A 266,533-nucleotide genomic window follows, 5' to 3' on the forward strand; every position below is an offset into this window, starting at 1 on the left:
CGTCACTTCCCTTTTTTTGCCTATAGATTTGTTCTGACCATGAGGCATCCCTGGAGTCTGTGCGAATCTGCTGTGATTCTGAAGGCTGCCCAATTGCTGAATCACTCATTGCTCAATTAAACTCCCTTAAATTTAATTCAGCTGAGGTTTTTCTTTTAACACATTTCTGGACACCACTGAAAGAGAAAAATCCCTGAGGGGTTTTTGAGAAGAAAATAAAAACATAACAAGAAGTGTACCACAAAGAAACCAGAAACTTACTGGCATAAGACTTCCTATCTCTAAGACGGGACAGTAACATAGTTAATCTTTAAATTTTCTTAGGAAAACTGAATTCCCCAGAATTCAACACCTAGCAAAAGACCATTCTTTTTCTTTTCTTTTCTTTTCTTTTGAGACCGAGTTTCACTCTCATTGCCCAGACTGGAGTGCAATGGCATGATCTCAGCTCACTGCAACCTCCGCCTCCCAGGTTCAAGTTATTCTCCTGCCTCAGCCTCCCGAGTAGCTTGGATTACAGGCATGTGCCACCATGCCTGGCTAATTTTGTATTTTTAGTAGAGATGGGGTTTCTCCACGTTGGTCAGGCTGGTCTTGAACTCCCGAACACAGGTGATCTGCCCACCTCAGCTTCCCAAAGTGCTGGGATTACAGGCATAAGCCACCTTGCCTGGCCTAAAAGACCATTCTTATGCAAAATAAAAACTTTAAACAAATAAGGACTCAAAAAGTTTTTCACTGGAAAAGTAACATTTCTAAGAGTAAATAGAGGATATCTTCCAATTTATAGAAAAGTAAATTAAAAATGGATAAAGAAATGGCATACAGTAAAGATAAGAAAGTATGGGTAGGCATGGCTAACTGTAAAAATAGTATTAGAATGTCTAATGTAGCTGGTAAGAAAGAACCCTTAAAAGAAGCATAAAGAAAAAACAAGAATGATAGAAAAATAAGGAAATACATAAATTATAGACAAATAAATAGAGCATTTGGAATGGTAACTCAGCAGGCTGAGTAGAATTTCCTTAATTACAGAGGCAAGGGTGTGAAATGTTTAGAAGAATTTATTCTGTTAAATGTAGAACGAATGGACCATGAATCCAAGAACATGTGATTTTCATTTCAACACCAAATTACCTAATATACTCCCCAAACAATATGGTTTGCTTATTAGATTTCAAGGATTAATCCAAGGTAGGCTCCCAAATGTACACTTTGGAAAAACTGCATATTAAGGAAAATCCAATAAACTACAAGTGTTCCTTTCTTGGCACAAGAAATAGGAAAACATCCATGGCTAGAAGGCACCAAATAAACTAAAGTCTCCATGAATTCCACCACCCATAAATAGTCAGTGTTCCCATTTGGACGTCTTTCCTTCAGGGTGTCTTCAGGGTACATGAGGTCCACCCATGCACACATCTGACCAGGCTGAGATCCTGCCAGGGGCACTGGGCCACATGATCTCTCTTCTGTGGATGGGTGGTCACCTTCTGCATCTGCAGGGACACGTGCTGACTGTCCACAATGCCTCTACTCCCCTGAAGTGTTCGTCTAAGGTCCAGGAGAGTAGTTGCCTCTTGGGGTGGCAATGAGCAGGTATTGACCAGAAGGGGCAGGTGGGAGCCTTCCTGAGAGCTGGCATTGTTGGATGTCTTGATCTGGGCAATGACCACTTGGGCATAAACATCTGTAAAATGTCATTGAGCTGTATACTTAGGATTCATACACTTTACTGTATGTGTGTGACTACCAAAAAAACACAAACAAACAAACAAACAAACAAAAAGCGAAAAAGAAAAAGGAAAGAGAAGGGGAAGAGACGAATGGGAGGTGGCAAGTAAAGGCTCTCTTGAAGAGTTTTGCTGTAAAGGGGAGCAAAGAAATGGGTCAGTGGCTGGAGGCAGATGTAAGATCAAGGGAAAGTTGATGAACATGGGAGCTATTCCACGATGTTTCTGTGCAATCGGAATGTTTCAGAAGAGAGGGAATATTGATTATGAAGAATAGAGTGGTATAATTGCTGTGCAGGGAGTCCCTTAGAGAATTGCAGCTCTTGGTCTTTGATGGACAGTTCTTCCATAACAACAGGAAGGAAGGCTGAGAAGTAGGGCATAAATGAAGGAAGGGTCTAGACAGGATGGTGAGAGCATGTGGCATCCTCTTCTGATTGTTTCTCATTTCTCATTTGGTAATAAGCTGTCCACTGAGAACGAGCATGGTGAAGGAGGCGTGAAGGAATGAGAGAAGCAGAGGTGTGACATAATGCTCTGGAGAGTGGGAAAGTGAATGGACTGGGCTTGCCAGGCAGCACTCAGGGTCCACCTGAGGTTAATGGTCTTGAACCTGAGATGAGACTGCTCTGCATGGTAGGTGCCTTCTTCAGTCCTGTGCAGTTGCTGCACAGAGTAGGCTGGGATTTGGCTTTCACCAGGTGACTACCACGCAAGGCAGCAAGGGAGTTTCAGGTGTTTGGAAAGGAGGGATTCTACTGATGGGCCATGAAACCTCAGCTGGAAAAGGAGGTAACTGAACACAAAGGTGGGTGACAGCTGTGAAAAGATGGTAGAAGGAATGGGCTGTAATCCCAGTACAGCCACAAAGAGTAGGTACTAGACGGAGTGATCAGGAAAGTGGTTGGAGAGAGATACAACTTTCAGTTGAGATGCAATTGAGATTATGGAGGGGGTGCTTTAATTGGTAATAAATGCCAGGGTCTAGGATATGCCCACTGGAGTGTGGGACTGAAGCTCAGTGGAGGCCAATATGAGTAAGGAGAGAAGTTCAAGGAAAAGAAAGGTCACAGTCTAAGAAAAATCCTCCCAGTGCTCAATCAGGAGCGGTGTTGAGATTGACGGTAATCTAGGCACAAAATATCAAGGAATGAAAGGGGAAAGCTCAGGGCATCTGTAAATGGCTGTTAGGGGCATCTCAGAAATTCTAATGACACAAGATTAACTTCTAGGTGTTTTAGGGAGAAGCAGTAGCAGAGTGAAGAAAAGAAGACCCCCACCTCTCCTCTAGGTTTAGCAGGACGATCCCATTGAGTAGAAAAGATTCACCATATGAGGGAGTTTTAGGGAACCAGTGATCTCGGGGGAGAGCAGGTTTCCATCAGAACAAGGAGACAAAGGGACTGCTCAGAGAAGAATATCTGGGATTTGGGGAATGCTGGATGGTGATTCCCGGAAGGCACAGTGTTGAAAGTGTGGGAGATGGAGTCAGGGATTGTACAGCCCAGGACTGAGGGATGTCCTGGGAGCCACTGCCCTCTGAAGTCCTGCTCCACTCCCAGAATCTGGCCTAGGAAGCAACAGGATATTCTCAGTGACCCTGGGAGGACCCCCAAACCCCTGCCCCTGCTCCAGCTTGCAGACCTTCCCCAACCCCACCAGGCTCCACCTCCCACACCACCCCCATTCCTGCAGCTCTTCCCTCCATTCCCTCCACGCCTGGGAGAATGCCAGGCAATCCTTCTGTATTCGTCCATTCTCACATTGCTATAAAGAAATACCTGAGACTGGGTAATTTATAAAGGAAAGAGGCGTAATTGACTCACAGTTCAGCATGGTTCGGTGGGGGGGCCTCAGGAAACTTACAATCATGGTGGAAGGTGAAGGGGAAGCAAGCCACCTTCTTCACAAGGCGGCAGGAAGGATAAGTGCTGAGCAAAGGTGGGAAGAGCCCCTTATAAAACCATCAGATCTCGTGAGAACTCACTCACTATCACGAGAATAGCATGGAGGAAACCACCCCATGATCCAATTACCTCCACCTGGTCTCTCCATTGACACACGGGGATTATGGGGATTCAATTCAAGATGAGATTTTGGATGGGGCACAGCCAAACCGTATCACTTCCCTTGTGGCCTTGAGCCATAGGCTGCTGCTCTCAGGAGCGTGGGTCAGGAGCCTGACTCACCAAATCCCTCTCACACCAGGATAGAGTCAACTAGAGAAGATTCCATTGCCCAATGCCTCTGAGTTGACTGGCATAAAAACAGCAGAAATCCAGTATTAAAACCTTGTTTTAAGCATGATGATGGACAACTCACTTATCTCAGTTTCCTTCTCTGTAAAATGAGGTGATTTCCAAGGTCTTTTCAGTTCTGATCTTCCAAGCCAATGAGTCCCAGGACCAGCCTGTTTGGGTGCTGTGGACACAGCCTGCTTCAGTGGATGCCTGGTGCCTGGCCGCTTGGGACTCAGCCCCAGGATCAAAGCCCACAGCCACCAAGTTTGAAAAACAGTTTATAAATTAGGAACGGAAGGCATACGAGCATTTGTGAGCAAGGCAGTACGCTGGGGCGGACGCTGGGGCCTGTGCTGTGGACACAGCCAGGCACAGGACAGAAGTGGTGCCCCAGAGAGCAGCCGGCCTGCAGTGAGCTCAGAACACACACCAGAGCCAGCGGCCTCGCCTGCCAGGTGGGGAGGAAGTGTGAGAAGAAACTCAATGGGGACTTTATTGGGTGTTGGGCTTAGGAACTGTTTTCATTTGGGATCTAGTCATAAATTAATCCTACACATAAGCGTTCCCAAGAAGAGAACCCAGGAAAAATATTTCAAATTTAGGAGAGATGGAATAAATCTCTGTTTCCAAGGTCCAACAGAGTTGTTCTTGCTCTCAGCCTCCACCTCTCTTTCTCTGTCTGTCTGTCTGTCTGTCTGTCTGTCTGTCTCACTCTCTGGAGTGATGTTCAGGGCCTGAAGACAGGACCCATTCTTCCAGGAGGGAGAAGAGGAGGGAGCAGGAAGGGTGGCAGTGATCAAGGCCAGGGAAGGCAGATGAAGCTGTGTGATTTGGCTACACTTGCTGGGCATTGGTTCCTGCCCAGACCTTCAAAAATAGAACCTGCCAGGCCTGTGGAAGGAAGAGGACAAATGTAGAAACGCACATAAACAAATTTTAAAGAGAAACATGAGAGAGAACAGGCGATCCTGGGAAGGCGGCTGCTGTGCGGTGACTCCCTCCCATTCTGGGACCCCCTCTCACAGGGCCCAGACAGCACCAAACACAGTCCCAACAGTGCATGAAAGAGGTGTAAAGAGGAGTACTGTCAGCCAGGTGACTTGAGGTAGAAGTGGAAGTGGAAGAATTTTATGAGTGGCATGGGACCCCAACCAGGGGGGCTCTGCCCTGCCTCTAGTGGAAAAACTCTGCAGAGACCCTAAGCCACTGCCCACAGGGGTCACTCCCACTTTCTCTTTGGGCTACAAGAGGCCTAGGGGGCCTTCCCTTCCACCCTTCCACAAGAGGGGTTTCTGCCTGAGACCCATGCTTTAGAAGGCCCTCCCTGGTCCTCCTCAGGCCACAGTCCTTCTCACCAGGAGAAGAGTCCATAGGACCAACAGGATGTTCCTGCTAGAACCCAGGCTCTGTTTTCTAGAAACTAGACCACATTTGGTGGACTCAGGGCCCCCAAATTCTCTATCCAAAGGGCCCCCAAGTCAGCTTCCAGGCCCTGCATGAGACTCTTCTCCAGGTCTCTCTCCCAAGGGATGGCCAAAAAGCAATATTTGTGCAGATGTGAGCAGAGCTGAGACATGTGGGCCCAGGGTGCTGGACAGAGAGGCTGGGAAGATAAAGGGGGGCTGTGGCCAGTGCTTCTCGCGCCTCTGGCTTCTGACACAGAACTCCAGAGAATCAACAAGTCTAACCTCCAATCTGGCTCTCCAGGTTGTTACAAAAGCATAGTTGAAGCTGGGCATGGTGACTCATATCTGTAATCCCAGCACTTTGGGAGGCTGAGGCGGGCAGATCACCTGAGATCAGGAGTTCAAGACCAGCCTGGCCAACATGGTGAAGCCCCATTCCTAGAAAAATACAAAAATTAGCCAGGCATGATGGCGGGTGCCTGTAATCCCAGCTACTAGGGAGGCTGAGGTGGGAGAATCACTTGAACCCTGGAGGCAGAGGTTGCACTGAGCTGAGATTGCACCACTGCACTCCAGCCTGGGCAACAGGGCAAGACTCCATCTCAAAAGAAAAAGCATATTGGAGCTAGGTGCAGTGGCTCACGTGTGTAATCCCAGAGATTTGGGAGGCCAAAACCAGAGGATTGCTTGAGGCCAGGGTTTTAAGACCAGCCTGGGCAACATAGCGAGACCCCATCTCTACAAAAGTAAAAATTTAAAAATTACCCTGGTTTAATGGCACGCTCCTATAGTTCCAGCTACTTGGGAGGCTGAGGTGGGAGGATCACGTGAGCTCAGAAGGTCGAGGCTGCAGTAAGCCATGACCACACCACTAAACTCCAGCCTGGGCGACAGAGCAAGACACTGTTTTTTTTGTTTTCTTGTTTTTTTCAGTGTATTTGTGAAGGATGGAGAATAGAACACATTATATTTAATGGTTTGTTGGCTTCTTATAACTTTTAAATATTTAGACATATGGTATGGGGGCCCCTCTGTGAGCCCTTGCCCTAAATCCCACAGGGTAAAGCAAGTCTGCTAGAAATGAGTAAAAGAATGGCTGTTTCTAGAGAGTTGGTGCAACCCTCTGTTAAAAGAAAAACTTAGCAGAATTAAATTTAAAGGACTTTAGTTGCGCAATGAACGATTCGTGAATCAGGCAGCCCCCGCGAATCACAGCAGATTCACACAGACTCCAGGGATGCCTCATAGTCAGAACAAATTCATAGACAAAAAAAGGGAAGTGACATACAGAAATTGGAGGTGCGGCCGGCGCAGTGGCTCAGGCCTGTAATCCCAGCACTTTGGGAGGCCGAGGGAGGCAGATCACGAGGGTCGGGAGATCAAGACCATCCTGGCTAACACAGTGAAACCCCATCTCCACTGAAAATACAAAAAATTAGCCAGGCGTGGTGGCGGGCGCCTGTAGTCCCAGCTACTTGGGAGGCTGAGGCTGCAGAATGGCATGAACCTGGGAGGCCGAGGCTTGCAGTGAGCCAAGATCGCGCCACTGCACTTCAGCCTGGGCGACAGAGTGAGATTCCGTCTCAAAAAAAAAAAAAAAAAAAAAAAGATATTGGAGGTGAACTACAGAAATAGCTGGATTGGTTACAGGTTGGCCTTTGCCTTACTTGAACACAGTTTGAACACTCAGTGGTATATGAGTGGTTGAAGTATGGCCGCTGGGATTGGCCAAGACTCAGCAGTTGTTACAGGTGCATACTCCTAAGTTAGGTGCTCAATGTTGTCTACCTATTAAGTTACAGTTTGTCCACAAGGACTCAAACATAGAAGCACAGAGTCCTTCTCAGGCCACCCCTTTGCGTTGGTTACTCACGAGCTCACTCAAAATCAGACTAAGACAAAGCAGATTAGCATGTGACCAGAGCAGATGCAAATCTGATGGTGTCATCGTGTGCTTAAAACCCTTCAATGCCCCTGGCTTCCAGGTGACATGCCTTTGTGTGGTATTCAAGACCCTTTCCATCCTCCTTGTCTCCTCAAATTCACCCCTCACTTTCCACCTACACCCACCCAATGTTCCCCACAACAGTCCTGTCCCCTCTTCCTCCCACAGTCCCACATTTTGGTTCTCCACTACTGCTTCTTCACAGGCCACTTCCTATTTGTCCTTCCTGAGACAGCTGAAATGTCGCCTCCTTCACAGTGTCTTTCCTGAGTCGGACACCCCTCTCCAGTTCAGAGCACTGCTCACCCAGTCCTCCAGCGGTTTCTTGGTCTTTCTCTCTCATAGACTGTGGGCATCTCGGGAAGATCCATGTCCTCTCTGCACCGCTAGGCTGAGGGCCTGCTTGATAAAGGAACAGACACATAAATCAGTGGAGGTCTCTGACCCACCGTGTAGGCAATGTCCTTCCTCTCATAGCATTTGGGAACTAAGATTTCTCAGGGAAGAAAGATTCTGTTCCTAATGCACAGGAAGCTGACTAGTCGAGATGTTGGGGGTTCTGGAATGTTCTTGGGGTCCATCCAGGGGACTTACAGGCACCAAAGGGATCTCCATTGATTGACGCAGGCTGGCTATGCCTGGAGTACATCATGGATCCTCCACGCTGAGGAGCACAGCAAGACGCCAGGTCTTTTGGATGCAGAGCTGGTCCCTGCCAGTCTCTCCTAACGTGTCTTGCCCAGACCACAGTCGCACTCCTGTGGCCTCAGAAACAGACTCTCTAGCGTGGAAGGGGGCAAGATCTGTTAGGCTTAACCTGAGACAGTGCCATATTATGGTCAGAAAGCATGTTCCACATCCACAGCCTTGTGACCATTCCCAGAACCCCCTCTTCCACAGGGCGGGGACCTCAGATATTCAAGTCCCATTGTGGAGATGCATGAAACAGGTAGGAATGCAGAAAAATGAAAGAGAGCAGTGCTGGCCAGTCTCAGTGGCTCACTCCTGTAATCCCAGCACTTTAGGAGGCTGAGGTGGGCAGATCATGAGGTCAAAAGTTCGAGACCAGCCTGACTAAAATGGTGAAACCTTGTCTCTACTAAAAATACAAAAATTAGCCAGGGATGGTGGTGCGCACCTGTAGTCCCAGCTACTTGGGGGACTGAGGCAGGAGAATTGCTTGAACCTGGAAGGCAGAGGTTGTGGTAAGCCAAGATTGAGCCACTGCACTCCAGCCTGGTGACAGAGCGAGACTCTGTCTCAAATTAATAAATAAAATAAAAATTAAAAAAAATTAAAAAATAAAAATAAAAAGCATGGAGGGTATTCATCCTTTACAGATTGTAAAGCACTAGTCATTAGTCTATGTTCCAAAGAACAGAAATTGGCTCTGGTTAACATAGTAGAGAAAGGTCAGTAGCTCACAGAATCATGGAAAGCCCAGAAGACATGCCCAGGCAGGAAATAGTTGGGAGCAGGGGAATGGTGTCAGCTGGAATGTTGCTACAGCAGCCAGCAGGACCATGCTAACTGTCCTGGTGGCACTGCCGGGCACCAGCTGCTGAGGCATCAGACCGTCCACTTGGCCACAGTCACCATTTTAAAAAGTCTGTAACTAACCTGGAGGCTTGGTTTACTTCTTCCAAATTCAGAAATAGTGGCAGGAATGTCCAGTTGGCTGTGTTTAGGGGACATCCTCACAGTCAAGCTGCCTGGAGTTGAGAAAAGAATATCTAGTCCTGGGATGGTTCCTATTAGGGGTCAACTTGATTGGATTGAAGGATGCCTAGATAGCTGGTAAAGTATTGTTTCTGGGTGTGTCTGTGAGGGTGTTGCCAGAGGGTACTGACATTTGAGTCAGTGGACTGGGAGAGGCGGACCCACCCTCACTGAGGGTGGGCACCATCCAATCGGCTGCTACCTCAACTAGAACAAAGCAGGCAGAAGAAGGTGGGATAGGCTGGCTTGCTGGGTCTTCTGGCTGCTTTCTTTCTCCCGTGCTGGATGCTTCCTCCTGTTCCTCCTGCCCTTGAACATCAGCCTCCAGGTTCTTCGGCCTTAGGATTCTTGGACTTGCAACAGTGGTTTGCTGGGGGCTCTTGGGCCTTCGGCCACAGACTGAAGGCTGCACTGTCAGCTTCTCGGCTTTTGAAGCTTTTGGACTCATACTGAGCCATTAGTGGCTTCTTTCTTCCCCAGCTTCCAGACAGCCTGCCACGGGACTTCGCCTAGTGATCATGTGAGCCAATTCTCCCTGATAGACTCCCTTTCATATAGACATATATCCTACTAGTTCTGTCTCTCTGGAGAACCCTGACTAATACAAGTCCCATTGAGCTTTTCTAAGGAGCAGCAGTGTCACCTCCCAAACCTTAGGATTTCCCCCATGCAGGATAGGTGCTCAGATGATGGACAGCCAAAGTCATAAATGCCCACTGTATTCATTTCTGAAGACTGCCATAACTAGGTACCACAAACTGGGTACTTAAAACCAAAACCAAATAAATTTATCATCTCACAATTCTTAAGTCCAAAGTTAAGGTGTCAACAGGGCCATACTTCCTGTGATACCTATAGGGCAACTCTTCTTTTCCTCTTCCTAGTTTCTGGTGGTTTATTGGCAATCTTTGACATCCCTTGGCTTGTACCTGCATCACTCCAATCTTCGGTCTTCAGAGATGGTTCTCCCCATGTCTCTGTCTTCTTGTAAGGACACCAGTCGCATGGAGTAGGGGTCCACTCTACTCCAGTATGACTTCATCTTAATATAACTAATTACATCTGCAATGATTCTGTTTCCCATAGGATCACATTTTGAGATACTGAGAGTTAGAACTTCAATATATCATTTTGACCCACTAATATGGTTTTGCTGTGTCCCCACCCAAATCTCATCTTGAATTGTAGCTTCCATAATTCTCAAGTGTCATGGGAGGGACCCAATAGAAGGTAACTGAATCACGGGGACAGGTTTTTCCCTTGTTGTTCTCGTGATAGTGAATAAATCTCATGAGATCTGATGGTTTTATAAAAAGGAGTTCCCCTGCACAGGCTCTCCTGCCTGCCTCCATGTAGGACATGCCTTTGCTCCTCCTTTGCCTTCTGCCATGATTGTGAGGCCTCCCCAGTCATGTGGAGCTGTGACTCCATTAAACGTCTTTTTCTTTATAAATTACCCAGCCTCGGGTATGTCTTTATTAGCAGAGTGAGAATGAACTAACACACCCACCAACAAAAACTTCCTGTTCTGTGTTTTTTAAACTTTTCTCATCCATGTCCCATTTTGACAATCAGAAAAGCTCACACCTTCCTGTTATTTTTTTAGAGAAATGTTAAGAGATTCAGTGACAACCTCAACAGTAAGTTGGAAGTCTTCTCCTAGATCACTTTTGTAAACTATAATCACTGCCCCCTTCAAGGACACACACTCTGCTCCGGTTAGAAGCAAACTCCCTCTTAAGTAAACAAAGCCCAGTATGAGTCCAAAGGACAAAACCAGAACCTGACCCATAACTTCTGTTTTTGCCCAATGTTCTTTCATAACACACCACAGCCAATGACAGAAACCACAGCCGCACCAACATCTCTCAGAGACAGGAAAGTAAGAGCGAAAGAGCTATAAAACTGATTCACTGGCTGAATTCTTCCTCAAGCTAAAGAGGTTCTCCCACAACCTCAGTGTCTTTCCTCAACCCAACAGGCAGCTCTTTCTATCCAAGACAGGAGGCATCTCTAGTTTCCTGGAACTGAGGGCAAGTTCTGATATAATCTGCCTTGTAGCCAGGGACCCTCCCCATATCAGGAAGTTGTCTCTTTCCCAGACCCTACTTAATAGCCCCTAATGTGCAACTGTCTCTGTCATTGGAAGCGGCTTCCAAGGAACTCAGAAACTTTTTCGTGGGAGCACAAAGTGGGAAGGATCCCAGTTAGCAGACCAAGGACTGATGCTTTCATCTGCTGCCAAGTGAACTGGCCTTGAACTAGGTCTCCTAATCTTTGACATGCATCTCCTCAGCTGTCAAAGGTCTTACCTTTGACATATTTATAGACTATAAAAGACTTCAAACAACATAAAATGCTAAATGAAAGTAAGGTATCCTTATTGTTGCTGCTGTTATTGAATTTAGCACAAGAATTTAAAAGGACATGAGTAAGGCAGAGGGGTCCTTGGCTGGCATTTGGCAGATCTCCATAGTGCTCCCCACAGTGCATCTTGATGTAAATTTATTTTTATTTATCCTGCTGATGATTCATTATTTCCTGAATCTCAGAATTCATGTCTTTCATCAGTTTGGGAGCATTCTCAGAAAAAGCGAAAATATCATTGAACATTGTCCCTCTCCCAATGTCTATTGTCTCTTTTCTGGTACTCCAGTTATATGTATGTTTGATCATTTTATAATATCCTCCATGTTATTAACTTCTTTTTCATATTTTCCATCTCCTTTTTTTTTTTTTTTTTTTTTTTTGAGACAGGATCTTACTCTCTTGCCCAGGCTGCAGTGCAGTGGTGTGATCATGGCTCACTGCAGCCTCGACCTCCTGGTCTCAATTGATCCTCACAAGGAGGAGCAAAGGCATGTCCTACATGGAGGCAGACAAGACAGCCTGTGCAGAGGAACTCCCTTTTATAAAACAATCAGATCTTGTGAGACTCATTCACTATCATGAGAACAGCATGGGAAAAACCCATCCCAAAGATTCAATTACCTCCTACTGGGTCCCTCCCACGATACATGGGAAGGGACCCAGGAACTACAGGCACATGACACCATGCCCAACTAATTTTTGTTTTTTGCGTTTTGGGTTTTTTGGGGTTTTTTTGGTAGACACAGGGTTTTGCCATGTTGCCCAGGCTAGTCTCAAACTCCTGGGCTCAAGTGATCCACCCACCTCAGCCTCCCAAAGTGCTGTGATTACAGGCACAGCCATTGCACCAGCCACCATCACCTTTCTTCTTTGCACCAAGTTTTGAGTAATTTTTTCAGATCTATCTTCCAGGTAATTAATTATCTCTTCTGTTATTTACTCTTTCTATTGTGTTTTTAAATTCTTCTGGCTATTTTTCTTAAGTTTTAGAAGTATTTTATTTTTCAATTGACCTGGTATTTTTTTATATATATAGTAAGCTTATTCTTTTCTCAGTTTTTTGTTTGTTGTTTGTTTGTAGTGTTGTTTTGTTTTATTTTTTGTGAAATGGAGTCTCACTCTGTCACCTGGGCTGAAGTGGAGTGGCACGATCTCAGCTCACTGCAACCTCTGCCTCCTGCTTCAAGTGATTCTTCTGCCTCAGCCTCCCAAGTAGCTAGGATTACAGGCACCCACCGCTACACCCAGCTAATTTTTTGTATTTTTAATACAGACAGGGTTTCACCATGCTGGCCAGGCTGTTCTCGAACTCCCGATCTCGTGATTTACCTGCCTTGGCCTCCGGAGTGTGTTGGGATTACAGGCATGAGCCACCACACCTGGCCTTTTTCTTGTATTTTCAACTTTACTTTTAAGTTTCTGTAATAAGTTTAGGCATATCTATTTTATAATCTACATTTGATAATTTGAATATTTTATTTTCTTGGGAATTGAATTCTTAGTTGTTGTTTTTCCTGATTCTTGTTCTTGGTAGCTTATTCTTCATTTGAAATTTTGAGCTCATATATATTTTTTTGACACGGGGTCTCACTGTGGTTTCTCAGGCTAGAGTGCAGTGGTGCAATCTCGGCTCACTGCAACCTCAGCCTCCTGGGCTTAAGTGGTTCTCCTGCCTCAGCCTCCCGAGTAGCTGGGACCACAGACACACACCACCATGCTCAGCTAATCTTTTATATTTTTGGTAGAGACTGGGTTTTGCCATGTTGCTCAGGCTGCTGAGTTCATATTTCTAGGCTTATGGGGGGACTCCCGGCCTGGGGAAAAATCATCACCTGTTTCTGTCAGGCACCCCAAGAGCATGTCAACCACTGTTCATATTTTAGTTTTCGTTCTTCAAGGTTACATGGTCACATCTTACTGGTTCTCTCATTTACTAATGAGTGAAACAGTCTTTGTTCATTTTACTTTTTATTTATTTATTTTTTTTTGAGACTGAGTCTCACTCTGTCATCCAGGCTGGAGTGCAATGGTGCAATCTCGGCTCACTGCAACCTGCACCTCCTGGGTTCAAGGGATCCTCCTGCCTCAGCCTCCAGAGTAGCTGGGATTACAAGTGCCCACCACTTCCAGATAATTTTTGTAATTTTAGTAGAGATGGGATTTCACCACGCTGGCCAGTCTGGTCTCGAACTCCTGACCTCAAGTGATCTGCCCACCTTGGCCTCCCAAAGTGCTGGGATTACAGGCATGAGCCACCGTGCCCAGCACATTTTACTTTTTAATACTTTAACTATGTGTGGTTTTGTGTGTGTTCATTAATTTGATTCTTACAACACCAAAGAACTAGAAATAATCTAACAATCCATCGTAGGGAACTAGATAAGAAAATAATAGTACACTCATTAGATGGAGTACTAGTCAGTTACTGAAAAGAAAGGTGATGTATGTATGTTGATATAAAACATTCTGAAAAGTTATATAAAAAATAAGAAGATGCAAAAGAGCCTTATAATTTGCTGGCATATTCATCTTAAAATACTTATTATATATGTATATCTATGTGTATATTTAATTATGCATAAACTATGATTTTATTTTATTTTTTGAGACAGGGTCTTGCTCTTGTAGCCCAGGCTGGAGTGCAGTGATGTGATCTTAGCTCACTGCAACCTCCACCTCCCAGGTTCAAGCAATCCTTGTGCCTCAGTCTCCCAAGTAGCTGGGATTACAGACATGTGCCACCACACCTGGCTGATTTTTATATTTTTAGTAAAGACAGAGTTTCACCAAGTAGTCCAGTCTAGTCTCGAACTCCTCGCCTCAAGTGATCCTCCTGCCTTGGCCTCCCAAAGTGCTGGGATTACAGGCGTGAGCCACCGTGCCTGACAACTATGATTGTTTATCTATGAAAAATGTCTAGAAGAATGCTTTTGTTACGGGTAGTTCACTCTGGGTAATGAGACCAAATAGTTGTGGGACATTTGAACTGTTTGAATTTTTTAAATGAGAATTATATTGTTTAACCTAGGGGTTTTTGTTCATTTTGTTTGTTTGTTTAAACATGATAGGGTAAGAGGAGAAACATAAGAAAGACCAGTTTACAACTACATCATGTATTGCTGCTTCATTCCCACATTCAAAGCCAACAGCCAAATATAAGAACTGGTATGGAAGGAACAATTTTTTTTTTTTTTTTTTGAGACAGAGTCTTGCCTATCGCCAGGCTGGAGTGCAGTGGCACAATCTTGGCTCACTGCAACCTCTGCTTCCTGGGTTCAAGCGATTCCCCTGCCTCAGCCTCCCGAGTAGCTGGGACTATAGGTGCGTACCACCACGCCTGGCTAATTTTTTGTATTTTGGTAAAGATGGGGTTTCACCATGTTGGCCAGGATGGTGTTCATCTCCTGATCTCATGATCTGCCTGCCTCGGCCTCCCAAAGTGCTGGGATGACAGACGTGAGCCACCACGCCCCCAAAGGAACAATTTTAATGCATCTTGGCAGAACACCTCTTACCCATGCTCCTACCCAAGCCTGCCTCTCCCGACCCCAGCATCTTTACCCATCATTTTATTAGTTCTCTAATCACTCTCCCCACAAGGTCTTGAGAAGAGGAGTAAGAATAGGTATTCTCCCTCTTGGCAAAGAGGAACCTGAACCCAGAGCTAGCCCTAAATCCTTAGGGAGCGAGCCAGGCACAGCTGCTGTGCTCCTCAAAGCTCTGCCTAGACAAATACCTCATTGGGGGCTTTAGGAACTTCTCAGAGCCCCCCTGGCCCCTGTTGGTCAGCCTGTAGGGAGTCTAACTATTTTGAGGCCAAGGCAAGTCCTATTTCCAGTGTAGCCTTAGGAGCCCTTCCACTCAAAACTGAACATCAGAGAGCTCTCAACATGCTCTAAATTCTTGCATAGATGCCAGGCATAATGCCTGCCTTCAGGGCAAAATTAACCTCCTGATCTTCTCCAGTTTGATCAGAAGCCAGTAAAGACTGTCAAAACCAGCAGTCACAAACCACAGCCTCTGGGCATGCGGTGGGAAGCAGACAGGTGAGCTCTCCTTCTCCTCCTCCCAACCCCCAACCCTTGCCTCCCACAGACTCATGTGGACACTTCTCCAGTCAAAAGAAAAAAGAGCGGTGAGGGGGGACAAGAATCTCAGGGGTCCCATGCCCCACCCAACTTCATGAAGAAAGACCTCTTAGGAAAACTGAGAGGGAACAAAATCTCTTGTCATTTCCATTTAGAGATTCCACTGCCATCTGGCTTTTCGTAGCATTTGGACTTTCTCAAGGTGAAAGCACAGGAGTTATTCTTGATTGCTCTGGTCTCACCTTCCACAAACAATTCCTTTTCAAGTCTCATCAGACGCTACATCCAAAGTACTTCCCAAATGTTTTTACTTCTCTCCCTTTCACTGCCACAGCCCCAGTCAAAGCCATCGCTCTCTCTCTCAGTCCTACAAGCAATTCTACCAATAGCCAATGGGTAATCAGAGGAGGTCACTGCTGTGCTACAAGCCCTCTAAGAACTTGCCAACATGGCCGGGTGCGGTGGCTCACGCTTGTAACCCCAGCACTTTGGGAGGCTGAGGCAGGCAGATCCCTTGAGATCAGGAGTTTGAGACCAGCCTTGACAACATGGTGAAACCCCATCTCTACTAAAAATACAAAAAGTAGCCAGGCATGGTGGTGCACGCCTGTAATCCCAGCTACTCAGGAGACAGAGGTGGGAGAATTGCTTCAACTCAGAAGGTGGAGGTTGCAGTGAGCTGAGATTGTACCACTGCACTCCAGCCTGGGTGACAGAGCGAGACTCTGTCTCAAAAAAAGAAAAAAAAAAAAAAGAAAGAACTTCCCAACAGCACTCAGAAACCATCCCAGCTGTGTACGTGGTTTCCATGATCTTCCCTTGCTGTTCCCTCCAATCTTGCCCCTCCCCCTGCCCCTTGCCCATGACTCTGCAGCAACACATAGGACCTCTCTCTGTCCCTCAAGCATGCCAAATGTGTCTCAGCCCTGGGGTCTTCTTCTCCCTCCTCACCTGGCTGGCTTCTTATCCTCATCCCATTCTCAGCTCAGGAGAGGCCCTTGACACCCCTCTGGTCTCCTGTCACCCCTCCATATGCATTACTCAGTTCTATTTTCATCAAAGCAGTCAGCGCCATCTGCAATTAACACATTATTTTATTTACTTGTGTAAATAAGTCTGGGTCCCCCGAGGAGGTAGGCTCCAAAAGAGCAGGACCCTCACTGTTCACCTGTCTTGTCCACTTCGTGTCCTCAGCAGCTGGGATGCTGTCTGGTAACACAATGGAAATGCTGCCAATGAATGAGTTATTTTTCCAGAAGTGGAAACGGCATGATCAAAGCCATCCACATCCTCTTGCTGCTGGGCCAGGATCAGCGTCCCTGCTGGAGTGAGCTTTGCACCTGTTGTACAAAGTTAGCTGGCCCAGCCAGGAGGCTCATCAGGGGGTGTGCCTGAGTTTCCTCCATGCAGAGCAGTTTCAGGAGCAAGAGGTCTTGCTTTTGCCAGACACAGACATACTCTCAAAGTGGGGAAAAGAGCGCATGGAAAATCACACACTGGCTCTGGAAGCTTCTGTCCAGTAGGGCAACACACATCACCCTCCACTGAATGTTCATTGGCCAAACAAGTCTTGTGGCTGCATCTGGTTTCATAGGTCCAAAATGAGTAATCCACCTTTCTGTTTTTCTGTCTTTCCTTGTGTTTCCTTAATTGTTAATTTTAGAGTCAGAAAACTAAGCTATATTCGATAAAGAACTATATGGCACCCCTTTATAGATGGGGCCATGTCCTCTCCAAGACTCACAGGGGAGATGATATCAGATCTGAGTTTTAGGAAGGCCAGGAATGGATTAGAGGGGCAGGACTGGAGACAGGGAGACCAGTTAGGAACCTGGCCCAGCTGTCTCTGTGGGAAGGAAAGAAGAGGAGGAACTGAGTCCCAGGGATCTGTTTTGGGCAACCGGGTGAATGGATGTCCTTCCCTGACCGGGGAAGTAGCTGTTGAGAACGTGTTGAGAGATCCCACCAGGAAGGGTGCCTAAACCCAGGTAAAGACCCCAACCAACCCCAGAGTCCGTGAACTGAGCCCATCGGTGCTGTTATGTGGAACCAAGGGGGCAGCCATCTGGGTTAGCAAAGGCACAACCTGCAGGGCTAGGGTTGAGGGGAGGTGAGGGAGGTGCCAAGGTGCAGAATTGAAGGAGGCTCCTCTCCCAGGTCTCAGGGTCATGCAAGGGCAGGCTGGTCCTGGGAGTGATGCCTCCTTAGAGCTGACATCCTTGCGCCTCACTCACCCTAATCTTGGCCCGACCACAGAATATGTCAGGCCTGAGACATTCTTCCCAGGGATCCTGTGAGCACAGTCTCCTACCTGCTGGGCTGAAACTCTCCAGGACCCCCTGTCTGATGGGATGGTGGACACTGACTTGGCCTTCCCGGTCTGGTTTTCCCACCACCTGCTGCTTCATCTGACCCTGAGATCTTGCCATCTGGATTCCTGTGTTCCCTGCGTGGTCTGTACTAAGCAACCTGGACTTGACAGCCCCCCGCCAGACTCCACACATTCCTTTGTGCCCCAGGGACCCGGCCTTGCAGCTGCTTTTGGGCCCCCGCTCCAACCTGACTCCACCATGGTCATGGCCTAAAGAGCTCTGTGTAGGCTGCTAACTATACAAAGGCCCCTCTGTGAATGCCAAAGAAAGCGAGCAGCTCAGGGGCAGCCGATGCCAAGCAGGGCCCCGGGTCCTTGGGCCAGCCCCAGTGCCAATCCATGTCAGGCAACCACGGCATTTACACAGGCGGGCTGCCATCCTCTACGAATCTGGAAATGGGTCTGCCTGGTTACAGGAATCCCATAAACACTCATGCAGAGGCAGGCGGGGCCAAAGACCCAGAAGGCTCCCAATTTTGTTTGAGAGGAGAAACACCCAGTCCCCAAAGCCACTGAGCAAAACATGTGATCCCCGCCTTTAAACACTGCAGGGACTATGTCTCACTGAGGAGGAGGCACACACGTGGGAGCTGTAGGGAGACTCAGGCGTGGAGCCCAACCATGCCCCGGGCCCAACGAAGCCCCGAGCCCAACCATGCCCAGAGCGGGCCCTCCCTGAGCAAGAGCTGTTCTACCCCAGGGTGTGGGCTTCACCTTTGCTGGCACAGCGCAGACAGGAGGTAAAGTCACCAATGGCCAATCTCAACAGTCCAGAAATGATGAGATGTGGACACGCAGCCTCGGCCGCCCTGCGCCCCAGCACTTCTCTGTCCCCAGAACTGCTTCTCTGGACAGAAGGTGTGAGGCCAACAGAACTCCTGGGTCCTCCTCCTTTGGATGGCATGAATTCCTGGGCCCACTTCAGAGCCCATACATCAGCAGAGAATGCCAGCAGGAATCTCCCCTTCTCTGTCCTCTGTCCTGGAGGGCGGCCTCCTGGAGGCCTGGGAGGAGGGAGGAGGCACTATCTTCCCATCTTGGGATTCCTCACCACCGGCTCCTGAAAACAGCCTTGACAGCTCAGGGGGAAGACGCAGTGATGCAGACACGGGGGCAGGGAAGTGCTGGCTAGAGAAGGGCGGAGTCCCCTGCCGGGGCTCCACCCTCCGGCCTGTGCCTGCGGACTTAAGTGAGAACAAGCACTCCTGTTTTTGTGCCCGAATGTTGCATTTTCCAAGACCACTCTGGCCTGTCATGCCCCCCATCTTGTGCCCATAGAAACCCCAGATCTTAGCAGGCTCAGACACACAAGCGGCTGAACACGGAGAGGAGCAGAGGAACAGAGCGACAAAAAGCAGCAGGGCAGCACGGCAGAGAAGGACGTAAGGGGCCGAGAACAGCTGGACTTCAGGGGAAGACCACCTTCCCACTCCATGCCTCCTCCCGACTCTCCATCCATCTTGCTGAGAGGCACCTCCACCACTCAATAAAATCTTGCACTCATCCTTCCAGACCACGTGTGATCCTATTTTTCCGGCACACTAGGCAAGAGCTCCAGGTGATAGAGAAAGCTGTCACACTTTGTCCATTGAGCTGATTAACACACAAGCCATCTGCAGATGGCAAACCTGAAAGAGCCTGTAACACACTGCTCACTTGGGCTTCGGGAGGCGCGGACATCCGCCCCTAGATGCTGCCTGGGGCAGGAGCCCAAAAGCACTCGCCCCAGCCTCTGTACCTTCCTGTCTGCATGCTCCCCCCAGGGGTTTGATCTGCAGGATGACCAAGCAGGCAACACCCCTGTCGCATGTCCTGCGAGGGGAATCAGGGAACTGTCCCTTTTCACCAGCAGCCCCATGTCCTGCGAGGGGAATCAGCGAACTGTCCCATTTCACCAGTAGCATCATGTCCTGCGAGGGGAATCAGGGAACTGTGCCATTTCACCAGCAGCCCCATGGCCCTCCTTGCCCATGATTTGCTGGTGGGGTAGACACAGGAGGAAGGTGGTCCATGGAGTGGGGGGTCCCACCCCTTCATGCCCACCATCTGAGAAGGCCAGGACTTCTTGTGTGGTTTTGGGAGATGAGAATCCAGCTGCTCCCTGGTCTGTTGGGCCCTGGGCAGCGCCTGGACCTGAGGTGGAATGGGCAGAGGTGCAGGAAGGGGAAGCACGCCTAGCCCTGCTGGTCCAAAGTGGGCCCATTCCTGTCGCCATTGCACGCAACTTCTTGCTGACAGCCTTTCTTGCTGCTGCTTCTTGGCGGCAGCAGCTATAATTTCCCCATATAGCATCTAATTTGAACTTCTACAAGCCTCCTCCCCTTAAAATGCTTAATTATTATGTTCTTCTAAAATATCAGAGGGAATCTTCCCAGCCGTAAGAATTTCCCCGGAGGAGAAAAGGATAAACCAGCAATTAGTGCCATGAACTCAGATCCTGGAAAGTCCATGTGGGTCCAGGGGATGTGTTCAGCCCCAGGACTCCACCTGGGAGGGCACGCCTGCTAGGAAACCAAGGGCACGCTGACTTGCCTGAAAGGCTGTTAGGGTGGCAAGCATGGCATGGGGCTAAAGTGCACCTCTGCCTTCACTTCTGCTGCTTCTGACTCATGTTTTTCCCTGGGCGCCCTGCTTCTCTGACAGCACAAAGCCACTCTCGCCCCCAAAGCCCACCAAGCCACAGTGCTCAAGCAGGGTTAGTCCTTTACTGCTTTACTTCCTTTTCCAGAACATTACCTTTACCTTCATTCAAAAATCTCGTTTTTAAAAAAATTCTAGGTCTCCTGGTTATGTCATGTCATGCCTTGAGTCACCTGTCCTTGGAATGACCCATGGCCCTCCCCTTCCCTCTCAGCCTCTTGACTTCCTCCTTACTAATGACAGTCCCATTCCATCTTGGCCACACTGTCCCCTGAACATGCCATGTCATGTCATGACTCATCAAGACCACCAATGACTTCTCCAAAACCAAAACGTCACCCTTTGGGCTCTGAACACAATTCCCATCTCCTCCTTGTCTTGAACACTCAATTTCACTATTCCTACTCGGGGATGTCAGTGAACCCTGCACATGTGCTCACACACACACACCCCCTTTCTATTTTCTCCCCATGTAACAAGGCTTCTCTTGATGAGAACAATGCTCTCATGAACATGTCACCTACCTCATGTCCCTAAGACCCCCAACCAGCCTGGGCTGGATTTGATGTTCTCCAGGGAATTCGATGCTCTGTCCCAGCTTCTGTGCACAAGTGGCTTTCTCTGCCCTCCCACCACATGGCTGAATGGGCGAAAATGTAACCGAAGCATGTGCTAGAGCAACTTCACACTGCAGCGCCACTTACCTATCCTTTCATTCCTGTTTGTTTAGATACGCAGCATTGGGCCCTAGTGATAGAGGAGCTAGAAAGAAATTATTTAGGTAGATAGTAAGGGCAAAAGAGTCCTTGGCGGAATTTCCCTTTTAACAAAAAGCAGCCCCCAAATAATTTATTTTCTAACAAAAAGCAGCCTGAAAAATTGAGCTGCAGACATAGATAAGCAAGCTGGAAGCTTGCACGAGTGAATGCCGGCAGCTGTGCCAATAGAAAAGGGTGACCTGGAAGCCAGGCGTGTTCAGCTCGGAGACTCCATCTTCCCTTTTCTTTGTAACCACATGTACAATAAAGAAGCAGGTAACATGGCTCCTGCCAGGTAGAGAACTCATCTGCATAATAAAAGATTAGGGTGGGGCAGCCAGATTTTTTATGCCCTATGCAAATGGCACACCTAGTCCTAACCAGTTTTTTGTGCCTTATGCAAATGGCACATCTGGTCCGACAAATCTTTCATGCCCTATGTAAATCAGACACCACCTCCTCAAGCTCATCTATAAAATCCCTTGCATTTTGCCACAGACCAGAAAACCCGCTCAGGACCCCTCTCTCTTCAGGAGAGAGCTTTTCTTTTTCTTTTTTCTTTTGAGACGGAGTCTCGCTCTGTTGCCCAGGCTGGAGTGCAGTGGCACGATCTCCGCTCACTGCAAGCTCCACCTCCCGGGTTCACGCCATTCTCCTGCCTCAGCCTCCCAAATAACTGGGACTACGGCGCCCACCACCAAGCCCGGTTAATTTTTTTTTTGTATTTTTAGTAGAGATGGGGTTTCACCATGTTAGCCAGGATGGTCTCGATCTCCTGACCTCGTGATCCACCTGCCTTGGCCTCTCAAAGTGCTGGGATTACAGGTGTGAGCCTCCGTGCCTGGCCGAGCTTTTCTTTTTCTTTTGCCTATTAAACTTCCACTCTGAAGCTCGCTCCTTCTGTGTCTGTGTCCTAGTTTTCCGTGGCTGTGAGATAACAAATCTTGGGTATTTACCCCAGACAATGACACAGCTTCACTAGGACTGTAGGACAACCTGGGCTGGCCTCCTGTATGGGCAAGGAGAGCAGTGCAGGGACCCCGCAAAACTCCCACGGAGAGAGATGTGATTCCCAGGCTGGCATCTTTCACTGGCACAGGCTTGTGAGAGCAGAGTGTGAGTATCCTGTTCCAGTGCAAGTCAGTGTTGTCACGCTGGTGATCTGAAATAGCTTTGGTGGGAATATTTACACCATGGAAATTGGCAGATTCTATGAATTGGTCCTGTCTGTATTCCAGAGGGCCACTAACTAGCACACCACTGCCAGCATCTGCCACAGAGGCCAGAACCCAAGGCTCTGCCACAGTGATTGCCTAGTTTTGGTGGGGACAAACGGCTGCCCTGGGCTGCAAGGTAACTGAAACTCTCTCTCTTAGGGAAAGAGATTGCACTAGGTGCTACAGAGGGAACCAGTCACTTTTACTTATTTTGTTTTAATGTTTTTTTAGAGACAGGGCCCACTCTGTCACCCAGGCTGGAGGGCAGTAGCACAATTATGAAACCACCTTTGCAAAAATCATAACAGTGAGGAAATTATGACAGTGAAAGAGATCTGATCTAAGCAACTCCATCTTGCCTTTAATCTTCAAACTGCCCTTGCTCATTCCTGGGCATGAGCCAAGTTAACTTGTTGAGAAATTTAGTTTATAGTTTAAATGATAATAGCCCTGCCCAAAATTAATTGGCCTTTGTAAAACTAATAAAAGGCCACCAGTTTAGGAGGATGAGAGAGGCTTGAATTCTGCTAAGATACAGATGTAGTTAAATAATTACCAACCATTATTCCAGAAGTCACAACACTTGTAACTTCCCCAATTACTCCTGCAGATAACATCAGTATTGTACAACCTAAGACTGGCCTTTTGAGATGTCTTTTCGAGCTTTTGCCGATACCTGGACCAGCCCCTCCCCTGTGGCTTCCGCCCAGAAGTGGCTCAGTGCTCACAAGAGCAGTTTTCCACACCCCTGATTCCATCCCCAATGAGTCAGCCTTCCCCTTCCCTCGCCCTGTGCCTGCCAAACTATCTTTCAAAAACCCTAGCCTCTGAATTTTTGGGGAGGCTGATTTGAGTAATAATAAAATTCATCTCATGTTTGGCTAGCTGTGTGTATTAAATGCTTTTTCTGTTGCAATTCCCTGTCTTGATAAATCTGCTCTATCTAGGCAGCAGGCAAGATGAACCCATTGGACAGTTACAATCATAGCTCACTGAAGCCTCAAACTCTTGGCCTCAAGCAATCCTCCCACCTCAGTCTCCCAAGTAGCTAGAACTACAAGCACAAACCACTACACCTGGCTAAGTTTTTTGTTTTTTGTAGAAATAGAGCCTTGCTATATTGCCAGGGTGGTCTCAAACTCCTGGCTTCAAGCAATCTTCCCACCTCAGTCTCCCAAATTGGTGGGGTTATAGGTGTGAGTCACTATGCCTGGCCTTAAGTATTTTAATTCTCTCTCGTGACCAATATAATGCAAATGCTTTAGATATTTCATTTGTTCTCATTGATAGGTACTTCAAACAGCCCATCAAAATGCCCAAACTCAGAAATACTGTCTTATAATCAGATAAACTAATTGTACTTGAATAGTTAATTCCTGCTGATAGCACAACTTAAGTCAGTGCTTTAAAATACTCTGTTTATAAGGCCTATGACATGCCACCTTAAAAGTGTTACAGTAAAGGGGTCCTGATCCAGACCCTAAGAGAGGGTTCTCGATCTCGCACAAGAAAGAGTTCAGGGCAAGTCCATAAAGTGAAAGCAAGTTTATTAAGAAAGTAGAGGAATAAAAGAATGGCTGCTCCATAGACAGAGCAGCACCAAGGGCTGCTGGGTGCCCATTTTTATGGTTATTTCTTGATTATATGCTAAACAAGGGGTGGGTTATTCATATCTTCCCTTTTTAGACCATAGAGGGTAACTTCATGACGTTGCCATGGCATCTGTAAACTGTCATGGCGCTGGTGGGAGTGTAGCAGTGAGGATGACCAGAGCTCACTCTCGTTGTCATCTTGCTTTTGGTGGGATTTACCTGGCTTCTTTAATGCAACCTGTTTTATCAGCAAGGTCTTTGTGACCTGTATCTTCTGCTGACCTCCTATCTCATCCTGTGACTTAGAATGCCTTAACTGTCTGGGAATGCAGCCCAGTAGGTCTCAGCCTCATTTTACTCAGCCGCTATTCAAGATGGAGTTGCTCTGGTTCAAACGCCTCTGACAAAAGCAATAATGCAGTGAGACTTATAATGTCCCTTGTCAGGACACGCTGGCCTTTCTAAGGGATTTTATAGAACCCCTGGATCTGGGCACTGTGGCAGACCAGAAGTTGAGGCCTAAGCACAAGGCTAAGTGTCTCATCCAATCCTCTCAGCAAGCCCGTGAGGTGGGCACTATTATTATCCCCACTTTACAGATGAAGAAACTGAGGCCCAGAGAGGTTAAGGAACTGAGGCAAAGTCACACAGCTTGTAAGTGGACGGGCTGGGTATGAGTCAGGCTGTCTGTCCACAGAATCTGCACTAGAATCCACAGCCCAGGAGGATTAAGTAGGGGAGAGCCTGAGCAATGCCTGGACCAGGAGGCCTGGAGGGATGCTGATCTTGACTTTCACTTTCCACAATAGGGTAAGAGCATTTGCTTCCCGGAAGGAAGGGTCAGGATGTGAGGTTTAAGAATACAAGGACTTTGCCCCCATTCCTAGGGAGGAAGAAAGATGCAAGGAAGTTACAGGAAAAGAGGTGATCAGACTCTGTTGGCCACTTGGATTTTTTTAGCTACTGCTACAGGGTGGGGCTTATTCATTCCCCAGGGCCATCAGTGGATTTGACGTCTTCCTAAACGTGTGCCTCAGAGCGTGAGCGAGGCTGCCTGAGGATCCAAGAGAGGACTGCTGCCAGTGACTCACTCCCAATAACTCGAGGCCCGCACCTCCACCCAGAACTGATGAGGGAAACAAACCAACCCACGTGAACACCATCGTCGGCACCAGGAATGGAAGTCAATGCCAGGGAGGACTTGGGCCAGAGGAGGCTGTCCAAGCTGAGGATATTTCCACACCCTTCTCTGCTGCTTTTTAACCAATAAGATTGAACATCTTTGGTGTGGAAAGGACACTTTTTGTCCAACTTTGCCCAGAGGCAGAGAAGTGAGCCCTAGGGCTTCCAGCCCGGGACTCTGCCTAGGCCGGGATCCCATTGCTCCACTTACTCCAGGCCAGCCAGGTCTCAAGGCATTTCCCATGGGGAGTTTCACCCCAGTGCCCATTTCCCATTCACCACAGCCTAGAAGGAGTGGTCATCGATCTACCCCAAGCAGCCTGCAGCTTCCCAGCTCCCAAATCTACCACCTCCCTTTTTGCTTCAAGGCAGAGTCTCCCCTGACCTCCCCTCTGACCACCATCAACCCACAGAGGCCACTGCATTGCTTTAGGGGCTTTACCATTTCTGTGAATTGTGCAGTAACATCTCTCAGTTGCTTCTGTTCTCTAGTTGTTTCTGTTATGCTCGTTGAATATGCATGAGAAGTAAAGGATTGAAGTGTTCTGCTCTCTGTGCCTCCTCTAAAAGCTTAATCAATGGTGGTGTTTACATGTAAGAGTGAGAGAGGGCACGTGTGAGCCAATGAGCTTGGGTGCCATTTCCTCGTCTAGACCAATGCTTCTTTCCTTGCCTGCAGGTTAGAATCACCCCGGAACTTTCAAAAACCCTGATGCCTGGACACATCCCGACCAATTACATCAAAATCCACGCGGACGGACCCAGGCACGAGTATGTTTCAAGCTCCCCAGCCAAAGCTGAAAAGCAGCACACGGGCTCTGCTTCTGAAACCACCTTTGCAAAAAGCATATCAGTGAGAAAAATTTTAACAGTGAGTTGAGCTAACCCACTCCCCATCTTGCCTTTCCCTTAATTATTCCTGGGCTTTTCGGCTAACATTGGAAGCCATTTAGGTTATAGTTTAAATGATAATAGCCCTTCCCCCAAATTCAACCAGCTTTGTAAAGGTAATGAAAGGCCATCAGTCTGGGGGGCAGAAAGCAGCCTGATCCTGCTAAGATGCAGCATTGCATCTTAGCAATTCCTGCAGATAACACCACTATTGTAGATTAGCCTTTGAGATATCTTTTCCAGTGTTTTGCATGTCTGACACTGATGATTGCACCTGAACCTGCCAAACTGCTTCTGTGGCCCCACACAGGAGTGATTCCGCTTAGGAGGACAGCTTCTACCTGCTGTGGTTTCATCTCTGCCTCAACCAATCAGTAGCAAGTCTAGCCACCCCCACCCCTTCCCCACACTGCCTTTAAAAATCCCCTGACCTACAAGTTTTGGATGAGATTGATTTGAGTACTAACTCCATCTCCCATGTTGCGTGGCCAGGCTCTTGTCTATTAAACTCCTCTTTACTGCTGTGACAGGAAAATAAACCTTGGGACCCCCAAGTCACTAAGCTAAAGGGAAAAGTCAAGCTGGGAGCTGCTTAGGGCAAACTTGCCTCCCATTCTATTCAGTCAACCCTCTACTCACTGAGATAGATACGTATCTGATTGCCTCTTTTGGAAAGGCTGTCAGGCCTCTGAGCCCAAGCCAAGCCATCGCATCCCCTGTGACTTGCACGTATACGCCCAGATGGCCTGAAGTAACTGAAGAATCACAAAAGAAGTGAATATGCCCTGCCCCACCTTAACTGATGACATTCCACCACAAAAGAACTGTAAATGGCCGGTCCTTGCCTTAACTGATGACATTACCTTGTGAAAGTCCTTTTCCTGGCTCATCCTGGCTCAAAAATCACCCCCACTGAGCACCTTGCGACCCCCACTCCTGCCCACCAGAGAACAAACCCCCTTTGACTGTAATTTTCCTTTACCTACCCAAATCCTATAAAACGGCCCCACCCTTATCTCCCTTCGCTGACTCTCTTTTTGGACTCAGCCCGCCTGCACCCAGGTGAAATAAACAGCCATGTTGCTCACACAAAGCCTGTTTGGTGGTCTCTTCACACGGACGGGCATGAAATTTGGTGCTGTGACTCAGATCGGGGGACCTCCCTTGGGAGATCAATCCCCCGTCCTCCTGCTCTTTGCTCCGTGAGAAAGATCCACCTACGACCTCAGGTCCTCAGACCAACCAGCCCAAGGAACATCTCACCAATTTTAAATCAAGTAAGCGGCCTCTTCTTACTCTCTTCTCCAACCTCTCTCACTGTCCCTCAACCACTTTCTCCTTTCCACTCTTCAATCTCTCCCTTCTGTTAATTTCAATTCCTTTCATTTTCTGGTAGAGACAAAGGAGACACGTTTTATCCGTGGACCGAAAACTCTGGCGCCGATCACGGACTGGGAAGGCAGCCTTCCCTTGGTGTTTAATCATTACAGGGATGCCTCTCTGATCATTCACCCACGTTTCAAGGGTGTCAGACCACGCAGGGACGCCTGCCTTGGTCCTTCACCCTTAGCGGCAAGTCCTGCTTTTCTGGGGAAGGGGCAAGTACCTCAACCCCTTCTCTCCTTGTCTCTACCCCTTCTCTGCTTTTCTGGGAGAGGGGCAAGTACCCCTCAACCCCTTCTCTCCTTGTCTCTACCCCTCTCTGCTTTCCTGGGGCAAGGGCAAGTACCCCTCAACCCCTTCTCCTTCACCCTTAGCAGCAAGTCCCGCTTTCCTAGGGGGCAAGAAGCCTCCAATGGCTTATTTCCACGCCCCAACCTCTTATCTCTGCGTCCCAATCCCTTATTTCCATGCCCCGACCTATTTCTGCACCCCATCCCTTATTTCCACGCCCCAACCTCTTATCTCTGCACCCCAACCCCTTTTCCCACTTTTCTGGAAGGTAAGAATCCCCGAACCCCTTCCATCCGTTTCTCTACTCTCTCTTTTCTCTAGGCTTGCTTCCTTCACTATGGGAACCTTCCACCCTCCATTCCTCCTTCTACTCCCTTGGCCTGTGTTCTCAAAAACTTAAAACCTCTTCAACTCACACCTGACCTAAAACCTAAATGCCTTATTCTTCTGCAATGCCGCTTGACCCCAATACAAACTCGACAGTAGTTCCAAATAGCCAGAAAATGGCACTTTGAATTTTTCCATCCTGCAAGATCTAAATAATTCTTGTCATAAAATAGGCAAACGGTCTGAGGTGCCTGACGTCCAGGCATGCTTTTACACATCAGTCCCTTCCTAGTCTCTGTGCCCAGTGCAACTCGTCCCAAATCTTCCTTCTTTCCCGCCTGCCTGTCCCCTCAGTACCAACCCCAAGCGTCGCTGAGTCTTTCTAATCTTCCTTTTCTACAGACCCATCTGACCTCTCCCTTCCTCCCCAGGCTGCTCCTCGCCAGGCCGAGCTAGGTCCCATTTCTTCCTCAGCCTCTGCTCCTCCACCCTATAATCTTTTTATCACCTCCCCTCCTCACACCTGGTCCGGCTTACAGTTTCGTTCCGTGACTAGCCCTCCCCCACCTGCCCAGCAATTTACTCTTAAAAAGGTGGCTGGAGCCAAAGGCATAGTCAAGGTTAATGCTCCTTTTTCTTTATCCCAAATCAGAAGCGTTTAGGCTCTTTTTCATCAAATATAAAAATCCAGCCCAGTTCATGACTTGTTTGGCAGCAACCCTGAGACACTTTATAGCCCTAGACCCTAAAAGGTCAAAAGGCTGTCTTATTCTCAATATACATTTTATTACCCAATCTGCTCCCGACATTAAATAAAATTCCAAAAATTAAATTCCTTCCCTCAAACCCCACAACAGAATTAACCTCGCCTTCAAGGTGTACAATAATAGAAAAAAGGTGCAATTCCTTGCCTCCACTGTGAGACAAACCCCAGCCACATCTCCAGCACACAAGAACTTCCAAACGCCTGAACCCCAGCAGCCAGGCGTTCCTCCAGAACCTCCTCCCCCAGGAGCTTGCTGCATGTGCCAGAAATCTGGCCACCAGGCCAAGGAATGCCCGCAGCCCGGGATTCCCCCTAAGCCACGTCCCATCTGTGTGGGACCCCACTAAAAATTGGACTGTTCAACTCACCTGGCAGCCACTCCCAGAGCCCCTGGAACTCTGGCCCAAGGCTCTCTCACTGACTCCTCCCCAGATCTTCTCGGCTTAGCATCTGAAGACTGACACTGCCCGATCACCTCGGAAGCCCCCTAGACCATCACAGACGCCGAGCTTCAGGTAACTCTCACAGTGGAAGGTAAGCCCGTCCCCTTCTTAATCAATACGGAGGCTACCCACTCCACATTACCTTCTTTTCAAGGGCCTGTTTCCCTTGCCTCCATAACTGTTGTGGGTATTGACGGCCAGGCTTCTAAACCTCTTAAAACTCCCCAACTCTGGTGCCAACTTAGACAATACTCTTTTAAGCACTCCTTTTTAGTTATCCCCACCTGCCCAGCTCCCTTATTAGGCTGAGACACTTTAAATTATCTGCTTCCCTGACTATTCGTGGACTACAGCTATATCTCATTGCCACCCTTCTTCCCAATCCAAAGCCTCCTTTGCGTCCTCCTCTTGTATCCCCCCACCTTAACCCACAAGTATAAGATACCTCTACTCCCTCCTTGGCGACCGATCATGCACCCCTTACCATCTCATTAAAACCTAATCACCCTTACCCCACTCAATGCCAATATCCCATCCTGCAGCACGCTTTAAAAAGATTAAAGCCTGTTATCACTCACCTGCTACAGCATGGCCTTTTAAACCCTATAAACTCTCCTTACAATTCCCCCATTTTACCTGTCCTAAAACCAGACAAGGCTTACAAGTTAGTTCAGGATCTGCGCCGTATCAACCAAATTGTTTTGCCTATCCACCCTGTGGTGCCCAACCCCATACACTCTTTTGTCCTCAATACCTTCCTCCACAACTCACTATTCCGTGCTGGATCTTAGAGATGCTTTTTCACTATTCCCCTGCACCCCTCGTCCCAGCCTCTCTTCGCTTTCACTTAGACTGACCCTGACACCCATCAGGCTCAGCAAATTACCAAGGCTGTACTGCTGCAAACCTTCACAGACAGCCCCCATTACTTCAATCAAGCCCAAATTTCTTCCTCATCTGTTACCTATCTCGGCATAATGCTTATAAAAACACACGTGCTCTCCCTGCCAATCATGTCTGACTGATCTCTCAAACCCCAGCACCTTCTACAAAACAACTCTTTTCCTTCCTAGGCATGGTTAGCGTGGTCAGAATTCTTTCACAAGAGCCAGGACCACACCCTGTAGCCTTTCTGTGCAAACAACTTGACCTTACTGTTTTAGCCTAGCCCTCATGTCTGCGTGCAGCGGCTGCCGCTGCTTTAATACTTTTAGAGGCCCTCAAAATCACAAACTATGCTCAACTCACTCTCTACAGTTCTCATAACTTCCAAAATCTATTTTCTTCCTCATACCTAACGCATATACTTTCTGCTCCCCGGCTCCTTCAGCTGTACTCACTCTTTGTTGAGTCTCCCACAATTACTGTTGTTCCTGGCCCAGACTTCAATCCGGCCTCCCACATTATTCCTGATACCACACCTGACCCCCATGACTGTATCTCTCTGATCCACCTGACATTCACCCCATTTCCCCAAATTTCCTTCTTTCCTGTTCCTCACCCTGATCACACTTGATTTATTGATGGCGGTTCCACCAGGCCTAATCGCCACACACCAGCAAAGGCAGGTTATACTATAGTACAAGCCACTAGCCCGCCTCTTAGAACCTCTCATTTCCTTTCCATCGTGGAAATCTATCCTCAAGGAAATAACTTCTCAGTGTTCTGTCTGCTATTCTACTACTCCTCAGGGATTCTTCAGGCCCCCTCCCTTCCCTACACATCAAGCTCGAGGATTTGCCCCACCCAGGACTGGCAAATTAGCTTTACTCAACATGCCCTGAGTCAGATAACTAAAATACCTCTTAGTCTAGGTAGATACTTTCACTGGATAGGTAGAGGCCTTTCCTACAGGGTCTGAGAAGGCCACCGCAGTCATTTCTTCCGTTCTGTCAGACATAATTCCTCAGTTAAGCCTTCCCACCTCAATACAGTCTGATAACAGATGAGCCTTTATTAGTCATATCAGCCAAACAGTTTTTCAGGCTCTTAGTATTCAATGAAACCTTTATATCCCTTACAGTCCTCCATCTTCAAGAAAAGTAGAATGGACTGAAGGTCTTTTAAAAACACACCTCACCAAGCTCAGCCACCAAAAAGGACTGGACAATACTTTTAGCACTTTCCCTTCTCAGAATTCAGGCCTGTCCTCAGAATGCTGCAGGGTACAGCCCATTTAAGCTCCTGTATAGACGCTCCTTTTTATTAGGCCCCAGTCTCATTCCAGACACCAGACCAACTTGGACTGTGCCCCAGAAAACTTGTCATCCCTACTATCTTCTTGTGGGGAAAAGCAAGAGAGATCAGATTGTTACTGTGTCTGTGTAGAAAGAAGTAGACATAGGAGACTCCATTTTGTTCTGTACTAAGAAAAATTATTCTGCCTTGAGATTCTGTTAATCTATAACCTTACCCCCAACCCCGTGCTCTCTGAAACACGTGCTGTGTCAACTCAGAGTTAAATGGATTAAGGGCGGTGCAAGATGTGCTTTGTTAAACAGATGCTTGAAGGCAGCATGCTCCTTAAGAGTCATCACCACTCCCTAATCTCAAGTACCCAGGGACACAAAAACTGCGGAAGGCCGCAGGGACCTCTGCCTAGGAAAGCCAGGTATTGTCCAAGGTTTCTCCCCATGTGATAGTCTGAAATATGGCCTCGTGGGAAGGGAAAGACCTGACCATCCCCCAGCCCGACACCCGTAAAGGGTCTGTGCTGAGGAGGATTAGTAAAAGAGGAAGGAATGCCTCTTGCAGTTGAGACAAGAGGAAGGCATCTGTCTCCTGCCTGTCCCTGGGCAATGGAATGTCTCGGTATAAAACCCGATTGTATGCTCCATCTACTGAGATAGGGAAAAACCGCCTTAGGGCTGGAGATGGGACATGCGGGCAGCAACACTGCTTTGTAAAGCATTGAGATGTTTATGTGGATGCACATCTAAAAGCACAGCACTTAATCCTTTACATTGTCTATGATGCAAAGACCTTTGTTCACGTGTTTGTCTGCTGACCCTCTCCCCACAATTGTCTTGTGACCCTGACACATCCCCCTCTTTGAGAAACACCCACGAATGATGAATAAATACTAAGGGAACTCAGAGGCTGGCGGGATCCTCCATATGCTGAACGCTGGTTTCCCGGGTCCCCTTATTTCTTTCTCTATACTTTGTCTCTGTGTCTTTTTCTTTCCTAAGTCTCTCGTTCCACCTTACGAGAAACACCCACAGGTGTGGAGGGGCAACCCACCCCTACATCTTCTGTCTAGTCATACTCCTATACACCATTCTCAACTACTCATACATGCCCTGCTCTTGTTTACACTGCCGGTTTACACTGTTTTTCCAAGCCATCACAGCTGATATCTCCTGGTGCTATCCCCAAACTGCTACTCTTAACTCTTAAAGTAAATAAATAATCTTCGCTGGCAGGACTATGCCGAATCTCCTTAAGCACTCTCTAATCAGATCTCCTGAGTCATCCCAATTCTTAGACCTTTTATACCCGTTTTTCTCCTTCTGTCATTCCATTTAGTTTCTCAATTCATCCAAAACCATATCCAGGCCATCGCCAATCATTCTATATGACAAATGTTTCTTCTAACATCCCCACAATATCACCCCTTACCACAAGACCTCCCTTCAGCTTAATCTCTCCCACTCTAGGTTCCCACGCCACCCCTAATCCCACTTGAAGCAGCTCTGAGAAACATCGCCCATTCTCTCTCCATACCGCCCCCCAAAAATTTTCGCCGCCCCAACACTTCAACACTATTTTATTTTTCTTATTAATATAAGAAGGCAGGAATGTCAGGCCTCTGAGCCCAAGCCAAGCCATCACATCCCCTGTGACTTGCACGTATACGCCCAGATGGCCTGAAGTAACTGAAGAATCACAAAAGAAGTGAATATGCCCTGCCCCACCTTAACTGATGACATTCCACCACAAAAGAAGTGTAAATGGCCAGTCCTTGCCTTAACTGATGACATTACCTTGTGAAAGTCGTTTTCCTGGCTCATCCTGGCTCAAAAAGCACCCCCACTGAGCACCTTGCGACCCCCACTCCTGCCTGCCAGAGAACAAACCCCCTTTGACTGTAATTTTCCTTTACCTACCCAAATCCTATAAAACGGCCCCATCCATATCTCCCTTCGCTGACTCTGTTTTCGGACTCAGCCCGCCTGCACCCAGGTGAAATAAACAGCCATGTTGCTCACACAAAGTCTGTTTGGTGGTCTCTTCACACGGACGTGAATGAAAAAGGCTAATTCAAAACTCAAAGGAATGCAACCATTTGTCTCTCACCTACCTATAACCTGGAGGCTCCCTCTCCACTTCCTTTACTTCCAGTTGTCCTGCCTTTCCCTATCGAACTGATGTTCATCTTACACATATTGATATCTCATGTCTCCCTAAAATGTATAAAACCAAGCTGTGCCCCAACCACCTGGGGCACATGTCGTCAGGCCCTCCTGAGGCTGTGTCATGGGCGCATGTCCTTAACCTTGGCAAAATAAACCTTCTAAATTGACTGGGAGCTGTCTCAGATATTGGAAGTTCACACTGCAATGCCGCGGTCTTTATTTGTGCAGCAGGCAGGAAGAACCTGTTGAGCGGTTACACTGCTCCAACATTTCTTTGCATGTAAACCCCGCACAGATCCTATTGAAGGGAAGATTGTGATTCTGCAGGGAGGAAATGGAGCTGAGATTCTGCATTGCGAACAAGCACCCAGGTTGGGGTGCTGCTGCTGGCCCCACAGGCCTCACTTTGAGTAGCAAGACGCTAGATTACTTGGAACTTTTTAGAACTGCCTTGCATACCACCCCATCTTGGCCCTCTCACACATTTTGTGGTTGCTTGATTAACCTCTCACTAGACTGAGGGCAAGGATACTCTCTGGCTCCCTACTGTATCCCAGGTTGATAGCACAAGGTAGCATTCCATTATTGCATGCATGCATGAAGTGGTTAAATGAATAGAATGAATTTCAAAATGCCCCAAAACGTGGTCTGTTAAATGTTCCCAGCCCAAACAGGCCCAAGTGCCTATTGCTTGTGGACTGCACCCAATATTCTCTCCCTGGGACAGCCCAGAGCCCACCTGGCTGATGCCTGAGCTGCTAACCACCTGAGGCCAGGAGCTTAGAGACTCAGAAGTCAGATAGGTACATCCTGAACTGAAACAGAAACCAGTGGAGGCTGCCTGAAGCTTCCTAAGGAAGGGTGGGCCCAGCCCAGATGGGAGAGGAGAGAAGAGCGGAAGGTTAGGCTGGGGGAGGAGGAAAGGGCAGGGCTGGAGGGCTGGCCCCAGGAGAGAAGGGCCTCTAATGATGGTAACATTTGATCTGCCTCTCCTTCCTGCTAATCCTAAACACAACAGTGTGAAATCTGAGCAAGTGTGAATGCCTCAGGCTCCAGCTGTTTTTCATATCAAGCCCCAGTTCCAGCCTGTCACAGAGAGAAGCCCCCATGCTGAGGATGCAGCAGTGAGAGGCTGCAGGGCTGGGGACTAATCCCTGCAAAGTGGTGGGGAGACATCACAGGCTGTGGGGACACCCGTGGGGAACCTGGCCAGTCTCTCTAGCCCAGCTGCCACTGTGGCTCTGGGTGAACAGCCCCCATTTCTGCCCCTGGAGACAACTGGTTCTGCCTTCCTGCCTGTGTGAGTGTCTCGGGGCCTTTGGGATGCAAACCAGGCAGGCAGGGGATGGGCAGGGGATGGGCAGGAGCAGCTGCCTCCCTGGGAAGCTGCAACCCTGGGGGAGTCAAACAGAGGCAAACCCCAGCCAGGCCTAAGCCACAGGCCAGGGAATCTGCTGGGGGCAGCTCAGTTGCTGGGGCTGGATTAACCAGAGGAGACGAACAAAGGCAGCTTCAGAGGGATTACCGGGCACATTAGATGGGCTGGGCCATTAACCCAGATGGAATTGCTCTCAGGGAGGAAGCGCCTGGGGCTGGAGGTGTTGAGGAAGTGCCTGCTGGCACCAGTGTCTAACTGTGGCACTGTGAGGAGGCTGGGGCTCCTGTTTCCTTCTCTGGAATTCACTCCTTGAATAGGGGCCTGGGTGGGACTGAGGGAGCAGCAGTCTGGGGCAAGAGTTTCCTGCTGCCTGTAAGGAGAGACAGGACCCGGCCACCTTGCATTTTTATTTGTCTCACCTCAAGCCCTGCCAGTGCCCTTGGCAGGTAGATGTAGGGAGGCACTGTTCGGTCTCAGAGCTGATGGGGATGTTGGCCTCAACCTGTGACAGATGCCTTTTGGAGGTGTCTTCTCCACCTTCCTTCTGCTGCCCAGGGAGAAGCCAGAGTGATGTTCTCGTGGCTCTGTTGCTCCTTGGCTGCGATGGTTGAACATCATCCTGCAGAGACCTGACCCCGGGGAACTGACCCAGAGGCCAGACTGGCCCAATCAGATTGTCGCTCTTGAAATTTGCAACTTGGACTCTAACAGCCTGGGTCAGTTTGCTGCTGGAGCTGGGTGGTGCGGACCCAGGGCTGAGGGCACCATTTTGGAGTAGCCCCGACAAACCAAGTGCAAAGTGAGCAGAGAAATTCAATCCAGAGAGAGAGAGGGAGGAGAAAGAGAGAAGGAAGCGGACACAGAGACAAACCGAGAGAGACAGCAGAGACAGACACCAGGGGAGAGATTTCTTGCTTCCAGCCCCTTGGGAAGCCTGCCCATGGGTTCCATGAGGCACCCCAATTCTTCTCACAAAAATCTTTTTACTCTGCTTAAAATAGACCAAGCTAGTTTCTGTTCCATAAAAGTCCGTCATTCAGGGCTGAGTGTAGTGGTTCACGCCTGTAATCCCAGCACTTTGGGAGGCCGAGGCAGTCAGATCACCTGAGGTCAGGAGATCAAGACCAGCCTGGCCAACATGGTGAAACCCCATCTCTACTAAAAATACAAAAATTAGCTGGGTGTGGTGGCATTTGCCTGTAATCTCAACTACTTGGGAGGCTGAGGCAGGAGAATCACTTGAACCGGGGAGGCAGAAATTGCAGTGAGCCGAGATCATGCCACTGCACTCCAGGCTGGTCGACAGAGCAAGACTCTGTCTCAAAAAATAAAATGTCCATCATTCAAATAAGGTTCATCCATGGAGGTAGCTAAGGCCAGGCCGCAGGACAATGCTGAGCCCAGAGGCCAGGTCAGAACCAGGGATGTCCAGCCTGGATGGTACTTCGTCTGTCTCCAAGAAGTCCTGGGAGCTGAGGGGAGCACAAAGATCACAGACTGGCCTTGACTTTGGTCCTGATGTGGGTGGGGGGCGTGTGTGGATCCTGTGAGGTCTACAAGCTGCCTCTTCCCTCAGGAATCCATGACTTTGTCCGGCCCATTGGCCCCTAGCACTGCTCACGGCCATCAGAGGAGATTTTGGGCGATGAGACTTGCTACCTCCACCCTGGCTCCTTCCTGATATCAGGGAGCAATTGGCCAGGGAATAGCCCAATATCCAGTTTCTGGGAAAGGTGGACAACATTATTTGAACCTGAAACATGCCAGAGGTAATCAGATCAGTCACAGAAAACTGAGAAGCCTGTAATTTATGGAGAAGAGCTTGGAGACAGGAACCACCAGCCCTCTCCAGTTGTCCCTAGGGGGTGGGGAAGGTGCCAAGATGAAAGATTCACCTACCCCTGGCAGAGTGACCCTCTCTCACTGAGGGAGCGTGGGTCTGATCTGTAGGCAGGGACAGAAGGCTGCAGAACTTCACAAGTTTCTGTTCCCCCCAGGCCGGATCAGACTGGCTCCAGGGACAGCTCCTAAGCCTCAGCGGCTGTTTCTGAGGTCCTGGAGCTCTGGATGGCTGCTGGGGGGTTCTGAGGATCTTTGTCATCCCAGGTTCCCCTGCGATACCCATGTTAAGTGCCTGAGCCACTGGGCCTCCCAAAGGCCTTTGGGCTATTTCTGGCTGTTTTGATCCACCATGATGGGGGCACCTTCTCCTCAACCCCATCTCCTGGAGAAAGCCCTGGTCAGGATTTTCCCAGCCCAGACCTCAGTTTACCGGCCAATTACTTTCTTATGAGAACCCCAAAAGTTCAGAATTCAAAGATGTTGAGGGACAAATAGAAGTCATGTTTATAAGGAGGGAAAAGAGGATGCTGGTGGTGGATCTCTGGTCCCATCACAGAGACGAGGGGAGATGGGTTACTTGCAGGCCTCGTCTCTAGGTACTGGTTTACTGGAAGGGAACAGGAGAGGGTGAGGGATTGAGGAATGCAGACAGGAACTCACCTTTATTGGATTCCTATTAAATCTCATTTAATCCTTGACATCTTCTTATAAAGCATTACTGCATTCCCTTTCAGATGAGGAAATTGAGGCTTAAAGAATTGAGTAATATGCCTACGCTCACGGGTGTGTGCTACTCTACCGCTGTAGGCAGACATACCCGGGTCTGGCCTCCCCACCTCACTCCTCATCATCAGCCTCCCATTGAAGTTTGGCAGCACTCATTAAGCCATTTAATAAGATTTACATACAGTCATGTGCCGTGTAGCAGCATTTCTGTCAATGATTGGCCACTTACATGATGGTGGTCCCATGAGATTATAAAGGAACCAAGAAAATCCCTGTCACCTAGGGATGCCACAGCACAACCCATTACCTTTTCTACGTTTAGATGCACGATACTTACCGTTGTGTTCCAGTCGCCTGCAGTATTCAATACAGTAATGTGCTGTACAGGTTTGTAGCCGAGGGGCAATAGGCTGTACCCTATAGCCTATGCATTTAGTAGGTGACACCATTTAGTTTATGTAAATATACACAATGATGTTTGCACAATGTAAACCCAACGTATCTGAGACAGGTCTCAATTTAGAAAGTTTATTTTGCCAAGGCTAAGGCCACGCCTGTGACACAGCCTCGGGAACTCCTGACGACATTTCCCCAAGGCTGTAGGGTAGAGCTTGGTTTTATACATTTTAGGGAGATATGAGACATCAATCAATACATGTAACAGTACATTGGTTTGGTCCAGAAAGGCAGGATAACTCAAAGCAGGGGCTTCCAAGTTATAAGTAGATTTAAAGATTTTTGGATTGGCAATTAGTTGAGTTGTTATCAATAGAAAGGAATGTCTGGGTTGAGATAAGGGGTTGTGGATGCCAAGGTTTGATCATGCAGATGAAGCTTTTAGGTAGCAGGCTTCAGGGAGACCAGACTGTAAATGTTTCTTATCAGACTTAAAGAGTCTGTTCTGTCAGTAATTCCAAAAGGGAGGAGGGAATGATGAGGTATGTCCAGTTCCCACTTCCCGTCAAGGCCTGAACTAGTTTTTCAGGTTAACTTTGGAATGCCCTTGGAAGAGAGCAGGAGTCCATTCAGATGGTTGGTGGGGCCTTACAATTTCATTTTTGGTTTACAACAATATCAAAATTACCTAATGCCACACTTCTTAGAATGTACCCCTGTCGTTAAGTGACACATAATTATAGATAGATGGAATGGAATGGAATGGAAATAAAATGATGGAGGCAAAGGCACAGAATAAGAAGAGAGTAAAAGAGAAAGCTGGGCTGGGAAGAAAGAAAGGAGGAGGAGTAGGGAATGGATGTCCAGGTGGCCCCTAAATCGGAGTGTGGACTGCTTATTAAGGTGCAACTCCAGAGCCTCTCCCCTGACCTCTCCCCTGACCGGCTGAACCCAAATCTCTGAGTCTACTTTTCAACAGGCTCCTTGGGTGATTCTTATACTCATGAAAGTTTGGGAACCACTGCAGCCTAGCCTGGGCTAGCCAAGGCAGCAGCCAGTAGCTGTGTGTGGCCATTTAAATGGGAATAAGCTAAAATTAAAGATTCACTTCCTCCCTCACATGAGCCCCACGTTAAGTGCTCAATAAGCACATGCGGCTGGGGCTATCGGGCCCCACCATCCATGTGAGGTGTTGACTCCCAGCTCTCTCCAGTTGCCCGGACACAGGAAGGGATGACTCCCCCATCCTCAGTCAGGCAGTTCTCTCTACATCCTCGGAGGGTCCCCGCAGGCCTGGTGACTATGGATTTGGCGGGAGTCTTCCATGTGTCTAACAGTGATGTGGGCCAGACTCCCAACTGTATCCCCAGCTCCACCTAAGCACCAACCCAGACCTGTGGTTCCTGATCCCCTACAGAGAGGGCAGGTCATCGAGTGGCCACAACATCTCCTTAGGCCCTGTCCTGCAAGGTCTCTGCAGAAGAGGGGTCAGTGTTGAAGACTGAGCACTTTGGGCAAGGTCCTTTCTTATTCTTGTCCCCACCCACACAGGCAAGCTGTGGCTTCAGAATGACAAAGTGGAACCAGGCTGTGCAGTTTCCTAGCAAATGTCCACCTGGGGCCCGAATGTGGTGTGTGGAGGGTGTGCACACTGTCACAGGCAGCCCAGGGAGGTAAGCAGTGTGACTCCCATCCACAGATGAGACTCAGAGAGGCTAAGGTGCAGGCTTAGCTCACACTGGTGAGGCGTGGTCTGGATTTGAATCCAGGCCTAGCTGATCCTCAGACAGTGCTCCTATGATCCTGATTTCTCTCTGCTTTGTCCCCCAAAGCCGGGCCTCGAGGGGCCTCGGGTCCTGGCTCCAACCCAGAGAGCATCCTGGCCATCAGTCCCCAAAATCAAACATGCATCTCACCCCTTCCTACTGTGGGTCTGGAAGGATTCCTAGATGAGACCATCTTGATAATCAATGTTAGGATAATATGGTTTGGCTGTGTCCCCACCAAAATCACAACTTGAATTGTATCTCCCAGAATTCCCACATGTTGTGGGAGGGACCCAGGGAAGGTCATTGACTCATGGGGGCCAGTCTTTCCCATGCTATTCTCATGAATAAGTCTCACGAGATGTGATGGGTTTATCAGGGGTTTCCGCTTTTGCTTCTTCCTCATTTTTCTCTTGCCACCACCATGTAAGAAGTTCCTTTTACCTTCTGCCATGATTCTGAGGTCTCCCCAGCCATGTGGAACTGTAAGTCCAATTAAATCTCTTTTTCTTCCAAGTCTCAGGTATGTCTTTATCAGCAGCATGAAAATGGGCTAATACACAGGATATCCCTTCCTTCCAGTTAAAGAGGAACACCTCATCCAGGAATTCCCGGTGCTGGGACAGCCTCCTGTTTACCACTCGGCCTGCTCCGTCCCGGCAGATAAGGAAGAGCCACCCATTCTCTCCGCCATACCAGTGCAGGTTTCCTGCCGGACTCCCGGCAACTGCTTCCTAGCCAGGCTTTTTCCCAGGGGCTGGGGGTGGAGGCCACAGGCTCTTCAGCTTGTGAGAAAGTAGGGGAGAGGGAGCCCTAGAGAAATACCAGCAGGTGGGGAGGTGGTGAGAAGGGGCCCCGGCCTGCCTGTGGTGGGCTGTGCGCGGCCCATGGGCCCTGCCCTCTAGCACACACAGAAAGCCCCTTGGCTTTCCACAGAAGACTGACCGCTTTTCTCCAGCCATGACCCCTTTGCCCCTGCACCTGATGCAAAGCCAGAGGCAGAGCCACACAAGAAGCAGACTGACCCCACTGGCCACCCGGCCGGCCAGCACTGGGCAGATCTGCAGGGCTGGCTCCCCCTGGATGCACCAAGACCCAGCAGTGGGTGCCGTAGGGCCTGCCCACCAACAACAAACCTTCTCCAGCCAGCCTGGTGCCTGCCTTCTCAGCAAGCCCGATGTCACCAGACAGCCACTAATCATCTCAGAAGCCTTGCTTCCAAAGAGACAGGGCACACCTTGTTGGCTTGAAAGACCTACCCCATTTCTCTTCCTCCAACCTCATCTCCCAGGTGGGTGTAGTTCCCTGTTGGGCAGTAAAAATTCCCTACCCAACATTCACTGGTTGGTCTTTCAGTCTTTGTTTTGGTTTTCATAAAGCTCTGCTTACTACACAAGGAAGAATAATTCTTCCTCTACCTCCAAAGATGACAGACAGAGAGCTAGGAAATCATTATAACTATAGACTGGCCTCAGATGGCCTCAGTGAGCAAATCCCAACTCCAGGCTCCCCCTACTAACTCCCACGCTGGCCTCTCAGCAGGAAGGCCCAGTTCTCCTAAATTCCCCTGGGCAGATGGGAAGCTCTCCCAGGCCTTTTTCCTTAAGACATGACTCCTCTAATGCACAACAACCTGCACAAGAACCTCTTTGGATGTTTAGGCCTCTGAATCCATCTCCCATTATTAGAGTGGGCAAAGAGCCTAGGACCAGCCCAGCAGGCTGTGTGCACTCCAGCCATACTTCTCAGTGATGTTCTTCCCCAGCGCCTGCATTAACAGATCATCTTCTCTTAAGAAATCAAAGGTCCCAGTCAATTTAGAAAGTTTATTTTACTGCTGGGCGCAGTGGCTCACGCCTGTTGACACTGAGACAAACAGAGAGAGACAGCAGAGACAAAGACCAGGGGAGAGATCTCTTGCTTCCAGCCCCTTGGGAAGCCTGCCCGTGGGTTCCATGAGGCACCCCAATTCTTCTCACAAAAATCTTTTCACTCTACTTAAAATAGACGAAGCTAGCTTCTATTTTATGAAAGTCCATCATTCAGGGCTGAGTGTAGTGGTTCACGCCTGTAATCCCAGCACTTTGGGAGGCCAAGGCAGGCATATTACTTGAGGTCAGGAGATCGAGACCAGCCTGGCCAACATGGTGAAACCCTGTCTCTACTAAAAATACAAGAATTAGCCGGGTGTGGTGGCGCACCCCTTTAATTTCAGCTACTCTGGAGGCTGAGGCAGGAGAATTGCTTGAACAGGGGGGCGGAGGTTGCAGTAAGCAGAGATGGCCCCACTGCACTCCAGCCTGGGTGACAGAATGAGACTCCTCTGTCTAAAAAAAAAAAAAAAAAAAAAATCAAAGGACTTGAAAGCTGTCTTCTCACCTGTCTGCCTCCCCTCCCCTCGGTTCTCAGTCTTCTTTTCAGATAGGTGTGCCTCCCAGGGAACTCCCAGCGGGAGTTAGGCATAGCCCCTGCCTCTCTCCTATCAGTTACGCATTTTGGCTGAGTTGTTTCCATGGTTAGCATTTGCTGGGGAAGTGAATGTTTCAGAGGCTATGAGGTCAAGACATTACTACTGGAGTATTTATAAACGAATGAAAGATGTAATTGCCTTGGGGCAGAATTTAAAACTCTAAGGTAAATTCTAAACATGATTAGAACTCATTAACCTTAAGGAAGTGAAGACAAAGTGTTAGCAAAGAGGCCAGCACACTTTATTTCATAGCTTTCTCCATTCCTTATTTGAAGCTAAGACCAGTAGGGTGATAGGATGGCTCTTCCTCTCCCCTTAGAGTCCCTGTGTTGTATTGGTCATGGTCCTGAGTTGCAGACAATAGAATCTATTCTAGCTGGTTTTCAGCAGGAGAGCATTTATTAAGGACGTTAGAAAACTCACTGAAATGTTGCAAGGACTGGAGGCACCCAAGCTTCTAGAACAACTTCCAGCACCGCACTGAAGAATGGTCCTGGTAAGGGAGCTGCCGACATTGACAACCCCAAATCACATGCATTTGCAGGTCTAAGCCATGGTCCCAGCTGGTTTCATCACCTTTTTTTTTTTTTTTTAATTTGAGACAGAGTCTTGTTCTATCGACCGGGCTGGAGTGCAGTGGCGCCATCTCGGCTCACTGAAACCTCTGCCTCCCGGGTTCAAGTGATTCTCCTGCCTCAGCCTCCTGAATAGCTGGGATTACAGGTGTGTGCCACCACATCCAGCTAATTTTTATATTTTTAGTAGAGATGGGGTTTCACCATGTTAGCCAGGATGGTCTTAATCTCTTGACCTTATGATCCACCCACCTTGGCCTCCCAAAGTGCTGGGATTACAGGTGTGAGCCACCGTGCCCAGCCTGTTTCATCACTTTCAAACCAAAGTCCATCTGATTGATAGAAACTAAGTCACGTGTCTGTAGCCTTACAGCAAGTGAGACTGGGCATCCATGTCTGGCTGCCATGCTGGGAAGGTAGATCCACAATATGGGGGAAGCTTTTGAAATATGGAGAGGCTGTTAAAATGTGGGAGTACCCAGGAATGATCACAGTCCAGCGCACACACGGTCCCCATTCCACAAATCACTGTGTGAGACGGGAAGTCTAGATTCAGATCTGCCTTCTTTCTAGAAGCCCCTGTTCAAGCCCTTAGTTCTAGAGCATATAAAGAAACCTGTAGAAAAAAGGTTTTGATTTTGGTGTGACTTGAAGACTCTTTTATAGTCTTCTTGTTATCAGGTATGAGAAATTTTTACAACTTCTCCCTGTTAGAAACGTTCCTGTGATGGGCTAAATTCTTTGAAGTCTGTGACTCTTATCTGCAGTTTCCTCTGCCTGGATTGCAGCTCTCTCCTCTGGTTGCATCTATAATACCTGGCCCAAACATTCAGGTGGGAGCTTGCTAAACAGGCCTGGGCTAAAATCTATCTCTGCTGCTACACAGCTGTGTGACCTTACAAGTGTTACCTAATTTTTCTTATCCTCAGTTTATGCATCTGTAAAATAGAGGTAATATTACTGACTTCCTAGATTGTCCAGGGATTAAATGGATAATAGATGAAAAGAGACCACATAAATGGTAAACACACAGGATTATGTCCCTTCTTCTCCTTTCTTATGACGTTTTGTGCACTCCTGGGTTACAATACTTACACTAAACTGTGCCATTTGGACATTCACCTATTTTTAAACTATTGGGTAGACAGCCCCTTCTCTGCTGTGTGGCCCGTTGCTTTCTTGCAATGTAAAAAAATACAGAAAATACAATATTGAAAAGGAAAGCTAAAATCATCTGTTTTCCAAGCACATTAAAAAATTATTAAATAATGTTAAATTACTCCGTCATTTGCAAGTAGTCATATTTGACTCTATTCACTAGAGGAAACCTTGATAAAAGTTTTGTTATATCATTCTATTTTATTTGCAACTTATTTTTTTCTCCTTAACGATGTACCATGAATATCTTTACAGGTGAGTTCATAAAAATCTACATCATTCTTTTAAAGGGCTACCACGTATTCCATAGCTTTCTTTAACCAGGGCTCTTCTGGTGGACAGCATTTTTTTCAAATTCTTATGATGAGCACTCCCATACATAGACGTGGCACACATATATTCCATCATTTCTGGAGGGGAGATTTCTAGAAATGAGACTCTTCTATCACAAACATCCACGGTGTTGTCAGAAACTACCCTTTCAAAATATTGTGTTGATTTTCACCCGTCCAAACAGTACCTCTTTCACCCACATCCTTTCCAACACTGGAAGCCATCTATCTAAAATTCTGGACAACTGTGTAAGTTCAAATGGTAAGTCAACTAGTGAATAGATTGTCCATTTGTATCCCTCCTTCTGTTGAGTGCCGGGTTATTTCATTTGCCCACTTTTCTATTGGTTCTCTTTTCTTTTACATTTGTATGATAGAGATATTAATCCTTTGTTTGTGAGAGGTGTTGTAAAATTGATTTTTCTTCCAAGCAGTCATTTATCTTGTAATGATTTGTTTACTACTCTGCAGTCTTGGAAGGCAGGGGCCGTGTCTTATTCAGGCTCCAGTAACTGAGACAGTAGCTGGCTTATTGCAGGCTCTCAGCAGTGTCTGTTGGATTAATGAGTAAATCTATAAATGGATGGCAGACAAATCAAGGGAACTTCAGTGTGCATTAGCAAAAACACTGAGTTAGGGGATTTTAAAATAAAACGTGTATTCTGGAAAATGTCAATTGTGTCTATCCATTTTCTCAAAGTTTCATCTGAAGTTCAGCTTATTGTAGCAGAAACCACTTCAGATCTTGGGTTTTGCTTTTCAATTTCTGAGTATTATGAGACCCTCAAAATGAACATGAAACATATATTATGTGACAAAACCCATAAGCATAAGTGGCAAATAAAAAACTAGAAAAATATGTATCTACCTTGAATAAGAACTAAGTCAAGAGAAATAGGCTAGTGAATAATTACATCAGAAGAGGAGTCATATGGATGGTTAAAATTAAAATTATATCAAGGAATCATGAACCATTTTTTTAATGACTTCATCATGTTAGGTTTATATTGTGGAAAAAACTCTGGATTCCTAATTTAAAACTTGTCAGGCAAGTGATCAAGTTAAGTCCCTTCACCTCAAGTTCATCATCTGTAAACAAGGGAAAACTATCTGCCCGACTACTTCAACAATCTGTGTATCCTTTCATCCATTTACTCATTCATTCCTTCAACATTTTTTGGCAGACAACTTATAGTGAAGACCGACTTAATTAATTTATTCATTTATTTTTGAGACGGAGTCTCACTCTGTAGCCCAAGCTGGAGTGCAGTGGAGCAATCTCGGCTCACTGCAACCTCTGCCTCCTGGGCTCAAGAGATTCTCGTGCCTCAGTCTCCTGAGTAGTTGGGACTACAGGCGCACACCACCATGCTCAGCTAATTTTTTTGTATTTTAGTAGAGACAGGGTTTCACCATGTTGCCCAGGGTGGTCTTGAACTCTTGAGCTCAGGTGATCTGACCACCTTGGCCTTCCAAAGTGCTGGGATTACAGGCGTGAGCCACAGCGCCCATCCGAAGACTGATTTAATTTAGCTAAGTATGCATGGAAAAGGGACTTGTAAACTATAAAAAATATGCTACAACCAGAATATGAAGAATATCCTTAAAATTATTTAGCTTATAAAGTCAGAGTAGAAAATACCTCTATGGTACCCCAAGAATGTAGTGAATGGATACACTGATACAGCTTTTGGAACATAAATAAAAACACCTTATTTAAAACACAGCAGAGTTCACAGTAAGACAGACTAGAGTAGAATACAGTTTTTATTATATTGAAGTATTTGCAGCAAATCTATACATTGAAAACATGTATGTACACACATTTATATACTATATATAATATATACGATATTTGCAATATAGGCAAATACATAGCATCTGTGTGACAGGGAATCAGCTGACAAAGGATGGCCTGAGGTACTAGAAAGTGGCTGGTCTTGCTCGAATGTTTGCAGGATGAGCGTTAATGAGTAGAATCGAATGACATGATGATGAGCATAAAAGCTATTGGATAGTAAGAGTTACACAATAGCCTCTTTAATGTGTCGCATCTCATTTAACCTTTGCAAAAATCAGTTTTTGTTTCCAGGATAGGAGATGCACCTAAATGTTTTCTGAATCACAGTGACTTAGAGGAAGGATTGAAGTGTTGTCTCAAAATTGGCTTTTCTGACCTCCGCTTCTTCTCGGTTGGCATCGTGCAGATATTTACTAGAGAGCTGTAATTTGCCATGATTGGCAGGGAAGCCACTCACTGAAGGGAATTCCCCTTTATCTGCCAGAGCCCAGGGTCCTTTCCAGGGCAGGGCAAGGCAAAGAAATTCCAAATGGGATCTGTGACAGAATTATTCAGCAATTCAAGATTATTCGGTATATATCTAGTCCCATCCCACATATATGACGAATAACACATACACTATTCAGGAAACTAAAAGTAAAGAGAAGAGATCAAGCTCTAAAAAAGAACAAACACCGGTGAACTTCAATCTGAGTGAGGATATTGTCAGAGATTTGCTTGTTTCACAAAGCCTTTCCTCAGATCTCTTTACAAACAGAAATCTTACTGGAGGGAGAGGAATGCTTGTGGCTTCACACACCCCATGGTTTAAAGCTCCAGTGAATTAAGCTCTTGATTGCTGCCACAAAAGAGAGAAATAGAAGTCACTCTGTGGGTGAGAGAGCTTCCCAAGATAGAATAATGCAGCTGGTGGGAGTGGGGAGAATCTCAGCAAGACCACATTGAGGACCACTTGAAAATCCATGCTATTTTCCCATTCTCACCTAGTATTTAAAACATCTGGTAAAGTTTTGCCTAGAGATTATCCCATGGGACCCTTTTTTTAAAAATTAGTAAGATTTGTAATGATCATATTACGTTGCGAAGACAGTAACACTACAGTTTTTTAAACTCGAGAGGTTTGTTTTCTTAGGCAGGCTAAACAGGCTCTTTGTAATCCTGTTTAGATTATTGGTTTATTTAGCAAATCCTTTCCCCTTTAAATAGTGGCAAGTTAAAAGTCCAATGCACTGATCAAAAATGGCCAATTAGTGGATAGAGATTGAGCCAATTTTACTCTGTTACTTTGCCTCAAATAAAAACCGGCTCTTACAAGAACCTTATTGGATTCCAAAGAAAAATATTTTTCTTTTCCTTTTTTTTTGGAGATGGAGTCTCGCTCTGTTACCCAGGCTGGAGTGCAGTGGCACGATCTCAGCTCACCCCAACCTCCTCCTCCCATGTTCAAGTGATTCTCCTGCCTCAGCCTCCTGAGTAGCTGGGATTACAGGCACTCACCATCACGCCTGGCTAATTTTTGTATTTTTAGTAGAGACAGGGTTTCACCATGTTGGCCAGGCCGGTCTCAAACTCCTGACCTCAAGTGATCTGCCCGCCTCGGCCTCCCAAAGTGCTGAGATTACAGGCGTGAGCCACCATGCCCGACCCCAAAGAAAAATATTTCTTGCTAAAAATAATCTGCCCTTAATTTTTTTAGGAAAGTATAGATTACATTACAGAAAGTTATGTAAAAAAAAAAGATTTGAAAGGCTAAATGTTGAAGTTTAGCTATTCCAGTCGATTTAAGAACATGGAATTGAACTATTTCACTGTGATTGTCATAGGGTTGTGAATATCACAGTCACTAAATGAAGCACAAAGTAAGTCAAGAAGTGCAGTCATTTTATGGGTCAGATGAGAGCAGCAGAGGTGTTGACTGTTATTTCAAATGTTGGCTTAAATCCCTTAAGAAGGGAACCTGTTTTGTACAGCATCACTGTGAATAATTTGGGCCACTGATTTATCTTCTTATTCAAAATAAAAAGTATATGGTTCTCAAGGTTACCTAAAACCGTAAGAACAGGCAAGCTAGAAGAAGCTCCTTCTTGGACTGACTTCTGAATGCAGAACATCATCGCTGTAGAAATTTCATGTCCCCCTCCCTAAAACTTAAAACAGCAATCACGGCCCCAGAATCTCAGGAAAGCATACTTATGTGCCCACAGGCTCCACTGAGTTAGTGAACTGTGTCCTAGTTGGCCCCTGTATTGTCAACTTCATGTTCTAACTGATGGTTTAGGGGATCTGAAGGAAACTGTTGTTGATCCTGGTTACTTAGTTGTTTTTCTGTGAGCACCCTTTGGTTCACAAAGCTAACAAAAAGAGAAGTGACATCTTTTCTTTTCACACACACACACACACACACAGCCAAAATTATGGCAATTAAAACACTGTTAAGAACAAAGGGCACAAGATTCCACTAATCAACCTTGCATATTCATTACTTTTTTCTTTATATTTAATGCAAAGATATGAAACCTTAGTGTACAAAACCAAACATTAATGAAAATGTCTAACAAAAAAAGTAGGTTAATGTAACAATAATTAGAGATAAACTAAATGCCAGCAAACATTTCCAAAAGCTCCACTATGGCATACAGGGTATTTGGATGTGATAGTTTCTTGTGCATAAAAAACAATCCCCTTGTGATTTCAACAAATTTCTATTTTTGTGGTTATGTTTGAACCTTAAGAAAAAATCCCAATTGAGTCTGGATTTTTTTAAAACACAGGTTTCATTGTTTTTTCTTCTAAAACGACTCTCCTCATTAAAGTGAAAAGACGCAGCTGTTTTCAAAGACACTGTTTGCTGCTATTTCATTCAGAAACTATCCTAACTGCTGGTGGAAAGATGGTTTCCATGTGAGACAATGGGAACTGGGAACATTTCCTAATCTCCTGTAAGATCACATTTGTAAACTACTCTTCACATCACCCCATGCAAAAGTTTAAAAATTTAGAATGATTGAAGCTGGGGCATAGATTATTACAATAACATTTAATAGCAGCTTAGCCTACCTTTAAAGAATATTATTCTAGGAGGATGTGCATTTTACAGCAATTACACACAAGAAATGAATACACACAGATGAAGCGGTGTAGTTATTTCAAACACAGCTTGTCTCTGTGAAAAACCCCTTGCTCTTGGCCTCTTCCACTTTTCAATAAAACAGGAATTTAAAGAGTGACCTTGTAGGGAAGAAGTCAGGAACAAATTTGATAACATGGACTCAAACCTCAAAGATGTTCTTGTTGTAGTGGCAGTCTGCAGATTCTTTCCATAACCAAATACCTTCCAAGTTACAAGTATTTCACAGACAGAGGAAAGGGCTCTTTTCCCTATGTATAATTTAACCTCTTATCTGCTTTGAAAATTACCTAGAAGATTGGATGAAGTTTTTTGTGAAACATTCCTAGAAATAGTGATCCTCTGCTGCCCGGTAATGAATTAAAAATAAAAATAAAAAAAATCTTAAAACTTTCTAGCCCCAGCAAATACTTTTTTAAAAAAAGAAATCCATTTGTGAAAAACATAGTCAATTCAAAGGCCCAGATCTGGAGATGAAATAAATGTGAAAAGGGTTCACTGCTGCATTCAAGGCTCAGGGTAATTAATCAGAGATGGGGGATGGGGGACGGGGGATGGGGGACGGGGGAGGCCCCTCCAGCCCCGTGGAGACAGAGCAGGCTCGGTGCATGGTAACCATGCCTCCCTGATGGAACCCAGAGAGAAGACATAGGATGTTCCCCCTCCTCCCTCTAGCCTTCATTTTCAAATAAAATGACACTTAGCTTACCTGAAAGTCTTCCAGGTTAGATCATCCATAAAGAAATTGGCGTTTTTTTAAATTGCCTTTAAATTCAATCCATGTGGGTGGCCGAAAAAAGTGCTTTTGGGCCACTAAATTTTCACATAACTTTACGGTTACACATTTCAGAGGGAAAACAAAGACTCTAGCGTTGGGTATCGTGAGTCCTGTTTTCAAGTGCTCCTTCTCCTCCATATGTCCCCTTATTTATCTAACAGAATTAAGTGCGATGGGAATGGACATAAGCTCCTGAATGTCAGTGTTAAAAAAAACTAACTGGTTTGGAGAGGCAGCTTAGTAACAGAATATGTGAGAGACCTAGACGGTTTAGTTCCCTGTGCGCTGCCTGAGAGTTGGCTATAATACTTGAGCGAAAGTTATTTCCGTCTCTATGTGAACTAGTGGGAGTGCCATCCAGACTCCTGGGGCTGGTCCTCCTCCTTGCAGTGTAATCAGAGTCTGTGTACTTCAGCTACACAGTGTGTAGACGCTCAATCCATGTGCACGGGATGAACTCAGGGAACTGCCAGTGTTAGCAAGAGGGATGTTTGCTTTCACTTCAGAGAACAGAATGAGGACAAACTGGTAGAAAAACTACAGGACAACAAATTCCGGTTCAACCAAGGTAGACGTGTAGTGACCTACTGGTCACCGAAGTGTTCAAGCAAAAGCTGGAAAGTTACTTAACAAATATGTGGTTTAGTGGATGTGGGTTGGAGTCAATGACCCATAAGATCCCTTCCTGCTTCTGACAGCATTTTTTTCAGGCCCTGGAAAAACATGCAGATCTAATTTGGAAAACTATTCTTAGAAAATAACCAATATAACGTTTGGAGGGAACATTGTATTTACAAATATTTCCACTGTTTTCTTTGGAGGACCAAATTGGAGGTAGAACTCCAGAGGGAAGCAGAATGCAGAAGAACACTTCCAGGATGGGGCTGGAACGCACAAAGGATCAGATGACACCCTATGATGAGGACTGTCATCTGAAGCGTTATCCAGAGAGCATGCTCCAACAGCTCAATTACTGTCGACTGATCTAACATGAGATACACAAGTGTCATTTAAGATGCTGCCTGAAGGCTTAGCATTTCCAGGTGTTAACTGCACAAGAAAATAATCCTTAAGTGTCTTGAGACACTTTTTAACAAAGGAGAAAGAAGCCTTCTAAACATGGCACCTTAGGGACAGAGTTGGAAGCAAAACTTCATCCAAGTTCCCTTGCTCTGAATGCTCACCTGACCTGGATCTGTCTCTGACATCATGCAACGTATCCTGTGAAGTGCAGCACTATTTTGTGCGATCACATCTCTTCATTCACGCCCGTCCTTCTGTGCCTTTAACATAATTGTGGCCTGACACAGATGATGCTCACGGCTCCTGGCTTAACAGCTAAAATAACTGAACAACTGTACATTTTGGTTAAAGTGGAAAAGACACTGGTGTGGATATACGTGTGTTCTTGGCTTCATGTAAAGTCTACTAAAGCAGACATGTGGAATGCATTATTAAGGTGCTTGGCAATTGGTTTTTTACATGAGGCCTCACCAAAAATGTAAGTTTTAATTTAGTTCTTGAATCCCAACTGAAGTGGCTCTATTAAAATTAGAGCAATTCCTAGTATTCATGTTGAGCAATCAAAAGTACTGATTACTGCCCACGAAATACACTAGAATGAGGATACCAGGTGAATATGATGGCCCGGGAGAACAGAAACTTTAAACTTTAAATCTCCAACTCACTGCAGTGGGAGGGTAGAAAGAGAGACAATTATTTTTCAAGCTGGGCATAAATGTAAAAAACAACTATACTTTTTGAAAATATAAAATCCAACAATCATCCAATCCAATAACCTAATGCACTCAGCAGATTTGTAAGTTTATTGTTCCTACGGAATATAAAAATATTCTAAAATTGTTAATGTGAAACATGCTTGTTGCTGTATTTTTGGGCTTCTTTTCTAAGCTTCTGGATTTTACTTCCATGTTAAAAGAATAATTGAGGCACTGGTTCTGAATTGAATGCTGCATTTATTATAGCGTTTTTATTAACAAACTTTCACCAGAAAGTTCCGAGTGTGTTAATACAGCAGGCACATTGGCTTCCATGTTTGGCATTTGACAGTCCACAGAATTGCACTTCACTCTCACAATTCTGCCACAACTTTGTGAATTATTTGGGCAAGACCTACAACCAGCCTCCCCCATTAAATGATTAAATAGGACTTTTGGTTCATTCTGATTGAAATGTTCTGAGTTCACACTTGCATCCGTCTGTGACAAGCTCAGCTCCACTTTCCCTCCTGCCTTGTTTTCAGTCCCTCCACTGCTCTCCAGATTGCTCATGTCTCTATTTTTACAGAGTTCCCTTTGTTTATTCTCGGGGTCGCAACACGTTTTGAGTAATGATCCAGTGCTTCTGCAGACAAATGACGATGGCTCTGCCATCTTTGGAAGATGCTCTTCTATGCTCCTCTGAAGACTGTGTACATTGGTCTTGCCAATTTTTTCTTGGGCCTGAATGTGCTGCACTGGGTGGAGGAAAAAATTCCTAGGCAGAGAATTCTGCATTCCAGCTGGCTTTACTCTGCCCTGCAGGCAGGGACAGTGGTGGATGTGCGTGATGGGGTGCACAAAGCCCTCGGCAGCTTGGTGTGTGGCCTTCAGAGGTGCCACGCCGTTTTGGATCTGGACAAAGCTGCTAGTGGTAGGAGCGCACTGGTGGCACAAGCAGTCCCCCATCTGCTGGCAAGAGTGTGGGCCATATTTCAAGTGTTTGTAGGCATTTGGGCAGCTACATCTCTGATTCAGAGAGAAGAAGTGACACACGGTGTGCTGTTCAAGAGGGGGCTGTAACAAGGCAGAGCCAGTGTCATTTTTAGTGCTTTTGCTGAGTTCACTGTTGTAAGCTGCATGCACAGGCATCCCTAAATTCTTTGCTTGGCTGTTGAAAAATTCAGAGCAGATGTGGGTCTCTTCATAAGTGGTCTTCTCAGAGGCAGTGCAGCTGTGGGAAGCCAGAGGTTCTAATTCATAAAACTCATGCTCCAGTTCAGATTTTGGGCCCCTGGGATCTAAATGATAAGCATTTATGGTATGTGTTTTGCTTTGTCCCTTGTCACTGGGACTTGTAGACAAGGCATGGGAAAAGGCACTGCACTGTAGTTTTTTAGGTAAAGGAATCTGACCACAGGTACCCTGCGGTCCAAGGCACCGGCACATGCACTGGAAAAAGAAGGTGGCGAAAGCCCAGCTGATACACATGATGAGCATCATGAAGGTGCCCAGCTGGGTGTAAGCTAGAACTGTGGAGGGCATCATCATGGCCCCTGCCACGAAGGTGGTCAGGGCAGCCATGGCAATCGCAGAGCCCATGCGACTCAGAGAGAAGATCACTTTGCCTTCTCGGTCGGGATCTGGAGCCAAGCGGTAGGCAACCCCATAATGGACGGCAAAGTCTACAGACAAGCCGACGGCAACCGAAATGGTGACAGATTCCAACACATTTAGCTCCCAACCCAGCAGGACAAGAGAACCAACAGTGACAAATATCGTTCCAGCAATTGAAATGATGGCATAAAGGCTTATGATGATGTTCCAAGTTGTCAGCAGCATCACGCTAAATGCAACAGCAACTGACAGCCCCATGGCAATGAGGGTGCCATCGGAGAGGCTATCCTGGAGGTCATAGAACTCCAGATTGCTGACAAACCAACCATTGCTGAGGCCTTCAGGGGCCGAACTCAGCTCACTGGATATCCACGAGTCCACCTCTTTATAAAATTGATGCATCTTTTCATAAGCCAGTGTGAAGAGGTAGGTACTCTGGAACTCTAACACCACTGCCCTGATAGTATCATTGATATCAAACCTCGGCCCTGGGGTTTTGCTATCCAAATGGTACCCTGTACTCCTTTCCAGCTCCATGATAGCTCTCTTGATGCACAGTTCAAAAATCTCTTGCTTGTAGGGGAAGCTCCAGTGGCTGCAGCATGGGTACAGGGCAGGCTCATCACAGTCCTGGTTTTCCATCCACTGTTTGAATGTCTCAATGAAGCAGCTGGTGAAGTCCTGTTCATCAGTCTGGTAAAAGAATGTTTGGTTTCTCAGTTTTTGACAGAAGTGCAAAATCCAGGCCTGGGAAGCTGGGCTGGCGATGTTAAAACTGCTATCTAATGTCAACTTCCCTTTACTCTTGGGATTTAGTGGATTGCCATTGTCTTCTGGGGACACGCCCCAGATTACTGTGATGGGCATGTGGAGCTCCTCGCCATGGTGAACACGTTCAAACATGAAAAGCTTTTTGTATTCAGCATCATAACGCTCAAAAGGATGGGACGACCGGAACACCTGGAACTCGGATAACTCCAGTGAGGGCAGTTTCATCTTTGGATTTATACATACAATGTAGGCCCCACCTACAGTTAAGGCAAGGAACCAAAACAGCCAAAGGTAGCGAAATTTAATGACAATGCATGGCAATACTTTTTCGAAAAAAATTCGAGATGCTTCTGAAATGGCAAAGAGTACTTTGTGGCACTTCTGGCAAGCCACTGTCCAGCAGCTTTTGTTATCATATATTTGCTGCTGGGGCTTTTTGAAGCAAGTGAATATATTAAGAAGATACCGCTCATGCAGCACAACAACTGCTGGAAGCCATGTGACCATCAAAACGTAATTCACCAATATAGCTGTCCCCGCATAAACCCCGAAGCATCGGATTGCTGTAATGTTGCTAACATAGTTAGCATAAAAGGCAGCAGCAGTGGTAAAACTGGTGACGAACATGGAGAGGGCAGCGTGCTGCAAGGTGATGCTTACTGTTTCTGAGGTTTCGGCATGAGGCTTATCAAATTTTGTGTAGTTCCAAACATCACACAGGACAAAAGCATCATCTGCTCCAATTCCAACCAAAATAATGAGGGCAGTGAGGTTCATAAAAGGAAAAAATTCGAAGTGAAATACTACACGATAGAGAAAATAGGAAACAATCAAAGAACTGATTATTGCAAACATTGTCATCAGAGTGATAAACATGGACTTGGTGTAGACACACATGACTAAAAGGACAATCACAATGGCTATGGCAGGATACACAGTATCCATTAGAAGATAATCCTGAAACAAACTGTGTTTGATACCAAACTCAATCCCGGTGATGGTAGTCACGCCGTCAGAAGAGTTCCAGTTTTCAAAGTTGTCCAAGTAAATGTTCATCATGCTCTCCCCTTTCTCTGTGGGAGAGAAGAGCATGCTGTATTTTAAAGCTGGCGTGGCATAGTCAGCCGTCTTTGGGGTCATAAAGTCTTTGTCCACCAAGTAATGGAGGATCTGGTACACAGCATTGTACTTGGTACATTTGCGTGGCACATTGGTGCACTTGAGCTGGTCCTTTCTTCTGGCTGCCATGTCCCAGCAGTCTGGCCCCAGAGTGCCATTTTGGTAGTGTTTGGCACAAGTCCGAAGCAGCTTCAAGGTATGAGAAACGTCTCGCTCAACTATTTTCTGACAGGACGATCTATTGTTCAGAATGGCGATGTAGTTTCCCAGTGTCCAGCTGGGGCAGCAGGAGGCAGCAGTGGTCCTCTGGCAGAGATCACCAAACTGGGGATGAGATCTGATCTGCACAGATAGAGACAAGCAGAAGGACTACAGTTTAAATTGGTTCACAATCATTCACAACTGGAAAGGACTGCACTAAGGTGATCTTTAGGGACAGGGAAAGTTACAAAAGCTAAATAATTATCCTCTTAAACTAGGAATCAGTTTGAATACAGGGTGAAATTTCCCCTAAATGGCATCATGTTACAGGATGCCCTTTAGGTTACTTTATTCTGAATTAAAAACTACTGTTTGGGGATGACACGCAAGTGTGAAACAACTTCAACCAATGCTAGTTTTGTTTACAAAAGGAGATCAAATTAACACCTACTTAGTCAACAAGCCTTTTCACAGCCACTTTAAAAAGCAATAAAATGGACAGGTTGTGAAGCTTATGTATATACATGCATAGGATTAAGAAAACCGTACACTTGATATATGAAACAAATTTGTGGTTTTGCCTAAAATTCTGGTTATCAGCATGAAATTGTTGGTGACTAAAGTACTATATTTCAATCAACACAGTTAGAAGCAAAGATGATATTCCCTAGAGAACTGCTTTGGTCTGAATGTTTGTGCTCCTCCCAAATTCAAGTTGAAACCTAATCCCCAGTGTGTTAGTGTTACGGGGTGTGACTTTTTGGAAGGTGACTAAATCACAAGGGAGGAGCCCTCCTGAATGGGAGTAGTGCTTTTATAAGAGGTCATGAGGACACGTAGAATGCCCCATCTATGAGGAACAGGTCCTCACCAGACTGAATCTGCTAATTCCTTGATCTTGAACTTCTCAGCCTCTAGAACTATAAGAATTAAATTTTTGTTGTTTATAAATTACCCAGTCTGAGGTATTTTGTCATAGAAGCCCAAACAGATTAAGACAAAGACTGTTTGGTGAATCAAAAAGTGACCCCAGTAATATCAAAAGTGCTGATGTCAAGAAGCATAAAGGTTTGGAATAAAATTGTTTCCTGAAGTATGAGTAGAAAAGGGCAATGTTTCTGGATTAAAATATGATTGATATCTGATTTTTAAATTGGTATATACAATAAAATAAATGCCTAAGTAAGAATTTAATTGATTCTTCCATAAAGTTTATTCAAATTGGCAAAAATCCTTTTTTTGAAAACTTTCTCTTTTGGTAAATGAGGGCCTGCTGCACATTAGCAAGTATGGTAATTCTGGATTTGGTGTGGACAGTATTTCATTTAAAACACTATTCCTGGAGAAGGCTTTCCATCTTATGGCTATTGTTATAAAAAATTGAAAAATTGTTCCATCACTGGTTTGCTAGATTAAAGTCTGTACCATTCCATCCTGTAAATTAGATGAGTAGCCCCTCTTCTCTGAGGTGAGAATAAGAAATATTCCTCTTCTCCTGAGCCTGACCAGAGACTTCTCTTTAGGAGAACCAGAACTAAAGATGACCTGGTCCTATCAGTTTCCCTCATCTCTATTTACCAAAGGCTGTTCCAGGGAAGAAACTCCAAAGTTCAAAGAGGAAGTGAATATTTTTTTTTTCTAGTAGGATTAAAAACACTCTTTACCTTGATTAAACTGGCTTTATCAATCATGTATTGAAATGTCTTCTCAAAGTAGAGCAGAAGCTGGCATGAATCACCACTTCAGAACTGGGATTTACCCAAGAACTAAGTTACCTATGATCCCTGAACTCTGTTTATCAGGATACTTTCCTGGGACTAATCCTGTGGGGGTGGGGTATAGATGAAACAGGACTGGCCATGTGTTGAGACTGTGGAATTGGGTGTCCTATTTTGACAGTCCATTATACTATTTCTCTACTTTTGTATATGCTGGAGAATTTCCATAATAAAAAGTTGTTTCTTTTTCTAAAGATTGAGGGTAAAGAAAAATGAACCCAAAAGGTTTTTGTTCAAATGTACTAAAATAATATTTACTTTAACAAAGCCTTCATTTTAAAGCTCATTTTTGAGGAGCAATCGTAAACATTCCATAAACTAGGATAATTCATACTTGACTGTTTCCAGATAAAAACATTCACATACGCTAACTTAGGGAAAACTGAACCACCCAACAACAGGAAACCCTGGAATGGCATCTCACTGGTTTTCATGGCAGATTACCAGTTTTACCTTACAAAGACGTAACATACAAACCACTAGGGTCAGCTTGATGAACTGAATGAAAGGTAATGCAACCCCAATGTCTGACAGTTTTCAAATGGAAGAAAATGAACTGTATCCATTATGAAAATCCATTATCAGCTAGAAGGAAAATACCTGTAGTTGCTGAAATAACCAAATGCCAAAGATAAAGGACATGGAGTTGCCAACTAAAACTGGGAGAGAAAGCATAGAATTCTGTCCTTGAATAACCTTTCCAAATAATAGCACATTTTTAGATGTGTATAGTTGACCAAAGATTAAGCGGTTAGACATTATAAACACAGACTAAATACTATTTTGATGGCTGCTATTAAAAACAAGTGCTAGTAAGTCACTGGGGAGCCAGTCCTCCAATTCAAAGATGGTACTGATTGATGGTCAACCTTCGGAAAACCAGTTTTCGAGAACTCATACAGGGTAGGAAATAAGGACAGAGAAAAGACATCGTGACTGGTTTTCTCTACCCTGAGTTGGATGCCAACACGCTGAATTTAAAGGAATGGAGTTCAAGCAATTATCTGTACTTTTAGGGAGTAAGGTCATATGTTCTGGATCTATTCATCCATTCAAAAGCAAATTTACTGAGCATCTACACAAGATGAATAAGGCACAGTTGTCCTTCCTCCAAATTGTTCACAGTGTGGCAGGGAAATCAGACACAAACATAAGTAACTGTAATTCAAAGCGAGAAGTATGGTATTATATATAAGGGCTTATGGTGACCTACAGAGAAAGTACCAAAGTCTATAAGTATGATGTGACAATGGCACTAACTTAGTCATGTGTGACTGAGATACAGAAACACAGAAGCATGTATTATATTATGGGGCTTAAAGAGACTGGAAAGCAGGTAAGTCTTCACACAGAACACAGATATGTTTTTGCCATATTTTTGGAAGAGGGATTCATAGGAATAATTTCAAAATCTTTGAAGTTTATAAAAATAAAAATGGAGTTAGTGGAAGCAACTTCTTATACCTCTCATGAGGAATATAGCCCTTCTAATTCTAGTTATTCACAAAATGGATGTTTAGGGGAATCATTGTGCTTATGTGGTTATAACATCTCTTTGCACACTTCCCTAGTTAGATAGTGCCAGGGGTGGAGTTGACTTAAAACAGAGGGTAAAGTAAGAGAAGAGAGAAAAAGAAGAAACCAGCAGAGAGTTTTAAATGATACCTTAACTTTTAAAACTATTGGCTAAGTTGAAGATATTTTAAGAAGCTGAGAAAAGAACAAAAGGGAGGAAAATTAAGCCCTTAATACCAGGTTCAATTGACTGCTGGACCCTCCTCCACACGTAACCAAGCTCCCTATGTATTAAACGTTTAAGGGGAGCCTTGGGAGAAAAGAAAAAGCAAGGGCTCTGTAGCCCTCTTTAAAACAAGAATAGGAAAACATGTTTCTGGGATCTTCTAAGCTTCAGGGGTTTTCCAGCTGTCTACAAAAGTCACCCTAGTAAACAGTCTCTGACACCAAATTTCAAATCCCTTTACAAGCTGAGTCCTCAGAGCTCCAACTTCTACATTGTACAAAGACTATGGAACAAGTAAATGGTTTCCAGCAGAGTCAAGATTAGAGAGACTCACTTCTGGTTACTAACGACACCAGTGTGTCCCTTAGGATGTCAAAGGGCAGAAAGAGGCAATGAAGAAGAGTAGGGGAATCAACTGAAGCTCCTTTTGAAAGTGTGTAAGGAAACAAGCATTTCTGTTAAGAGGTAGACAACAGGATCAGAAACAGAAGTACTTCACTTTGGAAATCAATGCTGTCTGAATTATGAGTATAAATGGCATGTAATTTAAACAAAACCTAGAGTTTGAACTAAATGTGCTGTAAACACAGGCAGGTGACAATTGAAACATCTGGTCTCACTGAGATATTATACTAATTACCAGACGTTTTCTGGAGTCAACCCACCAACAATTAAGGTCTTCTGCTTGCTATCGCTTGGTTGCGCCCCATTTAACTTCATAGTTGTTAATAATCAAGTGCTTCCATATAACAACCAGGATTTGGGGGCTGGGGGAGAGGAACAACTGCCAAGTAGTCTTAGGACAACTCTGCTCGAACCACTGTAACAAATAAAAACCCTAACAGTGTCTTGAACTGGGAGACTAAAAAAAGGTACAGTAATATTCTGAAAGTCGAACTGTTAACCAATAGCTATTACTTAAGATATCAGATGAATATATTATCTCCATGAGAAAGGTTTATTATTCCAGGTTCATAGAGTTTGAGACTAGAATACAAAGGTGTTTATAATTGGTAAAAATAGTATTTAACAAGCTAAAATGATAACCATACTCTTTGAGGTAGACTTTTGGGGCTTTGATCACCTAGTTATTCATTTGTTGGTACGGATCTAGAATTGGCCATACCAACCATTCGTTTTGACACGTGTCTTGAGTCTGTTTCTCAAATTCTCACAAGAGCACCACAATACTACTCTCTTCCTAATTAACTGCCAAAGCATACAGATAATGCTTTTAGTTGTTGACTTAGAAAATACGTACTAAAAACATGTAGTTGTACTGTTCTTGCCAGGGATTACAAACTTAAACTCACAGCTGTCCAATCCTTATCAACTCGGTAGAAAGACAGACTTAGACAAGCAGAGTACATCTATTCCTTTAGATAGTCTAAATTATGCAAATGCAACAAGCTAAACCATTAGAAAGCCACATAGATTCCATTGCTTTGATCTCTTATAGAAATGATTTTACCGTAATGTTTTCTTGCTACCAGCCTACCTACGTTTTGCAAATCAGCTGAACTTTAATATTGTATCTCTTCTAAGCATGCTGTTAAAAATTTTGTACACAGCGTCACACTTCTTTTATGAAGACTATGGGGGAACTGTCTCCTCCTGTCTTAGCAGGAGGAAAAGCTGGGCTTCTAAAAAACAAACTTGTTACCCTATTTATATGACTTTTGTTACTGATTGTGAATCCTTTTTGCTCTGGCTGCTGGGAGGTTACAGATAAGTTTGCAGCTCCCATCAGCAAATGTACAAGATTGTGGGGTGTGCATTAGTATAAATCTCATCCTTAGCTTTATTATTTTCCTCCCATTGTTTTCCCTTCATGTAATTTATTCAACTTATTTATCTTATCCTTTGCATATGCTTTTCTGTAAACTACCTCAACATGATTTTTATCATCTATCTATCTATATAAATCATGTTGAGGTAGTTTACAAATATATATATATATATAGAGAGAGAGAGAGAGAGACAGAGAGAGAGGAGAGATGAGAGACTATACTACTTTTATTTATGAAAGCCACCATGGCATACTATTGCTTACTGGCTTTTGAGTCTCAGAGTCTAACATGTACTCATGGAATAAATTGCTAGCTCTTTAAGAAAAAAAAGGATACTTATTCCAGACCACAGTGACTTTTTAAGCTTCATTTGTGTGGGAAATGGCATATACAGGAAACAAAATGGGGGAGGTATCTTCCTCACTAGAAGCATAAAGCAGGGTGGGTAAAGGCAGATGCTGGAGTTCAATTTGGCTGGGTTCCAATCCTGGAAGTGCCCCTGACCACAGATGTGAACTTTCCTCAACTGAAAAATGGGCTATTTAGTATTTAATTCATAACACTGTCATTGGGATTAAATGAAATAATGTATTAAAGTATTTAGAACACTTCCTGGCACATGGTAAATACTCACTAAATATCAGCTATTAATTAACTGAGTGAATTCAATCACTTCAGAGTCTTCAGGAAAGGGAAGGTCTGAAGATCAACCAAAGGTAGAAGAATGAGGACAAGAAGGAATAGAAATTAATGAACTGTACTCATCCAAGGTGTGATTATAAAGTAACCAGACTGGCTTAGCTTCTCTAAGCTTAATTTATCATCCGTGTAAAATGCATTGTAAATTTCAAGGTCACAGATCCACTGTGAGTGATGTACAAGTACCCAGCATAAAGTCTTGCACATAGTAAATATCGTTACACATTTACAACTTTAATTTTCTGTATAAGAAGTATCCTAATGCATGACAAAGAGAAATAGGTTCATAGCCTTCAAATAAGGAACTGATAGCTGTAGAAGAGAAGAAAACATCACAAATAAAAATTGATCACCAATTAAGAAACTTGGGTCTGTTTATAGATCGTTTGTGGCTTTGGTCTATGTGAAAGGAAGATAGCATTGACAGAAAATCCTGATACCTCAGTCGATTGGAAAGTCATTTTCAAAATGTACAAACAGCCTCTTAGAATGAAGGATGGGGTAAATCTGGGAGGTCTGGGACCAACTAACTAGGTTACCTGGTTAAGATACTTAGTTCGTAGAAGGTACTCATGTTAGTGCAATGAGACTGCTGGTTTGGGTGATCTCTTCTTTCCTTTCTACTGCCTATTTCATTAAGAAATTTCCCTGTTGACAGAACAGGTGATTGCATCAGGTGGTCAGGCTAGCTCTCAGCACGGCACATGATTTGATTTTTTAACCAGTCATTTTACATTTTAGAATTATGCTGAGAACACAAAGAGTTCCTTTTATGCTGGTTGCTATGCTTGGACAAGTTCATTAGTGACATCAGATAGCAGTTTCTATTTAGAGAAACTATCTCTGAACATATGAAATTGACAGCTCTTCCAAACCCAGAAGCTCACTACATTTTCTGATGCGGACATGTTTTTGGCTGTAGAGAAGACTGAGAGACAAAGCGCCTGTCTTCTTGCATCCCGGTGTCTCCCAAAGCAGCAAGGTGTTTAGCATTCAGGGCAGTTTGGATTGGATTACTCTGGTCATTTACATAGATACTGTATTTATGCTCTTTGATGTCCCCTTTCCCAGCCTGCTCCCTAAATTTCCCTTTGAGGTCACTGGCCCAAATGACCCAGTGATTGCCAGAGAGGCAGGCATTTCATTGCACAATTAAGATGCTGACAATTGCCTCAGGGCAGGAAATAGGGAACAATGAAACTAGGTTAGGAAATAAAAATACAACAAAAGAAGAAAAACAGTCTTAAATATTATACTGAAAAGAAATACTATGTGAAATAACAGAAAACACCATCGACAGCCAGAGATCATGAATGGGAAAGAAAAAGGAAGATGGTATGTTTTAAAGTTGAAGGAAACACGGACACTTCGATCCTGGGATCTGAGAGAATGCAAAGCTGGCCTGCTGGAGTTTACTCCTCAGTAGGTAAGCCTCTGAAGTACTTTCATCTGATCAGACACCAGGGTCAGCAGTAAAAGGAGTTTCAATAATACAGCCTTATTTGTGCTAAGGAGATTTTAGTTTTTATCTTACATACCCTGGAATTATCTACATTGCACATTGATTTAATTGCAGGTAAATTCCATAATGTCTCCCCTCCAGATGAAGTAAATACCACTCTGGAATATCGGTCACCTGGTGATATGAAAAAAAAAGGAAAGAAAAAGGTTTATAAATTATTCATTTATTTCATAAGACTCAGGATTTGGAAATAATTCAAACTGGGAAACCACATGGATGATTCATTAGCAGCAGGAAATTCTTTCCTTTGATAAATTCCAGGAGAAAATGTTAAAAGAAAAAAAAAAGCAATGCCATAATATTGTCTTAGTGCAAAGCCTTTGTCTACTCACTACATCTTAAAATTGTATGAATTATATAGCAAACCTATTTTTGGTCAGACTATAGGAAGAAAAATCCACAGGAATTTACAACAGGAAATGAATTGAATATATCTCTCTTGATTTCACAACACATCACCATAATACAAAAAGATGCACTAGGGAATACCAAGAATGGATTATAGGGATGTTCTCCCTGGCAGCTAACTAGAGAGGAGAGATGGTGGGTGATCTATTTAAAATCGCTAAAAACAGTCATCTAAGTACAGAATGCTGGCCATATTCTGGTTGAGTACATGGTCTCTCTGGTACACTAGAGGCTAGAAAAAACATTTTGAAAATCAGATTAACAAAAAAATATGTTTCTGAATAAGGGAGGTTGTATGATATACCAGAAAGAGCATGCATGGTCTTTAAAGTCAGATTAGGATATAACCAGGTCCTGTCATTTACTAGCTATGTGACCTTAGGCAACTAACAACTTCTCTGAGCCTTGGTTCTTCATTTGTAAAATGCAGACAGCAATATCTATCTCAAATAGCTGTGAGAATTAAATGAGATAATAATAGATGCCCAACAATATTGTTTCTGTATCCTCAGAACAGAAACAATATGAACCACGTATTAAAGAATATGAACCACATAAAACAAAGAAGATTAATTTTATGATAGTTAAAATGTCTAATTGTGCTAACAAATAAGCTGGTAAATTTATGAATAAAGCTTTATTATAAAAGTTTTTATTTATGATCATGAAGTTTTGGCTATTATCTCATGTTGACTGATTTTGGAGAGCAAAATCAGCCTGGTAGAAACTGAAGCATTTCATTTACATAGAGCTGGTAATGGCTTTAGTCAAGGCAGAATCTACTTATGAGACAGCATTTACTGTTGACTATTGAAATGTAATGTTTTTCCTGGTTAAGATCATAACTAACAGATGTTGGTTAAGCAATAATATATAGTAATACTTTGATTGAGAGAAATAAACCAGCCAGAACATGCAAGTAACCAGAGTTCAATTTCCTAATGTTTTTTAAGAGAAGAGACAGAAAAGGAAACATGTATTGCTTCCTGGGATCAGTATAAGGTTCTGCCTCATCTCCTACTATCTATTACTATACAGAGTAAGTGATCAAAATAAAGACCCTGAGACTTGGTAAACTCCAGAAACATCAAAGATCCAATCAGGTCATCCAGCGTTCTAATAAGACAGGAAAAAATACATTTAAGAGGGATTTTCAACACCAACAGCAAAAGCTGAAATCAAAAGAGCTTTAATGTTAATATTCACTTAATTAAAAATTACACTATCCACAATTCCTCAATCCTAATCACTATGGCTAATCAATGGCTTACATACTTATATTCATGTTCTCTAGGCTGTGCCTTCCTTCTCCCCTGGCAGCTGCAGAGTAATCAGGCTGACTCCATGTTACAGCAAATTTTGGGTAGTGAATTTGTTGCCAACATTTAGAGAATTAATGGCTCCACATTCAAATCTGGATTCTTGGCCAGGTACGGTGGCTCATGCCTGTAATCCCAGCACTTTGGGAAGTCAAGGCGGTGTGATCACCTGAGTTCGGGAGTTTGAGAGCAGCCTAACCAACACGGATGGAGAAACCCCGTCTCTACTAAAAATACAAAATTAGCCAGGCATGGTGGTGCATGCCTGTAATCCCAGCTACTCGGGAAGGCTGAAGCAGGAGAATCGCTTGAACCTGGGAGGTGGAGGTTGTGGTGAGACAAGATCGCACCATTGTACTCCAGCCTGGGCAACAAGAGCGAAACTCTGTCTCAAAAAAAAAAAAAAAAAAAAAAAAAATTCTGGGTTTTTGACCTCTGGCAAGTTCTTGCAACATTTGGGCCCTCATTTCTAGAACCCCATCTTTTGTCACGGCTAAGTAGCAGCCGATTTCTTTCGACAGGGCAGATGTTCCTTAGTGTTCCACAATCACCATCACTTCTCCTGTCACACCTAGCTAGCTTTATTCACTTGGATTATATGCCAGGCCCCTGAGGCATTCAAACTTTGAACCTCTAGACTTTATTTTTTTCACCTCTCTACCTCTACTGCCTAGTGATGAGGTAGCACACAGAAGGCTCTTAATATGGTATTGCTTTTTGAATGAATCAGAACTTTAAGCCATTTTCTGATTCATTTTAGAATGAATTGGAACTTTAAATAATTTTTTAATAATTCAACAGATTATTTCAAGGTTCAATGCAAAAATATGTACCTGTACTTGATCTAGAAATAAATAGTACAAGGAATTTTTTAAAAGACTTGAAATGTTGGGCAAGGTCAAGAATTTCATTAGATTTATATCTTCCTTAAAATAAGAAAACTCAATCGTTACTTTTTTCAGTAATTTTAATAATATAATAAACTCAGACTAGTAGTTGACTAAACTGGAGAAGTAAAAGAAAAAGTTAATTAGCCAAAATTTCTTTAGGTTCAACAGCAACAGTGAAGCTGTGTGACTAGCCACACATGGCTATCAGTCTAGACTGTGATCATGTTCAATTTTAAATGCGAGCAAACTGCTGAGCGGTTTGTTCATCTACAATGTCACTCACTTGGAACGTCGCAGAAAAAGCTGTCCTTGTGGAAGTTCCAGTCAACTTCTCTTTTCTCTCTTTCATAATGATCATCTGACCATCTATCATCCCGATGGCTGAAATGGAATGACAATTTGATCTTCAATAAAGTTCTCGTTATTTCAAAGCTCATAAGCATACTGGAAACATTACTTCCTCAAAGCCATGACCTGCTTAGTCCTTGATATTAAGTTGAAAGGATTAAAAGAAGCAACCAACATTAATTTTCTCACTTCTAAAAAAGAAAAAAAAAAGAAAATCTCACCTTTTCATCCTACTACAACAAAATCTTTAAACACAATGACAAGTTAAGCAAATTCAGTGGCAAAGATTTTGAGCCACACATTTTACATTTAAATTTTTTGTTTAGGTAGTATTTGAAGAGGAATTCATTAAGCAATGTTTTGTCTAAAAGTTATATAAAAATAAATAATTGATTACCTTTTGGCTTGTTCATCTGCATATTTAAAGGGATAATTTGCTAATGTTGCTTTGTATCCTGTATTTTTCACCATATTATTCCATGTGACCAATCTCTGGCCTATTGCTGTTCCTCTTGGTTCAAAACCCTAAGGCAAAATTACAGGTGCTCATTAGTGTATTTCATTTCAGGCTAAGTACAGTTACAATAAAAGCTTGGGAAAGCAATGTCAAAGTGATATATAGCTTTCAACAGAAAATATAGCTGTTCCTCACAGCTACTCCAGAGGTGACTGCATTAAAACAAGATGCCTTGACATGATAATCATCACCTATTTGCTGTGACAAAACAGTTTGATTCTTTGGTATGTTACAAGTCTAAGGAAAGTTTATCTTTCCAACTCATGCCTCAGCATTTAGTAAATACTTACTTTTATCTTATAAAAATTATGATCAAATTAAATCATGTTACGCACTGTTAGTATTTTTATAAAGAGTGTTTCATTATCTTTGACCATATTTTCCTCATTATTCCACTCCAGAGAAACATTTACTTAAAAACCGACTCTGTGATCTGTTAGTAATACTGAAATTCCTTTAATTTCTTTGGGAGAAAACAGAGATAGTGTTAAAGACTTTATGAGAATAATTTTGTAGAAGGCAGATTCTCCAATTTATTGCTTTTTAGCTTAAACATGGGGACCAAGAAGCAAACCTTCCAGATTTTTGAGGGTAAACAAGTTCCTTGACCTTTTAAGAACCTGATAATACAGATAAAGTCATGTCTTTACTTTTCAGAAAGAGAATTGTTGCTTGAGAAGGTTTTTAAAGAAATGGGTTACTAAATAACATAATGCAACATGTATTAAAATACACAATATTTGGAGATGATTTTAGGCTAAAGAAAACATAAATGTTACTTACCAGCAATGGATCAGAGAAGTCAGGGAGCTCTGGCACTAATACTCCAACCAAGGCACAGACCACGATGAACATGGTGCACATGCCCAAGACCACCACCGGCCAGTCGGCTATCAGGGCTGCATAACTACAAAACACAAAGAAGTGTCGGCTATCAGAGCTGCATAACTACAGAAACACAAAGAAGGCACAAAGAAGGCCCTTCGCAGAAATATTTTTGGTACCTAAGAGAGCAATTTATGAAATCCTCATATTGTAGACCACATACAGGTGTTTATCAATACAATATCTAATGGGATTATAAGTATTTGTATGTAATTGTAGTAGAAAGTTACAAGATCATTGTCCCCTCATTTTTGTGATCAAGTAGCACTTTATGCCACAGGCTATTGAGAGTCAGAATAATGTTCATATATGACAAGTAACATTTTATATCTACATCTATGCCTGTAAGGAGATATAAAATACACACTTCATCAGTGGAAAGAAAATAAATTTTAACAGAGGATCCATACTCCAATCAGTGTCTTTCAGAACTTTTGTTTCTCTAGTTATTCCCTTTCTCCACACCTTTACTCTCACAGTTCTTAAACAGTGAGAGTCTATAAACAGGTTCATACAGTGCAAATCTTAAAAATAACCAAACTAAGGGCTGAGCATGGTGGCTCACACCTGTAATCTCAGCACTTTGGGAGGCTGAGGGGGGTGGATCACAAGGTCAGGAGTTCAAGACCATCCTGACTAACACAGTGAAAACCTGTCTTTACTAAAAATACAAAAAATTAGCTGGGCATGGTGGCACACGCCTGTAGTCCTAGCTACTCGGGAGGCTGAGGCAGGAGAATCACTTGAACCCGGGAGGCGGAGGTTGCAGTGAGCTGAGATCATGCCACTGCACTCCAGCCTGGGCAACAGAGCTAGATTCTGTCTCAAAAAAAAAAAAAAAAAACTAAACTAAACACTTCCCATAAACCTGTAACTTTCCTTCTAGCTAAAACTACAGTGAGCATATCCACTAGATATGTGAGTTCCATGAGAGCAGAAATTCTTGTCTGATTCATTTAGTGTACTATCAGTGGAAGGTGATCAATAACTATCTATTGACTAAATGAACAAACATCTGATGCTTGTACTCTCCAGCTACTACAATCTGGTTTTAGTCTCTTCCCACATGTGGAGAACTGTCTCTATTACCAAATCCTAACACTGGGCCCTTTCTTCCAGATGCGCTTCCCACACCCTCATTTGTTACCTCAAATTGAAAGATCTGTTTCTGTATCCCTTCCATGAGGTCCTGGATCACACGTTATTATTTTGGCACTTCCAAGTCTTGATATGAGCTGAGTACCCAACAGAAGCTGACTAAACTGAACATTTTCTAAAATTCAAAATGCATCCTGCAAACTTCTGGCTTCTTGAATCTTTATTAGAAGAAAAGCAAGACAAAATATTTAACTTGTGGACCACTACTCTCAAATTCTCAGTAATGTTAGCTCATTTGGCTGCTGCAATGGCTATTTCTGGCTCATTTGAAATAGGATTCTTACTCATATATTTTTGAGTTATTTCTTCAAAATCATGCTAGTAGTTACAAATAATTCTGGTGGCTCTAAATGTCAGTCTGAAAAAAAGCTACTATATGTCTCTAATAATAGACTGCCAATTTTTATAATCTGATGTCTTAACTTTATTGATCTGGCTTTGTGGGGATATTTGCTTCAAATTATAATTCTAGTAAGGATATTAAAATATAGCGCAATTATGCTTTAAGGGAGCATGTGCACAGGCACTTTTCACTGCTGCTCTTTTAAAGTAATCTTAAAAGGCCAGACACAGTGGCTCACGCCTGTAATCCCAACACTTTGGGATGCTGAGGCAGTCAGATCACCTGAGGTCAGGAGTTTGAGACCAGCCTGGCCAACATGGTGAAACTCTGTCTCTACAAAAATACAAAAATTAACTGGGCATGGTGGCACACGCCTGTAGTCCCAGCTACTTGGGAGGCTGAGGCAGGAGAATTACTTGAACCCAGGAGGCAGAGGTTGCAGTGAGCAGAGATCATATCACTGCACTCCAGCCTGGGTGAGCAACGCTCTGTCAAAAAAAAAAAAAGAGAGAAAGAAATAAAGCTATAAAGGAAGGAAGGAAGAAAAAAGAAAGAAAGAAAGAGAAGAGAGAGAAAGAAAGAAAAAAGAACGAGAGAGAGAAAGAGAAATCTTATAAAAATAAATAAATAAATACAAGCTCGTCCTTATTCAGAATACCAGTTGCTCTTGTGCTTTACATAAATTATTATATTGTTCAATTCTCACAACAACCCTTGGAGATGAAACTGCAGCATTGACAAGTTATAGAACTTATTCAATGTCACAAAACTAGGAACCTAGATAGTCTGGTTCTAGTGTCAGGGCTTTTCATCTCTGGGCTGTCATTTCTTTCTTCAGACACAAGAGTAATTAGAAACATTAGGAATAACTACACTTGCCACAAATGTCTGCTTCCCAAAACTTACAATTAAAAATTCCTAGCCCTACTTATAGTTAATTTCTCTATGCAAAATCATATGGGTTCTAAGTTTGAACATTATTCACTAGACTGCAAATTTTAGATTTAAAAACTCATTCAGGAAAAATGATGCTAGATAAGACAGAATAACCTTTTAGAATAATTCTGAATATAATAAAAACATTTAAGTGACAATAAGCTGATTGTGGTTGTTCAAATGTAAACACCAAGTGTCTAGAAGCTTTCACACTTCTAGGACACACCCTGTGCAAAAATATTCTCCTTACTTTATTTCCTCCTCCACAAAATGCAAACTAAGATGAAAGTAACTAGTTTTGAAGCAATAAAGTCCTCTGTCTCAATAGCACATTTGAGACTACTTTCATTGCTTCAGACTTAAAAAGAGTCCTTTACATTTTAGACCATTAAAATATCAGCCCTGTGAAATGAAAATGGCCCCAGGCTTATACAATTATTCATTACACTTTATTTTAAATGGATTCATTTTCTCTCAAATGAATCAGAAGTTATGCATTTTTACCTATTAACATGTTATCAATAGAGGGCAGTAGGCTCCAAATTGCTTAGTATTCATACTGTGGTTTAATTTACCCATATAATAACTTTTAATTTTGTGTTCTTGAAAATCTGCACACACGTATAGCAACGTTAAAAGCCCCATTCAATAATTGCTTTTCTTCCCTTTGAAAACATTTGGTTTTGATTTTACAGCACTGCTACACACCATATACGTGCACTGACTACATATGGCAACTTTATGGCATTAGTGATTTCAGCACATTTCTTCCAAACACGTTTAACCTCACTATATTACAATTCCACTTCCTTACACAGCCGATGTTTCCCACGCTAACCTTTCCTAGAGATAACTGTTCACATTTAAGTAATGGGATCACCATCCTGAGTATATAAAACACCATGGGGGAAAGCCCAATCATTCTAAGTAAATTTTACTCAAACAAGTATTTCTCCTCAACACCACAAAATTGCTGAGGCTAATTCTACTCCTCCTGCTATCTATGCAAATATATAGTATAGCTGTGGGTACCACATGGGAAACAGAGTTGCATGCGCAATATGAAATCCAGACAATGGTTGTAATATGAAGATAAAAGTCTAATAAAGTAGGAAAATTGGAGAAGTAAAGGAAATTAAAAAGTCTATAAATCTCACAAATATATATATATATTTGATGATGCTATATATATATATATATATCCATATCCTGTGCATTATTCTCTTTGAAAAGTGAACCACATGTAGAGTAGAAGAATTTTCAAAGGAACCATTCTTTTAACTATCATGTATTCTTCTGCATATCAAATCATATTTGTCTTTCATCCACCTTCTCTAATATTGAAAATCTTTAGACACCACAATATAACTGTAAATGTGGCCCACCTCTGTAACACCTGGCTTACAGCAGGTAGTCATTTTCCAGTGAAAGACCCTTTTCCCGGAGGCCCTACTGCTGTACTAGCTGCTGAGGTTAGGGCCCACAACTCTTTACAGGGCACTGCTGTATAAAAGTTCACATCATCTTCTCAATAGGTTAAGTCTCAAATAGGAGACGGATCTGAAGGGCTCATTCTCCTTTTACAGAAGAAGGAACAGAAGTAGCAGAGGTAATGAAATGCGTTCGTGGATGAACCATGGATCTGAGCTAGCAGGCATGCTGCCTGGCGTTCTGGTCCAGGCTGTTACTGCCATGCTGGAGTTTTCACTGGTACTCAGTGGAAGTCCCTCAAACATAGTCAGAGATTTTCAGTCACCTTATTATTGGGTTTACTCTGGAAACAGATCAGAAATAACTGTTAAAACAAATAAACGAAGTATCTTATAGAGCCAGCTTATGCTCAAGTGACATTAAAATGGGGGCCAATTTTAAGTGGGTCATTTATATTACAATAACATTCCCCCATAATAAATTTTCCTCTTAGCTTACAAAGATTTTTTTTTCCCTTGCTCTTTGCTGCCTTTCTCAAAACAGTCTTCTTTTTTCTCTTCCCTCTGAGCAGAAAGCCGTGTTTCAGATGGTATAATTCAGTGCCCACACCAGAGGCTTCCTTTTCCTCACCGACCACCGGATCTTTAACCCCTTATAGCCTGGCTTTTGCTCTCATGACTTTTCTGAATTGCCCAAGTCAACTAACTATTCTTGGTTTTTACCTTCCTTGACCTGAGCAGAATTTAACACTGTTAGCTACCTCTTTCTTCCTAAAAATCCTTTCCCCGTTGGTTTATTCCTTTCTGTTCCTCTTAATAACTCTTTCTTATTCCTCTTGTCCCTTAAAGATAGACATTTCAAAATGTTAAGTCATAACTTTTCCAGTGGCATCAACTATCAACTTAGTGAGAAGAGTGATTGAAGTTTGAGAAAATTAAAAAAAAAAGAAAAGAGTATACAACTCTTTTTCTTGTGAAGTAACAAATTCATCCAACAATTAGCATTAAACAATAAGGAAGCAAGGCATTCTGGGAATACAAAAATGGCAGACTTGGATCTTGCCCTCAGGGAATTTACAGCCTAATACAGAAAATAAGACAGGCACACAAATATCTACAAGACAGGTTAAAAAAAAATGTGTGTGCTTTTTGTTTTTTTCTTTCCCCCCGCGAGACGGAGTCTTGCTCTGTCACCCAGGCTAGAGTGCAGTGGCACGATCTTGGCTCACTGCAACCTCCACCTCCCGAGTTCAAGCAATTCTCCCGCCTCAGCCTCCTGAGTAGCTGGGATTCCAGGCACCCGCCACCATGCCCAGCTAATTTTTGTATTTTTAGTAGAGACAGGGTTTCACCATGTTGGCCAGGCTGGTCTCAAACTCCTGACCTCGTGATCTGCCCGCCTCGGCCTCCCACAGTGCTGGGATTATAGGCGTGAGCCACTGTGCCCGGCCAAAAATATGTGTTTTTTAGAGGGGTACAGATGAAATGTTTTGTGAATTCAATAAGGGAAGCAATAAGTTCCAGCCAAGGTGGGAAAGGGGAATCAGGAAAGGCTTTGTTGAAGAAGTTATATTTATATGCACATGTACTTAAAAGAAATTAGAACTCTGTTTTAATAACACCAATTTAATAACAGAGAAAGAGATCTTTTCAAAGTAAAATTCTTAGTCATTTGCAAAAGCGCTATTTATAGAAAAGTAGAAATTTGTTTTCTTAATATGCCGTATTTACTTCCATACCTCTTTCCCTTATTTTTTCTTTCTCTCTTGTTTTTTTGCAAAAATGAAAAGGGAATTGGATAAACAAAATGTAGTATATACATACAATGGAATATTATTCAGCCTTACAAAAAGGAGATTCTAATACATGCTACAACATGAATGAACCTGGAAGAAATTATACTAAGTGAAATAAGCCAGTTCCAAAAGGACAAATACTGTAGGATTCGACTCATACGAGGTACTTACAGCAGTCAAACCCATAGAGACAGAAAGCAGAATGATGGTTGCTAGGGCCTGGGGGTAGGAGAAAATGGGGAGTTAATGTATAATGGGTACAGAATTTCAGTTTTACAACAGAAAAAAAGTTTTGGAAATGGATGGTGGTGATGGTTATACAACAATGTGAATGTACATAATGCCAATGAACTGTACTCTTAAAAATAGTTAAAAGGCAACATATATGTTATATATACAACAAATATAAACATGTTATATATACAACATATATAACATATAAACATGTTATAACATTTAAAGTATGTCAACATGTTATATCTATCATATAAACCTGTTATATATAACATATAAACCTATGTTATATATAACATATATGAGTACACGCTCTCTCTCTCTCTCTCTCTCTCTCTATATATATATATATATATATATATTTTTTTTTTTGAGACAGAGTCTGGCTCTGCCACCCAGGCTTGAGTGTAGTGGTGTATTTCAGCTAAGCACAAACTGCTTCCTAAGCTCAAGAGTCCTCCGACCACAGCCTTCCGAGTAGCTGGGACTACAGGTGCAAACCACAATGCTTGGCTAACTTTTTGTATTTTTTTGTAGACACAGGTGTCCCCATGTTGCCTTGGCTGGTCTTAAACTCCTGACCTCAAGTGATCCGCCTGCCTCATCCTCCCAAAGTGCTGGGATTATAGGCGTGAGCCACTGCGCCTGGCCTATTATGTATATTTTACCACAATTTTAAAAATATATTTTTTTTAAATAGAAGGAGAGTTTACTAATTAATATTTATGTAGTAATTTCACTTCAAAGACAGGATAACTCCCTTGAGGCAGGCTTCAGTGTTATCAGCATTTGAGCTTCTTTGGCAACTGAATTTCAAAGATCACTTAGAATTTCTTAAGTGTAATGACATTGTATCTGGAATTACAATGTGTAAGGACATCTGATGAGAAAACGCTTTTTTTAGGAACTCTTATCAAGTTAAAATTTTCTCTATTGAAAGATAAGCCTTAGACATTTTCACATAAAAGAATACTTCCATTAGTAACAAGATTTTTAAAAAGAAAGACAACCCCTCTGAAATAAACTGCCATGAATTCGAGTCATGGTAGTTGGCAGAACAGTATCTCTTTCCTCACTAAGTAAGCCAATCCGTTGCAGGAAGGAATGCAAAATAAATAAACAAATATAAATGTTTACGCACAAATATTTTTTTTTTTGAGATGGAGTCTTGCTCTGTCCCCCAGGCTGGAGTACAGTGGCACAATCTTGGCTCACTGCAACTGCCACCTCCCAGGTTCAAGCGATTCTCCTGCCTCAGCCTCCTGAGTAGCTGGAACTAAAGGCACGTGCCTCCACGCCTGGCTAATTTTTGTATTTTTGGTAGACATGGGGTTTTGCCATGTTGGCCAGGCTGGTCCCGAACTCCCGACCTCAGGTGATCCACCCACTTGGCTTCCCAAAGTGCTGGGATTACAAGCATGAGCCACTGCACCTAGCCCTAGACACAAATAGAATTTAATAGGGTTAGAAATCTACCTTAAGATTAAAACCACTTTTGGAGATATGGAATTCCTCAAGCAGCCAACTCATGGGACATTTCTTTTTCTTTCATAAAAATATGAATGAGGAAAGTGAAAAGAACAGCAAAATACGGAGAAAATACTAGACTGGAAAAAGCATGCAGGTAAGTTTATTATTTAATAAGATGACCCAGATTACTTTACCTTTTTGGCAACTTGAAAGGTCTGGATGGTCTGAAAAAAAAAAAAAAGCAAAGGAAAAATGATCAAAAACAAAGCATCATAAACATCATAACATAAACAAAGGCTTTACATATGTGTTGAACATTTTACTTGTTATCTCTTACAAAGAATCCTGGAAGTGTTAAAAAAAAAAAGGCAATCTATTTGAGAGATTTTAAACAATGAATGTTGGCTACTTTACATACTAGTAGAGACAGCTTGAGTGGCTAGTCAGGAGGCAGAACCTTCCCAGACTCCATATCACCCTCTCCTAATGGAATCATACTCACACTGTACAACATTCTTCTCTGAGATCTACAGCTACCAGATTCAGTCTTCTCTCCCCTAACAGGAATCCACATCCCTCAGTCTCCAATCTAAGCTGCTTCCTTACGTAGCAAAGATCCCAACACTTAAAAAAATAGGATATTAATACCTTCTTTTAGGTATTCTATTCCCTCTTCAAGATACCAGCTGCTTCTCCATTTTTCAGTTTCTTAATATCTAACTTCACAATCTACTTCAACAGATACGGGCTTGTGTTTCCAATCAGCTCTTTCCCATACTGTTTTATTATTCCCACTCATCCTTTGTACCTTGCCTCCCAGATATAGAATAAGCTTGCTAAAGAAACTCCAAACTAAGTCTCAATCTCCAAACTTTGTATTCCTATCAGATTATTTTTTTCCTATTTACTGGAAAGCATTTAATAAATATTTGTTGAACAAACAAAAGTACACTGGTTATCACAGTGTGGTCTAAAGAGAGCTGGGAGTTCCTGAGACCCTTTCATGGGGTTTGTGAGACCTCCCTTTTCCAACTATAGATCTGTGTAAAGCCAGATTTTCTTCATATACTTCATATATTTCAACCAAATGGCATATTGCCATAGATTGCAGAACAAATATGAGAATACGGCTATCTTTTAGTAAGCCACGTGTCAAAGAGATTTGCAAAAATGTAAAACAATGATACTTATCTTGCTAAACTTTTTTGTTTTGAAAAATGTAATTATTATTCACAAAATGTGTTATTTATGTTAACATGTAATGGGCTTATTATTTTTAACGAGTTTCATAATTTAATATTTGTCAGTTCCAATTCCAATATGGTACATATCAGCTAAACACATAAACAAAAGCTCTTTGAAGGTTCTCAACAATTTTTGAAACTGTAAAGGGGTTGCATGACCCAAAGTTTAGGAACCACTACACTAATTTATTGAGGATATATAAATATTTGCTGACTGAATAATTGAATTGCCTAGCTACATACTCTTTCTTAAAATGAAATCTTTCACCAGACTGTACCATACTTGGAGAAACAAAACAAAATGTAAAAACCTGTCCTCCAAACTTTCTACTTTAAGCTATTACTCTTCCAATAGTTGGAACCCTACCTTGGAATTTCTTGAAGATCTAAAGTTCTCTTTCCTATTTTCTCTCTCCATTTACATTTCTCCCTCAGATACATGTACCCACTCTTAAAAAGAAACATTTATCTAATTCCTAGTATACCCATGAACAAGACAAACAGGGTTCCCAACTACACAGAGCTAACATTCTGGAATGCATTTTGTATTAAACTGTTGATACAAGAGATGCATGTGTTCTAAATTTCAAGCTTTATTTACATGCCCTCGTTATGGATTCTAAGCCCATTAAAATATTAAAACCAAGGAGATGGAACAATCTCAGAAGTTGCAAGCACCAGAAAGAATTTTAGGGAATATATATTCCAATTCCACTGCAGCCTCATTTTTAGAGATGGACCTCAGTTTGCCTTTGGTCTCTCAGCATCTTAATAGTGGAGCTGTAGTGAGAACTCAAGTCTCTTGATACCTAATTTGCTGCTCTCTGTCCTGTGAGTATTTGTCTGTAAAACCAAGGAAGAAAAGCCCATAGGGCAAAAAGTATTAACCTCTTATACAGAAAATAATTGTCTTTTCTTTTGGCAGATGTGGAACTTAAAGTCTGAGTTTCCACTAAGAACAGCATAAGAGAAGTCATTTTTTGTTCTGAGACAGAGTCTTGCTCTGTTGCCCAGGCTGGAGTGCAGTGGCACGATCTTGGCTCACTGCAGCCTCTGCCTCTTGGGTTCCAGCGATCCTCCTGCCTCAGCCACCTGGGTAGTTGGGACTACAGGCGCATGCCACCAAGCCCAGCTAATTTTTGCATTTTTAGTAGAGATGGGGTTTCACCATGTTGGCCAGGCTGGCCTCGAACTCCTGACCTCCCACCCGCCTGGGCCTCCCAAAGTGCTGGGATTACAGGCCTGAGCCACTGTGCCCAGCCAAGAACTTGTTGCTTTAAGAAAAAAGGTGAGCCTGAATATTTACAGCATTATAAAGGATACCAAAAATGCATTCTTTTTATATATGTACAGTAAAGATAATTCATTTTTTAAAAATCTAAAAAAAAGACATTAGATACATAAAAAGGAACCATATCTTATTTGTATTCATATCTCCATAACTAGTATAATGTATGGTCCTTTGTGGATGTCAGATCAGTGCGTGTTGGATTAATGAATGGGGATCTTTGATTACTTTTCTCATACTCAACAGCTTTGAAATCAGTAGACAATGAATTAAAAAAGCAAGAAGCTAGGGACATAAATATTAATATAGGTAATTTTTATTTTGTTTCTCTTTCTCTCTTATACACACACACACACACACACACACACACACACACTTTGTTACATCAGCCCATTCCTATTTGTCAATCCTAAACTCTTTCAACATTTTACTAAACTTTGTAAGTTTCTCTTTGTGCCTCTGTATCCTACAGTATAGGCTCTCTGTTCAATGCTGCAGGAACCATTAGTTTGTTGGTTAATCAGAAAGGTTAATTAAAGAGAAACATTTTTTGAAGTTCTACATACATTCCTTAAATATCTAATAGTAACTTAAACATAAATGTTAATCTGTTCTTACATAAACCATAGACCTGCTGCATTGTCTATGACTGAGTTTTTGAGGACTTTGGATACTTTTGAGTATCCTGGATATACCGACTACAATACACATCTAAATTTTGATGATTTTTTTTCCCAGATCTTTTACAATTTTCTCTTCCATGCCTAATTCAGCAGTAAAATTTTTTTGTAGCAATTAACCTTTTTTTCCTAAGGCTACAATTTTCTTTCCATGAAATCAACTTTTTCTTTTAGCATCTATATATAAGTGAACTAAAAACATTAATCAGATAACATAATTACCAAAACAAGCCAACTGGCATGCGTGGGTTTGGTAAGCACACTTGTCAAATGCTGGGAGCAGAAGTGTGTGGCTGTAGGAGACAGCAGCCTCCTGACCTGCAGCACTCAGCTGGCCAGGGCTATCCAAGTATGCACAGAGGGACGGAGTGCAGGGCCACTCCAGTGAGCTGGTGAGGGCTTAGCAGCTTTACACAGACTGGGCTTTCAGTGAACACGTTCACATCTGAAGAAGCCATGAAGCACACTTAGTTTTTCTGGTGAATCTACAAAAGACCAAAAACCCCCAAAAGCTGTATTTTCAAATACAATTACACATTGATTTTTCAATGAGTTTTATTGAGATATAATTCATATACCATATAATTCACCCAATTAAGTGTACAATTCCATGTTTTCAGTACTTTCATGAGTTATGCAACCATCACTACAACTATAAATTAATTTTATTTAAAACTTTTTAAATTTAAATTTTTTTTTTGAGACAAGGTCTTGCTCTGTCACCCAGGCTGGAGTGCAGTGGGCCAGCTCACTGCAGTCTCAATTTCCTGGGCTCAAGTAATCCTCCCACCTCAGCCTCCTGAGTAGTTGGGACCACAGGCGTGCGCCATGACACCCAGTTAATTTTTTAGATTTTTTATTTGTAGATGTGGGGTCTCCCTGTGCTGCCTATGCTGGTCTTAAACTCCTGGGCTCAAGTGACACTCTCGCCCAGGCTCCCAAAGTGCTGGGATTACAGGCGTGAGCCCCTGTGCCCAGCTTATATATTGATTCTAGCCCAAGGTAATTTATAGATTCAATGCCATCCCCATCAAGCTACCAATGACTTTCTTCACAGAATTGGAAAAAACTACTTTAAAGTTCATATGGAACCAAAAAAGAGCCCGCATCGCCAAGTCAATCCTAAGCCAAAAGAACAAAGCTGGAGGCATCATGCTACCAGACTTCAAACTATACTACAAGGCTACAGTAACCAAAACAGCATGGTACTGGTACCAAAACAGAGATATAGACCAACGGAACAGAACACAGCCCTCAGAAATAATGCCACATATCTACAACTATCTGATCTTTGACAAACCTGACAAAAACAAGAAATGGGGAAATGATTCCCTATTTAATAAATGGTGCTGGGAAAACTGGCTAGCCATATGTAGAAAGCTGAAATTGGATCCCTTCCTTACACCTTATACAAAAATTAATTCAAGATGGATTAAATACTTAAATGTTAGACCTAAAACCATAAAAACCCTAGAAGAAAACCTAGGCAATACCATTCAGGACACAGGCATGGGCAAAGACTTCATGTCTAAAACACCAAAAGCAATGGCAACAAAAGCCAAAATTGACAAATCGGATCTAATTAAACTAAAGAGCTTCTGTACAGCAAAAGAAACTACCAACAGAGTGAACAGGCAACCTACAGAATGGAGAAAATTTTTGCAATCTACTCATCTGACAAAGGGCTAATATCCAGAATCTACAATGAACTCCAACAAATTTACAAGAAAAAACAAACAACCCCATCAAAAAGTGAGCGAAGGATATGAACAGACACTTCTCAAAAGAAGACATTTATGCAGCCAACAGACACATGAAAAAATGCTCATCATCACTGGCCATCAGAGAAATGCAAATCAAAACCACAACGAGATACCATCTCACACCAGTTAGAATGGCAATCATTAAAAAGTCAGGAAACAACACGTGCTGGAGAGGATGTGGACAAATAGGAACACTTTTACACTGGGACCGTAAACTAGTTCAACCATTGTGGAAGTCGTTGTGGAAGGGATCTAGAACTAGAAATACCATTTGACCCAGCCATCCCATTACTGGGTATATACCCAAAGGATTATAAATCATGCTGCTATAAAGACACATGCACACGTATGTTTATTGCGGCACTATTCACAATAGCAAAGACTTGGAACCAACCCAAATGTCCATCAATGATAGACTGGATTAAGAAAATGTGGCACATATACACCATGGAATACTATGCAGCCATAAAAAGTGATGAGTTCATGTCCTTTGTAGGAACATGGATGAAGCTGGAAACCATCATTCTCAGCAAACTATCGCAAGGACAAAAAACCAAACACTGCATGTTCTCACTCATAGGTGGGAATTGAACAATGACAACACATGGACACAGGAAGGGGAATATCACACACCGGGGCCTGTTGTGGGGTTGGGGGAGAGGGGAGGGATAGCATTAGGAGATATACCTAATGTTAAATGACGAGTTAATGGGTGCAGCACACCAACATGGCACATGTATACATATGTAACTAACCTGCACGTTGTGCACATATACCTAAGACTTAAAGTATAATAAAAAAAAAAAGAATTTCAAAAAAAAAGAAAATGACAATGATGTCATAAAAATATAGAGACAAGTAATCTAAGAAGTACATGTAAAGTTATGGGACTTAGACAAAAAATATTTGTAATTAAGCCTTTCCAAGACAAGACAACTAAGTCTTAACAAATAAAACAATATTTGTCAGCCCTCTTTGAAAAAAAAAAAAAAAAAAAAAGAATATGCTGACCGGGCGTGGTGGCTCACGCCTGTAATCCCAGCACTTTGGGAGGCCAGGGCTGGCAGATCACCTGAGGTCGGAAGTTCAAGAGCAGCCTGACCAACATGGAGAAACTCCATCTCTGCTAAAAAAAAAATACAAAAATTAGCCGGGCATGGTGGTGCATGCATGTAATCCCAGCTACTCAGGAGGCTGAGGCAGGAGAATCGCTTGAACCTGGGAGGCGGAGGTTGCGGTGAACCGAGATCGCGCCATTGTACTCCAGCCTGGGCAACAAGAGCGAAACTCCGTCTTAAAAAAAAGAATATGCTATCTGAACACCAGTGATGAAACTATTAATGAGCTATGAAAGCAAATGTGTTTTTCCAGAGAGTAAGGCACTGGACAAGGAAGCAAATCACTTGTATACAAAAATCTTAATTTTTCAATCCCATTTTTTCACTTATGCATTCTTAAAAATACATCTTGAATTTCCAAGAGAAATTAGGAGATTTTGCTATCTTTGGAACTAAAATTATCCTCACAGCCATAATTCTGGAACATGTACTGAGCAAAGAAATGGTATTTTGTTACAGACATTTGGGTTGTAACAAATGTAAACCCTCTCTCTGCCACTAACTTTTTCTTTTAACTAAATAGAAATTCATGGATCTATGACTAATTTACTCCTTGGAGAGAAACAACTATAGATTCATCACAGTCTTTCTGCTTGAGTAAAGATTTCATTTTATGTTAAAAAAATTTGAGACAGTAAGTAGAGACTGTCAACATCAGTTGGAAAAGAAAAATTGAGGTTACCACAAAGAAACCTCCTAGGAAATCATTAGATCCCTCTGAAGTTTCTATACTAATGGACGTGACAAACAGATGATGGAAACACCCAAACCACACTATAGGTAAAACATGAAACCTGTTTGATTTACAGTGCTGCCTTCTTTAATTCTGCTTTTGCAATCTCTTACCAGAAACACCTGTGAAAGGAGGCTAGCAAGGGAGTCCACTACATACTTTCATAGATGAAAAGCAGTTTTCCTCCATGTGTAAAATCCTTTGGATTTGCTACTTTTAATATCGACCTAATAAAACCTACGGATGACCTTCACCCTAACTTCAGTCTTGTGTTAGTAAAAATAAACAAATTTTTATTTTTACTAGTCTTGTCTAGTAAAAATAAACAAATCTAACCTTGGAGAGAGAAACTATCTTTTTCCAGCATTCACCTTTTAATAAAAACAAACCCAAATAAGCAGCAATAATCTTCAGTGGGAACATTTTTCTGTTCTTTGATTAGGTTTTTAGCGTTTTTTTCTGCTGGGAAAAGGCCCAAGGAAAGATGACATTTGCGCGTCCCACCACACACTCCCGCAGGCTGTGGTGTAGATAAGCTTGGGTCCCCAGACAGTCCACCAGCTGCAGTGTCATTCTTTCTCTCCCACTCAAGAAAGCATTTCTGTATGCAAGTGAGTGACAGTGACATTATTTGAGGGCTAAGCTCATATCTGTTTTTTAAAAAAGCAAAGCATGTACAAACTGGGGTTCTCATAATTAGTAACAAATTGCCCTTGGCACTTCACACTTGAGAACTGGAACAGCAGTTGAGAACCTTGGCTACAGTACTCTGATGACCAGTGAACTGCGGTATGTGTACATGTATCGGTCAAGAGGACAACTAATGAGACTGTAAAGTTCTCAGAAGGAGGGAGAGTGGGAGGTACCAAGCGGAGTAATCAAGATAATAGGGGTACAGAGGCAAGGGAAATTTTTAAAAAAGGTAATAGAAAAAAAGGAGTGTGAAAGGGGTAAAGTTAAGAAACAGAAAAAATGTGGAAAAGCTCCAAATTGTCTGTTTCTTTGTTTTGCTCACCTTTTTTCTCTTTTAATAATTTTTGGAAAGAGAAGGGGAGCTTGTAAAGCAAATAAGAATACTGAAATACAAAGACTTTCCCATCAGTCTAGAGAATTCTATTCTAGACGTAACTGCAGAATTAACACCACAACTTACAAAGGGACAGTCTCAGGTGGGTGCGGTAACTCACGCCTGCAAATGTCAGTACTTTGGGAGGCCCAGCTGGGAGGATCGCTTGAGCCCAGGAGTTCAAGACTGGCCTGGGCGTGATAGTGAGCCCCTATCTCTATAAAAAATTAAAAAATTAGCTGGGGTGGTGGCATGCACCTGTAGTCCCAGCTACTCAGGAGGCTGAGAAGGGAGGATTGCTTGAGCCCAGGAGGTCAGTGCTGCTGTGAGGCAAGATTGCACCATGAAGAAAACATACTTTCAGCTTTATGGTAGTAACCAAATTTTTAAGCAAAAAAGTGCTGTAAGTAGCACATTTTAACCTCAAAAGTCACATTGGATTGCATCATACTGTCTTTCTGTGAAAGGCTATTCTGCAAGTAGTAACTTCAGTTCAGCACTGGTAAGTTAGGAAGAAAATATTTGAAAATAAAAAAAATCCGCACTTTGATGAGCATTCTTTAAAAGATTCCCAACAAAAACAAAGCCGTTCTTCATATTAAGTATTTCCATGAAACATCACTGGCACACTTGGGCTCTATCATGAAGATGAAACAGATACCCTGCAGACAAGCTAAGCTTGGCCTCTAACCCATTTTTCATGTACCAGAGCTCAATGTTTATGGTCTCTGTCAAGTGATTTTAAGGATAACAAAAACCACAACTACTTGTGTGATGCATTTCCTAAATGCTTACGAGATGCTGACTCAAAAGTGTTGGTCATCTTGGTGTCTAGAACTGTTAAAACTGAACAAAGTGCCAGCTTCTATACAAAATAAACTAGGAGGCACGAGAGAAAGGCTGGGAATGGCGGGACTAACATTTAAAGAGCACCTTGTAAATACTACGCACTTTACAAATGTTCAAAAAAGAAATGTAGCATATATTGAATAACTATTTTGAGTATGAAAAAAATACTTTTTTCTCTTTAAGGGAACAGTGAACTTAGAAATCAAAAGATGTGAAGTTAAAGTCTGGACCCTGAAACTTATTAGTTGAATGATCTTGATGATCTTGAGCAATTCCTTTAATTACTCAGGATTTGTGAGAAAGAGACAATACTTTAAAATGAGCTGGTGTGTGTAACAGTTTTCTATAAACTGCTGAGAATTATCCAAGAGAAAAAAGGTACTACTACCACACTGTTATTTTTTCATCCAAAAATGGCATTCAAACATCAGTTAGGAGTAATGCAAAGACTCATTTAGAGTAAAGCATAAAGTCCCTTTATTCATCAGCACTGCACGCTTTTATGATTTACTTAACAAGATCAACTGATTCTTGCTACTAGCTGAATATGACATAACAGTCGATGTTGTCACACCCACAAGCCTAATTAGAATAAGAGACTGTCAGAACTGTAAGAAACCCTAAAAGTCATCCCACTTAACACCTTTATGAAACAAAGGAGAAAAGGGTCCAAGATCATAGAGCAAGTCAATGGCAGAGTCAGGTCTAGAATCCAAATATCTTGACTTGATCCCGTGCTTTATTGGCCACACACTGAAAAGGAAAAGCTGAACACTGATGCAGGCTATGAGGTATTGCTTGTGAACTGAAAATGAAAAGGAACGCAGAAATGGGAAGAGCTTCCTAATCAAAAGCAAATGGCACTTGTGCACAAGAGGGCATATGCAAGGATGTCCACTGAAGTGTGACTTACAATAAGGAAAATAAGTGAGAGCAACCTTAATCTTAATGTTCACTTATTAATAAGAAGATTCTTAAATAACCTTACTGTTCACTTGTTAATAAGAAGATTCTTAAATAAATGGCGGCACATCCATGCAATGGGGCACTACACAATGTGAGTACACATTCATATACAAACATATACATACACATACACTGATATGGAAAGAATTTTAAAACAAAATAATAAGTTTCAAAACAACTCATACTGTATTCATATGAAAAAAGAAAACTAAACACAAAATACATAAATGTATTTTAGAAGCTCAGAAGGGAACTTGGCAAATCAATAGACCTGTTTACCAGAGAGGAAAGAAAAGGATTAGGAAAAGAATAAAAAGTGAGTTTCATTTTGCATTTTTGAATTCCTCATGAGCATATGTTCATAAATTAGTTGTATAATTAAAAAGTGAACTGAATTTTTATAAAGGGTAATCGCATATGTATTCATTTATGTACATGTGATAGAAACATTTTATTTGAAAATTTCTCACTTCTACATAATTTGGGGAGAATGGGGCATCCTGGGTAACTCTAATTTAGATGAAAAGAAGTAACATTATACAAAGATCATACATTTCCATAAACTTAAAATACATTTAATACAATCTATAGTTAATTCTGTTTAATTCACTGCCAGTTTAAGTGATACCAAGTAATTTGATGACCACTGGAATCACCTGGGTAGCTTACTAAAACTAGAGATTTCCAACCCCCTCCCCAGGGATCTGGTTCAGTAGGTCTTGAAATAGAGACTACACAGTCAGAGCTTGAACCACTGTCTTGGACAATGCCAGGAAAATATGACCTCCAGACAAGAAACAATTAGAGAACAATACACTGAAAGTAATTATAACGTATAGGTACAGTACAAACATTAAGTGAATGAATGGGGAATAGGAAGATAATATTGGACCAGAGTAGTCCAAAGAATAGCCCCTGAAACTTGACCTAAGAAACAGAATTAGAATTAAGGTTTGACATAAGTAGGTTTCAGATAGAGAAACAGAAAGAAAAGGAAAGGAAACAAACCATGTGTCAATACCTATAAGCAAAGTCAGTGAGGATTTACTATGAAGGACTAGTGAGGATCACAGCTTATGGATTAGGGGTTGTTTGAGGGGAAGCAAGAGATTGAAGTGGATAATAGAAATAGGAAGTGGCTAAAGTTTCTTGAGTAACAACTGATAGGATAAAAACACTATTTTCGGAGGACTGATTTGGTAGCAATGTGTAGGATGAATTAGCTAGGGGAAATGCTAAAGGGAAGGAGAGCAGGTTAGGAGCTACTGCAGTGACCTAGAATAAAGAGAAAAAAAGGAAAATAATCTTTAAGTAATTTAGAAAGCCTCTGACAATCTTATCAATATGTGAATCAAAATTATAAGCATCTATTGTCATAAATATATATGACATTATAAGAAAATAATTCTGGTGACATTTTGGATAAACCAAAGTTTATATATCCTATGCATGTTATAACATATTTCTATGTTCACTATTGTCTAATATTTTATATAATTATATAAGTACAATTAGAAGTGCCTCAAACTATAATTGAAAATATCTACTGAAGTGAAGTTAGTGATAATTTGAGTTACAACACAAATAAGTTGTTCAAAAGATTAGTCTACAGGTTGAGGGTACGGTTTTATAAGTACATTTTGGAACTTAAATTAAGCCTAATTCAACAAATATATTTTATTACCTTCATTAAGATACACGCACATTTCTCACTTTCAAAATTTTATGGATCTTACATAAAATACTAAAACCTTTCCACATTTTCACTATAAACTATACAAATTGCATAAAGAGTTTTTGTGTTAATTATAACCTCAGTGAAGATATGTTTGCATTTCTGAAAGTAAGTTCAAATTATGTATTTTATATCTAAGATCCCATCTCAAATTTGCTCATTTGTTAACAGGACAAGGACTTCATCAATGAGACCACAGATCAAAAGTATAAACACAATCATAATTCATCAATGTGCGGATTCTCTTTTCCTCCAACATTTGCCAAGTTTCAATTTGTAGTTTGTCTACATTGTGTTCAATGTAAGAACTGTTACTTGAGCTTAAAATTACAAAAACATTATTAATCTTTCTTAAGTTCATTTCCCACATATCTTGGATCATTTTGTCCCTACAAAATTATTCGGTATCATAGAAGGTTGAGTTTGGAAGGTTAAAAGTCACACCTGCTATGAAAAAAAAAAACTTGGGGGGTGTGGGGTTAAAAAATAATAAAAAATCCACTGTATCAAAATGAATTCCAATGGTGTAACCAATACCTTGCAGCTGTTGTGATATCTTCATTTTACAGGCCAGGAGGAGAGACATTTCCCTCAAACTTCTATAGAAATTCTTTAGCTATGCTTTTAAGGACAAAAATATATAGTGAAATTGATTTTTCTTCCTGATCTAAACTTTCTCATGCTTAATCTCTAACTTAAAATTTAAATTTTTGTAACTCAAATCATTGTCAAAAGCTTTAATAAAGATCAAAGCAAAACTCTAACAATCAGCGTTAATAAAAATAATACTGATTTAGAAGGTTTTCTTCTCAAAATCTGAGATTAGAAAAGAAAAAATCAACTAAACTTAAAATAATTAAACTGAGGAAATAATGAGACTTTTCTGACGAAAAGTAGGGAAAGCCACAACATGCTGGGGCTGCATGACCTCAAACTGTAATAATGTCCCTTTTACACTTTGGCACTAGGGCAACCAGGGAAAACTTTAAATTCATTGTATTCAATTTGTCACGGTATAGATTCTGTTTGCAACTCCAGAATCTATTATATATGCCAGTGACACCCAAATACTATGTGACAACTTTTAGAAACAAATTCTAAGTATAATGTATTTTTTAAAAGACGGCAATGAGAAATCAGAGGACCAGTTTCAAACTGGGTGTTAATCTTGGGTTTTAGCCTCTTTGGCTTCAATCTCCTCTGTAAAATAAGGAGAGTTAGATTAAATTATTTCTAAGGTCCTTTCCTGCTGTGAAATTCTATTGTATTTTCCTGTGGAATTTTAGATAATTCAAATCACCACATATTTTAGTCTCCTAAAGTATTTCAACACTCTGGCATGGCTAAAGCTGGTGAGCCAGCTTCCTGTAATCAAAATTTGATGTTAAAATATTTCACGTGAATAGGCAATAAAAATGATCCCCCCATAAGGTAGGCAAGAACTAGTATTTTAAAATGCTTTGAAAAATAATGCTGGCTCTTTATGTGAACGGCTAGAGACAGACTTTTTAAATGACTAGATAAATGGCTTAATTAAAAAAAAAAGAGCTCAAAAATGCTTGCTAGGAAGACAGGGCAGAATTCTCCATCTGTCTGCCTTAGATGAAGGTGGAGATTGATGAACGGGTGACACTAATAACACATCCGTGCTGGTGCATGTCACACTGTAGGAAATAACGCCAGGTTACTAAAGATGGTCATGTTGAGATTGCTCAGCAATCGTCTAGTTTACCAACCGAGTGAGTTTTATCAGAAGAGCAAATACGAAAGAGTGCTCAAGTTAAAAGGGGTATTTAAAAATTTCCCAAAGTACTTTTCCTGAGTTTCTCATTTACTATCTCACAAAGGCAATATACGCCCCTCTTTTTTCATTCTAAAAATTTTCCTTTAGTAGACTTTTTCACTTAATGTTTTGTCTATTTTAAAATATAAAGTTTAATTTTTAAAGGAAGAGGAAAGCTTTAATGAGGAATATATTTTCTGTCTTAATGTTGGTTTGTTTTCTGATTATAAAACTAACACATTCATTTTCCTGAAGCCTAAGAAAATGCAGAAAATTACACAATCACCCATATTCTTACTACACAGATAAAACATTGTAACTCTTTTTGATCTATTTTCTCTGAATATTTTTTCTTTTTGCCTAAATATAGAAATTAAATATAAACAAAATTAGGATCACACTAGATGCATAAAGTATTATCACTTTGGATTAGCATTTTCCATATAATTAAAATCTTCTGAAAACATGATTTTTAGTAGCCACATGTTCCATTATATTTGCCATTACTTATATATCACACAATTGGAACCATACTACTAAGTTACGTTAGATTGCAACTTGTTTCTCATTTATTTGTAAGAATCTTGAATTAAAGCTAGGAAACATCCCCAATTGTGGCAAATAGTTTTCCTAGTTTGTGGTATTTTTCAAGATGGTTTTTGGATAGGCATTAAATTTTTTTCCAACACTTTGTATTTTTCTTTGTAATTTTTTTTTTTTTGAGACCAAGTTTCACTCTTTTTGCCAAGGCTGGAGTGCAATGGCATGATCTTGGATCACTGCAACCTCTACCTCCTAGACTCAAGTGATTCTCCTGTCTCAGCCTCCTGAGTAGCTGGGATTACAGGTACGCACTACTGCGCCTGGCTAATTTTGTGTTTTTACTAGAGATGGGGTTTCACTGTGTTGGCCAGGCTGGTCTCGAACTCCTGACGTCAGATGATCCACCCACCTCAGCCTCCCAAAGTGCTGGGATTACAGGCGTGAGCCACCGTGCCCAGCATTTTCTTAGTAATTTCTATGACTGCTTTCACAATTAAAGAGTCATCCTTGATCCAGATGTTAGTTTTTCCCAATTCCACTTACTTAATAATCTAGGTCAGCTCTATTACTTTCTGATGCTTCAATTACCATCTTTGGTAAAACTCCTTTTTTTTGAGACAGAGTTTTGCTCTTGTCGCCCAGGCTGGAGTGCAATGGTACTATCTCGGCTCACTGCAATCTCTGCCTCCCAGGCTCAAGTGATTCTCCTGCCTCAGACTCCCAAGTAGCTGGGATTACAGGCATGCGCCACCATGCCTGGCTAATTTTGTATTTTTAGTAGAGACGGGGTGTCACCATGTTGGCCAGGCTGGTCTCGAACTCCTGACCTTAGGTGATCCACCTGCCTCTGGCTCTCAAAGTGCTAGGATTACAGGCGTGAGCCACCACGCCCAGCCAAAGCTCTGTTTTAAGGGGGAAAAAAATCTAAAAATTAATTTTGACAAAATGTACAGCACCCAATATTGTAAGAATAATAGCTAATCATGGCACACTTGTGCAGCTATGGGATTGAATTTCCAGAGTCTGGCTGAACCGTCCAAATTCATCTTGGTATGGGCTATAGTTTCATGTCATCTAGTAACAGTTATTCACTGAGGTTTAATTAACAGTGGGGATGAACGTAGATTCTGAGTTGAATGGTCTTTCTAGAACTACAACAGTGGTAACAGAAATCTCTCAGTTAACTGGTGCCCATTTTGTTAGCCAGGTTTTGGGAAACTGGGCAGGAGAATAGTGGGAAAATGGGGATCTATTTTCTGATTCCTCATTTCCTGAAGGGGAGTTGCATATGGTTTCTTGGCTTGTAAGAAGAAAAGAATTTTAGTCTGACCCCATTTGAGAATGGAAACTAAGTGGAAGTCAGGAGCCCACTGAGTTATCAAGCGGTTTGACTTTACGGAAGTTTTATGTGTGCTGTGCAGTTTGTTTCATTTTTCCTAGTGTATCCATTGATGTGTCTACCAGTTGTTTTTGCAGAATCACATTGTTTCATTTTGGCTTCAACACAGGCAAGTCCCAGGGCAGAATACATTAAAAAAATCGTAATTCCCTTTTCGAGAATGGGTTTACAGTGTTATTCTTGCATCTGTAGCTTGAAAACAATTCTAGTCAGTGAAAGACCGGAGGATTAAATGGGCCCCAAACCAAATATAAGAACTATAATTCTCTATGGTATGCACATGCTAAATTAGAGTCTAGAACAAAGATCCTGAAGGGGCTTTCAGTTCATTCAGAACAACTTCATAACAGGACAAATGCATGAACACCAAGACTCCCGTATGCTTTCCTTGTACATATAGATCTTTCTTACAAAGCAAACTCACATTCAATGCCAAGTCAACTGAGCTTACTAAGTTTTCCCAGAACCTGACTTACATCATAGGTTGAAGTATTTTGCAGGAAAAAGTCTTATATATGTAGAATCCAAGGGCTCTCTGTTGTCATAAATGTTCAAATCACCCTTTCTATTCCTTCTTCCTGGCCTTAAATCTGGCTCTTTCATATGGAAAACTTAAATCTTTCTATAATCTTGGCTTGCTTCTAGATACCATCTTTGACAGAGAGATGGAAAAGATGTGTTATGACCTCTCCTAAGAAGGGTTGCCTAAAGACAGCCCTTTATTTTCTCAGCATTATTAAATCATTCATTTTGTCATCTCTTCTCCACCCTAAAATTGAACAGTAAGAAATAAAAGATACAATTTCTGCTCTTAAGTACCAAACTAGGAAGATGAGAGGCTAACAGAGATGCAACTGGGAAAGCAAATAAGGGAAGATAGGTGCAAGAATGTGATCATGTCACAAAGTCCTCCACTTCTCAGATTCTGAAATCAAAATGCTGCTTAATGTTGCCATCTTCACATCAAGGGGGAATATTTCTACATATATATATATATGTAGATATATACATGTATACATATGTATACATGTATATATATAATGTAGATATATATATATATATATGTAGATCTATTCCCCCTTGATGTGAAGATGGTGACATTTTGAAGATGGTGAGGTGGCAACTCAGAGTGGAATTGGGTTTATTAATAATCTCTAGTAAGAGCAGACCTGAAGGGAAATCATCTCCCTTTTCCTCCAACTGCATATATCCTCCCTCCCACTCCATACCAGGAATACAAAAATTAATAGAGTATTGTCCCTGCCTTCCAAGTGTATATGGACTGGCCAAGAGGGTGAAGGAAGTTTTAAGATTGGTGGTGGGGGGAGTTCTTAAATCCCTTACATCATTCTTTTAAACCATTCTGATTTCACTCAAGTCTTCAGTGAAAGGCACTAAGTTAAAGTGTAGAGTTTGATGCATTTTTACATATGTACCCATCTATGTAACCACCACTCAGATCACAATATACAACTTTTCCCAGCACCTCAAAGGCTCACTTGTGCCTCTTCCCAATCAATAATCATACCCTGTCCCCAGAGGCAATCGACATTCAGGCTTCTATCACCACAGATTAGTTTTGCCTAAAGGATCACCTTTTAAAGACAGCCAAAGATAAAAGTTTAAGCAAAACCTTACATAGTTAAAATTCAGGTTAATTCAACTTTATGAAAACACATAAAAATGAAGTCCTAGTAATGTTTTAATCCTATTAATGAGTGACTCCTAGATGAGATTTAATTGATTTTTTCTCTTGAAGTTTTAGAAATACCTTTTCCAGTGACTTATAAGGTATAGATCTTATATAACCTGTAGAAGGCCTCTGATGAGCAACAAAACTTCACTGATCTACAATAAAACTACTACTGGTACTGTTATTTGTCATTATGTTATTTTTCCTAGGTTATTATTTTTAAAATCCATACTATTCTGCCTCCCTACATTTTAGTTTCTTTCCAAGTTTGAGTTCCCACCTGAATCAACAATATCTAGTTACAATAAGTGGGTATACTTACTTAAGTGTAATAAAGAAATGCTTCAGTGTAAAAAATTACACTGATTTACAGTGTAAAACTACAGTGTAAAAATTAACTCTGATACTTTGGTTTGACAGAATATCTCTATCTATCCATCCATCCATCCATCCATCCATTTAGAGACAAGATCTTGCTCTGTTCCCCAGGAGTGCAGTGGCTCATTCATGGCTCACTGCAGCCTTGATCTCTTGGGTTCAAGTGATCCTCCCTCCCTCCTCAGCCTCCCAAGTAGCTGGCACCACAGGCATGTACTACCATGCCCAGCTAATTTTTTTTTAAGAGACGAGGTCTCACTGTGTCGTCCTGGCTTGATAGAATATTTAAATAAAGCTGTCCTGCAGGCTAATGTGAATATAAAAATAACCACAACAGTGATAAATATAGACAGGAAATAAAGATCTGAAATTTTAAAAAGTTGATGGGGGTAAGAAAAAAACTGAGTGAGATATTATGGAAATGACAGTCATATGAAAGGGTGGAAGAAGAGGCTCTGTTAATTGTGAAAGAGGGCAGAAATGGTCACAGTGCACAGAATAAAAAGAAAGAAAACATAAGATCATGGAATGCAGAAAAAGAAAACTGTTTAAGAAGAGATGGTAAACAGAGACTGCATGCTATAGAACTAAACAGGAGAAGAAATCAAATGAGTTTGTCAAAGGAGTCACTGACCTGGCATTGCCAGGAAAGTAATGGTGACAGAAGAAGTTAGACTCCAGGGCACTAGCAAGAAAAAAGACCATATGAAGTTAAAGTATTAAGTATAATAATATATTTAAAATAACAACAGTCAACATTTACAGACTTTACTATGTGCCAAACACTGACCTAAGCACTTGACATATATTACAATATTTTAAAATTCTTAAAATAATTCTATAAGGTAGGCATAGATTTTACTGATGGAGAACTAAGGCACAGAGAGGTTAAAGAAGTCACCCAAAGCCACATAGTTAAAGAGGCAGGATTCAAACCCAGGCAGCCTACTCCAGAGCCTACATTCTTAACCACTAGGCTATACTGCAGCGAAATTTTCTATTGTTTTCATAAAGTAGAAGGTGCTACTGCCCATGTATGGGTGTTAAGAGAGTAAACTATGATTTGAGTTAACATGGAATAGAAGAATACTTGAAAAAAAAAAACTACTGAAGGAAGTGTGCTTGGGAGTTAGCTGTGGGGACTAAGTTGTGACAGAAGCATGAAACCAGAATGGGTAAAATCTGCACCGTTTCCATTTTCTTCCAGCAAGCAGTGTTTGTTAGCCTGGGAGCTGGAGCAAAGGCATCAAAATTCCTGAAGATGACAACACAGAGCTTTAACATTTAAACTAGAAAATTCAGTTCAGATAATTTCTCCAATTACTACTAGCGTTTTCAAAAGCCCACTGAAAAACCCACTGCATATCCTGCACCAGGTAAGGTGTTAAAGTACAACATGATATAAACAGGCTAAAGGAATTAGGTGGAATTCTTCTTCAGGGTCTGTGCAAGGTAGCACTGTGAATATGCTGTTTCTATGATCTAAAAATGACCAGGGCAGCCTATGACCCATCACCTATACTCTCACGATTATTTGTGTGATCCATGTGATTTCAGTTCTATGATCTCAGGACTGAACCTGCACAGCACCTGCTACATAGTAAGCACTTGTTAACTGTTTCTTAAGCTATTACTGAAACGAAAAAAAAAGTTATAGCAAGAAAACAAAAAATATTTCATTCTCTTGTGTTTGCACAGCATAGAGTGGTGATTAAGAGGAAGGCTTCGAATCAGACACACTTAAACTTCATTCCACATTCTACCACTTACTAGTAACTTTTTAATTAATCTTCCAAACACTTTTTTTTTTTTTTTGAGATGGAGTCTCGCTCTGTCGCCAGGCTGGAGTGCAGTGGTGCGATCTTGGTTTGCTGCAACCTCCACCTCCCAGGTTGAAGCGACTCTCCTGCCTCAGGCTCCCAAGTAGCTGGAACTACAGGTGCCCACCACCATGCCCGGCTAATTTTTGTATTTTTAGTAGAGACAGGGTTTCACCATATTGGCCAGGATGGTCTCGAACTCCTGACCTTGTGATCCACCTGCCTCAGCCTCCCAAAGTCCTGGGATTATATGCCTGGCTTTTCTTTTTTTTAATTAAGGATCAAGATAATTTTATTTAGGCAGAGGACCTGAAAGAGACAATCCCCAAATTAACTTGTAAATGAGATTCTAAGAATTCTTCTAAGTTTTATAACGCTTTATTTTTTTCTCTTCTTTAAAATTTACTTTAAGTTCCGGGATACATGTGCAGAATGTGCAGGTTTGTTATATAGGTATACATGTGCCATGGTGGCTTGCTGCACCTACTGACCCATCTTCTAAGTTCCCTTCTCTCACCCCCAACCCCCCAACAGGCCCTGGTGTGTGTTGTTCCCCTCCCAGTGTCCATGTGTTCTCATTGTTCAACTCCCATTTATGAGTGAGAACATATGATGTTTGGTTTTATGTTCCTGTGTTAGTTTGCTGAGGATAATGGCTTCCACCTCCATCCATGTCTCTGCAAAGGACATGATCTTGTTCCTTATAATGGCTGCATAGTATTCCATGGTGTATATGTACCACATTTTCTTTATCCAGTCTATCATTGATGGGCATTTGGGTTGGTTCCATGACTGTGCTATTGTAAATAGAGCTGCAATCACCATACTTGAGCATGTGTCTTTAATGATTTATAATCCTTTAGGTATATACCCAGTAATGGGATTGCTGGGTCAAATGGTATTTCTGGTTTTAGATCCTTGAGGAATCGCCATACCGTCTTCCACAATGGTTGAACTAATTTACATTCCCACCAACAGTGTAAAGTGTTCCTACTTCTCCACAGCCTCGCCAGCATCTATTGTTTCATGACTTTTTAATAATCTCCATTTTGACTGGCGTGAGACAGTATCTCATTTTGGTTTTGATTTGCATTTCTCTAATAATCAGTGATGTTGAGTCTTTTCTCATGTTTCTTGGCCGCAAAAATGTCTTCTTTTGAGAAGTGTCTGTTCATATCCTTTGCCCAATTTTGATGGGGTTGTTTTTTCCTTATAAATTTGTTTAAGTTCCTTGTAGATTCTGGATATTAGCCCTTTGTCAGATGAGTAGATTGCAAAAATTTTCTCCCATTCTGTAGGTTGCCTGTTCACTCTGGTGATAGTTTCTTTTGCTGTGCAGATGCTCTTTAGTTTAATTAGATCCCATTTGTCAATTTTGGCTTTTGTTGCAATTGCTTTCGGCATTTTCGTCATGAAGCCTTTGTCCATGCCTATGTCCTGAATGGTACTGCCTAGGTTTCCTTCTAGGGTTTTTATGGTTTTGGGTTTTACATTTAAGTCTTAATCTACCTTGAGTTAATTTTTGTATAAGGAGTAAGGAAGGGGTCTACTTTCAGTTTTCTGCATATGGCCAGCCAGTTTTCTCAGCACCATTTATTGAATAGGAGATCCTTTTCCCATTGCTTGTTTTTGTCAGATTAGTTGAAGATCAGATGGTTGTACATGTGTGGTGTTATATCTGGGGTCTCTGTTCTGTTACAGTGGTCTATATGTCTGTTTTGGTACCAGTACCATGCTGTTTTGGTTACTGTAGGCTTGTGGTAAAGTTTGAAGTCAGGTAGTGTGATGCCTCCAGCTTTGTTCTTTTTGCTTAGGACTGTCTTGGCTATACAGGGTGTTCTTTTATTCCATATGAAATATGGCCATTTTCACAATATTGATTCTTCCTATCCATGATCATGGAATGTTTTTCCCTTTGTGTCTTCTCTTATTTCCTTGAGCAGTGGTTTGTAGTTCTCCTTCAAGAGGTCCTTCACATCCCTTGTTAGCTGTATTCCAAGGTATTTATTCTTTTTGTAGCAATTGTGAATGGAAGTTCATTCATGATTTGGTTCTGTGCTTGTCTATTGTTGGTGTAAAGGAATGCTTGTGATTTCTGCACGTTGATTTTGTATCCTGAGACTTTGCTGAAGTTGCTTATCAGTTTAAGGAGTTTTTGGACTGAGATGATGGGGCGTTCTTCTTCTTTTTTTTTTTTTTTTTCTTTTTTTGAGACAGAGTCTTGCTCTGTCACCAGGCTGGAGTGCAATGGCGTGATCTCAGCTCACTGCAACCTCTGCCTCCTGGGTTCAAGTGATTCTCCTGCCTCAGCCTCCTGAGTAGCTGGGACTATAAGTGCACACCACCATGCCCAGCTAATTTTTGTATTTTTAGTAGAGACGGGGTTTCACCATGTTGGCCAGGATGGTCTCCATCTCTTGACCTCGTGATCCACCCGCCTCGGCCTCCCAAAATGTTGGGATTACAGGCGTGAGCCACTGTGCCTGGCGATGATGGGGTTTTCTAAATATAAAATCATATTGTCTGCAAACAGATACAATTTGACTCCCTCTCTTCCTATTTGAATACGCTTTATTTCTTTCTCTTGCCTGCTTGTCCTGGCCAGAACTTCCAATACTATATTGAATAGGAGTGGTGAGAGAGGGCATCCTTGTCTTGTGCTGGTTTTCAAAGGGAATGCTTCCAGTTTTTGCCCATTCAATATGATATTGGCTGTGGGTTTTATCATGAATAGCTATTATTCTGAGATATGTTCCATCAATACCTAGTTTATTGAGAGTTTTTAACATGAAGAGATGTTGAATTTTATCAAAGGCCTTTTCTGTATCTATTGAGATAATCATGTGGTTTTTGTCTTTGGTTCTGTTTATGTGATGGATTACGTTTATTGATTTGTGAATGTTGAACCAGCCTTGCATCCTGGGAATGAAGCTGACTTGATCATGGTGGATAAGCTTTTTGATGTGCTGCTGGATTTGGTTTGCCAGTACTTTATTGAGGATTTTCGCATTGATGTTCATCAGGGATATTGGCTTGAAGTTTTCTTTTTTTCGTTGTGTCTCTTCCCGGTTTTGGTATCAGGATGATGCTGGCTTCATAAAATGAGTTAGGGAGGAATCCCTCTTTTTCTGTTGTTTGGAATAGTTTCAGAAGGAATGGTACCAGCTCCTCTTTGTACCTCTGGTAAAATTCGGCTGTGAATCAGTGTGGTCCTGGGCTTTTTTTTTTGGTTGGCAGACTACTAATTACTGCCTCAATTTCAGAACTTCTTGTTGGTCTATTCAAGGATTCAACTTCTTCCTGGTTGAGTCTTGGGAGGATGTATGTGTCCAGGAATTTATCCATTTCTTCTAGATTTTCTAGTTTATTTGTGTAGAGGTGTTTATAGTATTCTCTCATGGTAGTTTGTATTTCTGTGGAGTCAGTGGTGATATCCCCTTTATCATTTTTTATTGTGTCAATTTGATTCTTCTCTCTTTTCTTATTAGTCTAGCTAGTGGTCTATTTCGTTAACTTTTTCAAAAAAACCAGCTCCTGGATTCACTGATTTTTTGCAGGGTTTTTCATGTCTCTATCTTCTTCAATTCTGCTCTGATCTTAGTCATTTCTTGTCTTCTGCTAGCTTTTGGATTACTCTGCGCTTGCCTCTCTAGCTCTTTTAATTGTGATGTTAAGGTGTCAATGTGACATCTTTCTAGCTTTCTGATGTGGGCATTTAGTGCTACAAATGTCCCTCTTAACACTGCTTTAGCTGTGTCCCAGAGATTCTAGCATGTTTTCTCTTTGTTCTCATTGTTTCAAAGAACTTCTTGATTTCTGCCTTAATTTCATTATTACCCAGGAGTCAATCAGGAGCAAGTTATTCGATTTCCATGTAATTGTGTGGTTTTTAGGAGTTTCTTAATCCTGAGTTCTAATTTGATTGCACTGTGGTCTGACAGACTGTTACAATTTCAGTTCTTTTGCATTTGCTGAGGAGCGTTTTACTTCCAACTATGTGGTCGACTTTAGAAAAAGTGCCATGTGGCACTGAAAAGAATGTATATTCTGTTGATTTGGGATGGAGAGTTCTGAGATGTCTATAGGTCCACTTGATCCAGAGCTGAGTTCAAGTCCTGAATATCCTTGTTAACTTTCTATCTCATTGATCTAATATTGATAGTGGGATGTTAAAGTCCCCCACTATTATTGTGTGGGAGTCTAAGTCTCTTTGTAGGTCTCTAAGAACTTGTTTTATGAATCTGGGTGCTCCTTTATTGGGTGCATATATATTTAGAATAGTTAGCTCTTCTTGTTAAATTGTTCCCTTTACCATTATGTAATGTCCTTGTCTTTTTTGATCTTTGTTGGTTTAAAGTCTGTTTTGGCAGAGACTAGGATTGCAACTCTGCTTGCTTTTTTTTTTTTCTTCCCCATTTGCTCGGTAAATTTTCCTCCGTCTCCCTTTATTTTGAGCCTATAACAATAATTTTTTTTTCTTTTCTTTTTCTTTTTTTTTTTTTTTGAGACAGAGTTTTGCTCTTGTTGCCCAGGCTGGAGTGCAATGGCACAATCTCGGTTCACTGCAACCTACCTCTCCCAGGTTCAAGTAATTCTCCTGCCTCAGCCTCCCGAGTAGCTGGGATTACAGTCATGTATCACCATGGCTGGCTCATTTTGTATTTTTAGTAGAGACGGGGTTTCTCCATGTTGGTCAGGCTGGTCTCAAACTTCTGACCTCAGGTGATCCACCTGCCTTGGCCTCCCAAAGTGCTGGGATTACAGGTGTGAGCCACTGTGCCCAGCCACCAGTAATTTTTCAAAGCTTAGTTTCTTCATCTATAAAATGAAAATGACAGTAATAGCACTGAATTCCTTGGGTTGTTTTCAGGATTAAATCAGAGAATGCATGTAAAATATAGCACAATGCCTGGCATATAGTAAGGGTTCAATAAAATCATTAATACTATTGTTATAAATTTTAATTGCAATTTTATGCCATTAAAGTCCACTTACTTCACTAGTCACACAAGTTCAGTTCACAAATCAAGTTCCATGTCATAATTTTAAAAAATTCTTTATACTCAGGGAAGAGTGTTCATAATTACAAAATATTTTGGAAAATTTACAGTCATGATAAAATTTATTAAAATTCTTAGAAAGGTAACTTTGTTATAAAAATCACAAATTACTAAAAGGAGATAACAATGTGATGAGAATTAGAAAGAATTTAAATATTATGCAATCTAAATTGCAATGTTGATAAAAAAATTAAACATTCTTAATTGCTTATATGACCTGATATAGTCAAGGACATCATTAATGTAGAAGCCATCTATAGCTGGTTACATGTTCATGCAAAGCCTATATATCTGCAGGTGAGAGAAAAGGAAATATATGACTTGAAAATGTTCATCTTTTCCCATTTTGAAACCTTTATGGGATACTTATGTTCTGGTTAAGCATATTCTATAATATAATCTAAATTTTAAAGACTTAATTCACAATGATGAAGAACTGCTTTTCTTTTAAATCATGAGTTTTAAACAGAATCTCTTAGTTTAACCAAAGAAGACTAAAATATATAATTTCTAAACTATGCAATACAAAATCGTATTTAAAACCATGTTAAATTTACCTCTCTTCAGATATATCTAGACACTGATGATTATAACTATTTCTACCTTCAATAATGAATGTCCACACCTTAAATTTACAAATGTATATTCTTTTTATAAATGACAGGAATATGCCAGTCCAAGGGAAAACATAAAGCGTGTATTTCAAAATGACTAAAGTAGCTGCTCAAGTGTCTATGGATTATGGGCAATCTTACTGATTAATTTTCTTTGCTGTCTTTTACTTTTGTCTACTTTAAAGCCCATTTAAGCATTCAATGGCTATTGATTAGCTAAAAAACAACACACCTCTAATTCAGTGGTTAAATAATTTACAATTTTCCCGCTGGAAACATTAAGAATATTGCTGAGAAGATGTGTTAAAAGACTGCAGTGAACAATGACAGAAATGTGCTGTGTGCATGTATTTATAAATCCCAGGGCCAACTCAACCACAACTTTTTGGTAAAAGAAAGATATCTGATAATTAAGTATGTTAATCTGATGGTAATGCCACAGAGCAAAAATGCACACTCATTGGATCTGCTTAACAGTTATCTCAATTAGAAACTGAAGAAGGCATTTCTACGTGATATTACCTTCAAAAATAGGTTTTCTGCATAATGTACATGGTCTCTGCCAATTCCATATGAACTCAAAAATCCTATAAACTGGAACAAATCTAAGCTGGAACAAATCAGATTTTCATGTAACAGCTTCAGTTCCAACTTAGGTTAGAAAGAAACTTTTCTCTTACTATAGCCTGGTCCTAAGTAGAAAGCAAGAAATGATACTATTTGTTATTTCAGTAAACAAGAAAGGAATTGTGTTATCTAAGACTGGGCAGGAATAGGGGAGAGATCTTGAGGCGTCATTTTCTCTTATTAATTATTTCTTCTTAAGATGAGTTCCAAGGCCTAGCTGATCACTAGTTAAAGGGCAGCTAGGTGCCCTTTAGAAAGGTGAAAGAAGCAGGGTATGGGAAATCCCTTTATTTTATTTTTTATTTTTTTTATTGAGACAGAGTCTCATTCTGTCACCCAGGCTGGAGTGCAGTGGCATAATCTCAGCTCACTGCAACCTCCACCTCCTGGGTTCAAGCAATTCTCCTGCCTCAGCCTCCCGAGTAGCTGGAATTACAGGTGTCCACCACCGCGCCTGGCTAATTTTTGTATTTTCAGTAGAGATGGGATTTCACCATGTTGGTCAGGCTGGTCTTGAACTCCTGACCTCAAGTGATCCATCCACCTCGGCTTCCCAAAGAGCTGGGATTACAGGCGTGAGCCACTGCGCCCGGCCTGGGAAATTCATTTTTAAACACATTTTTCTCTGCCACTTATCGGGGGAGAAGAAAAGAGCAGTATTAAAGGTCAAAATATAATGCAGCTCTGGTCCTCCCATACAATGCACACCCCAAAAGAGGAATCTAAGAATGCTTTTTTTTTTTTTTTTTTTTTTTTTTTACAATAGTAAAGAAAATAGTTTAGAGCAATTAGAAATCTGAAAAGGATGACAGGTTAATTCAAAGTCTTTTTAAATGATTGAAAAAGCTTTGGTTAAAAGGAAACATTCTTCCTTAGCCTATGAAGTTACAATTGCATGGTTTAGTTGGAGGTTATAAAGCACAGTCCCATGTGTTACATTTTAAAGTTACACTAAATTATAAAGTACTTACCCTTAAACTCAAGCCTTTTCATGCCAGACTGTTGCTGTGAGCCCTGTATGAAACATGCTTAATAAGAGTATAATATATAGTTTTCTTAATAAGATGTGAATAATAATCATTAATATGAGATCCAAGAAAAGCCCTTAAGAAAGCCAGAAAAATCTTATTAAACTTAACTAACTTAAGAGCATGGAATACTGGAACGAAGTCTACAATCCTCAAGCCAAAACACTCACCAAACACTGATGTTGCTCAGTGAGAATTTTAAGCTTTGGGAGAAGGAGGTCAGGGGTAAAGAGGTTAAAAAAAAAGCAATGCAATTTGGAGCCCAGTGTAGAGTTTCACCCTATGCATTAGGGAGAAACATTTTAACAATCAAACTATACTTCATAAATAAATCTTTATTAGGGATTGCTTTATAATGAAAAAAACCGACCAACCAAAACAAAATAAAGTTCTAGACTAATACCTAAAAAACAAAGATCCAGAATATGTAACCTTACTAGCTCCTCATTATGTATAAGTGGAAACAAAGACAGTCATTAATCTGATTTCTTGCTAAACTTCTAAAGTGCTGAGGAGAAAATCCGTCACAGTAATATGCTCTGAGATCTGTCACCTTGTTCCTTCCTGTCCAGGGCTAGGGGATTCTTCCTCCATGAAGTACCCTTTCCTCACCCACAACACATACTCCATCCATCAAAGGGAAACTTTCAGTGTCAGGTCATGGAATTTGGGAAAACTGGAAGATTTCTGAGCAGAGGAGTGACATAATGAAAGCAGTGTTTTAGGAAAGAGGAGGTGGGCAGGCCTGAGTGACCACAGACACACAAATAGGGTCCGAAGGAATGTATCTACTAACTGTCCATCCTTGCTTCTTACTAGCACAACAAAATAGTGCTTGGAAACAGTAAATTGCTTACATTCCTGTAGAAAGCATTAGGCTTGAATCTCAAAGTATTTGGTAACTATTACAACCCTGTACCATTCAAATGGGGAAAACAAACTGATTTCACTGAACTAACTCAGCATATTCACATAGAATAAAGGTATCAAATTTGGCCTTGGAGTCTTTCATTGTATTCTGCTTTCAAGATTCAAAAAAATACAAATGAACAAAGAGAAGACAGAAGTCTTATTTAGGAACTGAGGGTTCATCCACCAGTTTTATAAGCTACTGACTCCTTTACAGTTACTTACACTAGATTGGTAAATGTCCTGAAGGTGGTCAGAGTTGAGCCAACAGAAAGGTTATTCCCCGACTGACTCTCCCTGGGGCACAGTCTCCTGGCCCCTCTCCATCTTCCCCTAAAGTATGGAATATCTCATGTAATTTATTAAATACGGTACTGAAAGTGAAAAACAGAAGGGTTGTATGGGTACTCACCATCAACATACACAGCTGAAAGCACACTGGGCCTGGGCCCAGGAAAAGATCAAAATTCAAAGTCGGAAGTACAATTTCTACCGAATGCATATTGCTTCTGCACCACTGTAATGGCAAAAAATCATAACTCAAACCCTAAGTTGCAGACTGTCTGTATTTAATAAATGCTTCAGGCTGGGTGCTGTGGCTCACACCTGTAATTCCAACAATTTGGGAGGTCGAGGCAGGTAGATCACTTGAGGTCAGGAGTTTGAGACCAGCCTGGCCAACACGGTGAAATCCCGTCCTACTAAAATAAAAAAATTAGCTGGGCATGGTGGCATGCATCTGTAGTTCCAGCTACTCGAGAGGCTGAGGCAGGAGAATCGCATGAACCCGGGAGGCAGAGGTTGCAGTGAGCCAAGATTGTGCCACTGCACTCTAGCCTGGGCAACAGAGCGAGACTGTTTCCAAAAAAAAAAAGCTTTAAAATGATTACACAGCATTCAGAATTCATTTTATGGGAGCAATCTTCTTGGACTAACTAGAATGTATTGTGATGCCTTCTCTGGCCCTTCTCCAGACAAAGGGGATTGCTTGCATTCCCCAGCCCCAACACCCCACCCCACCACCACTTATTGCCATGTTCCTGGTGCCTCCAGGCCTCCTGTTCCTATATTTCAGGCAGTTGCACTCCTGTTCATTTATTTTATTTTATTTTATTTATTTTTAGTATAAACAGGGTCTCACTATGTTGCCCAAGCTGGTCTTGAACTCCTGGGCTCAAGTGATCCTCCTGCCTCGGCCTCAAGTGCTGGGATGACAGGTGTGAGCCAGCCTGGCCCAGCCTTTTGTTCATTTTTGAAAAGCCCCTCCCCTCTCCTATGACACTTTCTCTTAGCTCTCCTATGATTCCATCTCCCTCTTTAGGACTCACATAACCCTCTAAACCCTGATTTTGGCATTCAGAGAGTTGGGTTATTTTTGCTGAAATCATCCTTCTCCTTCTAGACTATAAGTTGTTTGATGGCAGTGACCAATCTAACTTCATGAGGTTTTTGCTGTTGTTAAGTTTTGTTAACTTTTTACAGAAAATGATGTATTTTGAGAATTTTTTTTGGTAATCATTCATTCATTCAACAAATATTTATTGAACTGTGAATGGGTCCCAGGCCTTAGGCTCTATTTCAAACTCCAAAATACCAAGTAATCAGTTGAGTATCTGGTTTGTGTTTTAAAAAGACAATTTTGTAGTGTCAATTTTGCTGAAAAGAACACAGAATATTACAGCAATCAAAATTGTCCTTTAAATGTTAAGTTCTATAAATTCTTTTAAGTTACACCTAACAATCCATTTAAGTTTGAAAAGAAGATGCAATAGATCACAAGTGCCCTTTTCCTGGAATTAGACATGTAACTGATCCATAACAATTTTTTTTAAAGTCTCACTGTTTGCCAAACATTTTACAACCTTTTGAATTTTTGTTTAACCAAAAAGAAAAAAACCTAAAGCATTTCTTTTTTTCCCCTTTACTCTCCAGTATCTGCTAAACAACTAGCACGAATATGGAAAGGGGATAAAGAATATACTTGCTTCATTCTAAAATGTTATATTAATTAGTTTTATAAAATAAAGAAGGCATTGTTTTCTGACGTTCATTATTAAAGTAAAAGATGACCAAGGCTCATATTCTAAAATGTATTACAGAATGTACAATGCATTCCTTGAGGCATAGCACACTCTAAAATCTGTTCATTTATAATAAAAGAAGAACTCTCTCAAAGAAGTCTTTCTAAAAAATAGGCCTTCACTCTGTCTGACTGCCAAGCTGACTTACTTTGGCAAGCAAGCCTGGAACACTTTAAATTTTATAAACATTATCCCTTTTTAAAAAGTTAATTTGACTACTTTAAGGAATGTCAAAATAAATCCTGGTTTCAGTGAAATCAAAATTAAATCTTACCAGACTTCTTCTAAGATCAAATATCATAATCAGATTATGTAATCAGTATAAAGTATAAAGGCTCTCAGTTTGGGGGGCTAAAGAGGCCTATTTATTCTTCACAACCCTTTTCCTCCTCCGGAAGGCAAATGAGTGACCATCTTTTCCTATAGGTTGATGGTGTGAGGTGTGTCATTTATAAATAAAAATGAAAAGGAACACATCATGTCTTTATTTAAACCAGGTTCAGTAATAACTTCATTTCTAAAACAATACCAACAGGATTAAGCGCAGGCATGAAACAATAACAAAAACAACAACAAAACTTAAAAGAAAAGTGAAAGGAACAAAAATGGAGAACAGAAGGGAGATTAAAATTTGGTAACAGGCACTGTGTTAAGTGCAAAATAGCTACTGCTACTCCCATTTTACAGAGATGCTCTTACTACTTTATGTTGTACAATGAGGAAAGGATTGAGAAAAGAAAAATAAATTACAATGTAGCAACAATGATTGCTTCTAGAGACTAGCTATACTTCTCTATCCTGGAGAAAAACTACATTTTTACATTTATATTTTAGATCTACTTACAAAAAGCCCGGCAACTATAAACTAAATAAGATGATAGTTTTTGACTCATAAATAAAGATATGCAGTGGCTTTTGTGGAATGTAATTGTGGCCTCTAGAAGATTCTGAAGGATATTGCCTGCTTGTTACACAATTTTCGCTAATGTAGGACTTTTAGTCCTTCAGATTTTTTGTCTGTTTGTTTGTTTGTTTTGTTTTTAGACAGTCTCCCTCTGTCGCCAGGCTGGAGTGCAGTGGTGCGATCTCGGCTCACTGCAACCACCGCCCAGGTTCAAGCGATTCTCCGGCCTCAGCCTCCTGAGTAGCTGGGACTATAGGTGCGTGCCACCACACCCAGCTAATTTTTGTATTTTTAGTAGAGATGGGGTTTCACCATGTTGGCCAGGATGGTCTCAATCTCTTGACCTTGTGATCCGCCTGCCTCGGCCTCCCAAAGTGCTGGGATTACAGACTTGAGCCACTGCGCACAGCTGTCCTTCAGGTTTTTGAAGGGATTTTTTTTTTTTGTCATTTCTTTGTTATTTAATAAACAAAACACAAGCAAATACTAAGTAGAATTATGTCAACAACAACAACAAAAAAGTATTCACTGTCAAATATTGCTGTTATTCTCTATCATATAAGTTTCATTTGCTGCCATGGACATTGAAAAGGGATCTCAGTTGTTTTAACAGAGCCAAGAAAGGTAGTCCTGTTCAATAAAACTCTCTGCAATGATGGAAACGTTTTCCATCTGTGCTGTCCAATATGTTGCTACTAGCCACATGTGGCTACTGAGTGCTGAAATTGTGAGCAGTGTAACCAAATAACCAAATTTTTAATTTTACTAGCTTTATTGAAAAGCCAATGGTTTATTGAAAAGCAAATGTCTAAAGAATGCAGTTTAGCTATTCCTTCTTGCAAAAGACACTTGTCCAGCAGTTCCAGAGAGTCAACAATTTATATAAAAAATAAAGAGAAATGATTGTTTCACTATTAGTAATCAATCTTTCAATGGTAAGAGTGGAAAAGAGGGGAATATGAATTTGTAAAACTGTATAGTCTAGTTCTCTTTTAGTATTAAAACTTTATACATAAAACTTTATACATAAAAGTTTACACATAAAACTTGCCTGTGCCTCTGTAAAAGCACTGGTATTTAACTTCTGTGCTCCAGAGAATACAACAGCTATTCTGTAAATACTTACCGATCAAAGATGGCAATCTATCTATGGTCACCCTATGCTAAAATCTAAGTATCTTATCTTGTCCACTCTACTTCTACATCTTTGAAGTCAGGAACCAGACTTTGCAGTTTCCACCTGTCTCCAGCACCTAACACTTACTAAGTACTCATCAAGCACTTGCTAAATAAGTGAATAACTAACTCTGAATTTCTCCATTCATTGCTGCAACATCTTAGAGAAGCAATTGAATGGACTCTGGGTGATCTGAGTAAAGCAGAGACTGTGGGATCTGCGTCAATGCTCAGGTTCATGCCACAATGTTGACGAAGTGTTCAAAGTGATTTCTGGCTCAAATTTTCTGACTAACAAAATAATACAATCACCAGGGCTAAGGGGAGTGGAAAGGGTGGGTCACCATAGGCCATGTGCGGCGAAGTAAGACACTTTGGGAAATGATGCTCAGAGCTATAATTTTACCCCTGGATGTCATGATACAGCACATGCCAATAAACAAGAATTCTGGTGGTAGAATTCTTGTCTTTTTAATATAACATGAGAATTATCATTTCTTACTTTTTTTTTGTTTTAAAAGAGGCCGCTTCACAGAAAATAACTAATGTCCTAAGGGGAAACAAAAAGAAAACCTCTGAGAAAAATGAGTCAGAAATTAGAAAATGAATAAAGAAATGAAAGGAAATGTAAGTTATAAAAATTATACAGTCATAACATATGGGGGTGGCAGGGACAATATTTAGTTAACTTTAAGGGGCTAAGCTAGTCCCAGGGTTCTACGGTTCCCTCTACGCCAAGCATTCTTAACTCTGTATAGCTCTAATTCCTCTAGTGAGTCACATGAAACATTCAAAATGGCCATCTGTCTATGAAATCACCTTAGGTAAATAAAAATGCATTTGGCAGGTACCCAAAAATATCACAGGTTCCCTATCATGATAATGAGTCTGTGGCATTGCCAAGTATCATTTATGGAGTCCTCTGTTACAATCAAGAATATTTCTTTGCAACACCGAATTAAAAGGTAAGTATAGTTTAGATTAGAACTCTAGTGTGCTATTTTTGGATGCAGAACTCCTTATTAATTGTGCAATAATACCACTACTCTTTCACTTTAATACGGCAATAAGAAGATCCCAAATGAATAACTCAAAACTTGCTTCAACCAGCACACGTGGAACGTGACTGGCTTTTGAGAGGTATTTTCCAGCTCTCTGGAGGATAAAGAACAGATCATCAAATGGACTGTTCAGGATGTAGACTGGGGACACCCACAATGACCCTCCACTCCCACAATCTTGTTCTCTTTACCTTTCTCACATGGGTTTTTTTTTTTTTTTTTTTGAGACGGAGTCTCGCTCTGTTCTTGAGGCTGGAGTGCAGTGGTGCAATCTCAGATCACTGCAAGCTCCGCCTCCCGGGTTCAGGCCATTCTCCTGCCTCAGCCTCCCGAGTAGCTGGGACTACAGGTGCCCACCACCACGCCCAGCTAATTTTTTGTATTTTTAGTAGAGATGGGGTTTCACTGTGTTAGCCAGGACGGTCTCGATCTCCTGACCTCATGATCCGCCTGCCTCGGCCTCCCAAAGTACTGGGATTACAGCATGAGCCACTGCGCCTGGCCCTTTCTTACATGTTTTAAGAAATATTTTAAAGCTTTTGTTTTTGAAAGCTTTCCCTTCACAACTTTCCTCCACTTTCCATGTTTTGCCTCCTCGAGTCCCTTCATTCATTTCCAGTCATCTTTCAAGGGCCATTCATGTTCTGTTCTTCTCAGTCAGACTGTCCCTAACCTCAATAACCTACAGGGATCCTTCCAGGGGATCCTTCCCATCTCTCAACTCTTAGAGTTATTTATTGTTTCTACTGCAAAAGAAATATCTTCTTATTCTACTTATTTTATTTTTAATTCCCCAGGTGACTCCAAAGATGATCAGCTAGGTTTAGGACTTGTTGGTATAAGTCTTGCCTCATGGTGAGGAGAGACTATTTTCAGCCTTTTAAAATTCCTTATTGTGGCTGGGCGCTGTGGCTCATGCCTGTAATCCCAGCACTTTGGGAGGCTGAGGCAGGCGGATCACTTGAGGCCAGGAGTTCAAGACCAGCCTGGTCAACATGGTGAAACCCCGTCTCTACTAAAAGTACAAAAATTAGCTGGGCGTGGTGGTGTGCGCCTGTAATCCCAACTGCTCAGGAGGCTGAGGCAGAAGAATCCGTTGAACCCAGGAGGTGGAGGTTGCAGTGAGCTGAGCTCGTGCCACTGCACTCCAGCCTGGGCGATGGAGCAAGACTCTGTCTCAAAAAGAAACAAATAAATAAAATAAGATAAAATAAAAGTCCTTATTGTTCTCAATTAGACATGTTAATTAAGGGCTGAGTAATGTATATGAGGACAGGAATCTACAAATATAAAAGCCTGAAGCTTTAAAATGAAATCTAAAGCTTTAAAATAAAATCGATTTAAGCTACTTAATATTTGGCAATAATTAAAATAGACATATTAAATGTGATCCTTGCAATAATCTTTATTTTAATTTTATGTATTTTTTTTTTTTTTTTGAGAGTCTCCCTCTGTCGCCCAGTCTGGAGTGCAGTGGTACGATCCTGGCTTACTGCAACCTCCACCTCTCGGATTCAAGTAATTCTCCTGCCTCAGCCTCCCCAGTAGCTGGGACTACAGGTGCACACCACCACACCAGGCTAATTTTTGTAGTTTAGCAGAGACAGGGTTTCACCATTGCTGGCCAGGCTGGTCTCAAACTCCTGACCTCAAGTGATTGGCCTGCCACAGCCTCCCAAAGTGCTGGGATTACAAGCTCAAGCCACCACGCCTGGCCTTAATTTTATTAATCGGAACACTAAAAAAGAATTTTTTTAAAAAAAAACACACAGATGGTTGATATAATGAATCTTTTAGAAAGATTTATTAAAGCTTAAAGAATCAAGAGGGGATGAAAGAGAGTCTACTATACAAAAGGTGGTAAGTAGCAAATGGCCTAGGTTAAAATTATATTTTCTATCTGACTGATTCTTTAAAACATTCTCTATGGCTTAAGTGCTTTATAAACAAATAAAAACTTTAGAAAACACTTTCAAATACAAACAGGTGGGCCCATTTGTGGTATAGGTGCAAATAACAATAAAAATTGATAGCACTTAGGATCTTCCATCACCATACAATTTTACTCTAAGGCGGTCAATGTTTAACACATCCTTTAAAGTAATGTGAAGTCATAAATACACCTTAAACATTAATTGAATAACATTTCATTAAGTACTTACTTGACCTTATCAATTTAAAAAGAACTTAAAAATTACATAGCAATAAACCACAATAAAGAAAACTAAAAAGACTTGAAGTTCCTGGTCGAGATCAACCTCTAGAACCTTTGTTACAGTAAGTTCCTGAAAGAGTTGCGTAGAATAATCAAAGGCAGTAAAGCATGGTACAATATCCTCATTTTCACAATTCCTTACCAAGGACATCCTGTGCAGACTTTCCCAAACTGCCCTGTTCTCCCATACATAGCAGCTCTATCCAAGAGCACATTTGCTTCTGTGGATATTTTATTGGTTGGGTAAAGGACGAGATAGCATCTCACTCAGTGCCTTGCCCATAGCACAATTCTGCAAATATAATACCTGCTGGCCTGAGTCAAAGTGCTTCAGTGTTCATTTTAAGATAACCCCCACCAGTATTGCCCTCAGTGCATTGTCATGTATTACTCAGCAACCTCATTCTTTCAAATAAGCTCAAGGGACATCACTCTTTCACTGTTACTGTTACTCTGTAGTCCTCTCTGGAAGCTCAATGTCTCAGCTCTGTTTACTTAGTTCCCTTCTTCTGTCTTCCCCATTTTAGTGAATGGCATTACCATCTACCCAACCAGTTGCTCAAGCCAGGAAACTGAAAATCAGTTGTGATTCTTACTCCCTTTGCCCCTCCGATATCCAATCATCCACCAAATCTAGTAGATTCCACCTCCTAAATCTCTCTAGAATGAATTTATTTCTAAATCATGGTTCAAGTTATCACATTTCTCACTTGAACTACTGCAACAAGCCTTCTAGTGTTCTTCCTATCTACAACGGTCCTGACCCAATTCAATCTACTCTCCACAATGCAAACGATGAAATTTCCTAAAATGTTTCTTACTGTGTTTTTTTTTTCTGCTTTAAAATTTATAATCTCACATCAATTAGGATGCCTACTCTTAAAAAAGAAAAAACAGATAAAATAACAAGTGTCGGCAAGGATCTGGAAACACTGGAACTTTTTGCACTGCTGGTGTAAAATGGTGCAGCCACTATGGAAAACAGTTCCTCAAAAAGCTAAAAACAGAATTACCATATGCTCCAGCAATTCCACTTCTGGTCTGAGCATATACCCAAAAGAACTGAAAGCAGGGACTTGAACAGAACCCAAGCTCATAGCAGCATTACTCACAATAGCCATGATACCTGAAAGATGGAAGTGTCCATCAATGAACTGATAAAATGTATTATGTAATTGATAAAATGGTAAAATGTAACTGATAAAATGATAAAATGTAACTGATAAAATGATAAAATATAATATATAAATATACAATGGAATATTATTCAGCCTTAAAAAGAAAGGAAATTATGACACATGCTACAACATGAATGACCCTTGAAGACATTATGTGGAGTGAAATAAGTCAGACAAAAAAAAGGCAAATACTGTAGGATTCAACTTATTTGAGGTATCTAGAGAAGTCAAATTCATGGAGACAAAAAGTAGAATAGTGGTTGCCAGGGGCAGGTAGAGTTATAATTTAGTGAGTATGGAGTTTCAGTTTGGGAAGATGAAATAGTTCCGGACAAAGGTACTAGTGATGGGTGCACAACAAGATGAATGTACTTAATGTCACTAAACTGTATACTTAAAAATGGTTAAAATATTAAGTTTTATGTTATGTATATTTCACCACAATAAAAAAAATCACAAACACACACAAATCTATAATGGGTCCTCATTAGCCTCAGGATGAAATCTAGAGATTGCCTTAATGTGGTTCACAATACCCTTCAGGATTTAGTCCTAGTATACCTCTCCTCTTGCTACCGCTCTCTCTTCCACTAGGGTCCAGCCATATTGACCTATGCTGGAGCTGAGCTCACACCACCTTGTAAAAGTATTTGCACAAACTGTTCCCTCTGCCTAAAAGACAAGCCTCTTCAATTCTCTCTCCATCTGTAACTTTTCTTCATCTTTAGCCCTGTGTATTCCTTCTTGATAGTACTTACCACAATACTGTACCTGCCTATTTGCTTTACTGGCTCCCTTCCTACTAGTTTATAGCTGTATGAAGGCAAAAGAATGTCTCAACTTGTTTGGAATTATATCCTCGGTGCCTGGCACATATAAGAATTCAGTAAACATTGTGGATTATACAAGTAAATGTAGAAAATAGCAAAGTAATCATTGAGGCACAATAAAGTATGTAACATACACAAATGGACACATACCATTCCTCTGCAGGCATCTTTAAAATATTTTATGTCTGTTACAAACAGATAACCAAAAGGCTCAAATTCTTTTTTTTTTTTTTTTTTTTTTTTCGAGACGGAGTCTCGCTTTGTCACCCAGGCTGGAGTGCAGTGGCGTGATCTCAGCTCACTGCAAGCTTCACCTCCTGGGTTCACGCCATTCTCCTGTCTCAGCCTCCCAAGTAGCTGGGACTACAGGCGCCCGCCACCACGCCCGGCTAATTTTTTTTTTTGTATTTTTAGTAGAGATGAGATTTCACCGTGTTAGCTAGGATGGTCTCGACCTCCTGACCTCGCGATCTGCCTGCCTCCGCCTCCCAAAGTGCTGGGATTACAGGCATGAGCCACCACGCCCGGCCAAGGCTCAAATTCTTGAGATAAAATTCTAAATATAAAAAATTTCCTTCATACTAATCTACTTTCTTCTACAAATTTTTTTGATGGACAATTGTGGCAATTTTAAAGTTAATGTTTTTCAAATTAAGTATGAGTGTTTTTATTTCTCTCATAACTTTTAAAATGTAAACATTATATAGTTCAGCCACTGCCTTTACTTCCAAGCAACTTCTCCATGGGTCTCAATTCCCTTTTAAATAAAATACTATTTTTCCAGAAGGCAGTTAGCTTTTCATCATTCTTTCTCTTTAGACAACATACAAAGACAAATCCTATACGGACAAGTCTATGGACCCAGTGCTCATACACAGTCTCAAGTCAGTCCACCATGACTGCAAAAGCCCCGGTTCCAACAATGACCCCACAACCAAGGGTAGTGACGAGCTCAGCCACCTGCCTATCAGTTTGTTTTTTTAATGCCATTCTATTTCATGTGTACACAGGGATCTCACTGCTTTTGAATTAGGTCAGTGAGAAATGCTAAGTCAAAATCCTGAAAATCTTGGCACAACCTTCCATATTGAAAGAATTGGTTATTTGTTCACAGTTTTATGTTGTAATTTTTTAAGAGGAGGTATCAGCTTCAAAATGCAGAAATATCTATCTTATTTCATACTTTGCAACCATATAATTTATTATTTGAAACATCAATATTTATGATAATTTAATAATCAACTGTTCACACAGTTTGATTCAAAATGGAAAGAGTCTAAAACTAGCCATGTAGCACAATGTTGTCAGGACAAATCTTCTAAGAAATGGCTTTGGTAAATGTGGTGAATTTCTTATCATAGCCTATAACTAAACGACTCTCAAAGCCAATCTGGAAAATGTATTCAGAAACTGCAGTAACATGCTGTGAAGGACTCTCCTCTTTCCCCCTCCTCACTCTTTCTTTCTGCTTTATTACCACGTTTCCCTTCCTCTCTTTAAAAAGAGTGTGTAACCAGATAATCTCAACAATGTTCAAAACCTGATAAAGGTGAAAAGTATTTATCACTTAATCCCTTTTTGGATCTGACTTTTTTCCCTTTTTTTTTTTGTAGATACAGAGTTTTGCTATGTTGCCCAGGCTGGCATTGAAGTCCTGGGCTCAAGCAATCCTCCCACCTCAACCTCCCGAAGTGTTGGGATTCTGTAATCCCTGCAGCCATGAGCTGCAGCACCCAGCCCTGACTCTTTAATCAGAAGTGAATTTGTTACATGCATACAGTGGATTACTACTCAGCAATAAATGGAAAAACAAATACATACAATAACTAGAAGAAACTCAAAAATATTATGCTGAGCAAAAATTGCCAAACACGAAAGAGTGCATACTGTATGATTCCACTTATCTGAAGTTCTAGGAGTAGGCAAAACAAATCCGTAGTAATAGAACTCAGCAGTGATTGCTTCTGGTGAAGACAGAGGGAATAACTGAGAAAGGGCATGAAGGAACTTACCTTCTGGGGTGACAGAAATGTTCTACATCAGACCAAAATATGGGTTACACTTTTGTATACGTTTGTCAACACTGATTGAACTGAATAATTAATCTGTACATTTCCCTGTATATAAATTATACCCTAATTTTAAAGAGAATGCTCTTTTTCTAGTTAATTAAAGTTTTTATTACTTAAAAATGTGAACTAATACTAGGTCTCTAGAAAGTACTTAGTATTTTGTAAAATATATTACCATTGCTAACCTATACTGAATGCAACTTAACTTACCCATGGAAAAAATAGCTGAAAATCATACATATGAGAAACTATGGACTGAGGTGGAAATAAGCACTGGCAATGATATTGATTTTTCTAGTACTTTTCAATGTACCAGATCTAAAAAATGCTTTACAAAAAATATTTTTAAAAGCCCCGTGCTACAATTTACAGGTTTTATCTGCTATGAAGGGAATTGCTACTTTCATTTGATCTCAGCATACCACATAGTCACCAAAACACAGGAATAGAAATGTTGAGTACAGCCATAAGGCAGCATGAGGAGGCAAGGTGTTTTTTTTTGTTGTTGTTGTTGTTTCTTTTTTTTTTGGAGACTGAGTTTCACTCTTGTTGCCCAGGCTGGAGTGCAATGGTGTGATCTCGGCTCACCACAACCTCCACCTCCCAGGTTCACGTGATTCTCCTGCCTCAACCTCCTGAGTAGCTGGGATTATAGGCATGCACCACCACGCCCAGCTAATTTTTTGTATTTTTAGTAGAGACGGGGTTTCTCCATGTTCGTCAGGCTGGTCTCAAACTCCCAACCTCAAGTGATCCGCCCGCCTCGGCCTCCCAAAGTGCTGGGATTACAGGCGTGAGCCACCGCATCTGGCCGGCAAGGGGTTTTTTACTTCTTTTTCATAAATGTTCACCACTATCAATAACAGCAAATAAATGACTGCTGTTTAGTCTCATCATAAATATGCTTCCCATGTACAATAACAGAAATTGCTAACAATAAAACTTTTTGTTGAATTTTATAACTCAAGGTCTAGCAGAAATTCCTAACCAGTTTGCAGACAGGGAAAGGGGAAGGGAGGATTTGACTAACAAGTCAGTGGATAAAATCGATATACAGTATTATTTTATTTGCGTTTTTGTTGGCTTCACACAATCCACAGAATATGCGTTTTCATGTTTTCTTTCTGTGCCACATTTTTCTCCTCTCCTTTCAGGAAAATAAACACAAGCTGTCATGTTCACGTGGCATTAGTTGAATGCTAAAAGCAAAACTTTCGGATCACTTACCTTATGTTGGCTATGTGCTGTTGCACAGGCTGATGCTGAAAATGGTCAGGCCACGGATGATGCAGGCAGAAGGATGGAGAGGGCTGAAGACAGCACGTAGTCTGATACACAGGTGAATGATTTGGACAAAGAGATGCAGAATACTCGGAGTGTGGCTGCATGCAACACGAGGCCAAAGCAGAGGGTGCTGCAGGGCCAGCCTCGGGATGGCACTCTTGGTGACTGCTATGGCTAGTCAAAGGGTGATGGTATGGGCAAGGATGGCAGCATTGGGGTAACATCTGAGGCATTCTTTGGTTGTCTAAAGGCAGAAAGGATGATTTGACTGTGCCATTAAGTTGCAGGCATCCATTTGGACTCACTTTTGTTCTTGTTGCTTCTTTGGGTGTGAGCTGCTGGGCTGCATGGTCTCCATCACAGGGGGTGAGGGGACTCGGGTTAGCAGCACTGGTTGTGATGCTGCTGTTGCTCAGAACCACAAAATCATTGTTTCCATTGCTCATAGCCATGCTCCAATTTCTTGACTCTAAGTAAGAAAATCATAAAATCGCCCAGTTACAGTCAGGCAGGCAAATATGTAGGAAAGACAAGTATGATATTTAAAAACAGCTCATTGAAAATGAGGGTTCTTGCAGAGTTGTGAGACAGTGGTAGAAATTCGGCAGCATCTGTGATGGAACCAGCCAACACAGTGGCACTCCTCTTCTTTCCTCCAGCTATTTTAGGCACCTTAAAAACCCTCTTCTATTCCCATTGATCACTTTTCTCCTGCCCACCTCTCCTTTCAGTGCCCTTCTTCTCACCCCATCCTAGATGCACAAGTAATCAGTTAAGAACTAGACCATTTTGCAAGAGAGGAGAGGATACAAATAGCATCCTTTAGCTTTTCAACAATATCATGGTTGGCTTATATGTTCTGATTTAGGAGTGATGGGCAAAATGAAGGGCCACTCTGAGGGTAATTCATTGTACAAGGTTAAAATAATTTGAATAATCTTAAGAATGTTTTGTATCTTAGAAAAATCTCAAGAATATATGATTTTTCCCCTTAGTCATTCAAGTCTGAGAATAATAAATTAAAACCAGTCAGGAAAGCTAAGAATTCTAGCAACCAAAATATCAGATGCAAAATTCTATATAATATACTACAGGTGACATTGCCTGCACATGAGAAAAATAATACTATGGGTGGGATTTGCTTCAAATGAGTTTTTTTTCTTACTTTTTTTTTTCCTTCCACCAAAAGGTTCAGGCCTTCAATATAAAGGAAGATCCTTAGATGCTCAAATTACCAGCAGCAAGTGTGTCCAATCAACAAACAAAAAAAACAGACAATCTCCCTATCCCTTTGCTCACTGCACTACCCTCTGAGCAACATACACACAAAATCCGGGAATTCACAGTAAAAAAAAAAAAAGGGTCATCAAATGCTATTAGTCTATTCAACATATACATAAAAGCCAACAACAACAACAAAAAGAAAACTGTAATTTAGCTCGCTAACCCGTCTAGCATGCCATTCTCTAAGTAGACAAAACGGCTTGTGCAGGAATCTCTTTCCAGTCCTTCCCCACCTCTGGCAGACACATAGGTAATCAGAAGAAATCATCTTTTTCAGTCTGAGTACATAGTAATCTCACTGGCAAACCTGGATTCCCCATGAGGATTCCTATGTACATTTTCACCCAGTATGTAAACTGCTCAGCAGAGGCATTTGTGAGCAGAGCATGCCCATACTAGGATGTAAATTTAGCATATTTACCTTTCAGACAAAATTCCTCAAACACACCCTACCCCACATACACAAATTCAGTTAAATAAACATCATGCAATAGGAATTTCTTAATAAATTGCTTAGTGGGAAGACAAAGCATTTAAAAACATCAAAATATATATAAAATCAAGTAGATGTTACTTCCCTCATTAGTCTTACATCACTTTTGAAAATGGCTTGCCAATCCCAAACTTCCCTTTACAATGACCATTGAGAGGGATTCTGAACTGTAGTAAATACAGTTGCTCTCTCCTTCATTAAATCACTTTCCAATGTTCCCAGTGTTAAACAAACATCCACTGTAAAACATTCAAAGAATATACCCAACACAGAGTAATAGTAGTTAATGTATTATCTAAACTAGCAGGAGGTAGGGTAGATATACTGACCGGCAAGAGCACTAATGTGATCCAGGAGGCAAGAACTAATCTCATCATTTTCTAAATGTGCCATCTCAGCAAGATCTGCCCATTTACGCTTCAGTTTACTGAAGAATATAACCTCCCTTTTGTTGTTAACAAAAGAAAAAGCCATATGCAAAGGTTATGAAAATAACAAAACATAAATTAAAGGACATTTAAAGAAGCACCGGACTTTTTTTAAAAAGCTAATTGAAATTTAAGATGTTTAATTGTGTCTTAGATAATGTAGGAAACAATCACTAGATGAGATCAATGTAATTATTTCCCAGAATTAGAAACTCTCATTGTACAAGCACTCCATTCAAAGAAATCACTGCAGGCACACGCTTTTCTCCAACCTCCACCTGTACCTCAGTTAAACGATCACAGCTGATGGGAATCTGCTGGGCTAAATGGGAAAGTCAACTCCTCCTGCCCTTTCCATCAGGAGGGCTGAAGGAAAGAATACTTCTAATTTGTTAGTTTGTTTTTACCATCCCAGGTTGGTTAATGTATCATCTCAAATAGTCTACTTTTTCCTAGGTATTTAATTCAATCAATTCTACTGATTCTAATCACAGATGCTGGGTCAGTCATGCCAGTGAGAAGCATCTAATAACAACAAATGACTTAAAAGTTTGAAAGTGAAACTGGCTGATAGGGTTTGGATCTGTGTCCTGCCCAAATCTCATGTCGAACTGTAATCCTCAGTGTTGGAGGTGGGGCGTGGTGGGAGGTGATTGGATTATGGGGCTAGATTTCCCTCTTTGTGCTGTTCTCATGATAGTGAGTGGGTTCTCCTGAGATCTGGTTGTTTAAAAGCATGTGACACATGTCCCCGGCCAACTTTCTCCTTCTCTGGCCAGCTTCCCCTTTACCTTCTGCCATGATTGTGAATTTCCTAAGGCCTCGCCAGAAGCTGAGCTGGTGCTGCCATATTTCCTGTACAGCCTGCAGAATCGTGAGCCAATGAAACCTCTTTTCTTTATAAATTACCCAGTCTCAGGTTATTTTTCTTTTCTTTTCTTTTCTTTTTTTTTTTGAGATAGAGTCTTGCTCTGTCACCCAGGCTGGAGTGCAGTGGCGCGATCTCGGCTCACTGTAAGCTCCACCTCCCAGGTTCATGCCATTCTCCTGCCTCAGCTTCCCAAGTAGCTGGGACTACAGGCGCCCACCACCACGCCTGGCTAATTTTTCATATTTTTTAGTAGAGACGGGGTCTCACCGTGTTAGCCAGGATGGTCTCGATCTCCTGACCTCGTGATCCGCCCGGCTCAGCCTCCCAAAGTGCTGGGATTACAGGCGTGAGCCACCGCGCCCGGCCTTTTTTTTTTTTTTTGACAGGATCTCCATCTGTTGCCCAGGGTGTAGTGAAGTGGTGTAATCTTGGCTTACTCACTGCAACCTCCACATCCTGGGTTCAAGTATTCTCCCACCTCAGCCTCCTGAGTAGCTGGGATCACAGGTGTGTGACATCACACCCAGCTAATTTTTGTATTTTTTGGTAGAGACAGGGTTTCACCATGTTGGCCAGGCTGGTCTCGAACTCCTGACCTCAGGTGATCTGCCCACCTTGACCTCCCAAAGTGCTGGGATTAGGATTACAGGCGTGAGCCACTGTGCCCAGCCCAGGTATTTCTTTATGGTAGTGCAAGAACTGAATACATTGGGCTTCAGACAGAATCCCATCAACTTCTAACTCCCTTCAAAGAACCCTGAAATCCCCTCTAGACCCTCCTCAATCTTCATGTTTTCCTATCTTCTAATTAAATCTGCTTATCCTCAGTAAAAAAAAAAAAAAAAAAAAAAAAAAAATTATTTTTCTTCGTAATCAGAATCACAACTATCATTCTCTTTTAAATTTATTACAAATGTATCGTTTTGTAGTTACACAAGAGTTAAATAGATTCTTATATGCCAGCCGGGGACCTAATCATCACTTATAACATGTTTTTTCCACATGGTAAAATGCAGTTCAAATGCCAAATAACTGACTTACAAATGAATTTTTGGAACACAACCTATTTTGTAACTTGGGAGACTTCTTGTAATGACTTAGGAACTAGTAAAGAATAATTTGAACTCTGACTTTGGCTTGTATTTGAAGCAAGTCACATGAGTGTTCTCTGATTCCATTTCTTTAATCATAACATGGGACCAATCAATTTGACCTCATAAGTATGTAAAAAGTACAGGTAAAAAAATTTAGAAGCAAAAACAGAAAAAATATTTTATGAACTGTCTATAGATTATTTAAGTTCAATGGATGCATTTGGGTAGGTGTTCAGGTGACCAGCCAGAATAGGAAAGTATTTCACTCTGAGATCAGGAGTTGACCCTAAGGCCCATACAGAGAAAGATCATCCCTTCCCCTCTTCATCCCGTCCTTCCTTCCTTTTTTTTTTTTTTTTTTTTAAAGACAGGGTCTTTCTCTGTCACCCAGGCTTGAGTGCACTGGTGCGATCATGGCTTCCTGCAGCCTAGACCTCCCAGGCCCAAGCAATCCTCCTGCCTCAGCCTCCTATGTAGCTGGGACCATAGGCATGTACCATCATGTCATGCTAATTTTTAATTTTTTTGTAGAGGTGGGGTCTCCTATGTTGCCCAGTCTGGTCTCAAATCCCAGAGCTCAAGTGATCCTCCTGCCTCAGCCTCCCAAAGTGCTAGGATTACAGGATGAGCCACCATGCCCAGCCTCCTTTTTCTTTAGAACTGAGATAAATGAGGAAAAAATCCAGTCTGAGCCTAAGACGGAGGGAACTAACAGGAAAGAAGAATAAGATAGAGGAAGTATAAGTATAATAGGAGTGGAATAAGGAGTTCCTGAGAGTCTTAATACCCTTACATTTGTCAAACTATTGTGATAAGTGTAATGGTATATGATTATGAATGCAGTGATAGTAATATTTATAGTGAAAGTTTAAAATCGGTTTTGGGTAAAATATAATGAGTAACTTTAAAAGACAGCTATGTTGAGACTGGGCACAGTGGCTCATGCCTGTAATCCCAGCACTTTGGGAGGCTGAGGCAGGAGGACTGCTTGGGCTCAGGAGTTTGAGACAAGCCTGAAAATATAGTGAGACCTTGTCTCTAAAAACAGTTTAAAAGTTAGCTGAGCATGGTGTTGCTTGCTTGTAGTCCCAGCTACTCAGGAGGCTGAAATGGGAGGATCACTTGAGCCCAAGAGACGGAGGTTGTGGTGAGCTTGAGAGCACACCACTGCATTCCAGCCTGGGTGGTAGAATGAGACCCTGTCTCAAAACAAAACAAAACAAAACAGCGATTGTTGAAATCACCTGTTCTCCCAGGGCCATAACACACAGGGGAATGCAAAAAAAAAAAAAAAAGCAAGCTATTATTGAGGCATTGGCTTGAGATGTGATGGGCCCACACCAAGATATTTTAATGCATTTCCTGCGGTTCATGAATATAACATGCCAATATCAACAAATTCAAGCTTCTAATCTCATATCCCCTATTTTACATTTTTAGCCAGCATTTTAATGTCCAGAATGGTTTAGCAATTTTGGGGCTACAAGGTCTTTGGCCAAAAACCATCCTTCGATTAAATTTTAAAATATACATTTCATAGGATTACTATGAGAATGTAAAAATGTTTTGAAAACCATAACGGGCTATATAACATGAGAGTGTTAATACCCTTGTATATATAACACTATGTATGTATACATATATGAATACTCTTGTATAATACATAACGCAAGTAAATTAATACATTGAAGTATAGAGAGGGGCAGGGTGCAGTGGCTCACGCCTGTAATCCCAGCACTTTGGGAGGCTGAGGCGGGTGGATCACGAGGTCAGGAGATTGAGACCATCCTGGCTAACACAGTGAAACCTCGTCTCTACTAAAAATACAAAGAAATTAGCCGAGCGTGGTGGCGGGTGCCTGTAGTCCGAGCGACTCAGGAGGCTGAGGCAGGAGAATGGCGTGAACCCAGGAGGCAGAGCTTGCAGTGAGCCGAGATGACGCCACTGCACTCCAGCCTGGGCGACAGAGCAAGACTCTGTCTCAAAATATATATATATATAAAAATATATATTTAATATTATATATATAATATTATATATTTATATATAATATATTCTATAATATAACATATATTCTATTATATAATATATTATAATATATTATATATTATATATAATATATAAATATGTATTTATATATTATATATAATATATAATATATTATTATACATATGTATAATAAATATGTCTATTTAAATAAATAATAAATAAATACTTATTTATATATTATATACTATATATTATATATAAATATTATATAAATGTAAATAAATATATATAAATATATTATATATATTTATTTATATATAAATATATTTTTATATATTATATATATTTATTTATATATAAATATATTTTTATATATTATATATTTATATATTATATATAATTTATATATATATTATATATATAATTTATATATATTATATATAAATATATAATATTATATATAATTTATATATTATATATATAAATTATATATATAATATTATATATTTATATATAATATATATGATACATTATATATCATATATATTTTATATATCATATATACCTCATATATATGATATATAATATCTCATATATTATATATATGAGATATATATTATATATATCTCATATATATATATAGAGAGAGAGAGAGAGACATTTCCATCATACTGAAATGTAAAGAGAAAATTGTCATCAGAGTTCATATGATTAGATGGTTCAAAATAATGACATCCGACTCTTGTTTGGAACTCAGGAAACATACAACTATAAAACAAATGGAAAAATAATGCTTCAGACAAAAAGTTGCATCTCATTGAAAATGCTATCAGGATTATGATAATTTATTTGTCAAGGGACAATCACATATCACCTAAGGACGTGGTATGTCCAGAGACATGCATCATCGGGTGATTTCACCATTGTGTGGTCATCACAGTGTACTTACATAAACCTAGATGCTGTAGCCACAGCTAGGCTATATGGCATGGTCTATTGCTCCTAGGCTACAAACCTATACAGCATGTTCCTGTACTAAATACTGTAGACAACTGTAATGCAGGTATTTGTCTACCACACATATCTAAACATGAATAATAAAAAAAATGATAACCACATCTAAACATAAAAAAGGTAATGTGCTGCACTCCAGTGTCACCATGGCTAGGCCATAGGAATTTTTCATCTCCATTATAATCTTATGGGACCAACATGGTATATGTGGTCTGTCACTGACCAAAATGTCTTTATGTGGCACATGACTGTATCATACACCAAAATTAATGACACACAATTTGTACAAAGGATACAATCAAACTAGATGGCTCCCAGAATACAAATAGCGTTAAGAAAACCTCAGCAGCTACTTGGAATTGGCGGTCAGAACTGCTAGTGTGGCCAGAAAACTGCCAAGGTAAAATCTAAATGTACTGTTGAAGAGAATACACAGACCTGTTCCAATTACCACAGTAACCACTTAGCAAAGCCATCACTATCCTTAACAAACACAGGGCTCATATAGTCTGAAGGAACGCCATTTTCATCCCCATCAACTGTTACAATTGTACAACTCTTGGCTACTTTCAAAGCACTTTCTCACAAATGATCTCACTTGAGTTGATCCTCCTAATAGCCCTCTGGAAAAACAGGGGTGTCAGGCGTTACCACTCCATTTTGCAGGAGAAAACAACATAGAGATTCTAAGTAAGGTGCTCAAAGTCACATACTGATGACAAATGGTGAAGCTAGGAAGCATGATGCCAAGGTCTTGAGAGCTTTCTGATAAACTGTATTCTGTACACTCAGATGATGTATTTTAGAATAACTCTTTGCTTCACCAGATTCCTAATACCAAACTTAAGAATAAATGGCAAGACTGGATCACCAACAAGATCCCTTGTTGTAGCCAACCACCTTTTTCAGAAGAGTCATGCTCCCTAGAGCAGTTTCATTAGGTAAATACAAAACACTAAACCAGTGCTTCCAAATACAAGGATCACCTAGAGATGCAGTTAGAATAAAGATTTGATACAGTACATCAGGGGTGGAGCAACAAGCCTCCAACAACATGTCCATACTGCTGATACCTAGAACACATTTTGTGTAGCAAGAGAAAACCACAAACGAGGTGGGGAGACTACAAGAGAATTATGCCTCAGTTATGGCAAGATATGCACAATTAAAGCAGAATGAAGAAAAATAAGGGAAATGATAACAGTTGACAGAAATAAAGGCCCATTTTTCTATTTAAGGCAAAGAAATGTAACAAATTTAACAACAGAGGTTCTAATTGATAATCAAGTTTAATTATGGCTTGTATCATGACTCCCAAACTGTTTTTTGTGCATGCAAATAACAGCTGTTAAGATTTTGATCTTTTTAGTGCAACTCATATAAATGGACTGAAGCACCCTGCCTAGTTAACTGAGATACATTTGTTTCCCTCTCAAGTGGCACTAGGCATTAAAAGATGGGTATATAAAGAGACCTTAACACATCTTTCTTCACATCAGGTATCTTTCTTCACATCAGGTATAAAGGCAGTCTGGGGATACCTGTATCCATTATTTATCAAACTTGTTTTAATATGAAATGGTTTCTCCACAATTGCTTCATGCTTATCCTAAAATGATGGACTAATTTCTGATTACTGGTACCACGTTGGCCTACTAATATTTAGTGTTATGGCCGGAGAAATAAATAGCTGCTCTAAATGCCAACAGAAATTGATAAAGAACTATAGTGGGGCTATGCAGAAGCCAAATCAGGCAAGCATTGTCTCTACGAATATTTTTCCCTTCAAAGGGCTATTAAAATTTTTTTTAATCATCTCACTATGTCAAGCCACTTTTTTCACAATACCCCTATGAATTTATTATTAAACCCATTACAGAGAAAACTGAGAATCAAAAATATTAAAGTAGCTAATCCAAATCGCATGATTTAATCTCAGACCAGTATGACTCTAAAGGTAAGGCTTTTCCACTACCTCAAGATGCCTCTAAAGCAATGCCAAGTCCAACTAGCTTTTATAGGACCACAAGAGGCTACTGATGTAAAATTCTGTCTGAAGGTCCACATGAAAAATAGCCTATGAATTCGATATTTCCCAAGATAGTTTTAAAAGGTACAATCCAGCATTTAAGAGTGCCAGAGACATATTTCACTAAATTAAGGAAAGGTGTTATCCATCCATATATCATATTATGCAAACTTAAAAAAGCAAGACAATGGATTGATCTTTGTTGTCATATAGTATATTGACTATTTAAGAATAATGTACTTGTGACCTGACAGCAAAATCTGTATCTTTAATGAAAGAATCAGACACTTTTAAGGAACTAGAAAGGATGGTCTTAAATAAAGAAATATAATCTTCTTCCCCCCTGAGACAAATTACATTTTCTTATTTTTAAGTTTGTAAACTTTCTACTATTAAACTCTCCTTCATGAGAATACTTATAAATAGCTTCCCCAAATCACTTGTAAACATTTTATATATTGCAAAGGCCTATACAAAAATAAGGTGTTAATTCTAGTATTCCCCTTAAGCATTAACTGTAATAAGTTGAAAGCCATTTTCCCAAAGAAACAAACATTATATATTTGAAGATCTATACCACTAAATATTTCATAAGAGCCTACTAGGTATTAGTTAGCTCTCTGCCAACTAGGAGAAAGCGAACTGAGTTCCAGGAAATATGAAAATGAAGGTTAGCATTCTTTTACAGTGAGAACATACTGTTCTTATTATTCAATTTATGGGTAGTTTCAACTTATGATAAGCACCACCTTTGAAAATGAAATACACCTAACATTTTTAGATAACTTCTATTAATATGATTACATACATGATATATATTGACAGAAGAACTAAGATATATGGATACACTGTAAATGTTTTGTTTCAATATTCATGGTATTCACAAACAACTTAATGATACAGAAGAAAAATTAAAGTTTCCAGATAAAGTTACCCCTAGAGTTACAACAAAAAATATGAATGTAAAATAACCTAATGATATTGCAGTGTATCTGCCACCGCAAATCTGAAAGCCCTACCTTTGGAAAGCAGTATTACTGCTAGAAATGCGTTAGGTTGTAAAAGCAGAAATTTTCATATGTAGAGGTGAGTGATAGAAATTTCAGGGTTGTAGAAACATCAATTTCATTTTTCTCATTTTGTTTTACATCCAATGTACCTTTGGTCTATGTGGGAACAGAAATGTGGGTATAAAATGAAGTTTATCTCTTTCAATCTCAGGTAAATGATATCAGTGATATCCTTCATTTAGCATAAACACTTATCTTCCTAAATACATATTTCAAGAGCACTCTCACAATATTGCAATTATCAAAGCACTTTTCAGAGATCTCTCTTCCAGGTTCATCCACAAAAATTATCTTTCCATGTAATATTTACCACTTCTCTCCACACTCATGTTATAAGTACTCTGCCCATAAGCATCAATGCTGGAAAGAAAGAGGTAGGGAAGGCTTCTCATAGCTTTGCGCTCCTCTTTCAGATGAGTTTAAATTCCATTAAGCTGCACTAATTTCTTTTGAACCCTAAGTTTGGAGAATTATGTGAAATTGTATAACCAAAAATATACAAAATAAAACTAGAGAAACTTTCTATAATCAGGGATGTCAAACAATGGTCACTTTAAGAAAATTCTACAAAGTTCTCCTATATAAGTAGTTATCTAACCCCAAAACTAGCCAAAACATTTAACTAGACTCTGTCTGCTACAAGTCTTAAGGTATGCATTAAATATGAATATTAATAAAATTACAAGTCTATCACAGCAGTCTCATCCCTGGCTGCACATTAGAATCACTTTGGTAATACTAAAAAAATTATGATAAAAGGGTCCTGGCCCCAGAGGTTGAGGTTCTGATTTAATTCATATTGTAGTGAAGTGTGGACATTAGCATTTTTTAAAGCATCCTGGGTGATTTTAACATGCAGTCAGAGCTGCAAGCCACTGATTTATACTTTATATAATTAATGCTGATCAATCTATAAGAGCAAGCAACTGCCACTCAAAATATTCAACAGTCTGAAAATATTGCTTGAAATGCAGAATATTGCTGCATATTAGAAAACAGTTGGACCTGGTACTCTAAGTTTAAACTATCTTTACTTTTTTTTATTGCTCTTGTTACAATGAAAAGAGATTTCATCTGCAGTACTTCTTAAGCTGGAAGGGTGGGGACAAGGGTGCAGCAAGGAGAAAGCCTTGATAAGATATTAGCTCAAGCAAGACAACAGTGCAGACTTTATGTGGAACAATGTTGTGGAAATGTGAAACACTTTGCCATATAGCCTTTATTATTTATTGATCTTTTGAAGAAAATTTGGGAAGTAGCTAATTTGACTAATGAGTTTATTTAACACTCAAGAAAAAGTACATCCTCAATGTCTGGTCAGTCTCTAAAATGAAGGCTCAAGATCCTCTAATAAAAGAGCATGTTCCCTAAAGTTCCATGCCAGGAAAAAAAAAAAAAAGATTTCTGGTGGCATTTTAAGCATCTTAAACTTTCCAATTCTAGGGTTAGACAGCCTGCAGATAGCAGGACTGTTATTTAGCCTCACATCCCCACCAAATAAGAATTACAAGATGGTTTGTTAATAAACAGGATCCTTAAGATGTGATAGGTGTGTCTTTAGGCCATGAGATTTCATTTGAAACTATTTTGTCTCAACTAAAATCACAAAATGGGCGGCTTTACAACTGAGCAATCTATCTGTATCACTATAGCTCTTCCCCAGTAGAAACAGGATCATATTACCGAGCTTAACAAATGTTGTTGAACACATCACAAGCATGTCTAAAAGATACCATGGATGTTTAATACTTCACACATGTCAAAACCTCAAAACTTAGCAGCCCAAAGGAAAAAAAAAAAACATCACTGAGGTAAATCAAACTAAGAAAATTTTACTCCCACACATTGTTAGGCAAAAGAATGTGAGAGAATTTTAAAAATGTCCTTCATAAAGCCAAAAACTGAGATCAATCACCATAAAGCACTTAAAAGTTGTTTGATTTAGATGGTAGTGTGTTGTTTTTTAATACCACACTTAGAATTATCTAAACTTTTCCCACAAATGTTTAGTATCTAATACCAGGCCCCACTCCCTGCTGTTTTGTGAAGTTTGAGAAGCAGCAAATCAAATTTCCTAGAACAGCTCCCCAGATGGGTTCTTCCCTGCAGAGTCCAGCAAATAATGTCTTATGAGTATCCTTTAGTCTACTGAGCAACTTGGGAAACATCACTCAAGGTATTTGTATAAAACACAGTTAAAGAGAACTCTGAGATTTGCTTCAAGCTTAGAAAAACATCAAATTTATAAAGACTTTATTCTTACTTGAATTGAATCAGTAAATTAAGTCTTAATAAGGGCCTGGGTGCAACTTTTATAAATCTTTCTCTATTCCTTAAATTATTACTATAAATGCTTATGAATTCTGCTGTTTGCTTTCTTGTATATATTAGATGAACTGAAATTACATTTACTATTGTGTGGGATTCTTGTTTGCTTACAAAAATAATTAAATCATATTTTTCAGTTAAATGTCCTTATTTAGCAATCATTTTGGTAAGCACCTACTATCTTCCTTATACAGTTTTCTTGGAATCTAAATATGAGCCTGTAATACATAAGCCTGTTTAATACTGATTAAAATAAGAGAATAGAAATTAAGATGGAGAGAACAAAAAGCCACCACCTTCTCCAAGTCTAGCTTTTCTAATTTTTTTTAGTTGCTCTGTCTTATATTTTTTCCAAAAGGCTGACAGGCTAAGGAGCTCATATGTCTTGATCCTAAAACAACTCAGTTTTGCTTCCTGTGTCAGAATGTAATCAGGAATTGTATTTTTTCAAAAATAGGAAATGTTCATATCATCTGTATGTCAAGGCTGTCCATCATCCACACTGAGTTATAAGAATCATACAGCAAAAATGCTCAGATCCAGTCCCAGAACTCAAAGCAGTTAGAACAGAAGGTAAAGAAGTGATGCATAGCAAACACTGAAAAGCAGATTTCCCCAAAAGGCTCCACTGGTTCAATATAAACTGCAAGGCAAGTGAGACTAGATTTAAATTTTGGATGAATCCACTTTATAATACATATTTCCCAGACTGAATTAAGGTAAACATGTATTTTCTAAACTACTTTGTAGGTCAATTATTTCAGACACTTAAAACATTACACATTTTTTCATAATCAATGCAAATAGTTCATGATCACAAGTCCAAAACTGAGGTCTAAGATGTGAGCTATATGAAGCACAGAAGATACATAAAAATATCTTTTTTAATACTAAAAAGTCCTAACTAAAGTAAAATCAATAAAATATCCCAATATTTGATACGTTGGCAATGAAAGCAATCTAAGATAATCTATTGGAGATGCAAGACTAAAAAATACATGAAAGAATGCAAAATGTTTTAACATTTTAGAAAGTAGAAATGTGTCGCCAGATATTAAAACCATGGGAAGCAGAAAACCCACTACCTGCAAGTGAAACACTCATAAATTTAGAGCTTATTTACACAGCTTAGTGATTTCCCAGCCAACAAAGGGAACTGTAATTTTCTTAATTATAAATATTATGATCTAAAATAATCTTCTTGTGGGTAAAAAGGACACATTTCCTTCTTCTTCGTTCAACAAGAATACCTATTTGTAAAATTTTTTTAACAAATTGTAAAGTATGTTTTCTATTTCTTGCATTATCATTGAATAAAGGCATTTATGGTCAGTGATGTGCATGAAATATCTCAGTTTTCACTAAATTTCTCTGTTTAATTTTTTAATGTATATTTTACACCAAACATAAACATATTTCACATTAAACTAATTTGAATTTTTCCACCAGTTGCAAATAAATTATCCATTCTCATTTTAAGCAAAAGTGAATACAGCAAATATATTTTGAATTGTACTTTAAGTAGTAAATCCAATCATATGCAGTCACTATTGTAGTTACCATGTAATGCATGAAACATTTAAACAACTAAAATATAGCTTGAAGGCCTGTACCAAGCTGTGTATCTGAAATGAACTCTGATAAGAATTACTTGCTGTTGAAGTTTAGTTCACAAGAGGGTATCTTCACCAAACTAATCTCTTTATAGGAGGGAAGATGCTAATAATTTTCTATTTTCTTATAATATTTAATTCACAAAAGTGACTAATGTGATTCCTACAACTCTACATTTATTTTTCTGTCACCTGGTAATGGCAAGCACATATTTTCAAAATTTTGTTTTAGATAGTAGTTAAATAAGAATCTCAAAGTGTAAAACAACAAACTTCCTTAAAGCTTAGGTTTCCTTCCAACTTCACAAAGACATGACATTTTAATAAACTTAAGAAATGGCTGGCCTTACCTTACTGTGCTAGACTACAATTTAAATAAACTTCACAAGATTTTAATGTGTTAAAATGCCAAATGCCGTTCAAAGTTTACACTGAAAAAAAAAACAAAACAGTGAGCTGGAATTTGAAGTACAATCCTAGAAATAAAGTTCAGTTGTTAAATACATTCTCCTAAAATAACAAATTCACACACATTTCTCACACACATATTCACACAGCAAGAGAAATGTATTACCTTTATGTTAAAAGAGGGAACTTCTCTGGCTCAGTTTGGTGCAAATGATTGCAGTAGCAACAGCGGCAACTGACTGCAGGATCACAGCACAGCAGAAAGCAATGAGTTGGCAGGCGCAGCTCCACAGAGCGGCAGGACAGACTGAATGACAAGCACATGCAGATTGCTTTGAATTAGGCATGTTAGGGGCTGGAACTTTCAGTGTTTGCTCTCCAATAGGACAGGAGAGTTTTTCTCCTACTTAACCCCTTGGGGCAAGGTCTTAATAATGGTAACAGCTGGCATACAGAGGGGCTTGATCTGAGCACAAGGTCAGCAAGCCAGGATATGAAGGTGACATGTAATTTCTAGCCTTTTCCTGCTTCCACAGGGAAACTGCATGAAGGACTGTTTTTAGTTATAACTTCCTTTGATCTTTTGGATTTTAAGTTACTTAGTAGATTAAAGCCATGTTAGCTGATATTATTTGCTTGCTTAGCCTGACTTAAGTGTTACAGATTCAGTTTTCTAACACACAGTGCTACTACATTTAAAATAACACAAATAAACACCAATCTGCATTTATTTCCAAGTTCCAGGGATTCTTGTGTTCTTTCACAAAATGGCTCAAGATCCTACTTTTAGGACAGAAAGTTCATGGTTTTAAAAAGAGGTAGAATCTTCTTTTAAAATGTTAGAGTAGTTTTAAGTGTTTTTCTGCAATTTTCCAAACAAAAACAGCAGTTTGTTAAATAAATTTGACACTGCTTTTTATAAACATATGGCCCTCATGATGCCAGTATTTAAAATCCCACAACCACAACATAAAAATCTCTTAAATACTACAAACAAATGCTTTAAATTTACAAATGACATCCCTTAGCAAATAAGTTATAATTTATTGAAACCGTGAAATCTAACTCTTCATGACTTTGGTAATAAAAATGTGTATGCAATTCTTGTAGCAGGATGTACTAACTATATGAGGACAGTAGTTTCAAAAATTTCAAAAGCATAAACAAAGAAAAAAGATAAAATTGGACTTCATCAAAATAAACTTTTGAAGATCAAAAGACATTATCAAGAAAATGAAAACACTCACAGAATGGGAGAAAATATTTGCACATCATATATCTAAGAGTCTAGTATTCAGAATATATATTTAAAAGCTCTTACAACTCAACAATAAAAGGACAAATAATCCAATTTAAAAGAGGTAAAGTGTTTGAACAGACACATCTCTAACGAAGAAATACAAATGGCCAATATGCACATGAAAAGATGTTCAACGTCATTAGTGATTTAGGGAAATACAAATCAAAACCACTTATAAGTGGTATCTTATTAGATACCACTTCACATCCACCATTCTGTTTCAAACAAACAGAAAATAACAAGTGTTGTCAAGGACATGGAGAAATTGGAATCCTTAAACACTGCTAGCGGGAATGTAACATGCTTTAGCTTCTGCAAAAAAAAAAAAAAAATAGCTTGGTAATTCCTCAAAATATTAAACATAGAACTACCATATGACCCAGCAACTACACTCTCAGTACAGTTGATCCTCATTATTTGTGGATTCTGTATTTGCAAATATGATTATTCACTATAAATTATTTGTAACCCCCAAATAATCCTCATGGTGCTTTCACAGTCATTCAGACATGTGAATTGGCAGAGCGGTGAAAAACGTGAGTCACTCAAACAAGACTACCCTCTTGTGTTTGGCTCTCATACTGTAAACAAGTCTCCCTTTTGCGGTCGATTTAGTGCCACGTTTTTCACATTTTGTGCTTTTTTTTTTGGTGAGTTCACTGTTTCAAATAGCCCCCAAGTGTAATGCTGAAGTGCTGCCTACTCTAAGTGCAAGAAGGCTGTGACAGGCCTTGTCACACACAGAAAATATACCTGGTTAGGTAAGCCGCTTTGTTCAGGCATGAGTTATGGCGCTGTTAGGCATGCACTCAATGTTAATGAATCAGCAATAAATATATCTTTAAAAAGAAACACACATAAAACAAGGTTATATATTGATCAACTGATGAAAATGTGACCAGAGTCTTACAGGAACCTAATCCTGTATTTCTCCTAGAACCAGTAATTCAGTATTCACTAATTCAGTGTTTGCAGTGACTTCAGGAACAAAACTACCACAAATAATGAGAACTGACTGTATATACCAGACAGAAAATATGTTCATACAAAAACCTGTACATGAATATTCATAGTGCCTTATTCATAACTGCCAAAAGTAAAAACAACCTAAATATCCATTAACTGATGAGTGGATAAACAACATATGTACATCTATACAATGGAATATTATTCAGCCATAAAAATGAAGCACTGATACATGCTACAACATGGATGAACCTTGAAAACACTGCGTTAAGTGAAAGAAACAAAAGGCCACATATTTTATGATTCCATTTATATGAAATATCCAGCAGAGGCAAATCCATAGAGACAAAATGTAGGTTAGTGGTTGCTGGGGGCTGAGGGGTGGAGACAGAGGATGGGGAGTGACTGCTAATAGGTATGGAGTTTATTTTTGGATGGTGAAAATGTTATAGAATTAGATAATGGTGATGTTTGCACAGTCCTGTGAATACACTAAAAACCACTGAAATGTTTACTTTAAAATGGTGAATTTTTTCGGATGTGACTTATATCCCAATTTCAAAAATAAGGAAGGTATAAAGTTCCAGTCATTAGACCAGTGGTTCTTAACTTGAGTGTGCATGAGGATTCCCTGGAGGGCTGATGAAAACAGAGATTCCTGAGTCCCATCCCCCAGAATTCTGATTCTGAAGGTCTGGGGTAGGGCTTGAGAATTTGCTTTTCTAGTAAGTCCTCAGGATGCTGCCGCTGCTGCTGTTCTGGGACCCACATTTTGAGAACCACTGTATGTTTGAGCTCCTAGAGGGTAGGAAAGGTAACTTTCATCTCTGTATCTCCTAATTCACCTAAAACAGAGCCAATCTTGGAAGGAAAAGGACAGGGAAAAGGAAGAGTGAAATATTTACTTGAGGAAATATATTAAAGGAGTCAATCCCTAAAATCTTAGGGTATGCTGATTTCATGTCATATGTATGCCAAATGCTGTAATACCAAAAATTCCCATGACAAAATGGAATTAAAGAATTAAAATAAAAATGAAGGTATTTTAACACTCTTTGATCATCTGAACAGTATTTTGGTTCACTTTATTAAAGCAGCTAATCCTATTTCACTGTGCTTTTCCTTTCAAGAAATGCAAACAAAGGTTCTAGAGTTGTTGATCCTATAAAGAAATCCCTTAAATTAAATATAGTGTCACAAAAACCAAAGACCTGTATTCTCTAACTCAGAAACTTGTAAATTCTTATTTATATTTTTATCAAAATTACAGATTTGTATGTCTAATCACTTCATTTAAACATTTGGGGTCCATGTAAAAATAGACAAGCTAAAGTACACTTTTGGTATTGTCACATGGGACACATAATTATTTTATAAATAAATATTATCCCCAATTACTTCAATATGTTTCTCAATATATTATTCAGAGTGAAAAGAAAAGTACTAGTGACCTTATGATGTTCTAATATTTTCTGAAAACAGTATCCTTTTTGTCGTAGATCATACTATTTAGGTATCTTTCTTCATTATTAGGAAGACAAGGGCATGGGGGAGGGAAAAAGAGACTAGAGCCTGCAGGAGAGGCACAACACTTGGTACTTTTAGAAAAGTGATAAAACAGCTGCTGATTAACAAACTCTTTCCCAGCTGCACCTAGTCAAAAATGCAATTCCGGATTCTGTTACATTTATTAACATTTAAAAGTCTTGTCTATTTATCTTTTTTCTTAGCATTAAGTGTCAAACAGTTATGAACAAGTAAACTGTGGTACATTGTAGATACTGCTTCAGCAAGATTTTTCTTTCAGTATGGTCAAATTAATAGTTTAGTAATTTGGAAGTACAAGTTCAGAAAAACTAATCATACCAAAGTTCTGAAGATAATATTCTATATTGGATTTTGATGTTTCCAGAGTACAAATAGTTCCATACCCACTGAAAACTTCAGACCAGAGCATTATGCTGCCCAAGTCATAGCCCAGTGCAGGGAATCACTGAAGACTTGAAGTTAGTCTCAGCTCTACCACTCACTGGCTATGTAACCTTGAACTCATCACTGAATCAAGAGGTTACAGTCTCCTTATCTACAAAATCCAAACACTAGATGAGATGATCTCATAGGTCCCTGCTGGCTCTGAATTCAGTTTTTATGAATTTGGATATCACTGCAAATAGATAAGATAAATCCCAATTTTACTACTCAAACCTGGATTATTTAAGAAAAGACCATGCATTCAAAGTTGAATTAGCAAGTCTGGAGCAAAGACAATATTGCAAGCAAATTGCAGGAAAACAAAAAAAAATTCAAGGGATGCTGAAATTCCTCCTCAACAATTTGGAAATATGTACATCTGTCTTACATATTCCTCTTACCCAACGACAGACATTTCTTCTTTCTTATCTCATTTCCTGGTGAAAATTCTACCTCTAAAATCTGCAATTTTTACAACGGAAAATTTTATGGCCTTGCTGGTCTTCCATAGTCTTACATCTTCACCCTTATGACCTCGTGGCTCTACAGTCTTTATCCATGTCCTTTCCTATTTTTACTTGCTTTGTGCTTAGTTAAGAGCTCATCGTCAGCATTTATTTACTTCACCAGCATTCCAGCCTTTCAAAGAGCTCCACTAAACTTGCTCTCCCTGCCCTTCTTTTTTTCCTTTCTCTCTTAGGTTTAGAAATGTTACCGAAAAAAGTCACCAGACAAGGAAGCAGAGACTTAAAACAAATGCACACTCTCAACTCCAGAGGGCTTACAATGCGGCTGTGATTCATCTCATCTATCATAGATTCTCCACTGGAAATCTCCACAAGCATGGCTGGAAATCTTTCTCATGCTCCCTACCTTAACCTTCTCAGCAAATGATGCCACCTATTTTATGGGAAAGAATGAAACTATTTGACTATGAGTTCCTTTAAACACCACCACCTGTACTTCAAACTTTTTCTGGAACTTGTCCCTTATCTCTCAGTGTCCGACCCTCTTTCCTGCTATTAATTACTGTATTTATCCACTGTATCTTTGCTCCCCAATAAGGTAGCCACAAGCCACATGTGGTGACTTAATTTTAAATTGATTCATATTAAATGAAATTTAAAAATCTCAGTGTTCCAGTTGCACAAGGCGTCACATTTCAAATGCTCAAGAGTCATATGCAGTTCACGGCTTCTGAATTGGGCAGTGCAAATAGAGAATATTTTCATCACTACAGACAGTCTTACTGGACACAGGTACTCTCAATCTTGACCACCATGTCTCTTTACTCTGTCTCATTCTGCCTCCCCAAGTCCATCTTCATTTTTCCATCTTTGTCAAGTTGTTAATTACTTACAAAAAATATTTAGTTTTCCCCTAGCCTGAAAAATTCCTCCCCTTGGCCTGCTAGTCCTCAGGCTACTTACCTATCTTTTCCTTTCCTTTGCCAGACAATACTCAAGTTTTAACCCCATCTCGTTCCTTCACGTCCTACAATCTTACCTACCATCTAATAAAACTGTTTCTTCAAAAATGAAACCCAGTGGTCCTTTCTCAATATTCATTTTCTTTACATTTCTTCATTTACCAACTTTGTTGGTAAATATTCTTTTCTCTTTACTTAGTTTCCATTATCCTAACATTCTCTATCTCTTTAACCTCTATTCCATTTTCTTGGCAGATCTTCTTAATTCTGTTATTCTAAATCTTGAGCAATATCCAATGGTCTTTTCCTTTGAACTTTCTGCTTTATGTTTCCTGCCTATATTGTCACACTCCAATTTCTATTATAAGTTCCATTTCTGCAGCTTCTACTCTCTAAGGACATTTCAATGTATATATCCTGCCAGCAGCTCAAACTCAATTTAAAATACAAATGATCTTATCATCCTCAAACAACTTCTTGATTTTCCTACTTCTGTCCACCCTTTCAGTCATTTAAGCCCAAAATTTTCACTTAAATATGTATTTATTGAACACCAGATCTGTGCTGCATCCTGAGCTAGGGCAGGAGTCATCTTTGACCTTTACACCCTGTATACCCTTGTTCATTCATTCCCAAGTCCTAGCCATTGTCACATATACCCATCCTTTCCATTTCCTCTGCTACTTTCTTAGATTAACTTTCCCTTGAATTACTACAACAGCCTAATAGATGTGACCCTATCTATGGTCTCCTACTTTTCTACCTTATCTAAGCAACATAGAACTTCTCGATACATCATATAAGAGATAGATCTGATCAAGCTGCTCTTCAGTCCAAAAAAACACTCACGGCTCCCCCACTAGTTTAAACATCTTAGCTGGGACACAAGATTCTCCATTATCTGGGCTCTTTCCCCTCCCACTCACTGCCCTTGCCAAACAGAATTTGCTTTACTCCAAACAAGCTTTCACACACACCCTCACACCCTCAGTGCTTGTGCTAGTCTTTCTACCAGCAATGGCCTTTGTTCACATTTCCAACTTCCATAATCCCATCCATTCTTCACAACACACAGCAAACAACATGAAACCTTCTCTGATTACCTAAGCCAGAAATTCTCTCTTTCTAAGTTACATACATGACCTGAGATCCCTCATGGTACTTAGCACATGTCTTTTTTTATTGTGGTCATTTATATATCTCTTTTACCCTCTTAATCTATATGTAAAGGCACAGGTTCTATTATAATCATTTTTATACCCCTTAAGAAGGGATATAAAGTATATTATACCATGTACTAGGTCAAATATTTATACTTGACAAATGTTTATTGAACAAATGACATTTTATAACTTGTTATTACATATATCCTTTATTAAGCAGAATACAGTATTGAAATGTAGCCTGCAAATTAATATTCAGCATACAAAATCCTATTTTACTGCTGATTTATATGGGCCCCACAATATATTGCACTATTCTCAGCTTTTAAATTCTGAATACTAAACTGCTACTGAATAATAAGGAATGATAGTAATTAGCTTTCACCCTTTTCTCAGTAGAGGTTGCTCCAGAAGCTAACATGCAAGCATATTCTTGGGTAGTTTTTATAATTTTATTTTTTGTTTTGAAGGTAGAATTTTCCCATAGCATTGACAGAAATATTTTTAAACAAGGAAAAAAAAATAAGAGTTTTCACTTATAGTGAGTCATTAAGTATAAGTCTGTAGCTTAATTGCCAATTACTTTTTTCTTTTTTGTTTTTTGAGATGGAGTCTCACTCTTTAGCCCAAGCTGGAATGCAGTGGCATGATCACGGCTCACTGCAACCTCCGCCTCCAGGGCTCAAGTGATTCTCGTGCCTCAGCCTCCCGAGTAGCTGGGACTACAGGCATGCACCACATCCGGCTAATTTTTGTATTTTTAGTAGAGACAGGGTGTTTCACCATGTTGCCCAGGGTGGTCTCGAACTCCTGAGCTCAGGAGATCTGCCCGCCTTGGCCTCCCAAAGTGCTGGGATTACAGACGTGAGCCACTGTGCCCGGCCCAATTAATCTTATAGTAGCAAATATGATTTCTGTGATAAAGTGTCTTAGAAATAAGTGAATCTGGGAAATCTTAGTTTTTATTTATTATGATCTTTGCTTCATTTGATTATAGACTAGAAAACCGTATGCATTTTATCACTATACAGCAAGCATTTTGGTCATCTAGAATGAAATTTACTTAATATTAATTTATATACTATCAAAAATTTTAATAGTGATCAGAAACTGGGGTACATATTTTAAAGCAAAAACCATAGAGATCATTAAATTTCAGAGAAAACGTAGTTTTTCATTTTTCTGTGAAGAAAAAAGTCTGACTAATGCTAAAAAAATAGGCAAAATTCCAACCCTCCTTAACGTAACCAAAAAATTACTATTAAGAAAAGTTTTTAAATGTGAAAACTAACTCAAGCAGGTTAGTTTATTACAGATTTCACACTGGAATTCAAGGGAACATTTTGTCTTTAACAAGAGTTTTTCTCCCACACAAAGTATAGTGTTATGTTTTAGAGGACAGAAGGCTCATATTTGATAGTTTTATATCAAAAACAAGCTGAATCACTTCAGCCATAACAAAATAAGTAGACTGTAGATCATCTAAATATATAATCTGTGCTGCACTATGATTTAAAAGCAAATCACAATAAATCCATGGGCTCTGGAGAGTTTCCAAAATATTTTTGGTTTGTGATACAGCATTTCAAAATGTAATATTTTACTTTTATGATAGAAACTCTTGGCAGGAGATTTACTCCTTGAATGAAGACCACTATGTCTTGAAGAGTCTAATCAGAACATTCTCTCTAACAGTTTCAGTTGTATTTTGTTCCCAAACTCTAAATGAATCTACATGCATGTGGTATGCATAGATTAAGAGAGGTTATAACTAATACACTGAAATTTTCTGTAAGACATCAAACATTTATGGAGAAGGTTACCTTTACTGTATGTCATGAAATAAAAATACATGCAAATTAATTTTCCAAAAGTTAGACTCCGTAGGAATATAAATATCACCTGCATACAAACACCTGTCATCATTGCTAAAGGCTTAGATTAAGTATAACTTAGATTACAGCAACATTAAGAAAATGACACATCACATTCCCAAAAATAAAATGAAGTTGTATGGAAAAAGGAAAATGAAAATTCAAATCCCATTTTATTTAAACTTTCTGTAATATGTGGTAATATTTTTGGCAAGGAAAGAACCTTAAGCTACCCAAGCTCTAACGTAGAAAACATTAGGGCTAGTAGGGTTAGATATTTCACTAATGTAGAGGGAGTTGTTTTATATGTTGAAAACACGTGCATTAGTTATTCAGAAGTTCAAACAGTTCAAAATTATGTCATGCTATATCTAGCTTCAGAAATTTGTTTATATGAAATAAAATGCTGTGGTTTGCCACAGTTACTACGGTTACCACAGGACTGAACGAAGGGGGACAGATGCAGAAATGAACACTTAAAACAAAAGCAACTGTTTTAAAGAAGAGATCAGGGGAAGAAGAGGGCTCCCTGCTTCTAGTGAGCAAAGGCAGCAGCCCTGAGCTTCTACAGCCCTTCATATTTACTGGGTAGACAGAGCAGGGAGGAGCAGATAACGATTGGTCAGCTGTTTGATTGATCACAGGTTCACATTATTGCTAACAGGCTTCAATGTGCCTAATCACAAGAAACACTGCGCTCGGGGCGTGACTTCCCTCAGCATTCCTTCTGGGCGGCAGATGCAGTTTGTCAGTTTGCCAACATTCTGCATTTATGAAAAGTTTGCTGTTTACACATATAGCCTCCAGTGGTATACTAAGTTGATCACGATCCCCACTCTTTCGGCCTGCACCATCTCTCCCTTTGTTTTTTAATTAATTGAGAAAGGCAATTGCAGGCTGTGCAGCCCTTAATTGCCGGTTGGTGGTTCGTTCAGTCTTCACATTCAAATTCAACTGGCTTATGGCTCCTACTGGGGGAACCAAGCCGGTGGTTGGGATCCATGGCTCCCTCCAGTCTCCAGTTCCGTGGTTGCACACATCTTGAGGGCACCCACACGGTTTGTACATTTCCTATAAAAACACAAGCATACCCTCATCCCCACATTAGTAAATCAACCCAAACAAAAGCAAAGGCTTTTGTGGCTGCAGCCAGGAGGCATGCCGTTGCTGAAGCATCTGCTCCACAAGCTGTATCTCAGCTTCTGCCTCTTTGGTTAATTACCCCGGGGTAAAACTTTCCATTGATAACAAGAGGCAGGCTCTTTCTGATTAACAGAAGGCACAGAGAAAACAAATCAAGGTTTATTCTTCTCGTGCAATAGCACAGTAAAAAAATCAATCCTCAAGATCTATCACCATGAGAGACCAGTCTCTTGCTCCCATATCCATAAGCCCACACAACTTCTTTTCTTCAATCTGCACTGCAGAAGTGGGTCTACTAGATACTATGGGTTGTGATAAACTTCCCATGTAGTTGTACTTCCAAATCCCTCGATTCCCTCATCTCTCCTTTCGTGGAGAAGGGTGCAATTTACAGGGAATAAGCAACAGTTGAGCAATATATTTTCCCAGTTCAAAAACCCAAAGATCTTGTGACATTACCACTACCTGAATTTCTCCTTCACAATCAAAATCAACAACTCCTGGGACTATAGTAATGCCCTATAAGTTAAGATGACTTGTGCCCAAAATTAATCCCATGTATCCTGTTGGCAAAGGTCCCCAAATACCAGTGGGAATCTTAGTGGGTTTGTTTCCTCCAATTAATGTAACCAGTTCTCTGACTGGGAAATCCAATACTGCACTTCCAGGTGTTCCTAGGGAGAGGGAATCAATATGCCTCTGGAGACCCACCCCTGAAACAGAATTGTGGCCTGGATGGGGAATGTCCTCATTGTTTGAGGTGCCCGGGTCCAGGCCCCCTTCTCATTTCCCAACAGGGAGGTGCCGTTTTGATGACATTTTGAATGGCATTGATTAGCACAATGATTTCCCTTATTGCAATGAGGGCAAAGTCCTGGCATTTTTTCTGTTGAGAGGGGAACCGTGTTATAAGATCCCTTCTGCCCAGAGGTCTGACAGCATTCTTTTTCGAAATGTCCAATTTTTCTACACTTATGACATTTTCCCACTTTAGTCCCCTTGGATCAACTACCAAATCGGCCATTGCTTGAACCAACATTGTAGAGCAATGAAGCTCAGTTCCCATATCTTGACAAGCTCTGAGAAAACCTCCCAAGTTTTTTGTACATCTCACAGGTGCCAGTGCACATTTACAGTCCACGTTTGCAATCTCAAAAGCCAAAGTTAAAGTTAGCCTTCCTGTAGCCATAAAAGAAGACCGTACAAGGCAATTTTCATCCTCCCTCTTCTGTTCACCACCCTTGATAGGTGCTGTGGGTGGTGCAAAAAATTCTCTCGAATTTTGAAATAATGACAAAAGGACAATATGAACCAAATTCCACACAGAAAAGAGAAAAGAAATAGCCAAATTCTTCCTTGTTACCCTGATTCAAAAACTTCCCGTTCTCTTTACCTCTTTAGGGCACTGACCTTATATTGCCGCTGGCAGACATGTAAAGGGGTTTCTTGTTCGTCTGGTCAGTCTCACTTTCTCTGTTCCAGCAGACCTTCCTCATTCAAGTCCCTATAGGATCCTATCTGTCCCTGTCTGTCCCTCCCTGTCCCTGCAAGTCTCTGCTAGTTTCTATCTGTCCCTATCTGTCCCTGTTCGTCCCTGTTTGGGTGCCACTTGCCACAGTTTGCCACAGTTACTACGGTTACCACAGGACTGAATGAAGGGGGACAAATGCAGAAATGAAAACTTAAAACAAAAGACACTGTTTTAAAGAAGAAGTCCGGGGAAGAAGAAGAGAGCTCCTTGCTTCTAGTGAGCAAAGGCAGCAGCCCTCAGCTTCTACAGCCCTTCATATTTACTGGGTGGAAGGAGCAGAGAGAAGCAAATAACGATTGGTCAGCTGCTTGATTGATCACAGGTTCACATTACTGCTAACAGGCTTCAAATGTGCCTAATCACAAGAAACACTGCGCTTGGGGCGTGAATTCCCTCAGCATTCATTCCTTCTGGGCGGCAGATGCAGTTTGTCAGTTTGCCAACATTCTGCATTTATGAGAACTGTTTGCTGTTTACTCTTATAACCTCCAGTGGTATACTGAGTTGATCACAACCCTCACTCTTTCAGCCTGAAACAATAAAATTCTGCAAGATGGTTGTGAAAAGATAAGAAATAAGGTAATGACAAATGGGCAGGAGTAAGGATATTTATTTATATTCAGAATTTAAGAGTATAAGAAATATGCTAGAATATTTTACTTAGGTCTCTTAAAAAACCCTTGAAAATATACCAACACAGATGTGTTGTTAGGCTCAAAACTTAGGCCTGGCTGAAAGAATATATTTATAAATGACATACATTGGAAACTACAATTAAGTCATAGAAGGCAAAAGGGTATCCTAACATATTTAAGGGCAGCATGTCACTAAGCTCAGCAAATGCCATTTCAAAAACACTGAAACAAAACTCATTACAATTGATTGGCATGCTCCACAGTCAGGCTCTTCAAGACCAAGGTATGTTTCACATATTTATTGCAAACTCCAATGCTGAAAGCCTAGGCAAGTCCTAGCTGACCATTACCATCCCAAATGGTAGACTTTACTGGGCTGTTAGCCAGAATGAACCTCCTGGGTGTGGATCAGCAAATGCTCCAGTTCGTATTGTGAAGTGTAAACACAAGAAGAGAGCTGTCCCAATGCCCATATCAAGCGACCATATATGTGCCATAAAGTATGCTACTATGTTGGGGCACACCCAAAAGACTCAGAATGCTGTAACTGGGGCTAGATAAAACCTGTAGCAGTCATCAGAGGCACCTTTAAGCTTAAATATTTTAGAGAAGAAAAATCCACAGGTTAACCTGTTCCAGGTACTCAAGCCAGGATCATTATACTTTTGACAAAAATGAAGAGGGTAAATATTTAAAGTGAATTCTCATATTTCTATTTCTATACAACAACTCACTACCTAATCTTATAATGAAAATTGCCATGACAAATAGGTGATAAGTATTGGTTCAGGCACTGAATTTGCAAAGAAACACCAAAGGAGAGGGGCATTCTAATACTTTGGTTACAAAGCAACAATAACAACAAAAAGTAAGCGTACACAATTATTGATAGAAGGAAAGTATTTTATTTACTAAGCAGGTCATGGTATCAGAGTTCTGAGTTATGTTAGCAACAAGATAACCTGTGCCTTAAAAAGAAACAGAAGAGACATTTATCACCATGCTGTTAGTAATATTCAGTATTAGACCTTGGCAAAGATCTGTCACCGACCATGCCTAATACTACAAGAGAATGAAAGATGAAAGAAAAGGTTGAGGAGCTGGAAAAATGAAAACTAGTAAGTTCTTTGTTGCATTTCTAAATTAAGGCATCTGCCCTGGTTAATCACCCAACACTATTTGCTTTCCTGATATCTAGGTCAATGACCAAGAATTCTAATGACCTAAGTATGGACTCTACTTAATATCTTCAAGTCACATTGTCTTACTCATACAGTCAACACAGCCCTCAATCACACTGAAGGAATGTTATACACTCCTGCTTCCCATCCCTATGGGATATTAGGCAATGCAGCATTCATTCCTTCCTTTGCCAAGTGTAATGCCTTGGTAATACACATCTACACCCTACTGGCTTTGCAGGGAGTTAGTCAAATCCAGCATCAAGCGTCAAGCTCAGATCCCCTATATAGGAACAAATGGGAATTGTCATAAATCTCTAAAATAATCCCTAATCTTGCATAAAGCTAAAATGTACCATTTATGTAGATCAAAGAAGCATAACTTTTGGAAACAATTGCTTTTCCCAGTCTCTGACTGTATTTGCAATGATGGTTCCTGTTGATACTGATACACTGACAACAGCGACTCAGACAGTGTCCAGGACAACCACAGCTGAACTCAGATTTTAGAAAGCCAGGAGCATATGAAAAATGCTCAGTCATTGCTATTATGATCTTTTTTTCCCTTTCCTTCCTTCCTTTTTAATGAATGAATGAATGACAGAGTCTTGCTCTGACACCCAAGCTGGACTGCAGTGGTACAATCATGGCTCACTGCAGCCTCAAACTCCTGGGTTCAACCAATCCTCCTGCCTCAGCTTCCTGAATACCTGGTACTGCAGGGGCAGGCTACCATTCCCGGCTAATTATTTTATTTTTAATTTTTAGTAGAGATGATGTCATGCTGTGTTGCCCAGGCTGGTCTCGAACTTCTTGGGCCCAAGAGATCCTCCTGCCTTGGCCTCTCAGATTGCTGGGATTATAGGTATGAGCCACCACACCTGGCCTATGATCTTAACTTATTCACACCTTTTGACATTGCCAAAAACTAAGTTTTACAAGATCTCTCACCATATCTCTGGGGATGGGAGGAGGAAGGGAAGGATAATGGTCTCATATTCATAATAGTATTTGCAGTGCCTATTCTCACAGTGATAAATGACTATAACCTTTTCAAGAGGATGAGTGAAAGAAAGAGGGAGGCAAGAAGAATGAAAAAGGAGGTAAGGTCCTGGTAACATATCATCTTGTTTCTAAAGACAAAGCCCCTTGAACTGTTCCAAAGAAAACTTATAATCCAAATTAATAACAATGTACAGACATCACCAGGTCACACAAAAAAATTTTTTCTGAACCCAACTTCAAAGCATAAAATGAATATCCCTTTGGTGTAATATATTTTGGAAGGCAATTAAATTTGTATATAGTAATACACATTTATTTCTGGATTTAAGTACTATATTTGAAAAGTCCAACTGAGTATTTGCATAAGTCTCCCTAAAGGAGTTTTTATTTTTACAAAGTTTCTTTTAAAAACTTAAATCCTGGTCCCTTTGATCCAGACTAACTTCAAATAGAGAGGCAAGGAATTTCAAACAACCCAAAGATTTTAATGATTTCCTTCAGATCACCTAGCATTAGAGAAAACCTATGTAAGCTTGGGTTAAAAAAAAAAAAAAAAAAAAACCAAAAAAACACATATAACAGTATGAGTTATATAAGCAGATCCTACCCATTTTTTTTTTTATTTAGAATGTATTTGAAAAAGATGAGCTACTCCCACACTTAAGTACAAATTTGGAATTAAAACAAGTTACCCCCACTTGGATTTAGAGTGTATCAAATAAGGAGTTTGAATCTCAAATTTTATAAAAGTTATTGCAAAGATAAATACTATTTAGAGGTTCCTATTTTATTCACTCCTTTTTTTTTTTCTTTTTTTTGTAGAGATGTAGTCTTGCTATGTTACTGAGGCTTATCTCAAACTCCTAGTCTCAAGAGATCCTCCCATCTTGGCCTCCCAAAGTACTGGTATTACAAGCGTGGGACACCATGCCCAGCCTTATCTACTCCTTTACTGAATGTTTAGTGCTAGTACCTTGCAACTTTTTTTAAAGACAAAAAGTTAAGGAGTAAAAGCAGAGAGTAAAAAGAAAAAGGAAGCCCATCACAGATAATATCTTATTGCTAAGCAAATAGAAGAATGATTATAAGAGAAATATAATTCAAGTAATTTAGATATTTTATGATTCAACTTCTTTTGCAAATAAACTCTAACTTGGAAGTTCATATTCTAGATCATTTGAGTCTAACAGTAACATCTCTATATTGACACATGCAAGCTAGCATTTTGATATATAAAAGTGAATGGTCTCATCTATAAAAATAAAACTTAATTTATTTGCTTAATTTGTTAATATTCTATAAAATAATTTGGTCTTAATATTATATTTCACTTCTAACTATTGTATAGGTAAATCTTTAAAGAGAATACAAGCAACTACCAAGTACCAAGAAGGTGGGGTACAGGCCATACTTCTCACATCAAAACAAACCTTTCTAATTTACTAAGTTCCAGTCACTATTTTTTTTACTATATTCCAAAACTTTAAAGTCTAATTAGAAGTTTTTTCAAGAACAAAGTTCTTGTTTTTGTTTTCATTTTAGCATTTCTGCTATAAATATCTAGTCAAGCAGGTTGAGAGTGCAAATTGTCTCATATCCCAAGATCACATCACTGCATATGGCAACTATGTTTCATTCTTGCTCCCATTACATCACAGGTCAATACTCAGACATGAAAGCACGTCCCTATCACTCTGCCATTTTTCTAACTCACATTCTTTAGTGAAACCTCAAATAACCAAATAAGTTCAACAAAAGTTTACTCAAACTTAAGAATATACTATGATTGGCTTTATTATTCTGCTGGCTAATAAGGCCTGACAATAAAATAAAGTTAAAAAGAAACACTTTGATTAATCCATGAGTCAACTCACTATAACCTTTAAGAAACCCCTTTAAGAAAACGATTTCAACAAATGAGGAAACCAAGGCAAACAGAAATAGAGGAGGAGAGAATGAAGAAAGGAAGTAACAGAAGTAAAAAGAAGTAAAAAGAAAGGAAGTAACAGACTGTAAAGGAAATGTGGGAAAAGGAAAACAGCCATAAGCAGTAACAAGGTGATAAATGTATGACATACACATCAAATAGTGGGAAGAACATAAGCAAAGCAGAAGCTAAGGCAATCTGAGGGAAAAGTAGGAAACTGAGGGGAGAGGACAAAATACAACACTGGTAACAGGTAAGTCAGAAGAAAAAGTAGGTGCTTTATGCTGCAAAGTAATCTAGCTTCTAAAACAATTTATTGAGAGAAAAATACATAAACGGTCCAAATTGCTACTCTATGCAAACCTACAGATTAATTGCAGAGATATGAAGATATGATTAAGCCCTCTTGCAAACAGTGGCTCTTCTTTAAGTTCCAACTTATTTTTTTTTCTTATAACCTCAAAAGATTCATTATAATTCTGGACATACAGCAACTTGGTTAAAGCACGTTAGTAAGAGCTTATGAAAAATAAGGTACTTCTGGGAATTCCAGAGACAAGACTCAGATTCCTCCGGCCCATGGTCAAAGATCACATGAGTGCTGGCTGCTGCAACCACATATTCGATTCCTTGCTATTCTTTAAGTTGGCATCCACCATCTCACTCCCTCATTATAATCTCTTCCTAGTCCACTTGTAGTTCATAAGCAACATGATTTGGTTTTCATGCTGGTGTGTGAGATGTGCCTCCCTCAAACCTTGTTACTATGTTGGCACATTACCAGTTTGACATGAAAACAAATGGGCCAGGGACAGTGGCTCATGCCAATAATTCTAGTGCTCTGGGAGGCTGAGGCGGGAGGATCACTTGAGGCCATGAGTTGGAAATCAGCCTTGGCAACATAGCAAGACCCTGTCTCTACAAAAAAATACACACACAAACAAAAAATTAGCTGGATGTAGTGGCATGCACTTATAGGCTCAGCTATTTGGGAGGCTGAGGCAGAAGGATTGTTTGAGCAATCCCAGGAAATTCCTGGGAGTTTGAGGCTGCAGTGAGCTATGACTGCACCACTGCAATCCAGCCTGGACAAAAGAGCAAAACTCTGATTCAAAAAGAAAAAAAAATTAAAAGCCAAAAAAAAATTTCTTCCATCTGTAAAAGAGGAAAAAGAAGGGTACTAGAAGGTGCCCTTCCTTTAGGAGTTCCTTAAGCCTTGCTCTACAGTTTTATACTTGAAGCAAAGTAAATACCAACTTCTCCCAGTCTCTTTGGTGCAAAGATACCCTTTGTTCTCTAGACAATACAAACTGGAAGCAGGCTCTGGTTTACAGAAGATTCTCTCTGATGCTATGATATCACTTACTTTATACTAATATCTAATTGGCCTTCATTCAGTCTAAGGATCAACCAAGGAACAAAGCAAAAACAGGTTTTAACCAAAGCTGATATAATACAAAGAGGTAGAGCCTTTCAAATTACCTAAGCTAATCCTCAGAAAAAGAAAACACAACTTGAGAATATGGCATTTTACAAAGAAAAAGAGAAAGCCCTGAAGACAATTACTGTGAATTTCTTAAAGATACATATGTTGCTCATTTAGAGAAGACAAATTGCTAGGGCTTGCCTGGAAAAAAGTCAGCTAAAAAGGATACCATCTCATTTATCTCAATACAGATACCCCAGTGCCTACTAGAAGGATTCCAAAAGGTTCAAAATAACCTCCCCAATCACTCTCTTACATAAACCCTGGCCAAACTACCCTCAAAATGAGTCACTACCTAAATGCAATTTGCTCACATTGCTCTTTTTCACTGCACAGCCTCCAATGAGATTGACAAAGCTGAATCCTACATATTTCTTCAAGGTACACCTAAATTTCCTTTTCTCTGTTTAGACTGCTTTGACTCAGAAGTCATTCTCTCTTCTGGTTACCTAACAACAAGGTCCTATTGGACATATTGGACATTTGCAGTATCTTAAGAGCTTATTTTTGTAGTTAAATTAAATTAATGCTATAATTGAACAAATCATGTTCACACATTTCAAATACAAGAAATGACTACTTACATCGCTAATATTTCAATCAATTTCACTATTATTTTCTAAGCCCACCATACCTTCCCTCTGGGACATTTTTTCCTACTGAGTGCACCATTTAGTATTTCTTTTAGAAAGGTTATGTGAATAGTAAATACTCTTATACTCTTATTCCACATATGTTAAAATGTCTTAATTTTGCCCTCATTCCTTTTCGTTTGTTTGTTTTTTGGAGACAGGGTCTTACTCCGACCCCCAGGCTGGAGTGCCATAGTGCAATCATGGCTCACTGTAGCCTCGACTAATCCAGCTCGGGTGATTCTTCCACCTCAGCCTCTTGAGTAGCTGGGACTACAGGTACACACCACCATATCTGCTATTTTTTGTATTTTTTTATAGAGACAGGGTTTTGCCATGTTGCTCAGCTGGTCTTAAACTCCTGCGCTCAAGCAATCCTCCCATTTTGGTCTCCCAATGTGCTGGAATTACAGGTGTGAGCCACTGCGCCAGCCTCATCCTTGAATAATAGTTTAGAAGGACGACATTAGGGATATTACAGAACCAGCAGACAACTTTTTCAGTTTCTGGTCACTAAACTGTGTTTTTATCCTACTTTTGCCCCTTAGTTCACAGCTTACAATAAGACCACAGCCCCAGGCAGAGCTGGCAGCTAACGTTTTAGTGTCTATTAACAATGATGGAAATCAGGCAGGGGGAAGGATTCTCCTGCCTTCCATCCCTTCCTTCAGGCATGAGCTCTACCACCTCCTGAGAAGTGGCTGAGGAGTAGTTAAGCAACTTCCTGCTTCTGGCCAGGAGCTTGGCAGGCTCAGAGTTCCAGGCCTACTTATCACTTTCTATTTCTGGTCACCTCCTGGTCCTTAGAAATGTTTGTCTTGATTTTGAGACTAGGTATATCGTTTTAGTTTTATCTTTTATATCCTTTTGTTGCCATGTGGGATATGGTGTTGAAACGAGACCTTCATGGAGCTATGTGACTGGAACTCTCCTGTGTTCCTCCTTGACACTGGAGTGCTCAGCATGGTGCCGACTACAGAAGAGTTGATAAATGCTGATAATTTTTACATGATAAGTTCAAGTAAATGTGCATATATGCAAACATGTCAATGGGATCCTGAATAACAAGAGAAATAACACATTCATAAACAATCCTAGTGGCATATAGGTTTTACTTGCTTTGATTTATAACAACCGTATTGTCCATTTTATCCAAATGAATGTAATAAATCTTGGGTTATTCATAATGAGCTTTAAACAGTTACAATTTTAAGACAACCAGGGAGCTAATAGGTATAAATCATAAACACAGTGTTGACACATGTCTTTCTGACTTCCTCTGTTCTCTACATACATTATTGAATTATAGAATTCAATACATTTATAGATATAAATGTATATCTATATATACAATATAATTTAATCCAATTCAAGATATAATTCGATACAATTATAGAATTCTAAAAGATGTTTATCTTGAATCAAAAACTGAAATGAACATGAATCAACTTGAATGGTTTTGACCCATGCAGCCCACATCATCCTCAGAAGTAACCCATCCCAAGTCTTTTTTGTAGAAAGTGTATATTCTAAGGAAGAATAAGGTGTATCCCAAACCGTACCAGGATACAATAAATTTGCAAAGTGTAGTACATCAACATCACAAACAGAAAAATAATAATCTCCAGGAATTCTTTTTTTTTTTAAATGAAAGAGTCAAAGACTAAAAATTAATCAGGGTATCTTCTGTAGTGATAAGAAAAAAACGGTCTTTGCTTCTGGAAAAGGCTTCTGCTTATTTTACACTGAAATATTTATGTTATGAAGAAAGTACATTCATTAGGTTATTGATTTCAATTAAAATAATGTTTAAGAACATCCAGGCCAAGCACAGTGGCTCGTGCCTGTAATCCCAGCACTTTGGGAGGCCATGGTGGGCAGATCACGAGGTCAGGAATTCAAGACCAGCCTGGCCAGCATGGCGAAATCCCATCTCTACTAAAAATACAAAAATTAGCTGGGCATGGTGGTGGGCGCCTGTAATCCCAGATACTGGGGAGGCTGAGGCAGGAGAATTGGGAGGCAGAGGTTGCAGTGAGCCGAGATCGCACCACTGCACTCCAGCCTGGGCGACAGAGCAAGACTCCATCTCAAAAAAAATCATCCAACTGCCTTTGATTTAATTATCTGTTCCTCACACAACCCTTTTTAAAAATTTTTTTACATTAAGGGTCTCACTCTGTCACCCAGGCTAGAGTGCAGTAGCATGATCATAGCTCATTGCAACTTCAAACTCCTGTGTTCAAGTTATCCTTCAGCACACAACCTCTTTGATTGATAACTTTATCTTCTAAGATCATCAACATACCAAATGAAAGTGTACTGTTCTGATTTGAGCCAGTTTTTTATCTACTATACACAATAAATTGACATTGTACTTTCCAGTTACTTTTGGGTAACTGGTAAAAATGAGTTCTTCCACCCGTGAAGCTGAAAGCCTAACGGTTCTCCACCAAAGCGCAAACATCTCTATTTTTTTAAAAAAAACTCTGTACATCCAATGATTAATCATCCCTGCACAGCCATACTAAATAATCAAATCTTTATTTTATTTTATTTATTTATTTTGAGACGGAGTCTTGCTCTGTTGCCCAAGCTGGAGTGCACTGGCACAATTTCAGCTCACTGCAACCTCCGCCTCCAGGGTTCAAGCAATTCTCCTGCCTCAGCCTCCTGGGTAGCTGGGATATGGGCTTGTGCCACCATGCCTGGCTGATTTTTATATTTTTAGTAGAGACGGGGGTTCACCATGTTGGTCAGGCTGGTCTCAAACTCCTGACCTCGTGATCCGCCCACCTTGGCCTCCCAAAGTGCTGGGATTACAGGCATGAGCCACTGCACCCGGCCATAATCAAATCTTTAAATCATTCAATTTACAGTTGGAAATAATCTTAGTAATTATCTCTTCTATAATCTCTAATCTCACTGCTTTTATTTGGTACCTGACTTTCCTCCTCCAGCCCAGTGGTTCTCAAATGTTAGCCTAAGGATATCAGAATCCCCTGGAGGGCCCACTAAAACACAGGTTGCTGAGTCTCCCTCCTCCCCACTCCTCACCGGGAAATTCCCATTTAGTAGTTCTGGGTTGGCCCTAGAATTTGCATTTCTAACCAGCTCCCAGATGATGCTAAAGCTGCTAAGTGTGGTACCACACTTTGAGAATCTCTGCTCTAGTTTCTTCCCCGTTTTACTCCTGTAGAGTTAATAAAACTAATTTTACTTAGACATTCATGACCTAGGGCTCTCATACTAAAGCGAACTGAGTTTAACAATGGAAGCCCTTCTGATTATTAGAGTCCTCATTTCTCCTGAGCTCACCTCTTGACCAACCTAGGAAACCCATTCACAATTCTTGCCTCTACAACAATCCTGCCTCAGTTCTCCCTCTGCTAGAAGGCTCTCCTTTTCTGCAAATCGATGGCCACTATTTTATTAATCCTTATTTATTTACTCATTCATTCATTCAATAAATATTTATGAAGTACTTGCTATGTGTTAGTCACCATGCTAAGTGGTGTGAAAAAAGACCAAGGTCAAAATCTTCCATGATTAACCTTAAATCAACTCCGAACACCTCATTACTTTGTTACTCAAAGGGGTACTGATCCAGACCCTAAGAGAGGGTTCTTGGGTCTGAGCAAGAAAGAATTAGAGACGAATCCACAAAGCAAAATGAAAGCAAGTTTATTAAGAAACCAAGTTTATTAAGGAATAAAAGAATGGCTACTCTCATAGGCAGAGGAGCCCAGAGGGCTGCTGGTTGCCCATTTTTATGGTTATTTCTTGATGATAAGTGAAACAAGGGGTGGATTATTCATGCCTCCTCTTTTTAGACCATATAGGGTAACTTCCTGATGTTGCCATGGCATCTGTAAACTGTCATGGCGCTGGTGGGAGTGTAGCAGTGAGGACGACCAGAGGTCACTCTCATCGCCATCTTGGTTTTGGCGAGTTTTCGCCGGCTTCTTTACGGCAACTGTTTTATCAGCAAGGTCTTTATGACCAGTATCTTGTGCCGACCTCCTGTCTTATCCTGTGACTAGGAATGCCTCAACCTCCTGGGAATGCAGCCCAGCAGATGGCAGCGTTTTTTTTACCCAGCCCCTATTTAAGATGGAGTTGCTCTGGTTCAAACGCCTCTGGTAACTTTGTATCCACCTTAGAAGTTAAATTGTTCAAACAAGAAAAAGTTCCCCCAAAGCACATCGAACTCTTTTTTCCAGGAGTGGAAATAAATACGCCATGAATCTGTTTATTTTCTTTCCTGGTCTTCTTATAACTTAGTATCCATTTTAGAGAGCTCTAAAAAGAGCTAAGGGTCTAATAAAGATGCCACTATTTATATGTTGAATACATTTGCAGTATCTTCCTCTCAAGTGGCAGGTTTTTTAAAAAAAGTAACTGCTGGTAATTAAAAGTTGATGCTCGGTAGAAGGAAACTAAAATACTTGAGGGCAGGAAATAAGCCTTCCTTCTTGATATTTCTAGAGTTTACCTAGCAGGTGCTCAAAAGTTAGACGAATGGATGAAACCACCCACTGCTTGTTAAACTTTTTGGATAACATATTTTTACAGATTGCACTATAGCAATACATAGTTAATGGTAACATTTTATGCACTCTTGAGTAAATCCTCAAAGTCCTATGAGAATATTTTTAAATTTGCTTTTACTCATGCTTAATTTTAAATAATATTTATTCATATTCTAGAACAAGTTTGAATGAAGTCATACAAGTTATCCAAGACTTATAACCCCATGGAATAAATAAAATTTATTAATGATAAAGGAAGCTTTCAGATAGACCCAATTAAGTCAATTTTATAATTTTATTAAAGCTTGACAGAAGAGTCCATGTAAGTGCAATAAAGTTTAATGGAAACTCAGTCTGGTACTAAAAGAGTAGGCATTATATGCAATGAAAGTATAAATTATAAATAAGAAATAGTCTTATAAGAAGTTTGAATTTCCTCGAAATTAGCCAACATATACTTACAATCAAATTTATACATTCTGTTAAGAAGACAACTACAGTGATGCTATATATTGTTTGTGCAGTCTGCATTTGAAAAATGCAGTTATTCTTTAATTAGCCATTTCTAAGCCAAAGTTAATGGTTGTTTGAAAATGAGGCTCATTATATGATTCTGCAAATGTGCTCTGTAATAACTAACATTACCACACAGCTGTATAAACATATTTACCATGACATATTCTTTTACCACAGGTGTATGTTTTCCATTCCGAGCATTACTAATATGCATCTGAGACTAGTCTGATTTAGAACTAACATTTAAGGGAAGAAATATTTCTTAAATTATTTAACTATTTATAAAATAATATTTTAACTGGAGAACACTTAATACATCATAATCCATCTTATTTTTAGAGTTTTTATGCTCCAAACTTGTTCTTAAATCAGTTCATGATAGTTACTTCTTTCTTATTTTAGATCTATTAATAATAGAATCCTCACCTAAAAAGTCAATAAAACCAGTCCTGAAATAAATGATCCGATTTGTATTTACCAGCATGCATATTTGCAGCATGAGTAGTTTTTATGTCTTTCTGGTAACAAATACAGTTTTTGAAAGTAAAAATATTCCAAAAATATAATCAAATGACTGGAAATTATTAGTTAAAATATGAGGCCAGGGGCAGTGGCTCACGCCTATAATCCCAGCACTTTGTGAGACCGAGGCGGGCAGATCATGAGGTCAGGAGTTCAAGACCAGCCTGGCCAATATGGTGAAACCCCGTCTCTACTAAAAACACAAAAATTGGCCAGGCATAGTGGTGTGTGCCTGTAGTCCCAGTTACTCAGGAGACTGAGGTAGAAGAATTGCTTGAACCTGCCAGGCAGAGGTTGCAGTGAGCCGAGACCGCGCTACTACGCTCCAGCCCAGGTGACAGAGCAAGACTTCATCTCAAAAAAAAAATAAAAATAAAATAAAAAAAAAAGAGTCTCTGAATAAACTAAAGATAAATTACTGTTTCTAAATTTATATAACATATCATATTAAAAGAGAAGCTATCAGAAATAAACTTTAGTCTCTTTTTAACATCATGAATACTAATTAATGTACTAAATGATACTGAAAACATCTATAAATATGTTTCTATATAAATAATATCTTTGGTATAGCTCAGAACAAAAGGCTTAGTAATGACTTATGATGTAATAGCGAAGACTGAATGACTACTTAAGCGCAGAGGTTTAGGAAGCTCACACAAATATATTTTCTATCTAATAAGTAATTCAGACAATCTTGGAGATTACTTTTTAATTTTGGAAATGTAAAATACATTAAAAACCTCACATTGGCAGGTACTGGTTTTAAAAGATGTCTAAACCTTTACATAATGGACATGAGAATATTTTTCAGCTTTTGTCCAATAACTTACTAGCTTCATCCTTCCCAATTAGGGAAATGAATAAGAAGACTATTTTTCTTTTCCATAAAAGGAATTTGAATGGCAGGAGTACACAACTCATATGCTAGGTTTTATTTGATCTAAGTAAGGCTGCCACGCAAACACTGAAGCAGATTAAAATAAAAATAAAATGTATTTAAGCACAAATTTGATGTTTATGCACTCTATTGCCTCCTTCTGAGGAAAAACCCAAAGATAAGCCTTCTAATGCACAGAAGTAGTTCTCTTCCCTAACCTCTGAGTAAACACCTCAGAACCTGGGAATGGCTTAGGTATCTGATACATATAGAATTTAGACTAGTAATCTTTGGTGTACTTGGAAGGCAATGTCAAATATCTATGATACCATCTAATTTTACATAGTGTAGATTAAGGTCACACTACATCTAAAGTTCTTAAACAGTGATCACAAAGCCAGCTTAAAAAACATGAGCTCTTTAAAAACAGTCTGCAGAACTTTGTTTTCCCTCTCATCACAAAGGGAAAGAAAAAATAAGCAATTGGTTGCATTAAAACAGATATCCCAAGTTATCCAATATCCTAGTAAATATATTTACATATATAAATTTAGTATTTACTTTTTATAATATGTATTTAGACATACCAAAATACCCATTTCCTTTTTTTTTTAATTATACTTTAAGTTTTAGGGTACATGTGCACAATGTGCAGATTAGTTACATATGTATACATATGCCATGTTGGTGTACTGCACCCATTAACTCGTCATTTAGCATTAGGTATATCTCCTAATGCTATCCCTCCCCCCTCCCCCCTCCCCCCACCCCACAACAGTCCCTGGAGTGTGATGTTCCCCTTCCTGTGTCCATGTGTTCTTGTTGTTCAATTCCCACCTATGAGTGAGAACATGTGGTGTTTGGTTTTTTGTTCTTGCGATAGTTTGCTGAGAATGATTTCCAGTTTCATCCATGTCCCTACAAAGGACATGAACTCATCATTTTTTATCGCTGCATAGTATTCCATGGTGTATATGTGCCACATTTTCTTAATCCAGTCTATCATTGTTGGACATTTGGGTTGGTTCCAAGTCTTTGCTATTGTGAATAGTGCCGCAACAAACATACGTGTGCGTGTGTCTTTATAGCAGCATGATTTATAGTCCTTTGGGTATATACCCAGTAATGGGATGGCTGGGTCAAATGGTATTTCTAGTTCCAGATCCCTGAGGAATCGCCACACTGACTTCCACAATGGTTGAACTAGTTTACAGTCCCACCAACAGTGTAAAAGTGTTCCTATTTCTCCACATCCTCTCCAGCACCTGTTGTTTCCTGACTTTTTAATGATCGCCATTCTAACTGGTGTGAGATGGTATCTCATTGTGGTTTTGATTTGCATTTCTCTGATGGCCAGTGATGATGAGCATTTTTTCATGTGTTTTTTGGCTGCATAAATGTCTTCTTTTGAGAAGTGTCTGTTCATATCCTTTGCCCACTTTTTGATGGGGTTGTTTGTTTTTTTCTTGTAAATTTGTTTGAGTTCATTGTAGATTCTGGATATTAGCCCTTTGTCAGATAAGTAGGTTGCGAAAATTTTCTCCCATTTTGTAGGTTGCCTGTTCACTCTGATGGTAGTTTCTTTTGCTGTGCAGAAGCTGTTTAGTTTAATTAGATCCCATTTGTCAATGTTGGCTTTTGTTGCCATTGCTTTTGGTGTTTTAGACATGAAGTCCTTGCCCATGCCTATGTCCTGAATGGTATTGCCTAGGTTTTCTTCTGGGGTTCAGAATCTCTGGGACACATTCAAAGCTGTGTGTAGAGGGAAATTTACAGCACTAAATGCCCACAAGAGAAAGCAGGAAAGATCCAAAATTGACACCCTAACATCACAATTAAAAGAACTAGAAAAGCAAGAGCAAACACATTCAAAAGCTAGCAGAAGGCAAGAAGTAACTAAAATCAGAGCAGAACTGAAGGAAATAGAGACACAAAAAACCCTTCAAAAAATTAATGAATCCAGGAGCTGGTTTTTTGAAAAGATCAACAAAATTGATAGACCGCTAGCAAGACTAATAAAGAAGAAAAGAGAGAAGAATCAAATAGACACAATAAAAAATGATAAAGGGGATATCACCACCAATCCCACAGAAATACAAACTACCATCAGAGAATACTACAAACACCTCTATGCAAAATACCCATTTCTTTGCTCATTTTGATTCTTATATCTCACACTTTCCATCTGGGTTCAATTTCCTTTTAGTGAAGTATATGCTTTTGTAGCATTTCTGACAAAAATCTATAAGTATTGGACAGTGGCTCACACCCATAATCCCAGCACTTTGGGAGGCCAAGGCAGGTGGATCACTGGAAGTCAGGAGTTCCAGACCAGCCTGGCCAATTGGTGAAACTCCATCTCTACTGAAAATACAAAAATTAGCCAGGTATTGTGGTGGATGCCTGCAATCCCAGCTACTCAGAAGGCTGAGGCAGGAGAACCGCTTGAATCCGGGAGGTAGAGGTTGCACTGAGCAGAGATCGCGCCACTGCACTCCAGCCCAGGTGACAGAGTGAGTGAGACTCCATCTCAAAAACAAAAAACAAACAAACAAACAAACAAACAAAAATCTATAAGTATTACATCCTCAGCTTCTGCAGGTCCCCAAATATCTTTGTTTTTCACTCTTACTCTTATTTCCCTCAGTACTTTAAAGATATTATTCCATTGCCTTTGTCATCTATTAGAAGTCCATTTTCAATATTCATTTTCATTCTTGGTAGAAAACCTATTTTTTTGTCTCTAGTCACTGTTAATACTTTCTCTTTTTCTTTCAGATATCTATTTCATACCTTTTCCTGGCTCCTCAAATCTCTCACAAATCCTTCGTCCTCAAGTTTGGTTCATGACCTACTTCACTAAGAATACAGTAAGAATATACAAGCAATCAGAAGAGAACTTCCACAACTTATCACCATCAGAGCTATTCACCCACCAGCATCTGTTCGTAGCTTAGTTTTCTGCAATCCCACCGTTTCTAGAGATAATCTTTCCTTACTTCTAAAAATAATCCCTCCATTTGTGTACTATATTCCACTTCCTCTCATCTACTCAAGAAGACCATCAAATACTTCTCATCTTTCTCATTTTCCCTCTCTGTTGGATCATTCCCAACAGCATACAAATATGCTTTTATTTTTCTCATTTTAAAAATAACACAAAACAAGTAAAATACCTTTCTCAGTCCTACAGCTCCTTAGAAATAGTGCATAGATTTCCCTACAAAGTACCTAACTTTAGCTCCCACTCATCACTCTGTTCATATATTAGTAAAAATAATAGCTAACTTGATGGAGATCATACTGCAATCAACTGAAAACATCATTGACTTCACTACCTTCATCTTGATCTCTTATCTCTAATTTGTCAGATAAGTTATTATCCTGCCTTAAAAGTATGTTCTGGGTATTCTGGTTGTTGTTATTTTAATTTAAAGCATAAGTACAGTTAAGTTTCAGTCTTTCAGATTATCCAAGTATATAGTTTACAAATTTGTTGAGGATCATTACTTTTCCATATCATAATTAATTCATTACTTAATAGGATCTCCAACAGAAAAAAGAAAACAGAAGCACTGAAAATCCACAAATTAAGTATGCAATAATGTCAAAACTACTCATCAACTGGATTTTCTTTTTTATATATCTCATCTACTGACATAGACAATCCAAATTAACTGTATCATGTGAATGGGTATGTATGACATAAATGGTTTCACATATATCATTTTAATCCTCATTCTTAGCAAAAGAGGCAAGTACTAAGATTATCCTCATTTTATCAATGAGGAAACTAAGGCTTAAAAAAGTTGTCCCTAGTCATACAATGGGAAAGTGATAGAATTGACATTCAAACCTAGACAGTCTGAATCTAGAGCCTAAATTCATAACTGCTGTACTATATTCAATCTCAATTCTACTGATTAATGTTAATAAGGAAATATATATGAAGATTTTAAGAACTAAACTACCTGTATTTTACTTGTTTTAATCTTACCAGCTTACATAATTACACAGCATATCTTAACCTTTTATTAAACTTTACAGTAAAATTATTTGAACTCTTGAAGTCAGAAGCATTTTGGGGTTGCTAAAAACAAAACCATGATTTTTTAGAAATTTTTCATTAAGGCAACAGACAGCTTTACATAGTACTTAACATTAAACTTCCTCTTGCTGGCCAGGCATGGTGGCTCATACCTGTAATCCCAACACTCTGGGAGGTCGAAGCAGGTAGATGGCTTGAGCCCAGGAGTTCAAGGCCAGCCCGGGCAAGAGTGAGACCCTGTCAAACAAAAAAAAAAGAAAAATTTGCTCTTGCTGAGGTGGGTGTGGTAGCTCATGACTGTAATCCCAAGTGTTCAGGGGGCTGAGGCAGGAGGATCCCTTGAGCCCAGGAATTTGAAGCTGCAGTGAACTATGATCATGCCACTGCACTACAGCCTAGACAACAGCACAAGATATCATCTCTTAAAAAAAAAATTTCCTCTTGCTCTAGGTTAAACAATCTCATTCCTGTAAGCCAGACAATATCAAACAAGACCCTCACCCTTGGCAGTGAGGACATAATTAAAATGGAGATTTTCTTTTGACTAACTGATGCACATAAAAGTTAGCATTTAATGCGCAAAATAACTCTCAACCATTTATTTAATTACTCTTAACCATTTCACCAACTTGAAAATCACCCATGATAATTCATCAACTAAGAAGACATGTTCTAATTCTTTCTCAGGCAGATACTGAAAACAAATAACTTTTTAAAATGTTTTAAACATCCTATGTTAGAATCGGAGACTATTTTCTTGCTCCCCCCACAACTCCTCCCCCAAATTCAAACAGGCTGAAATTTGGGGGAGGTAGCACAATGACATGGAAAGACTGTATTAAACATAATTTCTGTGAGCCTTGGTTTTCTCATGGCCTTGCTGTAGGAATCAAAAAGGTAAAGGACTATATTCATATAAAATATTCTTACATAAGAATATTATATATTCCCATATTTATATAAAGTGTTATTTCAAATAGAAGCTGCTTAAAAGGTATTCATAATTTATTTTGTAAAAAGATATTTAGTTCTTTTCTCCAGAAACATTAAAGATTAAATGTCACAAGGTTAAAATAACTTCATGTTAGGTGTGTGCACAAGTAAACCAGATCAGGGCCCAAGTATATCAACTAGATAAGTTAATTTAAACTAGTCAAGAAGTTTAGCTTAGATATACAGGAGATATACGGCAATGAAAGTAACATAATATAACCAAACCCTGAAAGCAGCCTCATACATTATCTATTAAACACTGAAAACAGTATCTTCCCACCAAGTGCAGTAAACTGTCGTGTGGGTCATGTGGGTGACACATTTGAAAATGTTTTAAACCAATAGGCATCTTTTAATTCAAAAAATTTCTGTTATTATTAAATTCCCCAAGCCTCAGCATAACACAGTTACCCAAGTAACAAACCTGAATGTGTACACTTTAATCTATAATAAAAGTTGAAATTTAAAAAAAAAAAACCAGTGGTACATGGCACATGTGTAAAATGGTTTAAGGGATAAGTGTATTAATATATTCCTGAATGAATGAACAAATGAAGGAACACTTCAAAAAATTTTTGGCAGGAAGAGTTTCAAGAGTTACAAATTAAGAATTTTCCATTTGTTTTTCAACCAATCACCTTTACTCTTTAAGAACACTCTATGCCACATAAAAACAAAGTTGATACTTCAGTAACTGTGTTCCCTCCCCAACAATCGGCTCTATGATCTCAGTGTTTAAAAAAAAATTCTATTTACCACTTCTGAAAAAGACATTTTGATACTGGCTTCAACTTTTATAATACATCTGCTAGTGCAGGCTTTTTCCACCCCAAACAATGTTTATATCCCTGCAGTTCGATTTCTTCCACGTACTATAAGCTATAATCCACATAATAAAAGCTAAAATCCCTGACCAAAACTTTACAGATAAGTGGATTTAATAAGAAAGTGTATGTTTTTCCTCAACGAACATGACTAGTGAATATCAGATGTCACCAGTTCATCTGCAGGACATCAAGACACAAAGCAGGGGAAAAAATTACAGTAAAAATGTACTACTTACTGCGAAGATGTAAGACTTAAATATTCCTATGATTCAGATTCGATGGGGAATATATTTTTGAAAATAAATCCGAAATGGACATGTACATGTTTTTACATTACATGTATGTTTAACTAAAACACCAAGTACTTTAGCCTCTGTACATACAGAAAAGTAAATATAATAAAACTGGTATGTATTTTTAAAATAAAAACATTCAAATGAAAGTGAAAGTGATAGATGTTAAGAAATGTTTCCTTGAGGGAATAAGGCTTACCTCATTATTTCTAGATTTAACCACAACTATTAGGTGCAAAATAAAATGATTAATGACACGTTCATTGAATTGCCTCCCAGAAGGCTTAATAAAGTATCCTAGAAATACAGTACAACTCCTCATAAATTTAGCTGACAAAGGCTTTTAAAAAGTATACAAAACTATATGCTAACAATATTTTTCATTATTTTTAAAAGTTTCATGTTTTTATTTTTAAACAACTTTGAGGTATAATTTATATACAATAAAATGTACAAATTTTAAACACACAGTGTAATGCGTTTTGACAACGAATAGATGCATCCATGAAACCACAACCTCAATGAAGTTACAGAATATTTCCATCACCACCAAAAGTTCTCTTGTAACCCTTTGTAGTTAATCTCCCCACTATATCCCATCACAGGCAAACTGTGATCATTTCTATCATCATAGTTTTGCCTGTTCTAGAACTTCCTAAATGGAACTATATAATATATACTCTTTTGTGCCAAGTCTTTTATTCAACAGATATCTATAAGATTCATCTGTGCTGTCTTTTCATTGCTGAGGAGTATGCCACTGAATGACTATATCAAAATTTGTTTGTCCACTTCCCTATTCATGGATACTTAGATTGTTTTCAGTTTGGGTCTATTACAAATAAGATTCACATGGACACTCATAAGTTAGTCTTTTTGTGGGCACATGTTTTCAGGTATGTATGGAATTACTGGGTCATAAGGTACATGCATGTTTACTAAGAAACTCCAAAACTTTCCAAGTGGTTTTGCCATTTCACACTTGTTTTTCATTCTCTCTGATACTTGAAATCCTTGGTCTTTTTCATTTTAGCCATTCTGGCAGTTATAAATAGTATCTCATTGTGGGTTTTAAATAATTTCCCTGATGACTAATGATGATGCTCATCTTTTCATGTGCTTATTGGCCATCTGTATATCTTCTTTGTGTGTCTTTTCAAGTCTTTGCTCACCTCTTAAAAGTTGTTTGCCATGTAAGAGTTCTTTTAACATTCTAGATACAAGCCCTTTGTCACACATTGTATTACAAATATTTTCTCCTACTTTGTACCTTGCTTTTCCTTTTTACCTTTTTTTTTTTTTTTTTTTCTCTGAGATAGAGTCTCACTCTGTCACCCAGGCTGAAGTGTAATGGCGCGATCTCAGCTCACTGCAACCTCCACCTCCTGGGTTCAAGCAATTCTCCTGCCTCAGCCTCCGGAGTAGCTGGGATTACAGGCGCCCACCAGCACACCCAGCTAATTTTTGTATTTTTAGTACAGACGGGGCTTCAAAATCTTGCTCATGCTGGTCTCAAACTCCTGACCTCAGGTGATCTACCCGCTTTGGCCTCCCAAAGTGCTGGGATTACAGGCATGAGCCACTGCGCCCAGCCTCTTTTTTTTTTTGAGACAGGATTGTGCTCTGTCACCCAGGCTGGAGTGCAGTGGCAGGATCATGGCTCAATGCAGCCTTGACTTCCCAGGCTCAAGAAATCCTCCCACTTCGGCCTACCGGTAGCTGGGACCACAGGCATGCATCACCATGCTCAGCGAATTTTTTTCATTTGTAGAGACGGTGTCTCCCTATGTTGCCCAGGCTGGTCTCGAATTCCTGGATGTAAAGCCATCCTCCCACCTCGACCTCCCAAACTGCTGGGATTACAGGCATGAGCCACTGCACCTGGTAGCCTCGCTTTTTCATTTTTTAAATGGTATCTTTTGAAGAGCAGAAATTTGTAATTATGATAAAGCCCAATTTATCAACACTTTAAAAAATCTTATGAATAGGCTTTTTAAAAAATCTTGAGAAATCTTTGCCTTTCCTAAGGTCACAAAGATTCTCTATGTTTTCTTCTAAAAGTTTCATAGCCTTAGGTTTACAGCATTTAGGTCTATAATTTACTTTTAGAAAATTTTTATATTTGCTGTGGGATAGAGATCAAGTTTTCCCTCTCCACCTGCAAGAGATCCAGTTAACCCATCATATGTGGAAAAGACTGATCCTTCTCATTGAATTACCTTGGCACCTTTGCTGAAAAATCAGTCGGCCATATATGTGTGAGTCTTTCAGGACTCTTTATTCTGTTCCATTGATCTGTTTATCAATCATGTTATTTTAAAGAGATAAAATGTACATTAATTATTCTGTTTGTTATAAACAGTCAGAACTGGGCAACTACTGATGTATTCCCAGCATTCCCTCACAAAGGAAAAGAAAATCACAGATTGCGAAAAATGATGAGATAAATGGCAGAAGTTTGTATTTCATCATTTTTTTAAAAAATCAGTTATTCTTAAAACAATAAATATAAGCCAAATTAACAGTAAAATGTGTTGAATTTATTTTCTAAGTTGACTGGTATTCGGTTAACTACTTGGAAAGAGTACAGTGGCAAAAAAGCACCAAGGTCTACAAAAGGTTCCTAATGAGCCTTTCAGAATTTCCCTGATAACTTCAGCTGAGCCTTCAACTGGACAGTATCTCCTTAGGCTCATCCCTGGTCAGCTGTTCCAAACCATAACAACCTACCTCTGGTATCTCAGCTCTGCCCTTTGCCCATCACAATTAAGAAGTGTGAGTGTACTCCTTTGGAAAGAAAACTGAGACTATTCTCTAGATTTTCAAATGCATCTGTATTTCTACCCATCCTGAAATCCTTCCCCCAAAATAAGGAAAGAAGAAAGGGTGTCCCTACTCAGATGCTTATTTTTCTACCTGTGGGTCCTTAATCCCAGCCTTTGGGTCAAATCAATCTCTTAGGTGGTGTTTCTAAATCTTTAGGAAATAAAGTGGAATCTACAAGAATTCTCAATCTCGTAAGTTATTCTGTATTTTTCAAATATTTATTTATGTGTTTTAAAATAATAATGATGGCACCCGCAGCCCGTCTGGAGCAGCCGCTGCAGCGTCGCCGGCTGTAGCAGGGGAGGTGTAGCCGGGTTCGTGGTGCCTGTTCCAGGGAGCCAGCGGGAGCTGGGAACAGGTGGGAGCCCCACCCATTTCCGAATTGGCAAAGCAGGAGCCCCATGCTCCCAGGCGCAGCTACAGCCACCCAGCCATGGCTGCGGACCCAGGCATCTCTGCACTCTTGGGGGCCCGAAGCCCCCTGCCCCCACAGGCTTGGAAGTGACTGCTCCCGCTGCCTGGCCTCTCCCTGCTCCCTGCTCCCAGCACTCGCTCTGATTTGGGAGCAAAGTTGAAGCCGAGTCCAGGTGCTGTCGCAACCTGGGCAGGTGTGCGCACAGTTGAGGCAGTGCTGACACTCCAGCCCCCTGCTGCCTCAGTCCCCTCTGGACTTTGGGTGCCTACAGGTATGGGAGGGAGCCCGAGGGGGCACTGAGGGTGGCTCAGCATTGGCCTGCAGGTGCCTCTCTGCAGGAACAGCCTGGGCGCGATGGACTAAAGTGACTTACGGTGTCAGGAGGCAGACTGGCTCCTGGGTGGAAAGGGGTAGGTCCCTGGTGAAGCCCCACCTTCAAGCCAGGGACGGCCTGAAGTCTGGGGACCGGGCTGTCAGTTCTAGGTGAAGTCTGCACCGGGAGTGAGAACTTAGGGAGCTTTTTCTGGGCCCACCCATGGATCAACCAGTACACACTTCCTGCCTTATGAGACCCATAACCACCCACCCAGTCAGATTCACACAGACATGGGGACTACCGGCTGGGAGAAGGAACTACCCACTTCACGTCTCCTCAACTTGTAGGGATGACCTGCCTGCAGGAGGGAGCTACCCACTTCGGCTCTCCTGAGAACTGTTCTGCCACTCAATGAAGCTCCTCTCCACCTTGCTCACACTCCAGTTGTCCATGTACCTCATTATTCCTGGACACGGGACAAGAACTTAGGACCTGCCAAATGGCAGGGCTGAAAGAGCTGTAACACAAACAGGGCTGAAACACGCCCCCACTCCATTAGCCACGTTGTGGGCAACAAGAAGGAGAGAAGGGAGCCCACATCTAGGAGCTCCCGGAGCCAGGGTTGTGACACTCTCTTTGGGGCTCTGCAGTTCCTGGCATCTCCAAGCTTCCAGGCACCACCACATTCCCCTCATCCAGACATGGGTGCCCGCAGTGGAAGCTGCATGCAGTACATCTGGTCAAGCCGCAGCCTTCCATGGAGCCAGTGCAGGCGCCTGGAGCTGCCCGCCCTGCCACAGCAGCTGATGTGCCTAGCTGTGCACAGCGGCCAGACCTCACACTCACTCGCCCACACAGCCCTCACCGCTCCATGCCTGGCTTGCCTTTGGCAGGTGTGGGATCCGGGCCGGTAGCATGAGCCAAGCACAGCCTGCCAGGTCGAGTGGGCGGAATGAGGCCAGCAGGCACAAGCAGCGCTCAGGAAGAAGGCTCCGCCAGCTACAGAGGTTTCCAGTTGGCGAAGTAACATCCCAAGGATCCCATGACAATAATGAGTGACAGTAATTATTATATACAGTGAATAATTTTTCCATGATAGGGTTATTATCCATTTAATAGAAAACCACTAAAGTTTTAGTAGTTTTCTTAACACAAAAGATTTAATAATAAAGGCATGGTTTATAATTATCAACCAATATATTGTGGTATTGTGATAAGATCGATATTTTCGTAACATAAAAATGATCTATACCTGATATAGACATCTAATAATAGAAAACATCAAGTGAAGTAAACATTAACACATGTCAAATAGAAATTAATTAAAAATTTACAGATGATATCACAAATATTTGATATTTAAAAGCTACCAATTTTTAATAAAAATTTAAAACACATAAAACATTAATTGCCTTGAGACTTGACTTTTGTTTCATGACAAACATTCCAGACATAGAAAACTTTCTTTCATGTTGCATAGATGTTGGTGTGATCACCAAGCTGGACATTCAAACACATTTTGCTTCATTTAAGCTCATTTTCTTCTTTAACAAGAAAAATATTTGTATGCTTGCACTGATTTTGGTTTTGCCATTAAAGTGAATATTGCTTTGCTAATCCAGATTACAGATGTTTCTGATTTCACATCAAAGTGTTCCATAGCCACACTGTGATCATCTCTTACATTTATTCTGTCAAAAGTATTTACAAATAATCGTAGCCTGTAGCAGATGCCAAACACTGGAAGCCCTCAGCAAACATTATTAGGTATAGTATTCAAGTAACGTAACATTCAGATCTCCTAGCAACATTAATAGCATTACAAAGAATCACATGTCCAAATGACCAATTTAAGATTTTGCTGTCAAAACTTATTTTTCTCGGGACACCACTCACTGGAATCATATACAAAATACACTATGTGAATAAGCTTATTCATACTTAAGTTATTTGCAAGAATGATTCACCATTAGCAGTAGTCAGGGCTAGGAATACACACCAGTACACGGCAAAGCCACAATAAGACGTGAAGCTTTCTGTCCTGTGTTCCTCTCCAGCTTCCCAGAAATAGCCATCTTAACCTTTGACTCTCTGTGTCATGTTTCCTGCTGTTGCTGCAGACTTGATGTCAACGAATTTAATCAGTAACCTCTGCCTTGACTGCTAAACGTGAAGGAAAATTATAATACCCTGCCTGTTTTCATGATTTCCTCACCAAATTTTTCAGCATTTGGGAATCTAGAAAAACATAAAATTCCTGAGAAATGCCAGGAAGCAAATCCTAAATGGGAACACTTCTCTTACGTATCTTTACGTAAGGTATCACTCCCTCCTCTCCTCTCCCCACCCCCATTAATTTTCTTGCTCTTGGCTTTCAGTCATACAAGTTCTTCCTAAGCTCTCTACCATCTTCTAAAACTTGTATGTGCTTCCCTGTATCACCTTCCCTTCATTGGCAATTCTTAAGATAGTTGTTTATATTTACTCCTTCTTCTTCCCCATTGGCCTTTTACTCCTCAACACACACACACACAAATCCTGGCTTCCACTTTCACTATTCTATAACCTGTTGTACTCACTAATCACCTCAAACTGGCAAATGAGATCAGATCTCTCTCCAGGTCTCATCCTACTTTACCTTCATGTAGCATTTGATGCCATCAACCAATCCCTCCTTCTCAAAACTCTCTTCTAGCTTGGTTTCCCAAGCAATAATCCATCTACTTTTTCTTACTGCATATTGTTTTTCCTGCTTTTTTGCTTTTTTTGTTGGCTTTTTATTCTGGCCCCCTCTTTAAATATGGATGTTTTTTAAGGTTCTAGGTCTCAGCCCTCTCATCTAAAAGCATTCTTCCTGAGTAATTTTAGCTTACTTTTGACCTATAATATAGTTTACTTCCAAATCCTTATTTCCAGCTTCAATCTTTCCCTTGATCTATAGAAAGAAATTTCTCTCTTTCTACTGGACATCTCTACCTGAAAATGGTGAAAATACTTTCATCACAGCTATAGGTAGGAAATTATCTTTGATTATTCCTTCCTTCACAGCATGTTCAGCTGGTCATTAGGTCCCATCTATCTATTCTACCTTCAGAATGTCTCCGGAATTGTCACTTCACTCTTCCTCTCAGTTTCTATGCTTCAGCTACACTTCATTTCTTAAATAAGCCATGCTTCTCCAACGCAATACCTTCACACATGCTGTTCTCTCTTCCTGAAAAGTCATCCCCCCTCTTCTCTTCACCTAGCTAACTCCTGGTATTATGGGTTGGATTATGTCCCCCACAAATTCATATATTGAAGTCTTAACCCTCAGTACCTCAGAATGTGACCTTATTTGGAAATAAAAGCTGTTGTAGATGTAATTCGTTAAAATGAGTTCATACTGGAGTAGGGTGGGTCCCTACTCCAGTATGACTGATGTCCTTATAAAAAGAGGAAATCTGGACACAGACAAGCACATGGGGAGAACACAATGTGAATGTGAAGGCAGAGATCAGGCTATTGTGTCTACAAACCAAGTAACACCAAAGATTTCCAACAAACCACCAGAAGATAAGAGAGAGGCATGGAACAGATTCTCCCTCATAGCCCTCAGAAGGAACCAATCCAGCCTACATATTGATCTTGGACTTCTAGCCTCCAGAACTGAGAGACAATACATTTCTGCTGTTTAAACCACCCAGTTTGTCATACTTGTTATGGCAGCCCTAGAAAACTAACACCTAGTTGTAGCTCAGATTTAAGCTCAAATGTTACTTCTTCCAGAAGTCTTCCCCGATTCCCCCAAAATGAACTATCCCTTATCTCCCTCATTTATCAGCTCTCATAAACACTCATTGCTTTTCCTTTATAGCATTTATCATATTTATCTATGTGATTAATTATACTAAAATTATCTCCTCTACTAGTCTGTAAAGTAGATCAGCTCAGGTACTTCATTAGTTCTCCCTGTATTACTCTCTTTGAAGTACTGATCCCTATCTGAAATGATCTTAATCATTTATTTAAGCACTTACTGCATTTATTACTTATTTCTCCCTCCACAAAGCACAACCCTAAATTATAGAACAGTGTCTGGCACATAGTTGGTGTTCAACAATTATCTACCAAATGAACTAATGCATAAACTCCAATAGAAGAACCCATAAATGTTTTGCTCACTAATGATTATATATCCAGTTCTTAACATATAGAAAGCTGGTCATATAGAAAGCAATAAATAATTATACATGTCGAATAAATGAGCCAACTTAATAAGTATTTCACTATAAGGAAGCTTATCACTTTAAAAAATCACTTGTAAATATTAACAGTTTGGAGATGATAACCTTTCATATGCTAAAGTAAATCTTTTTTAGTTACATTAATTTACTTCTACTTTCCAGTTGATATTTAATATTTAGAAACATATGCCAATAAAACAGCTTGAAAGGCACAGCTCTAAGCTATGACTGGTTTCAAAATGATTTAAATTCATAGAATAAAAATACAGAACTTCACTACTTCCTTGGTTAAGGTTTCTGCTCTGAAACAACAAAATGGAAAAGTACAAGTGTAAAAGAAGTTTTCAAGATAATGAAATCAGAAATTGTCTTCATTTTATATTATACATTACTGCAGTAATGCTGACAACAATAAGTAATTTTTAAAAGATATTTTTACCCATTATCCCATGTCTCTTAACCTAACAGGCATTTCCTGTTTCTGTGTTTTGTGTAGTCTTTGCCCCAAGGCATATATGGTTCATGTAGTTATAATAAAACGTGGCTCTGTGAAAAAAAAAAATAGTTGCATGGGGAAAATGATAAACCAACCCAATGAAAAATTTACATTTGGAAGAAAAATTGTATCACAAAAGTCAGAAGATATTATCCCAAGTGCTACTGTTTGCATTCTCTCATCTTTAATCAGAAAATCTCTTGAAAGAGTTCCCTTTAAACAGGAGGCTTAACGAACTGAGGAAAAGCATTTCCTGGAAGAAAACAGAATCACCTATCCTCAATCAGTTCAGCAGACAAGGTATTCAAGGTAACTAGATACCAAGCAAAACCCTGGCTTTCAAAGGATTAAACATCAATTTATTTAATACTAGCCTACTTAGATTTTGAGGGTTTTTTCTTCTCCTGTTCTTAACATAAAACTTCTTGACCTCAAAAGAATTCCAATACCTTGTCCCAAAATATGCCATATATTGTAATAAAAAATATAAAATATACTCCACCCAAATTATAAAGTATATTTTTAAAGAGTTGGAATCTTAGGGGAAAAAAACATTTATCTTAAATGTTTCAAAGTAACATTCCCAACACACAAAAAACAGATAAATGTTTGAGATGATGGATATTCCAAGTACTCAGATTGATCACTGTACATTATATGTATAGAAACATCACTATGTACTCCATGGATATGTACAATTATTATTTGCCCATTTAAAAAATATTTTGAAGAGAAAAAAGTAAGCAACTGAATAAACTAAGAAATCTCTTCACAGCCTTTCAAATAGAAACACACACACACACACAACTGACAAAACCAGTTACTCAAGATAAAGTTGTCACTAAAATAACAAAAAGAAACCTTGCATTTTAATTGTTCTATAAAAGATAATATTGTTGATGTTTAAGACGATTTGGTTACTCTCTCAGTATGTGGGAGAAAATAAAAATTTTCTAAATACTTTCTGGTTTGCCTTTTATCTTCAATGTACAACAGAATACATTCTGATAAACATACTACATAACTGAAAATTTAATACATCTTCTCCCATTACTTTGGGCATTCTAATTTCACAATTTTTATGCTACCCCACCCTCGGCATTCCTTTGCTCCAGAAAAAAATTTACTTAAAGTAAAACTTTTTACACTTTTTACCCAATAAAAATACCAAAGAAAATTGTACTTTAAAAAAATCTTTTCCTTAAGATTGGCTTCTTCAGCTTGAAATTTTTAACTTTTTAAAAGATGGTTTGTTCAATGTATATAATGTGTGTAGAGATTTGCTCTGTCTCATGCACATGCATGCAGTAAGTAGCCAGCCTATATTTCATATGTGATACTCATTATGATTGGCTAGTAAATCTAAATTTAAAAATTACTAGTGAGACTTTCTTTCCATTACACACTGATCACTTAGAAGTGAGCTCAGGAAACTCAAGTAGGACTATGTTGTGATATTTCAGGTAATTTTATAAAGCTAAACCATCTCCTAGAAATGTTCTTAAATGAAACAACTAGTATGAAATGCAACCTGCTCCTAACAGTCAGGCAGATCAATTTTGAAAATCCACCCAAAATTGTGAACTGAAACTTCTACAGTCAACATTTCAGGGATCTGAAGCCAAGAACCCAAAAGGGTCCCAACCTGAACCCAGATTTAATATCAGTGACCGAAATAATGAAATTATAATGGTTCAGCAGTGCCACTTCTCTGCTATTGTGACCTCTATACCTTGTTCCAATTGATCAAATTAGGACAAAAGATCTGTTTCTATTCTCAAAGACATCAACATTTTGAACATAAAAATATTAAAAACAAAAACAATGTGACATTTATAAATTACCTAATTCAGGAAACTATTATGTTTAAAACTAACATAAATATTTTGAACTATGAATTTAAGAGTAATGAAGAAGAAAATACGAGTTTCTTTATCTCAACTGCCTGAAAAATGCCCAGATATTCTGGCTACAATCAGAACAGCCAATCAGAAGGATGACATACAGGCAGGAAAATAAGGGCTTGTACTTCAGGTATTCAAACAAGTATTTTAAAAATGTGCCTGCCTTAACAAGCAACATTTTAAAGTGTAAGAGGGTAATACACACCAGCTTTCAGTTTCCAATTTCCCATTAATCTGACATCAAGAAAGAAACCTGATAACTTGGTATCTCTGAAACTGAACCTTCAGCTTCTGTGATTATTTTTCCCCCACTCGAAATCTTTTTTAGCTGGTTTTAAAAAATGTCTCAATCACATACTTTGTGTTTATATAAAGTTGTGCATTTATCTATAAACAAACCCTCCCCAGAAATGACTGCAGTTAAACATGCCAGTGCCCAAAAAATTCTGAGAGATGCATGACATCAAACTAGAAATTCCCATAAGGAATCATTTTGAGCAACTAATCCTCTGCCTCTAGGTAAACCAGATTAATTCCAAATGATCTCTCTCAAAACTCTTAAGTAAATATGATGTTTCAAATCACTTACAGCTACTTTCAACTCTTTTTTGGCAAAGGATTTTTGTTTCTAGGCTTTCTAGGTCAAATCATTGGCCCTATGTAAGCAAAGATTGCCTTGAATCACTCTTCTTCAAAGGAAACACAACATAAATGGTCTCTCAAAACAGTTCTGACATCAAAGTACAATCTGGCTTCCTATACCTTCAGAATTGACAGGGTTAATCTATGCAAGTTAAGGAACTTCAAAGAGCTGGCACCTAGCCAGCCACATTTGTGCTCAGTTGTCTTCTTCTATACCAAGTTAATCCTCCTTAAGGAAGAAATGTAGGTATTATTACCAGGGAGATCTAAACTTTATCTTCATAGAGTCAGTGGAGCTTTATCTGAAAATAAGTTTGGCTGGCTTTTGCAATGTGATTTTTAAGCACATAGTAGATGCTCAATAAACATTTCATGACTACATGAACGTCTGAACCCGACAGCATATGAAACTAGTACAAACTAACAGGTGTGGTAGCTGCTCCTATCATTGGTATTATTGCCTAATAAACCTCAAAGCGTTGCTTCTGTTGCTGTCTCTACCATTCTGTCAACACTCACTGTTCAGATTTTCTATAGCCTACCTCTCTTTGCCATCAGCATCAGAAAAATGTAGAAGTATAAAAGGAATTTGTGTATGAGCTCCATTATCTGAGTTGGAAAGGTGTCGCTGAAAGGTCTTTTCCCTCATCCCCTTGTCTCCCCATGATAGACATGGAGGAACTCTGAATGCTACATTATATACATAGTTTAAGCCTATACATCTCCTTCCAAGTTGCCCTATGAAGTAGTTTTCAAACTTATTCACACGGCAAAGCACCAGAAAATCGTGATGCTTTTATATTTAATTCTATCATACAAATTAGGAATAATCTCAGTAGGAGAAAATACTAGTCCGTGTGTATGTGTGTCTGTGTGTGTGTGTGTGTATCCCCATGATAGACATGGAGGAACTCTGAATGCTACATTATATACATGTTAGTACATATACGTATATTTCCTCACTCTGCCCACTCAAAGGACCCAGAAGCAATGAAACCAAGGAGCAGGAAGCACATCTAGCACTCAGACTTGGTTTCTAAATGCCATTCTTCAATAAAAGAAACCAGGAGCCTGGGCAACATAGCCAAGACCCTGCCTCTACTAAAAATTAGGAAATTAGCTAAGTATTGTGGTAAGCAGCTGTAGTGCATACCACAACACTTGGGGAGGCTGAGGCAGGAGGATCACTTGAGCCCAGGAGGCAGAGGCTGCAATCAGCTGTGATTGCACCACTGCACCCTAGCCTGGGTGACAGAGCGAGATGTTGTCTCAAAAAAAAAAAAAAAGAAAAGAAAAGAAATCAGTAGGGCTCCTTGGAGCTCTAGGGTGGGTGCCGGGAAAATATAAGATGAGCCTGGAATATCTTGTGGTACTTCAAAGTATGGAAGTGCTCAAAAACATGTGGAACGGACACAAAAGCCAATTCAAAGGAACTCCAAATGGCCAAAGATGGAACAATTTAAGCAAAAATATAAATTAATAACAGTATTGGATTATAAGCCATGGAATAAAATAAATATTCATGAGGCCATACTTACATAAATAAATGAGGAAGAAGAAATGGATCTTCCTTACAGTAGCTTTCCAATTACTGAATGTAGAAGAAATGTAGAAATTTAAAAGCCATCATTAGACAGGCCAGGCGCGGTGGCTCACCCCTGTAATCCCAGCACTTTGCGGGGCCGAGGCGGGCGGATCACGAGGTGAGGAGATCAAGACCATCCTGGCTAACATGGTGAAACCCCGTCTCTACTAAAAATACGAAAACAAAATTAGCCGGGCGTAGTGGCGGGCGCCTGTAGTCCTAGCTACTCGGGGGGCTGAGGCAGGAGAATGGCGTGAACCCAGGAGGCGGAGGTTGAAGTGAGCCAAGATCGCGCCACTGCACTCCAGCCTGGGCACACAGCAAGACTCCGTCTCACCAAATAAATAAATAATAAAAAGTCATCATTAGACACATACCATAGTAATAACTGTAGGCAAGAACCATCAGTGGATGCTAAAATCAGTGAGCAAAAGATACTCATTAATCATGAAGGGAAAAATAGTAACTTTACAGAGTAAAAACTGGGCAGACACCTTAAACAAGTGGTCAAAGTTAACATCACCAATATGGCATACGGACACCATATACCCCTGATATGATGCATTAAGACTTATACAGCATCCCTTCTGTAGGATGCATAGCCAAAAATGCATAGCTTCCATCTAAATATGAGAAAACATAAGCTATACCAAAATTGAGGAACATTTTTAAAAAGAAACCTTAAAAATGCTCTTTAAAATTGCCAGGGTCATGAAAGATAAAGACAGACTGGAGAACTATCACACATTAACAGATTGGAGGAGACTACGGAGACACAACAATTTAGTACAGTGTGGGATCCAGGATTGGATCTGGGCCAGAGAAAGGAACTCTATGTAAGTTTTCTGAAAGTTTAAAATTATTTCAAAATAAAAAGTTAAAAAAAAAAATCCCTGGACCAGGTGAAGGGATAAGAATTTCAAGGGAGAGAGCCCAAGTGATTCAAATTCAGTCATCTGGCAGGAGTTTGGGAAGTTTATTCAGCAGCAGTGGTTAAAGAAGAGAATAACAGATCCAAACAGTAATTATCTACTGAGAGTCAATTATAGGACAGGCACTCTATTAGGCTACCAAGATGAATAAGAAAAGATGGGTCCTGGTCTTCAAAGAGCTGTAAGTTCAGTAGCTTTCCTTACAATCAGAGCCCCTCTCACCTTACAAAATATAAATGGAATGCCTTCTATTTTTGTACAGGTGTATTTTGCATTTTGTCTACTTGTAAGCAAACACAGTATACTGTCAGTTTTCCTTGTTTTAAGTATAGAATTTTAACACTACACAGCATACACTTCCAGAGCCTAGTATATATTTTAACAGACCTTTTTGCAAGCACTCTTACCACCATATGTGTATAACTAACAATATGCTTATGCCTGTGCATCTCTTTCTTAAAATTCTTGAACAGCTTGTCTCTAAACAATGTATAATCTTTATTTATTTATTTATTTTGAGACAGAGTCTCGCTCTGTTGCCAGGCTAGAGTGCAGTGGCACGATCTCGGCTCACTGCAACCTTTGCCTCACGGGTTCAAGCAATTCTCCTGCCTCAGCCTCCCAAGTAGCTGGGATTACAGGCATGTGCCACCACGCCCAACAATTTTTGTATTTTTAGTAGAGACGCGGTTTTACCATGTTGGCCAGGCTGGTCTCAAACTCCTGACCTCGTGATCAGCCCGCCTCGGCCTCCCAAAGTGCTAGGATTACAGACGTGAGCCACCGTGCCCAGCCATCTTTATTTTGAAAAATGTGGATATTGAAAAAAATGTTTCCATAAAAACTTTGTATATATGTACATTGTTGGTGGTGGTGGCGGTACTGTTACTGCTTCTAAATTTTTTTTTTAGGATTAATTTTTATGCTTGGAATTAATGTGTTAAAGCATATGAACACTTTTATGATACTTAAATTGTATTACCAAATTGCCCTCTAAATTCTACACCCAGACAAATCTGAGCCTTAATATGTTTAAAAACAAAAAAATGTTAGTTAAAAACACATGAAATTATTTTCCTACCTTATCTGAACTGGCATTTCTTTTATGACTAGTATTATCTCATAAGTTTCTTCACTATATGGAGATTATATATATTCTAAAGGTTGATCTAATCATAATTTACATGTAACAGATCTCAAGATTCTCTCCGAAAATTTTCTTTTGTAAAAATTTCTTTTTTAGCTTCTCTAATACTTTTTAATATTTTTTCAGTGTATATTAATTTCTAAGCATTTATACAAATACACTCTGCAGATATTTAATATAATCTTAATTGTCATCAACATTTATTTCCAGTAAGTTTAGCCTGTCATAGAAGATAAAGAATTTATATAACTCCATCATTAAATGCTTTCTTTGTTCTGTCAAATTCCATACAAAACCAAGTCAGAAAAATGGGAAATGACCTAAAAGTAAAACATATAATAAAGGAAAACTTAAAACTGGAACAAAGGAAACATACAGAGAATATTTTTCTCTATTTATTCATAAAGTTACAAAGAGAAAAATGTCCCTTTAAATTAACCTGCAAATTTGCAATATTTCTAGACAAAAATACTTTTAAATCTAACGCAGAGAAGAGAAGAACCCACCAAACTTTAATTTCCTTCTCCTTCTGCCATTGTATTAGAATTCCTCTAAATATTTGCCATTCCCAGGTTACTAAAATAGAATGAGAAACCACTCCTTTGTAGTGCAGATGACTGGAATAACCCTCTAGTAGTGAAGAAAAATTCTCACGCCTTCAAGAAGGAATTAATTTGAGAGGCTGAACGATAAAAAATGAGATAAAATCATTGAAAAATAAAATGATTGTTCTTTGTAGTGTAAATTATTTTATTCTTGATTATCTCACAACATGAATACATATGGTAAACAGTCCATAATGAAATAAATTAAGAAAATCTAGAACATCTCTATGTCCATTTCATATTGAAATCAGGTAATTATGTTCATGGCATATTGCTTTAAAGTTTTGTCAAAGTTCCAATTCTATAGAATAGAAAATATCTGCTATTTTTCTAAATTTTAATTGTTAAAGTTCATACCCCTCTCCACCTCAAAATTTCCCTTTTGTTGGTCCAGTCTTGTCAACTGCCTTTTTTAAATGTTTCGATTCAATGCAATGGTATTAAGTTATGTGTACATGTCAAATACACAAACACACACAGACATATACATAAATATATATGAAGGTACTTAACAATTGTTTTGGCCCATTCTTTTTAGTATAAGAATATCTTTATGTCCTTTCCAAATTTAGAATTAAAGATTGTCAAGGCAATATTTTTCCTTTAAACCAGAACTAAAGGCAAAAATGACCCGTAAAAATCTTCAAGCAACTGAAACAACTGAAAATATTATGTTGCTAATTTTACAATCTCAAACTCTACCTGATGCCAGTAGGCCCTTGCCAACGAATCCATTATAAAGCTGCAAGCATGGCTCTTACCTCACAATGTAAAGAGAACTGAAGGAGGAAAAAACAAAAACACCCCATCTGAACATCTTGTTATTAATACTTCCTTAAAATCCATTAATGTCAGCAACTAAAGCGCTACTTTATCAACAACTCTAGGCCAGCTGCGGTGGCTCATGTCTGTAATCCCAGCACTTTGGGAGGCCGAAGCGGGTGGATCACCTGAAGACGGGGGTTTTCAGACCAGCCTGACCAACATGGAGAAATTCCGTCTCTACTAAAAATACAAAATTAGCCAGGCGTGGTGGCGCATGCCTGTAATCCCAGTTATTTAGGAGGCTGAGGCAGAAGAATCGCTTGAACCTGGGAGGCGGAGGTTGCGGTGAGCCTAGATGGCGCCATTGCTTTCCAGCCTGGGCAACAAGAGCGAAACTGTGTCTCAAAAAAAATAAAAAATAAAACAAAATTCTAAAAGATATTGACAAGTTCTGCTTTAGAGATATATAGTAGGCCTGTCAAGGTCAAACAAGTTAAAAATTAATTTTCCTATATATAACACTTTTCTAAAACTCTTCCAGACCTTTGTTTTTCTGGAGACAGGGTCTTGTTCTGTTGCTCAGCCTGTAGTACAATGGTGCAATCACAGCTCACTGCAGCCATGAACCCCTGAGCTCAGGTGATCCTCTTGCCTCAGCCACCAGAGTAGCTAGGACCAGAGGTGCACACCACCACACCCAGCTAACATTTATATTTTTTATAGAGACAAGGTTTTGCCATGTTGCCCAGGCTGGTCTTGAACTCCTAGCCTCAAGTAATCCTCCTGCCTCAGCCTCCCAAAGCACTAGGATTACAGGCATGACTCACCATGTCTGGCCCAGACATTTTATTTTAAGATGACTAACCACCAAGTTACATGTAGTCTTCTCTCGCCACACAGGAAATCAACTCTTTCCACCAGAACCATCTTTATTCTTAGGTGATTCATTCAAAAAGGAAAATGTTGCCCACTCTTTGAAAGACCTAAATTTTTACCTGTGATAAACAGCTTTCCATGAATAGAAATCTGCTGCAAAGGCCTGTGCAGGCTGCATTCCCTAGCATTGAAAGGTCATTGTAGAAGGGATTTTATTTTATTTTTATGTCATTATTTTATTTTTTGAGAGGTGGTCTCAATGTGTCATCCAGGCTGGAGTTTAGAGGTGTGATCACAGCTCTATAAGTGATTTTATATAACATTCACGTACTTTCTGATTACAAAAGTAGTACATGCAAACTGAAGAAAAATTAGACCACATAGAAAAGCACGAACAATGAAATAACAATCACCCATCATCTCAATGCCCAAAATACCCTCTTAACATCTTGATGTATATATTTCCAATCTTTTTTATATGCCCATGTCTATTTCTCTTTTTAAAATATAACTGAGATTGTACATCCTGCTTTTTCTCCACTAATATCATAACAATCACTTTCTCAAGTTAATTTAACCTCCATAAGTGTAAATTGTAACGGGTACAGATATCTCATAATTTATGTAAACATCCCCCCTACGATTAAACATTTTGATTGCTTCTGATTTTTGTTATTATAAAAAGGTATTTCAGTCATGGATTATCATGAATGGTAATACCTTTGATGCAAGACTTTTTTTTTTTTGCATACTTGTTATTTCCTCAAGAGTCGTCAAAGTGGAATTTTCAAACATATTATAAAGTTTTTTCTTTAATGTTATGCTCCTCTATATTCCACAGGCAATGTATGAATGCTCATTTCAACAAATTTTCAACAATATAGTGTTAAAATGTATTTTGTTAATCTTAACAACAGTATTTTATTTTAAACTTACATTTCTTTGATTAGTAGAGAAATTAAATTCTTTTTAATGTAGTAATGTATGTCTTGTTGAGTGAATTGTCTTTTTGCCCATTAAGACTTTGGTCTTTTTCTTGTCAATCTGTGTTTTTAACAATTGATATTTACATATATTAACTTTATCTTTCTTCACCCACCTACAGTATTACTAACTTGCCTTACATCTTTTTTATTTATAAGTTTTGTCTTAAAAGTGACAAAGATTAAAAGATATTCTTCATAACCTACAGAAATGTACACAATCACATTTTATTCAAATAGAAAATTCTATGATATATGAATATTCTTTATATAATTTCCAAAATATCTTTGCCATTCTTCATGACATCACATAACATCACACGAAGTTACTTAAAAAACAAACAGGACATATTTCATTCATTTCCTCATTACCACCTCCTTCACACCACAGTACTCCTCATTTTTAACAGCCAATGCTAAACATTCCCAAGAGTGATAAATAGGTATACCACATTGTTTAGCTTTAAAGAACCTCAATATATTTTCTGTGGCAAAGGAAATGGAAAAGTAAAAATATTTCACACAGAGCTAAGCCAGGTGTCTCATTGCCAGAGAATGGACTGTCACTTAAGATATTAAATAACCTTGTTTTTAAAACAAATGTTACACTAACAAGCACAATTTAAAAACTAATAGTCTTCAAAAGTCCTAAGAGGGCCAGTTTCAGTATAAGGTAAAACTGTTAAAGCCCCTAACATATTATAGGACAGACTCTCTAACTGCTCCAAAGAAGAAACGAAGAACCAGACAAAGAACCAAGCTGCCAAATAAACATGCATTAATTAAAATGCTTCCTTTATTTATACCTCCAAAAGCAAGTATTTATACTTAATCTCCTTACACATAAAATTGTTATTGCTAGAGAGCAGACCTCAGGTTTACTGAAATTAATTTTTAATTAATTTCCCTTAAAGATCTTTTTAAGCTCCCTTAAAGATCTTTTTAAGAATTAAAATGAATATTTGAAGGTGCTGCTCTCAAAAGTAAACTTACAAAACCTATAGACATGTTATATTTCTACAGTACTTTAGGTTTGCAAAAATGCTTTATCCATAAAGTGTTGTAGTTGATTGTTAGTGCCTATCTTTCACACAGGCACCTATACTGAGAATATTTTGTGATTCACCTTAAAGCTAATCCCTGAGCAGACCTCCTCCCTGGAGATCTTACCATATACAGAACATGGGGCCTTGGAGATAATAAACCCCCAACAAGTATTTAATTCATCAATATACAAAAACACTTAAAACATTAACATCTTAAGCACTTCAATTGGGGGGTATACTGTTAAAAAAGGAATTTAATAGTATTCTAAATAGATTCCATTATGTACAACTAATATTACTAAGTTCACCTTCATTTACCATTTTAGGCTTTAACTTTGTGTATAACCATATAAACTTAGAATCTGCACTACAACAAGATCTCATATTTTTAAAAGAATCATTACGGTGAACAGTTATTGGCAAAAAAGAATCAATGGGCGACCAGCACTGGTTTCTGCGTCTTCACTCTCATCTTCTTTTGAAAAGCTATCAGTACTAGCTCTAATTGCTCTGCACTAGTTCACCAGATCATTTTCAAGGACTCCGTAACAATGCCTCATTGTTTAAAGCTGTTTCCAAACAGTCCTTGAAGCACTGCTTCTGTTCACACTGATTTTAGGGAACTTTAGCTTACTATAATAGTCAGTGGCTTCCAATGGTCCTTTCCATATACCCCAAATTACCCAATGGGGACTACAGAATTCTGTGGGATCTGACTCATACCTACTTCTCCAGCCTTATCTGGCAACACCACTCTCCCACTGGAACTCTGCTCCATTTCGCTGGCCTCTCTTCAGCTTCTATTGGCTGTGCTCCTTCCTACAACATATCAGGGCTGTTCCCTTGGGTTGGACCATCCTGCCCTCCCTTCTTCACCGAGTTCCTGCTCTTTTCCTTAAAAAACCAGCCCCAAGGCTCTTCTCAAGGAGCCTTTCAAGACCTTCCCAACCAACACAAACTCCTTTATTAGAGGGATTCACAGCACTTCTCCTTCAAGACACTGATAATAGGTAAAATTTACATTTGTTTGGGTGATTAGTTGATCATCTGTCTGCCCTGCTAGACTCTACAGTCATCTACAGGCAGGACAATGCCCGTGTTGCTCACATTTTATTCCCAGTGCTTGGCACTTCTGGATCCTAAACACTAGAAAAGGCTGATATGGTTTGGCTCTGTGTCCCCACCCAAATCTCATCTTGAATTGTACTCCCATCATTTCCAAGTGTGTGGGAGGGACCCTGTAGGAGATAATAGAATCATGGGGGTATTTTCCTCCATACTGTTCTTGTGATAGTGAATAAGTCTCATGAGATCTGATGGTTTTATAAATAGGAGTTCTCCTGCACAATCTCTCTCTCTTTGCCTGCCGCCATCCACGTAAGAGGTGAGTTGCTCCTCTTTGCCTTCTGCCATGATTGTAAGCCTCCCCAGCCACAGAGAACTGTAAATCCATTAAACCTCTTTTTCTTCCCAGTCTCGGGTATATCTTTATCAGCAGTGTGAAAACAGACTAACACAAAGGCATTTTGGATAAGCTGTTTATTCCTCACAACAAACTGGGATGAAGGCATTATTATCCCCATTTTATAGATGAGGTAATAAGCTCAGAGAGGTAAAGCAGCTCTCCCAAAGCCAGAATCACGAAGAAGCAGAGACAGAACAAATCCATGCCCCTCTGACTCCAGAGGCCTGGTTCTTTTTCTCTCTTTGCTGTTTTCACAACATGTTCATATATTCATCTTAATTTGCATGCAATATTTCAAACATAAGATAAAGAAATTAATATGAATACCCATGTATTCTTTCAGATTTATAAAATCTTAATATTTTGTCTTATTTGCTTTTTTTTCTCTTTAAATAAAACATTACAAGTGCAATGGAGTTTCCCCAAGGAATGTTCTGGTATCCTATTCCCTTTCTTTCTTCTAAAGAGGTTATCATTATCCCAAATTTGTAGTTTTCATCCCATGAATGTCTTACACTATTACTACCTGTGTATTCATAAACAATGCATGTATTCTTTTGTATGTCTTCCAACTTCGTACAAATAGTATTAGACGATATCTATAATTCTGCAACTCTTCTGCTCAATGCTGCTTTTGAAATGTATATTCATACATAGCTCTACTTTGTTCTTCTGAACTGCCCAATTTTATTCCACAGTATAAAGACATTAAAATTTCTTTACCTCTTCTTTTTCAATGGGCATTTAGTCTTGATATTTTAAAATTATAGACAATGCTGCAGTGAACCATTTTGTCTCCTTGTACATATGTAGGAATGACTCCCCTGTATTTCACTAAGAAGTGAAATGTCTGGGAAGAAGGATATATGCATAGAAAATGCAAAACTGTTCACCAAAGTGTTGCTACTCTGCTTCATTTATATTTTTCTTTATTGAAGATTTAAGGGATATCACAGTATATACTCCAGAAGCTGAATCTTACTCTCCTTTTCCTCCACCATGACTGACCACAGCCATACCTCACCACACACAATTAATGTTTATGAAATAAAATGAATATCCAAATCAGGGAAGTAAGATTAGCAGTTAAAAATTTATTAAACATTTGTCTGTGGCAGATGTCCTAAGAATTTTAACTAAATAATACCTTTTAAGCCTCATGACAACCATAAGAGGCAGATACTGTTATTACCCTCATTTTGTCCTCTGATAGATCAAGTTTCCCTCAGCAACTCTCCTTTTCAGAATTTCCCTGGCTGTTTGTACATTTCTTTTTTTTTTTTCAGGAAAACTTTAGAGTCAGGTACATATCTTAAAATACAATAGTGGCAAGAGTTAAAACTCATTTAATGTTAATTCATAACAGGCATCTAATAAATGTTTTCTGATGCTATTTTCTTTTTCTTTCTTTCTTTTTTTTTTTTTTTTTTTTTTGAGATGTGGTTTCTCTCTTGTTGCCCAGTCTGGAGTGCAATAGGACAATCTTGGCTCACTGCAACCTCCACCTCCTAGGTTCAAGCAATTCTCCTGCCTCAGCCTCCCAAGTAGCTGGGATTACAGGCATGCACCACCACACACAGCTAATTTTTTTTTTTTTTTTTTTTTAGTAGAGACAGGCTTTCACCATGTTGGCCAGGCTGGTCTCTAACTCCTGACCTCATGATCTGCCCACCTCAGCCTCCCAAAGTGCTAGGATTACAGGCACAAGCCACCACACCAGACCTTTCTGATGCTATTTTCTATCTAAAATTCTCTTTGTCCCTTTCAAAGGTCAAGAGAGGCTCTGGTTCTCTACATATAAAAGGGGGGGAAAAAGCCAAAATAAGAGTCACAATAATTTGTAGTATATTTTATAGTTTAATGTCTTTAATACACATACAAAAAAACACAAGTGTATATAAAAACTGAATAGGGGATATTTAAAATTTTTTGTTTAATTATTTTTTTGAGAAGGAGTCTCACTCTGTTACCCAGGCTGGAGTACAGTGGCGTGGTTTGGGCTCACTGCAACCTCCACCTCCTGGGTTCAAGCGATTCTCCTGCCTCAGGCTCCCAAGTAGCTGGGATTAGAGGCAAAAATCTAAATTTAAGGCACATCATGAATTTAAGGCCCAACCTAAATGACTCACCTATCCCATCCCATTATAAGCCCAAATTCTCTCTCATTTTCTATCCTCTACTTACCTCCTTCCCCAAATTGGTAAACTAATGGTTTACCAATTCGTTTACAATGGTAAACTAATAGTTTCCTTTGACCTGATAATTATCTAATTTTCACTAAGAGTTGTAATAATAGTAGGTATTAAGAGGTGGTAAGAACACCAAAAACCCATGTGTATGTCACCATCATCAAAGACCAAAGATAGATAAAACCACAAAGATGGGGAAAAAACAGGAGAAAAACAGGAAACTCTGAAAATCAGAGCGCCTCTCCTCCTCCAAAGGAACGCAGCTCCTCACCAGCAACGGAACAAAGTTGGACGGAGAATGACTTTGACGAGTTGAGAGAAGAAGGCTTCAGAAGATCAAACTACTCTGAGCTAAAGGAGGAAGTTCGAACCAATGGCAAAGAAGTTAAAAACTTTGAAAAAAAATTAGACGAATGGATAACTAGAATAACCAATGCAGAGAAGTCCTTAAAGGACCTGATGGAGCTGAAAACCAAGGCACGAGAACAACGTGACGAATGCACAAGCCTCAGTAACCGATGCAATCAACTGGAAGAAAGGGTATCAGTGATGGAAGACGAAATGAATGAAACCCAGTGTGAAGACAAGTTTAGAGAAAAAAGTATAAAGAATAAAAAGAAATGAACAAAGCCTCCAAGAAATATGGGACTATGTCAAAAGACCAAATCTACGATGGGGAGAATGGAACCAGCTGGAAAACACTCTGCAGGATATTATCCAGGAGAACTTCCCCAATCTAGCAAGGCAGGCCAACATTCAAATTCAGGAAATACAGAGAACACCACAAAGATACTCCTCGAGAAGAGCAACTCCAAGACACATAATTGTCAGATTCACCAAAGTTGAAATGAAGGAAAAAATGTTAAGGGCAGCCAGAGAGAAAGGTCAGGTTACCCACAAAGGGAAGCCCATCAGACTAACAGCTGATCTCTTGGCAGAAACTCTACAAGCCAAAAGAGAGTGTGGGGCCAATATTCAACATTCTTAAAGAAAAGAATTTTCAACCCAGAATTTCATATCCAGCCAAACTAAGCTTCATAAGTGAAGGAGAAATAAAATCCTTTACAGACAAGCAAATGCTGAGAGATTTTGTCACCACCAGGCCTGCCCTAAAAGAGCTCCTGAAGGAAGCACTAAACATGGAAAGGAACAACCGGTACCAGCCACTGCAAAAACATGCCAAATTGTAAAGACCATCAAGGCTAGGAAGAAACTGCATCAACTAATGAGCAAAATAACCAGCTAACATCATAATGACAGGATCAAATTCACACATAACAATACCAACCTTAGAAGTAAATGGGCTAAATGCTCCAATTAAAAGGCACAGACTGGCAAATTGGAAAAGAGTCAAGACCCATCAGTGTGCTGTATTCAGGAAACCCATCTCACATGCAGAAACACACATAGGCTCAGAATAAAGGGATGGAGGAAGATCTACCAAGCAAATGGAAAACAAAAAAAGGCAGGGGTTGCAATCCTAGTCTCGGATAAAACAGACTTTAAGTCAACAAAGATCAAAAGAGACAAAGAAGGCCATTACATAATGGTAAAGGGATCAATTCAACAAGAAGAGCTAACTATCCTAAATATATATGCACCCAATACAGGAGCACCCAGATTCATAAAGCAAGTCCTTAGAGACCTACAAAGAGACTTAGACTCCCACACAATAATAATGGGAGACTTCAACACCCCACTATCAACATTAGACAGATCAACGAGACAGAAAGTTAACAAGGATATCCAGGAATTGAACTCAGCTCTGCACCAAGCAGACCTAATAAACATCTACAGAACTCTCTAGCCCAAATCAACAGAATATACATTCTTTTCAGCACCACACCACACCTATTCCAAAATTGACCACATAATTGGAAGTAAAGCACTCCTCAGCAAATGTAAAAGAACAGAAATTATAACAAACTGTCTCTCAGACCACAGTGCAATCAAATTAGAACTCAGGATTAAGAAACTCACTCAAAACTGCTCAACTACATGGAAACTGAACAACCTGCTCCTGAATGACTACTGGGTACATAACGAAATGAAGGCAGAAATAAAGATGTTCTTTGAAACCAACGAGAACAAAGACACAACATACCAGAATCTCTGGGACACATTCAAAGCAGTGTGTAGAGGGAAATTTATAGCACTAAATGCCCACAAGAGAAAGCAGGAAAGATCTAAAATAGACACCCTAACATCACAATTAAAAGAACTAGAGAAGCAAGAGCAAACACATTCAAAAGCTAGCAGAAGGCAAGAAATAACTAAGATCAGAGCAGAACTGAAGGAAATAGAGACAGAAAAACCCTTCAAAAAATCAGTGAATCCAGGAGCTGGTTTTTTGAAAAGATCAACAAAATTGATAGACTGCTAGCAAGACTAATAAAGAAGAAAAGACAGAAGAATCAAATAGACACAATAAAAAATGACAAAGGGGATATCATCACCGATCTCACAGAAATACAAACTACCATCAGAGAATACTATGAACACCTCTACGCAAATAAACTAGAAAATCTGGAAGAAATGGATACACACACTCTCCCAAGACTAAATCAGGAAGAAGTTGAATCTCTGAATAGACCAATAACAGGCTCTGAAATTGAGGCAATAATTAATAGCTTATCAACCAAAAAAAGTCCAGGACCAGATGGATTCACAGCCGAATTCTACCAGAGGCACAAGGAGGAGCTGGTACCATTCCTTCTGAAACTATTCCAATCAATAGAAAAAGAGGGAATCCTCCTTAACTCATTTTATGAGGCCAGCATCATCCTGATACCAAAGCCTGGCAGAGACAAAACAAAAAAAGACAATTTTAGACCGATATCCTTGATGAACATTGATGCAAAAATCCTCAATAAAATACTGGCAAACCGAATCCACCAGCGCATCAAAAAGCTTATCCGCCACGATCAAGTGGGCTTCATCCCTGGGATGCAAGGCTGGTTCAACATACGAAAATCAATAAACGTAATCCAGCATATAAACAGAACCAAAGACAAAAACCACATGATTATCTCAATAGATGCAGAAAAGGCCTTTGATAAAATTCAACAACCCTTCATGCTAAAAACTCTCAATAAATTAGGTATTGATGGGACGTATCTCAAAATAATAAGAGCTATCTATGACAAACCCAAAGCCAATATCATACTGAATGGACAAAAACTGGAAGCATTCCCTTTGAAAACTGGCACAAGACAGGGATGCCCTCTCTCACCACTCCTATTCAACATAGTGTTGAAAGTTCTGGCCAGGGCAATCAGGCAGGAGAAGGAAATAAACGGCATTCAATTAGGAAAAGAGGAAGTCAAATTGTCCCTGTTTGCAGATGACATGATTGTATATCTAGAAAACCCCATCATCTCACCCCAAAATCTCCTTAAGCTGATAAGCAACTTCAGCAAAGTCTCAGGATGCAAAATCAATGTGCAAAAATCACAAGCATTCTTATACACCAATAACAGACAGAGAGCCAAATCATGAGTGTATTCCCATTCACAATTGCTTCAAAGAGAATAAAATACCTAGGAATCCAACTTACAAGGGATGTGAAGGACCTCTTCAAGGAGAACTACAAACCACTGCTCAATGAAATAAAAGAGGATACAAACAAATGGAAGAACATTCCATGCTCATGGGTAGGAAGAATCAATATCATGAAAATGGCCATACTGCCCAAGGTAATTTATAGATTCAATGCCACCCCCATCAAGCTACCAATGACTTTCTTCACAGAATTGGAAGAAACTACTTTAAAGTTCATATGGAACCAAAAAAGAGCCCACATTGCCAAGTCAATCCTAAGCCAAAAGAACAAAGCCGGAGGCATCATGCTACCGGACTTCAAACTATACTACAAGGCTACAGTAACCAAAATAGTATGGTACTGGTCCCAAAACAGAGATATAGACCAATGGAACAGAACAGAGCCCTTAGAAATAATGCCGCATATCTACAACTATCTGATCTTTGACAAACCTGACAAAAACAAGCAATGGGGAAAGGATTCCCTATTTAATAAATGGTGCTGGGAAAACTGGCTAGCCATATGTAGAAAGCTGAAACTGGATCCCTTCCTTACACTTTACACAAAAATTAATTCAAGATGGATTAAAGACTTAAATGTAAGACCTAAAACCATAAAAACCCTAGAAGAAAACCTAGGCATTACCGTTCAGGACATAGGCATGGGCAAGGACTTCATGTCTAAAACACCAAAAGCAATGGCAACAAAAGCCAAAATTGACAAATGGCATCTCATTAAACTGAAGAGCTTCTGCACAGCAAAAGAAACCACCATCAGAGTGAACAGGCAACCTACAGAATGGGAGAAAATTTTTGCAATCTACTCATCGGACAAAGGGCTAATATCCAGAATCTACAATGAACTCAAACAAATTTACAAGAAAAAAACAAACAACCCCATCAAAAAGTGGGCAAAGGATATGAACAGACACTTCTCAAAAGAAGACATTTATGCAGCCAAAAAACACATGAAAAAATGCTCATCATCACTGGCCATCAGAGAAATGTAAATCAAAACCACGATAAGATACCATCTCACACCAGTTAGAATGGCGATCATTAAAAAGTCAGGAAACAACAGGTGCTGGAGAGGATGTGGAGAAATAGGAACACTTTTACACTGTTGGTGGGGCTGTAAACCAGTTCAACCATTGTGGAAGTCAGTGTGGAGATTCCTCAGGGATCTAGAACTAGAAATACCATTTGACCCAGCCATCCCATTACTGGGTATATACCCAAAGGATTATAAATCATGCTGCTATAAAGACACATGCACACGTATGTTTATTGCGGCACTATTCACAATAGCAAAGACTTGGAACCAACCCAAATGTCCAACAATGATAGACTGGATTAAGAAAATGTGGCACATATACACCATGGAATACTATGCAGCCATAACAAATGGTGAGTTCATGTCCTTTGTAGGGACATGGATGAAGCTGGAAACCATCATTCTCAGCAAACTATCGTAAGGACAAAAAACCAAACACCGCATGTTCTCATTCATAGGTGGGAATTGAACAAAGAGAACACATGGACACAGGAAGGGGAACATCACACACCGGGGTCTGTTGTGGGGTTGGGGGAGAGGGGAGGGATAGCAATAGGAGATATACCTAATGCTAAATGACGAGTTAATGGGTGTAGCACACCAACACGGCACATGTATACATATGTTACAAACCTGCACGTTGTGCACATGTACCCTAAAACTTAAAGTATAATAATAATATTTAAAAAAAGAGGTGGTAAGAATTCTTCATGAATTCTTTAACAGTCTCATTTAAAAAGCTAGAAAAGATTAAGAAAATAAAATCCCTCTATTTTTCTTTATAATTATCTTATTATCTACAATTTATTTTCTTCTTTTGTAGCCTGTATCAACTAATCCTTAAAGTTATCACCAGTTTTTAGATCAGATGCTCATGGTTTCTCCAAGCTTTGCTAGCTCCTCAGAGTGAAAGAATTCCCTTGTTAAAATGCAGTGCTTGAATCAAGTCTTGGTTACAAACTAAAGATATTAATTTGGTGGTGCCATAATGAAAAAAATAGAAACTTATAACAAGAGCAGTTGACTGTAACACACACACCTAAATTGAGAAAAGGGCTGGTATTTTGTTTTCTCCATTCCAAATACACTCAAATTGTTACTGGTATTTTTCTCACAGTTTTTTAAATGACTGCTATTTAAATTTTACATAAAGAACAACTTTGTTAGTGCTATGTGAAACCTATGACTAACAGGCTTCTAGTAAATATTTACATCCAAAAATATTTTTCTTTTATTAGTACCTGTGATCTAAAACAAACAAATAGCCTCTTAAGACCATAGACGTCCCTAATGTTGGAAAATTACAGGAGCATTTACACTTATTTGGGGTTATTGAAGGCTCAAGAGCCTTAAAACTTCACAAAATGCAGGAGTTTATTTTTTCCTCTTTTAAATAAAAATTATAATTACACTAAGTAATTCATTTCTTGGCAAAAGGAAGGTTTAAGTCTTAACTAAATCAAAGGCATTATGAGAATTTCTTAACTTTGTTTTTGCATGGAAACAATATTCATCTTTAACTGGTGAATATGTTAACTTTAATTAGCTTGCTGCTAAATATGATATAGTTGTAAAAATATATATATGAATCTTTTAAAAGATTTCTAAAATAAATGAAATTTTTAACATTATGTGAATCAAGAATATAGGCGATTGAAAATTTTGATCTTAGGGAAAGCACCTCTAAACATTAGCTTCAATATGCTCCTTTCTGTACATATGTTATTATTGAAGAATTTCAGTATATTAGAAATACCAGAGTAGAGTCAATTCACAGCCAGCTCATCTGTATTTTTCTTCTGTGGGAAATTCTGCTAACTGACATCACTGTTGTAAGTTCATTTTTAAAAGTCATTAATACAAAAAGCTATAAATGGATTTATTAGATCTCTCTAATAACAAAATAGATGCTTCATGTAACAAATTAAATAATACAACAATAAATGAAGAAAAAGTTAATAATTCCTCTCCCAAATTCTTCAATGATATAATGAATAATTCCGCTCCCAAACACTTCAAGATATAATGAATGTTATTAGCCTGGTTATTTCTCCAGGCTCACTCAAATATATACAAATATTATATCTATAAACATATACATATATAAACATATATACACACACATATTTATATGTAGAGTTTTGTTTCATTTTTTTCATGGGATAACACATATTACTCTGCAACTTGCCTTTTTCACTTCTGTCATCACTATGCCTTCAATCAGTAAATACAGAGCTACTCGAGTCTTTTTTTTTTTAAGAGATGAGGGTCTCGCTATGTTGCCCAGGCTGGACTCGAACTCCTGGGCTCAAACAATTCTCCTGCCTCAGCCTCCCAAGTAGCTGCGACTATAGTCAAACACTACCGTGCCTGGCTAATCTAGTCTTTTCTTAATACCTGAAAAAAATTACACAGTATAGACATAACATAATTTAGTATCCTCCTAATCATTCGCCCTCCTCTTGATAGAGGTTCAGACCCTTTCCAAGTGTTTGCTCCAAACCTGACACTGTTAAAATTCCCCTTTCTCTTTAAAACTCCCTCTCACTAACTCCTTCTGCAACAACCAACTGGCCTAAGCATTAGGGAGTAGAGAAAAGCTTAGTTTAACCAATTTTATATTTAAGGCTGCCCCTCAAAGCCCTAAATTTTAATATATATCATTGCCTATATAAATCTATACCAAGACATTGACATATATGGCAGTTAGAAGTCAATTATTTACAACAAAGATACACCTGACAGAGAACCATAAAACCCAGGCTCTATTTCTAGCTTTGCCACTAACTATTGATGTGACATTGACAAGTTAGTTAACTGGAGGTCCATTTCCTCCTCTAAACAATAAATTGCTTGCACTAGGTACTCTCTAAAGTCCCTCCACACTGAAGTCAATGATAATATACTGTTTAACAAATGCAGACTTTATGACAGCCCAGAGAGGGGCGTTTACTAAAAGAACCTTTGTGTACCTTGCACAAAGGGTTTCCTAACAAATTAACCACATGAACAATATTAAAAGAAAAAATATTTTAACAACTCAAGAAAGCAAGCCACTTAAGTACCTCCACAAGAACATTATAATTACCTATGTACAGACAAAGAATATGCTAATCACAACTATAATGGTCAATTCATTGAAGCAGCATGTCTAAAAATCTCATTATTATATATGTTTGGCTTAGTTCCAATTATTACATATCTTGAAAACAATAAAAATGATTTCTTTTAAAAATGTAGTAAATGTTCAATGACCATCAAGGGTCAGTTGGGCTCTGCTTCTGCCTAAGCCATTCAGTCTCTAGATTAAGTTTCTTCATCTCTAAAATTAAGAAGTAAACCAAAAGCTTCTAAGATTCATTGATTCATTCAATAGATCTTTACCAAGTATTTAAAATGTGCCAGTTGCACATAATAGATGCTTTGTACTAGGGATACAATTTTGAAAAAGAAACATGAACACCACCCTAGGCATTGCTAGGATGGTATAATTCTAAACCATTCTGCACTTCAGATGATTTTCCAATCTAAACTAGTCCTCTTCTTCATTGGACTGAATTTAGATTTTACTATGTGTCTTTTAAAAGATTGATGTATTTTTTTGCAAGTATTCCGCTGCATTCTTAAAGACAGAAGAGAATATTAGTTTTTTACTTCAAGTGACAAAGAAGCTTGCCAAACTGCAAATTTATAGGAAAGGAGTGGCAATGAGTTATTTAATATCCATAACTACCTTTAGGTTATATGTGATATTAAAATATACCTGGATTTTAATTTGTTTCATCTTTATCTTAAAAATATACAAAGAAGAAGGAAATATAAAACTATCCCAGGAGCTGGGTGCGGTGGCTCACACCTGTAATCCCAGCACTTTGGGAGGCCTAGTGGGGCGGATCACAAGGTCAGGAGTTCGAGACCAGCCTGACCAACATGGTGAAACCCTGTCTCTACTAAAAATACAAAAATTAGCTAGGCGTGGTGGCACGCACCCATAATCCCAGCTACTCAGGAGGCTGAGGCAGGAGAACTACTTGAACCTGGGAGGCAGAGGTTGCAGTGAGCCGAGATTGTACCACTGCACTCCAGCCTGAGCGACCCAGTGAGACTCTGCCTCAAACAACAGCAACAACAACAACAACAACAACAAAACTATCCCGGGAATATCATGTACTGATCATATATCTGAGGCCCAATTCTCCTATAAAAGGCAAGAGGGAAAATAAAAGAAGCCACAAAAAAGGCTGAGGGTGAGGATAAATGGAGTGACAGAAAGAAAATGGCATTTGCTCCATCCAAAAGAACTGGAAAAAGAGTACCCCAACAGTTCCTCTGCTCACCCTCTCTCCGACATTCATTTTTTTTTCAAAGGAGGAAAAGAGTAAGCAGGGAGAACTAGACATTGACCTACTGAGGTCAACACTGACCCTCAGTTACCCGAGGTGGCCAGTTTCCTTTCTCTTTGTTACTTTTACCAACTGTCATCTGGGTTATTGTGTCTGTACTCCTACAAGAAGATACTGCATGACTGTAAAACCCAACAGGGGGCCGGCCCCTAAGGGAAAATTCAAGGGAAAACAAAAACGTAACTGGCTAAAAGTGCAAAGACAATTTGGGAAATATGCCAAATATACCCGCCTCTTATAGTTATTATTCTGTGTATGTGTGTGTGTATCTGTGTGTGTGTGTGTATAAAAATCAGTAGTACTAGACTGATGTTGGAATACATTCTATTTATAGAGATAAACCAAAATAAGGAACAGGGAATCTATGATACGACAAAACCACTTTGCCCCACAGAAAAGAACTTTTTAAACAACTATTTTTAGATTTTACCTTTAAATGTCTACACTTAAAAGATACAGAATATATCTTTGCTTATATATACAAAACTTTGCTTTTAAAATTTTAATCTAGGAAAAGAAGACTATTTGTACAAATTGCAGCATTTCAGCTTTTCTTTAAACAGGAAACGCTTTTAAGATGGAAGTGCTTTAAATGTTCTGATTTTTCTATTCATTTAAAAAGACCCACTCCCTCTTATAAGTATGGGAGGGGACAACTTAAATGTTTCTATACAGGGCTAAAGACGTTATCTTGGAGAACATTTTCTTTAAAACAAAAAGTAATCAATTCCCAGCCAGTTCTGTGAAAAAGTCTTACTAATATAAAACTAACCCCTTTTCCAACTTTTCCTACTCTGGTAGTATGATTCATGACAAATTATATATTTTGAATTCTATACCATAAGTTATAATGCATATGATACATTTAACATAATTTAGGTAACTAGAAAAAGCAAAGATAGAAAAGGATAGGGCCCTTTTTAAGCAAGTTTCTAGGAATAAAATATGAGTTTATGAGCAAGGAGTTGTTAGTTTGAATTACATCAGAGAGAAAAATATACCACGTTTCCTGAGGTTTAAGGAAAAAAAAACAAAACAAAAACAAACAAACAAAAACCTATCTCAAGAGTTAGCATCATTAATGGCTGTCCTAAATTGTAACTCTGTAACCTTTGAGGGCACAGGCGAATGAAACCCTACTGTTTTTCCCCAAATTACTCACAGAGTTAATAATATAATTTGGGAATAAGTCTTAAGGTTATCAGAAATTTCTAGTCATTTTCTCATAAGTTACCTTCAAGCATTCTTGTTTATAGCAGCTTAATAACAAGCAGCAGTGAAGTGAAAATTCTTTTTGCCTGGCAGCAGCGGGTATAGGAAGAGAATTCAAATGAAGAACATATTTCACATTGCTAGAGCTGACAAATGTGAAAAATGTGCCAAACTCTTTAAGCTACAATTTTCATAATTAGAAATTCTGAAATCTTTTCAATGATGTTGCCCATATCAAAGTTTTTTTAAAACAAAAATAAAAGAATTATTTTTAATAGATCAATTTTATTGTTACTTATGACTTTTTCTTATTGAAAAAAGGATTGACTGTTCATATTAACTGAATTTACAAGGATTCATATTTAAATGGCAAAAAAAAAATGAAAGGACTCCTACAGAGTAGTTTCTCATGTGGTTCAAAAATATATAATAAATGTATTGGTAAGAAGAGAGCTATTTACTCAAGAAAGTTTTATTTAGCATCTATTAATACCTAATGCCAAGCATTGGTCACAGCAGTGAGAATATATACTGAGATAATGCCATAACTATGTATTCACTCATTCATTCAAATGCTTAAAACAAATATCAGTTACTTAATGCCAAGGCTTGAACAAGATACTTGGGATACAAAACAATACCATGGAGCCAGGTTTCTCACTGTTGGAAATGGGAGTTGTGAATATGGAGAGAAACTAGAATGAACCCTGGAGTGCTGGATTTGAACTGGAAGAGTCAATATGAACTCTTAGTTTAGATATAAAACTTTAATTTACATATACATACATTTCTGAGCTTGGTCCCTGAGAGATCTGAGATCTGAGAGGGTCTAGAGCCAATGCTATTAGTAGCAATGAGCACACTCAGCACTTAAATCTTGGTTTTAAAATACCATTCTCCATTAAAAGGAACCAGGGCATCTCAGAAAAAGAGTTGACCCCAGGGCTTGGACAAGGAAAAGTACAGGAAGGACCTAGAATATCTTATTACACCAAAAAAGATAAAAATTCTCAAGGAACATTTAAGACAAAGCAAAAGGACAAAGGAACAGTTTGCAGGGACTCCCACTGACCAAATCTGGAATGACTTAAGCACCAAAATAATTAATGACAGCAATGGATTACAACTCATTGAATAAAATAAGTATCTATGACTTCAAACTAATATAAATAAAAAATAAAGGGAAGGTCTTTCTTATAGTAAAATGCCAACTAATAAATGTGGAAGAATCGAATGACAGATGCTAAAATTATTGAGTGTAAGTTTCATAAATGAGGGACGAGATATTTACCGTTTCAAAGTATCTCCCCACAGATTTTTTTTTTTTTTTTTTGAGATAGGGTCTCAATCTGTTACCCATGCTGGAGTACAATGGTAGAATCATGGCTCACCACAGCCTTGAGCTCCCTCACCCCACCCCTGGGCTCGGGTGGTCCTCTCAACTCAGCCTCCCTCCCAAGTAGCTGGGACCACAGGCACACGCCACTATGCCCAGCTAATTTTTGTCTTTTTTGTAGAGACAAGGTTTCACCGTATTGCCAGGCTGTTCTTGAACTCCTGAGCTGAAGCAATCCGCCCACCTCAGCCTCCCAAAGTGCTGAGATTACAGGTATGAGCCACCACCTTCAGCCCTCTCCCCACAAATTACACCAAGGAAAATACGGCAACTTTACAGTGGAAATACCCTGTGGATACAACTTAACCAAGTGATGATTTGCTCGTATTTGTGTAAAGTGGCCTTATGTGCCTAAAGATATGATGTACTGAGAACAGCACAGCATCTCTTCTGTGGTTTTCCAGCCAAAACTGCAAAACCTCAATCTAATTAGGAGGATACATGATACAAACCCAAACTAGGAATATTCTTCAAAATTATTTTTTAAACTCTTCTAAAAAATGTTAAAGTCAAGAAAGAAAGAGAAATACTAGAGTACTGTTCCAGATTAAAGAAGGCTAAAGAGACATGAAACTTACATGGAATGTGTGATCCTGGATTGGGTACCAGACAGAAAAAAAATAGCTGCAAAAGATACGACTGACGCTGAGCACAGTGGCTCACACTATAATCCCTGCAATTTGGGAGGCCAAGGTTGGGGGTTGCTTGAGCCCATAAGTTGAAGACCAGCCTGGGCAACATAGGGAGACTCTATTTCTACAAAAAATTTAAAAATGAGCCAAGCGTGGTGGCACAGACTTGTAGTCTCAGCTACTTAGGAGGCTGAGATGGGAGGATCACTTGAGCCTGGAAGGTGAAGGCTGCAGTGAGTCACGATAGCACCTAGCCTGGACTGTACTCCAGCCTGGGCAACAGAGTAAAGTCCTGTCTCAAAAAAAAAAAAAAAAAAACTATTGAGACAATGGACAAATTTGAAAACAAACTGGATTAGAAAATATTATATCAATGTTAAATTATATCAATGTTAAATTACTAGATTTTGATAAGTTTACTGTGTTTTATCATAAAAGAGAAGGTTCTTGTTCTTAGGAACTACATACTAAAGTGTTTAGGAGTAAAAGGGTGTAATGGCAACAATTGATTCTCAAATGACTCCGAGAAACATTATATGAATATAAAAACTTTAAACTTAGTTAACAATTAATAAATCTGGGTTAACAATATATGGGATTTCCTTGTACAAATCTTGTAACTCTTCATTAAGTGTTAAACTACATCAAAATAAAAAGTTACAAACAAATAAAGCAACACTATGGTTAATTCATTCATGCATGCAGTCATTCAGTCAACAGTTAAGATTTTACTACATGCCAGACAATGGACAAGGAGGTGATAAGCAGAACACAGATTCCTACCCTTGATGACATCCCAGTCTTAAAAGGGTTGCTCAGCCTTTCAGAAAAACAGGTCACAAAATTATCTTATTACTACCTCTCTTTTAATGCAGCCAATGTCTTCGTGAGAAAAATGTACTATAAAAAACACATTTTTCATGAAGTAGTAAACATTTTCCCCACTGTACGAGAAGTTATACAATAAACATTCCTAAAAATAAATGAATCTATCTTCTGAGAAACATGTTTTTGCTTTAATAAATGAGCTGTTAATATGGCCTATAGTGTAATAACATTACTAGAGAATTCAGAAAAAAAGTATAACTTGCTTTATTAATGTTACATATTATTTTTAAATGCAAGTTTAATAATTTATTGTGGTGTTTTGAAATATGCTAATAATCAGAAATAACAAATGATGAAAGGTGAAAACGTTTGTGAGGTAGAGGGCCTTTAGGTGTTAATTTGAAACAAAGAGTGATAATACTTAGAAAAGAGGGTTTCAGAGAAGAGGTTAAGTGACATGGCTAGCAAGCAATAGTGATGGGATTCAAATCCAGGTTTGTCTAACCTAAAAGCCATGTTCTTAAACATTACATAATCTCTTTCTCAAAGAAATATGAGGATAATTTCAATCATGTGCACATACTACTAGCTAGCCACTGAATAAATAGTGAACAAAACCAACAATCCCCGACTTCACAGAATTTAGAGTCTAGAATATATAACTGACTGGAACAGCACTGAAGCATTAATAGCCTTATCATGAAGGTTGCAATAAAGTAACTGTAACCACAAGTGACGTAAAAATCTCACAGAAAGAAACTCAGAGTTAAAACAGGAAGTCACCACAAAATAGACAAGAGAACTTACAGGCTAAGTATTCCAAGCCACATGGTTATGTGTGAAGAACACATCAATTCCAAAGAGAGATGAGTTGGCAAAGGAAGTAGAGAAAAAGAGAAGGACCATCCTAAAGAGAAGATACCCTGGCCCTAGGATAGCCATATTCTGGTTCATTGATAAGTATGGCCTTAATATAGAAAATGATGTGGCCTGGTGCCATTAAATAAATTTCTATTTTTATCAAAACAATTCATTTAGTTTTAAAAATAGTTCTACAAGGCATATAATGGGGACAGAAAGTGGTCCCCTGCCCCACTTTTTTCTAGCAATCACTTTCTTTTTTTTTTTTTTTTTCTGAGACAAAGTCTCACTCTGTCTCCCAGGCTGGAGTGCAGTGGTGAGATCACGGCTCACTGCAATCTCTGAAGCGATTCTCCTGCCTCAGCCCCCCAGGTAGCTGGGACTACAGGCACACGCTACCCCGCCCAGCTAATTTTTGTATTTTTAGTAGAGATGGGGTTTCACCATATTGGCCAGGCTGGTCTCAAACTCCTGACCTCATGATCTGCCGGCCTTGGCCTCCCAAAGTGCTGGGATTACAGGCGTGAGCGACCGCACCCGGCCCTAGCAATCACTTTCAACTATTTCAGCTATCTCTAACATGCCCATAACTGCTTTTTAAAATTTAATATCTCAGGCATTACATATTGGCTTTCTACTATAGATGATGTGGATTTCACTCTTCTGTAGCATTCTTCTTCCCTGCTTTCTCAGTATTGCCACACCACAATGTTGGCTAAATCAATATTTAGTGTTTTACATTATGATGACTATCTAAATATTATTCCCAAGTGAATCACTTAAAGAATAAATGGGGCCAGGCACAGTGGCTCATGCCTGTAATCCCAGCACTTTGGGGGGCCAAGGCAGGCAGATCACCTGAGGTCGGGAGTTCAAGACCAGCCTGACCAACATGGAGAAACCCTGTCTCTACTAAAGATACAAAATTAGCCGGGCCTGGTGGCACATGCCTTAATCCCAGTACTTGGGAGGCTGAGGCAGGAGAATCGCTTGAATCTGCGAGGCAGAGGTTGTGGTGAGCCGAGATCGTGCCATTGCACTCCAGCCTCGGCAACAAGAGCAAAACTCCATCTCAACAAAACAAAACAAAACAAAACAGAAAAAAAGAAGAAATGAATTTCCTTTATTGAAAAAAAAGTTTCCTTCTGATTAGCTGCCTCTTTTTAAAAATTTGCTTAGTTTTTCTATGCCTTTTCTCAACAAGATACAAGAATAATTTCAGTCAAAATATCTGAAGACCTAGTATGTGCACAGACTGTGACAGACAATGAATAAATAGTGAACAAGCCCAACAACATATTCCCCAACATTCCAGAATTTACAGTCTAGGTTACAGAGTCAACTAGGAGAACTAATTCATCCCAAACTCTATCTGGAACTCCTTCTACTAGTCAAACATCGGAGAGCATAGTTTTCCTCTAATTGTATTTTCTTTTATTTTACATCTCCACTTTATTTTCTATCTCTTAGTCTTTTTAAATCTGCTTTTGGGAAGATAGTCTCAAATTTATTTCCCAACACTTCTACTGAATTAACAATTTTTGAAATATCCAAGAGCCTTTATTTATTCTTTGAATGATCCCATCTAAAGTATCCTGTTATTCTTTTGTGGATACAATATCTTTTCTTATCTCTGAGAATTTTAATTACCGCTTTTTTAAATTTTAAGTTCTGGGGTACATGCACAGGATGCGCAGGTTTGTTACATAGGTAAACATGTGCCATGGTGGTTTGTTGCACCTATCAACCCATCACCTAGGTGTTAAGCCCAGAATGCATTAGCTATTTTTCCTAATGCTCTCCCTCCCCCGACCCCACCTCCCGATAGGCCCCAATGTGTGCTGTTCCCCTCCCTTTGTCTGTGTGTTCTCATTGTTCAGCTCCCACTCATAAGTGAGAACATGCGGTGTTTGGTTTTCTATTCCTGTGTTAGTTTGCTGAGGATAATGGCTTCCAGCTCCATCCATGTCTCTGCAAAAGACATGATCTCATTCCTTTTTATGGCAGCATAGTATTCCATGGTGTATATGTATCACATTTTCTTTATCCAGTCTATCATTGATGGACTTTTGGGTTGATTCCATGTCTTTGCTATTGTGAATAGTGCTGCAATGAACATATGTGTGCATGTAACTTTGTAATAGAATGATTTATATTCCTTTGGGTATATACCCAGTAATGGGATTGCTGTGTCAAATGATATTTTGGTTCTAGATCCCTGAGGAATCATCACACTGTTTTCCACAATGGTTGAATTAATTTACATTCTCACCAACAGTGTAAAACTTTTCCTGTGTCTCTGCAACCTCGCCAGCATCTGTTGTTTCTGGACGTTTTAATAATCACCACTCTGAATTGTGTTAGATGGTATCTCATTGTGGTTTTGATTTGCATTCCTCTAATGATCAGTGATATTAAGCTTTTTTTCAAAAGTTTGTTGGCTGCATGAATGTCTCCTTTTGAGAAGTGTCTGTTCATGTCCTTTGCCCACTTTTTAATGGGGCTGTTTCTTTTTTTCCTATAAATTTGTTTAAGTTCCTGGTAGATTCTGGATATTAGACCTTTATCAGATGGATAGAGTGCAAAAATTTTTTCCCACTCTACAGGCTGCCTGTTCACTCTGATGATACTTTCTTTTGCTGTGCAAAAGCTCTTTAGTTTAACCAGATCCCATTTGTCAATTTTTGCTTTTGTTGCAATTACTTTTGGTGATTTCATCATGGAATCTTTGCCTGTGCCTATGTCCTGAATGGTATTGCCTAGATTTTCTTCTACAGTTGTTATGGCTTTTGGTTTTATATTTAAGTCTTTGATACATCTTGAGTTAATTTTTTGTATAAGGTATAAGGAAGGGGTCCACTTTCAATTTTCTGCATATGAAACACAACTAGACTTTCTTTTAGGGCTAGTATAGATACTATAGATAATAGTAATTCCAGCACCATTTATTAAATAGGGAATCCTTTCCCCATTGCTTGTTTTTATCAGGTCTGCGGAAGATCAGATGGTTGTAGATGTGCAAATCTGAGTTCTGTATTCTGTTCCACTGGTCTATGTGTCTGTTTTTGTACTGGTGCCATGCTGTTTTGGTTACTATAGCCTTATAGTATAGTTTGAAGTCTGAAGTCTGGTAACAGATGCTTCCAGCTTTGTCCTTTTTGCTTAGGTCTGTCTTGGCTACATGACCTCTTTTTTGGTTCCATACAAATTTTTAAATAGTTTCTTCTAATTCTGTGAAGAATATCAATGGTTGTTTAATGGGAATAGCATTGAATCTATAAATTACTTTAGGCAGTATGGCCATTTTCACGATATTGATTCTTCCTATCCATATGCATGGAATGTTCTTCCATTTGTTTGTGTCCTCTGATTTCCTTGAGCAGTGGTTTGTAGTTCTCCTTGAAGAGGTCCTTTACTTCCCTTGTTAGCTGTATTCCTAGGTATTTTATTCTCTTTGTAGCAATTGTGAATGGGAGTTCATTCATGATTTGGCTCTCTGCTTGTCTGTTGTTGGTGTGTAGAAATGCTTGTGATTTTTGCACACTGATTTTTGTATCTTAAGACTTTGCTGAAGTTGCTTATCAGCTTAAGAAGCTTTTGGGCTGAGACGATGGGGTTTTCTAGATAGGATCACGTCATCTGCAAACAGAGATAGTTGGATTTCCTCTCTTCCTATTTGAATATGCTTTATTTCTTTCTCTTGCTTGATTGTCCTGGCCAGAACTTCCAATACTATGTTGAATAGGAGTGGTGAGAGATAGCATCCTTGTCTTGTGCCAGATTTCAAGGGGAATGCTTCCAACTTTTGTCCAATTCCAAAGTCTACAATCTTTATTCTTCATTCTATATCACAGTTTTTTTCTTTTTCTTTTTTTTAGATATGTAGTCTCACTATGTTGCCCAGGCTGTAATGCAGTAGCTATTTACAGATGTAATCATGGTATACTACAGCCTCAAACTCTAGGCTTAAGGGATCCTCCCACCTCAGCCTCCTGACTAGCTGAAATTCACAGTCTTTAAGTGTCAATTAAGACATTTTAAAACGCAAAATGAATCCATTCTGGTCTGATTTGAAGAGAATAATTGGTGATAACATTTTGAATGTTTCTGAAAGTTCTATTACTAATAATAATTATAAGAGGATAGGCACAGTGGGATTACACACCTGTAATCCCAGCTCTTTGGGAGGCTGAGGCAGGCAGATCACATGAGGTCAGGAGTTCAGGACTAGCCTGGCTAACATGGTGAAACCCCATCTCTACTTAAAATACAAAAAGTAGCCAGGCATGGTGGCATGCACCTGTAATCCCAGCTACTCGGGAGGCTGAGGCAGGAGGACTGCTTGAAACAGAAGGCAGAGGTTGCAGTGAGCCAAGATTGAGCCACTGCACTCCAGCCTGAGTGACAGAGTGAGACTCCATCTCAAAAAAAAAAAAAAGAATTTTAATAAACATAAAAACATATTGTCCAGTTAACTCAATATTCTTGCCCAAATGGCACATGCCATCAATGGATATCGTATGGTAGGGAGCAGATGCTTTCCATGACACCAACTTCCAAAAATTAGGTTCAAATCCCTAATACATTCTTGTTTTTCCTTAATACCCTACTATGTGCCTTTCTCCCACTGTTTTGTTTATCATCAAACTGCTATCTATACTAGCCCTAAAAGAAAGTCTAGTTGTGTCAGTGTGGAAAAGGCCAACTATCTCCAGTTGCTGGAATCTCAGGCACATTATCACTGACTTCTTGTGGGAAAAGACAAACACTGCCTTCAAGTTCGGAAAAGGAAAATTAAAAACAGTAAGCACTCATACCTGGATTAGTAATGAATGACAGCAACACAGCCTGGAACTATTAGTTTCATCTGGGCTACAGGAATTTTTGGCTGCAGCTGTGCTATTTGCTGAGAATTTTGAAAATTAAACACTGATCCACTAAAAGTAGGATGTGCCTATGTAATTCACAGTAACATGTAGTCCCTTGCAGCTAAAGGTTTATATATCTAATAAAGGACTACATGTCAAAATAAAGTTCTCAATTTTTCCATTTGAACTCGATAAAAAATAAATGATAGTGATGGAGCTCAAAATATTCACACCCTGGAGCTGCCAAGCTAAATAATTTAATATCTTTTTAAACAGAAGAATCTTTTCCCCCAGGACATATTTTTCAAAATATTAAATGTTCTGTTAGTTTAGCTCTCCTCTTGCAAGCAGCTGCATTTTTTTTTTTTTTTGAAACTGGAGAATGATGGTCTTGTCTCTCTTATAATTGGAGAAAAATTCCAGTCGCATTAGATAGGAAGCATTCAAATCATATACCTCTATAGCTTATAAATTATAGTACTCTTAAAATTATATGAAATTTGAATTAGTCAAAATATCTTCAAAATTTTGGGAGAAAAAATGTTTTAAAATAAAGAGAAGGGAACCACTTCACACTGCAAAATTAAGCTAGTCAATTCCCAAATTTCATTTCATTAGGTACGTAAGGCATTTAGCAACCAAATAAGATTAACTGTGAAAATCAGAACACGCTGGTATAATGAAGAATTGGTCCTTGACTTAAGAAGTATGGTGGCATAGCTGTATCTGCTAGTATATAATAACGATTTCCATGTGCTAACCCTGCAAAGGTTAAGGCTCATTATTGGCTAAAATACACTGCTTTCTAACTAGTTCAGTTTGTTGATTACTTCCATATATATTCTTCCTAATGAAGATAATACAAATTTCCATTTAGGTAAAAGATTTAGGAAGATAATTTTCAGGGCTTTCAAAAATTGTTTAAATCTTTCTTTTCTAACAGATCTTAACTAGTTCCCAACGCCTGGAACTCAAGTGTTATTTGTCCCTGCTTTCCTTTCTACAAAAAGGTTTGTGTGAGGAGAGGGGCAGAGGGAATGGCAGAAGAAAAGAATAAGAGAGCACAGGTGAAAGGTCTTGATGTGGCTCCTCATCATACATGATGGAACCCTCAAGAGTTGGTACACAAACAGTAACTCAGGAAGATTCTATGACAAAGAAGCAAAAGCTAATTTATTATATTCAAAGTTCTTTGTTTTCCTTTGTGTCTAGTAGAAGTTCCTTAGTTAAAGGATGTGGGGATAAGACCCCTGCCCTTCTTGGCAACCCTATTCCCACTAGTAGTACTGAGGTTCCTCTGAGGAGCCCCAGAGCTCTCTGGACAAGTTTGAAAATGATTCAGAATGAGCTATCCCACTTTCCCAGGCCACACAAATAACTGTTAGGTCTCTAAAGAAGCCATCCTCCTATTCCCCAAAATCTTGTTCATCCCAAGCAGTTAGGTATACCCATTTATCTCCTTAACATTTGGGTTTCAAAGCACCGTATTCTGGGTAGGCGTAATATTTGCCATTTATGATTAAAAAAAGAAAAGCAAAACACTGAAAATTTAGGCTCAACTATAGGATTCCCAATTAACAAACTGAAAGGAGAACACTGGAACTCACCAGTTCACCATCTTTAACATAAAAGGATCAGTGTCCAAATGGTATTCCTTAGTGCCCAGAATTCAGAACTATCTCCAAAACAGTGACTCAAGCGTCCTAATGATATGGTTTGGCTATGTGTCCCCACCCAAATCTCACCTTGAATTGTAATAATCTCCATGTTTCAAGGGTGGGACCAGGTGGAAGTAATTGGATCATGGGGGCAGTTTCCCCCATGATGTTCTCGTGATAAAGAGTGAGTCTCACAAGATCTGATGGTTTTATAAGCATGTGGCATTTCCCCTGCTTGCACTCATTCCCTCCTGCCACCCTGTGAAGAGATGCCTTCCGCCATGATTGTTAAGTTTCCTGAGGCTTCCCCAGCCATGCAGAACTGTGAGGTCAGTTAAACCTCTTTTCTCTATAAATTACCCAGTCTTGGGCAGTTCTTGACAGCAGCATGAGAACGGACTAAGACGCCTAGCTTCTATGATTCAGTCTTGTTAAGAGATCTGTGAATCAAGGAAACAGAGTTATAAAAAATAAAGCTCTTGCAGTTTTCTTTCCCCTATATTTATAGTCTGTGGCCAACATCTTGCCATGGTGTTTTCTTTCCAGAGCAAATTTTATATGTTTCAAGGCACAAAAATCTTGATGAGAGCTTGTTAATTGACAAAAAATAATTGTAGATATTCATGGGGTACATGGTAATGTTTTGATACATATAATGATCAGATGAGGGTAGTTAGCATATTCATCATCTCTAACATTTATCATTTCTTTGTGTTGGGAATGCTCAATATCCTCCTTCTAGCTATTTGAAACTATACAATATATTCTTGTTAACTATAATCATTTGCAGTGATATAGAACACTAGACCTTATTCCCCTATCTAGCTGTAATTTTGTATCCCTTAACAAACCTCTCCCTATCCCTCCCTTTCCCCTACCCTTCCCACCCTCTGGTATTCTCTATTCTACTTTTTACTTCTGTGAAATCAACTTTTTTAGCTTCCACAAATGAGTGAGAACATGCAGTGTTTAATTTACTGTTCCTGGCTTATTTCACTTAACATAATGTCCTCCAGCTCCATCCACGTTGCTGTGAATGACAGGATTTCATGGTTTTTTTATGGCCAAATAGTGTTCCGTGGTGTATATATACGTTTTCTTTATCCATTCAGCTGTTGTTGGACACCTGGGTTGATTCCATATTTTGGCTATTGTGAATAATGCTGCAATAAATATGGGGGTGCAGATGTCTCATTGATATTTCCTTTCCTTTGGATAAATCCCCAGTAGTACAATCACTGGATCAGATGGTAGTACTATTTATAGTTCTTTGAGGAAGCTCCATACTGTTCTCCATAGTAGCTGTACTAATTTACATTCCCACTAACATATAAGTTCCCTTTTATCCACATCTCCACCAGCATTTGTTATTTTTTATCCTTTTCATAACAGCCATCCTAACGGTGGGATGACACCTCCAACGTGAGCCTGGTAGTTCTTTTCTGAACAGCCAAAAATCATGGCCTGCCACCAACTTCATTATTAAAACACAGAAAACAAATTAACAGAGACTAAATGAAAGACTCTCTTTTTTCTATAACTAATTTTTCTATGAAATAATTAATGGCATTCTAAAGCAACATTTACTCTCTCCTCAGACCCCATTCTTCATTGCACTTACTACTATTTGTATATGAATACATTTGGTATATATACACAGATATATTTGTTTTTCTCAAATACCCACTACTCACTATTGTACACCCAGAGCCCCCCATATGCCAGGCACTCAGTTCACTTTTGTTAAATATGTATTTAGTATTGTATTATCTATGTTCTACATGCTAACCCAAAGTTCATCATCAGTGGTTAAAAAAAGGAAGGGGAATATACAAGGTTTGTGTTTGTTCATTTGGTTTGATTATTCCCCAGGAGAGCCAAGGTCTTAAAAATTGGTATTTTATTTTTGAGGTCAGAATTATCAGTGCAAAGATTAAAGCAGTGCTATTTTCAAAGGAATAGTTTCCTTCTTTAGACATCTAAACATGAACAAGATGTGTAAAGAATGACTTACTGGGTTATCTCCTTTTCTTAGAGGAGTTCTACATTTTTCAGGCTGTCATGATGATTCATGTGAATGATGATTTTAGTGAAGAAAACAACTTTGGTGCTGGGCACGGTGGCTCATGCCTGTAATCCCAGCACATTGGGAGGCCAAGGTGAGTGGATCACTTGAGTCCAGCAGTTCAAGACCAGCCTGGGCAACATGGTGAAAATCAGTCTCTACCACAAAAACAAAAAACAAAAAAATCACCAAAAAACAAACAAACAAACAAAAAACAACTTTGGCTATTTGGCCAACTAGAAAAAATATATACTAAAAGTCTACATGACTGTTTTGTTATGGAAGGCTTTTAAAAAAAAAAAACCCAAATGCTGTCAATTTGGATTTTTTTTCAGTAAATTTATTTATTTATTTATTTATTTATTTATTTATTTATTTATGAGTTGGAGTTTTGCTTCCCAGGCTGGAGTGCGATGGCACGATCTCGGCTCACCACCTCTCCCTCCCAAGTTCAAGCCATTCTCCTGCCTCAGCTTCCCGAGTAGCTGGGATTACAGGCATGCGCCACCACACCCAGCTAATTTTGTATTTTTAGTAGAGATGGGGTTTCTCCATGTTGGTCAGGCTGGTCTCGAACTCTCAACCTCAGGTGATTCACCCGCCTCAGCCTCCCAAAGTACTGGGATTACAGATGTGAGCCACTGTGCCTGGCCTCTAGCAAATTTATAACTAATTTTAAAACATTATTTTTCTACTGGACAATTAGCTTGTAAAATGCTGAATGCTTTGGTTTCAAGCTGGCTTGGATATTTCACATAGAAATGGAAAAAAAAATAAGAAATATTTACCTTGTTTTAAATTGAGCTGGCCACTTGTTATGAATATTTGAAACTGGGAAAAAGAACTTTTAGGGAATGCACAATGCAAAAAAAGTTTTAAAAACAAAGTTGTTACTTATAAATATTACAACATAACACAGTGATGCCACAATTAATGAATCACCTGGGGATGAAGTTCCTTTCTAATACTATGATGCAAATCCAGTATATGCGCTGAGTAACACTTTTTATTGTATAGAAAGTTTCCCTAATACTAATGAGGCAAATGGCAGAGAGGCTCAACAAATCAGCTGGGAGGGAAGGGTTGCTATATCCTATCAAGCAATGGTTCTTAAACTCATAAAATTAGTGAAGTCCTCTGAAACCCTGTAAAGAACTATGGAACCTCTCATTTTAAAAATGTGTATTTGGCTGGGTGCAGTGGGTCATGTCTGTAATCCCAGCACTTTGGGAGGCGGAGGCGGGCGGATCACTTGAGTTCAGGAGTTCAAGACCAGCCTGGCCAACATGGCGAAACCCCAACCCTACTAAAAATACAAAATTAGCTGGGTGTGGTGCCGCAAGCCTGTGATCCCAGCTACTTGGGAGACTGAGGCAGGAGAATCACTGGAACCCGGGAGGCGGAGGTTGCAGTGAGCTGAGATTGTGCCATTGCACTTCAGCCTGGGCAACAAGAGTGGAAACTCTGTCTCAAAAAAAAAAAAAAAAATTAAAAATGCATATTCATAAAATTTTGTATAATTTCAGAAGTTAGTAGGTCCTCTGAAGGACATTCAGAGATCTCAGGTTAACAGCCCCTGTGGCAGAAATACAGAGATACAGGCCTATGAAGGAAAGAGTGGCCATTGGGCCTGTCAGATAAAAGAACAGGAGTTGGCACTATTCACAATAGCAGAAACATGAAATCAACCTAAATGTCCATCAGTGACAGACTGGATAAAGAAAATGTGGTACACAGTAAATGTACTACATTTATTATGCAGCCATAAAAAAGAATGAGATCATGTCTTTTGCGGGAACATGGAGGGAACTGGAGGCCATTATCCTTAGCAAACTAATGCAGGAACAAAAAAAAAAACATTGCATGTTCTCACTTATAAGAGGGAGCTAAATGATAAGAACTTACGAACACAAAGAAGGAAACAATAGACATTGGGGTCTACTTGATGGGGGAGAGTGGGAGGAGGGAGTGGGCAGAAAAGATCACTATTGGGTACTGGGCTTAATAACTGGGTGATGAAATAATATGTACAAAAAAACCCCATGACACATATTTACCTATGTAACAAACCACATGTACCCTCAAAACTAAAATTTTAAAAAATTAAAATACAGTGGGAAAAAAAAAAGTATAGCAGTTGGAGGATGGAAAATTTTAAAAGAATAAAAAAATGGGGTAAAGTGGAGAAAACAGAGGGTTTAAAAAGAGAGAACAAGGGAGCTAGTTAAACCAAAAAAAATGGAATGGTTACAAAACTAAAGAGAAAGGCAAAAACAATAATAATCATAATCAAGAGGGTTAGCAGAAGAGAGAAAAATGGAGGGAAAATGCACAAAGAAAAAATGTCTATTTATGTTGAACTTTACTGCCAGCATTTATTAAGGGCTTCTCATGTGCTAATAACATGCTAAGCATTTTTTTTTATGTCACTCACTTAAATTTCACAGAAACCCTATGGGGCTTAGCTTATACATTTTACAGCTCAAGAAACTGAGGCAGAGAAATGTTTAGAATACTGTTCAATAGCCTAGAAAGTGACCGAGTTAGGATTTAAACAAAGCCAGCCTCTCAATCTTTATTAGCCATGTCCACATACAACCTGTCTTTCTAACACTCTAAAAGGCATCTCTAGACCTCTCTTGTTTGTGTTCCTTCTGAAGACAATTTGCTAATAAGGAAGGTGACACTAGAATAAATTTTATTTCTTAATAGATATTGTACCAGAATCTAAATTACATGCTCACTGAGATCTAAAACTGGTATGATTTTCATTTCAACCAAAATGGTACCTTTATTTGGGTTTTTAATTTTTAGAAATTTCACAATTTCACTTGTCAAAATACTTCATGTACATTAGAATATTTTCAAAAGTGTACACAGAAGTATGGCCTGTAACAGTCTACTAGTATGTGCTAATACTCACTAAGGTGCTTCAAATTTCACAGCCTCCTGCTAAGGTACATGTTTGTCAGATTGGTGGCCAGCTGTTTCATTTTAGTTATTTTTTACAATACTGTTTTGTTAAAGCTGCCTTCCCAAATCATGGATACATTTTTTTTTAGGTACAGTAATCTTGAAAGGTTTATGTTATACAGATTTGGTCTATTGCATCTCAATGTGGTTTTCATTTAGACAGCCTTTTTTGTATAAATACTAGGTTTAGAAGTAACTTCGTTCTTCTCAGAGTTTCAGTAATTGGTATTTTTCACATGGTTATTTGCGCAAAAAATAGAATGTATGCTTGAAAGCAGGGTTGCCCCTTGACAATGTGTTTCTCTTTTATAAGTGAGTGGTTGAAATAATCTTGTCACAGGTGTGGAACAAATAGAGAACAGATGCTTGGATTAAAAATGCATTAATTTGATCTTACATAAATACAAATTAACTACCTGATGGTAGTCAAATAACTGAAAGAAGCATTCAGAGAAAACAATACTAGAACATTAGTGCTGAAATTACCATCATTTTATTAATATGCAGTATACACACATTCACTCTTGAGGACTACACATGGAATACATATTAAAAGCAGAAAATACAAAAGACACACTCCAAAAATGTGACTTTTTGCCTTCTTTGTGGTATTATATAAAGATATGGTGAGGTACAATCAAGCACTTTGGGACATAGTTCATGGGAAGTCAGCATAGAAATACTATTTAAGTATTCTCATCCCATCCCCATATTTAGAAAAATGCCTCAGTGAATGTGTAGAGCTCTGATATAAATATTTCCACATTAATGGAAGACAACTAAGTACACTGCTATACATATATTAGCCCCTGCATGTTATTTATATTTATTTATTTATATGTCTGTTTCCCCAACTAGCCTGTGAGCTGCTCACGGTAGATATTATATCCTATTCTATGCTCAAACCCTGGCTCAGTGAGGTGCTGCACAGGTATTTGTTAAATGAAATAAGACACAGTCTCTGCCCTCAAAGGGCCTGCAATCCAGGACATCTGTAAGTCTAAATAGCTTAACTTTATCTAATATTGGACACATTTTTACACATAATTTATCTGTATATAAAGAATATGAACTTTTGCCATTCCATACACAAAGTATAAAAATTAAGAATCCTACAAGTTTTTATTTTTTTAAAAAGCCACTACTTACTATAATTTTTACTTTTTTTGTAATTTACTCTCCTATTGTTTGTAAAGTTTATTCCTTTTATATGGAGATGCTAATAGTCGCTAATACGTGTTGACCATTTTATACTACATGACTGGCACCACACTGACCATTTTATGTGCATTCTCATTTAATGCTCACAGTCACTCTAGGCGATAAATACTACAGTGTCCCACTATCAGGCATGCAATTTAAAAAACAAACAGATAAAAAGAACAGAAGAATATAGTAGCAGAACAATGTAGAACAGGATACAATGGAGATGGCATTTCAAATCAATGGAGAAAAGATAAATCAATCAATATGAATGTCGAAATAACTAGTTATCCATTCAGAAAAATAAAATATAATTAGATCCTAAAATATTCCCCCCAAAAAATCTCAGGTGTACTAAAAATTAAAATGTAAAAAAACCAATAGGTTCACAGAAACCAAGAAAAAAAAAGGCATAAAAAGTACTATGAAGTTTATTTTCATAACCTTTATTTGTGACATAAAAGCCAAAAGCCATTAAAAAAGAGAAAAATGGACAAAACTGACTAGTCACAAGTTTAAAATTCTACATGGCTCCTTCCTTTCTTCTATTATTTTTAACCATGGGGCTAATTCAAAAAAAAGTTCACTGGGAGGAACTTCCTTCCTTCTCCCTTCCCTTTTATCCTTCTCCCTTCCCCCTGGGTTGCACATGGCTATTGGGGGTGGGGGTTGGTGTGTCTTGGAGCAAAATATATTGACTTAATAGAATCCAGGTTTCCACTGCAAGAGGAGGGAATTGCAAACAAGGAAAGGGAAAAGGCCAGAAAAAAAAATAATCTATTGGATTGGATTGGAATTGGAGGTATAGGTGTAAACTTATAGTTATTTATAAAGATGGTTTGATATAGAAAATAAATATGGATATATGTGTACTATCTATATTCCTGTGTGTATATGCACATACACATTTTTATATGTGTAAATACAACTTATAAGCTCTCTCCACTGACAAAACCTAAAAGAAATGATGTGTTCATAGCAATGAGCACACCCAGTGTTCACATCTTTGTTTCTAAATACCATTCTCCACTAAAAATAACCAGGACCCTTGAATGAAATGGCTGAGTACAGGACTAGACCAGGGAAAGTATAAGATGAGCCTAGAATATCTTATTATGACAGAATTTAAGAAAGTTCTCAAATAACTATGAGGACATGTCAAAAGGACACAATAGTTAGCTTAACGTATGTCATTTCCACTGGCCATGCCTGGGATAATATGAGCATCAAAATAAATAAGGATAATACAGTTTTACCTCTGTGAAAAGAATGATATGAGATGTCTGCATATCTAGACAAACACCGACAGAATATCTTTATTAATGGTCAAGTTGTATTGGAAACAGAGGAGGGAAATACAGTAGAAATCTATTTAGTGGCATTATTTTTTAATCATTATTTTATATAATAGATATAATAGTTTCACAACAAAATTTAAATACTATTGAGAAGCTACAAAAATTATCACAACGGAAACTATGCAATAACATAAAAAATTAGTCGCAGTGAATTAAATAAAAATGTTTTCACTAAGAATCTGACTATTCCTCAACATGTATACATGTGGACAAGGACAGAATGTCCTGCTATCACATAAACTCAACAGTTTGAAAACAGAACTCTTCTCCATTCATCACAATGGAGAATCATAAAACTTCCCTTTGTCCTATATTCTAGTTTTGGCCACAGGCCATACTACTTCCTGCAACCATAAGCCTTAGATGCATCTTTACTTCTACCTCCATGCTCACTCCCCATCCAATTCATTGTCTCTAAAATGTCATCAGATTTCTCCTCTTCCCTGCTTTTTTGATATGCAGAACTGCTATCCTAGTTCTAGTCATTATCAACTCATATTCCCTGTCCTTTCACTCTTTTATTTTTTGAGACAGAGTTTCACTCTTGTTGCCCAGGCTGGAGTGCAATGGCACAATCTCAGCTCACCACAAACTCTGCCTCCCGGGTTCAAGCGATTCTCCTGCCTCAGCCTCCCGAGTACCTGGGATTACAGGCATGTGCCACCACACCCAGCTAATTTTGTATTTTTAGTAGAGACGGGGTTTTGCCGTGTTGGCCAGGCTGGTCTCGAACTCCTGATCTCAGGTGATCCGCCTGCCTTGGCCTCCCAAAGTGCTGGGATTACAGGCATGATCCACCACATCCGGCCTTTTTACTCTTTTCATTGCAACCTCCACACTGTCACTAAAGTTGTCTCTCTGTGCAAACATTTTCAAAACAGAAAAAAATCCATAGTCAACATACATAAAAATTAACTCAAAATGCATTATAGACCTAAATGAAAAAGCCAAAAACTATAAAATTTCTAGAAGAAAATCTAGAAATAAATCTTCAAGACCTTAGGTTAGGCAAAGATTGTTTTAGACAGCATACAAAAAGCAGGAGCCTTGTAAAAATAACTGGTAAAATGAACTTCATCAATCAAAACAGAAATGTCTGCCAAGGACATTGACTAGTCACTAAAAATCCAGATTCACTGTGAATTATTTTGAATATTAAAGCATGTCAAGTGGCTAGTACATTTCTAAAAATTACACCCCAAAACAAATTTCTATCCCAAAAGTTATATATCATAGAGGGGAAAAAAGTAAATTATCTTGTGATAGAGCTGACATTAAATGGTCTTGTTGAGATACAGATAGAGCCAAAACACACAAATACATACACATAAACAAATCAGTTCACAGTCATAATAAATAATATTAAGTAAATAATAATTCAAAATGACCTAAACATATTGTTCAAAAATCCAGAAACTCAAAAAGCACAGCATTAAGAAATATTTATTGTGCTAATGAAACTGCATTGCAAATCTACATAATGTTTCAAAAACACTTGTTGAAACAGATTTAATATTTGTGGGATTTTTGTCTCTTACATGGAAAAAGTACCTAAGTCAAAACAACTTTGAATAAAAAATATGCTGAGATTTTCTTTCAAGAGTCCTTTTAAGCAACAGTATCTATGGTTAAATGTCAGAACAACATATAAATCATTAGATTATATTTACTATCCATCAAATAATTGTCTTCCACTTCTTTTTTTCACTTTAGGATGACAAATGAACGGATGAAGAATCGATTTTGAATGCACTTACAATACTTCACTGTGCCTTTCTTTGGCATTTACCAAAAGCAAAGTAAATTAATTTAAATATTCTTTAAAAGAAAAATCATTTTTGCAAAACTCTTTAGCACTACCAAAAGCTAGCAATGGCAAAAACTGCAATTGCGTTTGCACCAACCTAATATTTTAAGTGGAGATTTGACCTTTTTAGCACTACATCACAAAAGTCATTTTACCTTAATAAACTACAATGAGCAATTTTCCTGAAATATAGAGTCAAAAAGTTAAAGCATTCCATTTTAGTAAAGTCAGTTGGCTAAACCCTAAATGTTGAGTTTGAAGTTTTAATTGTTGCCCAGCAATTCCCATCCTTTTATATTAAAAATACCTCTTTCGTGGTCTACAACTAAATGTAAGCAATTGTTGAAGTTGCTGGGGGGTTATTCTAAATCTCACTTTGCTTCCCAGTATCTTAAACGACTCACACAGAAACACAATTATCAATACAAATCTCATTGTAATTGTTCCATTCTGTTTCCTTGTCACACGGCACAATGCTGCATAACGCATTTTTTGCACTGAGAAAAACTCAATGTCTCACTAAGAAACAGCTTTGAAAACTGGCTCGTGGCCTATTTGCAATTGATACTAAAGCTTAAATACCTTTCCTGCAAATTTACACTAACTTCAAAATACTCTGGGATTAACCATTAAAATGTTTTTGTTTCAGTTACAACACTAATGAACACCAAATGTTAGAATTTGTTTTAACGGTCTAATACATCAAGAATTTTCTTAAAAGGAAAGGCTGGATCGGCTATCCATTATATAACTGAAGGCAGATTAGTCAGTACTGATATAGATAATACTTGAAAGATTTACTACTTAAGCGTACAATCAAGCATAAGTTTAATTCAGAAAACCTGCTAAATTAGCCATCATATTTTTTCCCTATAAAAATACTAAACTCCTGTTTTCTAAGCTACACTTGAAAGCCTCCTTCCTTTCACTCCGTACACAAGCCACTTAATCTTCAACCTGATTTCCCCATTCCTATAAAATGAGGTGATGCTACTATGCTGTCTTACATCACAAAGGAATAAAAAGAAACAAAGGAAGCAAAAAGGGAATTGAGGGAACCTCAACACATCAGGTCTATTAAAGCCTGATAAAAACAACTGATATGATGAGATTTTAGGAAACAAATGTGTAAATGCTGTTTTAAAAATACAAAAACAAAGACTGGAGAATACTCTGGATACATTCTAGAGATAAACACTTAGCATGTAAAAAGGTAGTACTTTAAGGACTATCGTAATTCCACGGGTGCCTTTCCTAGCCCCAGCACCACACTTCAACAGGGGTATAATATATCTATATCTTCAGCGTAAAAACAAGAGTGACATGATTTATCTACTTTTTCTGGGGCTTTTGCGTCTTTTAATGCTGACTCTCCTGTGGAATGTTATCTGTTTGGGGCCTCCCCAATAACTAACCATCCTGGTTGCTACAATTTCATCTTTCTCTTCCACCATGTTTTCATTTTTCTTTCTTGTCTTTTGATTGCTATTGTGATTTAATACTTCTTGGCCTTCAATCTGGACTTTTACAGAACTCAAGAAGCAGATGCTTTTCCTTTTAGTTAATTATTAATCACTCCTTTCAGCAGTAATAGTCAAATGTTTGTTCTTGTTTGCTATTTTTATCACTGCTCAAAAGAAATTTTCCCCCCCATCCTTCATTAGAGAAGGTCTCTCCCCTGCCTTATTTCCATGTTTCATTCCATATTCTCAATTAGGATATAGATCACTCAGTAAATTTTTACGAGCCATACCATACTAGAAATTTGAAACAGACTGCTCTATAAAGAAATGGTTTAGCAAGCAAACAGTGTAAATAAGATACATGTAATAAAAGCTAAAACTTTTGAAAAAAATATTTTAAATAATGTCACTTATTTCAGAAGTACATATATATTTGCAACTGAACTAATTACAAGTCACTGTTATTTATTCTTTAAAGGATTTCCACCCAGAATCTTCTACGTTGGCATAATTTTAGATACAGTATTTGCAGTGATAACACTGCATTTCTTAAAACTATTCTGTTTTTTTTAATACTATCTTGGATTTGCCTAGCTTCCCCGATTAGTCAAAATTAATGAGGTTTACCATTCTCTCATTATATATCAAGTGAGAGATTAAAGTCCTCGGTAAGTAATGTGTCTATAAATGCAAGGTCCAATGTTATATAAATTCAAGGAAGATGCATTCCACCTCAAATTTCTAATAATTTTTAAATGCCATTCCTAAAATCCATTTATTAACTATGAATGAACTAATAATGGCATATTTTTGATGGGCTACTATTCTGAAACCTCATCAAAATAATAGATCTACTGTTACACTGTCACAGAATATAGCATTATATCCCAAAGAGTCATCTGTGGAGCATAAAGTGCGTCAGACAACCATAAGATTAGGAAAGAAAAGGTTCTGAGGTCAAACAATGTGGGAAATGTTGAGCTAAACAAAATTAAATCCATTTTTATTACCACAGGACTTCTTAGTACCATTAATAAATTAATGTATACTGTGACTCTCCAAAGCCTGTGTGTTAACAGATGCATGTTTGTATGTTGGGAGGGGCAGTATTTATGCAATTGTTCCTCAGTTTATGATTATAAAACCATATTCCAGCAAGCCATCTCCCATGGAACATACTTTGGAAAATACTAATATACATGGATCGCTGTCACTATTGATTGCTGTTTTTGATATTTAATATAAAGCAATTTCTGCCAGACACTATATTTATAAAAGTACTAATTATCTAGGGAAAGAGGGAAGGCATAAAAAAGAAAGGATAGCTATAATCTCCTTCTAAAACAGTAATACCTAAAAGGACAAATAGTGTTCTGTCCATATTTAACCCTTCTGCTGTGGCTATAGAATAAAACAGACAATTCCTTTTTTTTTTTTTTTTAATGACAGGTTTTATTTAACAGATGCCTCCGTGAATTTGGACATCCCATTTTTAATTAGGCTACCTGAGGGCTTTAAACAATCAAAATACCAAAAAATATCACAAAAGGTTTTAAAAAAGAGCTGCATATAGCAGTAAATAAAGTGTGAATTTAAGCACCTTGATTTGTAAACTATCAAACACAAACTTAAACTAGACTAGAGTTTGAATCTTCAGACCTCTTTCCTAGACCACTAAACAAGGCAAGCAACAGAAACACTCCAGTTCCTCAGGTACCAAAATAGTTAGCACATAAGGGCATTATTAGGTTCAAAATTCATTAGGTACTTATCACAAATGACAAAAATAATTGAAAGATGTCTAAAATTCCAATCCCTCTGGATCCCACCTCCCATTTTTCCTCTGATATTTCAGAGATGCTTCAGCCAGAAAGAATACTTTACCAATACCAACAGAAAGTAAAGCACTCCAACAGTTACACATACATATTCCATCACATTTTGAAATAATGCCAAATTTTACCAATATCAATATTTTATCCATATAATTATTAGCACACAGACATCAAATATGCTTATAATAAATATCACTTTAAAAAATAAAACAGTATACTCATTAAATAGCTTGATGATAAAAGACAAGTACAGTGAATATTACCATTTGAAAATTTCTATTTTAATAAAATTTACTATAAATAACAAAAGCCCCACTAGTAAGAGCAGTCTTCTGGAGATGGAAATAATTTTTAGAGCTGGTACTTTTTAAAAATAGGAGTCTGTCTAGTGTAGTGGTTAAACACATAAACTTTGGAACCCAGACACGAGTTCAAGAAGTCCAGCTCTGACACTTACTAGCAGGATAACCTTGAGTGAGTACCTAACTTCTCTGTGCCTCAGTTTCCTCTTGTAAATGGAATATTAGCAGTAACCACCTTACAGGGTTATTAATGAGGATTAAATGGTTTAAGAACAGCACGAGGCACACAGTAAACAATGTATAAATGTTTGACAAATACAGGTTTGTTTAGTGTTATGAGATCCTACTAAAAAATAAAACTACTTAAAATAATGTATAATAAGCTTTTAAAAGGAAGGAGTCAAATATGTAGAGAAAGAAAATAAAATATGCTAACAAAAGAAAAATTTACAGATGAAAAAGGTATGTACTACACTAATTAGCATATACACACTGATTTAGTCATTAATTCATTCTTTCAAACATATTATTAATAGCATTTTATATGTCTGGCACTGTGCTATGTAATGGAATCACAATGATAAATAAGACAAAATCTGTGTCCAAGATTAATCAGGTGCTCTACTCACCTTTGCATTTATTATTATAATAATTTGATGACAGTAAGTTGTGTACATATAGCATTTAACTAAATGGTATAACTATGCACAAATTGGGGTTTTGTAATTATTTTTATTTTTTTAAGAACCCTTCTGGCTGGGTGCAGTGGCTCACACCTGTAATCCCAGCACTTTGGGAGGCCGAGGTGGGTGGATCACAAGGTCAGGAGATTGAGACCATCCTAGCTAACACTGTGAAACCCCATCTCTACTAAAAATACAAAAAATTAGCCGGGTGTGGTGGCGGGCGCCTGTAGTCCCAGCTATGCGGGAGGCTGAGGCAGGAGAATCACTTGAACCCAGGAGGCAGAGGTTGTGGTGAGCCGAGATAGCACCATTGCACTCCAGCCTAGGCAACAAGAGCAAAACTGTCTCAGGGAAAAAAAAAAAAAAAAAAAAGAGATACTGTACTAATGGCCAGGCATGGTGGCTCACGCCTGTAATCCTAGTACTTTGGGAGACTCAGTGGGTGGATCACTTGGGGTCAGGAGTTCAAGAACCAGCCTGGCCAACATGCTGAAACTCCATCTCTACTAAAAATACAAAAATTAGCCAGGCATGGTGATGGGCGCCTATAATCCCAGCTACTTGGGAGGCTAAGGCACAAGAATTGCTTGAACCCGGGAGGCAAAAGTTGCAGTAAGCCGAGATCATGTCACTGCACTCCAGCCTGGGTGACAGAGTGAGACTCAGTCTAAAAAAAAAAAAAACCAAGATACTGTACCGAAAACAGGGAGATTAAATTTATATAGTGGTCCCTGATTTATAATAGTTCGACTTTACCATGGTGGGAAAAGAATATGCATTCAGTAGAAACCATACTTTTGGTACCCATATGACCATTCTGGTTTTTATTTTCAGTACAGTTTTCATAAATTACATAAAGTATTCAACTCTTTATTATAAAACAGGCTGTTAGTTGATTTTTGCCTAATTGTAGGCTAATGTAAGTGTTCTGAGCACATTTAAGACAGGCTAGATTAGGCTTCATTAAGCTAGGTGTACTAAATGCATTTTTTTTTTTTTTGAGACAGTCTTGCTCTGTTACCCAGGCTAGAGTGCAGTGGCACAATCTCAGCTCACTGCAACCTCCGCCTCCTGGGTTCAAGCAATTCCCCTGCCTCAGCCTCCCGAGTACCTGGGACTACAGGCGCACACCACCACGCCCAGCTAATTTTTTGTATTTTAGTAGAGACAGGGTTTCACCGTGTTGGCCAGGATGGTCTTGATCTCTTGACCTCATGATCCACCCGCCTCAGCCTCCCAAAGTGCTGAGATTACAGGTGTGAGCCACCATGCCTGGCTCTAAATGCATTTTTGACTTATGATATTCTCAACTTCCAATGGGTTCATCAGGATATAATGCTACTGTAAATTAAAGAGCATCTCTGTACTAAGCAGTGAGATCACTCCCTACCTCTCAGTTCTCTTCCTTTGTTTAACTGTCAGAAACTAGTAGCAACTTGTACCTCCCAGGCAGGAGAAAGACTCTTCTTTGGAAAGAGACATCAGCCCAAGAGAAAAGGCTATAGATAAGTGGTGCCTAATCTTTTTGGCACCAGGAACCAATTTCCTGGAAAACAATTTTTCCACAGACAACGTGGGCAGGGGTGATGGTTTCGGTAGGAAACTGTTCCACCTCAGATCATCGGGCATTAGATTCTCATAAGAAGCATGCAACCTAGATGCCTTGTATGCACAGTTCACAATAGAGTTCACACTCCTATGAGAGAATCTAATGCCGCTGCTGATCTGACAGGAGGCACAGCTCAGGCCTGCCACTTACCTTCTGCTGTGCGGCCCAGTTCCTAACGGGCCACACAGTGTTACTGGTCTACAACCTGGGAGTTGGGGACCCCTGCTATAGATATTAAGAGTCAGCAATGTCTCAATAAAATAAATCTGATCTTCAACTAACAGCCCTAGAGTGAAACCCATGCAAACAGAGTTCCCAAGATTTTTAGTATTAGCTAAATGTTTGAGGAACAACCAAGGAATGCGCCTATCACAAAATAAAGAAACCAAATCACATAGAAAAACAAACAAAAATATAATCCACAAATTGTTTTTTAAAACCAAAATTAATATATTTGGAGATGAAATTATAACCATAAAACAATAATAGACTATAAAAATGAATGCTCACAAAAGAAGAAAAGGCTTTGAAAAGTTTACTTATATTTTTGAGACACAGTCTCACTCTGTCGCACAAGCTGGAGTGCAGTGGCACAATCATAGCTCACTGTAACCTCTAACTCTGAGCTCAAGCAATCTTCCTGCCTCAGCTTCCTGATTGGATAAGACTACAGACATGCACCAATGCACCATGCCCAGCTAATTTTTTTTCTTTGTAGATGGGGTCTCACTATGTTGCCCAGGCTAGTCTTTTAACTTCTGGCCTCAAATGATCCTTCTACCTGGGGCTCCCAAAGTACTGAGATTAAAAGCATAAGCCACCATGCCCAGCTGAAAAGTTTAAATGAGAGCAGTAAATTAAAAAATATATAATAACATTGGAAGAAAAGGCTTAGAAAATCTCCCAGACACTAGAAAAGTAAAAATTAGAAAATCAAAATCCAGGAGTTTGAATATTAGACAAAAGAAATTCTAAAAAGAAAAAATGGGAATAAAAATTATCAGGGATATAATACAAGATAATTTCCCATAAACTCCAAGAAAACAAGTTATAGAAAAACAGTAAATGTAATCATAATCACTGAGTGGCTCAAGTATGAACAACACATAATTATAACAATGAAGACACTAACCAAAAATAGTGATAATTATATTAGGGAAAGAAAAGTTGAGAGGGAAAGGAAAAAACTTAAGTATAAAAAAGCTAAATCTTCCTTTGCCTTATTAGTAAGTCGACATATATGATTAAATTGGGAAAAAAATTTAAATGGCAGCATAATTACTATTGAGAAATAATAGGAAAAACTATCGAGAGGATAATAAGTAGTTGCCTCTGGGGATAACCATGCAGGGATGAGAAAGGGTGGACCAGGGAACCAATGTTTTTCATTATATGCATTATGTCATATTTGAGTTTTTAACATTAATTAAACCTATAAACTAACCTTTGTGAGAAACAACGTTTTATAACATTAAGTAACAAGAAATAGCTCTTCATAAATTTTATGGTTTTTTGGTCTTAATTAAACAGTTTCTCATAAAGGTCTTCTTGCCCATTTCTTATTTTTTCATTCTAGATAAATTATATTTTTGGTTACTATTACGAATGACATTATAAAATTTTGTTCTCTAACTGGCTGTTGCTAGTTATTTTATATACCTCTGTTAAATTGTTAAGAATCCTTGTTTTTATTTTTCTTAAATCCACTGATAATAGAAACTATTTTCATGATCATTACATTTAGCATTGTGCCCCACCCACAATAGATGGAAAGTGAATATTTAACAAATGGTAGATAATACTGATAATGTGCCACCCACTAAACTAGGCAATTTATAATCTCTAGTCTTCACAACTCTTTAAGGTAGTGTTTTGTTTAGGCCACTGGGCAGACTAATCAGCTATAACAAAGAAATACCAAAAAAAACAAGGGCTTAAAGAAGATAGAAGTTTATTTCTCTCTCACATAACAGTACAAAAGTAAGTGGATAACCTAGGGTGGAGAGACAGCTCTGCTCCAGGGAACCCAGACTAGCCAGTCAGTTCTGCCGTCTTCATCAATTGGCGTCCATCTCTGGATCCAAGGCTGCTGCTTTAATTCTTGTCATTTCCCAGCCAAAGAGAAAAAAGAAAAGAGGACATCCAGGACAAATGGCTTTTTCTTTAAGATGACCCAAAAAGTTGCCCGCATCTCTTTCTTTCACATCCCAACGGCCCAAACTTACTGGGCCCAATCTACCAGCATCTACCTGGGAAATACAGTTGCACTTGAGTAGTCATGGGCTAGCTTAAACTTCAGGCAGGACTAGAAATTTTATTTCTGAAAAGAAGAAAAGCAGAATGGCTACTGGAGTATATTTGGCAGTCTCTGTCATAGGTAGGTATTATAATCCCTATTAAAGATAAGAAAATTGAAAATCAGAGTTATTTACCTAAGGCCACATAGCCAGCAATGATTAAGCCAGGATTCAACTCCTCTTCTGTCTCTGGATCCAATACTGTCTCCACACTAAATCACGCTAAATAACAATAGGTGTGTGTGTGTGTGTGTGTGTGTGTGTGTGTATATATATATATTCTTTTTAATTTCTTGCTCAACTGGATGATTCTAACCAGTCTTGGGTGTCCTCCTTAATACTATTTGTTTTATTACAAAATTTCCTTCCCTTAGGTGGAAAGGACCTTGATATTTAATTCTAACTCTCTCATTTTACATAGTAAGCAACTAAAACTCAGAGATTAAATGAGTTGTTTAAGGTCCCACAGCCAGTTACTGAAAAAAAGGGCAAGTAGAGACCCTGGGTTCCTGATTTTCATTGCAGTGCTCTTTTCACTATCCTATTCTATCTTCCAGTGAAAATAAAGTTTGTCTGTCATAATTATAGTCACTCCCAGATGTTAAATGGTTTAAAATGATAATTTTTTTCTTCCAAATGACAAGAAAGCACTAGTTCCAAGCAGATATTAAAGTTTGGTCACATATTACCACTTCTGTACATTTGCTGAGAATTCATGAAGTAATGTTATCTTTGGACTAGCATAAAGCTACAGGAAGAAACCTTCACAGTCACAGTAGTTTCTCTGTGTATCTCTAAAACCTAGCACGCTTACTTACAAACATCATGAGAGTAAAATAATTTAAGGCTGTTTTTTCCCCCCAATTATGTTTACCTTCATTTCATGGTCACTTAAAGATTCTAGTACCAAGTGTGCCCTCAGAAAATAAAACAACTTATTCCTCCTATCTCAAAAGTCAAAATTATTCATAGTCCACTAAAAGCTCTATTTGCTACTACTATCTTAAATACAAAATAGAGATCTAGGAAGTCTGCTGAATTAAGCTCAATTTTTTTTTTTTTTTTTTTTTTTTTTTTTTTTTTTTTGAGACAAGAGTCTCACTCTGTCTGCCAGGCTGGAGTGCAGTGACACGATCTCGGCTCACTGCTACCTCCTCCGCCTTCTGGGCTCAAGCAATTCTCTTGCCTCAGCCTCCCAAGTAGCTGGGATTACAGGCGTGTGCCACCACACCTGGCTAATTTTTGTATTTTTAGTAGAGACAGAGTTTCACCATGTTGGCCAGGCTGGTCTTGAACTCCTGATACTAGGTAATCCGCCTGCCTCGGCCTCCCAAAGTGCTGGGATTACAGGCGTGAGCCACCGCATCCAGCCACTCAATTTTTAAATAGATGTTAAGGTTGCCTAAAAGTAGTATAAAAATTTGTCATAGCACACAATTTCTTTCCAGCTTATCTCTTTCCTACTCCAGTAACAAGCTCCCCACTGGGATGATTCCAAATGCACCTGGTATTTTGCATTTAAACAAAATACATTTAAAATCATTTGGGAAAAATTTTTAAATATTTGCAAGGAAACAAATTATTTACATTGTTCATGTCATATAGCATAGTAGTGCTCACTGAGATTGGGAAATCAACTGTATTACCAAAGATGTTTTTAAAAAAGAAAAAAACTCCAATACGGAGTGAATATGATATAATAGGGATGTTCTATAGTCTGAATGAATCAAATTTAGTGTAAGAGAACCATTAATTATCTGTCAAGTATACAAATAAAATCCAAGTAAAATTAAAGAGTAAATGACTCTTTCAAAATTTGAAATTACCTTTTAAATGAAGCTGCTTCTGACAGCTTGGTATATGCCTTTTGAGTTACTAAATACAATTCAACAGAAATAAGATGGTGTCTGCTCTCTCAGAAATCTATGAAAGGAAAACATAATATATATTTAGTCTAAAAACAAACGCTGAAACCCACAAGACCAACAACATTTGGAATGTTCATACTATATCAATAGTACTTACTGTCAAATGATATACAAATAATTATACATTAAGCCTACATCAAAAAATAATAATACCCACCATTAACTGAATCCCTGCTGTATACTTAATACTGCACTAGGTACTTCACATGCATTATTTTGCATCCTAACAACAACTCTGCAAGGTAAGTATTATTCTACTTTAAGCATGGGAAAAAAACAGAGTCAAGTAAGTTGGGTAACTTGCCCAATATCACACAGCTCATGTGTAACAGAGCCTGGATGAGTCAAATAATTCACTCTCAGGAAAACTAATTTGAAGGGTATATTTAACCTACTAGAAAGAATTATAGGGATACTATCTGAAAATATAATCTTATCTATCATCTATCACCACAGGAATGCTGATTTACATACATAAAAATATAAACAAGGTACCATTTTTTAAAGCAGTCTGAATTTTCATGTATAAGCTTAGTGTGCCCTACCTGGCTGTGACAGAATGTCTTAATAGTAAGACCTCGTGTACGCCTTTATGGTCTAGATCATCTTTCCCCGGACCCAACCCAAACTCCTATTCTGGCTTCTCCATTCAACTGCTATTCCTAAACTCCTGCCTGTCTAAGTTCTACTGAAACATTTTTCTTTTCAGGTTCCCATCTATTATCTTGTTTCTCTTTATTTGTGGCAGAAATAGAACTAAAAGAGAATCCCACTGTAACCACCCACCCTCCTTACTTTTAAGGACCAGCCCACAAAGAGTTAGCTTATCTATCCAACTACAGGACAGGATGCTATGCTCTGTTTGTATCTTTTTTTTTTTCTTTTGAAGACGAAGAAAGAATCATCAAACTTCTAAGGAAAGGGGGTAAGCAGAAGAAAAATGTTTTAAAGTTTTGAAACTTAGAAATAAATAAACACCATTCTATAAGATGCTGCAGATACAGTGGTACAAAACAGACAAAGTCTGTACTCTCAGAGCTTACAACTTAAAAATCTGTGCCTTACTGTTGTAGTTGCTCCAAATGATACTTAAGACACACTGTGTGCCTCCAAAGACTCACCAAGTACCAAGGACACTGGACATTTAAATAGCTCTTTAGAATTTTATAAAATGCTTTCTTGGCATCTCATTTAAGCCTTATTGCAACAACCTCACAACAACCTACAACAGTAATGACTATTCCCTCTTTACTAATAAGAAAACAGATTAAGAAAACCTACATTTTGTGACACAAATAATAAGAGAAACAGCCAAGGTTCAAGCCTAGGTCTTCTAGCTCCAAATCTACTATACTAAAAGTCTCTGCATAAAAATCAATCTGGCTTCTGTCAAGTTAATTAGAGCTCTGTGCATAACATCTGAAATGAACACCTCATAACTCATACATCATACCACAGTTTTAGACAGTCATGGCAAAGCAATGGTCATAGGAGGAAAGCAATTAAAGGGATGTAAAATCTAAAGAACAAGGCACAGCACCAAGCCTTTCCTACGCCCTTCTCCTCAGGCCAAACCCCATTTCCTATACTCTCCACTGCAAGTCTTGCCACACAGTTTGAATATATAACTAAACTATTCAACAGTATCAGAGATCAAAGGTTAGTTTATAGTAATAAATATGTAGGGTACTAGAGGGCGGTTGTGGGGCATACAAATATTAAATACCACTAAATACCATTGATCAGAACCCACAGAAATGTCCTTGAACAAAAAGTAGGGTGTACGGAAGAACCTACTTAATAATACCCACACTTTTGCTACACTAATAAGAACTCCTGTGAGGTTATATTTGTGACTTATCTCAACTCTTATCACTTTGTTAAAAGTCTATTCTCAAAGACAATCAGATATCTATCCCAATCTGTCTAAAACAGAGTGTGGAAGCTATAATTCTGCCTACTCAGTATGCATTTCTAACCTTTTCTGATTTAAACATCAGCAGCAATAACAAATAAACATCTACCTTGTGTTCGCAGAAGTCAAACACAGAACCCCCATTGCCTCAATTCCCTCCTCCAGCTGAAGAGATGGGTACAAGATTATTTGGGTTGTGATTTATTTAAGGTGTGTTTGGGTTTTAATTTTCAACTTATTTAAATTTAAATTTAACATGTGTAATCTAATTTAACTTACATTTATTTTCATTTTTTATTTCTTTGAGATGGAGTTTCACTCTGTCACAAAAGCTGGAGTGCAGTGGCGTGACCTCGGCTCACTGCAACTTCCACCTCCCAGGTTCAAGTGAGTCTCATGTCTCAGCCTCCCAAGTAGCTGGGACTACAGGCATGAGCCACCACACCTGGCTGATTTTTTGTATTTTTAGTAGAGACAGGGCTTCGCCATGTTGGCCAGGCTGGTCTTGAACTCCTGACCTCAGGTGATCCGCCCACCTTGGCCTCCCAAAGTGCTAGGATTATAGGTGTGAGCCACCATGCCGGGCCTTCATTTTAATTTTAAATTTGACTTAAAATTAAATTCAACAATATCCAAAAGAAGTCAAATTAGCTAAAGTAATCCTGCATTTTAAAAGGTCTCAACTAAAAAACTTCTATGTGAAATACTAAAATTTTTGATATTCATGATAAAATAGTTCTCTCTTAGGACCAGTAACCAAAAATGAAAGTTCTTATAAAAATTTCTTAGACCTTAACATTAGAAATTTTTATAAAAATCAATGACTTGATGATTTAACAAATTTATCATCACAGACAGACCTATCTGAAAGGGTTAAGAAACTTACAAAAGGTCATTAAGCCAACAAGTAGTAAATCAGGACTTAAACTTGGAAGTTTAGTTGTCCCAGGGCTGGAGTGCAGTGGTGCAATCTCGGCTCACTGCAACCTCCGCCTCCCGTATTCAAGTGATTCTCCTGCCTCAGCCTCCCAAGTAGCTGGGATTACAGGCGCCCACCACATTTTTTTTGAATTTTTAGTAGAGACGGGGTTTCATCATGTTGGCCAGGCTGGTTTTTAACTCCTGACCTCAAGTAATCCATTCACCTTGACCTCCCAAAGTGCTAGGATTACAGGCATGACCCACCGTGCCCAGCTGCTATGTAATTCTTACCCACTCTACTTTTCTGCTTAATTGGTACCTGGCACACAACTGATACTCAATTGTTTACCAAATGAATAGATGATCAATCACCTCACTGTTTCACAAACTTCAGAGTTTTCTCAAGATGGTACTCAAGGTCCTATATGTCCTAGCCCCAATCTTATCTTTTCCTACTCTCTAAAATGTATCCCATATATTATAACCAAACTGGTCCCTCAAACACATGCTGCAACTTCCCATCCTGTCTCAGGCTTCCTCTACTGGGTACTTTGTCCCCCACACCTCTATGCCTCTACAAATCCTATCTTCAAGTTCCAGTCCCAAGTCATTATGTATAAAGTTTTCTCTAATCTCTTTGTCTTGTGATAATGTCTCTCATGTGAACTACTATTGGGTTACAAAAGTACTTGCAGTTTTTGTCATTAAAAGTAATGACAAAAAACTAGTATACAGCTTATTAAATTCAGCAGTTCTAAGCTGTACGGTCTTTATGGACAATTCCTTATTCTATAAGAAATAAGAACTTACAGCTATTTATAAATCTACCTAGCATCAAACATAGTTCCTTATATATCATGGGCATTTATTATATATTTAATTTACTGAATTTAAGATACACTTATTATTCAAAAATAAACCTACTACCTCTGAAATAATCTCCCCATTTTTTACATATCATTGTTTAATTTATGATTCCACATGTGTATTTGTGCATACATATGTCAAACTATGCAATACTTAAAATGGAGTAGTAACTTAACAGATAATGGTGCTGAAATTCTCAACGTTGACAGAACCCAGTTTTTAAAAGAACCATTAAAGAAGTATTTCACATTTGCACAAAGGTCAGCATATTAATGGTTCTGTACAATTAATCCATATACATATCCTACAGAAGAAAGAAGGAACCCAGGAACAATTTTAATAGTAAACATATATTTAAAACATTACAGGCATTCAAATCCAAAAGATCCATCAGTCACATGTGCCACCATAACAATTTAGGCAGGTTCTTCACAAATTTAGATACCATTCTTTAAGGATTAGGCTCCTTTCCCATTATCCCTAAAACAAAAAAGACCAGATCTAAATAAAATGCAGCAGTCACAATCTCACAGACACTTGAGTCACTGTCATCTCTGAAAGACGGCCACCAAATACCATACACAAAAATTGATTTTATAAAATAAATGAATGGCCTATCAGCCTCGCTAAAAGCTAACTGCTAATGGCAGAGACTGTGTTGGGAAGACCAACCAAAAAGTACCACAGAAATCTCTGCATTGAAACTTGTTTTAAAGAGGGTGGAAGGAGCCAGGCACAGTGGCTCACGCCTGTAATCCCAGCACTTTGGGAGACCGAGGCAGGTGGATCACTTGAGGTCAGGAGTTCGAGACCAGCCTGACCAACATAACTAAACCTTGTCTCTACTAAAAATACAAAAAAGTAGCCGGGCATGGTGATACACGCCTATAGTCCCAGCTAATCAGGAGGCTGAGGAAGGAGAATCGCTTGAACCTGGGAGGTGGAGATTGCAGGGAGCCGAGATCGGGCCACGGCACTCCAGCCTGGGTGACAGAGCGAGACGCTGTCTCAAAAAAAAAGGAAGGTGGAAGGAAGGACGGAAGGAAGAAAGAAGGCAGGAAAGAAAGATGAAATAAAAAGAAGGAAAGGAAGGGAGAAAAGTTCCAAAACCCATACACAAATTGCATAATCTTCTTTTCATTGAAATGACCCCCCCAAAAAAATAAAATCTACTTTCAAAGAGTCCTTTGAAAGAACTGCTTGATTTCATAGTCAAGTTATGTGGTTTGTAAAACTTGAAGATATTCAAGTCAGTGATAAACACCAAATCACATGACCCACTTAAGGAACAGGCAGGGAAAAAATCATCTGGAGTTTGTACTGGCTGTGCAAATGAATGTACTTAGTCATTACTGAACATCACAACTTACAAAGCAAGCAATTGTTTCCTTTCAAATCCTCATCTTTTCTATCAGTGCTAACAAAATTATTGCCAAAAACACTAAATCAATACCATCTGCTAAAAAAAAACCACAAAACATTAACCTTAACCCATTAAAAAATGTGGGCTAAGCATCTTTTCAATTAAAATATTATTTTTAACAGTGTTTTATCAGGTAAGCAAAGCAAAACACAACACATGTATCCTATGCAGGTAATCATATAAGAATATATGAAAAAATATAGAATATAGAAAATACTGCTCTAAAGTTATTTCTATTTCTTGGCTGGGCACAGGAGCTAATGCCTGTAATCCTAGCACTTTGGAAGGCTGAGGTGGGTGGCTCACCTGAGGTCAGGAGTTCAAGACCAGGCTGGCCAACATGGTGAGACCCCCCCATCTCTACTAAAAATACAAAAAATTAGCCAGGCATGGTGGTGCACGCCTGTAATCCCAGCTACTCAAGAGGCAGAAGAATCGCTAGAACCTGGGAAGGCAGAGGTTGCAGTGAGCCGAGATCGTGCCACTGCACTCCAGCCTGGGCAACAGAGTAGGACTCTATCTCATGAAAAAAAAAAAAAAAAACATTCAAAGAGAACTGATGAAGTAAAGTTACCATCTCTTTGAAAACTGATACGTTTTAAGAAGTTAAGTCCTAAGAACAAATTTTGTAAAATTCCAATACAAAGATGTTTTGGCATTTTCATGGTAATTTCAGCCTTAATGTTATAAATTTTCTTAGAGCATCTGCTACCTAAACTTTACAACATGGCATCCCATGCACAGAGCAAGTAATCCTTGGTTCTTGTTTATCTTAGAAAAAGGTGCAAGGGAAAACAATACTTAATGTCCTATTAAAAGATCTTTCTCAGATTTTTTTCTTCCTCTAGAGGGCAGTTAATATAAACCTTCAGTAAGGGGAGTTTTCAAAAGTGCTTTTTGGAAGTCCTCTGTTGCTTCTTCATCAAACAAATAGTTTATTTCTTATAACTCTAAATGAAAGAGTTTCATCAGTTTCTAGGAACTTATTTTAAAATAAATTTAAAAACATCCTCTACCCATCCCCCAGACCACATGTTCAATACAAAATACTCCCATGAAGCACAATGACAATGTGGACTTTTATTTCTGGCAATGCAGCCCCATGGCTGGAGAACACCAAAAATTGTTGTATTTAAGTGCTTAAAAATTTTTTTTAATGTATAGAAGAGCCAACAATAAAGTAAGAGAAATGCTCCAAGGGCAGAAATAATTTTTTAAAAAGTACAAGTCTAGAGAGGTGAGTTAGTGCTAAAGCGAATGTGCCCCTGGGGAATCTACATATTCCTGGTGGAATGAACCTGATGGGGAGGGGAGCTATAGAAAATAGGGTAATAGGCAGCAAAACTTGAGGGCCTGTACGAAATGGAGAGCCTGAGCAAAGACCATCTCACATAAAGCTCCTGAGGGAGTAAATTAAAAAACATTTCAGCTTACAATCGATACACATGAAGGAATGGTCAAGGGAAAAAAGGTTAAATGCATATGGGTAAATATAAACACTGTTATTTCTGGGGCTGAAAGATCAAGTCCCAAAACTATAATGTCTGATAAAAATAGTTCTTATCAGAAGAAGGTTCAGGAGAAGGATAAAGATTGCATTTACATTTAGACTTTGTTAAGTATGCATATTAACATTTCTACGGTAACCATAGAGAAAAAAAGAAATAGAACAGAAAACTTCCAACACAGTTCAAAGGGGGGAAAATGGAATAAAAAACAAACAAACAAAAGATAAGTAGAAAGCATATGATATGGCAGAAAGAATTTAGGTCTTGGAGTCAGATATTCTGGGCATAAATCACAATTCTGCATATATTTCTTCTAACCACAGACAAGTCACCTGCTTTTAAAATTTCAGTTTCCTCATCTTTAAAAGAGGAATAATAATACAAACTTTTTAGCCTAGTATTTGAGTTAACATGCAAGTACACTATACCTAGTACAGTCCTGAAACAAAGATGCACAGACACCTTTTCCGATCCTCTTCATTTCATGACACTGAAGTATGCTCAACCAGTGAGGAGGTCATTCTTTTAGGCTGCTGGGTCAGACTATTTTCAGCTTGAGTATCACAACTATTACACAGAACTTTTCCTTGACTTTCTGTGTATTCCTTCCTTATTCAGGATTAAAAAGCTTCTAAATCAAATTATATGTAGTATCTCAAGTTTATTATCCCTAAACTTTGCTTAAATATGTTTAGATTTTCACAAGATTAAGTTAAATCTAATGCAAATGCCCCTTCCACAGCAAAATGCCACGATTAACAATGCATATAAAATAAAACCCAGTTGTTGCTTTTTAGATAGCTAACTACCCCTGACCTCAGTTCTAGAAATAAAAAATGATTATTAATTATATAAATTTAAAGATGTATAACTTACCTGTTAATTAAAATTTGTCAAAGTTAAAAATGAGCATGTAATACCAAAATTTGATAAAATAACATCTTGTTGCATGAAGATTATTTCATGAGTTTAGAAATTGTACTCCCAAAATTAAAGTGTTCAGTAAAAGCTTAGTAAGTCAAGTATTCCCAGTAACAGTGTTATAAAAGTTGACTCTAAGAACAAAAAAAGTGAAAATTTTAATTCAATAACCCACATATGGATGATCCATGCCCCTACCCCTTTTTATAATTCTCCAAGGCCAATTTTAAATTCTGAGTGGAATTTTTCTCTTCAACACAGGATATTTCCAGAATTCCACCATCTGTACATTTACAGAATAAAAATTATGTATCTAAGACAAACTTCAAATGGCAAATCTGTTCCTCAAATTATAATATAATCCAAAAGAAGTACTGTACATGCTTTAACTGTTTGTCTCTACCGGTACAGAAGACTAACTTTAGAGCATATATGCCAAGAACTCATCAAGGTGACATAATCCTTTTACCTGAAATAAAAATGCTAAAGGCAGAAAACGTCTTGTAAGAAACCAACTGACAACCACTAAAACTAAAGATGAAAGTTTTATTAGAATAGAAATGGAAAACCTTGCAATATATACACATACTCTAATAGAAACTAACATGGGGGAACGTTATATGTAGAAATCTTAAATAGGGGCTGTATTATTTATAAAACAGGAGGCATCAGCTTTATAGTAAAGGAGTTAAGAGCTAAAACTCTGAAGTCAGATTGTCCAAATTCAACGGTTAAAGAAATTACATTTTAGTTAGTAGCTCCCTGATAGGAGTGGATAATTTTAATACCCATCACACAGCATTCAGCAGATATATAATAACGTAAAGACCAATACCAAACAACCACAAATCATTAAAAAATTCTTAAAGTGTAGGCCAGGTGTGGTGGCTCATGTCTATAAATACCAGGACTTTGGGAGGCTGAGGCAGGAGGCTCGTTTAACCCAGGAGTTTGAGACCAGCCTGGGCAACATAGTAGAACCCCATCTCTGTAAGAAGTTAAAAAACAAAAAAATTAGCTGAGCATGGTGGCACACACCTGTAGTCCCAGCTACTCAGGAGGCTGAGGCAAGAGGATCACTCGAGCCCAGGAGGTTGAAGCTGCAGTGAGCTATAATCACGCCACTGCAGTCCAGCCCAGGTGACAGAGTGAGACCCTGTCTCAAAAAAAAAAAAAAAAAAAAGTATTAAAGTGTAAAGGAGACTACAAATCTGCAATTGAGCCCAGAGCTCTAATTACTAATAATCAGGTTACAGTCTTAAAGGACTAATGGAATATTTCTACACTACACTGCTGCTGAAGTCATCTTGAGGAGCAACCATGAGGAATAATCAACTACAGTAAGAAGAAAAACCCAGGCTGGGCATGGTGGCTCAAGCCTGTAATCTCAACACTTTGGGAGGCCAAGACGGGAGGACAGCTTGAGCTCAGGAGTTCAAGACCAACATAGGCAATGAAACGAGACCTCTGTCTCTACAAAACAATTTTTAAATTAGCCATGCATGGTGGTACACACCTACAGTCCCAGAAACTTGGAAGGGTAAGGCAGGAGGATTGCCTCAGCCCAGGAAGTCAAGGCTGTAGTGGGCTATGATCTCACCACTGCACTCCAGTCTGGGTGACAGAGCAAGACCCAGCCTCAAAAGCAAACAAACAATTTGGTAAGCACAGCAATTCAATCTGCCCCACACATAGTTTAACTGCTGAGGGGGTGAGGAGGCTGGGATAACAATGTATTAGAGATACAGGCTATTCAGCTGGGCACAGTGGTGGCTCATGCCTATAATCCCAGCACTTTGGGAGGCCGAGGCCGCCGGATTGCTTGAGGCCAGGAGTTCGAGACCAGCCTGGCCAACATGGTGAAACCCCGTCTCTACCAAATATACAAAAAAATTAGCCAGGTGTGGTGGTGGGCGCCTGCAATCCCAGCTACTCAGGAGGCTGAGGCACGAGAATCACTTGAACCCAGGAGGCAGAGGTTGCAGTGAGCCAAGATCGTGCCACTGCACTCTAGCCTGGGTGACAGAGTGAGACTCCATCTCAAAAAAAAAAAAAAAAAAAAGAGAAACAGGTTATTCCAAATGGCTTAGTTCTCTCAGGTTCCAGTGAGTTAAAAAAGGATCTACTGCATAAAATTATTAAAGTTCAGTTTGCATTTGACTTTCTTTTCTAAAATTTATTGACAGATAAAAATTGTATATATTTATGGTATACAACATGTTTTCATATACATATATATTATGAAATGGCTAAATCAATATATTTGACCTTGACAGCCTATGAAAATCTAGGCAGTTTCTGGGAAAGTAACACACATGTCTAAAACCTACAGTTGGGAATGAAAAAGAAAGACTCTCAAGAATGCTTGAATTCTTATACCACCCCCACCATCCCCCACCACTGCCCCCCCACATTCCCCATCCCTGGGGAGAGACTATTTGAGACCGAACTGTTAACTGGCAGCAACCACCATCAGCATCACCTGAACAGGCTTCTAGGGCAACAATCTAATAACTACTCATTTGGTGGCCACTAATTTACTCTTCATTTCAAAACAGCCTTTTTATCTAGGTTTAAAAAGAATGAAACTGTCTAAAAAATTTTTTTGGCAGTAGCGGCAGATGGAAACGCATTCATCATTACCCTCCATTATCCTTTTCAGCTGGCAATAACTTGTGGTTGTAAAGCAAAGAAAAAAGAGTTTGGGTGATTTTAATCAAAGCTTGGATTCTAGCCCTGCCCTGCAGCATGCCGTAATATGAGAAAGGTTCCAGCCTCACATTCCAACAGAAATGAATTTTTATGTGAATAGCCCCCCACCATTAACTGCCACCTCTCCTTTCGTTATTCTTTTGAATTGATGCAGCAAATATTTTTAAAGTATCTGCTACTTTCAACTATGCTAGATGCTACATTAATTATGGTACCATCCTTGAAAAAAAAAAGAATTACATTTAACAAATACTTAAAGTGGAACAAATGGAAAATAAAACACTTTTAGGAGTATGAAGATATACAAAAAAAGGTAGAATCAACATGCTGCTAACTCTCTCTAAAAAGTACTTCAAGTATCAGCACCAAATCATTTAAGGTGCTTTTGAAATGTAGAAGAAAACAGTGTATAAGCAAAAGCAGAAGGGCTTTAAAATAAGCTCCACCATTTACAGGTAGCACAAGCTTAGACAAATTAATCTCTCCAAAAGTGAAATATAAACATCTACCTTATATAAGAGTTGTTGTAAGAAATGAGTAATATATTAAATGCTCACTGCAGTGCCTGGCATATATGATCAATAAATAGAGGCCAGTATCATTAGAGGCATTTTCAACAAGTAGGACACATTTACTGGTAACTTTTCCTCTTTGGTGGAAAAAAATTTATCATGTCAACAAAACTTACTACTGTTCTGAAAAACAAGGTAAAATAAGTTTCACAAATTAATATGTAACTTAATATATAAATTAGAAGTATTTATCTTATAACAAGTTGGGAGATGGGAAACTGCAACTAAGGCATATAATATTTCATCAGAGAGTATTTAAATAAACAAACAAAAAAATGTAATGAGATTACTGAGGACCTGGAGGGAGAAAAAACGTATGAGAAGTAGCTATACCTATTTGTCAAGTTGAAAAAGGTCCTGTCTCCTCCCATTATTCTTCCTCCTCTTCTCAACTCCTATAGGGAAGAAATATGTTCTCAGATACTAGGAGTCCGAAAAAAAATAAAAAAAAAGGAAAGAAAGAAATCTGAAGCAACAACGTAAACAAGGAAGCAATCTACATATATTAAAACACTTTGCTAATTCTTTGGGTGAACAGGACTTTTTAGTTTTACAAGCTTCACTTCAAAACACATATACTTTTTTGCTTTTTACTTATTTATTTTTATTTATTTGCATAAATTTAAGGGGTCCAAGTGCAGTTTTGTTACATGGATATATTGTGTAATGGTGAAATCTGGCCTCTTGTGTAACCATCACCCAAAGAATGTATGTTGTACCCATTTACAATTTCTCATCCCTCACCCTCTCCCACCCTTTCCAGTCTTTAGTGACTATTACTCTACATTCTGCTTCCATGTGTACGTGTTATTTAGCACTTATAAGTGAGAACATGTAGTATTTGACTTTCTAAGATATTTCTCTTAAGATAATGCCCTCCAGTTCCATCTATGTTGCTGCAAAAGACATGACTGCATTCTTTTTTAAGCTGCACAGTATTCGTGTGTGTGTGTTGTGTGTACACCACATTTTCTTTATCTAGTCATCCATGATGGATGCTTAGGTTGATTCCGTATCTTTGCTGTTGTCAACAGTGCTGCAATAAACATATTGAGTTCAGGTATCTTTCTGATATAATGATTAATTTTCCTTTGGGTACATACTCAGTCGTGGGATTGCTGAATCAAATGGTAGTTCTACTTTTTGTTCTCTGAGAAATCTCCATATTGTCTTCCAAAGAATTTGTACTAATTTATATTCCCACCAACAGTGTACAAGTGTTCCCTTTTCTCTGCATCCTGATGTAATTTGGAATTAGGTCTATCAGTCATTCCACAATTTATTCTGAATTAACTCAGACAATTCAGACTAGCTAACAGTTACGAGAGAAGCAGATTTCCTCTGGGAGAGAGGTTAAGGGACAAAAGAAAGAGAAATTGATGATTTTAATGCATGGACACTTAGGAGATGAGAAAGCATCATTATCCAAGGAGAAAGTAACAGAGCAGGGAAAAGGAGGAGATTTTAAGAAGGTGTGCAGCAAAGGCTATGGAACAAATATAATGATCACACCACTCACTCTGATATTTTAGAGGCAATAATTTGCCAGCATGTCTCACTGAAAATCAAATGCTGCTGTAGATTACCAAAACTTATCAACTGTAGAATTGTAAAACAGAAAGCCTTATAATTTGAAACACTGAGGCCTGGATATATGAAGCTGTTCTAGCTCATGATCAAATTGTATTAAATCATTTATGAAAATCATTATCATTGAAAATTCAATGTTTATATAATTACATCTTTAAAAAACAGTTGGAATTACAGGAAAAGCATTCAAACTTACTTCTTCCCTCAAAAGCCTCTGTCAAGCTTTGCTAAACTCTTTCTGCTTATAAATGTAGAAATACATAAATTTCTCAACTTAATTTTAAAACCTAGCATACAAAATGATATAAAGAGGTTCTTGTCAAGCTTAAAGGGTTCCAGAAAGAACCCTTCCTAATAAATCTTCAAGCACTGCAAAGGCTCCTGAGAATGATAGCTAAACACACCATGTCACTCTGAGTCAAATGCAAATTCTACCAACCTTCTGAACACAAGTGAAATGGTTTCCAGGTCTGGTTCAGAAAGAATTACACTACAAAGTTAAGGCAGATACTCTATGCCTACTACCTAGTAATCTCACTACTGGATCTTGAGCACAAATATGTCATTCAATCCTGTATATTCCGTTTTCACACTACTATAAAGATACTACCTGAGACTGGGTAATTTATAAACAAGAGTAAACAAGAGATTTAATTGACTCACAGTTCTGCATGGCAGGGGAGACCCCAGGAAACTTACAATCATGGTGGAAGGTGAAGGGGAACCAAGGCATGTTTTACATGGTGACATGGTGGCAGAAAAGAGAGAGAGCTCAGGGAAAACTGCCACTTTTTTTTTTTTTTTTTTTTTTTTTTGAGATGGAGTCTCACTCTGTCACCCAGGCTGGAGTGCAGTGGCACGAGCCTGGCTCACTGCAGGCTCCGCCTCCCAAGTTCAAGCAATTCTCCTGCCTCAGCCTCCTGAGTAGCTGGGATTACAGGTGCCCGCCACCACACCCGGCTAATATTTGTATTATTTTTAGCAGACACAGAGTTTCACCATGTTGGCCAGGCTGGTCTTGAACTCCTGACCTCAAGTGATCCACCCACCTCAGCCTCCCAAAGTGCTGCAATTACAGGCATGAGCCACTGCACCTGGCCGAAAACTGCCACTTTTAAACCATCAGCTCTCATGAGAACTTCACTATCACGAGAACACCATAGGGCAAACCACTCCCATGATTCAATCACCTTCCACCAGGTCCCTCTCTTGATACATGGGGATTACAATTCGAGACAAGATTTGAATGGAGACACAGAGCCAAACCGCATCACATTCCTAAGTGCTTTCATATCTTACGATGCATCATCCCAGAAAATGTCTTTTGTAACCAATTATCTTTGGAGCTGGCATCTGTCAAAATAGTTTATTTCTATTCAAATAGTTGTTTACTCAAAACCTGAAGGGAAGAACCCTTTAAATAGAAAAGTTACTTCACATGCTTGTGCTTTCCATTCCTCTTCCCAACCCCATCTGAATTAATTGGAGACAGCACTGTAGTTAAGAGCATCACTTCAGTTTGAAGAGATGGAATCTGCAATGAAATACAGCCAAAAGGTGCACTGTTCATTCAAAAACAACAGGCCTGCTGATTACAGAGGTAGAGAAGTACTCTACATATGGCCAGAGACATGCACCTGCTTAGAAATGATAAACTTGAAGGCAAAAGCATGCCAAAGACCCGTGGGATGGATAAGCATATTTCTGGAGTCACAAAAAATAAAATAAAATAAGTTAAAAAAAATAAAAATAAAAAAGACCTGTGGGAGTAACATAAAGCTGTAGGAGAAAAAAAGGGATCTCATTCTAGTGATGTCTTCTAGTAACACCCTCAGCCAGCCTGCATGATACAGTAAAATAAATGCTACAATTTCTTGAGTACTATGTGGCAGGCATTATGCTAAGCACATTATGTACATTATCTTGTATTTCCTATAATGACTATGTACGGTAGGTATTACTATGCATATTTTGCAGGTAAAGCATAAAGTTCAGTAACTTGCCTAAGGTTTCTTCTAACTGTGCTGAGGCTGCAAGTGAGCAACAAATGACAATTATTATTATTACCATAATTCAGCTCAAATTCATGCCTGAAACCTGGCAAGCTTCTAGAATATCCATTTATGTCCTATAATGTTCTATCCCCCAAAGAGTCCTTAAAATTCTCTTCTGGAGGGTTTCCAAGCACTTGGGTTCCAAAAGCACCATGCTTTTCTATCTTTAACTTCCTCCAGAAAGGAAGCCCTCTCAGTAACTTCTCTTGGTCCATGTGTTCCCTATCCTTAAGGTCTTTTCAAATATCCCCTGTGAATCACCCAATGGCTAGCTTGTGCTAACTTGCAAAATCCTTTCAAGCCCCATGGGTATCACACGTCACTATGTGCCCCAAGTAGTTATGTAGTTAGATATTTTATGATATATCTACTCTCTGCTCATCCTTCCCCTAATGTAACTGAATAGCCCAAATACCACCTCCATTCTCGTAACAATCAACTCATACTCCCTTAAATAGACACTCAAAATCACCCTCCTTACAGAAAATCTGCCCTTGATTAGCTTCACTTAACTATAACTACTTTTGTAGCTGAAAGGGCACTGGATTGAAAACAAGGAGATCTGGCCTCAAATTCTGGTTCTTCTACTAGCTATGGTAACTGGGTAAATCACTACACCTTTCTGGGACCCTTTTGGTGAACATAAATGAAAGGAATCAGGCTAAATAAGCACAAAACTAATTCCCAGATCTAAATATTTAAGCAAAAAGATTAACAAGAGCATAAACTTTAAAAATATAGTTACAAAATTAAAAAAAAATTTTAAACACCTTAAATTAAAAATATATATACAACATATTAGCTCGGCGCAGTGGCTCATGCCTGTAATCCCAGCACTTTGGGAGGCTGAGACAGGTGGATCACTTGAGGTCAAGAGTTCAAGACCAGCCAGGCCAACATGGTGAAACCGTGTCCCTGCTAAAAACACAAAAATTAGTCAGGCATGGTGGCGGGTGCCTGTAATCTCAGCTACTCTGGGAGGCTGAGGCAGGAGCATCGGTTGAACCCAGGAGGCGGAGCTTGCAGTGAGCTGAGATCGTGCCACTGCACTCCAGCCTAGGCAACACAGCGAGACACTGTGTCAAAAAAAAAAAAAAAAAAGATATGTGTGTGTGTGTGTGTGTGTGTGTATGTATATAACATATTAAAACCACAAAACGAGAGTAACTTTTAAATGTCAGAGAGTGGAGGGGCCATTAAATTGTCCATTTTCCATTCTTTGACATAATGAAAACCCAGATTTTCACTGTTTTTAAATCCCTTAAAAAGTAACTGGGCTATGAATTTTGATACTTTTATTAGTCCATTCTCACACAGCTATAAAGAACTACCTGAATGGGTAATTTATAAAGAAAAGAGGTTTAATTGGCTCACAATTCCACAGGCTGTACAGGAAGCATGGCTGGGGAAGCCTCAGGAAACTTACAATCATTGCAGAAGGCGAAGAGGAAACCAGTGTGTCCTACATGGCTGGAGCAGGAGCAACGACGAGCACAGGGGCAGGTGGGACACACTTTTAAACAACCAGATTTTGTGAGAACTCTATCATGAGACAACACTAGAGGGATGGTGCTAAACCATTAGAAACCACCCCCATGATCCAATCACCTACCACCAGACTCCACCTCTAACACTGAGAATTACAATTCGACATGAGATTTGGGTGGGGACACAGAGCCAAACCATATCAATATTCTCCTATTGACTATGCAACATTTTACACGCCACATATTAGTTTAATACAGCAAAAGTATTTTAAATGCTGTCATGGTTAGCCTTATGTGTCAACATGGTTAGGTTATAGCACCCAGGTATTTAATCAAACACCAATTTAGGTGTTGCTATAAACATATTTTGTAGATGTAGTTAATGTCTACAATCAGTTGACCTTAAGTAAAGGAGATTACCTTCCGTAATGTTGGTAGGACTCATCTAATCAGCTGAAGGCCTTAAGAGCAAAACCTGAGGTTTCCCAAAGAAGAAAGAATTCTGCCTCAAAACTACAGAATCAACTCCTGCCTAAATTTCCAGCCTGCTGGTCTGACCTACAAATTTTGTACTTGCCAACTCCCACAATTGCATGAGCCAATTTCTTAAAATAAATCTCTTTTAAAAATACACATATATATGTGATATTGGTCTGTTTCTCCGGAGAACCATAATTATACACTAACACAGTGAAAATCAAACTGGTACTATTTTGCTTCAAGAGGCTCCACCAGGTCATTCACACAAGAGGTGGGAGGGATTCCCCTCCCAGTCCCCTCCAGGTAACAAAGGAGTGCATCATCTGTGTGGTATTCAAAAACTATAACAACAACTAAAAGTCTTTCTGCTGTATTATCACCAGGAGCTGGCAATTCTAAACCTCAGTGCTAAAATACTCTTTCCAACTATAGCAGACAGCTCCCACCATCAAGACCCCTAGTATGTCACTGGTAGTGGTCAACTTCCCCCACCCCCCCATGCAAATCATTTATCCAATAGTTCTTCTATTCCTTAGGCTCTCAAAATTAAAAACAAAACTAATAATAACAACAAAGGTTAAGGGCAATCAGTGTGTTTTCTACAATATTTGCCATTGTGAGTTATAGCCTATGGCTTTAACAGAAAAGTTCATCTACAGTGTAATGTGATGCCTCACTCAAAGCAAAACTGAGTCTATTTATATAATCCAACAAATTATGATTTAGTATTAAAAGTATTTTTAAAACAATAACCTAAACAAGAGGTTCACAGTCATAACTACATGCTTATAGGCTGGAAAATGTGCCAAGATTTATGGGATCAGATTCAGCAGAATGGACAGGGCCCTACTAACAGGACTGCAGTGATTCATCCCCTTTTGAGTCACTCTGAGGCCCAAGTCATCTTGGTCACTATTGGAGAAAAGGTCTAACTCACCAGAGGAAAAGGACAGAAAGTATTACTAAAAGCAGTCAACCCCGTGTGAGTCAACCTCATTAAGGGCCATGCTTTTCACCAGAGGCAGTGCAGCAGCTGGGCCTTAAGTTAACAGATCAGCACTCTTTGGTAGCTCCTCATCCAAAAACTGTACTTCCCCATTGTAACAAATATTCTTGATTCTATCAAGTGGCAGGAAATGGCTTTCTAACTAGAGTATGCCGATAATTGAGAACGTACTATATAATCAGAAAATTGATAACCAAAGGGCATAGAAGCAACGAGCTCAACTTAGCAAATTATTTCATATTTTACAAACTAGAGATTAAGGAAGACAAATGTATGTGTATATGAAGATAGTGTTTTGGTTATCACTATTTTGATAGTTCTTCCAATACAGACACTGTACATATTTCAGAAATAAAAAGAAATAGTGAATCTATAAAATAGCCAGCAGTTCGCTGTACTTAATCAAAAACTGCCATTATTGGTTAAACTGTAAAATACATCTAAATCCTACGGAATAACAAAAATAATTTATCTAGAGAGAAAGCTAAATTTACTAAACAATTAGAAGAAAGAATACAATTCCAAAGATTTTCCGGAATACAGGGCAATCCAACCTCAACATACCATTCATATATATAGCTAGCCCAACTTGCCCAAGAGGGCAAGTGCTCTTGTGTTTCAACAACGAGCACTTCCTCCAACCATGAACTAATGTCTAAAGACTTGCATGCTTTCTCAAGTGCTTTATTTCTCAAAAACCATGGGAAAAGGCGGAAGAAAAATAAAATCAAGTCTTATCAGATAAACAATATTGTCTACTTAAACAAATAAGATTAAATTGAGACATATACAGAAATTAACATGGCAGTTAATTCAATTACTTTAGAGATCAGTGTTATCTCTTCATTTTGTAATTTGAAAACTTATTCAATATGCTCATTTACATGTTAAGGCACTGTTTATGTTTAGGCCTTGCTTTACACTTGTAAATATCAGCAGTCCTCCTAAACATAAGGACATTATAACTGTGTATTTCACTCAAGCACAGATATTCAAGGCCATCAAGAATTTATAAGCTAGCAAGACATCGCAGTACCAATAAATATAAAATGTTCTAGTTTTCCTGAATTAGTTCAAGTCAGACCACCAAATCAGATCTAAAAGTTACCTGTACTAATACAGTAATTTTTAAAACAAAAACTTCTAACATTTGAAATGTGAAACACCTGAAACAAGCAAAGCAATCATCAGATCTCACCCTCCATCAGTGACAGTGTTATGATTCTTCCTAGCTACCTTGCTCACTTTGTGGCAAAAATCCAATTCACTTACTACCTACTTAAAAGCTAGGAGAATCTTTGTAATTACACTGAGTGAAACACTATATTATGTAGATTAGGAAGCACATATTAATCACATCCAATAAAACATAAATGCAAGGTAAATAATAACTAAATCAATAATTACCATTGGTAATAATAATGAGCCCACATACCAAACACTGGCCACTGGGGAAAACTAAATGTGCTAATGTGCGTGTAACAACAGATCTTGGGTTATCAATATTTTTAAAAAACACTGACAATGGCAAATATATATATATATATATATATATATTTCCTTACAGCAGAAATAAAAAGGAACAGTAAAATCTTAAGAACTGCTAGTAATTTGCTGCACCCTGATGTAAAATTGCCTTTATTGGTTAAACTAAAAGACTAAACCCAACAAAATAGCTTTTAGAAAAAATGTGTTAGAAAGTTGGACAGAAAAACAATGAGTTGAAACTGCAAACATTGACAGCACTGGCTTTCCATGAGATTATCACCATAATTCTGAACGCATTTAGTTCATCCCATGACAAAGGAAATAAGACAAGCTAAACTCTGCAGGGTAGAGAAGAGTCCAAAAGGAAAATTTTGGTTGTCTTCCTTGGGTGAAGAGAACTCTCAACTACTATCAGTTTGACAAAGACACGCAGAATCTGGGTGAAGCAAGAATTCGAGCGGTCCCTAGGAATATACAATATTTTCCCGAAATCCACACGCGCGGAGCGGGATATATTTCTAAAAACAAAAAACAAACTGCATGAATTGCAAATGAAGCAATAGGAGTTCAGCATCCAATAGGTGGCTGGTCATCTTTCTGGTTCGTTAGGTCAAGACGTCCTTCTCACCTACGACCCTCAGACAAGGACTGACTCCCTCCTCTGTAACCTCTCCCTGGAAGCCAACCTTTGCCATCTCCTGCCATCCTCGCAGTCAATCCGCCAGGACCCGGGACACGCCCCCACGAATGACTACTTTCCTCCGAGCTGCAACTCTGCCCCGTGTCATCCGCAACCTCCAGTCTCAGGGCCTCTTTGGCCTCAGGGTCCCCGGTGCCTCCCTCCTCAGTCCCTAAAGGCTGCCCTTAGGGCTTTCCTGGTTCCCCGTTCTCAGTCCTGGCCCTTCTCTCAAGCCTGGCGTCCCGGCTTTCCCTCCACACGCGCAGGAGATGCCGACTCTCCCGTCCCTACCCGGTCTCCCAGTCCCGCGGCGCCGGGCGGCGGCGCGCCGAAAGGCATCCACTGAGGAAACAAGTGCCTGCAACGTTCCGGCTGCGAACTCACCTCCAGTCCGGGCTCTCGGATGCTGGCCCGGAGCCGGGCTTCCGCCTGGCGCGGTCCGCGTCGCGAGCGGGACCGGAAGTCCCGCCCCTCGCCCGCTCCCGGCCCGCTGGCCTCGCTTGACTACCGCTCCCCGGGAGAGGGATCGCCGGCGGCGGGCGGCGGGCGACGGGCGGCTGGCAAGGGGCAGAGGGCAGAGGGGCTTGGCTTGAAAGGGCGAGGCAGGCGCCAAAAAAATTCCCTCTCGCGCTCCTGCTCTTTCTAGTGTATCCATCGACCAGTGTGCAAATGCTTGACCAAGCGTCTATTCTGCCCAAGCCCAGTGAGGCACAAGATGACTCAGACACTGACCTCTGTCCTCACAATCTAGTTAAAAGTTGACATAAGTAAAAACAGAAGTAAATCACGCCACAAGACAGTGTTTCTTCTTTCATTATTCAGATTATTATCACCTGCTATATAGGCCTGTGAACAACCAGGCACTGCTGTAGGGGCTGGGGATAGAGCCAACAGAGGACAGCCCCAGCTCTCGTGACGCTTACACTCAGGGCGAGGAACTAGCTATAGAATAAATCGAACAGCGGCGGCTCCCTCGGGAGGCTTATGCACAGAAACAAAAATATATAAGCAATGAAACCATCAAGTGTTAGAGGCACTCTGGTGGTGCTGTAGGGAACGGTGCAATGTAGAGAGCTGGGCAGAGAAGGCTTTCTAGAAATAATGACTCTTCAATTGAGACTGAAATAAATGATGAATAAGAGTTAAAGGACAGGCACAGTGGAGAAGGGCATGCAGAGAAGAAGGACGGTATGGAGTGAGAGCTTGGCTTGTACCGGTAGCTGGCCAGGAGTTAAGCAAAGTGTCAGATGGCAGATGCAAGAGCAAGCATAATGAGAAGAGACAAGGCCAAATCATGAAGAACGTTGTGCCCTATGCTTAAAAATTTTGGACTTCAGAGACTCCGTGCAACGGAATCCGTGGGGTCATCTAAGGGAATAGACAAAACAGTGAGTCATGGGGTTGACTAGGGGGATTGTCCTAGTCATCAAAGAAAAATAATAGATCATGAATAGCATGTTTTATCCTTGAGGGTGCTTTCTTGAACTGCCATACCCAGATGTAAAGGCAATAGACGGCTACCACAACCCTATAAAGGCAGGACCACAAGGGATCATACCCCTCAGGTTGCTGCATTGAGCAAATCACCCCAACCAACTGAGATGCTAACTGAAGTCACAGGGAACTATGGAATGGGCCCAGAAGAAAGAAGCTTCAATACCAGCTACAGTAATGAGGACTGTTGCATTTTTTGTTTGTTTTCTTTGCTACTAGTGTTTAATAAATGCTCTCTTGCACACCAAGCCCTTTCTTTGCCTTTTTAAAAAGGAATGGTATAATACATACATTTTTCTTTTTTTCTCCTTTTGCCAGCAAAAGGCCATACATTGCAATATATGGAGATAGGATTACAGTAGAAGAAAATGAGGAATGGATATCGTGTAGAAAGTCTGTACTTAGAGGGCATAACATCAACTCTAAGTGAAGTAAAAGGTCACGCGTTTGGGTTTTCTCCCATTGGGAAGGTTAGTAGTCCATTTGTGGTGGTACTTGAAATAACTGATTCACATAGCGGCAAGGTGTATTTTTGAAAGGATGGAAAGAAGAGAGTGTGTATGTGGTGTGATGTGTGGTGTGTGTGTGTGTGTGTGTGTGTGCCCACGCTGGGTGCCAAGAAGTAGAATGTAATAGACACTCTGTGAAATGTTTCCTTATATCTTCCCACAGTTCCTTTTTTTGTAGGAATGGCTGAAATACATAGAGGCAGTCCTTTTATGGGCCACATATGCACAAGCGACCATGTCCTAGTGTGACCAGCTACTCTGGTTTGCTAAAGATAGGGGGATACCAGGATGCTAGACTTTCGGTGCTTAAACTGGGATAGTTTTGCGAAAACTGAGACAAGTTGGTTGCGCTACCGTGTCCCTTGTCTACATAACAGATTAATTCAGAGGTGGGCATATCCTAAACCAGACCATTTAGACTCTTTACCCCAGAAATCTTAAATGAGGCATAGAGAAACACACAGAGAATATAGTTACTCAGTAGAACTGAGTCACAAATGGCAGTTCCCTAAAGAAAAAATCTATTAACACCCTTTGCCAAAGATCCAGGACCTGCCCTGTTTCCTTTGGTTATAGGAGATATCCCTGTATAATTCCAAAACTTTTTTTTTTTTTTGGCTAGTCAAAGAAGATTGCTGCTGCTTGCAACCAAAATAATCTTAAGGAGCGTATTCATTTCCAATCCTTGTTTAAGATAATGTGCTCCAAGAGTCTCTTCTGAATGGGCACTGAGCTGAACGAACCATACTCATTGCCACAGCAAACCAGACCAAATATGAACACTGAACTCAAACAGGCCTAGAAAGTCTCACATGCATGGATTTTGCAATGCACATATAGGGCTCCACTCTTGCATGCTAAATTAGAAATGTTGTCCAAACCTAGAATTAGGTTAGGCATGAGTAAGATATTCAAAACTGATGGGAAAAGAGGGAAAGCAACAGGAATGATGAGAAGGAAATAAGGATAAGGAGAGAAAGATGGAAAAAGAGAAGACTTATCTGAGAGGTGAACATCTTAGTTCCCTTCTTTTCAGTTTTTGATTCCCCAGTCCCTTATGAGATCCAGCTAAATGTTCTGCCCTTAAGTTCTACGAAAATTCCGTGTCCTTCCAGTAAACCCCCCATTTGGTTAAGAATCATTTTAGTAGGTTTCCCTTCCTAGCAATCAAACCCCAAGACATCAATTCACAAGACACAAGGTTGCCCACTCATTCTATAGCATGCACCAGAGTTCTGGAGCCACTTTCTCTCCTCAGACTCAAGAACAGGAGAAGGATTTGCACACCTCCATGGCTGCCTGGTCCATTCAGGAAAACTGTCACAATTACCATGGGTTAGATGACTTTAACTATTAAAATCACACAGGTGGGGAGAATCATGCAATCAGAGTGTAAAGTGGAAGGAGACTTTGGAAACCATGCATGTCAACAGAGGAAGGAACTAATGCCCTTCCAGCTAGGCATAGTGGTTTTCCTAAGGCCAAATAGTTCAGTAGTCCCAGAGACAGGATTAGTTAACAATCTCGTCTCTCAACAACTGAGGAAACTACTGTGAAATCCTTGAAAGTGCACTATTCAGTCTCCTCCCACTCAGCTCCTGATCTTTGGAGTTTATCCACATCTGTATAATGGCATCAGCCTGACTGCAGAACTGTGAGAGCTGTTCAAAAGCCATTTGTGGGTGACAGTAGATAATGAACATGTTAATCTGAATCAGGAGAGAAAATTTTAAGGAAAATTTTCCTACTTTTTTTTCCGTACTCGCCAACTGGCTCAAACAGGTAGATGGGTTAATTAACAGAGCTAATAAGGTTAGTTATTCATAAAGTTTATTTACACATTCTACATTCTCTTTAGTTCATACATGGGTATATGTCGTTTCCTTACTTTTTTTTTTACCACCAACATAAACATCGATATATTTGCAGTTATGTCTAAAACTATATCCTCGTCTCCTTGTAATTTAGTGGCAATTTACTAAATTACTACTAAATCCAGTAATTTAGAAATTTGTGGCAAAATCAACTAGTCTACACTTGGAAGCAATCACAACACCAAACTTGCATTAATTACAGATTATGAAATGAGTGATAAATAAGGTCAGCCAGGGATCTCCAATTAATAATTCCTAACTCTTCTGCAGCTTATTAAAGGCCAGATATTTTCTATGAAGATCTTAACATCTCTTACATAAAGTGAAAAATTAATTACTAAATTTAAAGTGCCATTTCCTTCCTAATGATGTGCAAATATTACTCACCGTCATCATCTCCAGAAATTTGGCACTGTTGTCCAGGCTGGAGTGCAGTGCTGCAATCTGGGCTTACTGCAGTCTCTATGTCCTGGGCTCAAGCCGTCCTTTGACCTCAGCCTCCTGAGTAGCTGGGACTACAGGCATGCAACACCATGTTTGGCTAATTTTTGTATTTTTTTTTAAGAGATAGGGGTCTCCTTATGTTGCCCAGGCTAGTCTCGATCTCCTGGGGTCAAGCGATCCTCTTGCCTCAGCCTCCCAAACTGTTGGGATTACAGGCATCAGCCCCCGCACCCAGCCCAGAAATTTTTCATCTTCCCAAAAATGATACTTTGTATCCATTAAACAATAATTCTCCATTTCCTTCTCCCCTCAGTGTTTTGATGTAATTTTATGTTTGTATATCCTGCAAAAACATTTTTAGCACTGATTCATATCTTCTTGAAGTAAATACATTTCTAATAGAAATAATATTTTGCCTTTTTCAGCTCTTTTCTCCTGTGGAATCCAAATAAAACATGTGATTTCCACAGGGATGCCGTTCTGCTTCAGACCTCTTTAAGATCTAAACCAGTGGAAATTCCATGTGTAAAAGAAACATAACAGGGAGACTTGGCATGATACTCATTAACTAAAAATCTGGGTGGATGTGTTCCTAAGGATTTTTATTCAAGTTAATACTTTTGAACTCCAATCCTGCTTGTTTCTCTGCAAAAGCAATGGGCATTCCACGTGTTTGATTGGTGCACAAGCCTCACTTCATTTTCCTCCCAGGAAAATCAAAACTAAGCAGAGATACTGCCGCCAGAGAAAGCTTCACCTGCTAAATTCCACAGCGACCTAATAAAACAAGCCTTTGTTTTTCAGTAAAAATTTCACTCCATGGTTGGTAACTAAAATAGACCCGCAGCTCTAATCCTAACTTGGAAATCTCACCAGTAGGTAAGTAACAGAATGAATTTTCAGTTCTGTGTCTCAGTGATAAGAAACATATTTCCTAAAACAGAATTAACTACAGGCTGGGAATATTGAGGCAAAACTTTTCCTGTAGAAACAATGGATTCATGCCTTAAAGGGGGCTACACCTTCTCTACATCCTGATTAGTTAGTGAGAAGTCACTTCTTTTATTTTTAGCATTCTCTTAAAAACTTTTAAAATCAAACAATAAAGCACAGGTTGATTATAGTTGCCTTGAGTAGACATGGTAGAACCATAGCAGGTTATTTCTTTTCTTTTTTTTTTTTTTTTTTTGAGACGGAGTCTCGCTTTGTCACCCAGGCTGGAGTGAAGTGGCATGATCTCAGCTCACTGCAACCTCCACCCCTGGGGTTCAAGCAATTCTCCTGCCTCAGCCTCCCAAGTAGCTGCGATTACAGGTGCCCGCCACCACGCCTGGCTAATTTTTGTATTTTTAGTAGAGACGGGGTTTCACCATGTTAGCCAGGCTGGTCTCAAACTCCTGACCTCAGGTGATCCACCCACCTCGGCCTCCCAAAGTGCTAGGATTATAGCAGGATTATAGGCCTGAGCCACCACGCCTGGCCAGCAGGTTATTTCTGATTCCTCTAAATTTTTGTCCTGAGAGGGACCTTCTCTGCATTGCAAATACTCACTGCCCAGAAAAAATGCCCTGCACATAGAGTTGCGAGATAAAATATACTAAAATATACGATACTCAGTTAAATTTGAATTTCAGATTATTTTGTAGCATAAGTGTGTCCCCAATATCACACAGGATATACTTATGGTAAGAAATTACTCATTGCTTATCTGAAATTATATTTAACTGGGTGTCCTGCATTTTTATTTGCTCAACCTGGCCAAACCCTGCTTACACACAAGTAAGGTTCTTTAAATATTTCTAAAGGAAAGTTTCCTTAAATATAATTAATGCAATTCCCCTAACCCCACCAAAAGTGTGAAAAGAACATTGGACTGTCAATATACTATATAACTATCTAGCATTGTATACTTTTATTATTTCGTAATAAAAAACAGAAGCAAGACCAAAGGTCTGGGATGAGTATTAAGAATTAAACAGAAAGTGGGCCAGGTGTGGTGGCTCACGCCTGTAATCCCAGCACTTTGGGAGGCTAAAGTGGGCAGATCACAAGATCAGGAGATGGAGACCATCCTGGCCAACCTGGTGAAACCCTGTCTCTACTAAAAATACAAAAATTAGCTGGGTGTGGTGGTGTGTGCCTTTAATCCCAGCTACTCGGGGGGCTGAGGCAGGAGAATCACTTGAACCCGGGAGTCGGAGGTTGCAGTGAGCCAAGATCGTGCCACTGCACTCCAGTCTGGCAACAGAATGAGACTCCATCTTAAAAAAAAAAAAAGAATTGAACAGAAAGTGTGTAAGACTGAATCAGAGAAACTGATCTGGTTTCCATATAACTATAAGATTAATAACTTATGGATCGGGTGTTATTTAGTATGGTAGTCTAGGACATTGCTTTCTCAGAGTGGACAAATGCTATCCAACAACCAATATCTTCGTGTAATCACTCTTGAAGTGCTTTTCTGTGGATTTTTAAGGTCATGTTTTATTATTTTTTATCAATTTTTTCTCATGGCAGTCAAATCAGAATTTTGGTATTGGAGGAGTACATCCCAAATAATGTTGGAGGGATTTATGTGGCGTTTATGGAAAATGGAACATTGAGACTACATTTACAAATAAACATACAGAAATTGCTGACTTTTCTCTACACACCCACATCAACATTCGCTCCAGCAGAGCCAAACTGCATATAGTTTCTGAGACATCACTGCGGCCCTGACTCAAAGTCTTGTCTACATATGTCCTCTATGCTTCCAACCCTTGAGGCCTCAAAGTGAAGGTCCTTGCAAATGTCCTCTCTCCACCCCAGGTCATGCTTTTTCACCTAAACACAAAGGGTCACTGCTGAAACCCAATTCCGCAACTTCTGTTTGTGAAGCACCTCCTTCAGTTTCTTCCTGCAGCCCCTCTCTACATGGGAGAGAGATCAGTAACATCGAAGACAGACACCATATTATCCTTATTAGCTTTATTAGCTTCTTGCCCAAAAGAACATTCTTCTTCTTCCTCAACAAAGCATCGGCTCATCCATCTAGTCATTTAACAAACATTCAGAGAGTGTCTACTGTTCTAGATGCTGGGGACACATTGGTGAACAAAAGACAACAACTTCTGCTGTGATGGTTAATTTTAGGTATCGACTTGATTAAGAAATACCTAGATAGCTGGTAAAGCATTACTTTTAGGTGTGTCTGTGAGGGTGTTTCCATTAGTATACTGAGTGGTGAAGATCCACCCTCAACATAGGCAGGCACCGTCCAATCCTCTGAGGGCCTAGAGAGAGGCAAAAAGGCAGAGCAAAGGTGCATTCACTCTCTCTCCTGAAGCTGGGATACCCTTCTTCTCCTGCCCTGGAACATCAGAACTCCAGGTTCTCTGGCCTTTAGACGCTGAGACTTGCACCAGCCGTTCCCTGGGTTCTCAGGCCTTTGGCCTCAGACTGAGAGGCCATTGACTTCACTGGTTCTGAGGGTTTCAGATTTGTACCCATCCATGCTACCTGCATCCCTGGGTTTCCAGCTGGCAGATAGTCTATCACGGGCCTTCTCAGCCTTCATAATCACGTAAGCCAGTTCCTCTAATAAATCCCTTCTCATCTAGCTAGATAGCTCTCTCCTGTTTGTTCTGGCTATCTAGAAAATTAGGGCTAATATACCTACTCTTGCAGAGTTTACATTCTAATTGGAGGAGACAGAAAATAATAAACCAATAAATAAATATGTTATAACTAAATATATTCATGTATCTAGCATGATGATAAATATTTATTTATTATAATTTAGCATGCTTAATTAACATAATGATAAATACTTTGGGAAAAAAATAGAGCAAAATAAAAAGGCAGGGGTGGGAGTAGCAATTGCAGTCATCAAGAAGTGATACTGGAGCTGGGCGCGGTGGCTCAAGCCTGTAATCCCAGCACTTTGGGAGGCCGAGGCGGGCGGATCACGAGGTCAGGAGATCGAGACCATCCTGGCTAACATGGTGAAACCCGTCTCTGCTAAAAATACAAAAAAATTAGCCAGACATGGTGGCAGGCGCCTGCAGTCCCAGCTACTCGGGAGGCTGAGGCAGGAGAATGGCGTGAACCCAGGAGTTGGAGCTTGCAGTGAGCCGAGATCGCGCCACTGCACTCCAGCCTGGACAACAGAGCAAGACTTCATCTCAAAAAAAAAAACAAAAGTGACGTTGGAGCAGAGGCTTGAAGAAAGTGAAAAAAAGTGACTGGGCACGGTGGCTCATGCCTGTAATCCCAGCACTTTGGGAGGCCGAGGTGGGCAGATCACTTGAGGTCAAGAGTTTGAGACCAGCCTCACCGGCATGGTGAAACCCAATCTCTACTAAAAATACAAACATTTGCCAGGTGTGGTGGTGCGCACCTGTAATCTCAGCTACTCGGGAGGCTGAGGCAGGAGAATCGCTTGAACCTGGGAGGCGGAGGTTGCAGTGAGCCAAGATTGCACCACTGCACTCCAACCTAGGTGACAGAGCAAGACTCCATCTCGAAAGAAAGGAAAGGAAGAAAGGAAGAAAAGAAGAAAGGAAGAAAGAAAAGCAAGGAAGAAAGAAAGAAGGAAGGAAGGAAGGAAAAAAAAAGCATGTCTGAGGAAAAGTATTCCATGCAGAAAGAATAACCAGAGACCAGGCGTGGTGGCTCACGCTTGTAATCTCAGCACTTTGGGAGGCCGAGGTGGGTGGATCACCTGAGGTCAGGAGTTCGAGACCAGCCTGGCCAACATGGTGAAACCCTGTCTCTACTAAAAACACAAAACATTAGCGGGGTGTGGTGACTTGCACACCTGTAATCCCAGCTACTCAGGAGGCTGAGGCATGAGAATCCCTTGAACCCAGGAGGTGGAGGTTGCAGTTAGCTGAGATTGCACCATTGCACTCCAGCCTGGGTACAGAGCTAGATTCAGTGAGAAGTGAAGGGAAGGGGCAGGATGGGAAGGGAGGGGAGGGGAGGAGACGGGATTGGAGGGGAGGGGAGGGAACAAGGAAGGAATAGGGCAAAGACCCTGAAGCAAGAACACACAAATCAAATTCTGGATATCCAGTTCTCTAGAATGCAACATGTTCAAACATGTTTCAGTTCCAGCTTAGGCCTAGACTGAACCTCCTGCTAGAAAGCTTGAGCTGCTTGCATCTCTGTCTGCACAAGTCAGTCCAATGGACATTTCTTCTTTGCCAGTTGCTGTCCAGTAGACTTTGCCAATAGGGGGCAAAAGAAGGATACTGAAAGCAGACAGAGAAGGGACATTCTCTTTCCTGTCTGCTTCCTTTTTCCTATTGGCATCACCTGGAATGGCTCTTCTCCTTGGGAATGGCTATCAGGACCAGTTTCCAGCTTTTACCCTACTTCCAAAACCAACTTCATCAGGTCCCCAAGAGTACCTGCTACTGAAAGGTGGCCCCTCCTCAGAGTCCCAGGCACCACTTCTGCAGCCCCTGCTCTTCCCTTTGTTCCTCCAGCCCTAGAGATGTGAGCTGCTTCCTGCAGCTTCTGTCTCTCTATGACCTCAGTGCCCCCTCTTGCCTTTTCAGTTGTCCATCACCCACTTAGCCAATTCCCAATACTGAATTCACTGTGTTATGATAACTAATGTGGTTTCTTTTTATTGATATGGGGAGCTAGGAGGTAAACTTCCTGAAGCCACAAACAATGTTTTATTTGTCTCCGACTCCAAGCAATTAGCATGAAACCTAGCATATAATAGAGATCAATAAAGATTTGTTGAATAAATAGTGAACAAATGTCATATCTGCTCACTGGCAAAGTAAATTCAGACAAATTCCTGGACACTTAACACCCAACCCCAACTTTCCCATTAAGTATTCAGAAAATTGCCTTGGCTTGCCTTGTCAGGGCCTTAATGTGAACAGCAACCTCCACCCCTCACTCCCATCAACCACACAGAGGCAGTCTGTGCCAGTCAGGAGGGAACACACGGAGAATGCAGGCAGGAACAACCACGTCCTTAGGCAGACCACTATTAGTCCGTGGAGATTTTAAAAGAAGAAGAGAGTGTTTGGGTTCAAATGATTTACTCAAGTCATTTGAGATTGGCCCACTGCCCACCCAAACTCTGGCAAAACATGAGCCACTTTCTGACAGGGATTCATAGCAAGACACTGAGTGGCTTATTTTCGTTTGGTCAGAAAATATAAAAGAACATCTCTCTGGGAATACCTGTGCATGAAGGAAATACCATGCCACATTTTAAATGCTAGATTTTATTTCTACTAGGAAATTTAGTTGTAATAAAAATGAAGTAAATGATACTTGAAAGTAGAGCAGAGTTGCATAGGGGCTTGCATGAATGAGCATGCAATAAATATTTGCCAAGTTCTTCTATTGCCACTCTTTATCAAAGTTCTGATTTATGATGAAATCATTCGAGAGAACTCAGAATGCTTTGCATCCCACAGCAAGCATATAAGAGATAAAATTTTGACACAGTATGTTTTTTGATGTACTTTTCCATCCTGGCAGCTGTCTCAATATAAACTCTTCTGTTTGAACTATTGTAACAGCCTCCAGACTGGACTTCTTGCCACTAGCTGTGAGCCACACTCCACATTGCTATCAGTTATTTTTCTAAAACTCCCTTACTTAGTTCAAATCCCAGTTTTGTCCACTACTATCTGTGTGGTCTTAAGTAACTTACCTAACCTCTCTGTGCCTCAGTTTCATCATCTTAAAATGGGGATGATAATAGTTCTTACCTCATAGGGTTGGTACAAAGTCTAAGTTAATGTATCTAAAATACTTAGGACAATGCCCACCACATTGAAACTGCAATATAAGTGATAGCTATTATTATTACAGTTGGAAGCACTAGTTGGCTTCATGTTGCTTATGGGGAAAATCCAATTCCTTAACAGATATGGGTTTTCCTACTCAGAACCGCCAGTTATCTTTCCAGACTCATCCTGTATCTTTTCCCTCGCTACCTCTCCCCCAAATTACCTATCTTCTCATCCCTTCTGACAAAATCTAGTTTTCTCTTTAGAGCTTCCATGAAACAGACCTCCAACCACCCTGTCTTTCCAGTCTCTTCTTACTGAGTTTCTTTGCATGTGTTTTGCTTTGTACCTGGAATGTCTTCCTTCTGCCTCTTCAACTGTTATGCTCCTACTCAACCTTCAGGACTATCACAAATGTGACCCTATGAAGCCTCCCAATGGCCTCCAAGAGGAGGTAATGAGTCTTGTCCTCTGGCCTCATCCACGGCTTCATATCTCTGCAGTGTTAATGACCATATTATATGCTATATTTATGCATTTACATAGCTGTCTCTTCCCACAGTAATTTACATTGCTGGAGGGCAGGAAATATACCTCAAAAGATGACTGTGCTTTCCAGTGATTGACATAGTTTGTGTCTGATAAAGGACAAAGAGATAAACAAATCAACACATGAATCAACGGGGGAAAAAAAGCCATTCAAAACAGGCAGAATTGTCCATTTTTTGAGATCTCCAAACAGAAGTGAATGATGATCTTCCACCATTGCTTTAATGAGAAGTGGGTGAGTTTGGGCCAGATGACCTAACTTCTGACTCTAAGATTCCAAGAGAATCTGCAATAAAGTTTGTGTATGTGTGTTAGTGTATTTTGCTTAATATAAATGAAGTCAAATTGGACTCTAATGTTATTATTTTATTTTACACCATTGAATTTTTAAACTAAGAAGGTATATTTAAATACACACACACACACACACACACACACACAGCGTATGTAATATACCAAAAATTGGTTCTCTGGCCCATGAATGGTACAAAAGTTCACAGAAGAAAGTTCACAGAAGTTCACTCACCTTTACTTGTATTATATGTAAAGGGTCATTCTCCAACTTGGACAATTTGAAAAATGCAAATTTAATCTGTTTCTATTCCAAAACAAAGTCAAATACAGAGAAAGAAGAATGATAAAACGGTAGGTAAAGAAAGGTAGGTGCTATAAGGAGAGAGTTAAGGAACTGCCAGTGGGACTAGAAACAAAAAAAAAACATAGTTGATAGTAAGGTGAACAGAGAGGGGTCTTAGATGACTCAGGAAAGCTAACTGTCCAAACAGTTCCAAATCTAAAATTAATGTGTTTATTTAAATAATACATGAAATGGAAAATGTCAAGCCTCAAAACCACTAACAGTTTTTCCTTGACAAATATGCAGCATACGTAGCTAGAAAAATACCTCTTTTCATTGGAGAAATTTCTCCCTATTGCAGGCTCGGGTACTTTACATGCCAGTGTAACATGAATCACTTCATAGAAGCAGAGGTGAAAGAATAAGCCTGAAAATAAGATCACTTCTAGTTACCTTAACAAAACAAATGTATGTTTAAAATATTAAAATCATTCAGTCTTGATGTGAAACATAGTTTTTAAATAAGAAAAATAATTGTTTTCACCAAATCAACATGAAACACTTAAAATAGTCCATTACCCAACCAACTCGCTTTTCACCTTCCTCTTCCTGTGTATTCCTAGTCTAAAGAGAAAGATAACTTTCTTGCTTTTTTTTTAAAGTCCCAAAGAGATCTCAGTTTACAAAGGTAGATAACATTCTTTCTACACCTTCTAAGCATCAGTTTATCTTAAAAGCTGGACTTCCCTCAAACACTCCCAGAATGCCAGCATTCACATGTTCTTCAAAACATCAAAGCCATTTACCATGGACTTTTTGAATAGTTCATTGCTAGCTGCCCAAATAAGTGTGTTATGGTTGATAATAACCTTTTCTTGACAGCTAACACATATGACAATAAAATATACAGTTTTAAACAATAAAAGTCTTTAAACCAAAGTGTCCAAATAAAAAGTGTAATATTACCCAAAACTTTAGACCAGTAATTTTTCTACAATTTTTAAGGGGAAGAAAAGTTTGCCTTACATTTCATGTGGCATCTAGCCAGCAGATCTAATTGTAGGTTGGGAAGGGTGTAACTCGTAAGTGAAATGGGAGTCGGCCACCTTCGGCTAAAGCTCATTATAATCTCAGGTATGCTATCCTATTATCCATGTAAGTATACTTATACTTGTCAGTTCACTTGAGGAAAGTTTTATTTCAAAAATATGATCCCTGAAGCTTTCACATGTAAGCCAGTAATGATTTTAAATACTGCTGGGACAGGAACACTGAAAAAGGTAGAATTCTTAGCAAAATTATGGAACTTAAACATCAGCCCTCTCATATTGCCTCTGTGTTCCCACCCCTTGTTATGGTATTAACTAAAATTTGAGGTGGAAGCTGAAGAGGTCTTAAGCATTGATCCTCCCAGGAGTGTTCTTTTATTTCCTTGGAAAATATTCATTTAAAAAAAAGGCCTTCAAGAATTAATGAAATGAGCATTAATAGTGGATTGACATATGGAACAGGAGGGCCTCAGTTTACCAGCACAGTGCTATGGTCCCAGGCCCTTCCACTCTTCCTCCCGGGAGGTGTGAAGCTCTGCAGAACTGCTGTCCCTCTGCCCATGTGCCCTTCCCCTTGTGTCCTCCTCTCCCTTCCCACCTCCCCCATGTCCCTGCAACTAACTGCTCCAGTGTCACCATAGGTCCTGAATTCCTACCTAAGAGTGAATGAATAAAAACAGATGTGCTACTTTGGAGAAGAATGACCTCTGGCCAAATCATAAACTAACTGAAAAGACCTGAAAGGAACAACCTAAATGATGAGCTCTTTATCTGGTCCTCAGTTAAGGTCTAAGCACATGAATTCAGCCAGTCTACTCCCTCCTCCTCATCAAACTCCTTCGTGTTTGCTGAAGTAGTTACCCACTTACGGTTCATATCAGACATCTTTCCTCTGTCCATTAGGGCTTGGCTGGAGAGTCTTTTGACCTGAATGATTTGTGTGAGCCTGCCTCAAAAAAATCAATTCTGGCAAATGAACTCAGAGTATTTACAATAAATAAACCCTATCATTCCGGGATGGATGGCTTTCTGTTCTTGGACAGCTATTTTCTAGTTTGATGCTTCAGAACCATTGCCTGTGCCATTCCCTCCACCCACCCCTCCTGCTGTCTTGTACCAGCATTAGACTTTGCTCTTGGGCTCCTTGTTTTTTTTTCTGGTTCTCACCCAGTCAGTCCTTCTTGCCCTTATTTCTTTAATGAGAATGATTTCCCTTCTGAAAATATGATCCACAATATACACCGATTCTCCCAGGAAAAAGTACATGCTCACACACACAATTTTACATACAATTTCAGTATGTTCATGGATGATCCTGTTAGGTCCATGATCCCTTATCTTGGGAAACTTTGACAAATTACATAGGCAAAGTTAACCCAATCTATTAGAGAAAAAGTATACCCTGCATTTATACATGCATATAGTTCATAGCTCAGTTCATTAGGGAACAAAGTTTGTGGGACTCTTCTTTTTTTTTTTTTTTGAGACAGGGTCTCATTTTGTTGCCCAGGCTGGAGTGCAGTGGTACAATCTCAGCTCACTGCAATCTCCACCTCCCAGGTTCAAGCGATTCTCATGCTTCAGCCTCCTGAGTAGATGGATTACAGGTGCCCGCCACCACATCTGGCTAGTTTTTGTATTTTCAGTGGAGACAGGGTTTTGCCTTGTTGGCCAGGCTGGTCTCGAACTCCTGACCTCAAGTGATCCACCTGACTTGGCCTCCCAAAATGCTGGGATTACAGGCATGAATCATCGTGCCCAGCCTGTGGGACTCTTCTTGAGAAAACCACACTATGAGAACTAACCCAAAGTCTGCTCACCTTAGGATACTTTGAAGATGTATAGAGTCAAAGATTCAGGCTTCACTTACTGTAGCTAGAGGAATGCCAACTAGTCTACAATTTTTGCTTAAGGCTCCATTTTTCTATTACCCAAAACATAATTTGAATTATCATTTCATTTGAAAAATGTCATGAATAGTTCATATTTCCTTTTCCATGCCTTTACCTTTCCTACATCATTTTTTTTAGAGGTGAGGAAAAAGGAAACATGATCAGGATAAGAAAATCCAATAGCATTTGTTAAATACCTGCGGTGTCACCATTCATGAGTTTCAGAGAGCAATTATATGACAACTCAGGTTGCTGAAGTATAATCGAGTTAAGATCATTCTCATGTAGAACAAATCCTGAGATGTGAAAAACTTAATGGTGTCATTATAATTACTGAGGATTATAATTAATTTTGGATTATGAGTGTCCATGAACTTGAAAATGACAGTTTAAGTGCAGTTTGGCTCTTTATGGAGACATTTTTACATTTATAAATTGAAATATAAGGAATATAGTGTTTTTTAAAGTACTTTCAAAGCCTTCTTCATAAAATCTATTATAAATCCCCAAACCACTAGTTAAGTTACTTTGAATCTACAAATTCCTGAGTAAAAGGAGAGTAGATGGAAAAGGAGAGAAATAAACAGAAATGTTGCAATTTTTGAAAAGTGGTATTTCTGTTTTTCAACATTTTTGAGCATGCATACATTCTTACTACAGAACATTAAAAAGAGCATTAACAGCATGTTTGCAGGCTCAACATGTAGCCAGACAGAGTACAATGGAAACTACCACTGTGGGACATGACTCTGGAACCAGAGGAGGGATGAATTCCTGTCCCTCACATCTGCCTCATTGTAGCGTCTAAGGCAGGATGAATGGGCTGTTGTCTTAGGGAATGAGGGACCAAGGACCCAGGGGCTGCTCCAGATTCGGTATTAAAGGAGGGCGGTCCTGGTTAAGAACAGGGCTAAGGAACATCTCCTGGAGCTGTTTCCAAAGCGAGCCTATGGTTTTCTCTTAAATTATAAAAAGTACTGCCCATAGAGTGCACTTATTTGGGATAGCTTGAGGAAGGGTGATGGAAGCTATCATGTGTGGGGGTGTCCTTAAAGTCCCACTCTGGAGCTTCTATTACACCTGCTTTCCTGTTTCTCCCACCCTCCCCATGCTGTTCTCAGAAATACCTCGCTAGCCACTGTTCACTGGATCTCTCTCGCCTGAGCCACACCCTTCTCTGCTTCCTGCCCTTCAGTCAGCCTCATTTTACTGCTAGCGTCACCTCTGCCTGCAGGTCCTGATGGAGGTGACCAGTCTTCTGGGTGGAGTTAGCTTACTGGAGGTTTCATCACCGTGTCATCAGGGCAGCTTAAGATTCTTCATTAAGACCACTTAATGTTGCCGGGTGTGGTGGCTCACACCTGTAATCCCTGCACTTTGGGAGGCTGAGGCGGGCAGATCACCTGAGGTCAGGAGTTCAAGATGAGCCTGGCCAACATGGCAAAACCTCATCTCTACTAAAAATACAAAAATTAGCTGGGCATGTTGGCGCGCACCTGTAGTCGGGAGGCTGAGGCAGGAGAATTGGTTAAACCTGGGAGGCAGAGGTTGCAGTGAGTTGAGATTGCACCACTGCACTCCAGCCTGGGTGACAGAGTGAGACTCTGTCAAAAAAAAAAGACCACTTAATAAGTGCAATTATTTCAGAGGGGTTTCAGTGACCAACCCTCATGGTGACAAAAGTGGCTCACACTTATTGATTAGTTTCAATTAGTCTGTTCATTCAAGGGCTTTGCATGAATCTACTCGTTTAATCCTCACAATAACTAGACATTAATTTTGCTCATTCTCAAGCTTTGTAATAAAGAAAGAGTATGTATTCTTTTGAGTAGCTGCATTCATTCCACATTACTTTCTTTCATTTCTGTATAGCATTCCACTGAGCAAATGAGAACAGGATTTCCTAGCTTAGGTTTATATGAAGACTATTGTGTTAACAGCTCAACAGAGCAAGACAGGTTTTTTTTCTGTTTAATTCCAGCATGACTCATGTTTGAGTTACTGAAGTTCTTTAGACTTTTTTTTTTTTTTTTTTTGAGACATGGTCTCACTCTGTTGCCCAGGCTGGAGGGTGACAGCAACCTCCTCCCCCCAGGCTCAGATGATCCTCCCCTCTCAGCCTCTGAAGTAGCTGGGACTACAGGCACATGCCACCACACCCAGCTAGTTTTTGCATTTTTAGTAGAGACAGAGTTTCACCATGTTTGCCAGGCTGGGCTCGAAATCCTGAGCTCAAGCAATCCTCCCACCTTGGCCTCCCAAAGTGTTGGAATTACAGGCATAAGCCACTGCACCCAGTCAGGAATATTTTCATTACACTTTAAAAATTAAGATTTAACTGAAAGAAAAAAAGAGGAAAGCATTTAGGGTTAAGAGTACTTGTTTGTATTGAGAGTTAGTGGGGAAATTCTGAAGCTGTTCTGTGAGCCCCCTGAAGTTTTCAGGTGAATGCTAGATCTTAATAAAATTTAGCAAAGGGTATAGAAGAAAGGGCTTCAGAAGCTGAGGCCATAACTTAGGGGACAGGAAGAAAAGAAGGAGTTAAACTTTTAGGTCATTGTTCTCATTCTCTAGAAGTTAAATTTCCAATAACTCTTCAATCCCAAATGTTTTCATACCCACAGAGAAGTGTGCTAGAGATCAACTCTGAAAGTGTTTGTTTAACCCAAACTTCTAGATTTGGATAAACTGACACTTGAAGACATAGAAACTTGGATGGTCAGTTTCTTTTAGTTACCCCTTTTAAGTCCATAATTTGTAAGAGAATGGAAAATAACCCCATCATTTCTTTTTCAGAAAAGAACAAAGAATATATTCTCCTTAAAATGTCAGCAAAAGTGTACAATTCTCTTTATTCTTGCAGGAGTTTCCCCTTGTTCAAATTAAATAAATATTTATTGAGCATCTACTGTGTGCAAATCCCAGTAATAGGTACTTTCAGTACATATAAATGAGTGACAGACATTTCCTTCTATTGAGGCACTTAAGATTGGGAGAATAGGTGAGTTAAAAATACAAAGAATATCGACAGACACAGTGGCTCATGCCTGTAATCCTAGCACTTTGGGAGACTGAGGTGGGCAGATCACCTGAGGTTGGGAGTTCAAGACCAGCCTGACCAACATGGTGAAACACCATCTCTACTAAAAATACAAAATTAGCCAGGCATGGTGGCATATGCCTATAATCTTGGGAGGCTGAGACAGGAGAATTGCTTGAACCCGGGTGGCGGAGGTTGCAGTGAGCCAAGATAACACCATTGCACTCCAGCCTGGGCAACAAGAGCGAAACTCCATCTCAAAAAACAAACAAACAAACAAAAAAACAAAAAAAAAAAAACCAAAGAATCAAAATTAAAGCTGCAGAAAATGAGGACTATCAGAAAGGCATGCACACACAAAAAAAGTGGTAAGGGAACCAAGAGAAAAGACTGATAAAATCAAGTTTAGAACAGAGGAAAGATTTTATAGAGAATTCGGTAATGGCATTGGCTTTAAAAGACGGGCCGATTTTCATAGTAGAGAGAAGATAGGGAGCTGCATTTGCCCAGTGAAGAAAACAGTAAGGGCAAAGCTATGGAGACTGGCATATTAGGAAAACAATGAATAATACAACACATAATAATGCATAATAATAATACAAAAGAGAGATATGTGGACCCCTCCCTCCTATGGTCCCAGTGTTCTGCCCAACATCATTTCTCCAAAAATTTATTGCATTTACTTATTGTCTTTGTTTGCTAGGGCTACCATAACAAAATACCTACAGGCTGGGTGGCTTAAACAACAGAATTTGTTTTCTGATAGTTTTGGAAATCCAAAATCAAGACTGTGTTATGGGATCTTTGGGGTGCCATTTTTCTGGCTGGAAATCTCTGTAGCCGGTGGTACCTTTGCCCAAGTTTTGCTTGGGCCTGCTGGGCTCTTTTCTCCCACTTGGCTAGGCAGGCTGAACTTGTCTCACATTACTGACCTGGGTCCCATGCTTGTCAAGGATGAGTCAGGCATGGAATGGTGAGGGGTGTGTGAATGAGTCTGTGGTCCGGCCACTGCGCCCAGACAGACATGCTGGCTGCTGCAGTGGGGTGGGCAGCACCAGGTGCTGGCATGGGTGCTGGTTCTCTGAGAAGCTGCAGCTGAACCAGACGCAACACAAGTAGCTCATCATGGCTGGCACTGGGGAATATGGTGGCACCTGGAAGCTTGGAGATCCCAGGAACTGCAGGGCTTTAAAGAGGGAGTCACAGCCCTGGCTCAGGGAGCTCCAAGGTCTGGGATCCCCGAAGGGCCACAGCTCATCTCTCCTTTTCTTTGCCTGCAACACGGCAAGCAAGGGGCATGTTTCAGCTCTGTTTGCATTATAGCTCTTTTAGCCCCGCCATTCAATGGGTCCTGAGTTCTTGTCCTGTGACGAGGAAGAATGAGGTATGCAGACAAGTGGAGAGTGGGTAAGATGAAGCGGAGCTTTATTGAGTGATAGAACAGCTCGGTCTCCCACAGAAGGCAGCTCCTTTCTGTAGCTATGGTGTCCCATTGGCGAGTGTTCAGCTCCTAGCAGAGAAGAGACCCTGTTGTAGGAAGCTCCTCTCTGCAGACAAGTTATACCATTTTCTCTGCAGCTCTCAGCAGAGAGGAGTCCCTGAAGTGGGTAGCTCCTCTCTGCAGCTGTTCATCCCAATGTCTGCTCAGCTCTGGATGAACCCAGGACTTTTATGGGCCTCAGAGGGGAGAAAGTGTGTGCCGATTGGTCCACGGGTGGCCATGGGTGGGCCGGGAAAAGGCACCAGGAGTTCCTACTCTGGTTCATGGGACTGGCAGTCCAGCCCACAGTCTTCAGGCCCTCCCTAGCCTGAATGTGGGGCCTCACCAGGGACCTGCCCACTTCTGCCCAGGAACCTGTCTGCCTTCAGCTGCCATCCATGGTATCCAGGCTGTAGTTGCCAAGGGGCACCTGCAGGCCAGTGCAGAGCTGCCCTTAGCCACCCTTGGCTTCCTTCCTATGCTTGTTGGTGCCCAAAGTCCAGAAGTGGATGAGATGGCAAGAAGCTGGCATGTCAGCACTGCCCCAAGAGTGTGCACACTTGGCTGGGCTCCAACAGTGCCTGGGCTCAGCCTGACTTTGCTTCAAGATCGAAGCAGGTGCCCACAGCAGAGAGAAGCCAGGCAGTGGGAGCAGGTACTTCCAAGCCTGTGAGGGTAGGAGGAGGCCTTCCAGGGCCCCTAAGAGTGTAGAGATGCCTGGGTCTGCAGCCACAGTTTGGGCGGCTACAGCTGTGGGGGTGGAGGAGGGGCAGGAGGGGAGGTGGCTCCTGCCTGCTCCATGGAGCAGGAGGCCTGGATCTGCAGCCCTGGTTTGGGCAGCTGAAGCTGTGCATCAGAGGTTGGAGCTCCCACCTGCTCCCGGGTCCCAAGAGCACAGGGATGTCTGGGTCCGCAGCTGTGGCTTGGGCGGCTGCAGTGGCATCCAAGGAGCTCCTGCCCCAACTCAGAAGGGGTGGGGCTCCCACTTCTCCCCAGTTCCTGCTGGCTTCATGGAGTGTGCAGCCCTGGCTGCGCCTCCCTGCTGCAGCTGGCATGATGGCAGCGGTTGCTACAAATGGCCTGCCACTGCCTTCAACTGGAAGTCCAAGATCAAAGTGTTGGCAGATTTGGTTTCTCCTGAGGTCTCTTTCCAGACTTGCAGATGGCTGTCTTCTTTCTCTCTGTGTCCTTACGTCACCTCTCCTCTGTATGTGTGCATCCCTGGTGTATCTCTCTCCTTTTACAAGAGCACCAGTCCTACTGGATTGGTGTCCTACCCTCATGACCTCATTTAACCCCTTTACCTCTTTAAAGGCCCTATCTCCTAATACATTCTAAGGTACTGGCGGGTAGGGTATCAACATATGAATTGGGGATGGGCACAATTCAATCCATAACACTTATTTAGTAATCTTCTGCTTATCATGAGGGAAGGGATCTGGTCTTGTTCATATCTCTACTCCAGGTGCCTTAGTCCAATGCATGGTACATAAACATTTCTTAACCCACTTTTTGTTGATTTAGAGGTGGAGTGAAGACTATGGAAGTTGAAGTCAGGTGATGGAGAGATTTAGATGCTGAGAATAGGAGTTTAAATGCTTAGAATAAAGAAAGGGGCTGGGGGTTGTATGGTGAGAAGTACTATTCAGGAGAATTGCTCTGTCAGCAATGTAGAGGATTTGCTGGAGGTAAGAGGAAAAGGAAGCAGGAAAGTCTATCACTGTGGCCCAGGCCAGGGGCACTGAAGACCTGTTCCAAAGCTTGGATGTGACAATTGATTAGGAATGGAAGCAAAGGAGAGGAAGCAGTTCAAAAAAAAAAAAAAAGTTTGGGTTTTTAAACTTTATTTATTTTTAATTGACAAAAAATAATTATGCGCATTTATGAGGTACAATGTGATGTTTTGATCCATGCGCACATTGTAGAAAGATTAAATCCAGCTAATTAACATATCTAACATATCTATCACTTCATCAATTTATCTTTTTTCTTGTGAGATGTTAAAAATCTATTATTTTAACAGTTTTGAAATACACAATACATTATTATAGATCACTGAAACGTATTCCTTCAGTCTAAACTGAAACCTTGAACCCTTTGATCAACATTCCTTCGCTTCTCCCACCCTTATCCCCACCACCAGCCGATGGTAACCACAACCATCTTTCTGCTCACTGTTTCTATGAAATTTACTTTTTTAGATTCCACATATAAGTGAGATCACCCAGTATTTGACTTTCTGTGCCTGGCTTATTTCACTTAGCATAACTGAGGTTTTTGAGCTTGATGACTTAAGAGAACAAGTCATGTTTCCATTCAAGTCAAAAGGTGGTGCTCAGGATGAATATGATGAGTTTGAGAAGCAGTTCAGCTACATGGATGCTGCCTGAGAGATTTTCAATGTGGGAAACGAAAAGACAAGTTTAGTTCCTATTGCAAAAAAAGTTGAAAATGTGGGTCTGTTGTCCAAGAAAGAGCCGTAAGAGTAAGCTGCATGGTGGTCAAAACTTTGGCTGTTTTATTCACTCTTGTATACTCAGCTCCTAGTCAATGTCTGGCACATATATAATGTTCAATAAATATTTGTTGAATAGATGAAATAGGGATTGAGGAGTGATCTGCATTGCAGGCACTGCAGTGAGAGAGATGGTTGTTAAAATCGAAGGCATGAAAGAGGAAAAAGAGGGGAAGAAAGGAATAAGGCCAATTACTCCTACTTGACTTCAAATTATTTCTCTGCAAATTATGTGAAACACAACAGATAATTCTTATCAAAATCAAATAGAGAAAAACCAATCTCAGTACCTCTGCAAAAAAATACAGGCATTTGGGGGTGGGCAGGGTGTTGATAATGAGTTATCAAATAGCAACACCTAGTGATCAGTTCCGAAAACAACATGGGGATTTTTCAATGAGTTTTTTAGTGAAGTTTTTCATAGAACTCAGACATGCAGAAAAGGAAACTTATCGAAATTGACCAGTTTTGCAGGTGGTAGTAACGATGATAACTAATATTTGTATGACACTTAATAACTTATAAAATGCTCTCTTATACTTTATCTCATTTGATAAAAGATGAATATTGTGGTAGAATAAAGGTGAGGTTGATGTAGAGAAGATGGTTGAGGTCTGGGCTGCTTGTTATGATTGAATCCAGCACAGTGGCGGGCAGCCAAAGAGGAAGGTTTGATTTCTGAACAGGTTTTACTCCAACAATTTACCATAGAGTGTACGCAGGTCCTCCATCTCTGCCTTTCATTGCAGAAATGGTGGGTTATAAGCAGTGGTAGGCAAGAAAAGGGGGATTTAAAGAAGCATCTCTAAGGAGAGCCATGCAGCTACACACACACACACACACACACACGAATACGAACACATACACATATATATGTGCACACGCACGCACGCACACACACACACACCCTTTCTCCCTCTACCCACAGGTGAAAACTTAATCCAATTTGTCAGACCCTCTTGTTGATTTCCATTTGAACCTCAGCAACCTTTTTAAATTTTCCTACTCTCAGTCCCTGAATCCTGAACTGCAGAAGCTGACTGCTCTGGGACTTGAATGCCAGTTCCAACACTTCCTTACTGCCTGACCTTGAACAAATCACTTAATCTTCTGTGTCTCAGTTTCACCACCTATAAAATGGGAGTAATAACAGAACCCACCTCCTAGGTTTGTTATGAGGTTTAAATGAGTTTATATCTCAAGCACTTAAAAATTCCTATCTTATAATAAATATTAGCAATTACTTTCTATCATCATATTCTAACTATTTATTTACATTTTATGCCTTTTTCCCTAAACTTCAGTTTCCTTGAGTATAGAATACTTTTTCCTTTTTTTTAGAGATGAGGTCTCCCTATGTTGGCCAGGCTGGCCTCTAACTCCTGAGCTCAAATGATCCTCCTGCCTTGGCCTCCCAAAGTGCTAGGATTACAGGCATGAGCCACCATGCCCAGCCTCTTGAGTATAGAATATCATTCGTCTCTGAAACCCTAACACTTAGGTATGGCACATAGTAGGACTAGGTAAGCAGTTAGCTTCAGAGATTTCAGAGGAATAGCAGGATGTCTGAAGAGTTTCCTGGAATATGCTGCTATTTAAAGCAGGTCATATTAGGGGACCCAGGCAGGTTGTCCAGTCTAGAATTCTTAGCTGTCCTTAACTTGTGAATGGGCAGTCTTGGGTAGGCTAAAAAGGCACAGCAACAGAAATTGGAAGGGGATCCACGTACAAGAACTAAGGATAACATGGGCAAAATGACTCAGGATTCAGGAACAGGACAGAAACTTTGATATCAGAATTGGAGCAAATCCAAGGCTGGACTCTCACTGCATCTTTCCTGGATAGATTTAATAGTCTCGTAAGTCTCCCTTTTTCAATTATTTCTCACACTGCCACCAGAGTTAGCATTCTAACACTCTGATTATGCCATTTCCTTGTTCATAAATTAAATGTTCAGTGGCCCACTGTGTCAGCCATTGTCTCATTTTCAAACCCCTCTTCTATACTCAGT

The 266,533-nt window shown here is 39.5% G+C and overlaps 1 protein-coding gene and 1 non-coding gene across 12 annotated transcripts; one reads left to right on the top strand and one right to left on the bottom strand.

Moving 5' to 3' along the window:
- Positions 1-52,025: 52,025 nt before the first annotated feature.
- DISP1 (dispatched RND transporter family member 1) lies at positions 52,026-243,018 on the bottom strand. 11 transcript variants are annotated; one of them, XM_055107773.2, is made up of 10 exons: positions 242,735-242,801; positions 233,900-233,961; positions 158,371-158,455; positions 114,800-115,325; positions 74,954-74,983; positions 67,291-67,414; positions 66,388-66,515; positions 65,926-66,023; positions 63,042-63,139; positions 52,026-55,636 (listed from the first exon to the last, which is right to left on the bottom strand). In XM_055107773.2, exons 4-10 carry the CDS (start codon positions 115,306-115,308, stop codon positions 52,049-52,051), a joined length of 4,575 nt encoding a protein of 1,524 aa, XP_054963748.2. In that variant the 5' UTR covers positions 115,309-115,325; positions 158,371-158,455; positions 233,900-233,961; positions 242,735-242,801; the 3' UTR covers positions 52,026-52,048. The 11 variants fall into 11 exon arrangements, 9 of the variants coding, with proteins under 9 accessions (XP_054963748.2, XP_054963744.2, XP_054963747.2 ...); XM_055107769.2 differs by having other exon boundaries at positions 242,642-242,759; XM_055107772.2 differs by lacking the exon at positions 242,735-242,801 and adding an exon at positions 242,358-242,632.
- LOC112438696 (small nucleolar RNA U13) lies at positions 146,290-146,393 on the top strand. The gene has a single exon (XR_003027071.1). It is a non-coding gene; the product is annotated as a small nucleolar RNA U13 (small nucleolar RNA).
- Positions 243,019-266,533: the final 23,515 nt, after the last annotated feature.

This window comes from Pan paniscus, chromosome 1 (genome assembly GCF_029289425.2).
Source record: "Pan paniscus chromosome 1, NHGRI_mPanPan1-v2.0_pri, whole genome shotgun sequence".
Lineage (NCBI taxonomy): Eukaryota > Metazoa > Chordata > Mammalia > Primates > Hominidae > Pan > Pan paniscus.

Bases quoted from the DNA above. Each gene is read 5' to 3' on its own strand.
- DISP1 (XM_014343292.4), bottom strand. From the start codon at position 243,005: ATGGATACACTAGAAAGAGCAGGAGCGCGAGAGGGAATTTTTTTGGCG. The intron at 115,326-242,641 runs GTAGGGACGGGA...TTTCTTACTTAG, and splicing joins CCGCGGGACTGGGAGACCGG to AGTCAAGAAATTGGAGCATG. The intron at 55,637-63,041 runs GTATGTAAGATA...CTATCTGTGCAG, and splicing joins GCAATGTAGATAATTCCAGG to ATCAGATCTCATCCCCAGTT.